General features: G+C 36.6%; 4 protein-coding genes and 2 pseudogenes across 9 annotated transcripts in view; 3 read left to right on the forward strand and 3 right to left on the reverse strand.

The window, feature by feature from the left end:
* Positions 1–40332: 40332 nt before the first annotated feature.
* MEMO1 (mediator of cell motility 1) lies at positions 40333–172808 on the reverse strand. Of its 5 annotated transcripts, XM_061210538.1 has the most exons (10): positions 172691–172808; positions 171924–172001; positions 104159–104240; positions 87858–87926; positions 80727–80839; positions 78332–78443; positions 60459–60601; positions 52197–52273; positions 42343–42447; positions 40333–40989 (listed from the first exon to the last, which is right to left on the reverse strand). In XM_061210538.1, the coding sequence occupies exons 2-10, from the start codon at positions 171982–171984 to the stop codon at positions 40858–40860; spliced, it is 894 nt and encodes a 297-aa protein (XP_061066521.1). In that variant the 5' UTR covers positions 171985–172001; positions 172691–172808; the 3' UTR covers positions 40333–40857. The 5 variants fall into 5 exon arrangements, 4 of the variants coding, with proteins under 4 accessions (XP_061066521.1, XP_061066520.1, XP_061066518.1 ...); XM_061210537.1 differs by lacking the exon at positions 172691–172808 and having other exon boundaries at positions 171924–172246; XM_061210535.1 differs by lacking the exons at positions 87858–87926; positions 172691–172808 and having other exon boundaries at positions 171924–172082.
* A 6554-nt stretch (positions 172809–179362) lies between these two features.
* DPY30 (dpy-30 histone methyltransferase complex regulatory subunit) lies at positions 179363–189811 on the reverse strand. The gene is made up of 5 exons (XM_061211206.1): positions 189612–189811; positions 189441–189512; positions 189308–189355; positions 181660–181802; positions 179363–179697 (listed from the first exon to the last, which is right to left on the reverse strand). The coding sequence occupies exons 2-5, from the start codon at positions 189474–189476 to the stop codon at positions 179625–179627; spliced, it is 300 nt and encodes a 99-aa protein (XP_061067189.1). The 5' UTR covers positions 189477–189512; positions 189612–189811; the 3' UTR covers positions 179363–179624.
* LOC133105322 (transmembrane protein 33-like) lies at positions 185131–185864 on the forward strand (annotated as a pseudogene).
* Positions 189812–202645: 12834 nt separating the features above from the next.
* SPAST (spastin) lies at positions 202646–257046 on the forward strand. Of its 2 annotated transcripts, none has more exons than XM_061211204.1 (17): positions 202646–203341; positions 219018–219104; positions 221126–221209; positions 227535–227630; positions 235108–235295; positions 236130–236263; positions 236545–236638; positions 241724–241798; positions 243013–243084; positions 244523–244598; positions 244845–244936; positions 245080–245159; positions 247237–247279; positions 248519–248598; positions 250190–250260; positions 251615–251655; positions 255750–257046. In XM_061211204.1, exons 1-17 carry the CDS (start codon positions 202927–202929, stop codon positions 255870–255872), a joined length of 1851 nt encoding a protein of 616 aa, XP_061067187.1. In that variant the 5' UTR covers positions 202646–202926; the 3' UTR covers positions 255873–257046. The 2 variants fall into 2 exon arrangements, with proteins under 2 accessions (XP_061067187.1, XP_061067188.1); XM_061211205.1 differs by having other exon boundaries at positions 219021–219104.
* A 5460-nt stretch (positions 257047–262506) lies between these two features.
* On the reverse strand, positions 262507–263759 carry LOC133104883 (gamma-secretase subunit APH-1A-like; annotated as a pseudogene).
* Positions 263760–266672: 2913 nt separating this feature from the next.
* The window catches only part of SLC30A6 (solute carrier family 30 member 6), a 34909-nt gene continuing 13223 nt past the window's right edge, over positions 266673–288358 (forward strand). Inside the window, exons 1-9 of the mRNA XM_061210734.1 lie at positions 266673–266737; positions 271116–271202; positions 276121–276205; positions 277227–277269; positions 279234–279299; positions 284612–284692; positions 285171–285206; positions 285942–286036; positions 288278–288326. Coding sequence (XP_061066717.1) covers positions 266735–266737; positions 271116–271202; positions 276121–276205; positions 277227–277269; positions 279234–279299; positions 284612–284692; positions 285171–285206; positions 285942–286036; positions 288278–288326 — 545 coding nt within the window. The 5' untranslated portion in view covers positions 266673–266734. The remainder of the gene's footprint in view (positions 266738–271115; positions 271203–276120; positions 276206–277226; positions 277270–279233; positions 279300–284611; positions 284693–285170; positions 285207–285941; positions 286037–288277; positions 288327–288358) is intronic.

Below are 288358 nucleotides of genomic sequence, written 5' to 3' on the forward strand. Positions count from 1 at the left end.
ATAAAAAGTTAAAAAATAATAGCCATGAAGATGCTAACCAATGCAAGAGGGAAGAGATATGGGAACATATGTATATGTATAACTGATTCACTTTGTTATAAAGCAGAAACTAACACACCATTGTAAAGCAATTATACTCCAATAAAGATGTTAAAAAAAAAAAAAGATGCTAACCAAACTCAGGAATGATAAATGCAGTGAGAACTTTAACAAAGAAACAGAAAATATAAGAAAATACCAAATAGAAGTCACAGATATAGATATAGATATAGATAGATAGATAGATACAATAACCAAACTGAAACATGCTGAAACTAGAGAGGTTCAACAGCATGCTAGATGAAGCAGAAGAAATGATCAGTAAACTCAAAGACAAGGCAGTGGAAATCACCAAATCAGAGGAGCAACAAAAGTAAAAAAATAATAATAAATAAATAAAGTGAAGATAGCTTAAGGAACTTAAAGAGACAACATCAAGGTAACAAACATTTGCATTAGAGGGGCTCCAGAAGAAGAGAGATAGAGAAAGGGGCAGAAAACTTACATGAAGAAATAATGGCTGAAAACTTCCCTAACTTGGGAAAGGAAACAGACATCCAGATCCGGGAAGACCAGAGAGTTCCAAATAAGATGAGCCCAAAGAGACGCACATCAAGATACTTTACAATTTAAAAGTCAAGAGTTAAAGACAAGGAGAGAATTTTTAGAGCAACAAGAGAAAAACAACTTGTTATATACAAGGGAATCCCCATAAGACTGTCAGAAGATTTTTCAGCAGAAATGTTATAGGCCAGAAGGGAGTGGCAAAATATATATCCCATGTTCATGGATCAGAAGAATTAATATTGTTTAAATGTTCATACTGCCAAAGCCATCAGTAGATTAAATCCAATCTCTATCAAAATTCCAATGACATTTTTCACAGAAATAGAAATCCTAAAATTCATAGGGAACCATAAAAGACCCCAAATAACCAAAACAATCTTGAGAAGGAAGAATAAAGTTGGAGGTATCACACTTCCTGCTTCTAAACTGTACTACAAAGCTATACTAATCAAAATAGTATGGTACTGGCAAAAAAAAAATAGACACATTAGACCAACAGAACAGAATAGAGAACCCAAAAATAAACCCCTGAATATATGGTCAACTAATATTTGGAGCCAACAAGGGAGCCAAGAGTATTCAATGGGGAAAATATAGTCTCTTTAATAAATGGTGCTGGGAAACTGGAAGACCACATGTAGAAAAATGAAACTGGACCCATAGCTTACACCCCTTACAAAAATTAACTCAAAATGCATTAAAGGCTTAAAATAAGACCTGAAACCATGAACTCCCAGAAGAAAACATAGTCTGTAAGGTCCTTGACATCAGTCTTCATGATGACTTTTTGATCTGACTCCAAAAGCAAAGGCAAAAATAAACAAGTGAGATTATATCAAACTTAAAAGCTTTTGCACAGCAGAAGAAATCATCAACAAAATGAACCTACTGAATGGGAGAAAGGCAACCTATTGAATGGGAGAAAATGTTTGCAAATCACACATCTGATAAGGGGCTAATATCCAAAATATACAAAGAACTCATACAACTCAATAGAAAAAAACAAACAATAGGATTAAAAAGTGGGCAGAGGAACTGAATAGACATTTCTCTAAAGACATACAAACGGTAGATACATGAAAAGATGCTCAACATCACTAATCATCAGGGAAATACAATCAAAACCACAATGAGATATCACCTCACACCTATTTGAATAGCTATCATAGAAAAGATGAGAAACTAAGTGCTGGTGAGGATGTGGGGTAAAAGGAATCTTTGTGTACTGCTGTTGGGAATATAAATTGGTTAGCCATTATGGAAAAGAGTATGAATTCCAGCAATTCCAGTTCTAGGTATATAGCAAAAGGAAAACAGTGATATTGAAAAGATATCTGCACACCCATGTTTATTGCAGCATTATTCACAATAGCCAAGACAAGGAAACAACGTTAAGTCTCCATCAATGGGTGAATGGATAAAGGAGATATGGCATATCTTGAGGGCATTATGCTAAGTGAAATAAGCCAGACAGAGAAAGACAAATAATGTATGATACCACCTATATGTGGAATGTTAAAAAAAACCACACTCATAGAAACAGAGTAAATTAGTGGTTGACAGTGGCTTGGGGGTGGGGGAATTGGTCAAAGGGTACAAACTTGCAGTTCGAAGATGAGAAAGTTCTGGAGATCTTACGCACAGCACTGTGATTATAGTCAATACTGTACTAGGGCTTCCCTGGTGACCCAGTGGTTGAGAATCCGCCTGCCAATGCAGGGGATAGGGGTTCGAGCCCTGGTCCGGGAAGATCCCACATGCCACGGAGCAACTAAGCCCAGGCGCCACAGCTACTGAGCCTGCGCTCTAGAGCCCGCGAGCCACAACTACTGAAGCCGCCATGCCTAGAGCCCGTGCTCCGCAATAAGAGAAGCCACCGCAATGAGAAGCCTGCGTACCGCAAGGACGAGTAGCCCCCGCTCGCCGCAACTAGAGAAAGCCTGCACACAGCAACAAAGACCCAACGCAGCCAAAAATAAATAAATAAAATAAATATTTAAAAAGTAATAATAATAATACTGTACTATACCCTTCAAAGTTGCTAAGAAACTAGATCTTAAATGTTCTCATCACACACACACACACACAAAGATAATTATGTAATGTGATGGAAGTATAAGCTAACACTATGGTGATAATCATATTGCAATATATAATTGTATCAATTCAACATGTTCAATTCAACCTTAAACTTATACAATGTCAATTATATCTCAATTTTTTAAAAAAGAATTTTAGGTCAAGTCTTCCACCATGTCTACTTCCATTTGCCTCTTAACATTTGCAAAATATACAGAATACTAAGAATTTCTTACATTTCAGTAAAGCTCTTTTAAAAATATTTATATTTCACATGTCATTCTGATGACCCTGTGTAGTAGGTAAGACAGAGATTATCATTATCTACATAGCTAATAAGTAGTAAATGCAGGATTCAAACACAGTTCTTCCTTAAAAATGACTCCAACACTTAAAGCCTAGAGATAAGAAAATGTTAGCATCCTAGACAAAGAGGAGATTGCTCTAAATTTCTGATATGCTGAGTTTATGGAGGGAGGAGGAGTCAAATGAGATAGGCAGCTCTCTCACTTTCAACAGCTTGCCAGTCTGAAAGATAATTGGTGCATAGTAGCCTAAGCTAGTACATTGTTATATCCTTTTCCGGTTTCAGATCTGAATTTCCCAGATCTGCTTTTTTTTTTTTTTTAATATTTATTTATTTATTTTTGGCTGTGTCGGGTTGTCGGATCTTAGTTGCGGCACGTGGGATCTTTCATCGCGGTGTGTGGGCTTCTCTCTAGTTGTGGCGGGCAGGCTCTGTATTTGTGGCACATGGGCTTATTTGCCTTGCAGCATGTGGGATCTTAGTTTCTCGACCAGGGCTCAAACCCGCGTCCCCTGCATTGAAAGACGGATTCTTAACCACTGGACCACCAAGGAAGTCTCCCAGATCTGCTTAAGTATCTTTCTATTCCAAGCCAGTTCAGCTTGGATACCCTCTAAACAAAATCAGAATAGGCATTTCGTGTACATGACTATTTGAAGCACAATGCTGACACCTAGTGTATTGACTGATTTTTTTTCTTTCATTCTTTCTACTTTCCTTTTCTTTCATCCCTTCCTTCCTTCCTTCCTCCCTCCCTTCCTTCCTTCCTTCCTCCCTCCCTCCTTCCCTTCCTTCCTCCGTCCCTCCCTCCAAAAATGGCTACTAGGATATAGTTGTGTTTGTTTTTTTTTTCACACCACACGACTTGCGGAATCCTAGTTCCCTGACCAGGGATGGAACGCTGGTCCCCCACAGTGGAAGTGAGGAGTCCCAACGGCTGGACTGCCAGGGAATTCCCGAGGATACAGTTTAATAATAGCAAACATTTATTGAGAACTTAACAGCATATCAAGCATTGTGCAAAGCATTTTAAAATATTTATCTTCATCAACTACGAACAATTCTTTATCATCATCCCTATTTCATTAAAAGAAAAGGGGGGTGGGAGAGGTTAAAAGTTTAATTAAATTTTATGACTGCAAAAGTTAGGATTCAAATGCAGATGTCTGACTCTGGAGCTTATGTACGCACTCAATCACTATTTTTAAAGGATTTTTTAAAATAAATTGTTTGATTTGATGGCTAAGTCAGTTTACGTGTTATTCACTTGGAGTACATGTTTACAACAGAGACTATTCATAAGACTATTCATAAGAGTTAAGGCAGAAAATATGACAAATCTTAGGTCTGCAACTTTGAGCCAGCCCTCCTCTTGATTTGATGTCTCTATGACAGGACGTCAGCCCTAGACTCATCCAGGGTCTTTGCCCTTTCATTCTCCCTCTGAGGGCATAAGAAGACTCACAGAGTCTTCTAGGTAGGTTCTGGCTACCTCTGGTTTTTCAAAAAAAAGAGCAGTTATCCCGTGAACAATATACATTATAGTGTAGTTTCTTGTAGGGAGAGCCTACCTTTCCTTAGGTTAACTTGTTTCTTCTAGACTGAATGCTGCAAGAAGCCAGAACGTATGTCTTTCTCATTTTCGAAGGCAGAAAACTTGGCATATAGTGGGTACTCAGTAATAATGTGCTAAATACATTAATGGAAGGCTGAGAATCTGTTATTTCTTTGTGCCTTTTATTTAGAATATGCAGTTCTTTGAGTTCAGTTGCTTGGTGCTTGGTGTAAGACTATAGCTGTGAGTACAATCTCCAAGTGAGCGGCTTAGCTTCTCTCTGAGAAAACAGGGTCCCCAGGGCTTGACAGCGTCTCCATCCAAAGGCTCTTTCAAGAATTTTATTTCCCTTTCCCTTCTCCTCGCCTCACAGTTCTGATACTAAGATGCATCAACTGTTCTAATGCAATGGGAATAAAGTGGTTAGAGAGGCTAAGTAACACGCACAGTGTCAGGCTTTCCAGTTAGTTTGAGCAAGCATAACTTGGCTGCTTTCAGGACTTCCCTTTCAACTTCCTTGGATCAGCCTGTCACTAAATCTTTGTGTTTAAGTCTTTGTAATTAAACCTGAAAAGAACCTGTCAAAATACTTCTAGCCTAATTCTTCTAGACTAGATTTTATTCTTCATTTCCAGTGTCTAGTATACAATGGATTCTCAAGGAGAGTTTAGTAATAGAGAAAATAATAAAAGCTAACACTGATCAAATACTTGGCACATGCAAGTTCACTGCTTAACACAGCACACACATTATATCAGTTCACAATACTAGAAAAAAAAACTATTATTATTGTTTCAATTTTACAGATTAGGAAACACAATAAAAGAAATTAAGTAATTCATCCAAGGTCAGGCTCCAGATTAATATTTGACTCAAAACCCAACACTTTACAACTATGAATCCCAAGTCCAAAACTGAGCTTTCTTTTGCCCCTTTTGGATGAAAAAGGCAAGACGTTCCTGTCAGGCCTGGACTTCAGTTCGAAACTGTTCTCCAAACATCTGTCTGAAAAAAGTAGTGATGACCTTTTAATGCTACTCAAAAATAGCCTCTGGATGCAGAACATCCCACAACGCCTTTTTTGGGAAACTCTGTAATAAATTCATTAAAATTAAAATGTAGGGCTTCCCTGGTGGTGCAGTGGTTGAGAATCTGCCTGCCAATGCAGGGAACACGGGTTCGAGCCCTGGTCTGGGAAGATCCCACATGCCGCGGAGCAACTAGGCCCATGAGCCACAACTACTGAGCCTGCGCGTCTGGAGCTTGTGCTCCGCAACAAAAGAGGCTGCGATAGTGAGTGGCCCCCGCTTGCCGCAACTAGAGAAAGCCCTTGCACAGAAACGAAGACCCAACACAGCCAAAAATAAATAAATAAATAAACAAAAAATAAAAATAAAGGAATTCCTTTAAAAAAAATTAAAATGTATGTGATTAATGACTGTTGTTCACTTGATGTACGGGCCTTTTAGGTGAAGTAGAAATTTAGAGTTGTTTTAATACCATGTTATTTCTACAAAAGTTGGACAAGTCCACATTCAGCAATATTACCTCCTTTTCCATAAAATCAGATTCATTTCTATCACTGACTTACAGTTTGTTTCAGGAAAGTATTCTCCTTTGTCTCAAAACTGTAGATATTAAAGATATTGAACATCTGATAGAATAACATTAATTTCCTCACACTCCCAATTATACACATTTTAAAATCACTTCAGTAGTTCTCAAACTTCAATGTGTAAATTCTGTTGGGAAGACTGCTAAGAGTTGGGGTTCCTAGACTATTCTCAGAGAATTCTAATTAATGGCTCTTGTTTGGAGCCTATATAATAAACACCTAAGTAATTCTTTTTTTTTTAATTTTTCATGACATATTTATTATGTCAGTATATGCAAAGTGTTATCATTTCAACATGTAATCAATATTAAAACTATTGGGTTATTTTACATTTTTTTGCATCAAGCCTTTGAAACACGGTATGTATTTTACATTTATAGTACACCTTTTAAAAATTTTTTATTTTGTATTGGAGTATAGTTGATTAACAATGGTGGGTTAGTTTCAGGTGTACAACAATGTGATTCAGTTATACATATACAAGTTTCTATTCTTTTTCAAATTCTTTTCCCATTTAGGTTATTACAGAGTATTGAGCAGAGTTCCCTGTGCTATACAGTAGGTCCTTGTTGGTTATCTATTTTAAATATAGCAGTGTGTACATGTCAATCCCAAACTCCCAATCTATCCCTACCCCACACCCTTCCCCCTGGTAACGATTAGTTCGCTATCTAAGTCAGTGAGTCTGTTTCTGTTTTATAAGTTCATTTGTATCAATTTTTTTAGATTCTGCATATAATTGGTATCATATGATATTTGTCTTGCTCTGACTTACTTCACTTAGTATGATAATCTCCAGGTCCATCCACGTTGCTGCAAATGGCATTATTTCATTCTTTTTCATGGGTGAGTAATATTCCGTCGTACATAAGTACCATATCTTCTTTATCCATTCATCATTTGATGGACATTTAGGTTGCTTCCATGTCTTGGCTATTGTAAACAGTGCTGCAATGAACATTGGGGTGCATGTATCCTTTCGAACCATGTTTTTCTCCAGCTATATGCCCAGGTGTGGGTTTGCTGGGTCATATGGTAGCTCTATTTTTAGTTTCTTAAGGAACCTCCATACTGTTCTCCATAGTGGCTGTACCAATGTACAGTCCCACCAACAGTGTGGGAGGGTTCCCTTTTCTCCACACCCTCTCCAGCATTTATTTTTTGTAGACTTTTTGATGATGGGCATTCTGACTGGTGTGAGGTGATACCTCATTGTAGTTTTCATTTGCATTTCTCTAATAATTAGCAATGTTGAGCATCTTTTCATGTGCCTCTTGGCCATCTGTATGTCTTCTCTGGAGAAATGTCTATTTAGGTCTTCTGTCCTTTTTTTTTTTTTTTTAAGTTTTGCTTGTTTTTTAGCCTTTTTTTTTTTAACATCTTTATTGGAGTATAATTGCTTTACAATGGTGTGTTAGTTTCTGCTTTATAACAAAGTGAATCAGCTATACCTATACATATATCCCCATATCTCCTCCCTCTTGCATCTCCCTCCCACCCTCCCTATCCCACCCCTCTAGGTGGTCACAAAGCACCAAGCTGATCTCCCTGTGCCATGCGGCTGCTTCCCACTAGCTATCGGTTTTACATTTGGTAGTGTATATATGTCCATGCCACTCTCTCACTTTGTCCCAGCCTACCCTTCCCCCTCCCCATGTCCTCAAGTCCATTCTCTAGTAAGTCTGTGTCTTTATTCCCATCCTGCCCCTTGGTTCTTCATAACCTTTTTTTTTTTTTTTAGATTCCATATATATGTGTTAGCATACGGTATTTGTTTTTCTCTTTCTGACTTACTTCACTCTATATGACAGACTCTAGGTCCATCCACCTCACTACAAATAACCCAATTTCATTTCTTTTTATGGCTGAGTAATATTGCCTTGTATATATGTGCCACATCTTCTTTATCCATGCATGTCGATGGACACTTAGGTTGCTTCCATGTCCTGGCTATTGTAAGTAAAGCTGCAATGAACATTGTGGTACATGACTCTTTTTTTTTTTTTTAAACATCTTTATTGAAGTATAATTGCTTTACAATGGTGTGCTAGCTTCTGCTTTACAACAAAGTGAATCAGTTACACATATACATATGTTGCCATATCTCTTCCCTCTTCATCTCCCTCCCTCCCACCCTCCCTATCCCACCCCTCTAGGTGGTCACAAAGCACTGAGCTGATCTCCCTGTGCTATGCGGCTGCTTCCCACTAGTTATCTATTTTACATTTGGTAGTGTATATATGTCCATGACACTCTCTCACCCTGTCACATCTCACCCCTCCCCCTCCCCATATCCTCAAGTCCATTCTCTAGTAGGTCTGTGTCTTTATTCCCATCTTGCCACTAGGTTCTTCATGACCTCTTTTTTTTTTTTTTTCCCTTAGATTCCATATATATGTGTTAGCATACTGTATTTGTTTTTCTCTTTCTGACTTACTTCACTCTGTATGACAGACTCTAACTCCATCCACCTCATTACAAACACCTCCATTTCATTTCTTTTTATGGCTGAGTAATATTCCATTGTATATATGTGCCACATCTTCTTTATCCATTCATCCGATGATGGACACCTAGGTTGCTTCCATGTCCTGGCTATTGTAAACAGAGCTGCAATGAATATTTTGGTACATGACTCTTTCTGAATTATGGTTTTCTCAGGGTATATGCCCAGTAGTGGGATTGCTGGGTCATATGGTAGTTCTATTTTTAGTTTTTTAAGGAACCTCCATACTGTTCTCCATAGTGGCTGTATCAATTTACATTCCCACCAACAGTGCAAGAGTGTTCCCTTTTCTCCACACCCTCTCCAGCATTTATTGTTTCTAGATTTTTTGATGATGGCCATTCTGACCGGTGTGAGATGATACCTCATTGTAGTTTTGATTTGCATTTCTCTAATGATTAATGATGTTGAGCATTCTTTCATGTGTCTGTTGGCAATCTGTATCTCTTCTTTGGAGAAATGTCTATTTAGGTCTTCTGCCCATTTTTGGATTGGGTTGTTTGTTTTTTTGTTATTGAGCTGCATGAGCTGCTTGTAAATCTTGGAGATTAATCCTTTGTCCGTTGCTTCATTTGCAAATATTTTCTCCCATTCTGAGGGTTGTCTTTTGGTCTTGTTTATGGTTTCCTTTGCTGTGAAAAAGCTTTTAAGTTTCATTAGGTCCCATTTGTTTATTTGTGTTTTTATTTCCATTTCTCTAGGACCTGGGTCAAAAAGGATCTTGCTGTGACTTATGTCATACAGTGTTCTGCCTATGTTTTCCTCTAAGAGTTTGATAGTGTCTGGCCTTACACTTAGGTCTTTAATCCATTTTGAGTTTATTTTTGTGTATGGTGTTAGGGAGTGTTCTAATTTCATACTTTTACATGTACCTGTCCAATTTTCCCAGCACCACTTATTGAAGAGGCTGTCTTTTCTCCACTGTATATGCTTGCCTCCTTTATCAAAGATAAGGTGACCATATGTGCGTGGGCTTATCTCTGGGCTTTCTATCCTGTTCCATTGATCTATATTTCTGTTTTTGTGCCAGTACCAAACTGTCTTGATTACTGTAGCTTTGTAATATAGTCTGAAGTCAGGGAGCCTGATTCCTCCAGCTCCATTTTTCGTTCTCAAGATTGCTTTGGCTATTCGGGGTCTTTTGTGTTTCCATACAAATTGTGAAATTTTTTGTTCTAGTTCTGTGAAAAATGCCAGTGGTAGTTTGATAGGGATTGCATTGAATCTGTAGATTGCTTTGGGTAGCAGAGTCATTTTCACAATGTTGATTCTTCCAATCCAAGAACATGGTATATCTCTCCATCTATTTGTATCATCTTTAATTTCTTTCATCAGTGTCCTATAATTTTCCGCATACAGGTCTTTTGTCTCCTTAGGTAGGTTTATTCCTAGGTATTTTATTCTTTTTGTTGCAATGGTAAACGGGAGTGTTTTCTTAATTTCACTTTCAGATTTTTCATCATTAGTATACAGGAATGCAAGAGATTTCTGTGCATTAATTTTGTATCCTGCTACTTTACCAAATTCATTGATTAGCTCTAGTAGTTTTCTGGTAGCATCTTTTGGATTCTCTATGTATAGTATCATGTCATCTGCAAACAGTGACAGCTTTACTTCTTCTTTTCCGATTTGGATTCCTTTTATTTCTTTTTCATCTCTGATTGCTGTGGCTAACACTTCCAAAACTATGTTGAATAATAGTGGTGAGAGTGGGCAACCTTGTCTTGTTCCTGATCTTAGTGGAAATGGTTTCAGTTTTTCACCATTGAGGACAATGTTGGCTGTGGGTTTGTCATATACGGCCTTTATTATGTTGAGGAAAGTTCCCTCTATGCCTACTTTCTGCAGGACTTTTATCATAAATGGGTGTTGAATTTTGTCGAAAGCTTTCTCTGCATCTATTGAGATGATCATATGGTTTTTCTCCTTCAATTTGTTAATATGATGTATCACGTTGATTGATTTGCGTATATTGAAGAATCCTTGCATTCCTGGAATAAACCCCACTTGATCATGGTGTATGATCCTTTTAATGTGCTGTTGGATTCTGTTTGCTAGTATTTTGTTGAGGATTTTTGCATCTATGTTCATCAGTGATATTGGCCTGTAGTTTTCTTTCTTTGTGACATCTTTGCCTGGTTTTGGTATCAGGGTGATGGTGGCCTCGTAGAATGAGTTGGGGAGTGTTCCTCCCTCTGCAATATTTTGGAAGAGTTTGAGAAGGATAGGTGTTAGCTCTTCTCTAAATGTTTGATAGAATTCGCCTGTGAAGCCATCTGGTCCTGGGCTTTTGTGTGTTGGAAGATTTTTAATCACAGTTTCAATTTCAGTGCTTGTGATTGGTCTGTTCATATTTTCTATTTCTTCCTGGTTCAGTCTCGGCAGGTTGTGCATTTCTAAGAATCTGTCCATTTCTTCCAGGTTGTCCATTTTATTAGCATAGAGTTGCTTGTAGTAATCTCTTATGATCGTTTGTATTTCTGCAGTGTCAGTGGTTACTTCTCCTTTTTCATTTCTAATTCTATTAATTTGAGTCTTCTCCTTTTTTCTCTTGATGAGTCTGGCTAATGGTTTATCAATTTTGTTTATCTTCTCAAAGAACCAGCTTTTAGTTTCATTGATTTTTGCTATTGTTTCCTTCATTTCTTTTTCATTTATTTCTGATCTGATCTTTATGATTTCTTTCCTTCTGCTAGCTTTGGGGTTTTTTTGTTCTTCTTTCTCTAATTGCTTTAGGTGCAAGGTTAGGTTGTTTATTCGAGATGTTTCCTGTTTCTTGATGTAGGCTTGTATTGCTATAAACTTCCCTCTTAGAACTGCTTTTGCTGCATCCCATAGGTTTTGGATCGTCGTGTCTCCATTGTCATTTGTTTCTAGGTATTTTTTGATTTCCCCTTTGATTTCTTCAGTGATCACTTCGTTATTAAGTAGTGTATTGTGTAGCCTCCATGTGTTTGTATTTTTTACAGATCTTTTCCTGTAATTGATATCTAGTCTCATAGCGTTGTGGTCGGAAAAGATACTTGATACGATTTCAATTTTTTTAAATTTACCAAGGCTTGATTTGTGACCCAAGATATGATCTATCCTGGAGAATGTTCCATGAGCACTTGAGAAAAATGTGTATTCTGTTGTTTTTGGGTGGAATGTCCTATAACTATCAATTAAGTCCATCTTGTTTAATGTATCATTTAAAGCTTGTGTTTCCTTATTTATTTTCATTTTGGATGATCTGTCCATTGGTGAAAGTGGGGTGTTAAAGTCCCCTACTATGATTGTGTTACTGTCGATTTCCCCTTTTATGGCTGTTAGTATTTGCCTTATGTATTGAGGTGCTCCTATGTTGGGTGCATAAATATTTACAATTGTTATACCTTCCTCTTGGATCGATCCCTTGATCATTATATAGTGTCCGTCTTTGTCTCTTGTAATTGTCTTTATTTTAAAGTCTATTCTGTCTGATATGAGAATTGCTACTCCAGCTTTCTTTTGATTTCCATTTGCATGGAATATCTTTTTCCATCCCCTCACTTTCAGTCTGTATGTGTCTCTAGGTCTGAAGTGGGTCTCTTGTAGACAGCATATATATGGGTCTTGTTTTTGTATCCATTCAGCCAGTCTGTGTCTTTTGGTGGGAGCATTTAATCCATTTACATTTAAGATAATTATCGATATGTATGTTCCTATTCCCATTTTCTTAAATGTTTTGGGTTTGTTATTGTAGGTGTTTTCCTTCTCTTGTGTTTCTTGCCTAGAGAAGTTCCTTTAGCATTTGTTGTAAAGCTGGTTTGGTGGTGCTGAACTCTCTCAGCTTTTGCTTGTCTGTAAAGGTTTTAATTTCTCCATCAAATCTGAATGAGATCCTTGCTGGGTAGAGTAATCTTGGTTGTAGGTTTTTCTCCTTCATCACTTTAAGTATATCCTGCCACTCCCTTCTGGCTTGCAGCGTTTCTGCTGAAAGATCAGCTGTTAACCTTATGGGGATGCCCTTGTGTGTTATCTGTTGTTTTTCCCTTGCTGCTTTTAATATGTTTTCTTTATATTTAATTTTTGATAGTTTGATTAATATGTGTCTTGGTGTGTTTCTCCTTGGATTTATCCTGTATGGGACTCTCTGTGCTTCCAGGACTTGATTAACTATTTCCTTTCCCATATTAGGGAAGTTTTCAACTATAATCTCTTCAAATATTTTCTCAGTCCCTTTCTTTTTCTCTTCTTCTTCTGGGACCCCTATAATTCGAATGTTGGTGCGTTTAATGTTGTCCCAGAGGTCTCTGAGACTGTCCTCAGTTCTTTTCATTCTTTTTTCTTTATTCTGGTCTGCAGTAGTTATTTCCACCATTTTATCTTCCAGGTCACTTATCCGTTCTTCTGCCTCAGTTATTCTGCTATTGATCCCATCTAGAGTATTTTTAATTTCATTTATTGTGCTTGTCATCGTTTCTTGGTTCCTCTTTAGTTCTTCTACGTCCTTGTTAAATGTTTCTTGCATTTTGTCTATTCTATTTCCAAGACTTTGGATCATCCTTACTATCATTATTCTGAATTGTTTTTCAGGTAGACTACCTATTTCCTCTTCATTTGTTAGGTCTGGTGTGTTTTGACCCTGCTCCTTCATCTGCTGTGTGTTTTTCTGTCTTCTCATTTTGCTTATCTTACTGTGTTTGGGGTCTCCTTTTCACAGGCTGCAGGTTCGTAGTTCCCGTTGTTTTTGGTATCTGTCCCCAGTGGCTAAGGTTGGTTCAGTGGGTTGTGTAGGTTTCCTGGTGGAGGGAACTAGTGCCTGTGTTCTGGTGGATGAGGCTGGATCTTGTCTTTCTGGTGGGTTCGTCCACATCTGGTGGTGTGTTTTGGGGTGTCTGTGGCCTTATTATGATTTTAGGCAGCCTCTCTGTTAATGGATGGGGCTGTGTTCCTCTCTTGCTAGTTGTTTGGCATAGGGTGTCCAGCACTGTAGCTTGCTGGTCGTTGAGTGAAGCTGGGTCTTGATGTTGAGATGGAGATCTCTGAGAGATTTTCGCCGTTTGGTATTACGTGGAGCTGGGAGGTCTCTTGTGGACCAGTGTCCTGAAGTTGGCTCTCCCACCTCAGAGGCACAGCCCTGATGCCTGGCTGGAGCACCAAGAGCCTTTCATCCACACGGCTCAGAATAAAAGGGAGAAAAAATGGAAAGAAAGAAAAAAAGAGGATAAAATAAAATAAAATAAAGCAATTATAATAAAAAATAAGAAAAAAAATTATTAAGAGTAAATTTATTAAGAAAAAAAAATTTTTTTTAATTTTTAAAAATAGATTTATTAATTTTTTATACTAAAAATAAGAAAAAAATTATTTAGAAAAAATTTATTAAGAAAAAAAATTTTTTAATTTTTTAAAATAAAAAATATGAAAAAACTTATTAAAAATTTTTTTAAAAATAGAAAATAAGGAAAAAATTATTAAGAAAACATTTATTAGGGAAAAAAAAATTTTTAAGCCAAAACAAAAAACAAAAAAACGGACGGACCTAACCCTAGGACTAACGGTGAGAGCAAAGCTATACAGACAAAATCTCACCCAGAAGCATACACATCTACACTCACAAAAAAAAAGGAAAAGGGGAAAAGTTAATATATCCTGCTCCCAAAGTCCATCTCCTAAATTTGGGATGATTCGTTGTCTATTCAGGTATTCAACAGATGCAGGCACATCAAGTTGTTTGTGGAGCTTTAATCCGCTGCTTCTGAGGCTGCTGGGAGAGATTTCCCTTTCTCTTCTTTGTTCGTACAGCTCCCGGGGTTCAGCTTTGGATTTGGCCCCGCCTCTGCGTGTAGGTCGCCTGAGGGCGTCTGTTCCCCGCCCAGACAGAACGGGGTTAAAGGAGCAGCTGATTCGGGGGCTCTGGCTCAGTCAGGCCGGGGGGAGGGAGCGGTACGGAGGAGGCGGGGCGAGCCTGCGGCGGCAGAAGCCGGCGTGACGTTGCAGCAGCCTGAGGCGCGCCGTGCGCTCTCCCGGGGAAGTTGTCCCCGGATTACGGGAGCCTGGCCGTGGCGGGCTGCACAGGCTCCCGGGAGGGGCGGCGTGGAGAATGACCTGTGCTCGCCCACAGGCTGTTTGGTGGCGGCAGCAGCAGCCCCAGCGTCCCACGCCCGCCTCTGGGGTCCGCGCCGATAGCCGCGGCCCGCGCCCGTCTCTGGAGTTCGTTTAAGTGGCGCTCTGAATCCCCTCTCCTTGCACGCTTTTGGGAGGTCTGACGTCTTCTGCCAGCGTTCAGTGGGTGTTCTGTAGGAGCAGTTCCGCGTGTAGATGTATTTCTCATGTATCTGTGGGGAGGAAGGTGATCTCCGCGTCTTACTCTTCCGCCATCTTGCCCCTCCCTCTCCGACTCTTTTTGAATTATGGTTTTCTCAGGGTATATGCCCAGTAGTGGGATTGCTGGGTCATATGGTAGTTCTATTTTTAGTTTTTTAAGGAACCTCCATACTGTTCTCCATGGTGGCTGTATCAATTTACATTCCCACCAACAGTGCAAGAGGGTTCCCTTTTCTCCACACCCTCTCCAGCATTTATTGTTTCTAGATTTTTTGATGATGGCCATTCTGACTGGTGTGAGGTGATACCTCATTGTAGTTTTGATTTGCATTTCTCTAATGATTAGTGATGTTGAGCATTCTTTCATGCATTTGTTGGCAATCTGTATATCTTCTCTGGAGAAATGAATATTTAGGTCTTCTGCCCATATTTTGATTGGGTTGTTTTTTTTGATATTGAGCTGCATGACTTTTGCATATTTTGGAGATTAATCCTTTGTCCATTGCTTTGTTTGCAAATATTTTTTCCCATTCTGAGGGTTGTCTTTTCATCTTGTTTATGGCTTCCTTTGCTGTGCAAAAGATTTTAAGTTTAATTAGGTCCCATTTGTTTATTTTTGGTTTTATTTTCATTACTCTAGAAGGTGGGTCAAAAAAGATCATCAGTGTTCATGAGGGATATTGGTTTGTCATTTTTCTTTTAATGAGTTTTTCTGAATTTTTGTTTGGTTGTGTTTTGGTTTGGTTTGGTTTGGTTTGGTTTGGTATCAGGATAATGCTGGACTCATAACTTGGGAAATGTTCCCTACTGTCCTATTTTTAATGAGTTTGTGTAAAATTAGTATTGTTTCTTTCTTAAATGCTTGGTAGAATTTACCAGTGAAGTCATCTAAGCCAGAAATTTTATTTGTGAGAAGTATTTAACTTTAATTCCTTTAAAAGGTATACCTATTTTTCCAGTTATCTAGTTTCTTGAGTGAGCTTTGGTTGGTCAAGTTGTGTCTTTCAAAGAACTATCCATTTCACCTAAGTTGTCAAATTTATTGGCATGAAACTACTCATTTCTTTAATTATTTTGATATCTATATGATCTGTAGTGATGTCCCCTCTGTCACTCTTGTTATTAGTTGTGTCTTCACTCTTTTTTGACCTACTTGGATAGAAATTTATCAGTTATATTGATCTTTCACAAAATCAGTTTTGATTCCATTTATTTTTGTTTGTTTTCTGTATCACTGAGTTCCTCTCTTATCTTTGATTTCCATCTTTATACTTACGGTTACTTTGCTCTTCCTTTTCTAGTTTCTGAAAGTGGAAGGTTAGATTATTAACTTGAAATCTTTTCTATTTTCTAAAAAAAGCATTTAAATTTTTCTCTAAGCACTGCTTTAGCTAAATCCCATACATTTTAATTTTCATTCAGTCCAAAATATTTCTTCGACTTTTTTTTTTATTATTTACTTATTTTTGGCTGTGTTGGGTCTTCGTTTCTTGTGCGAGGGCTTTCTCTAGTTGTGGCAAGCGGGGGCCACTCTTCATCGCGGTGCGCGGGCCTCTCACTATCGCGGCCTCTCTTGTTGCGGAGCACAGGCTCCAGACGCGCAGGCTCAGTAATCGTGGCTCACGGGCCCAGTTGCTCTGCAGCATGTGGGATCTTCCCAGACCAGGGCTCGAACCCGTGTCCCCTGCATTGGCAGGCAGATTCTCAACCACTGAGCCACCAGGGAAGCCCTCTTTGACTTATTATTTAAAAGTATGTTTTTTAATCTTCATATATTTGAAGTTTGTCCACACAACTTTGTTATTTAGTTTAATTCTACTGTGATCGGAAAAAAATTTTTTGAACTTATTGAGATTTATTGAGATTTGTTTTATGGCCTAGTATATGGTACATCTTGGTGAATGTTCCATGTGAGCTTCAAAGAAAATATATCCTGCTACTGTTAGGTGGAGTTATCTATAGATGTCAGTTAGGTTAAGTTAGTTAATAGTATTGTCCAAGTCTTCTATATCCTTACTGATTTTTCTCTCAACTCATTCTATCAGTTACGAGAAAGGTCTTCTGAAGTAGCCAGCTATGATTGTGGATTTGTCTAGTTCCCCTTTCCAGTCTATCAGCTTGCGATTTGTGTATTTTGAAACTTTATTATTAGGTGCATCAGAGTTAAGATATTCTCATTTCCTCTTGATCAGTTAACCAGGCTGTCATAATACAATGTCCTTTATTATCCATAGTAATATTTTTCGATCTGAAGTATACTTTATGTGACTAACACAGCCACTCCAACTTTGGATTACTGTTTCCATATAACTGGGTCTTGCTGTTTCATCCAGTGTGACAATATCATCTTTTAATTCTGGTGTTTAGACCATTTTCATTTAATATAATTTAATATAATTATTCATATGGTTGGGTTTAAATCTACCCTTTTCATAGTTTTTTCTATTTGTCTCATGTGGTCTTTGTTCCTTTCCTCTTTTCCTAACTTCTTTTGGGTTTGCTGAGGTTGTTTTTTGTTTTTTAAATAATTCAAATATTTTTAAATACCTCTTTGTTTTGTTATTTTGTCTTAGTAATTGCTAGAGTTTACAATATACAGTCAATCTTCAAATAACATTATGCCACTTCACACATACTGTAAGAACCTTACAAATGCATGCTTCCCATCCCCCATTTGCACACTGTGATATTATTTAGACATTTTACTTCTACATATGCTATCCACCCCAAATGCATTGTAAATATTTTTGCTCTACATAATAGATTATTCCGTAAGATTTAACAATTAGAAAAATTAATCTTTTTTATTTACTCACATATATGTGTCCAAATATCTGGTTGTTGTTGTTTTCATTTTTGTTTTTTTCTTGCTAGGAAAACTTGTCTTTTAGTATTGGTCTACTGTCAATTTATTATCTCGCCTTTTGTCTTAAAAAGTGTTTATTTCAACTTCCGTTTTAGGAAGCCTTTTCTTGGGTCAAAGTTTTAGGTTTAGTTTTTTGTTGTTGCTGTTTGTCTCAGTGCTTTAAAGGCATCCATTGTTACAGCCTGCATAGTTCCTGGTAAGTCAGTTGTCATTTTTATCTTTGTTTCTCTGTGTCTTACCATGTCTTTTTTCCCTCTGGTTTCAGATTTTCTCTGCATCAAAGATTTTCAGCAACTTGTTTATAATATGCCTTGCTGTGGTTTCTTAACATTTACTCTTTGTTCAATTTGCTTCTTGAATCTGTGTGTCCAGTTTTTATGAAATTTGGGGAAATTCTGGACATTATTTCTTCAAATACTTTTTCTGTCCCTTTCCCAACCACCCCCCTCCTTTTTTTTCCCACTGGGACGCCAATTACACCTGTATTAAACTGCTTAATACTATCCCATAGATCACTAGTGCATTGTTTATCTCCTCTTCCCCTGACTCTTTTGTTTTTGTTTCATTATGGATAGTCCTGTCTTTAATTTAGTGTCTAATCTGATAATCCCACTTAGTGTATTTTTCAGTTCAGCTACTATATTTTTCATTTCTAGAAGTTCCAGTTTGGTCTTTTTTATATCTCCTACTTCTACCATGCTGTTTTCTTCTGCCTTCCTGGTCACATGGAGCATTATTTCAAAGTCTCCAGTACAAGACAACACTCAATCTGGCTAAAAGATTCCAGAGTAAGTCCTTATGATAATGAAGGCCACCAAAGGCTGGCCTTCATCCAAAGAAGGTGATATTGTGTATATGGTGGGATTGGAAGGGAGTCCTCTATTATGAGCCCCTTCTGGAAAACCAAACGATTAATTCCAACAAGTACTGCTCTCAGTTAGACCAACTGAAAGCAGCACTTGATGAAAGCATCAGAATTAGTCAACAGAAAACGCATAATCTTCCATCAGGATAATGCAAGACCACATGTTTCTTTGATGACCAGGCAAAAACTGTACAGCTTGACTGGGAAGTTCTGATTCATCTGCCATATTCAACAGACATTGCACCTTCGGATTTCCATTTATTTTGGTCTTTACAAAATTCTCTTAATGGAAAAAATTTCAACTCCCTGGAAGACTGTAAAAGGCACCTAGAACAGTTCTTTGCTCCAAAAGATAAAAAGTTTTGGGAAGATGGAATTATGAAGTTGCCTGGAAAATGGCAGAAGGTCGTGGAACAGTGAATACGTTGTTCAATAAAGTTCTTGGTGAAAATGAAAAATATGTCTTTTATTTTTACTTAAAAACTGAAGGACCTTTTTGGCCAATCCAATAGTATACATAATGTAATGTCATATATATATATAGTTATAATTTATACATTTAGATGTACTATTTAATTTAGAAAGTAAATGCATACACACACTCACACACACACACACACCCCTATCTATATATCTATACCTATTTATCTATTTCTCTATCTACATATATCCTTTCTAACTGCCAAGGGCTCTTATTCTCAAAAGAATGCTGTTCAAACTAAAGGGTACACCAAACATTATAACAATAGAAAAGACATTGAAAAAAATTTTTTAATTACAAGAAAACATCTTGCTGCTTTATTGTGGGTAGTTTTGGTGAAAAGAAAAAAAAATGACATGCTATCAGACCCTGTCCCTGCAACACCATTCTTCATCTGGAATGCCTCTGAGCCGAGATGGACAAGGCAAGGAACATGTAGACAGGTGTGGAGACGGTTTTCCAGGCATCATAAATAGCAGATGTAAAGTCATAGAAGTGCTGAAGCGTAATTTTGGATGGTTAAAGAAGAGGATGGAAGAGGTCATAGACGAGGTTGAAGAAGAAAGCTCTTTAAGAGCCTTATAAAAGAATTTAGATTTTATCCCATGGATAATGAAATGGCATTAAAAAATTTAAACAGAGAAAAAGCACAATCATATTTTCCTATTAGAGAACTCTGGTGCTGGTGTAAATGAGAGATTAGGGATAGTAAAAGACTCGAGGTGGGAAGACTAACCACAAGAGTCTTATCTATAAAATGTGGACAATGATATCTGCTTTGCCTATTTCACTTAGAGTACTGTGAGATGATCAAATGAGAATATATGTGAAAGTGTTTTGAAAACATAAGTAGTAAACAAATGCTTAGTATATCCAGAAGGTGAACTGTGCGTAAGATCTGAGAGTTCATACTATTTCTGAAGAATTAGACAGCAATAAAGATGACAAAAGACCAAAAATTGATAAATATTCTTCACTCTTTCAAAAGTAGTAAAAGGTGCATTTCCAGAAATTTAAGACTGGTAAAATTGACCTCAAGCCCCATTCCTACCAAGAATCATCCCTATATTTTTTAAGACATTCAGGGCCAAACACATGGGATGGTCTAAGTTCTCCCAGCCCACTGTGAATAAACCTTAGTCTATTTAGAGGTTATAAAAGGATGCACCTTAAATGCTGTGTGCAAGGCATCCTTATGATGTTGTATAGTCCCTTCCCCTTGAGTAACTTGCTTCTACCCAACTTTGAGAGGGTGTCACTTCCATAATTAGACTACAAAAGATTCTGACTTCTGTCTTGCTAGTAGACTTTCTCCCTTGCTCTGATGAAGTTGTCATGTTTGGGAAGCCTAGATGACAAGGAACTTCTGGCCTGCGGCCAGCTACAGATCTGAGACCTTAGTCCAACAACCCCAAAAGAACTCAATCCTGCCAAAAACCACGTAAGTGAGCTTGGAAGCAGACCTGTCTTCAGTCAAGCCTTCAGATGAGACTCCAGCCCTGGTTGACACTTTGAATCCATATGAGACAACCATGAGGCAGATGACCAACCAGCTAAGCTGTGCCCAGATTCCTAACCCACAGAAACTGTGAGATAATAAATAGGTGTAGCTTTAAACTATTACTTTTGTTGTAGTTTTCTATGCAGCAATAGGTAACCAATACATACTAGTAGGATTACCTTGGACAAACACAATGGCTGTAGAACATTCAATTGAGCCAATGTTTTTCCCCAAAAAAAGCAACCGACTATAAGCCAGAATACTCTAGCATTCTCTTGGGAAGACAACTGTTACTGTCATGGCAATCTGATAAAGTGGCCTTATTTTAGGAGATAAAAGATGAAAACAGCCTGGCCCAGGACTTCATTATAACATCATGTTCCCATTATCAAAAGATGATAAAGAAACAACCCAGAAAAAAACACTGAAGATGATTAAAAGAAAGCAGACAGCGAAGAAAGATTCAAGGACAAGAATGAATTAGGCCAGGGAAGAGTAATCTGGGTTGATAGGTAAGGAAGTTGAAAATGATTTCAAGTACATAAGGAATAAATGAATACATATGTACGGTTAGGTAAAGTTATAAAATTTCCCCCTAGAGATTTGAAAGAAAGAAAGAACAGGTTATTCTCCATAACCCAGTCAAGCTCTGTGCTTCCAGAATCTACACATCAATTCAAAACACCACAAAACAATGACATCACAAGTTTGAATATTCTGACTTGGCAAAAATATGGGAAGCAGCACTGAACAAGTACAGCCACGTGTCCCAATACTAGTTAGAGAGTATGGGTTAGCAAATGTAGTCATGCCTATCCATAGGAGTACTAACTACTACTCTGATTACTGCTGCTATAATCTTTGGTTGTCTAGACAGCTGTAACTATCTTAGAAAACTCAACAAATACTGTATATAGATTTAATATAAATTTAAATATCAAAAGAAAATCTTCCTTATCACCTGCAAGTTAACTCTGCCAGAAAGGAAACTCGTGAATAGATGGTTATCACTCAACCCTTTACTGTGCTAGGATACCAACAGATCATTACCACGTTAACCACGTAACTGCACTAAATCCCCCAGGTACCTTTAAAAGACTCAGCTTTTCTCAAATCAAACCACTGCATCCAGAGTCTGAAGAACCAGAACTTGTTTCACTTTTTAGGAGAGGCCTTAAGAAAAGAAAAATAAAATATGGAAATAAATACTATAGTGAAGTTGGGTTCTTTAGTTTTTTACATAGTCTGATTCCAGGTAACAGTTTCATTCCAGATATGCCTCACACAGAAGACTTTAATTCTTCAGAGTTCTAAGTAGACGAACAAAGGAAAATAACTTTACAAGGTTTTTAAAAAAATTTTTTTTCTGGCCAGTTACCCCTTTGGTTAAGGTCTTGATATAAAAGCGCGCCACAGGAGTGATGTCAGCGAGATGACAAAATAGGAAGCCTTCCCCCAACAAACACACCAATTCAACAACAATTCATGGATAAATTCCCTTTGTGACAAATCCTGAAACTAGTTAAGTAGCAAAAATCCAAAACATTGACAACACCAAATGCTGGAGAGGATATGAAGCAACAAGAACTCTCATTCATTGCTGCTGAAAATGTGATAGCAATACTACAGTCACTCTGGAAAACGGTTTGGCAATTTCTTACAAAACTAAACGCACTCTTACCATACAATCCAGCAATCGCACAAGTTGGTACTTACCCAAATGAGCTGAAAACTTACATCCACACAAAACCTGCACAAAGATGTTTATAGCAGCTTTATTCATAACTGCTGAAACTTGGAAACAACCAAGATGTCCTTCAGTTGGTGAATGGATGAATCAACTGTGGTACATCCAGACAATGGAATATTAGTTAGTGCAAAAAAGAAGTGAGCTATAAAGCCATAAAATGACCTGAAGGAAACTTAAATGCACATTAGTAAGTAAAAGATGCCAATCTAAAAAGGTTACAATAGCCTATGATCCCAAATATATGACATTCTGGAAAAGGTAAAATTATGGACACAGTAAAAAAGAACAGTGATGGCCAGGAGTATGGAGGATGGTGGAATGAATAGGCAGGAGCATGTAAGATTTTTAGAGCAATGAAACTATTCTGTATGATACTATAACGGTGGATACATGTCATTACACATCTGTCAAAACCCATAGAAGGTACAATATGTGATGTTGTAAACTGTGGACTTTGAGTGATAATGTGTCAGTGCAGGTTCATGGATTTTAACAAATATACCACTCTGGTTCAGGCCATGATAGTGGGAATGGCTGTGCACATGTCAGGGAAGGGGATATATGTGAACTCCGTACTTTCTGCTCAGTTTTTCTGTGAACCTAAAACTGCTCTTAAGAAGTCTATTTTTAAAAATTAAATTAAAATTAAATTTCATAGGCACAGGTAGTCTGACAAAAACCTCAACTAGTTTCTTAAATGTTCCAACATGTTTCCTGTCCTTCTTAAGGCTTAAGGTGATCATTGAGAAGAATCAAAAAGAGTATCTTGCAATTTGTGAAGATAGTTATAGAAAGTGCCAAAGTGCCAATAAGTGGTCAGCTACCCACAGATATTGCCACAAGGACAGCAGCTGTCTGTGTACATGAATTCTGATAAGTTGGTAGAAGACAAAGGTCTCTTCAGTTGATAGGCATATCTTATTCAAGGGGATCATCACATAGTATCCAAATCCTCTTTTCCTGAAAGTCTACTATTTGTATATTGTTTAAATTGTGTTGTTATGCAGATTTTATTTTAAACAGTACTTTCTATAATGAGATTTAACCTGTACTATAGCCTCAAATTGGCTGAATATTACAAAGTTACATATCATTTTCAATTACTAGGTATATAATATAATCATAATGCTCATCAAATGCTTTTACCAAAAAAAAAAAAATTTTTTTTAAATGTGACATTTTAAAAGAAATTTTAAGAGAATCGCCAAGAAAGAAAAACTGTTTAAGAACACTGTTATTTTAAAAGCACAGCTAACAGTTTTAAAATGACATTACTTCCCTGAGAATCACAGCTGTAGATGCCTTGATTCCTGTGCCAGATTAAAGAACATTAATTCGTTACCAAAAAGTAAAACTGAAGGACTTCAATACAAACATCTCTTTTAAATTTTAACGAAGTAAAAGTTAAGATTTTTCTATATCAAAATCACTAACTCAGATTTCCCCAAATTTCATAGTGGTTCTAAGGAATTCTAATTGTTAACAAAAAAAAAAAACTTTAAACTTTTGCATTTTCAAAAACTGCATTTTTATACCAGTTATCAATTTTCACTGAAATGTCTAGGGGTTTCACATACATAATCTCTAAGTATTTAAGTAATTTCAATTATGTTACATGGCCTAAAGGCTGTCCATCAAGTTAAAATCTTGACTATCCTGCTCAAAGAAGTGAATTCAAGGTAAAGCAATGATTTGAAAACTTTTGAGGTATATTCTTTCTTGCTTCCCTCCCCTCCCACACACCCACAACAGACAACACACAAAAGGGCTGTGGCATTACGCTTCATAATGAATTCTACAATCTCACCTTGAACTAAGAGAAATTTCACTTAATCTTTGAAACTTCTCCTGGGCAGAACCTTACCTAAACCATTCTTGATGAAGCTACGTCCCCTCTTCTTCACCAAACCGTCCTATGACTGTGTGCTCTGTTGTGCTCCTAAAGCTGCACAAGTGTTTCCCATGGTCTGGTCTGATTTAGGACTATTTAAAACTAGCTATTGACTGAAATAAAAACAGCTTTTCATCACCCAGAACATGTCCCTAAAGATAAAATCAATCCTGACCTCTCCACTTTACTATTCCACATTTTTCTTAAATCTTCCTCCAAATCCTATTTCCTCAAATCACATGTGCCACTTACTCTGAACTTTTTTTCTCCTTTTTTCATGTGTGGAGTCCAAAATCAAGCACAGAACTCTTACAAATGTTTCAACGATGTGTAAGGACTCTGCAAAACACCGTTAGGATGGCCATTTTTCTCCCATCGTACCTTTGATGCCATATTATAAGTGGATGGCAATAAGCAAAGTTTGTATTTCCAGAAGAGTTATTTTTTGTTTCTCTTTTTGAAAACTCAATAGGAAGGCTTGCATTCCTGGGTCCCTTGAAACTGAAACAGAGAGGCAGTTCTTAGTAGACTACCACCCCCACGGCACTGCAAGGACAGCAGACTGAAACACACTCCCATCTTTCCGGGAAAGAGGCCTATTTGCTTGTCCTGGAACTTCAGCCTGAGGGGCAGCCTTCTGGTTTGGCACACACCTGGAGACTACAGAGGTGCTCTCAGGGAACAGGATGCCATCTTTGCACTCTCCATCTGCCTCACAACAGCTCTCGGGTATTTTCCAGAAAGGAGCTTATACACTCATCTGGAGCACAGATTTGTGCACCTGTTGCCTAGGGAACACCTCCAGATCGCCCAGCTCTAGTGGCCAACAGGGCTTATGCTTGCGGTCCCACTGGTCCCACTGTATAAGTTTGCATGCTTCAAAAGCTGCAGCCTAAGGGTTTGGCTCCCAATCAGCCTGAATCTAGGTGCTGACTGAGATACTCCCCTTTCGGACAATGACAGGTCTTGACACACCCTCAACTACTGGAAGTTATTAAAGATAAAACAGGCTACATGAACAATCATAAAGCCTTCAGATACAACCAACAGCTAGGTCAGGGTTGAATGATAAGGTTCATCTCCTAAACGAGGCTACCCCTTCAAGACTGGAAGAGGCGGTATTTTATCTAATGCATAGAAACGAGCAGAGAGATGAAACTGGACCACTATCTTACACCATACACAAAAATTAACTCAAAATGCATTAAAAACTTGAATGTAAGACCTCAAACCATAAAACTCCTAGAAGAAAACATAGGTGGTAAGTTCCCTGACATCAGTCTTAGCGATGATTTTTTGGATCTGATTCCAAAATCAAAGGCAACAAGAGCAAAAATAAACAAGTGGGACTATATCAAACTAAAAAGCTTCTGCACAGCAAAGGAAATCAACAAAATGAAAAGAAAACATACTGAATGGGAGAAAATATTTGCAAACCACATATCTGATAAAGGGTTAATATCCAAAATATATAAAGAACTCATACGCCTCAATAGGAAAAAAAAATCCAATTTAAAAATGGGCAGGGAATGTGAATAGACATTTTTCCAAAGAATACATACACATGGCCAACAGGTACGTGAAAAGCTGCTGAACATCACTAATCATCAGGGAGATGCAAATCAAAACCACAATGTGATGTCACCTCAAACCTGTTAGAAGGGTTATTATCAAAAAGACAATAAATAACAAGTGTTGGAAAGGACTTGGAGAAAAGGGAACCCGTGTACACTACTGGTGGGAATGTAAATTGGTGTAGTCGCTATGGAAAACTGCATGGAGGTTCCTCAAAAAATTAAAAATAGAATTACCATATGATCTAGCAATTTCACTTCTGGGTATTTATCTAAAGAAAATGAAAACACTAACTCAAAAAGATATATGCACCTCCATGTTCACCGCAGCATTTACAGTAGCCAAGATATGAAATCAATCTAAGTGTCCATCAATGGATGGATAAAGAAACTATGGTGATCACATACCGATACACAATAGAATATTTATTATTCAGTCATTTTAAAAGTATAAAATCCTGCCATTTGCAACATGGATGGACCTTGAGGAGATTATTCTAAGTGAAATAAGTCAGAGAAAGACAAATACCATAAGATCTCACTTACATGTGGAATCTAAAAAAACAAAAAGCAAAAAAAACAACAAAAACAAAACCGAGCTCACTGATACAGAAAACAGATTGGTGGTTGTCAGAGGCAGACAATGATGAGTGGGTGAAATGGGTCAAACGGTACCAACTTTCAGCTATAAAATACATAAATTATAGGGATATAATGTACAGCATGGTGACCATAGTTAATAGTACTGCATTACATATTTGAAAGTTGCTAAGAGAGTAGACCTCAAATGACCTCATCACAAGAAAAAACATTGTGTAACTATGGTGACATGTTAACTAGACTTACTGTGGAGACCATTTTGCAATATATACTAATATACTTTATGCCAATTATGCCTCAATCAAAAAAAGAAGAAAAAATGACATTCTTTCTTAGATAAAGGGAAAAAAGAGACATAGGATAAAAAATGACAGAGAAAGCTGTATCCCTTCTGATGTCACATGATGAAAGAAACTGAGATTTAAGTGTTGTTTTAGGCTTGCAAAATTTGCCCTATTACACACAAAGGAACCCCATTCAAGAAGAAACTAAAAATCCATTTTTATTAATGATTTTTGTAAGAAAACAACATATTTACATACATGTTTACAAACATTTGCATAAAATGATTTTTTTCCTTTCATTTTAAAAGGTGTTTTTCATTTGGCAAAAGATTAAAACATTATTTACCATTAGCAATGAAACCCAGTAACTTTATAAGTGGTTATTTCTTCCCTTCACCCTTTTCCTTATATTAAATACACTTAAAGGCTACCCAAACTAACACTAATATTTAGAAGGACAATGAACTAAAGGAGCATGACTAATGGTAAGACTGCCTGTTAGGAGATAATGCTAAATTTATGAGTGCTAATTAAGAATATGAAATACAGCAATTGCATACTTACAGGGTCCTATTTTCCTTGATGTGTTTCATTGAAGGAAGAGGGAGAAACAGAAAAGGAGTGAGGGAAAAGGGGCAAGAAGGGGGTCGTTGCTGGTGGGGTCTTTTTTGGGGGGTGGGAGGGATGGAAAGGTCCTTGGAGGGGACCACAAAAAAGCATCTGAGACCACAAGTACAGTTAGAGAACATGCCTAACACCATTCCTGCACACAAACATGGGGCTGCTGGGTATTATCTCCTGAGTTCCACTCTCCATTAAAAACCAGGACATGGAAGCAACCTAAGTGTCCATCGACAGATGAATGGATAAAGAAGATGTGGCACACATATACAAAGGAATATTACTCAGCCATAAAAAGAAATGAAGGGAGTTATCTGTAGTGAGGTGGATAGACCTAGAGACTGTCATACAGAGTGAAGTAAGTCAGAAAGAGAAAAACAAATACCATATGCTAACACATATATATGGAATATAAAAAAAAAAAAAAAAAAAAAGGTCATGAAGAACTTAGGGGCAGGACAGTAATAAAGATGCAGACCTACTAGAGAATGGACTTGAGGACACAGGCAGGGGGAAGGGTAAGCTGGGACAAAGTGAGATAGTGGCATGGACATATGTGCACTACCAAACGTAAAACCGATAGCTAGTGGGAAGCAGCCGCATAGCACAGGGAGAACAGCTTGGTGCTTTGTGACCACCTAGAGGGGTGGGATAGGGAGGGTGGGAGACGCAAAAGGGAAGAGATATGGGGATATATGTATATGTATAGCTGATTCACTTTGTTATAAAGCAGAAACTAACACACCACTGTAAAGCAATTATACTCCAATAAAGATGTTTTAAAAAAAATGAATTGTAGGGAAAAATGAAAAAAAAAAAAAGTCATGGCTAAGGATACAAGAGAATGAATAGATTACCTACTACCAGAAGCCACAGGTTGTGAGCTATCTTGAAAAAGTTTCTCCCAGGTAAAAGCAGCCTCTTCAGGACTACAAAAGTAGGCTGTTGTCGTCGTTGTTTTCAATATACAGGAAAAAAAAATACAATAAAGAGAAAAGAAGGACGGATACAGATCAGTATCTTTCTTCACATCGTCATCTTTTATCTTAGAGGTAATGTCTTTTTTTTTTCTTCCAATAGCTTTATTAACATTAGCAGCTTTATTCGCATACCATACAGATCATCAATTTAAATCAAACAGTTCAATGGTTTTTAGCATATTCACAGACTTATGCAACCATCACCAAAATCAATTTTATCACCCCATAAAAGAACACCTGTGCTTTTTTTTTTTTTTTTGGCTGCATTGGGTCTTCATTGCTGCATGTGGGCTTTCTCTAGTTCGTCTAGTGGGGGCTATTCTTCATTGCGGTGTGCGGGCTTCTCATTGAGGTGGCTTCTTTTGTTGTGGAGCACAGGCTCTAGGTGCACAGGCTTCAGTAGTTGCGGCACGTGGGCTCAGTAGCTGTGGCTCATAGGCTCTACAGCACAGGCTGTTGCTCCACGGCATGTGAGATCTTCCCAGACCAGGGCTCAAACCCATGTCCCCTGCATTGGCAGGCAGATTCTTAACCACTGCACCACCAGGGAAGTGCCACCTGTGCTCTTTAGTTATCATCTCCTTCGTCTCTCTGTCTCTAAAGATTTGCCTATTCTGGACATTTAATATAAATGGAGTCACGTAATTGGTCTTTTATAATTGGCTTTTTTCACTTAGCATGATTTCTTCAAGGTTCATCCATGTTGTAGAGTGTATCAGTCTTTCATTCCTTTCCATTGCCCAATAATATTCCATTGTATGAATATACTACATTTTATCCATTCAGCAGTTGATTTTTACTTTTTGGGTTTTATATGAATAATACTGCCATGGACATTCATGTATAACTCTTTGTGCAGGCACGTTTTCATTTCTCTTGGGTATGTAGGTAGGAGTAGCACTGCTGGGTCAATCATAAGATAATCTCTCTGTTTAGATTTTTAAGGGACTGCCAGACTATCTTCCAAAGGGGCTGCACCATTTTATATTCCCACCAGCAATGCGCAAAGCCTCCAATTTCTCCACATCTTTGCCCACATATTATCTTTTTTATCATAGCCAGCCCAGTGTGAAATAGTATCTCATTGTGGTTTTGATTTGCATTTATTTCCCTGATGTCTAATGACGGTAAGCATCTTTGCTTATTGGCCATTTGTACAACTTCCCTGGAGAAATGTCTATTCAGATCCTTTGCCCATTTTTAAATTGGGCTTCATTTTATTATTGAGTTGTGAGTTATTTATATATATAAAGTACAAGTCCCTTTCCAGATATGGGATTGCAAAATTTTCTCCCATTCTGTGGGTTATTTTCTTGATGATGTCCTTTGATGTAAAAAAGTTTTAAATTTTGATGAAGTCGTTTGTCTTTTTTTTCCATTTGTCGCATGTGGATATCTAGTTGTCCCAGCACCATTTGTTGAAAAGACTATTCTTTCCCCATTGAATTATCTTTACACTCTTCTTGAAAATCAACTGATCATACATGAGGATTTATTTTTAGACCCTCAGTTCCATTCCATTGATCTATATGTCTGTCTTCATGCCAGTACCTCCCTGTCTTGATTACTGTAACTTTGTAGTAAGTTTTGAAATCAGGAAATGTGAGTCTCTAGTTTTGTTCTTCTTTTTCAAGATTGTTTTGGCTATTTTAGGTCCCTTGCCTTTCCATATAAGTTTTAGGATCAACTTGTCAAAATCCACAAAAAAGGGCAGCTGGGATTGTGATAGTGATTGTGTTGAATCTGTAGATTACTTTAGGGACTGAGGCAATGTCTTTTTAAACGTTAGGAGATAACAAGCATTATAGAATTAAACCAGTAATACTACTGTTGAATTACTTGTATCAATTAACTAAAAGGGGGGAGAGAAACAGATAAAACTTGGCATTTACTGCTTTAGTTCCCAAATACATGAAAGATACTCCTAGGAATAACCAATTTAGTTTGCCTTAAAAAGGGTTTAAAATTTTTAAACAATATTTTGACTATTCATATTCTTTTCCATTTATTATATAAACCTCATTATCTTTATTTGAAAGACTATTATTCTTCAGTGAATGTGATAAAATCCCCATGCTCAGTAATCTCAGCATCTCTATTTTTCTACACAATCCATTGTTGCTTTCTTGAGGGTGTTCCTAGGCTGATCTGCAAATAAGTACAAAATTTGGTAAAGGTTTATTTTTTAAGAATATTACGTGCTGCAAACTCTGTTATAAGAGAGAGAGGTCAAGTATAGCTCCCCATCACAGTGCTGCTCATCTTGGGCAGAAAGACTAAAATTCAGTGAAAATAACTCCACTTTCAAATATGTAGTTTTCCTAAAATTGTAGAGAAGGTACTGGCAATGTAGAATTTTTTTTTTTTTTTAAGGAGGGGAAAATAATAGGATAGAAACTAACAAGAAAAGCTAAAGATTCTAACCAGATAGCTTTTTGCTACCATGTGTTATTAAAATTACTATAAAATTTTGCTGAAAATAATTTTTATAATTCATTTTATATCAAGAGTAACTTCAATCATCTACGAGTTGGTTACAGAAACCTGGAGCTATTATAGACAGACATAACTTCAGTTAAAGAGGTAAAATTTCAATGAAAAAAAAAAGGAAATGTAGTTGTACCACATAAAAGCTGTTATCGCACACTGAACAAAAGGAACAGAAGTTCCTTTCAAGTAATAAACTACTAATGATTTAAATACTGTACATTTACCTAAATTTCTATTAGCTAAAAATTTTTTTAATCTTCATTTTATAAACAAGCCTAAATGAAGGTAGAAATTTAAAACAACACTAAGAATGCAAAACCTCTACATTACACTTAAAATGTAAATTACAATCAAGCAATTTTGAATCCAATATCAATTCTAATGTAAATACCTGAGTGGAAACTGATATCCTTCAGATATTCAATCACAAACCTAATGCAAAACACTAGACCTAAATTTAGACCTGTTTTAGTACTAACAATTGGTTCAACTTCCCTCATTCAATAATGTAAACATTTAGTTAAAAATTACTTCTGTTGAGACAATAAATGTGAAGATTTTTCAAACAGCAAAAAATGTAAACCAAGCACTGCAAGGTACAATATTTTCCTAACACAAAAACAATAAGAACCAGAAATTACAAAATTATCTGTGGCAATTATGGAGATCTACTTTTTAAATAGAAATTTTAAAATACTTTAACTATTAAAACATGCATCATTGTTTCATCCAAGTTAATTTTCTCTGACAACTGTACCAAGTAGAACTTTCAGGAACAGACTAACACTATAAAATTCATCAAATTAACAAACACCCAGAAATATAACATTGTTAAATACAAGTACTTAACATTAATGTAGGCAGGGAGCACTTTTTAAACCTTAAAAAATCCAGGTTGTACTTGAATATTTATATGTACAGACGTATTGCATAAGTGACCTACTGGTGATGGAAAATATGTGAACTTTTGAAAAGAGACAATTTTTCAAGCATGTTTTACATCAAGTTATCTTGAGATTGTTCACATTTAGCACAAAGAATCAGCTTCCAGTAAAGACTGTAAAAAGATATTTCACATATTTGATCTAACATTCCTTACAGAAAATATTTAGTGTTCAGGAAATGGGACAGCCTTCTTGACACATTTTAAAAATCATCTCTGGTTCTTACTCCAAATTTTCAATCTATCATATTGAGATATTTGAAATGCCAAAAGTCTTGACTGGATTTGATAATAAATTAGTTAGTTGTTGGGAAGTAACATGTCTAAAAAATAACAAGATTAATGTTTTTGAAATAACAGAACTTACATTACAAATGAATAGTTACTTTAATAGACTATACGCTTTTTCCAATATGCCACTGCAGAGATTCTGAGGAGAGAGTTTCCACTTTAGACCAGTTTGATGTGTCCCAGGAGAAAGTCAGACTTACTCCTTTGTAACTATTTTCCCCCTAGACCATATTATCCAATTTAATCACCCAGCTGACCTTTGAACATTTCTAACAGACAAATGTAACCTCAAAGGTCAATAAACGCCCTGTCATATATTCAAAAGAACATGGCAGAATGTGAAATTACCACAAGGCAACTGCATTGAGGGAAAATACTCTGTATACACTCTCTGGTATTTTTGCTTTAAAAAAATACAAATGTTTAAAGATGTTACTTAACAATAAGGATAACTAATTAAAATACATTCTTTAAGTGTTTTGGTTTTCCTATGGAAAAATATCTGTGCATGCTAATCTTAGGATGGGCCTATAAATAGAACTATAAACTTGGTTAAATTCATGCATGTTCCATCGCATAAACCAAATCAATAGAGAATACATTTCAGACACACAAACACAATTTTTACATGGAAAAAAAAGAAGACTGATAACTAACATATGCCTAAAATGAATACAAATCTCCCACATCAATTTTTAAAAACATATAAAAATCATTATTTCTAGTTCAAAAAAAAGGTATCAAAGAACTACAAAAGATGTACTTACAATACACTGAATTTAACGTAGCGCTTATTCAACTTTAAAACTCCATATTCCTAATCTTTAATAAATCAAAAAAAGTTTTGAGTTAACAAGGACCCCAGAACAATCTTTGGGGAAATTAGCCAGGAACTAAATTTATCCTTACAATCAATGTTCGGCAAGGCTAATCCTGGTCACGGATTGTGAATAAGCAGGTCCTGATAAGAGATGAGAAGGCTGGATTCAAGTAGAAAATAATCTATAATGTTGGCTGAACCAAATTCCATGTTAATTCAATTTCTACCAAAATAGATAACCCACTGTGTCCTTATAAAGCATTTGGAAAATCAGGCCATAATTTTTTTTAGAAGGACAAAAGGATATGGTAGAAAGATTTCCACATAAGATATTTACCCTGAATTTCTACTTAAGAGTTTTACCTTGAATCTTTCCTTTGTTAGGAAATGAAGTTAAGGAAATTAATTTGAACATGGATGTGATTGAGACTAATTAAAGAATCAGAATATTAAAATACTTGTTTTAGATCTTGCTCAAAATAACTGCCTTAAAAAAAAATCTTTCATATCTAACAAGAACACTAGTAATAACTTATCTCCCAAATCAAACATGTTTTAGTTTACCCCAGAAACAGACTCTGAGACAGGATTCAAAGACAAGAATCTCATTTGGGAGGTAATGTCAGAAAACATTGTTAAAGAAATGAGAAGTGAGACAGAGAAGAAGAGGAAGAAAATAAAGAATGCATATTTAACAGTCTCCTGTTGTGGGCAACGAGGTCCAGCCCCACTGGAAACTCTAGGAAACAACATGAAACATGCCTCAAAATATTACCAGAAGGGCAAGGAAGCTGGAATAATTATTCTCCGATTCCCATCTATCACTGGCTGAGGGATGCTCCCAGAGGATTATCTTCCTAGCACTTCCAGTCTGCCCTGTGTGCAGGTGAGAAAATCCAAGGCAGAGTCGCAGGTGCTTGCAGGACACGTTAATGCATGAACTGGAATGGTGAGAGTGTCTGCTGCAAAGTCTCACCATCAGAAATCACAAAACTTAAATTCATTTTTTGTCACAGTCTCATTACAAAGAAGCAGTGCATTTTTAATGATGCAAGCAATAGCACAGAATTTTGAGGTCTAAAAGTAAACCTCCCAGCAAAAAGAACAGAAGTCTGCAGTTATTAGGAGTATTTTAATCCACCAAAAAAAATCTATTTTTGCCTGAATTAATCAAAGTAGATGTTTACATGAATTATTCCCATTTTCACTAAAGTTGCGCAAACCCATTACTATTTGAATTCAATACGATATCTCAAAGAGCCAGTGCCAAAAACAAAACACAGAATAATAATATGGTATAGCATTTGTAACACACAGGACTAAAAATTAGAAGAGCTGAATTCTTGCTAGCTCTTCATACTAACTCGCCATGCAAATTTATATAAGTCATGTTATTTGTATGGGCCTCGGAGTCTCTATCAGTAAAAATACAGTAACGTCTGGCCTACTTATTGTTGAGATTAAGAGAAAAGAAAAAGTTGTGAAACATATTTTTTAAATTACAATATGTTAAAAGTACAATATATTAAATAATAAGGTATTTTTATTATCATCATAAAAAGTCAAAGGTGGAAAGGCCCTTAGGAGTCATACTATTCACTTCTAACACACATTAATAAAGAGATAAACTCTGCTCTAGGAAAGACCAGTGATTCGTTCCAGCAAATCAGTAGCAACTCACTGGCAAAGCTGAAAATGGATTCCAGTGCAAAGCTTCTAGCACCCCATAACATCTTTTTACTTGAGAGTTGGCTAGACATGTCATTGGACAAACAGCTAAAACACATTTTAATTAACTGTTTCAAAAACTCTGTAACACTTTTAAATAACAGTAAACACCATAGGATATTATAAAATATGAGCTAAGAATCATGGGCCAATGGTTTCAAATTTACCAGATCACTTATATTATCATTCATTTGGCATTACATAGAGCCTAGGAATATTAAATTCTACCATCTTTTAAAATTAATAAGGAAGCTGGTTTCCACAATCAAAAACTGAAAATGGAAAAAGCCAATTAAAAATTGCTTCCAGTTAAAAGGTTTGTTTTCCTGTCCTTTAGAAAACACTTCATATAAAGATTGCCTTTTGTTCTCCTTGCTTTAAAATTCAATTCATCAAAATTGAACAAATACCAATTGAAGTCTCTTATGTGCTAGATTCAAATGGGTAAATTTTAAATGGAAAAAAAAACTTCTTAGAAAAGAATTTCCATTTATAAAATTGTTAAGGTAAAAATATTTTATTAAATCTAGTTCAACAGTCTAGGTATTTAATTTTAAAACTCACAAAACTCAGTCTTGTCATTTATATGATGTCATTCACATGTCATTCTAATTTTCTTAGTTTTCATCTTGCTTTAATACTTTTTACTTAAATGTATATGATATCACATTCAGTAAGTAATTCAGAGAATATTGTGGTCAGAAAAATTAAAATATTTTCCAAAGTTTACATTGGCAGACTTAAAGACCAGAACTAAGGTCTTACTCATAGCTGAATACACTTGGCCTTGAATAACTTAATAACATTCTCTTTGGTTTCCTTATTAGGCTGATAGGAAAAAAATAGGACTGCATCTAGTAAAGTTACAAACCTCACTTTATACAGTATGAAATATACATTTAAATATAGTGTACAATTTATAATGAAAAACCAATTGCATTATATGGCTTTCAAAATCAGGAGAACTGGCTTTAAATTTTTTCCATTATTTTTCTAGGGTGATGGCCAAAACCTTGCATTAGAATTAAATACAAACAAACACTGTAAATGTGATACGCCCCGGGTACAAACCACTCTGTGACCACTGGAGAACCCTTGAACAAATGACAAATCTAAAACTCTACGGTTCTTCACAGAGGACCCAAAAAACAGAACATATCAATACACTTAGGATAGGCAAACAAACTCCATACACAACAATGACGTTACAAAGGCAGAAGTTCCAGTTACCAGCATTACTTTTACCAAATGTATATAGCATGGTCAATGTAATACTGTGACATGCCACTCGGTCATATTTACAGCATAGGAAAAGAGGAAAAGGGCAGAGAAAACTTATCTGCCAGCTGCTCTTGGTTCCCCTCCCAATATTTTGACATTAAAAATAATATAATATAAAAAGAGCAAGCTCCCTCAATACCCTTTTCTGCTACTGATATAGCTCTGTTTTAGATTTAGGAAAGCTAAGTCACTTTCACTAACAATTAAGTAACAATCATCAATTTATAATCTCTGTTGAAAGTTAGTGTTAAATGATCAAAATCAGTTTTTATTTAAAAATGATTTCCCTTAACAGTTTTACACAAATGAAATAAGTTCCATTTTATTTGTACTAATTCCATTAGCTTTTTTTCAGCTTGGTGATCCATAATTTCAGGTCTATACAGGTAATATACCCCAGTGGTGGTGCTGATGCTGATAGTATAGGGCTCCTACTTTGAGAACCACTGATCTAGCTTTTGTGTGAATACTTCCAATGATTTTATGAGGACAGAGCTGATTTTCATGTAGAAATTCTCATACACATAATTCTCCTTATATGTGGAACCAGAAACTTCCATTTCTTATAATTAATTTTTCCACCTAGAACAAGACAGAACAATTCTATTCCTTCTTACACATGGCAGTCACTCAAATATCTGAAGAAAACTCCCTCTCTTTAAACTTATTTTCTCCAAAATAAGTATCACCAATTTCTTTGCATCCCACTCAAGACTTTCAACAGTCTGCCTCCCTATGAACACTATACTTCACAATGTCACTTTTGATATGTGGCACTTACAATTTAACACAATAATATAAAAGTTTTAGTCTGAATATCAGAGTGCATGTGGTTTACTACATCTCCTAATCAATAATAATTTTATAACTACATTAGATCTTTGAGCAACTGTATCACAGCACTTTCCAACTGCCAGTCTGTGGACTGATACTACTCCTTGATGAAATTTTCAGTGATACAAAGTAGATGAGAAAAGAACAGTGGAGTAATTTTTCCATCAACTTAAAGTCATTCAACTTAAATAACTCTCTTTTATTCTAAGTTTATGTCCTCCCTAAATATGGGAGGAATTTGAGGGGGTCTTAAACAAAGTGATGGTGATGGAAGATGGTAGTTATTTTTCCAACAGTCTTTCTTTATATGGCAAAATAAAGTCTCACATTTCACAATTTCTCTTATCTGTTCCACCCTCTACTATCATCTAGGTAGCCAAGTGCTTAAGAATAATTTATATAATCTGCAACCACCAATTACAACCTCCACTCATCACTCTTTTGATTAATTATGGCAGCAAAGCAAAACTCCTAATGGGCTCTAGCAAATAAAAGGGCTTCAAAGTGCTTTTTTCCCTAATAGTTTCTAGTTTCCCATACCCACTTCCCACTTACCTTTATAATCCTAAATAACATTCAAACCCAGCCAGCTAGACTACATCAAATTAAGAGAGGGCTGGATTGACAGAAACTCAAAACCATTTGTTGCAGTTTAAATTACTAGCCAGTAATTTGAACTACAAGTGAACTATACCATCTAGGACAGCAAACTATGGCCTATGGACCAAATCTAGCTCACCATCTTTTTGTGTAAATAAAGTGTGAGTGAAGCACAGCCACAATGACTCATTTACACATTGACTATGGCTGCGTTTGTGTTACAACGGCAAAAGTGAATAGTTGTGAAGAGACTAGATGGCCTGAAAAACCTAAAATATTTATTATGTGGCCCTTCACACAAAACATTTACCAACCTCTAATCTACGATAATGAACTATTTGCTACCAAAAAAATTTGAGATCTGCAATAATAACCATTAACTAACTCAGGACACCTACTATCTCCATTGGAATATCTAAACACTGGAATCTGAATAATCCTTTATCCCTACTCTGTATAAAGATTTGTTGCCCACCCAAGACAGAGAGCATTTACTTACCTGCTCACTGAGCTAATCTTTAACATACATTTCTCAAGGACTCATTACCCGAATAGTGAAGAATCCATGAATATACTGCTCTGTGCAATCTAAGGTTTAAAAAAAAGTTGCTGCAAATAATTCAAACGTATATCAAAAAAAGAAACTGTATAGAACTACATAAAATTTCCTTTACATTTTATATTTCAAATAAAAACACTTTTAAAGGCACTTAAAGCAGGAAAGCTTAAGTTCAACAATTTAGGTAATATTAACTGCATTACGTAATGCAAATTAATTTCCCTTTTGTATTAAAAAAAGGACTTTTGTTTTCATGTATGTAGAGTTGAAATCAAAAGATAATACTTCTAATCCAATTCAACCACGTAGTTTTTTAAACATAAATGACATTAGAATCTCTAAAGAGCAAACTCACAAGATCAAAGTACTCTGAAACCAGAAAGTGCTTAAAAGATCACCTCTACATTTTACAGTTAAAGTTTTGATACAACATGAAATATTTATGGTGAGACAAATAATTAGTGGCAGAGGCAGATCCAGAACCCAACACTTAAGTATCAGTTTGGAACTCTTTCTACTTTATGACTAAGAAAGATAGCTCATATTCCAGGATAAAGTAAAGTGATGTTGAAGTACTTTGGAGATTTAAATGTACAGTAAACATACTCAGAGGGCTATAGCCCACTCAACCTACCAACCCTCTTGTGTTTTTTATTAATCAATTAACTATAAAATTACAGAAGGGAAAAAAATAATTCATTATAAAGCCACTCTTAATAGAATGATCAAAAGAACAACCAATTATTTGCTTACCAAATTGTCAACGATTAGAAAAAATAATAGTGGAAAAGCGGCAGTATGATGAGTACTCGTAAACTGCTAATTTGGTACAATCTTTCTGAAGGGTAACTTGGTCATATTTTAAAGAGCTTAAAAAGTTCTCACCATCTAAACCAATTATCCCATTCCCATGAATATATCCTAAAGAACTAGTCTAATATAGAATTCAAATTTTACATACAAAGATGTCCATCCCACTATTATTTATAATTGTCAAACATTAGAAACAATCTAATATCCAAAGAGAGAACTGGTTAAATTATGTTGTATTCATACAATAGAGTATTAGGCAGCCATTTTTAAAAATCACATTTTCAAAGACATGGGGAAGTACTTATGATGGTTAAGTTATAAAAAGTAGGATATACAACTATATGATCAGCATAATCTCAATTTTGTTATTACGCACACACACAAACACATATACACACTCATACATATAAATAGCATAGACAAAGATCGAAAGGAAATACAAAAAATATTAACAGTGTATATCTCTGGATAGTGAGATTGCAGGTAATTTTTTTTCTCTTCTTTACAGCTATCAGCATTTTCTAAATTTTCTGTAATAATCATGTATTATTTTTATACCCAGAAAACATTAAAAATTTACTCTGTAGTCAATTTTGAAATTTTTATAGTCTATATAATAAATAAGGAATAAATATTTACAGTACTCAAAAGTATATCTGAATGATGGGAAATAAATCACTAATATGTAAGAATATAATTTCCACATATGGATAGGTGGGTAATTTTGAATCCAAAAGATTACAGTATTTTATCTCAGTTCTTGAGTACAGAAAGTTGGTATTTAGTAAGTAAGAAATGCAAATCTTTAAATAAAATTGGTGCAAGGCATCTAAAAATTGTGCTATTCTGGCATAACACTGAAGATATAAATGCTCTCCAATGTAACAACACCCACTGTTATATTAAAATAGGTATAATCTAGTACATACATGATGGCCAATATTAACTAATTGAATTAACTTTTTTTTTTTTTTGCCAAAGTGACTACGATTGGTCTATGCTAAAGGAAGAAATACAACACCATACCATTATTTTAGTTGGAAGAGCCGCACCAAAAATCGTGACAAAAAAAAATTGTAGAACTGTAAGAAAATCCAGTGGTTTTTTGTTATTGTTAATGACTTCTTGCTAAAAATTCAAGTAAGAGAGTCAAATTGCTTGAAGCACTAAAAAAGCATAGCAGCAGTGTATGGTCTGCAATGATTTGAAAAACACTAAGAACATTCTTCAATATTTCCTCATTTGCAGACTACTGCCTATCAAGCACTATCTCTGAATTACAGGACTATATCTATGTTCTTTACCAATCTTGAATTTATATTGTGTTATAATACAGTAATGACACAAAGTGATGTCACACATAAAAAGGCAAACTGTATGTAATTTTAAAAGCTAACTTTAAAATATGATTCTAATATCTGTGATAAAAAAATCACATAAATATGTAAAATATAAAAATACATCCTAACATATTTTTACATAAGAGCTAAAGTTTACCACTTTTAACATAAAAATTCTGAAATGGAATTAATAAAAAACAATTTTCATATGTACCACAGAGCAATAAGTTTAAATCAGACTATTTTGAGTTGTGTAGCCCTTTATTAGCAACTAAAATAGAAGGTATCTGTTGTACAACACGGGTAGTAATTGACTATAACTGGAGATTTTTATATTCTAATACAGATCATTTATAAATGCAATTTCTTTATTAAAAAGCTTCCACCCTTTTTGTTTGTTTGTGTACAATTTGCAAAACTATTCTGAAAGCGGAGTATATGTGCACAAGTCTGCAAAGAGTGCAAATTTAGGATATGGTAAATGCTTTACAAGTTACTTTCAAAAAACTGACTGCCACAACTGTGCCTTTACATTGCCTTTTTTTTTTTTTTGATCAAAATATTTTGATGCCAGCCTTCCTTCCACTGCTCTAAACTATAAAGCATTTTTTTAATGAGTTGAAATTAAGGAAGGACTACACCTACTAGAAAAGAAGAGAAGAAAGTTCTATTAGTTTGAGGTTTCAGAATCCCCCCAAACCAGGACCAGTATCTTGGTAAGGGTTAGGCTGGGACCCTGGACAGAGTATGAGTATGTGCAGGTGGCATCCCTGAGGATTCAGAGCTTCAGTGAACCGTGAGTGCTCCAGCTGCATAACTCACTGAACTGTCTTGCCAGTTTCGACACTGGCTTGACTGGGCATAATTCAAAAAGGAAAAGCTCATATTCATTCCATTCTTCTGCAGCTCTGTGATAGCCTAGAAAAAGAAAAATTTGGTTATGACAGACATCACACAAAAAAGTGAGCACTCTTTGAATGTGCTGGTAGCTTAACTTTGAAGCCTAGATCTCTCTCTCACTCTTAGTTTCTTGAATTTCTCGTCGCCCCATATTAAATAGGAAAAAGAAAGAACTCCTTATTTCATTCTCTCAAAGAACTTCTCCTAATCTAGCTTCTTGATAAATATCAGTCATCTTCCACTCTACCTCTCCCTGTATTTAATAAGGCACTTTAAAAAATAAATAAATAAAAATTTAAAAAAATCATAGTATCTTTCTTTCTATTCTCTAAACCAAACCTTGGCCACTTTCGTCTTGAAATGCTGGAGTCTTTACTTTGTCTGAAATTTTAAACGTATATAAATTAAGTTCCAAATCTAAGAGGTGTACCAGGGTTTTTACTTTAATTGTGAATTGGCTCATCATTTATTTTACTAAAGTTTTATTTGACCCAATTCAAACTTTAGTAAATTAGTATAGCTTATTCTAGTTCAAATTTCAGAAATCAATTTAAGCCCTTAACAGGCTTTTCTCCCAGTCAATCAACACTGCTTAAGAGAAGACCTTTCCTAAAAATCCACAATGTACTATTTTTCAAATCACAGTAAAGTAATACTAGACCTTTAGGTTCCTACCCTAGACTATTCTAGACTACATTACCAACTCCAGTATTTCTCTGCCTCTCCAAACATTGAGCCCATTATTACTTCCTCTAACCATTCCTGAGTGTACACTGTCTTCTTTTTGAGTCTCTCATTTTCTTTCAATTTCAGTTTTATTAGGAAAAAAATTAATGCTATTATCTCTTTAGAAAATCCAGCTAACCAAAACTTCTGCCTCTTTACCAGTCTTTAAATGAAATATTGTTTTTGTTATAAGGAGAAAAACATATACATGTCATCTGCCTTGCTTTATTAAATTATGAATATCTAAAACTCAAGAGCAGAATCTTCCATTTATTTTTTATAAAGTCAAGAACACTAAATAAAACCAAAAAATTAGTAAGACCATAATTCTTGAGACGTTACTTTGGTTTATATTTGTAAAGAGCATATTGGAATTGGCTCAGAGTCAAGAGAAAAAAATGGGTTTCTCTTCTAAATAACTTTCTGTATTTAAAAGAAAGTATTGACCTGTCAAACAGTGATATATAATTTTATTTACGTCACCAAAACAATGGAAATTTAAATTATCTTAAAGGAACTAGAAAGAAAATTGACTATATATCTAAAACCAAAGCTAATAAGGTGTCACAGATAATAACAATTAAGACACTTTGAAACATAATAGGATCAAATGTTAAAAAATCAAGGCTTCCTAAGGATACTCACATTTAATAACACCCCAATGGGATGTCTTCCACATATAGTATTATGGTATTTCTTCAAGTAATTGCTAAAAGATACAGGGTCTAATTGTTCTATAATACTCATACCCTAAAAAAGAAGAAGAAGAGAAAAAAAGAATAAAAGAAAAAGAAAATAAGACAATTTATTATTTCCTAATTACATTTTAAAACTGTTACTTAGAGCTAACAATCATAATTTTTCAATTAAGGAGAAGTAAAGAAAATACATTAAACATTAAACTCTGTGAAATATCAAATTCATTCATCCAAGGTAATCTCATTGTAGTCAACTCTCAATAATATACATACTTTATTAAGTATGTATATTAAACATACTGAAACATTTAATCCCCAGCTTTCTCTGACCTCCTGGTATGTTTCTACACCACCTTCCCCAGTTGTCACTCAGCTCACAAATCCTCAAACATTTCACAATTTTATGTTTTTCATATATAATATTTACACAAGTAAACCTGTCGTGAAAATTTTCATACAAAATCTAAAATTAAATTTGATATATGGCTGTTTTTCCAATGTCCATTATATTTCTCATACCACTGGCATAAATAATCAAGAGCTGATTATAGTTTAACTTTTTCCATAACATATACTTAAACGTCAACAGTATGTAAGGCATTTTGAATTATCAGTATTTAGGTATGTGATAAAAAGAGACCACAAACTAAGAAAATAGTTAATGTATTTTAATCAATTTAAAGCTCATAAAAGACTGATAAAAGCTTAAGCAAAATAGGTCTTTACAAATAAGTTGAAAAAATAAAAGCTTTTTATCTCTTAAACTAGAATGCTTTGCTTTCAAGATTTTAATTGAGAATCAAAATTTTTAGACTACTATTGAAACAATAACTATCATTTGGACACTTGTTTATACTTAATTCTGTATTCTGCAAATGCATTCAAAATAATGTGCTCAAAATACATCAATACAGAGCAACTTTAACTCATCTGAATCAAGCAAATAAATCAATGATTCTAACTCATCCATTCACCAACCTTGTTTTCTTATTCAGGTGAAATACTTTACTTTTGTGTTTAATAAATTGGATTAATATCCTCTGGGAGAAATGTAAATGGTGGTTTAACTAAGGAATTAACTGATACATTTTGTGTTTTCTTAATTATATTTCAACATGTTTTAACAAGCACAGTGTAGAATCACCTAGAGTAATCAGATGAACACTCATCTGAAAAATGATAGCAATCAGTAGGTAACACAGTACAAATATTGCAGTGGCAGTATGTAAATCAAAATTTAATTTTATAAAGAATCTTTCTTCAGAATATCCAAGTCTCTCATAAACATTATCATATTTTTCTACAAATATATCTGAAAGATAAGCATATGTGTGTTAGTCAACTTTCAATTGCTTGCACATCAATTAGCCACTCTCAGATTTATCCACAACCAGTGTTTAAGGCTAAGTTGGTTTTCCCCTGTCAACTAGGAGGCTTCCAGGTCACCATTCTCCACTGACACTTGGTGCAAACCGAGTGAAATATGAACTAATTTAAAAGTTAAACCTAAGATAAACAATTAGTATTATAATTCTGGTACGTAGAAAATCACTCATATTTCTAAACCAAGTAGTAATGCAGAGATGGAGTTACAAATCTCTTCCATAAATATGCATAATCAAGGTAGAACTCCCTAAAGATGAAGAAACTAAGGCATAAAAAAAGGTTAAAAGCTTGTCTCAAATTTCTAATCCTAGGCTATTGGATTTCTAATCCTAGGCTTCTCATTGACTTACTCTGCTTCATATAGAATAACAAGAGACATACCAACAATTCTTTAATACTCTCACATAGGTCCAATTGGTATACATATTATAAAAGAACTTTCAATGCTTCTGGGTGAAGTCTAGGACAGCTTACCTTACCTTAAATAGAATTCCACTTATTAATAAATCATGTAACACTGAAGTTCAAATGTGTATTTTAATATTAAAATCTCAAAGCACATTGTGAACAAACATCACATTTATATATATTAACATGAGTAATTCAAAGAGAAGAAAACTAATAATCACACTTGTAGAAGACAAAGAATTCAAAGTAACTGGCCAAGAAATTTTGCACAGAAAATATAGAATTATAAATGTAGAGAAGTATAAATAAATAAAGTGTTCAAAATTAAGATACAATGGTTAAATTACAACACAGAAAGTAAAAAATTGAGGTGATAGAAGTTAAGGGATTACATTTAAAATTTTAATTTCCTGAAGTGTGCTATGTACCTACCAGGGCAAGAATCAATTCCATTATACTCAATTCTCTGACAAATATGACAGTTAAGAGGTATGCCTTTTTGGGACTTCCCTGGTGGCGCAGTGGTTAAGAATCCGCCTGCCAATGCAGGGGACACGGGTTCGAGCCCTGGTCCGGGAAGATCCCACATGCCGCGGAGCAACTAAGCCCGTGTGCCACAACTACTGAGCCTGCACTCTAGAGCCCACGAGCCACAACTACTGAAGCCCTCGCGCCTAGAGCCCATGCTCCTCAACAAGAGAAACCACTGCAATGAGAAGCCCGCGCACTGCAACAAAGACCCAATGCAGCCAAAAGTAAAAAAAAAAATTTATTAAAAAAAAAGAGGTATGCCTTTTTATAAAGGAGGGATAGAGAGAAAAATTAAGGCACTTCTCATGAGTGAACCTCTCCAACTGGAAAATTCATGAAGTATGCAAACAACAGCAAAAATGATTAGTAAAACTGCAAAATGGGACACCCATTAACTAACACAGAACACTGACAAATAAGCTTTTGTATATATTTATGTTTTGATGCAAACAATTTTGAAATTACTATTACCAAAATTCCAAGAAGATAAAAATGCTAGTTTGATACTACTGCACAAATTCCAAAAAGATGAAAAATAAAAATGCTTCCCAAATACGCCTAAAGAACTTTTTGATTTCTTAACATACTGGAAGATATGATCAGTAAATCTAAAGTCCAGGTGATAGAAAGCTTGCCTAGGGCCTGGTATATTGAGAATTTGTTCACATGAACTTAATCTAATATGAAGCAGTGAAGTGGGTCACTACCCATTCAGCTCTAAGATACAAACAGACATTATAAACACCAAGAGCCTATCCATCACAGTACGGGTTTCTGAGGAATTTAACAGTTTCAGCAAGAAATTCTCAGACTGAAAGCTAACTCCCTACCTTGAGGGGAAGAAGGGCGGAGGGAATCTATCATTGTGCTGACTCTCCAAGTAATGAGTGAAAGCTTGTATTGTCAAATCCTAAGTGGTAATCCCAAACTGAATAGGCAGTTTTAACTGCCTATTTAACAGAGCTGTAAATTCAAGACTCTAATAAGACAACAAAGGTCTTCCCTTTTTAAAAGTTTATCTATATATAATAAATTATTTAATTTAAATTTTATTTAATTTTAAATACTATCACCTAGATGTAATCTAAAGTAACACACACAAAAGAGTAGCAAAACATTTTTAGAAGTCTTTGAGAAATAAGAACTAGAATCATGTCTATCAATTATTAACAGATAATTAAAACCATATTATCAAATCATTAGGACTGTGGCCTTATTTTTTAAAATAAGGATACACATTTATATTGGAGAGATGGGTACACATTTAGGAAGATGAAGTAGGAAAAGGAAATATTCTAGTTTCTTTAAGAGGTATCAAGATAAAATCTTCATTAGAAAGAAATTTTATGGAAAAAAGAAATCACCCTAAATATAGCAGTGTTAAGAACCAGTGTACTAATAAATAGCTACCTTAGGGCTTCCCTGGTGGCGCAGTGGTTGAGAGTCTGCCTGCCAGTGCAGGGGACACGGGTTCGAGCCCTGGTCTGGGAAGATCCCACATGCCATGGAGCAACTGGGCCCGTGAGCCACAACTACTGAGCCTGCGTGTCTGGAGCCTGTGCTCCGCAACAAGAGAGGCCATGACAGTGAGAGGCCCGCGCACCACGATGAAGAGTGGCCCCCGCTTGCCGCAACTGGAGAGAGCCCTCGCACAGAGGCGAAGACCCAATACAGCCATAAATAAATAAATAAATAAACAAATAAATAAATATAATAAATAAATAAATAAATAAAATTAAAAAAAAAAAAAGCTACCTTAAAGATGATGCTGTAAAACCGACTAAAGACTACTAAAGAAACTAAACTACTGGCCTAAGTTCAAGAGAAAGAAGTATGAGTGGACAAACATGAACAATTTCACTTTCAGAAGAGTAAAAGGAAGAAAAGAAGTTGAAGTTCAAAGTAAACAAAGTGACTACTAGTAAATTTGGAAGGAAAAGAAGTTACAAAGCTGACTACAATGACATTTTCAGATTCTCTCTGCCAAATCATAAATAATATGCCAATAGCCATAAGGAAACACTGGTCTATATCAAAAGTAGTATGGAAAAAATAACCTATGATCATGTAATATATATAAAATATGTATAAATGTGGCTAATGTTTCCAGTATGTAATCTAAAAGGTTCACAAAAATCAACACCTTAAAATATGTTCTGCTTTGGTCATCATAATTACTGAAATTGCAAAGTACTAATTTCCAAAAAACATGGTCAGTAGTCAGTAATATTCTAAGACTTTCAGAATCTATATCTCTTATAACTAGTTATTTTCTCCCAAATACAACATTTGGAAGATTGTTTGTTTTCCGATACATTCTTCCTTCCTTATGTGTTTTCTTCACATAATTAATCTCCAAGATATTCAAATGCTAGACATAAAATTTTTGCCAAAAAAAAAAAAAAAAAGAATTAGCAGTTTTTCTTTTGCTTTCGGAAACTAAAAACTTTTATTTATTTTCTAGCATTTTAATAACTATATTTAATGAGACTTTTCTGATAACAAAAAAGGGACCAAAACTTAATTAACATAATAATTTTTTAAAAATTAAATCTAAAATTTTATACTTAAAAATAATCTTTTCACTCTATCAAACTTTCCAAACGTATAATTACAATTCAGAATTGCTAACATTTTTGCAATACTTGTACAGAGAAGCATCCTACTATATTTTGCTCTGAAAAGATTGTATATAGCAACTAAGATATTAATTCTGAAATGAAAGAAATTATTTACAACATAAAATGACACTTGTGAAAAGCAATATACAGTGGGGTATTCACCATTTGGTTATATAAACCAATTAAGAAAACACATTGTATAAGAGTCTGCCTAATAGTGAGTGTACATATACTCATACATGTATAAAATCATATATACATGAGTATATGTACAGACCTAACCATGCTTATTATTTTAATCCATTTATTCTAACTCCCAGAATGGACTTATAACTTGAATTAATAGCATGCTAATAAAAGAACAGACCACTTTAGACCCCTTTAAAAATTCTATATATTATTAAAAAATTCTATATATAAATAGAAATGTTTCAGTAAACGGACCACGAAAATCAAGTCCAAGTCAAATGTTACATCAAATACTAAATTCAAGCATATTAATATGAAGCAAATACTCAATAATTCACTGATTTACAAATTCTTACATTTGCAAAATTAAATGTTGCCTGATTAAAGTTTACAAATGATTTAAAGAGCTGAGTAGAAAACAAAGGGAAAGAAGATGAATAGGAAATTTTCTTCTACTTCAACAGATCAGGGGCCATAATAGGCTAGCTCAAACTCACCTACGAAGCTATTCTGGAATAAAGTTCTTGGGACTCTCTCCATATTACTGAAAGTGGATATCCAAGGGTGGGTATGGGCAAGTCTATTTTGAAAAAGTTCCACAAGTGATTTCAGTTGTAAAGATGGGGTTGAGGATTACTATAGTAGACAACCTTATCTCTGCCCTGGCTTTGATTACCATCTACATGTTGAGAATCCCAAACTTACTCCAGACCTCTTCTCTGAGCTCCAAACCAATATAGTCAATCCATTAGCAAAGCCCTGTTGAATACAAGAACTCAAATCTATGAACTTCTTTCTATCTCCACTACTACCACCCCAGTCCAAATTACTATCTTCTCTCCCCTAAACTCCTGCCAATGCCCACTGTTACTATTCCTGACCCTCTTGTAGAATCTATTCTCTACACAACCGCCAGACCGACTTTTAAAATAATTATTTTATTACTACATCATTTCACTTCCCACTGTATTCACATAAATTTCTTACCCTGGACTATAAAGCCCTACATTATCTGATCCCTGCCCACCTCTCTTACCAGAGCTGTGTCACTCTAACCCCTATCTACTATATTCCTACAACCCTGACCTTTTTCCCATTCTTCTAACACACTGGCCTCTTTCCCATCATAAAGTTTTTGCAATGGCAGTTCTGTCTAGAATACTCTTCCCTCTAATCTTCACTTGGTTTGCTCCTTCTTATTTATATCTCAATTTAATATTCCTTCTCAGGAAGTCTTTCTCCAATCATTCAATCTAAAGCAGCCTAGAATTATATACTATTTAAAAACCCTTTTAATATTTTCTGCATAGCACACATCACTATTAAAAACTAACTTATATACAATATCCTTAACTTTAAAAAAAAAGTGTATCTCCTCCAGTTAGAATAAAATGTCCGTGAGAGCAAGTTGGTTTGTTTACTGCCATATCTCCACCAGTGCCTAGAACTGTAAATGCACTCAAAAATAACTGGTGAAAAGAAAATCCAAATGCCTACTTGGTTGACATCTCCACTTGGATGCCTTAAAAGCAATAGCAAATATAACATATCCTAATACAATTTATGATCACCCTACCTCGTAAAAAATCTAGTCCTATCTTCTTGTGCTTCCGACCTAAGAGAACAGAACCAAGACTTAACCAGCAGCATAAGCCAGATATTTAGGAAACATCCTTTTTTTACTTTTTTATTTTTTATAAATTGTTAAAGGTTACATTCCATTTACAATTATTACAAAATACTGGCTTTACTCCCCATGTTGTATGATACATCCTTGTAGCCTACCTTACACTCAATAGTTTGTACCTCCCACTCCCTCACCTCCATGTTGCCCCTCACCCCCTCCCCACTGGTAACCACTACTTTGTTCTCTAAATCTGTGAGTCTGCTTCTTTTTTGTTATATTCACTAGTTTGTTGTATTTTTTAGAAGGAATCATCCTTGATACTTCCTTCCCCTCCAAGTTCAATTGATCTCCAAGTTCTATCATCAATTTGTCTCTAAAATATACTGGATACATCCACTCTGTCCCTCTCTTCCACCATCACCAACCCATCCACTGTCTAAATTACCATGTCTCACTTGGATTATCAAACTAGTCTACTCATTTCTCCTCTGGCCTCCCTCCAACCCATTTGCTGCACTGCAACTATATGATCTATTCACATACAATCTGATTTTATCACTATCCTATTTGATATCCTTTAAACGCCTGTTCTAGATTCTCTAGCCTAATTTCTCACTACTCTCCCATCCACTCATCCATTAATTTAACAAATATATATACTGAGTACCACAAACAGGCTGATACAAAATGGACAAAGATCCTGATCTCACGAAGCTTATGATCTAATAGGGCAGGTTTTCATCAACAAATCAACAAATAATAAGTCATATAGTAATAAGTACTAAGAAGAAAAATAAAGCAGCGTAAGGTCACAGAATAACTGTTCACCACAGGGGCAAAATGGAAAATTGTGGGCACATTTCTGGGTTGTGTCAATAACTAGAAGATGCTGTCAGGGGATTTAGTAGGTGGAATCCAGGGATGCTGACTGTCCTGCAATACAGGACAGTCCCACACAGAAAGAACTGCTCTCACCCTATAACACTTTCACATGTCCATGTATGCGAAAAACCTGCTTATAATTATCTACACTGTAACACCATTTTACATACAAACACAAAGAAGTTTTGCATGATTTTAATATACAATAGATTTCCCAGGAACAAACTATCATATAAAGTGAGGGAAGACTGTACTTTGTTTAGTTTACAGTTTTGCTAAGAAATGTTCACCATTTTGGAAAATCAAGTCACCCACCAATGTAACTTGGTAAATGTAAGTCACAAATATAAACAACTGTTTGTATGTGGCTGTAATATTAATGATACTATGTGTAAGCACCTAACTACTTCATTGTCTCTTTTAGTACAGTTGATGCCTGAGCATTTACATTATTAAATATATATTAATTTATTATAAATTACTTTCCTTTTATTTCTTTCTCAGATTACATTTAGGGTATTCATTTAATTCAATTATGTATATAGGAGGATTATAGTCACCAATTCATTCATTTGAAAAATATTTGTTGAGCACCTACTTACGTTCCAATCGCTATTCTAAGCACTTGGATACATTAGTGAACAAAACAAATATCCTTATGTAATAAATAAGTAAAATATTCAGTTTATTAGAAGAAAAAGTGAAACACGGTAAGGTAAGGTGGACTGGGAATGCTGAAAGGGTGGAGTGTAAGATGTCAAATTAAATACGGTGGTCAGTAGGCCTCATTGGGAAGGTGAAAACTGAGCAAAGCCATAAAGTAAGTGAGACAGTCCAGTGCAAAAAGGGCAAAAGCCCTAAGCTAGGCACATATATGGCATTATCAAGAAATAGTAAGGAGACCAGTGTATCCACACTGCCTCATAAATATCTTACATCTCTATACTGTAACAGCTTCTTTCTAAATCTGTTCGATGATTAGACTGTAAGATCCATTAAGTGGGAGATCATGTTTTCTCTTCTTAGTATCTTCAATACTTCACATAGTACCAGACACACAGTGGATACTCATTAACCATTTGCTATATGAAGAAAATAAATGATATAGAACCAGGAAAGTTTTCTGAGGCTACTAAGAACTAAACCCCAGAAAAATAAGATTAGAATAGTAGCCAGAAAAGAATTAATTGACTGAAATGGCAACATAATAAAGCCAAAAAAAAAAAACCCCCAAAAGTCAGTGAATTAAAATCCAAACAAAATTCCAAAGGTAAAAGCATTAGGCCATAATTGGATTTAAAGTAACAAAATAAATTTAAATATGATAAAATCTCCTAAGTAACTATTTTATATGATAAAATCTCCTAAGTAACTGCATTCATTCCATTTGACTTTTAATAAAATAATACTACTCAATATAATCTACTTATAGTTTCAGATCCAGATTCCTTAGTAAAATGTTTTATCTACTTTAGACTAAATATTTTTATACTAAAACATATACATAAAGCTTTTCACACACTGGTAAAGTTGACTTTAACAGATTACAGACTTAAAGGCTGGTGGAGTTTAAAGACAATTTAGAGACCAAGCCTCTCCAAGTCTCTCATCTTAGAGATGACAAATTGAAGACTAGAAAATTGAAATGATCTATTGAAGGTCAGAGCGAATTAGTGATATATCTGCTAGATTCAACTCCTGGACTAGTTAAGAATACAATAATGCTTTAAAATTCTAATTTAAAACAAATTCAAATTCCATTTAAGAAAAACCCAAATGGCCAAAAAAATAATTAAATAATAAAATAAACTTAGAATTTGCTATGGTTGTTTCTGCTTAACAGTAAGTAATGGAATTAGTATCCTGTTGTCCCTAAAACTAAGACATTCCCCAAATAGTATCTAAAAATCTGTATCTAATTATTCAAGGTGTAATTAATCAAATAAAATTAAGATGAAGGAAATTTCTACTAATAGAACAGGGATTATTTTTATAATCAATATCACATGATTACAAAATATATATTGCACATTTAGTTAAAGATAGGGAAAGAATTATTAGCCCATTGTATATTTTAACATATTAAGTCTTGAATCACTAATCTGAAATTAAAGAAAAAATCTTACAGCAGTAAAACCCCACACCTGAAGGACTTACCATTTTATCTAGATGTTCAATGGATCTATAAATCTCCCCCTGGGATTCATCATAGTAACTGTAACGGAACCTTTGACCTTGAAACAAATATCATGTACAAAATAAAATAGGGAAAAATTAGAAGCTAAAAAGAAAGCAAGCGCTTACCAAATAATTTCAGTTCTCATGGAAGGCAAAGCACAGCTTAAGCCTCTGAGAGAATCATTCCCAAGAGCCCTTGTACATAAAAATAAAAGGCATATTTGGGAAGGTAATAAAGAAATGATATATCACCAGTGTTTCATGATGTTAAAAACTATTTCAAACTGTAAAACCTTAAAGTCACGAGCAATACAAAAGACTATGGAAACAAACAGTTTAAAAGTTAGAAGCATTGTTAAACACATTATATTGGTCTATAATGGAAAGTAAACGCCAAGAATATGATTCAAGAAAATTTGGCTTAAGGAAACTATCTCAATTTAACAAATCAATGAAAGCTTAGCTTTTGTTGTACAAATGCAAAGATTTAATCTCTACTACAGAAAAGAAAGAAAAAAAGTAGGTCAGAGATAGATGTGGCTTGTATAATTTTTATGACCTAGATTTTAAAAATTTATCTCATTTTTGCAAAACTTTCTACTTGGAAAAGAATCAATACAAGTGCCTTTAAGTAGGATACACAGAAGTACAAATATAACAAATAGTCCTACTCTGACAATAAAATCTCAACAAAGGTACAAGCACAGGACATTCAATGTTTAGCTATTCTCCAAAGAACAGAGAGGGTAAAATGGAAGAAGCTTAAAAAGAAGGTAGAAAACAAAAGGCTCAGGAAATAAATTTTGCTTCCTACTATAGTCAAAGAAAAGCCAAAAGTTAAACATATTCATAATTAATTACATATTATTATTCAACTGATTATGTTGTATTTCAGATATATCTAAACCTATTTTTCAGCAATGCCTTTATTTCCAAGAACTCATTACTTTTATATTCTTTATTTTTAAAGATTCACCAAAATGCAATTCTGAAGGTATTAGAGTACACTAATCATATACACACATAGTATGCATCTTGTGCTTCAATTTTACAGCAAAGTTCACATATCCAATTATTATCCTCCCATCTGAGGAGGCAGGTTTCTTTGGCTGGATAATTAAGATTTTTAAGTTTTCTGTTTATCTCACTAAAAGAATCACCTTACAAATAATGAGCCATGTAAAATTATAACACCCTTTTGATGTCCTTTTTTAGAGAAACCACACATCACAGTTCTTAACATTTCATTAACTTGTTGATGCTAATCATCTCTGATGGTCACCTTTCTACAATATACCATATTTCCTTAACTTTCACATATTAACTTTTCACATACATTAACATGCACAGCTACTCAATGTGGCAGTTCTTATTTCCCCGCACCCCCTTCCCAGCGCCATTATTAAATAAATATTGCATCTTACAATTCATGATATCCTATAATCAAGTAATAGGGTTCTGAGACAATTACCTGCATTCTGAATATAACAACCTTTTCTGGTAAACATTGGAGATTACTGCATGTTGCTATAACTATCAGATTCATTACAGTCCTTGCACTAAAAAAATTCTTAAACAGTGACAATTCTATTACTGAGTACCCCTATATTAAATAATTCATCAGACATTTCTTACAAAATTTAGAGTTAAGTATAGCTTTGTTTTTCTTTAAAGAATATATGTACTTCCTCCTAGCTAACAACAGGAACTATATAATTCACCCTATCTTTCCTATTTGCCAGCTGGCTGCCAGAAGGTTCAAAGCCAAATATAAAGTCTGTCATAATAACTTAGTGATTCAATTCATTGGTACTAAATTTCTACTTCTGTTTCAAAGTTCTTTTGATAAAGCTGCCCCAAATCTTCTGTGAAATGAATAAACAATTAAAAGAATAATCTTAGACAAGAAAATTCTAACTCACTGTCACTGTAATAAGAGTAATATCCTTGGACGAAATCAAGATGAATATTCTTTGAACCTGTGCTGCTTCAGGATTATACTAACACATTCTCTTTTTCTTGCTTCTGGTGATAACTGTCAGTTTTAGTTGTCAATAATCCCTGTGACTGGGACATAATTGTCTTATCTCAAGACTGCTACTCTCAGGTGCAGAGAAAAATGCATGTACTTTGTGACATTTACTATTTGAAAGTCTTTTCTATTTATTTCCAAGTTCAGAGCTGCTGTGTCAAACGGCTGAAGTTGGTCAAACCTGCCTTAATCATAAGTCAAAAGTGTAACTATATTTTAAAACGCGGTCTTGTTCATATGGACCATTTTCAATGTAACTTTCACTTAAAAACTACTTCTGAAGTAAGAGAGAAGTACATAGAATGTTTAAAGTAAGTTAAAATACTAAATCAACATGTGATTTAATAAGAATGACAATATACATAGAAAATCAATGAGCAAATGTTTAATATTTTGCTATCTACTTTTTGCTACTCTTTAGTAGCCACCTCGCATTTAGTAGCTGAAGAACTGAGTAGAAATATTTGATAAGCGTTAAAGGATTTATCAGTTAAGAAGCTAAATTTACACTACTAAGCTACTACACTGAAAAATGTATCCTACTTATGATAGCTCAAATTGTCTTATGATAATTTTTAATTATACAAACATTTCAAAATTACTTTTCAAAATTACTACATTCTGGTCAATATACTTAAAGAAAGCATCTAATTTGAAGTAAATAGTTGCCATCATCCTAGCCTAAATGTATATACATACATATGTATGAATATATGTGTGTGTGCACATGAGTACACACACATACAAGTTCAGTTAAATACCACTTGGAATTTGAGTTCAAAAGATTTTTTTTGTTTCTAATTATTAAAAAATAAAGTTTATCAAGATTTTATTTAACAAGAAATTTAAAAAAAGACAACCCTAGTGCAATACACTGATCATAAATGCACTTTTAAGTATTTATTGTTCATTTAAAATATATTACGATTTCATGTACCTCATGAGTTTTGTTTTACAATATTTCTAACATTCAGTTAAGCTTATGCATCTAAACTGAACAAACACAGTTGCCTATGTGCCTGGAGAACTGGACTTGTGAACTTTTATATAAGTATGAATAAAGCATATCACATAGTAAGAGAAAATTACTTACCTGAAACTTATCCTTTCAGAAGGTACACTGGGAAAATGGATTCTTTGAGCCCCTGTTTCAACTCCAAGTATGAGCTTTCTAGCTTTAAGAGCCATTGACACTGCCCCTAGGGGCAGCACAAGCTTTGGAACTCCCCTAGTGAGTATGTCAGTAGTTTCTTCAGGTGCCTTCCCTCAGTTCTTTTCAAATTCAAAAGATGAGAGGAAAAATAACCCAAGAAAAAAATCCTGTAAAGCAGAAACCTTACTCTTTGAGGGAAGGAGGGTAGCTCATTTGTGAATCCATTCCAGAGCACGCTTTCTGAGAAAAAGAAATACAGGTAAGTAATTTTCCCATCTCCAAAGGTGACTGGTGATTAATGAGTGGATTCACAGAGTGTGGAGAATAAGCTCCAGGGATGTCTGTTTAACACACAACAATCAACTAATGAGGACAAACATAACAATGAATGGTACAAGAACCAACACTACTTTTGAATTACCTCAAAACAAAAAGTAAAAAAAATATTAAATACCTCAACATTAAGCTATACACTAGATTGCAGAAATAAACATGAGCTTGGAAAGTTGTTCAATAAAGCCCCCAAAAGATCAGTCAGTAAGGCAGACTAATCTTTTAATAAACAATTAAAAGGAATAAAACTGGACATATGTCCAGTAAAAACTGTACTGTTATACATTTACTTAATCACTTTATGTTTATATGTTAAAACGTTTTCAAATATTTGAGTTAAACCTCACAACAACCTGTGAGATAGACTATTAAACCACAGTACACTAAGGACCTAAACTGGGGACACTCATAATTGACATCACTACCAAAGAAAAAATGTACTTCATAAAGAAAATATTATCTAAGTAGCTCAAATAAGGTAATCATTTTTATAAGCAAAATACTATAGTCCTTTCATTCTGAAGTCTTAGTTATAATGTAAAATTATTGGCTTTATCTCAAACTTGTAAAAGATCAAAACCCTAAATATGTGAAATCAGTATGTACCAATATTTGAGAAGACAAATGTGAAAGCCTGAATAAGATATATTTCAGGAATTAGCTAACTTACACTCAAACCAATTTAAATATTTAGAAAATAGTAATACCCTCAGACCCAAGCGACTAACAACAGAAAGGAAGAAGAGTATGCATGAATAATCATGTGTAAATATATATTAAACTAGAAATCTGAATAAAGATATAAATTTTATAAATATTGAAGGAGAATGCCAATTTTAATAAGTGGCACATATTTATAAAAAAGAAATTACGTAAACCTAGACAAATGTAAGTTTATAGATAAAAATCCAAAACTGCTGAAGTGACTGTAGTGTAAACTCTATTCATATTTTAACAAAATAATATAATTTATCATTAACATCTACCAAATAAATTTATTGAAACTGATTTGAACTTAAAACTACCATTTAAAAAGAAAATTAAATAGAAGCATGAACCCACTTTTAAAGAATCAATTTCTGTTAGGTCCAGTTTCATTCAGAAACTTCTTAGAAGTTAACTGAAAGTTATGTTAATGAAAGTTGTCAATAATCTAAATTTGGAAGTATAAAGTTCAGGGTGATCAGGAAAACACAAATATTAACAGTATATATGGAAAAGAGCAAAAATAAAACTCAGGAAAATAGAATAAAAATTCTACTAATTAGAAAAACTAAAACAGGTCCAGACAAAATCCTCTTACATGGAGCCATCCTCTAGGATGTGGAACTTGGTAAGTACACAAAGTATGGGGACAACATTACTTCACCATGGTAAAAGTCAAATACTAGCGGCAAATGTATGCCACTCTTCCTGATAGTAGCAGGAAAGGGGAAAAGAGGTGGGATCATTAAAACGTTACCAGGGAAACATCATCCTATTGGACTCCCTAATGATCAAATAAAAGGCAGGAATTGAAACGCAGGGGGTTGGCGGGGGTGATTCAAATGAGGGGATAGAAAGACAGGGCACAATAGAATCTAGGTTCCCAACTCTCCCTTTGCTTCTCTCACCCAAAAAGAAAAATTGAGAGTATTTTAATCTTTCTATTTTTTCTCTCTCTAATATCTCTTTCAAGTCTAAATAAGAGCTAAATGGTATCTGAAAGATGAACATCTTTAAAGCAAAATACCCTTAAAAAAAAAGTCATTCTTATAATGGACATTGGCTAACAAATAAGGTTGACAAAGGCAAAATCCTTCCAGTTACACACATATAGGTCTCCTAACTGTCTCTATCATCAAGTTTCTCATTTTATTTTCCACAGAAGCTGGACATTATATTATATAAAGAGAAATGACCACTAGAGATGAAAGATGTCGTCACTGCCAGTACTCTATTATTCAACAAAAACAAAAAAATTCCACTGTATATATGTAATTGATCAACTGTACCATAATCAATTAAGTGATTTTTCTTCAAAAACCAGCTATTCAGAAATGTGGAGTGTGTTAACAGCCTAACTCAATGAAACTTCTAAGATCTCTGAGTACTTGAGGAAATGAATCCTTCCTGTGAAATGACTTAGAATTCAGTGTCATCATTATTTAGTATGGTAAGATCAATCTGCACAGCATCTTTAAAACAAGAAGAAGAAACTACTAAGTATTATTGTCATGAGAGAAAGCTAGATTTTTGAGATGGAAATATACCCCTCATTAATTTAGGAAAGATGACCAATGCCACTAAAGCATGAATTTGAAAAATATGAAACAATTTCTAAGTAACCACAGTTTAACCCATAACTAGCCAATGATTCATATTATTTCAACAGGCATATAAAATAGAAAATGAAGCTTATTTTACAAAAATGACAGTTACTATTACTATTGTAGAAAGGAGTCTAACAATTTTGGAATAGTGTCCATGTAACTCTTTCCACTTACTCCCAAACCTCCATCAAATTTCCTAACAAGAATTAGTACAGTGCTTTCCATAAGTACAAAGTAAGCACTTAATGAGTATTGTTAGTGATAGTCATACTGAAAAAATAAACACTTGGAAAAGTTCCATTACTTAATCACCAAATGTAAATATAAATATGTTTTAGTCTCTAGATGATTCCCATAGCTAACATTTATCAACCTCTGGAAATTTTGAGTTCTTTTTTGTAATTATCACCAAAAAATTCTATCTTGCAATTTAAATTCCAAAATTTTCAAGAAATCAGGAGATCAAATGGCCTAAATAATTTTCTGAGGACCTAGATAGAATATAAGACAAAATTCATCTTTCTCTCTCAACATTCTACTTAAATATAGTAGTGGCTTAGGATTTGCTTTATAATCATCAATGAGGTAAAAAGGATGAGTCCACATAAAAGAGCAATATTAAAACATCTACTCATGTTTTATGTGGATTTATGCTGTGGTTGTACGTCCTGCCAACCTTGCGGGAGGGCCCTGAAGAACACTATCAGGGGAGCGAATTATTTAAATCATAAAAGTGATTTTAAATGATTCATAAGAGCCTTAATTAAAAGTGAAGAGGGAGGGGACACATGCTTCAGGAACTTTTAATTTCTAAAACATGCTTTATTATCAACACAAATTCATAATACTAAGAAAAATAGCCTTTTTTTCAATAATGATACTCCCTAGTTTTATTACTAAACTTCAAAGTTCCCAAGAAAAGAATTCTTTCAAGCATCTACCTACTCAGATCTAAGTAATATACTTATATCCATAAAAAATAACTTCTGCCAAAGGTAGCAAACCAACTAGCAAATAGATTCGTTATTAAAGAACCCTGAGAGCCTCTTAAGGAGTTTGACAAGGTAGCAGAGCTACATGCATACCCTAATCCAGGGCTTCCAACCTGAGCACTATCAACATTTGGGGCAGGATAATGCTTTGATGTGGGGGGCTGTCCTGTGCATTGTAGGATGTTTATTTAACAGCTTTCCTGGACTCTACTCCTTAGATGCCAATAGCATCCCCACCTCCTTCCCCACCCCAGCTGTGATGACCAAAAATGTCTCTAGGCATTTCCAAATGTCTCCTGGGGGGACAGTCAGCCCCAGGTGAGAAATCAGTGCCTTAAACAGAAATACTTATCTATACCATTAGGGAGGATGGTTCTCTTGAACCGAAATCTCAAGGCCATGCATAGTGCAGCATGAGGTAAGAGAAGAAGAAACCAGCCTATCCAGGCCTGATAAATGTTGAATCAACTCCGGCAATCAATGATAAGACATGTAAAAGCCAGGGCTCCCTATATCTCATTAAGGATGTTTTTCTGGCCATTCTGTATCTGAAAATTTATGGTGTTGTGCCTTATGTTTTTACTATAATCAAAGAAATAACTGAAGAATGAACAGATAATGGCATCCTTAAACCGTTAAAATAAATGAGTCAAAGAGATGTCCTAAAAGGAATAGGATTCAGAAATATTCTACAACAGTAATGGATAAATGAGAACAAATTGCATCCAAAGAATTCAAAAAACAAAATTTACTAAACAAGGCATCCATAAATGTCTCACTTCCTTTATGATCTATTCACTGTGAAGCTTCCTTATTCTTTTAATTCACAATAATAACAAAAATCTCTTAGGAGTCCTTACCCTTATGAACCATTACCAATTTAGACCACAGTGCTAACAGCTAACATGTTACAACCTTTGGAGGGTAGCTCTAAACTGATGGCAACTATGGGCAAAAATTAAGCACCAAAGGAAAAAAAAGAAAGAAGAAAAGACTAATTACAAAAAAGGAAATGTGGAAAAGGACTTGCATAGCACACAGTGCTCTTCTACGGTCTAAAGAACATTTGTTTTATCCACCAAAAATTTAACTTCAGAGAATCTATCCCACAACTCTACCTGGAAATGGGGTTAAAAAATCTTAACTCCCACTAACCTAAGTGTCTAAGCAAGGATGCCCTCACAGTGTGAATCCAATTATACCAGTCGCCTTTGGAAATGTATCCATAATCCCCTATTACAATCTCATCCTTTTTAAATGACCAAAAGACTTTTTTTATTCACCTTTAAACATTGTTGCTAAAAGTAAAACTTTCCACGGAAAGTGACAAAGAACTGAAAATCAGAGCTTAGAATGAAAAGATACCTTTAACCACAAGTACATAATATCTACCATGAAATGTTAAAATCTAGAACTTACCCCAATGGCAGAAATCAGAAGAAACCACAAAGAGATTACTAGGATCCGCTAGATATTTACTGAAGAGTTTTCCGAATTCCTGTTCTTTTGACTCACTCAGAGCTCCAACCAATACAGGAATAATGGTAAACTCATCCTTATGGCTTAAAGAAAACAGAAAAAAAAAAAAAAAAAAAAAAAAAAAAAGTCATTTAAGAAATATAAGAATAAAAATAGTTTTCCAATGTGTTGGCACTAAAAAGTGGAACATTTATTAATAGTGGAATGGATAATATACATAATATTGCTGAATTCTTAAAATCTATAAATTAATGTTTAAAGAAAACCGTTTAAAAATATGAGGTACAGAATACTAAAAATATCTACTTAAATTACAGAAATATACAATACTTCTTTAGGTAAACAAAGCTATTTTACTACTAATAATATCCTCGAATATAAAAATAAGCCCATCAAACCAACACCAAGTCAAGTCTTCTCAACTACCCATAAAAGCTACAATCATCTCTGCCCAATGCTTCTGTAATTTTAAAAGAGTATTAAATTCTTCCTCACTTATTTTAATTCTATCCGATTATAAATACCACCATTTCTGGCACTTGTTCTATAAACCTGCCAAGTGAGACCTACAAAACTTATCTTGGCTCCCGTAAGATTCACCAAATGCACCTTACTCCTATACTAATAAACAGATACAGGACAGTCTGAAGATACAACTCAAATTTCACTGGCATCTAGGGTGGACATAGAATTCAAGGAAATAGATATTAATTTCTAGCAGCAAGAAAAAGACACCACGCCCATCCACAATGTTTATGGCATATCCACAAGTCCCTTTTTCACTCTATAGATTGAAAGATTTATGGAAAAGGAACAGAGCAGATTAATTAAGAATAACTGTGACGGGCTACAGAAACAGACCTTTTAAATTTTTCATTGTAGTGAAATTTTGTTTACATATATTCAATATTATTTATATTCTAAAGGATCCCAGATTTGGAATTTTAGAAGCATGAATCATGTTTGTCTGACTTGTTCTAAACAGGACTTTTAAAAAAATCATTGTAATAAATGTTTTTTAATATGATAATCCGGCACTTAATTGATGTAGGACAAACAGAATTCATAAAAGGGTCTGTAAAAATACTAGGTTTAAGTATTACCAAAATAAATGTTAGCTCAGCTTCATAAAGCTAAATTCAGGGCACCCAAGCGCCTCCCCCAAAAAGGCCCCCTTACCCTTGTCAATTGCGAAATAAACAGATCATACAGATCTCCAGTCCCTCTGCAATGCAGGGGCTTCTTGGGCAGAATCTGCATCTATGGAGTAAGAAAAAAAGAGGAAGCTGGCAGAGGAAGCTGCCATGGGATATCTCTTTCTCTGATTCTTACCACTTTGCTTAACAACTGCATGAACGAATAGGGGCTCTTCAGTAAGTTAAGAGTGATTATCATATGAAAGAAAAGAATTTGAGCTCTAGTAAAAATTCAAGAAGATTGTTATGAATTGTTCTAACTTCAAGTACTACCTACATAAATAAATACACTAAGATCATTAAAGAGTCTGCAAGTAATTATGACATAGTAGGGAAGCAGTTATATAGAGTATAAAAAACAAGAAGTCAGAAGAAATGGGCTCAAGTACTATCTCTATCACATACAAATAAATGTTGAGAGCATAGGTAAGTTACCAACCTAAAAATTTATATTATTTGTAAAATGATCATAATTACAATACCCTTTTCATAAAACTGTTACAAAGTATGGAATACTACAAGAAAAGTACTTTGTCAACAATAGTTGCTTCACTCTGAGCAAACAACACGTCTCCTCTCCATAACAGCCGCCAAACTATTCAATTAACCTGTCTGAACTATCTATACAGAGGTAAAAGTCTAATACTACTTAGAAATCTAAGCTCTGAATCAAGATTCATCCATCCACCCCTTTGTTATTCTCTTTTTCAAAAATTGCTTGTTGTTCTCTATCCCCACAGAGCATGACTTAGAGAAAAGAGCATTTGGCTTTGAAATGTAATATTCCTAGGTTTTAGAATCCAAGTTGTGAAGCTGGTCTTCCCTAGTGAAGGAGTATAAAATCTCGCCCTCAAATAACAATTATAAAACTGTCAAAAAAACCAACCATTTTGTGCTCTGGACATCAACCAAGGGCGAAAAACACAGTGAGAAGAGTTTATTCATGAAAAATAAACTGATTTCTTGGGAAGAACAGTGGAAGTCTGGCATCTTACCAGGAACTGACTATCTCCCTCCCCTGCTCCACCAACATTATGGTGAAAGCAAGGTGAGATTGCCTGTGAAAACCAGCAGCTTCACCGCTGAAGGAAGCTAAACTGATTTCTTGGGAAGAACAGTGGAAGTCTGGCATCTTACCAGGAACTGACTCTACCTCCCTCCCCTGCTCCACCAACATTATGGTGAAAGCAAGGTGAGATTGCCTGTGAAAACCAGCAGCTTCACCGCTGAAGGAAACTGACTTTGATTTGGAGTAGAGAGCAGAATACCCACACCCAGCAGGAAACAGAAAATCCTGCAGCTTTTGTAGCCTGAAATTACCATATCATTTGAGGCAAGCCGCAAACCTGAGGACTACCTAGAAATCTAACAGGGAGGTCTGGGAAAGGAGAGACCCATATAGGGACTGAATAAATTCATATATTCTGAGGAGATGCCCTGATGGTGCCCTGGCTGAACAGGAGGCAGCACATGTGTGCAGGGGAGGTCCATAAGGCCCTAAGCTCTCGCCAAATGCCAGGTAATTGGGAGGGTGAGAGCAAGCACAAGGGTAAGTGGAGACCTGAGAGACACCAAGCTCTTACACATCCCTGGCTGACTGGAAACCTCCACACATGCACACGGAGACCAGAGAAGATCCAACAGAAAGCAAAAGGAGGCAAACTTGAAAATTTCATATGTGCTCCCCAAAACATACACAATCCAGCAGCAGAGGGTGAAAGGTATACAGGCTCAACATGTTTAAGCACAACCTCCAAACAAACAGTAGCTAAGCACTAAGCAGTGCAGACACAGGGGTGAACTCTAGAAAGCCAGGGTAAAAAATATAAATAAGAATTTTTTAAAAGCTAAGGAGATACATCAGTAGCCAAATACTGTGAGAGAGACAAATTCCACATATAGAGTCCACGAAAGTTACTTTTTAAAAAATTAATGAATGAAACAACCACCACCACCATCACTACCACCTGCAGAAAAAAAATAATAAAATCAGAATAAAGTTGCTATAAAAAATGGGCAGAAGACCTAAACAGACACTTCTCCAAAGAAGACATACAGATGGTCAAGAGGCACATGAAAAGATGTTCAACATTACTAATTATTAGAAAAATGCAAATCAAAACTACAAAGAGATATCATCTCACACCAGTCAAAATGGTTATCATCAAAAAATCCACAAACAATAAATGCTGGAGAGGGTGTGGAGAGAAGGGAACCCTCCTACACTGTTGTGGGAATGTAAATTCGTACAGCCACTATGGAGAACAATATGGAGGTTCCTTAAAAAACTAAAATAGAGCTAGCATATGATCCTGCAATCCCACTCCTGGGCATATACCCAGAGAAAAACATGGTCCAAAAGGATACATGCTTCCCAATGTTCACTGCAGCACTGTTTACAATAGCCAAGACATGGAAGCAACCTAAATGTCCATCAACAGAGGAATGGATAAAGGGTTGGTACATATATACAATGGAATATTACTCAGCCATTAAAAAGAATGAAATAATGTCATTTGCAGCAACATGGATGGACCCAGAGATTGTCATATTGAGGGAAGTAAGTCAGACAGAGGAAGAGAAATATTGTATGATACCGCTTATATGTGGAATCTAAAAAGAAATGGTACAAATGAACTTATTTACAAAACAGAAACAGACTCACAGACTTAGAGAACAAACTTATGATTACCAGGGGGAAAGGGTAGAGGGGAGGGATAGTTAGGGAGTTTGGGACTGACATTACACACTGCTATATTTAAAATGGATAACCAACAAGGACCTACTGTATAGCACAGGGAACTCTGCTCAATATTATGTAACAACCTAAATGGGAAAAGTATTTGAAAAAGAATAGATACATGTATATGTATAACTGAATCACTCTGCTGTATACCTGAAACTATCACAACATTGTTAATTGACTATAATATAAAATAAAAAGTTTAAAAAAAAAAGAATAAAGTTGCTATAATATACTATTGGATTGGCTAAAAAGTTCGTTCCGGTTTTTCTGTAAGATCTTATGGAAAAACACAAACAAACTTTTTGGCCAACCCAATACGTAAAAAGTCCAGTTTCAAGAAAAAAATTGTGAGCCAAAGAAAAAGGAACCTGTGACCCACTCTTGCGGGTAGGGTGGAGGTGGGGGTGGAAGTAGAAGCTGTATCCAAATGGGACCGGATATTAGATTTAGCAGACAAAAGATTTTAAAAGTTATTATAAGCATGTTCAAAGAAATAAAGGAAACTATGCTTAATATATACAACATCAAACATATGAGGATGCACACAATGGGAATCCCAGAAAAGTTACAGTAAAAGTATTAGAAAAAAATAATGGCTGAAAGCTTTCCAAATTTCATGAAAAACATTAATCTACAGATCAAAAAAAACTCCACAACCCAAAGTAGGTAAGTATAAAGAGATCCCCAACCTAGGTACAACATAATGAAACTGATGAAAATCAAAGACAAAGAGAAAATCTTGAAAGCAGCAAAAAGAAAATGACTCATTACTTACAGGATAGACTTTTCAACAAATGGTACTGGGATAATTGCGTATCCATAGGAAAAAAGTGAACTCAGACCTTTACCTCATACCTTACACAAACTGGATAATAGTCACAACTATAAGCTAAAACCGTAACACATCTAGAACTGGGTTCAGCAAACATCTTTTGAAATGGGCCATACTGTAGGTTTTCTGGGCCATACAATATCTGTAGAAACTACTCAACTGTCACTGTAAAGAGAAAGCAGCCATAGTCATTAGGTAAATGAATGGGTGTGACTATGTTCCGATAAAACATTACAATAACAAGCTGTGGGCCAGATATGGTCTGCAGAACACACTCAAGAAGAGAAAATCTATGTGACCCTGGATTCAAAAGCAGAATCCATACGAGAAAAAAAAAAGATAAAAATTCATCACGAATGTTTGCTCTTCAACAGACACCATTAAGAAAACAAACAGACAAGCCATACAATGGGAGGAAATCTTTGCACATCATATATATGAATAAAAAAACCTGTGTCCAGAATATATAAAATCTTGTAACTTGGTAAAAAGATAAATTATCAAATTAAAACTAGGGCAAAATATATGAATAGACATTTGACAAAAGAAGATACACGAATGACTAATAATCATATGAAAAGCTGCTCAACTTCATAAGTCACTGGAGAGATGCAAATTAACACCACAATGAGGTTACACTACACATCTGTCAGAATGGTCGTAATAAAAAGACTGACAATAACAGGTACTGGCCAGAACGTGGAGAAACAGAACCCTCATGCATTGTTTCTGGAATATAAAATAGTGCCATCACTTTGAAAAACAGTTTGGCAGTTTCTAAAAGAGTTAAAACACAGACTTATCATATGACTTAGCAATTCCATTTCCAAGTAACTACTCAAGAGAAGTGAAAACATATGTTCACATAAAGACTTGTACAAGAATGTTTATATCATTATTCCTAATAGCCAAAAATGAAAATGATCCAAATGTCCATCAACTGGTGAATGGTTAAACAAAATGTGGCATATTCATACAATGGAATAACTACTTGGCCATAAAAAGAATGAACCATGGATACATACCGCAACATGGATGAATCTCAAAAACAGTATGCTAAGTGAAAAAGGACAGACACAAAAGACTATATTTTGTATGATTCCATTTATTTAAAATTTCCAAAAAATACAAATCTATAGAGAAAGAAAGAAGGTAAATGGTTGCCTGAGATTGAGAATGGGAGCAAGAATTGCCCTCAAATGGACACAAGGTTTCTTTTTTGGGTGATAAAAATGTTGTTTTAGGGCTTCCCTGGTGGCGCAGTGGTTAAGAATCCGCCTGCCAACGCAGGAGACACAGGTTCGAGCCCTGGTCCGGGAAGATCCCACATGCCGCGGAGCAACTAAGCCCGTGCACCACAACTACTGAGCCTGTGCTCTAGAGCCCACAAGCCACAACTACTGAGCCTGCACGCCACAGCTACTGAAGCCTGCACGCCTAGAGCACGTGCTCCGCAACAAAAGAAGCCACCGCAATGAGAAGCCTGAGCACCACAATGAAGAGTAGCCCCCGCTCGCCGCAACTAGAGAAAGCCCGCGTGCAGCAAGGAAGACCCGACGCAGCCAATACATACATACATACATACATATATACATAAATAAAATTTTTTTTAAAATGTTGTTTTAAAACTAGATTGTGAGATGTCTGCACAAATCTATAAATTTATCAGAAATCAGTGAGCTATAATCTTATGTGGATGAGTTTTACAAGATATAACTCATACTTCAAACTTCAATAAAACTGTTAAAAAAAAGAAGAAGAAAGAAAGAAAATCCATCTTTGCCACTTGCAAACTGTGCTACTTGCACCAGGTTACTTAACCTATCCTAAGCCTCAACTGTCGTCAGTAAAAACAGAGTTAATAAAATCTACCTTGCAAAACTCTTGTGAGCACTTTAGTAATGTAGATGAAAGTTTTATCCCTTCTTTTTCTGTCCTATACCTTAACCCGTGCTGCAGAAAATTACTATATCCAAGATGTGTAACAAACAAGAATTGAAATCCCAGAACCAATAGTGAAGCACTCTCTTTAAAAACAAACAATATGGGCTTCCCTGGTGGTGCAGTGGTTAAGAATCTGCCTGCCAATGCAGGGGACATGGGTTCAAGCCCTGCTCCAGGAAGATCCCACATGCCACGGAGCAGCTAGGCCCGTGCGCCACAACTACTGAGCCTGCACTCTAGAGCCTGTGCGCCACAACTACTGAGCCCACGTGCCTCAACCACTGAAACCCACGCACCTAGAGCCTGTGCCCTGCAACAAGACAAGCCACCGCAATGAGAAGCCCGCGCACTGCAACGAAGAGTTAGCCCCCGCTCGCCACAACTAGAGAAGGCCCGCGTGCAGCAACAAAGACCCAATGCAGCCATAAATAAATAAATAAATAAAATTCTTTAAAAACCAAACAAAAAACCAAACAAACAATATCGGGACTTCCCTGGTGGTCCAGTGGCTAAGACTCCGCACTCCCACTGCAGGGGGCCCAGGTTCGATCGCTGGTCAGGGAACTAGATCCCACATGCCACAACTAAAGATCCTGCATGCCACAACTAAAAGATCCCATGTGCTGGAACAAAGATCCCACATGCTGCAACTAAGACCCAGCGCAGCCAAATAAATAAATATATATATATTTTTTAAAAAACAATATCACCGTATCACCAATGCTCTTAATGGTACAGAGCACAAAAAGTCTAAATTCTAATGTAAAAATTCTAATATAAAAATGTGAATTTGTAGCTAACATAGTTCTACAGTTAATGCTATAGTTAATAACACTATTGAATATTCGAAACTTGCTAAGAGTAGATGTTAAAAGTCCTCATCAGAAGGAAAAAATGTGAACTCTAATATGAATATTCTAAGTGATAAGAAAACAATTTAAATGGCAGTGTTTTTACTTAATTAGTGGTATATAAGTAACTGAAATCTTAAAATTGATGACATTTTAAACTAGATGAAATACTGTGTACAAATAGTTATTTGCTTATTCTTTCTATGGCATTAATCTGAATATTTCTCCCCTGAACAACACTGATGAACATGAGAATTTTCTTTTCTATACAAATTGTTCCAACTTCCCAAAGATTTTAGAAGCAGTCCAGAGCTTCTCAGGTGAGAATTTAAAACCACTTCCCTGGTGGCGCAGTGGTTAAGACTCCGTGTTCCCAATGCAGGGGACCCGGGTTCGATCCCTGGTGGGGGAACTAGATCCCACACGCATGCTGCAACTAAGAGTTTGCATGCCACAACTAAGGAGCTGGCAAGCCACAACTAAGAAGCCCGCCTGCCGCAACTAAGACCCAGTGCAACCAAATAAATAAATAAATAATAACTAAGTCAGTCAGAAGAAAAATTATTCTTATCCCTAAGGTGCTGAGGCTGTTGCCACAATAATATCACTATATAATTTACTCTCCTCTCCTCTTTTAGACAGAAAATATTCATAGGGAAAAAAGAGGACAAAACATATGTAAATACAAAAAATCTTTACTCTGATAAAAATAAAATACATCCCAATCTTCTCAAATGTCTTATGCTATCTCTTGCTCATCCTTTTCATGGTCATAGAAACTAAAATTATTCCATTACGACCAACAAAGAACTTGTACTTATTATTCCAGAGATTCTCCATGTTCTATCTATAATTCTAAAAAATGCTCTCTTCCAGATACAGGTAATACTCAAAAGGAAACTTCTATGTTCATGAAAAAGTGAAACTGGGGAAGGGGAAGAAAAGGGAAAAGGGAGAAGGTAAACTAGCTGTCAATGACAACTAAAATTACCATTTAAGTCATTATAAATCTTTACTGTTGGATCAGGTAAGTGAATCTAATGAGATTATCAAAACTAATTTCAAAGGTTATATCTTTCTGAATTTCCATTCCAGTAGGAATACTGATTAGAAAGGCTTTACAAGAGCAGGCATATTTCAGGTACCAGAGAATCGTACCAAACTCTGTTTTGGAAACTCAACCATTTGAAGCAAGAGTCCTATGATAAATTGGCCCAAGTCTGCTGTCAGAATTATAGAGGCATTCTAGTATTTTGAGAGAAACAAGTCAACATTTCCATGCCCTATGCTCTCCTAAAATTACACCCGGGTTTACACCTAAAACTTAACAGCTTTACCATCTCTGATAATTGTACATTCTTAGGCCTTAAACTTATCTTAGAATTATCTTACTCTCCCACATAGAAATATTTACCAAGTTTTGCTCATTCTAACCTTTAAATGTCTCCCATAATCTGCTCAGTCTGCTACCCTATCCACCACTACCTTAGTTCAAAGCCCCCGTGATTTCTAAACTATTTCTACCAACCTCTTCCAATTCTAATCCATCCTTCACAGTACCATCACACCATCAAAGAGTAATACTTATAGTCAAGTTCTAATCATCTCCCTCTTTTGCTGAGGAACTTTTACTAGCTCTATACCAATCATGGAATGAAATACAAATATCTTAAAATGATATTCAATGCCCTTCATAATCCTGTCCCAACCTACTTTCCAACTTTCTAATCCTGGCCCTCTTACTCTACACCTCTACAAAGTTACCTATTCAAATGTCTCCAGTCCCACGTTGGTATCATATATGTGTGAAAAGTCGGATAAGGTATAAGATAACAGGAAGTGGCAGGACCAATATCCAACTAAAAACATTCATATCTGTGAAAAAACTTTTTCTAACTATGCAGGCCAAACAAAAAACATCTACAGACAGACCTCAGTTACTAGCTCGGCCTTCTGCAACTCCTGCAAGCTAAGTCGAATAATTTTCTGTTCTTAAAATAAGCCCTGGGCTTTCTTACTCCTATACTTTGTATTTACAGTACTCCCTTTCCCTCAAAAATTCTGCCCAATTCTGTGAAAATTATAGCCATCCTCAAAGTCCACTCAAATATCACCTTCTCTACAAAGCCTTCTGTGCTCCCCTAACTCAGCTATCACCTACATCCCCCTTTTCTGTTCCTATAAACTCTTCAATCGTACTTATTACATTTTGAATTATATTACATTTATTTATATACAGTTATCTCTCCTACTAGACTATATGCTGAGGAAACACACAATATTTACTTATTTTGTATCACCTATCATTCCTTGCACAATTAGGCAACTCTACTAATACCGGAAAAATTCAGATTAACCAAAATTTTTAAATTTTGAGAGTAAATGTCATCTTAAAAGCAATCAAATCTTTACATCAATAACTAGTAAAACTGAAGGGGGGGGGAATTGCGATTACGGGCCAAAATGAGTTTTGTTTACTAGCCTACTTAATTACTCCCCATGAATAAAATACATTATTCTTAATCTGCGATTAACAGAAACATTGGAAAAGGAGTCTCTTGTGTATTCCTGAGAAGGTGACAAAGGTAAAGGAAAAGAAATCCTTTTTCCAACCCAAAATAACAAGTTTTAAATAATAAAATCAGGGACTTCCCTGGTGGTCCAGTGGTTAAGAATCCGCCTTCCAATGCAGGGGAAGCGGGTTCGATCTCTGGTTGGGGAACTAAGATCCCACATGCTGTGGGGCAACTAAACCTGAGCGCCGCACTACTGAGCCCGTGTGCTCTGGAGCCCTCGCGCCACATCTAGAGAAGAACCCGCGCGCCACTACTAAGACCCAATACAGCCAAATAAATAAATAAATATTTTAAAATAAATAAAATAAAATCAGAGCTATAAACTGCTAAAAAGTCCTTCTGAGACAAGGAAAATGATATAGGTCATAAACTCATATCGACATAAAAGAAAGGAAGCACATTAGAGAGGGATAAAAGAATGTAAAATAACATCTTTCGTTTATTTCATTTTATTTTTCTTATCTTAATTGATCTAACAGATAACATTGTTCAAAATAATTATAGCAATAATGTGTTTGGTAATTATAGCTTATTATGAATGATAACAATGTTATAAGGGACAGGAAGGAGAAATCAGGAATACTGTTATAAGATACTTGCACTACATGAATCAGTACAGTGTTACTTGAAAGTATACTTGCATCAGTTGCAAATGTATGTTGCAAACTTTAAAGCAACCACTAAACAAAGTAAAAAGAAGTATAATCAATATACAAAGAGAGGAAAGAAAATGAACTCATATTAAATGCTCAATTAAAACCTGAGCAAGAAGAAAAAGAGGGGAAGACAAAAAAGAAATAAAGAACAAGGGCAATGAACAGAAAATGGTAACAAATATAACAGATATTAATCCAAGTATATCAATAATCTCTTAATAGGTGAATGGATACACTGTGATACACCCATAAAACGGACTATTATTCAACATAAAGAAAAATAAGCTACCAAGCCGTAAAAAGACATGAAGGAATCTTGAAAATATATTACGAAGTTAAAGAAGCCAACCTGAAAAGGCTACATACTGCATGATTCCAACTACATGATATTCTAGAAACTATATGACTATGAAGACAGTAAAAAGATCAGCAGTTACCAGGGGTTGGATGGAGGTAGAGAGGGGGGAGAAGATGAATAGGTAAAGCACGGGGGATTTTTAGGGCAGTAAAACTATTTTACATGGTACTATAATGGTAGATACATGACATGAGGCACTTGGCAAAACCAATAAACTATATAACATAAAGAGTGAACCCTAATTAAACTATGAACTTCAGTTAATAATCATGTATCAATATTGGTTCATCAATTATCACAAATGTATTATACTAGTATAAGATGTTACAAATAGAAAAAATGTTCAGTTAATAGTAATTAATACCATACAAGGCATTTGACAGTATTCTCACTCAGGGAACCCAAAAATATAATTAATACAAATAAACACAAGAATTATAAGAATTAGGTTTAACAATCTGGATAAACTATACAAAATCAAGATTTTCTAAATATATATAACGGTATAAGTACTAAGTTACCAAATCCTAACCATGGTGAATTTCTAAGATTGGCTAGAACCTAAAACATAAGATGAAACAGATTTAAATACACGGTACTGTGCTTTCAAGTTGTCCATGTTCCAAAATATTAGTAGTAACAAAAAGCATTATATGGCTAAAAAGATAATAATGATATTTTTACAGTGAACATGAACATTTTTATAGGGTCATAGTTCTCAAACACTTTGAAAGTTACTAAAGAACTCTATTTACTTTGCACATTTTTCTGAACAAAAAAAGCATTGAAATTAGGGCAAAGGAATTGTTCCATATCTTGACGGTGGTGAATATTTACAACTCTGCATTTATCAATATTCATAGACTTCTATGCCATAAAGAGCATATTTTACAGTATGTAAATTACCCCAGAAATCAATTAAAAATTTATAAACTGTAAATAGAGTAAATGGGAATGATATAGAGAAAGGAATAAAAGGGGGGAAAGATAACTGACCAGAGTAAAATGCAAAGAAAAAGAAGAGGTGGGATCATGTTGTTAATTTTAAGAGTGAACAGTTTTTTTCAAGATAGACGATTTCTACATATCCGAACTCAACTCTCTCAAATGCAATTATATGCAATACTAAAAACTATGAATTTCAATCGTAAAGATAATATATGGAAAAAGGATCAGAATAAAATACTTAAGATATCATCTCCTATTTACACGTTTTAATTTTCACAAAACCATGTGTATGTATAAATCTTATACATATATTGTATATGCACATATATGCATACATATGTGTTAGCATATCTATAATAATTTTTACTGTCAGTAAACACTGGTTGAGGAGAAGCAAAGAGGCTTTCACCGCTCATTTTGTACTTCTTGATGTTGTTTACACTTTTAAACCATGTACATCCATTTTTTAAATGTCAACAGAATTAACTGAGCAAGGGGATTATGGGTCATTTTTTGTTTTCTCCTCTATAACCTCTAATGAATATCATTTTTAAATCTGTTTAAAATAACAGAGAATTATAAATAATATCTTAGATATTTAATTGTTTAACCAGTAATAATTTTTTATAGTAGTGAAAAATGAGGGAAAAGTTTTAAAATTAAATGATCAATTGAAGTATTACAGAGACATATACTAGAAAGTCTTATGTATACCCAATAAAAAGGAGTTTAAAAAATGACATGGAAATAGGTTCATGATATGAAAAGCAGTTAATAAAAAAAATCTGATCTCATTTTTGGAAAAATATTTAATAAAAGTATTAAAAATAGATTGTTATTAATTTATTCAACAATTAATTATTGAGATCCTTTTGTGTACCAGGTACTGAGATGGGTACAGAAGATACAGGGTAGACTAGCTGCCCTGGAGTAGGGAATAGGTTAGGGAAGTACCAGAGAAGGCAGATAAAGAGCTATTTAACTGCAGTGCTACTGTGGTAGGTTGTCTACAAATATAATCACCAAAATTCCTCCCACTTCTGAATGCTCATGCCACTCCTCCCATTAGGTATAGAGCCAATTTCTCCTTCCCTTTGAACCTAGCCTTCCAACTTACTTTGCCAAGTAGAATGCAACATAAGTGATACTGTGCCAGTTCCAAGCCTAAATATTAAGAGGCCTAGAAGTTTCTACTTGCTTTCTTGTTACCCTGAACTGCCATGTACTTCAGGATAGTCCAGCAGGAAAGGGAAACCATGTGTAGAGACAGGCCCTGAAGGAAGAATAACAACAAGTGGAGATAGCACCCAGATGAGAACTAAGGTGCCCAGCAGACAACCTGAATCACAGCCCCAAACAGAAAGTGAGAGCACCTTGGAACATCTAGCCTAAGTCAACCTGTCTCAACTGGCAGCAGATAAAACAGAGATGACTGGTCGCCACTCATCCCTGACCAAATTTCTAGCCCAAAGAATCATAAGCAAAAAAAAAAAAAAGGTACTTTAAGGTGATATGTCATGCTGCAATAGATAACTGAGACCAAAAAATGGTACCTGGAAAGTGTATTACTGTAAGAGAAACCTTAAAAATATAATATTGGCTTTGCGGACACAGATAGGTGGAAGTTGAAAGGGCAACAAGGAGCTTAGAAACTGGACGAGCAGTAGGGACACTGCTACAGGAGGCTAGAAATAGGGTTATCCATATTATTTACTGGGAGAACAATTAGCAGAGCTGTCATATGACATAACTTATAAGATTAAAAATACACAAAGTGAATCCACAGATCTAGCTAAGAAGATTTCCAGACAAAATATTCAAAGTGTCAATGGCTTCTTTATAGCCAAGTATGAGAAGGTACAAGAAGAAAAACATGAGCTGAAGAATTATAAGCAGAATTTAAAAGAAATATTTCCAACCAGGAGTTGCTTGGTTGGAAAATAACTGTTTCTCATCCCTAGCCTCTATAGATAGCAAAAGACTGTCAAAGAAACAGCATAAGGACAAAGATCAAATCCACAGTGCTACCAAGAACATGGGCTCAGAGGCATCAAATCAAAACGCACCTGTAAAATGTATTAGGACCTCAGGAAGACTTAAGACGGTGCTTGTATACTCTCTCAGGCAGGTAAAAGGGCTTCTAAGAAACTCCAGGCCCCTAACTTGAGATCCAAAGTAGTAAGAATCCTGTCTCAGAAAGAATTGTGGATGTGACTTTTGTCTAATGGAATGCACTTATCATCTGATGTACAGAAAACCCACGAAGTGTTTAATGGAGTTCAATCAGTTTGTACTAAAAAACGAAACAAAACACTGTTCCAAATGAAAAGAGGCCTTTAGGCTCTTAAACTGTCACATACTTGAAGCAGACTAAAACTGCTACTTAGATGCAAACAAGGCCCATTTCTTATGGAAAAGTAAAAATGACTCAGAGAGGAGAGCCAAGAGCCGAAAGGATCCAGTCAAGAGCTAAGAATAATACAGGTCTTCCTCAACTTACAATGGGGTTAAGTCTCAATAAACCCATTGTCAGTTGAAAATACATTTAATACACCTAACCTACTAAACATCATGGCTTAGCCTAGCATACATTAAATGTGCTTAGAACATTTACATTAGTCTACAGTTGGGAAAATCATCTAACACGAAGCCTTTTCATAATAAAGTGTTGAATCTCTCATGTAATTTATTGAATACTGTACTGAAAATGAAAAACAGAATGGTTGTCTTGGTACAGAGGATTTTAAGTGTACTGGTTGTTCACCCTTGTGATCACGAGGCTGCCTGGGTGCTGCGACTCACTGCCACTGCTCAGAAACATGAGAGAGTAAGCATACACATTGCTAGCCTGGGAAAAGATCAAAATTCAAAATTCGAAGTACAGTTTCTACTTAATGTGTATCACTTTCACACCATCAAAAAGCCAAAAAATCTTAAGTGGAACCATCATAAGTCAGCAACCATCTGTAATGAATTATGAAGCCACTACCAGAAGACAGAACCAAGCCATAATCAAGGATATTTTCTATTTCCTGGTTAGAGTTCAGAATTGCTTTGGACCAGAGACTACTACATGCTTCCCATTCTTTCACTCTGCAATGGAAGTAACTATTGTGCTTTACTGTCCTTGTCTCAAAACTGCATATTGAGTGTATTGGGAGGGTGAGGGGGAGACTTGCCTTCTTAGTTCACAGGTATCCAAATCAAAAAGAGCTACACCCAAGAAGCCTCATCCATATCCCAACCTAACGCAGACATAAGATAATGGACTTTGAACCTGAGGTCATAACTGGATGAGATTTCTGGGCATCTTAGGAGAGCTGGGGGTGTCCTCCATGTTGGAGAAATGTGAATTGTCCACCAGAAGAATTGTTGTAGTCCATCTGCAAAGATGGCTGCCAACAATCCCTCCTACTCCTGTACACATATGCTACTCCTCCTATCAAGAGGTGGCATCTATTTCTCCTTTGAACAACAAAAAGCAGTTGAAATGATACTATGTAGTTTCAGGCCTAGGCCTTAATGGGCCAAGAAACTTCTGGTTTTGTTCTCTTGTTATCCAGAATCACCATGTAAAGAAATCTAGACTATCCTTCTAGAGAGAAACCAAGAAAATAGAAAAGCCCGGTTGGTAAACAAACAGGCCATCTAGAGAACAGATGAGGTGTCTCAAGTAAAAGCCAGCACTAAGGCCATCTTGGATCCTCAAGGCCCACTCCAGCCATCTCAGTCAGTATCTTGTGGACCACAGCAAGGTATTCCCTACTCAAACTCCTGATCCAAAAATTGTGAGCAATAAAATAGTTATGATTTTAAGTCACTAAGCTTTGAGGCAATTTGTTACTCAGTAATGAATGACTGATACAGGTAGTGAGTGCAGCAAAGACTACAAAGGAAAAGTACTGGGTACTTTCTAAGAGTCAGTATTAGGAATCCTAATGTAATCTGAGATGTAGGGAAGGTTTTCTTGAGAAGTGATATACTTAAAAGTGGTTATATAACACTATTTAATAGGAAATTATGAACAAAAATTTTGTTCACTGGTTTCAAATTTCTATTTTCCTAAATTTCCACATTATGCCTGTTTTACTTTTGAAATAACAACAAAAATGTTATTTTATTAAAGCTTCCTTAAGGATACTGTTGGCAGTTTATTGGTCCTATTGTATTGAAATTTATTAAGTCTAAAATATATTTTCTCATGACAAAATACGCAAACATTTCAGCAACTAACAAAAGTTTTCTACTGTCCTATGTAGTTGAAGAATGGGATGTTCTGATTACACTAGGATTCCAAAAATTAAACAGCCTATATTGGTTTAATAACTTCTAAAGAATTAGAATGTATTAAAACAATTAACCTAAAATTATACTGCTTATAATTTAATATCACACTATTTTTGGAAACTTCTTCAGGTTTATGTAATTCCTCATAGTTATCACTGTGAAAAGATGTGGATAACATAAGACTGAGAGAAGTAAATAATACTTTGATAACAGAATTAAGAGTGGAAATAACCCCCAAAACTGCAATAATGGAATAAAAGCAACATGGAAAAATTAAACAGAAGTAACTGAAGAGACAAACACATTTAGGGTTAAAAAGAAATCAACCACAAAAGTACAAGAGGAGAAATAATCCAGCTTAACAGTATAAAAAAGCCTTGGGGTTTGAGCTGACCACAAGTGTATCAGACAATAGTAAGGTAAGCCATATCAGCATAATAACTGCTTAGATAATCTCAGACTACATTAATGCATTTAATTCACAAATATTTACTGAAAACCTATAATGCACTACTTATTTTCCTAAGAGAATACAGTAATGAGGACCAGAGAAGGAATAATCTCACCATATCTAGAACTGGTCAAACTACATATGGAGTATTAAGTCCATATAAAGGAAATGGTTGAAAAAATTAGAGAAATGTGACCTATAAAAGGAAAACTTCCTAATTTGAATACTGCCCTAAAAGAAGAAAGAAAGCTCTTAAAACAATTCTTTCATTTTACCAAAATAAATTGACTACTACGTGACAGGCGTTGTGCTAGGCACTGGGGTATTAAGTGGAAAACAAAATAGATATTGTCCCTGTCTTCACTCTACTTATAGTCTAGTGAACACCCTATCACTAGAAGACCTTTTAGCAGGTACCAAATAAGAATCTGTCAAGCACTTTTTATAAAAGAGATCTCTTTTATAACAGATCTATATTATATTTAGATAATTATTATATATTATTATACAATAATCTCTTTTATAATAGAGATTCATGTACTTTGATTAAGGCTGAAATAAATTACCTCCAAAGTTACTTCCAAATCTAAAATTTTATGATTACTTATTATAGCACTGTAACATGAAAGAATGTAATTGTTACTCTGAGATAAATGAATGTATAATGAATAAGATAACAGGCAAATCAATACACACAAACACACACACACGGGTTGTTGTTGTTTTTTTCTTTTAATATTTCTACCTAATAAGACAACCATGTCACTTTACACGTTAAGCCTTCATAGGCAAACTACTCAAAACCAACTTCAATCCACATTCAGAAAATCCAATCCCAAATTTTTATTTCATTTCAACAAAAATTTTAAAATCTCTTTACCCTAATGATTATCTCACCCTAGTTAAAATAATTCCAAAGAAATTAATATCCATGATTTCTCTGGGATTTCTTATATTAATTAATATACCTTTCCATGGCTTTAGCTGTATAAGGCAAATGCATTTCAATACTGTGTTCATCTTCATCTGTCTGCAGAGACATTCGTTCAAACATTCCTGTCTTCCACAGTTCTCCGTAAACTAGAGATTTCAAAATATAGTAAAACAAATATATTAATGTATATTCTTACCCTGTGAGACTCTACCCAGTAACACAAAACTACATGCTTTGGCAAGAGACAAAAAGCACCATATAATATTCTCCATTTTTAGTCTAAAAAAAAGGAAAAAACAACTAGCTTCTTACATACCAGACAAAACAGTAAGACACGTAATGATTTATTCAGCACTTTCTTATGTTACATAGTTACATAAAAAATAATAATTTAAATTTTTCATCAGTTCCTTTCATTGTATCTAAAATCACCTCTGAGTCTAAGCTTATCCTTGACCTTATTCAATCAGTAGATACTAACAAGAACAGTTGATTAGAAATCTTACTGAAATATGGAGAAATCCCCTGGTCTACTTACTCATGAGGTTAATAATATAGTTTTTGAGTTTTGTTTTGTTTTTTAATACAATGTACAGACTTACTGTTTTACACCTCAGGTTCCTGTCATACTAAGATAAGAAAAGAAAATTCCTACTGAGAATGCTATTCTCCTCAACATTAAAAATTAAGCTCTTGGTATAGACTGGAATATAAATTTACCACAGTACCATGCCTTAAATAATCTTAAAATTTTAAAATGATTTAGTAATTCAGATCTTTCTGATGAATCACACTTAAAACTAGATATTATCAATATATAGCAAGAAAGTGATGAAATATGTAAAAGAAGATATGAGAATATTTTTGTTTTATCATTGAACAAAACCAGCATTTTTATAACTACATCCTTAAATGGGTTTACCAATATCAAAGAAACGAACAAATAACGGTATGACTTTTTTTTCTATAAAATTATACCTGATTAAAAATCCTCCATTCCTCATTGCCAGTCTATCCAAAACCAAAATTTTCAGAATGCCCCAACAAGGTTTTAAAAATAAAGCGTGTCCCAGAGGAAAGGGGATTTGGAATGGAGGTCGTAAAAAGGTACAAACTTCCAGTAATAAGATAAGTAAGTACTAGGGATGTAATGTACAACATGATAAATATAATAAACACTGCTGTATGTTATATACAAGTTGTTGAGAGTAAATCCTAAGAGTTTGCATCACAAGGGAAAAAAATACTTTTTTCTATTTCTTTAATTTTGTATCTATATGAGATGATGGATATTCACTAAACTTATCATTTCATGATGTACGTAAAGTCAAATCACTATGTTGTATAACTTAAACTTATGTAGTGCTGTATGTCAACTATATCTCAATAGAACTGGAAGAAAAAAATAAAAATTTTAAAAGCATTTTAAATATTTGAAAAATGTGTACCCTAAAACCATTCCAGGGAGTAAGGCTAGTAATATTCCAGTTTCATTAATAAGCTATAGCCTAACAACAAATTGCTAATACTCTATAATACTTAAAACCCCAAATTATGAAAATTTAGGCCTAAAAACTAAAGAAAAAGAGGTGATCATTTCCTCTGCAAATAGCTTCCTTCATTCTACAGAAGAATTTGTGGCAAAATTTCTTGAAACAATAAAAACACTCAACGTACTTAAAATATAATTTGATGAACTGGAAGGATACACACTAAGTTCATGAATGTGGTTACTTTTGGGAATGCAAATTGAGTTCAGATGACAGGAAATTCTGAGTCAAGTGTGGATGATAAGTACATGAGTATTTGTTATAGTAGTCTCTGTATTGTTTGGTATTTTTTAAATTATGTACAAAATGAGACATGATTAAATAAAAACTGTGATTTCTAGAATTCTATTTAAAAATCAAAATAATAGATATGTCTTAAAAATAAAATGCACTTAAGATTTATGTGGCACCCTTCTTGCAGAGTTTCACAACTACGGTCTCAATTTTTTTCCCATAAAAATCATATATGAGGATATAAAGTCATTATCACCATTATCCATTTACGGTGAGGGAACTGTTATACACAGAGGAAGACTAACATGCCCAAAATGTTTCAACAAGTTGTTGTGGGTACCAATTTCTTGTCTCACGGTACAATGAGTACATGGTACTTCCCTGATTATAAATGTAACCACTACACTCCAAAGACTAGCGGATCTGACAGATTTTTGTGGCTGGCAGAAAAACTGTAGTTGTCTTTTAGGCATATGGAAGATTTTCTTTCTTAGTTTTTGTTTTTTGCAGATTAGTTATAACAAATTTTATTTTTACAATTCAAATATTACTATGATATCCATACTTTTAATTGTAAATTAACTTACAATTCCTATTTGTAAAAACTTCAGCTGTTTACAAGCTATAAAATTTCTATATACTTACTCTTTTGGTCAATACGAAGGTCATACAGAGGTGTCCTATATATATCCACACTGGAAAGTGCACATCGAGAAAGGGGCACATGATGAGAAGGCCCAAGGATGAAAATTCTCCGGCTAGGAGGTATACAATAAAAAACACAGAACAATTGCACTTCTACACAAACTTTATTAAATAAAAAGGAAAAAACAAGTAATTTTAAAAAATTACATGTAATATTGTTTTCCTTGATTGAGTTCATTACCTAATGTTATATGCTAAACTGTGTTCTCTTGAAATCATACGTTGAAGTCTCAACCCCTGTACCTCAAAATGGAACCTATTTGGAGATAAGGTCTTTAAAGAGGTGATTAAGTTAAAATGAGGTCATTAGCGTGAGGCCTGAATTCAATATGACTGGCGTCCTTACAAGAAGAGGAAGAGACACCAGGGGTGCACATGCACAGAGAGGTGATCGACCATGTGAAGAGGCATCAGGAAGACAGTCATCTGCAAGCCAAGGAAGAAACCTAAGAAGAAACCAATCCTGCCAAACCTTCATCTTGGACTTTTCCAGCATCTAGAACTGTGAGAAAATAAATTTCCATTGTTTCAGTTGTTTCAAACTACCTAGTTTATGGTAGTTTGTTATGGCAGCACTAGCAAACTAATGTTCCTACCAATGACTTGCTCCTCAGTTAATTAAGTTCAATTCCTTATCTCTATCTTTTTGTTGGAAGGTCTTTAAAAGAACCATGTTTAACACCTGGTAATACTAGTTACTGATTATCTACAGTAAACCAACCGACTATGCTTAAAATCACCTCTGTATTCACAATGGCTAGGATACATAGGGTTTTCAATAGCTGTATTAATTGAATTTTAAACATTTCAGCTATTAAATAAAATCTCAAAATAACAAATTCTAAACTTGCCTACAACATTAATAAAAATATATAAAAGTATAAATTCTAAAAATCCAAAATATCATTACAAAGAAGCATTCTGTTAAAGCTATTTCCACATTTCTTCCATGGCAGAGAAAAAAGGCATCTTATTGAGAAGAACTCTGTGTAATAAGCTTTCTCAGTTCCCATTCAAGTAGAAGTCATTCTCAAAAACAAAGAAACTTAATTATGTGTTATTTGCACTGTAGGCTAAAGAAAAGAACTGGGCTAAACTGTAGCTTAAATCTTTACAATCCTTTTATCTTAACATCAAGAGTAAAATTAACTTATTCTCATTTTATCTCAAACATCTCTACAATCTAAATTCCAAACTCTCCATTTTCGCTGTTTCTCCCAGATTCATATGAACAAAACTTTCCCCACCACACACACACACACACACACACACACACACACACGTTACAGACACAAAAGAACCAAAACTATAAGAAAAAAAGGAATATATGTAAGCTATATACCTAGAAAATTAAGTGCTACTCATTGCTCATCTAATGGACAAAAACACAAAGACTGAGACACAGAGCTATATCTCTTTCACATCAAAAACTTACAGGCCAAGGAATGTGTGCTTTAGCAATATATTTATTTTGACAGAATTCTATTACAGCTAAGAAAATTAACCTATTGTCAGCTATATCTTACTTGCTATATGGGGTGTTGGGGGGAGGGGGTGGATAAGAAAGATGTGGATAAGGAAAAGGTGATTCTCAGTTTAGTCCCAAAATCTCCTGAAGATGTTGCAATCCTCAAGATGTCACTCAGAGCCCACATGTAAGACTTCACTCACAGGCCATTTCTAGTCAGAAACATAATCCCTTTCCTCGCCTCCCCTGCTAATACTCACTTCTTGTCATCATCTCTATGATCAACTCAATAACCATTTAAGAAAAAAAAAAATCAGATCTATAGATTCCTAAATGAACAAAAGATACCACTATGTTCTCGTATCTTAACAGCACATAAATATCACCACATTTTTTAAATTAAAGTTTAATGAGGGACATAGAAAATGGTAAATCTGAGTGCTTAGAAAACTTGCTTAAGGATAGGTATTATATGAATCAAGAATCAAGTAAGAAAAAAAAGCATTTTTATGATTGAGGAATGTATTTCTATGAAAAGAGAGAGAGAGAGAATATTTAAAATCAGAACACTCCTGGGAAATTCAGAATATATAATTAAAATATGAAATGACTTTTAAAAATCAATCTAGGCATAGATATATTTCATAGGTAAGTGTAACAAGGTTCTTCTAACAGTGGCTAAAAGATGAGCGTTACTCCAGAAATAAAGACCCGAGCTCAGCTTCGAAAGCCTAACTGCCTCCTCTAATACGTGACTATTCATCTTGCTTGCCTTTTTGTCAGACCCAACCTAGATGAAAAGATAAAGACTGGTGGGGAAAAGAGGTCCCATCAGTCTGAATTATCCAACTGTGTACCCAAAGGTTGAAACTCATCCAAAAGCAACATAGTGAAGTTCCACATTTAGTTAAGAGAGATAATAGGAAAAAAGAGATTTAGGTCCCATCAATATAAAACCCTTAAAAGTGATATACCCAAAAACAAACCAAAAAAGGCTAGGTATCAATGAAAAGAAGAAAAAAGAAACTGGATATTGAACAAGTAGTAATCTCAGAATGAGTCTCTGTGTTAGCTATATGCTACAAGACAATTAACAGTGTAAATAAAAGATAATGCATTTTCCCCCCTAGATTGCCAGATCCATAAACACCAAGACCATACAAATATTTTGGAGAGAAATGTAATATAGGCATTGGAAGTAATGCCACTTTCGCTCCCTTTAATTAATTACAAAGTTCTTTGTCTTCAAAGAGTAAATTTTAAATATTGGCATATAATCACTGTTGCCATACATGTAAAAGAAACCTTTAATATAAAAAAAATAGAAAAAAATCAGTAGGCATTCTTTCAGAAATAAATGTAGTTCACATATAATAATACCTCCAGAGAATCCACATTTGTGGAGTTACTTACTACGAGGAGTGTAGTCTGTACACCTAACACATGAGTTACCTGAGTGTCTGTTCTCATAAATATTCAATCACTTATACTAAATAATGGAACACAAGTAATTTTTTTAAAGTGTTTCATGGTTAAGTGGAGATATTTTAACTAAAGAATAAAATGTCATGTGGCCCCAAAGAAGATTCCTTTTGGCATTCTTTTTCTGCCCTGCAAGGTTTTCTGAAAGATATGAATCAAAATCAAGTTACTATCTAAGTAACATCCTGGAGTTCCAGTTTTTAATTAAAGTTTTAGTAATAGGAAAAGACTTTGCAACTCTAAATATGGGAAAGAACTTAATTAAATGTATAATTTTTAAAATTCCTTAAACAGCCTGAGTACTCTTTCTAAAACATGAATCAGATCATATCACTTCCCTTCTTAAAAAGTCTTCCAATGGCTTTTCTTGGTCAGAGGATAAAATACAAAATCCTTAAAATGGGTTCTAAAGTCTCATATCAACTGGCCCCTTCTTGTGTTATTCTTCCCCCCTTGGATCTCAGTACTTTATGCACACTGGTCTTGCAGTTCCCTGATGACAAGAATACCTTTGCCTATTTCAAAATTTCTTCACGTGTTAATTGTTTCTTTTGCTTGGCTTAAAAATCATTTCCCCAGAGATGCCTTCTCCAATACCTTACCCACAATATAAATCCAATCACCCTGAATCACAGCAGTTCTCAAAGTATGAACTGTGAATTCACAAGAACCTTTCAAGGAGTCCACAAAATCAAAACTATTTTCATAATAATACAAAGAAGTTATTTGCCTTTTCAACATGTTAACATTTGCACTTGTAGTATAAAAGTAAGACTGCGTATACTGCTGGCTACAATCAAGGTAACGGAATCAAAATGTACTAGTAGTCATGTATTCTTCACCTTCACCCATGCTGTATTTTTTTTTTAAAGCCAGTTTCATTTAATTTCATTAAATTTTGAACTTCGAGTACAGTTTTACAAAAATATTGTGTATGACAAAATGCATTCAATTTGTGGTGATAAACACATAAAGCACTTCTACTAAATACAGAAGTATGTCTCAAGGAAAAAGCATCTGTGTGATTTTGAGTTATGAGCTGAAGTAGACTTTTTTCCACGGAACACAATTTTTACTTCAAAAAATGACTGTAGACAAATTGTGGTTATTCCAACTTAGGTATCTGGCAGAAATTTTTTAGAAAATGAACAAAATGAGCCTGACACTTCAAAGAAAATATTTGACGTATTTGTTGCCAATGATAAAATTGAAACTTTTAAGTGAAAATTAGACTTTTGCAAAAAGCTTCCCAATAATTAAAAATTTTTCTCATGAAATTGATGGTGATAACAAATGTGATTTTTTTTTTTACATCATATGATGAAATGTCAACATTTGAAAGATCTGCATGACTCAATGAACAAATATTTTCCAAATGTTCATGCAAGATGTTACAAAATCATGCAAAGGTAAAAGATCCATTCAAACTTTAAGGACAAAAGATGATCCTGGTTGACATGTAGAGAATGGGAAAGGGAAAGAAGAATGGAAGCTAGTGGTATCAAATTTATCCTTCTCTCTTGGACTGTTATTTTTTCTCTATACTTATTATTCCCAAAAGGATGTTTTCTCTATTTTCTTAAAGAACTATGAAGATATTGCAAATCTCAGGGAGGGCCACTTCCAAGAGAATACAACAAGACTGTCCATGATTATTTTTAACACTGAGACCTTCACACTTATTTATTCAGAATTCAATTACTATATACTAATTATAAAAATAAACTGATCACATCATCATCCATCATTTGCATTTCTTTTCACTGATCTCCTTTATCGTCACCTTCTTAGTCCTTGACTCTCTTCCCTTATTATTTTTTTCCTTTCCATTCTCACTGTCCATCAACTTATTTAACACACAATTTCCACTTATATCAATATAGGCTCTCTATATATTCCTAGGCCAAATTTAATTCAGGGGTACCGTTTTAGCACATATCATCATCAATAAAAGTTCTGCCAAATAGAAAAAGGTTTGGAAAAGGCTGTTATATAAACTAGCCTTGATTATGGCTGGTTTATAGGGCCAGGGTCAAATAAAGGAAGCTTCTGAAAAGCTTTACAATCTAATTTCTATTTTACTCTTATTCATGAAATAAGTTAAAATTATACATTAAATATGTATTATGAAATATTTGTTAAAGATGTGCATCAAAACATCATAAAGGAGGCGGAGCTAAACAAAACCTCATCAATCTGGCAATATTATCATTTTATTTATTATTAAAAACTTACTAAAAAAAATTTTTCGATAAAATGTGTAGAGCACACTACATAAAAACAAAAGAGAGCAGCTTTTTTGCTTTAACAATTTGAACTAATTGCTCATAAAGGAGTAGGCTGTGGGTGAGATTTTCTTTTTAAACTCATGGCTGTTGTGAGTTACTTCTGAACGATTATACTTCATCTCTACTAGTACGGGTCTAACCTAAGAATCAACATTTGACAGAATTAAAATGATCAGTTTCACCTATTCACACAGTGTATGTACAACTGGCAATATAGACTAGAACCTGAGACTGGTTCACATGTAGTGAATTAACTATTTAAATAAAATGTTGGTCAGCAAATCAAGTAATTTGGGTGGCTAATTCCAGCAGAAACTTTTGAAATTTCACAAGTTTCTTATTTTAGAGAGTGGTATACTAAGCTTTTAAAGTTCACAAATTTCTCATTTTAGAGAGTAGTATAAGACTCAGTCTCAATTTGACAGAAAGATTTTTTTAAGCTAATTTCAGAGCTGTCATTAAATTATTAAGAGGTAATATACTTCAAAAACCATATTAAATTCATTGTCAGATTCTAAAATAACTCAGGTACCTTATCCTGTCAATGAGAAATTATTCTTCATTCATTAAACACAACCTAACATGTACAATAAAGAATTTTCAATTATAAAGTGATTAAAATAGAACAAAGGGCTTTGAATTTTTCTTTAAAGTATTCATCTCCAGGTTTTCAAAGAAAATTTTAAAAACCAAAATATTTAACTGTTAATGTTCCTGGACCCAATTCCACTGTGTGCATTCATGTGAGTGGAAGAGGGGGCACACTCAATTCTGACACTACCTTGAGATAGCATCAGATTCCACAGGTTACGGGTTCAGTCCTACAAAAACGTCCCCACACCCACACCCATCCCCCATCTCAGATGCCAGTCGCAAGCCCAGGTTGTCACTTGTGCTTCTGACCAACCAGTTACAGATTGGCGATTCCAACAACCACCTCCTTGAATTTCAATTCAGAGGCCAATCATAAGTCCAGGTTGTTACCTGTACTTCTGACAGACCGGTTACAAATTAGAGGTTTAATTTGCTAGAGCGGCTCACAAAACTCAGAGAAATATTTCACTTACTAGGTCACCAGTTTATTATAAAAAGATATAACTTAGCAACAGCCAGATGGAAGAGGTGCATAGGGCAAGGCAAGGGGAAAGAGCCAGGACCGTCCATGTCCTCTCCAGGTGGGCCACTCTCCCCAAATCTCCATGCGTTCACCAACCTGGAAGCTCTCCGAACCCTGTCCCTTTGGGTTTTTATGGGGGCTTTATTACATAGTCATGATGGCGACTGATTCAACCTCCAGGCTCTCTCCCCTCCCCAGGGGAGGTCAGGGAGTGGGAATGAAAATTCCAACCCTCTAAACACAAGGTTGGTTATCCTGGCAACCAGCCCCATGCTTAGGTGGGGTCTGAAAGTCACCTTATTAACATACAAGAGACACCTTTGCCATTCTCACCACTTAGGAAATTCCAAGGGTTTTGGGAGCTGTGAGCCAGTAACTGTGGAAAAAGACTAAATATATATGTGAAATATATTTTGGTCATCTAAATGACCAAATATATATTTCGTATAAATCACAACACTGTATTAACCTTCTAACACTTCCAGAACTAAACATTTTACCAAACAAAGGGAAGGCAGAAACTAAATGTTCAGATAACGAAAAACAGTATTAAAGCTTTTCATAACCTATATAAGGTATAATCAAATTTATAAAGTCAAATTCTTAATGAAATCAAGAATATAATAAGTATGTAAAACAAATTACTTCAGTGACAAAGCAATTATGATATAATTCCCAGCCACCTAATCAAAATGGTATCTAACTATATTACTTACGTAATAGATGGATCCACTTGTTTGTAAGCATGAGCAGCACAAGACCCACAGTACGTATACCCTGCATGGCTACAAAACAAAAAAATGTTTAACTTAATCATCAGATTCAAAATCAAGTTATTCTGGGGAAAAAAAAACTTTTGAAAGAAATCTAATAATTATGGTAAACATGTGTACAGATTAAAAAGCAATGTATTGATAGATAATGATGCAACTTCTAGAAGGTAACAGGGAACACATCATTGTTCTGTGTTCCACTGTTATTTTATTTTATTTATTTATTTATTTTTGGGGGGGGCCATGCTGCACAGCATGCGGGATCTTAGTTCACCAACCAGGGAACAAACCCATGCCCCCTGCAGTGGAAGCACGGAGTCTTAACCACTGGACCGCCAGGGAAGTCCTCCTGTGTTCCAATTTTAAATGTTAAAAAGTATTTGGTCTGAAAGAAAATTGTATTTGGAAATATTCAAGGCTTATTTGAAGTTGCTAATGTAACATTAATAATATATGAGCTCTTAACATTCCTCTTCAATACCATTAACAGACTATTACATACATAAAAATGATAAGACCAAGTCAAGTCAGAGCAAAACAAATAATCTACAAGAAACAACTCACGTCCCTCTGTGTCTTTAGTGGTAAGAGAATTGACCTGACCTTCTGTCTATTATGCCTTTCATTTTCTCTCCCTACTACTCATCCCATCCTTTTCCTCCTCTGGTCTCAGCTTTACATTGGTTCTCTGATCACCCATACAATGACTTTGTTTCAGAACTTCATTTTTCTTTCTTGACTCAAGCTATGTGAGTCTAGAAATATTTCCCTTAATGCTTACTATTTAGTGTACGGCCAGTAAATGTTTAACAAATGGCTCTGCAGGAAAAAACTGTATACATATGTACATAAGCTTATTATAAGTTTTACTGAAATAAAGAGAGACGTATCACACAACTCACAAACAATGAAAAAATACAAAATACTCTTTACTGCAAATTCAGCTTAGGCAATTGATTGTCCCAGAATGCTTTCACTGATGGTAGCTGAACTCTTTAACCCACAGCCAAGCAATGGCTGCAAATGACAAGAGTGAAATAATGAAGACATATGTCTGAATTTCACTCATTCAACAACGACTTGAATGACTTCTTTGCTTATTAGACAATAGTTTTTCAAATACTGGAAAGCATATTTTTTTCCTCATTTTTTTGTGCTTGTCACAGTGTAAAGGTTACAGACATAACATAATTTTAAGTTTCATCTGCCTTATTAACCTTTCCCCATTACTTTTCTTGAGTATAGACAATCAACAAAAAATAAAGTCCTGATTTATAGCAATCTGTCTATTAATGTGGAGTAAATCATTCCCATCATGGACAATTTCAAGATGCACAGTAAACTGAAAAGACAAAACACAGACTGGGAGAAAATATTTGTAAAGCATATATCTGACAAAGGATTTATATCTAAATATATACAGAAAAAGCATATATCAGATAAAGGATTTATATCTGAATATATAAAGAAATTTCAAAACAACCTAATACTTTAAAAAATATAGGTTAATTGTTTTACAAGACAAAAAGAATTCTGAAGATTGGTTGCACAACAATGTGAATGCACTTAACACTACTATATAAATGGTTAAAGTAGTTAAGATGGTAGATTTTATGTTACTACAATTTTTTAAAATTTTTAAATAGGAAAAGATGTGAACAGATACTTTCATCAAAAAATACACTGGGATGGCAAAAAGCACACAAAAGAAGGCTCTACGTCAGTTAGTCATTAAGGAGAGGCAAATTAAAACTACAATGAGCTACCACTAAACACCCACTAGAATAAGCTAAAATGAAAATGAGCGACCATACCAAACGTGGCAAGGATGTAGAAGTGAAACTCAGTCTGCAGGAAATGTAAAACGGTACAACTACTTTGGAAAATGGTTTGGCAATTTCTTTAAAAAAAAAAAAAAAGCTAAACATACTTCTGCCATAAAACTCCTGCCAGCTATTCCACTCCTAAAATATATATATATATATATATATATTTAAGCATTATGTGCACACAAAGATTTGTACACAAATATTCATCCCATTTTTATTTGCAAGAGCCAAAAACGGAAACAGCCAAATGTCCCTCAAAAGGTGAATGGATAAACAAATTAAAGTATATCCATACAATGAAATAACTCTTCAGCAATAGAAAGGAATGAACTATTGACACACTCAAAATAATTATGGTAAAAAAATAAATATGCTGAGTGAGAGAAGCCAGACAAAAAGAGTTCATACCATATGATTCCATTTAAATACTTCTACAATAAAAAAATTTTTTAAAAGAGTATGTATGTATAAAACTGAGTCACTTGCTGTACAGGAGAGACTGGCACAACACTGTAAATCAACTCTACTTCAATTAAAAATAAAAATAAATAATTCTAGAAAATAAGAACTAATCTATAGTGACAGAAAGTAAATCAGTGGATGTGGGAGGGTGGGAGAAGGGCAGAGAGGGAAAGAAGGGCACAAGGAAACTTCTGAAGATGATGCATATGTTCATTATCTTCATTGTGGTAATGATTTCACAGGTGTATACATATTTCAAACTTATCAAACTGCATACTTTATATGCAGCTGAATGTTAATCACACCCCAGTAAAGCTCTATTTTAAAAATGATACTCTTCTGATATAGACAGAGAAAAAGAGATTCACATAAGTCAATCACAACCATACAAGATAGTAGGGTCCTTAATTAGGAGTAAAGTAATATGGGACATATGCTAGGCACACTGAAATCACTGAGGCTTTATTGGTCAGATTAATGGTAGTCACTCCATCCTTACACCTCTGTCAAGGGAGCCTACAAGTTGCCTGAATATAGCAATATTCTCACAACCCACCCTAATCTTAGCCAGAAGGTAATACAAGTTGTTCTGTGGCTCAGCAAATTCAGTTTTGCTGTCATCCTGTACTGATCTTGATATTCTAGGCTAACCAGGGGCTCTATTTTAACCAGTTATGTCCCCAGTCTTCCAGTCCCCAAGACGCCAATACCAACTACTTCAGATACTTAATACCTGTTCCTCATCTGAACATCACTGGCTCCTGTCAGTTCAGATATGCACTATCTTGCCTGCCCATGCAGACCTTAAAAACCATCTGATCCATCTGGATCCGCCCTGGTCTGTCACAAACCTGAATGACATTCAGATTTTCAACACTGCTTTGCTCTCAGCTGTCACTCACTTCACATCCCTCCACTTCTCAATCCTTACTCTTCTTGAATTTAAAGGCCCTGAACCCCAATCTATACTCCGATCTCTAAATCAACCTGTCTTTGTACTCTTGAGTCTCTCCCAGTTTTACCAACGCTGTTCCTACCCAAGCTCAGTTCTTAAATGCCAGAAAGCCTTCTTAGAAACGTTAGATTCTTGAAGTACAGGGAGGAAAGAAATAGTAAGTAGAAAGGTAAGGGCATGAAGGGAATAAAGCCTGAAGGAAAAACATGAGCAAATGTCCAAGTGTATGATGTAAATGAGAAAATATGAAATTGGCCTGAATGGAACAAGAGAGTAATGTTAAGCCAGAGTCAGACAGAGGAGTCTGGGCTTGATGAAACAAGTTACTGAAAAACTGCTGTATGCTCTTGGAACAGGGGAGTGACAATATGAAACTGTTATCATGTACTGAAAAACACAACCACAAAGGACGTGTTAGAGGCAAGAGGAGTTACATGAAGCTCTCTTGGAAACTGTGGCGTGAGGTAGTAATATCACAGTCTAGGTCTAGAATGGTGTCAGTGCCAGTGGGAAATGAGAAATCAATGTTCTAGGGTCTAGAAAGAAACAGTGACATATCTTAGTGACCAAGTAGGAGGAGGAAGAAGAGGACAGTTATCATGATGGTGATAAATGAGTGCTTACTGCATCTCAGGCACTCTTCTACGTAACTCAAAGCATTACTTTTAATCCTAACAACTCTATGAAATAGGAATTATTATCCTTTTCATTTTATAGATGAAGAAACTAAAGCAGAAAGGTTAAGAAACTTGCTCAAGGTCATACAGATAGTAAGTGGCACTCCAGGATATAAAGCCAGGCAGTAGAGCTCCAGAACCCATTCTTAAGCACCGTAAGAGACCTTTACATAGTTCAAGGAAGAAGGGAAGGAGTCCATGGAGTAGGAAAAGCAACAAGCCTAACAACTGGAAGAATACTTACAGAATCATATATCCTGTAAGACTACAAGGAAGGATGATAGTTTTGAAAACACGATTAACTAAGGTAAACTTGTTTCATAACAAGAACTTAGATTTCATGGTTTCAGTCCTTTTTGAAGCTGAAGGTTTAAAAGTCTGCTTGACCTAAAGACAACATAGTGGCAAAAGGAGAGGAAGATTCTTTTACCTTTTTTAAAATTTTATTTATTTATTTTATACAGCAGGTTTTTATTAGCTATCTATTTTATACATCTTAGTGTATATATGTCAATCGCAATCTCCCAATTCATCCCACCACCACCACCACCCCACCCCCGCTTTCCCCCCATGGTGTCCATACATCTGTTCTCTACATCTCTGTCTCTATTTCTGCCTTGCAAACCAGTTCATCTATACCATTTTTCTATATTCCACAAATATGCGTTAATACACGATATTTCTTTTTCTCTTTCTGACTTCGCTCTGTATGACAGCATCTACGTCCATCCACGTTTCCACAAATGACCCAATTTCGTTCCTTTTTATGGCTGAGTAATATTCCATTGTATATATGTACCACATCTTCTTTATCCATTCGGCTGTCGATACGCATTTAGGTTGCTCCCAATGACTTGGCTACTGTAAACAGTGCTGCAATGAACATTGGGGTGCATGTGAGTTTTCGAATTATGGTTTTCTCTGGGTATATGCCCAGTAGTGGGATTGCTGGGTCATATGGTAATTTTATTTTTACTTTTTTAAGGAACCTCCATACTGTTCTCCATAGTGGCTGTATCAACTTACATACCCACCAACATTGCAAGACGGTTCCCTTTTCTCCACAGCCTCTCCAGCATTTGTTGTTTGTAGATTTTCTGAGGGATGCCCATTCTAACCGGTGTGAGGTGATACCTCACTGTAGTTTTGATTTGCATTTCTCTAATAATTAGTGATGTGGAGCAGCTTTTCAAGTGCCTCTTGGTCATCTGTATGTTTTCTTTGGAGAAATGTCTATTTAGGTCTTCTGCCCATTTTTGGATTGGGGTGTTAGTTGTTTTTAATATTGAGCTGCATGAGCTGTTTATATATTTTTGAGATTAATCCTTTGTCCGTTCATTCGTTTGCAAATATTTTCTCCCATTCTGAGGGTTGTCTTTTCATCTTGTTTATGGTTTCCTTTGCTGTGCAAAAGCTTTGAAGTTTCATTAGGTCCCATTTGTTTATTTTTGTTTTTATTTCCATTACTCTAGGAGGTGGATCAAAAAAGATCTTGCTGTGATTTATGTCAAAGAGTGTTCTTCCTATGTTTTCCTCTAAGAGTTTTATAGTGTCCGGTCTTACATTTAGGTCTTGAATCCATTTTGAGTTTATTTTTGTGTATGGTGTTAGGGAGTATTCTAATTTCATTCTTTTACATGTAGCTGTCCAGTTTTCCCAGCACCACTTATTGAAGAGACTGTCTTTTCTCCATTGTATGTCTTTGCCGCCTTTGTCATAGATTAGTTGACTATAGGTGCGTGGGTTTATCTCTGGGCTTTCTATCTTGTTCCATTGATCTATGTTTCTGTTTTTGTGCCAGTACCATATTGTCTTGATTACTGTAGCTTTGTAGTATAGTCTGAAGTCAGGGAGTCTGATTCCTCCAGCTCCGTGTTTTTCCCTCAAGACTGCTTTGGCTATTCGGGGTCTTTTGTGTCTCCATACAAATTTTAAGATGATTTGTTCTAGTTCCGTAAAAAATGCCATTGGTAATTTGATAGGGATTGCATTGAATCTGTAGATTGCTTTGGGTAGTATAGTCATTTTCGCAATATTGATTCTTCCAATCCAAGAACTTAGTATATCTCTGCATCTGTTGGTATCATCTTTAATTTCTTTCATCAGTGTCTTATAGTTTTCTGCATACAGGTCTTTTGTCTCCCTAGGTAGGTTTATTCCTAGGTATTTTATTCTTTTTGTTGCAATGGTAAATGGGAGTGTTTCCATAATTTCTCTTTCAGATTTTTCATCATTAGCGTATAGGAATGCCAGAGATTTCTGTGCATTAATTTTGTATCCTGCAACTTTACCAAATTCATTGATTAGCTCTAGTAGTTTTCTGGTGGCATTTTTAGGATTCTCTATGTATAGTATCATGTCATCTGCAAACAGTGACAGCTTTACTTCTTCTTTTCCAATTTGTATTCCTTTTATTTCTTTTTCTTCTCTGATTGCCGTGGCTAGGACTTCCAAAACTATGTTGAATAATAGTGGTGAGAGTGGACATCCTTGTCTCGTTCCTGATCTTAGAGGAAATGCTTTCAGTTTTTCACCGTTGAGAATGATGTTTGCTGTGGGTTTGTCGTAGATGGCCTTTATTATGTTGAGGTAGGTTCCCTCTATGCCCACTTTCTGGAGAGTTTTTATCATAAATGGGTGTTGAATTTTGTCAAAAGCTTTTTCTGCATGTATTGAGATGATCAAATGGTTTTTATTCTACAATTTGTTAATATGGTGTATCACATTGATTGATTTGCGTATATTGAAGAATCCTTGCATCCCTGGGATAAATCCCACTTGATCGTGGTGTATGATCCTCTTAATGCGTTGTTGGATTCTGTTAGCTAGTATTTTGTTGAGGATTTTTGCATCTATATTCATCAGTGATATTGGTCTGTAATTTTCTTTTTTTGTAGTATCTTTGTCTGGTTTTGGTATCAGGGTGATGGTGGCCTCACAGAATGAGTTTGGGAGTGTTCTTTCCTCTGCAATTTTTTGGAAGAGTTTGAGAAGGATGGGTGTTAGCTCTTCTCTAAATGTTTGATAGAATTCACCTGTGAAGCCATCTGGTCCTGGACTTTTGTTTGTTAGCAGACTTTTAATCACAGTTTCAATTCCATTACTTGTGATTGGTCTGTTCATATTTTCTGTTTCTTCCTGGTTCAGTCTTGGAAGGTTATACCTTTCTAAGAATTTGTCCATTTCTTCCAGGTTGTCCATTTTATTGGCATAGAGTTGCTTGTAGTAGTCTCTTAGGATGCTTTGTATTTCTGCGGTGTCTGTTGTGACTTCTCCTTTTTCATTTCTAATTTTATTGATTTGAGTCCTCTCCCTCTTTTTCTTGATGAGTCTGGCTAATGGCTTATCAATTTTGTTTATCTTCTCAAAGAACCAGCTTTTAGTTTTATTGATCTTTGCTATTGTTTTCTTTGTTTCTATTTCATTTATTTCCGCTCTGATCTTTATGATTTCTTTCCTTCTGCTAACTTTGGGTTTTGTTTGTTCTTCTTTCTCTAGTTCCTTTAGGTGTAAGGTTAGATTGTTTACTTGAGATTTTGCTTGTTTCTTGAGGTAGGCTTGTATAGCTATAAACTTCCCTCTTAGAACTGCTTTTGCTGCGTCCCATAGGTTTTGGATTGTCATGTTTTCGTTGTCATTTGTCTCTAGGTATTTTTTGTTCTTCTCTTTGATTTCTTCAGTGATCTCTTGGTTATTTAGTAACGTATTGTTTAGCCTCCACGTGTTTGTCTTTTTTACGTTTTTTTCCTTGTAATTTATTTCTAATCTCATAGCGTTGTGGTCGGAAAAGATGCTTGATATGATTTCAGTTTTCTTAAATTTTCCAAGGCTTGATTTGTGACCCAAGATGTGATCTATCCTGGAGAACGATCTGTGCGCACTTGAGAAGAAAGTGTCATCTGCTGTTTTTGGTTGGAATGTCCTATAAATATCAATTAAATGTATCTGGTCTGTTGTGTCATTTAAAGCTTGTGTTTCCTTATTAATTTTCTGTCTGGATGATCTGTCCACTGGTGTAAGTGAGGTGTTAAAAGTCCCCCACTATTATTTTGTTACTGTCTATTTCCTCTTTTATAGCTGTTAGCAGTTGCCTTATGTATTGAGGTGCCTCTATGTTGGGTGAATATATATCTATAACTGTTATATCTTCTTCTTGGATTGATCCCTTGATCATTATGTAGTGTCCTTCCTTGTCTCTTGTAACATTCCTTATTTTAAAGTTTATTTTATCTGATGTGAGTATTGCTACTCCAGCTTTCTTTTGATTTCCATTGGCATGGAATATCTTTCGCCATCCCCTCACTTTCAGTCTGTATGTGTCCCTAGGTCTGAAGTGGGTCTCTTGTAGACAGTGTATATACGGGTCTTGTTTTTGTATCCATTCAGCCAGGCTGTGTCTTTTGGTTGGAGCATTTAATCCATTCACAGTTAAGGTAATTATCGATATGTATGTTCCTATGACCATTTTCTTAATTGTTTTGGGTTTGTTTTTGTAGGTCCTTTTCTTCTCTTGTGTTTCCCACTTAGAGAAGTTCCTTTAGCATTTGTTGTAGAGTTGGATTGGTGGTGCTGAATTCTCCTAGCTTTTGCTTGTCTGTAAAGCTTTTGATTTCTCCATCAAATCTAAATGAGATCCTTGCTGGGTAGAGTAATCTTGGTTGTAGGTTCTTCCCTTTCATCACTTTAAATATATCATGCTACTCCCTTCTGGCTTGTAGAGTTTCTGCTGATAAATCAGCTGTTAACCTTATGGGAGTTCCCTTGTATGTTATTTGTTGTTCTTCCCTTGTTGCCTTCAGTAATTTTTCTTTGTCTTTAATTTTTGTCAATTTGATTACTATGCGTCTCAGCGTGTTTCTCCTTGGGTTTATCCTGCCTGGAACTCTCTGCGCTTCCTGGAGTTGGGTGGCTATTTCCTTTCCCATGTTAGGAAAGTTTTCAACTATAATCTCTTCAAATATTTTCTCGGGTCCTTTCTCTCTCTCTTCTCCTTCTGGGACCCCTATAATGCGAATGTTGGTGTGTTTAATGTCGTCCCAGAAGTCCCTTAGGCTGTCTTCATTTCTTTTCATTCTTTTTTCTTTATTCTGTTCCGTGGCAGTGATTTCCACCATTCTGTCTTCCAGGTCACTTCTATCCGTTCTTCTGCCTGAGTTATTCTGCTATTGATTCCTTCTAGTGTATTTTTCATTTCAGTTATTATATTGTTCACCTCTGTTTGTTTTTTAATTCTTCTAGGTCTTTGTTAAATGTTTCTTGCATCTTCTCGATCTTTGCCTCCATTCTTTTTCCGAAGTCCTGGATCATCTTCACTATTATTATTCTGAATTCTTTTTCTGTAAGGTTGCCTATCTCCACTTCAGTTAGTTGTTCCTCTGGGGTTTTATCTTATTTCTTCATCTGGTACATAGTCCTCTGCCTTTTCATTTTGTCTGTCTTTCTGTGAATGTGGTTATCATTCCACAGGCTGCAGGATTACAGTTCTTCTTGCTTCTGCTGTCTGCCCTTGGATAAGGCTATTTAAGAGGCTTGTGCAAGCTTCCTGATGGGAGGGACTGGTGGTGGGTAGAGCTGGGTGTTGCTCTGGTGGGCAGAACTCAGTAAAACTTTAATGCTTGTCTGCTTGTCTGCTGATGGGTGGGGCTGAGTTCCCTCCCTGTTGGTTGTTTGGCCTGAGGCGACCCAGCACTGGAGCCTACAGGCTCTTGGCGGGGGCTAATGGTGGACTCTGGGAGGCCTCACGCCAAGGAGTACTTCCCAGAACTTCTGCTGTCAGTGTCCTTGTCCCCACGGTGAGCCACAGCTGCCCCCTGCCTCTGCAGGAGACCCTCCAGCACTAGCAGGTAGGTCTGGTTCAGTCTCCCCTGGGGTCACTGCTCCTTCCCCCTGGGTCCTGATACGCACACTACTTTGTGTGTGCCCTCCAAGAGTGGAGTCTCTGTTTCCCCCAGTCCTGTCAAAGTCCTGCAATCAAATCCCACTAGCCTTCAAAGTCTGAGTCTCTGGGAATTCCTCCTCCCGTTGCCAGACCCCCAGGTTAGGAAGCCTGACCTGGGGGTCAGAACCTTCACTCCAGTGGGTGGACTTCTGTGGTATAAGTGTTCTCCAGTTTGTGAGTCACCCACCCAGCAGTTATGGGATTTGATTTTATTGTGATTGCGCCCCTCCTACCATCTCATTGTGGCTTCTCCTTTGTCTCTGGATGTGGGGTATCTTTTTTGGTGAGTTCCAGTGTCTTCCTGTTGATGATTATTCAGCAGTTAGTTGTGATTCCTGTGCTCTCACAAGAGGGAGTGAGCGCACATCCTTCTACTACTCTGCCGTCTTGAACCAATCTCCCAAGGACAGGGAGATTCTTAACTTAGATAGAGAATACACTGCAGTGTATCTATTTTTTGATCATTAAGTATACCCCATACTCACTTATCCCCCACAGTGAGGAACCCTACCTCATGAAAGGACCAAGGTCACAGTCAAAGAAGAGAATCTGTAATACTTTCCTTTACCCTGGCCCAGATGTATGGTAATGAATAAAGCCATAGTAATAATCATCAACTCTCACCACTAATTCTCTGTTCCTACACCCTGCTCTTGCTAACAGAATCTATAACTCTACATGTATGTGGAAACAGGTTCCAGTAAGGAATCACTCACAATAAAGGAGGCTTCGCTAAGGGAATGGCTACATTTTTTTCTTTAGTCGTTCTGCATAACAGCCAGAAGAGCAATGAAAATTTGAGCTCTACAGATATTTGAATATGCATCATAAAAGTGTGTCCAAGTCAGTCTTTTTAAAGTTCTTAAAACTTTTAATACAAAGTTATCCCTGCTAGCTGTTACAGGTAACTCTGATTCTCAATGTAACTTCTCATGAAAACAAATACAAAATTATACTATTATTAGATCTATAATTTGTCATCAGGCTAAAACCACACCTCTAAAAACTGATCTTTCTTTTAACGTAGAGTACTTTTGCTTCTTCCTTTACACCTACGCAGCAGACCCTTTGCATCAGCAAGTTCAGCTCCTAACCTACCAGAATTTCTGTGCCCCTCAGAGAGCTGCAATTAAATGAGGATGCAAGGTCACTGTCCACAATCATTCACTAGTTAAGTGACAGTTTCCCATACAGCAACCTTGCAGTGTGGTATAATTTAAATTCCTACCTCAGGAAAATTACTAATCACTACATCACATGGACTTTCACTTATATCAACTATGAATGCCAAGAGTCTACTAAACATTCTATGAGAGGCTTTTCATCAAAGTGGATATAGGGAATAATAAAAGAACACTTACTTGAATTCAACAAAGTCAGATTTCCATAGTCCTAATTCTACTGAATAGCAGGAAAAATGCAAAATAAAAGACTGCCCTAGATGAAATGAGAAGATTGGACCAGATGAAATGAGATCTCCTCCAGCAATAAGCAAAGTTTGTAACCTTAAGTTAAGATATGATCTACAAACCTAGAAACTAAATTTAAAAAACACCTGTAAACGTACAGGATCAACCTGAATGACAACTGGCCCCAAACGGTTTACAGAAGCAGCAACCTCCATCTCAACTTTATTTTGCTGCACCTAGCCTTTTATTCTTTTCTTTCACAGGCACTGCTCAATGGCCCTAAAGATTCCTGCTTCAATAAAAAAATCAGTAAATGATTATATCCAAAAAATATCCAGGTAAAACAGTCATTATTTAGAATATTTTATTTTTACAAATGGAATCTCACAAACATTAAGTAAACAATATAATGAGCTAAAAAGTCAAGTAAGAATAAACTAACCACAATGTTGCATATTTAGGGTTTTTTTTTACTGCTAGAGTATATATGATTTGAGATATTGCCATGAATAACCTACCAGTCCTTCTTAATCTTAACAAGACTGGGAAAGTCTTGATGGTTTCTACCAGATTTAGCTCAAACTCCATGCTAATGCGAGGAGCCTGTCTTCTGGCCTATCATTCACACAGGGCACATCTGCTTTCACTATGTGAAAGGAAACGAGACAGAACCAAAACAAAGCCAAACACACAAGACAACACAGAACGCACTATGAGACTGTTTAGAAGATTGTTTGTTAACATTAACAAGGACTGCAAATCTCCAGTAACTTAAATTAACTAGATAATTTATGAAGATTCATTGTCTCATGACATGCACTGGTAGAGCTCTACAGGTATGCTTCACTATATACAACCTGGTCTTCTATATAAATGTTTCTTAGTTTTTAAATTTTTCAAACAGGTTTTTATACTAAAGGTATAATGTACACAGTAAAAAAGTCAAACCGTAAAAAAAGGTACACAATGAAAAGTGAAAGTATCCTTTATTCCATACTATTCCTACTAGGTTAACCACTAAGAAATCAAATTCTGCTTTAAATGTATGGTCTTCAATATTCATTGTCTGTGCTTGACAGTAAAAAATAATTTCATCATGTAAATTAAGCCCCTTCCACAATTATCTGCTTATATTTTTATATTCAATAAGATGTTTCTTAAGTGATGCATACCTGTACAGCTCCATTCTAAGAGTTGCTGAGTTATTCCTGAATACTGCAAGATAAACAACAATTTTGGCATCAAGGTATCTGGCAGTCATGGTAAGAAGGCTTCTGGAACTCCTAGTTCATGAGATCATTTCAATATATATCCCAGGGCCACATACTGTCTCCTGTGCCTCAATATAAGTAAGATAGTTCCAAATGCAACCAAAGGATATTTTTTAGTCAAATTAAATTCTTTTGAATCCCTCTCCCAAATGTGCCTGGTTATGTTATATAGATTAGAATTCATTAAAATTGATCAACAGTTGGTTTATGGGTCAATATTTAATCATTTAATAATGTCAACAATAAATGACATTATTCTATTTAATCTACATCCATATAAAAATAAGCAAACTGTCTAAGCATTTTCAAAAGTGTGCTATCTAGGTTCTGAGTTTGTTTTTTTAAGGTTCCCCTTGTATGATTTATTCCTATGAAGGCAAAATCTAAGAAAAGGTGGTCCCAGAGAGCTAGAATTTATAAAATTTTAAAAGTATGTTTTTGATTTGAAATAAAAGTAGAAATCTTAAAATTTTAAGTTGTCTAATTACTATATAAGCTCGTTCTTACAAAGACCCTTTTGTGCCTATAGAACAAGAAAATATTTGTTGTTGCTTTTCTACCTTAAAAAAAAAAAAAGGTAACTCTGGAAAGGAAAATATAATAAGATGGAAACCATATAATAAGATGAACTTGACTATATTTAAAGTTTTCATATATTAACAAAGTAGAAATTGCCTATACATACATAAATGTAACTACAAAGTCACTATATAGCAGAAACATGCACACCAAAGCCAAAACTATTTTCAAATATTCATTTTAAAACCTAAGGTAACTTGGAAATCTTTTACAAATTAATATATTTGTAACGTAGACTCAAAACATTTCATTTCCCAGGGCATTTCCAAACATTTCAGTTTAAAACTAACTACAAGAAGCAAACAAGTCTAACTACTTTTTCATGAATAACTAACCTCATTTTAATTTTATGTTGATTCAGCTCAGCTCCCACATTTAGAGTAAGTTTTAACTAGGAAGGTAGTATACCATAATAGTCAAATACCAGCAAAGTAATGGGAATGACAATAGAACATATCTCATGAGATGCTATAAAGAGATGATTACTAATCCACTGTTTCTCACCCAACCAAGGATCTCACTTACACAAACTTCCCAACTTATCCTTGCATCAACTTTTCTTTCTCTACTGGATCATGTCATCAACATTATAAACACTTTAATATCTCCCACCTTAAATAAAAATTCTCCCCGACACCATATTCCCATTGCCCGATTTCCTTGATTTATAGCAAAATTTCTCAAAAAAACTATCTATACTCACTGTCTTCATTTCCCTCCTTGATTCTTTCTTGAACCCACTCCAACTGTGCTTTCATCCCCACCGCCCCATAGAAATTGTCCTTATTAAAATAACCAGCAATCTCCACAGTATCCAATTATCAATTATCAATCCTCATCTTATTTGACCTCTTGGCAGAATTTGACACACCTGATCATCTTTTCCTCCCTGACACATTTTCATCCTTTTGTCTCCCAGAGACTTCACTCACTCTTGGTTTTCCTCCTTCCCCACTGGTCCTCCTTCAAAATCTCCTTTGCAAATACTCATCTTCATCGTGACCTCTAAATTAAGCTGGCTTGCCTAAGGGCTTAGTCTTTGAACCTCTTCTCTTCTCTATTTTACTCCCGAGGCAACCATGTCTGATTAAAGTTACACACTTAGCTGTGTTAAGTGTGATATGCCAACACAGCCTAGCCCTTCTTCCCTGTACTCCAGATTCATATATCTAGCTGCCTTACTTGGATATCTAATAGGTATCTCCACATTAACACAGGCAGAATAAAATTTAGATTTTATATAAACACTTCAAATTCCACTCCCCACCTCCACCCTAGTTTTCTCCTTTAATTAGTACAAACCCCAATTCCATCCTTCCAATTTCACAAGCCCAAACTTAAGAGTCATCCTTGACTTGTTCTATTTTATTGGTCCTGCCTTCCAAATATCCAGAATATACAGCTTCTCATCACCTCCACCTCTAGCTCCCAGCCAAAGGCATTATGTCATCTCTTTTCTGTACTATAGTAATAAGCCTCCTAAATTGGACTCCTTGCCCCCACAAAACAGAAAGTTCATACAGCAGCAAGAATAATCCTTTCCAAACCTAAGTCAGATCATGTCACTTTGCTGCTCAAAACTTCTCATTACTTGCCATATCACTTGGAATAAAAACCAAAGTTTTTATGTTCTCCTACAAAGCCTCCCTACAATCTAGCCCCCGCTGCCTACCTCATCCACTACTCTTCCCCACACACACACCACTCCAGCTACACTGGCCTTGCTTTTCCTCAAACACATTAAGCGTATCCTGCCCCAGAGCCTTTGTCCTTGCTTCGTCCTCAACCTGAAACCCTTTTTCCCTGGGCATCTGCATAACTTCTCTCTCACATCATTTAGACTCAATTGTTACCTTATGAGGAAGACCTTTTCTTACTATCCTATCTAAACCAGCAACTCCCTACCCATACTGTCACTCTCAATCTTCTTATCTGCTTTATTTTTCTTAGCACCCATCAGCACCTGACACAGAATATAATTATTTATTTACTGTCTGTCTTCCCCAAATACTAAAAGGCAAGCATCATGAGAGTAGTGATTTTGTTTTATTCAAAAAGCAGCACAAAGAAGAGTATCTGGCATTTAGCCTGGTAGATATTTGCTGAATAACAAAATAAGTAATAGCAAGTCATTATGCTAAAAGTTTTATAAAGATTAGCTCATTTAATCTTTGGAAAAACTATATGAAAGTAATACTATTATTCCAATTTTACCAAGGAGACAAAGGCACAAGAGATTAAATAACTTATATGTCACACAGTTGGTAAGTAGTATAGTTAGCTTCCTGAATCTTTTAAACGAGATGAAGTTAGACCATACAAATGGAGTATTTAACAAAAAGTTTGGCACAAAAAATACATAACATTTATGGAATACTTATTATGTGCCAAACATTAATGTAAGCTTTTTATGTGTATTTACTCATTTAATTCTCATATTGTTTAATAAGTGGTTGCTATTATTTTTACTATTTACTATTTATCAAGGTACCAACCTGAACTCAACAGAAGTCACATAAAAGATGCTGCTGTGACAGAAATAGCACAAACTCCAACATTTATCAAATCAAAATTAACTGAATTCACATCATACACAGACACATAGTTAACTGTATGTTTGCTAGCCTGTAGTTCTCAAAAAGCCCTCTAACATAGACGAAACAGTGACAGATTTTCTTCATTAAAAAAAAAAAATCCACCCCTCCCCTAAAAATCTGGCTGCTACTCCATACTGCACCATATTATGTTTAATCCATTTTTTATTATAAGTTTAAAATTATGTGATTAAAGTAGATCTTTTCAATGTTTAAAACAGAACTTATTCATTTGTACCAAATACTACTGAAATCACCAAGTTTATCTAATGTAAACAACTCTCTGTTTTAAAAGCCAGTTTTATTACCAAAAGTAAATTTTGGTATTTCTGCATCTGAGAAAATAAAGTAGCCAATTCCTTTATCCTTGAGTTAAAGTGAAAGCCACAGGAATCATGAAATTTAGTGAATATAACTTCTTCAGTTCAACACAGCATTTGATTTTTAATTTTTAATTCAATCCGTAGATACTCATTCTTTATTAATAATTAACATATGAAAGATTCTGGGTAAAGACCCTTAAAACTTACGGTGCAATAATGGCTCTAGCAGGTCTTTTTGTGGACTGTACTTGTGAAAGCCAACCTTCTAGCTGTGCATTCAGTTGCGGTCCTATAAAAAGAGAAAGAGAGAAACAGGAGTGAGCAAAGCAATACAGTACTAATAATCATACATGACACAAAGTCCTCACTGAACCTATTTGGAACTAAAATAGCTTAATGGGCAGTGGATCATCATTTTGGATGTTAATGTTTGAAACTTAACCAACTACAAAGTTTCTAGTAGCAAGCCATATGATAAAGACAAGTACTGATTAAACAAAATTTGCTTTTATCCATCCATTTATTTACAACCATCTTCATTCAAGAACAACGATACAATCTACAATTTGAGGCAATGATCAAACAAAATAAAACAAGAAAGAGAAAACTATAGTATATGAAAAGAAAATAAGTGAATATTTTTTAGAGTACCAAAACCTGCCTTAATCACTAAAATCACATCCATGAAGTGATCATTACCACACTCAATGATCTTTCCTGCCATCCACTCCAGCCCCCTATTCCCATCACCATATAAATAACCAGTGTAACTACACCACCTCAAAAATCTCAATTTCAAGCATCCCACTCTCTTCACTTCCTATCATTCCAGTTCACGTCTAGAAATCTGTTGGAATCACTTTTCCAACTGTCCTTCATCCTCTCTTCTTCACTTTTTATACCCATTCTGAGATTTGATGATCCATCACTATAATCACTCCCTTGCCTGTGGCCTCCCTCCTTTGTTCCTCTCTTCCTCCAGCGTAGTCAAATCATAGTTAAAACCAACCTTCCACTTAACAAAGCACCTCCATCTGAACAGCTGAATGAGACTGTAAAGAAACACAACCATATGAACTTCGAAATTATACTCATAAATTACAGCAGATCCTTAGCAAACAAAGCTCAGAAATCATACCACGACAACCTAGTGTATTTGCTCACCTATCTTTAAGATAGAGAGTTACTTCATACAGCTTCTCTTTTTACCTTAAACCATCATCCCCTTCCCATTCCCATTCCCAACAGATGATCAAACTTTTCACTTTGTTAAGGAAAAACAAGCAGAATAACCAACCATCCTGGTTGCTCAGGACTTTGCCAGTTTTAGCACTGGAAGTCCTGCATCCTGGGAAACCTCCCAGTCTCAGGCAAACCTGAATGTTAGTCACCCTAAATTCGGAAGTAGTTACTTCCTCTTACCACCATTTATTCTGCTTTCCCTCCTGTTTCAACAAACTGTCCTTGCTCCTATCAAAAGCTAAACAAATTACTTCTGCACTGGATCTCACTTTGTTTTTCATACTCAGGTACTCTGCTCTTACAACTGTCCTTGTCTCCTGCACTAACTTTTCCCTTTTTACTAGATCATTATCATTACCGTGCAAATATGCAATACTAGCAAATTGATTTCCACTGTCCCCTTTTTCTCTGGCTCTCTCTTTTTAAACTTTTAATAAAAAAATATTTAAACATTACAAAAGAATCTAGATAATAATATAACAAACACTCATGGATTGACTGCCCAAATAAATTAAACCTTAACATTCTATCTTATTTACTTAAGATCTTCTTTTATTAAGAAATAAAATACTGGACTTCCCTGGTGGTCCAGTGGTTAAGAATCCGCCTGCCAGTGCAGGGGACATGGGTTCAATCCCTGGTCCGGGAAGATCCCACATGCCGCGGAGCAACTAAGCCTGTGCGCCACAACTACTGAGCCTGCGCTCTAGAGCCTATGAGCCACGACTACTGAGCCCACACAACACAACTACTGAAGCCCACGTGCTCTGGGGCCCGTGTGCGGCAACTACTGAGCCCTCATGCTGCAACTACTGAAGCCCGTGTGCCTAGAACCCGTGCTCCACAACAAGAGAAGCCACCACAATGAGAAGCCCGTGCACCGCAATGAAGAGTAGCCACCACTCCCCGCAACTAGAGAAAGCCCATGCGCAGCAACAACCCAGCGCAGCCAAAAAAATACTAAAAAATTTTTTTTAATTATTAATTTAAAAAAAAGAAATAAAATATTAAAGACATCTGAATTCCTTGCTGATCCCATTATATACCTCCCTCCTAAGGTAACCAAGGTAACCACTTTCTGATTTTGGTGTTTATTATTGTGTTATACATTTACTAATTTATGTATCCATAAATAATACATGTATTATTTTGTTCTCCATGTTTTTTTTGTTTTTGTTTTTAAATGTTATATAAATGTAGTGTACCTGTTCTTCTAAACTACTTTTAGTCAAATTATTTTTAAAAATTATTCATGTTGATACATGTAGCTCTAATTTATTCATTTTCAATGCTGTATAGTATTGTAATATATGAATATACCAAAATTTATCTGTTCATTCTCCTACTCAGACAGTTTGGTTGTTTCCACTGTTTCACTGTTAGTATACAATCCTACAAGTCTCTCATGAACGTGTGTTAAGAGCCTCTTTGGGATTTATCTAGAAGTAAAAGTACTGGATCATTGAGTATGAACATCTTCAACTTTACTAGAACACGACTAAATTGCCCACTGAAGCAGGCAGATCAATTTACTCACCAGTGTAAGAGCAAATAATAATAAGAGATTTAATTCTCCCTGTTAAAAATAAGAGAAGAGGGGCTTCCCTGGTGGCGCAGTGGTTGAGAATCTGCCTGCTAATGCAGGGGACACGGGTTCGAGCCCTGGTCTGGGAAGATCCCACATGCCGCGGAGCAACTAGGCCTGTGAGCCACAACTACTGAGCCTGCGCGTCTGGAGCCTGTGCTCCGCAACAAGAGAGGCCACAATAGTGAGAGGCCCGCGCACCGCGATGAAGAGTGGCCCCCGCTTGCCACAACTAGAGAAAGCCCTCGCACAGAAACGAAGACCCAACACAGCCAAAAATTAAAATTAATTAATTAATTAATTTAAAAAAAAAAAACAATATGAATCTGTAAGCTGAGAGTAAGAGCACACAGCTAATCCTTGGTAACACTTTAAAAAAAAAAAAAAAAAGACACATGCACCCCAATGTTCACTGCAGTACTATTTACAATAGCCAGGTCATGGAAGCAACCTAAATGGCCATCGACAGCCGAATGGATAAAGAAGATGTGGTACATATATACAATGGAATATTACTCAGCCATAAAAAGGAAAAACTGGGTCATTTGCAGAGATGTGGATGGATCTAGAGACTGTCATACAGAGTAAAGTAAGTCAGAAGGAGAAAAACAAATATCGTATATTAACACATATATGTGGAACCTAGAAAAATAGTACCGATGAACTGGTGTGCAGGGCAGAAACAGAGACACAAATGTAGAGAACAAACGTATGGACACCAATCACGGAAAGTGGCGGGGGTGGGGGGGGTGGTGGTGGGATGAACTGGGAGATTGGGATTGACATATATACACTAATATGTATAAAATGGATGACTAATAAGAACCTGCTGTGTAAAAAAATAAATTAAATTAAATTCAGAAAAAAAAAAGGAAAGTAGAATACACCTCAAAAAGCCCGAGGACCAAAATAAAATTAAAAATTTTTTAAATAAGTAAATAAAGCCTGAGGACCATTCTAGTCCTATCACTTACCTTTCCTAGAATTTTATCTGTACTGTGTTTCAGTCACCACACAGCTTTATGTTCTACTAGTTATTTAATCAACTATTACATCATAAGGTTAACTATGACCAATCATGTTATAATTTGCTTTCGTTTGTTAACTGAATAAGTATTTATGGAGCAGCTATTTATGTGCCAGGAAGTGGGATGAATGCTGGAGTTATAGCAATAAAAAAAAAGACAGGAAATGGGACTTTCCTGGTGGTCCAGTGGTAAAGAATCCTCCTTGCAATGCAGGGGATGTGGGTTCAATCCCTGGTCAGGGAACTAAGATCTTACATGCTGCGGAGCAACTAAGCCCGTGCACCACAACTATTGAGCTTGCCCACCTCAACTAGAGAGGCTGCGTGCCGCAAACTACAGAGCCCGTGCACTCTGGAACCCACGCCAGAGCTACAGAGCCCACGAGCCCTGGAGCCTGTGCACCACAACTAGAGAAGAGAAAACCCGCACGCCACAACTAGAGAGAAGCCCATGCACCGCAATGAAAAGATCCCACATGCCTCAACGAAGATCCCGCGTGCCGCAACTAAGACCCGATGCAGCTAAAAATAAATAATAAATAAATTTTTTTAATAAAAAACTTAAAAAAAAAAAAAGACAGGAGAGATACCTGCCTTCATGGCACTTTATAAGTGTCAATGTCTTAAATCCAAAGAATGGTGGAAAGATGATAAATTCAGACACCAGGACAGGCTAATAGGAAAGACAGTTTCGGTTAGGAGAGGAGCCTTCCAGTGCTAATCAAAGTATTCCACATACATAAGGTAAAGAATGATCAACTATCACAACTTTTTTAACATTCTTTTTTAATTGGTACCAGCATAGTAAATATAATTCTACAGGACTGGTTAAAACAAAGTAACCAGGCTTCCATGGTGGCGCAGTGGTTAAGAATCCGCTTGCCAATGCAAGGGACACGGGTTTAAGCCCTGGTCCGGGAAGATCCCACGTGCCGCGGACCAACTAAGCCCATGCACCCCAACTACTGAGGCTGCGCTCTAGAGCCCATGAGCCACAACTACTGAAGCTCATGTGCCTAGAGACCGCGCTCCGCAACAAGAGAAGACACTGCAATGAGAAGCCTGCGCACCGCAACGAAGAGCAGCGCCCGCTCGCCGCAACTAGAGAAAGCCCACGTGCAGCAACGAAGAACCAACACAGCCAAAAATAAATAAATAAAATGAAAATTTTTTTAAAATGTAAAGAAAACCCAAAAAACCAAAGTAACAAGAGACAAAGCAGAAGCAAAAAATACAAAGCCAAAAAAGTAGGTTGTCAGCACCTAGTATTTTCTTCTTAATCACTCTAAATCTGTTAAATCTGTTAAAACCAAGCTAAGAAATAAATAAGATTAATATGTTAGGGAGTTCCTAGGTGGCCTAGTGGTTAGGATTTGGCGCTCTCACTGCGGAGGCCCAGGTTCAATCCCTGGTTGGGGAATCATCCCGCATGCCGCGTAGCATGGCCAAAACACAAAAATAAATAAGATTAACATGCTAGACTTTTTATGACAGTGGCTCCTGGATCGCTGAATGTTACAGGCCAATAAAATTTCAGAAGAAATTTAAGGGACTAACATAGGGTTGCAATTTATTTTTTATTTTTTTGCACATGTCAACTTTATTTGAAGTACTGACAGTAAACTTATTCAAAACAATGTAATGTTGCCTTGAGGTATTTTGTATATGAGAAAGATGAATGTTAACATTTTCCATCACAGTGCTGGTTGTACAATGATAATTATCATGATTATGAAATTTGTAGCAAGATGGATCCTGGTTTTCCATATTTAGTGCTATTCTAATTATATATTTTACATTAAAAAGATTAAAGTATTGAGAAGTCCAAAATGTCAAAAACATGAGCTCTCATCTCAAAACAGATTTTGTCATTATAGATGGTTTAATTTCCATACCAATAATAATGTTATGTTACTTCACTATCAATATATTATGCAGGTAAAATGAGATGAGACATTATCAATTAAAATTTTTTAATTGAAATATAGTTGATTACAATGTTGTGTTAGTTTCAGGTGTACAGCAAAGTGATTCAGATATAGATATATATATATATATGTGTATATATATATTCTTTTTCAGACTCTTTTCCATTATAGGTTATTACAAGATAGTGAATATAGTTCCCCATGCTATACAGTAAGTCCTTGTTTTTTCTCTATTTTATATATAGTAGTGTCTATCTGTTAATCTCAAATTCCTAATTTATCCCTAGCTCCTGCCTTTTCCCTTTGGTAACCATAAGTTTGTTTTCTATGTCTGTGAGTCTATTTCTGTTTTTTAAATAAGTTCATTTGTATCATTTTTTTAGATTCCACATATAAGTGATACCATATGATATTTGTCTTTCTCTGTCTGACTTTATTTAGTATGATAATCTCTAGGTCCATCCATGTTGCTGCAAATGGTATCATTTAATTGTTTTTTTGTGGCTGAGTAATATCCCACTATATATTGTACATATACCATATCTTCTTTATCCATTCATCTGTCAATGGACACTTAGGTTGCTTCCATGTCTTGGCTATTGTAAATAGTGCTGCTGTAAACACTGTGGTGCATGTGCCTTTTCAAATTAGAGTTTTCATCTTTTCCAGATACATGGCCAGGAGTGGGACTGCTATTGTAACTCTATTTTTAGTTTTTTAAGAAACCTCCATGCTGTTCTCCATAGTGGCTGTGCAAATTTTTTATTTTCTCAAGAAAGGACATTTAAAACACATCAACCATTTATCTATGACCACCATGATTTCTTAAAATAAATACCGTAACACCAAAAAGTAATAAATGCACAATTTTAAGATAACCTCAGTCCTTTAAACTGAATAACCACATTTCATTGATTCCAAGGAGGTGCACCAGTGTTTTATGTATCACTAAGAAAGAAAGAAAAGAAAAAACCTTCCAATTAAAATAAGACAGATGGTTTCTTATCACTTAGAATTTTTATATTTATTGGAAAAGTTCTTAAACTTATTTAGATATGAATTCTCATAACACAAGTTTATGTAAAAAAGAAAAGGAAAATGAACTAAAGATACTCTTAAAATTTTCTTCACATTCACAATCTAATATCTAAATTGCTTTTTAACTCAGTCATCAGTGACCCTGTTTTTCCATAATATCATCCTCTGTACCAAAGGAATTAGTGATGTGATATTCCTTTTAAAAATGTTCCTCTACTGCCTCGGGACTCTAGTCCAAGAAACTGACACACATTGTCCAAGTCTTGATGCTATATCTTTTCTGATCTTACCAAAAGGTATCACCAGAAGGTGCAACCAACAGGTTTCAGAAGACAACCCAGGCATGTTCATCTCATTCATAAATGGTCCTTAAATGGTATGTTACCAGAAACACCAATGGGTTGCAGTTGTCTAGTCATACCAACAGGATTAATTATTGAGTTCGAGTATATGTAGGCAGTGACAACTATTTCACAACTGACAATGATTTAAAGATGCCATTGATTGTAAAACACATCTCAATTTCAGAAATGTTAAAATGTGGGAAAACGTACATCTTAAAATCAATGAAATATAGTAGCACTATGAAAACCACACTCTCCACAATGTTCTGGCATTTTTTAATTTCAATGCAAAACAGTGGAAAAATTCATCAAAAAACAGCATTTGGGAACCACTTCTCACTACAATGAAAAGTATTTCTCAGAAGGCTTACTGACTATAATGACCTCACTTAATTTAAAAAATAACATTTCAGCAGTTCTCCCTAAATCCTTTCTCTCATTACTGATGTCTTACTGTGACCATATACTTATAATTTATTGCTACGCTATTTACAAAACTAAGTATCCTATTTTTAGATACATTGCAAGGGATGCTGTTTGTTTTTATGTATCTTATGACAGGACTCCTCATACAGAAAATAATATGCCCTTAGGAGTACAAGAACACAAGAATTGTCTCACTGAATCTGACCCAAAACCCATCCAGAGCAGTACTATATCAAACCAAAAAAACAAAAACAAAAATAAAAAAAACCTTGCTATGAAGAACACTATTGTTCTCCTTGATACAAACCTCAAAGGGTTAGACCAAATCCAAATATCTTGGATTCCTTATTACCCACTAAAATTATAAACATTTTAAGAATCTGTTTATATTTTTTGCTAAACTCTGTAGTTCAGAATAGAATCCATAGCGGCAAATAACTATCCAAATGAACAATCTTTAGTGCATACCAACTAACCCATATCTGGCCAAGTGGACATCACTTACCACTTTTCTGTCCACTCATATACAGTCTCTCAAAATTTTCATATAGTTAATACCAATTCCACTGGCATTTCATACGTAAAAGGGCTTCAAATTTGAAGGATCACAGTGTATTTCTCCCTTGAGGTGATTTACAAAACCATAATCTGAAAATAGGTTCAGCATTGATCCCTTTAACAGTCTATTAATTTGGACTCCCTATTCTTACTCTTATTCTGTTTACAAACAAATTCCCTATCCCTATCAAATGATGCCACTAAGTTCCTTGAGAGTGCCTGGTTATAGTATCTTACCTAAACTCTTTTTTAAGATCAAGATATTGATTTTTGTCTGCTATTTCTTCATTATAAAATATATATATACACGTTCAGTATGGAAATTGTGGGGAATACATATTAAGAAGGGGGAAAAACAAAAATCCCATAATTATTTTAAAAACCCACCAAAATTAATATTTTCCAAATTTCCTTCTAGTCTTTAAAATGATATACAATTCTGTAACTTGATTTTATTTATATAACATTATACATAGGTATTTCCCTGTATTATGAACTCTTTATAGACATTTTATGGCTAAATAAGATTTCTTTTTGTAAATGGATCACTGCTTCCTTAAACATTACTCTAATATAAGATGTTTAGGTTCTTTCTTCCCAATTTTTTGCGCTATTATAAACAATTCTGTAATATGTATCTCTATTTCCATATTTTAAATTATCTCCTTTTGAGATTCTCAGAATGGAATTACTATGTAAATCAATGAGTCTTTTTAAGATTTCAATATATATATTCAAAATGTTATACAAAATTGCATCCATTCATAATCATGCACCATGCATGAACAATACCTGTTTCACCATACCCTCACTATTCTCCTCAAAACAGTATTTTAAAAGATTAATTTAACTCATCCCTCATTTGATAAAAATTTAATGCCTGACCTCAATTATATTTGACATTTCAAAATAAATTACTTTATTTCTTCAGAGTAATTTAAATGCCTAGGAAAAATACATTTTGACTCTTAAGATATGTATTTTCTACTTGGACCATGAAATAGCAACGTAATTGTTGCTGCCAGTCACAAGTTATCCATTACTAATGTTTAGCAAACAACTACTATCTACTGGCCTTTACAGTAGGCAGGTCAAATTCAAAACCAAGCCTATTATGCTGCATTATGCTACTGTTTTAAATTGCTCACAATCCTTAAGACTTTTATATTCTCCTGCCATTAAATCTTTTTAAGTAATGGGGTATTTTTTTAACCTTTTAGTTACGATAATTCTTTCTCCTATAATAGTCAAAAAGTGGTCTACAGATGAGAATCATCCAATAATGTGTTTATTTTAAAAAGAGATCACTATGTCATCACAATCTCTGGGGATGGTTACCTGGAGTTTTTAACAAGCTTTTAACAAGCTCTCAGGTGGCTGTGATACACACTAAAATGTGGGGCCCCTGCCATAAAGGCATTCATGTACACATGCTATATGAATGAATACATGAATGAATGCAGCTAACAGACTCTTGGACAGTTTATATTAGTTATAAACTCTTTTCATTACATAAATAAATCACATAATCTATAAGTTAGCAATATATAAATGCATGAATTTTTACCTCTAAACTACTTTGAATCCATAAGTGATCCACTGTTTCTTAGAATTTACATAAGTTTACTTTTAATAGTGTTTCTAGCCTCTCACTTCAATCAATGCCTCTCCAGCTTTTCCACTCAAATAACAAATGAAAAAGGAAAATAAACTCAGATTCATAGAAACTGGGTGATATGCAAACAAATTCTTTTAAATCTTCTGTTTTAGTCTAAAACTTCATGTGAGGGGCTTCCCTGGTGGCGCAGTGGTTAAGAATCCGCCTGCCAATGCAGGGGACGCGGGTTCGAGCCCTGGTCCAGGAAGACCCCACATGCCACGGAGCAACTAAGCCCGTGCGCCACAATTACTGAGCCTGTGTTCTAGAGCCCATGAGCCACAACTACTGAACCCATGTGCCACAACTACTGAGCCTGCACTCTAGAGCCTGTGCTCTGCAACAAGAGAAGCCACCACAATGAGAAGCCCGTGCACCGCAACAGAGTAGCCCCTGCTCTCCGCAACTAGAGAAAGCCCATGCACAGCAACGAAGACCCAATGCAGCCAAAAATAAAATAAATAAATTTTTTAAAAAAAATTCATGTGAATGTAATAAACTAAATGACAATATCCATAGTAATTTCAAAATTCCCATGCTCCTATCTGCAATTTAAATGGAGGCTTCAAGAAGATACACCACATTTATTCTCTAACACAGGGTCAAGTACTCTAGTTAGGAAACACGAACCTGGATCATAAAAAGCAACAAGCTAAATGAGCTGAAGTGGTACAAATGCTTAAAGTTGGGTCCACAATACTTCCTTAATGCATATCTAACCAGGAATCATTATTTTCTTCCAATTGCAACTTTTTTTTTTTTAATGTTTCTTTAGGTTACAACCAGCCAGTTGATACTAGTGAATCTGGATAATTTGGTACCAAATGCAAAAACATAATTTATGGAAAAATAAAACAAGTCTGCCTTAGCGGAAAGAATCAGGAATAGGATAACACTTCCCACACAAGGAAACAATTCTCAGGCAATTGCTAAAAAATAAAAGTTTCTTAAGGTAAAAGGAAAAATTAGAATTTTCATTTTTCATATATTTCTACCACAAAACAGATCTGTAGACATTATCACATCTCACCCTATTCTGTGTAATACAGATTTTCTTCTCTAAGAGTTTTCACTTACAGAGTTTGATCTGAAAAAGTGTATCAGGCCCAGTGGACTAGACCAAATCTAACTTATAATATAAGACTGCACATGTGTAAACTGCTATAACAAAAGATCTGAAACAATCTAAGAACCTACCAAAAAAGAAATTGGTTAAACTAATCATGGTAGATCCATAAAATAGAATATTCAGCAACTGGAAAACAAAGAGGCAAATTTTATGAACCTCTATGAAAGATCTTTTAATTGAGGGTAAAAAGAAGCATGGTACAGAAGGATACAATATGCTGCCATTTTTGTGTGTGCATATATATCATACATGATTATGTACTGGTTTTTATTCATGTGGAATTCCTCTAGGCGAACACAAAAGAAATGGATAACAATGACTGAATCCTGAGAAAGGGACTAAGAGTAGAGGGAAACCTTACTTTTCACTGTATACCTTTTTCTATCTCTTGTATTTTGCACTATACACATATACTACCTACCGAAAAATTAAGTATAAAAAAAGACGGTGCAGTCATATAAGATTAAATAATGATGCTGCAGACACATGTTTACTGACATGGAAAAAAGCTTATAAACACTAAACCCAGGGACTTCCCTGGTGGTCCAGTGGCTAAGACTTAGTGCTCCCAATGCAGGGGGCCCGGGTTCGATCCCTGGTCAGGGAACTAGATCCCACGTGCCGCAACTAAGAGTTCGCATACTGCAACTACAAAGCCTGCACACCACAACAAAGATCCTGCACGCAGCAACGACGATCCCGAATGCTGCAACTAAAGACCTGGCGTAGCCAAATAAATAAATAAATATTAAAAAAAAAAAAAAAACTAAACCCAACTAACAACAAATCATTGTTAGACCTAAGACAATACCTAAATTAATAATCTAGGTTAAAATAAATAAAGCCAAACGGTTGAGAATTGCTATTTGACCAATAAAGTATGTATCAGAGTACTGGAATACATATGGACCAATCTGACAAGACTTGCCTGTTACCAAGAAGGGATTTCCCCTTTTACTTCACTTCCCTAGGTTTGACATTCATCACCAAATTTCTGGTAGATAGAATCAGTGAATACAGAAACATTCTAGAAAAGAATGGTCCAGAAAAGACAACATTAAACACATTAATATTTTTTTAGTTTATTTATTTTTATTGAAGTATAGTTGATTATTAATATCTTTCTTTATAATCCTTCTCCATTGAAAATGCAATGCTTTCAACAGTTGTTTTTTTTTAAATTTGTCTATCAAGGACTCGAGTTATTCTCCACTCTGATTTTCTCAGCAATCATGTACCAGATAATCTAGAAAAGTCAAATTACTTTTTGAAGTAATTAACTATAATCTAATGCAATTTTTGTTTTTGCACTCTTGTGGCATGTTTGAGGCCTGTTTCCTTCTTTCACTAAGCATTGGTACTGCATATGCCAGCTCATCCATCTAAAGAATTATGTTTCTGATTTTGCAACCATAAGATGCAAACAAAAAGAATCTCAGCAAGTTTTTACTTGACAACTAGCCAAGAAAACATGCCTAATGTGGACTGAGAGATGGGCATACCAGGTATCAGATATGCAGAAAAGAAAAAGATAGTCGGTCATAACAGCCATCAAGATAAAAGGCTTTCCAAGTTCTGAGATTGATGATTTAGGGAGAAAATTAAGTTTGGAAACCAAGGGATATGGTTCAACATGGAAGTTGAGGTATACGTGTGCATCCACTCTGCCAAACCCTTTCCATATCCTTTGTACTGTTTTCATCAAACTGCCTAACACTGAAACAAATGTGTTAATGTAAAAGCTGCCCAGATTGAAGAATACCTGGGTTTAAACCCAAGTGGCACCTCTCCCATTCCCAGAAGATCATACCAGAAAAGTTTTGACAGGCTCAGCCATACTCAGGCACTAGCACCTTTAAGAGGCCTTAGACAATATCACTGGCACTTTCTTTTAAACCACAGCCACCAGAAAAATTATATTAAAGAAGTAAAAACTCCCTCCCAAACTCCTCTACACTTAGGCCATTTCAAAAGAAATATAGATAATTACACAACCAATCTTAATTCTATAAGCCAACATTTCCCAAATTGTGTTAGCAAAATTAGAATATAGAATTTTGTGCCTAAATAAATTGAAAAGGGGTGAGTGAAAGAATCAATGATGACTAAACTTGGGAGCTGGATAAATGATAGTACCACTATCAGTGACAGAATTAAGACCAGGAAGTTTGTTCCAAGATGAAGACTTTGACTTAGACACACTGAAAGTTTTAGGAGACAATAAGGCAACCAGGTAAAGATATGCAATTGGTAAAGAATAAGAGTCTTAAGTACAGAAAAAAAAAGGATTAAGGACAGAAACAAAGAATTCAGAGTCATTTAATTAAGGTGGTGAAAGACAAGAATGGATAGGAACTGCCTAAATGTGTACAGATTGATGTTGACACCACAAATGTTAAAAATCTGAGGCTTAGGATACAGATATAAGAAGTTGAGCCAGTGAAGGAGGGGAAAGAGGTGCAGCACAAGAAATAGAGGGAAAATACAGTACAAGGAAAGCAAAGAGGTAAGATCTTCAGGAAGATTAGCAGAATCCAATGGTCTCTAATGAATGAGCATGATGAGAACAGAAAAAATGCCAATCAATGTAGTATTTGCTGATTATGAGAAATCAGTAACCTTGGAGCAATTAGTTTTCAGTGGCTGGGGGTAAAACTTGCATTTACAAGTAGTTACAGACAAGATGAGTTACAAGAAAATGGAGTCATCAAATGAAAACCAATCCAAGAAGAATTGAAAGCAACTATCATTGCCTTCTTTTTCATCACCTCTAGGCCTCCCAATCTGAGGTCTCCAACACTTCAAATACATCAATTTACTCACTTTATGAAATATAACCTTAGGCATTAGCAATCATATTTTTATACCTCTTAATAAAGAAAGCCATCTATTAATGTCATGGGAAAATCAACATTCGGGTATGCTTTTGGAATTTTATCCAAATAGGTAGCAAACAACCTGAATCTGAGAGTGTATTTTTTGGAAGATAAACACCCTCTAAGATTTTCTCTACACATTCAAATTTAAACATGTATTACAGGGACTTCCCTGGTGGTGCAGTGGTTAAGAATCGGCCTGCCGGGCTTCCCTGGTGGCGCAGTGATTAAGAATCCGCCTGCCAATGCAGGGAACGCGGGTTCAAGCCCTGGTCCGGGAAGATCCCACATGCCGCGGAGCAACTAAGCCCGTGCACCACAACAACTGAGCCTGTGCTCTAGAGCCTGCAAGCCACAACTACTGAAGCCCATGCGCCTAGAGCCCAAGTTCTGTAACAAGAGAAGCCACCGCAATGAGAAGCCTGTGCACCGCAACGAAGAGTAGCCCCCGCTCGCCACAACTAGAGAAAGCCCGTGTGCAAAAACGAAGACCCAATGCAGCCAAATATTTAAAAAGTAATAAATAAATAAATTTATTTTAAAAATAAATAAATAAAAATAAACATGTATTATAGGTTAACAATCCTGTAGCTAGTTCTACAGAAACGTTAAGCCAACATTTCGTGTTAAAAAGGAGAGTGATAATTAAAAATATTAGCATTTGGTATTGGTAGTATAGCTTTCATCTAAGGACATAAAAGCAACCTTTAAACATCTATTAATAATGGCCTTTCTAACAATCCTGTTTGCTGCAGCAGAATACAAGCATGAACATGATTACAGTCTACCCTGAGGACACATAAAATATAACTTAAAACATTTTTGATTAATAGTCAATAATTACAATAAATGGGGATATAACAACCAAAGTTATTTTAAAGTACTTCAGAATAAAAGTAAATCTTCTCAATTTGAACTTCAGTAACTGTCATCCAGAAAGTTCAGAAAAGGACCAGACCAAATTTTTTATTCCAATAAAGAAAAAATTTGTTAAGTAAATACCATGAACAAGGTAATACATGCAACAAAAGCATGCTGTTTTCAGCTACTTTAGATATACTTGATATTCAGTTCAAAAAGGAGGCAAGAAAAGAACTGTAAACAAGAGGGACAGGAAAAAACAGAATTTATAGTGTACCTGCAATGTGACAGGCATAGTACCGGGTTCCTTAAAATGTTATTCTTGATTAACTGTCATAGTAATCATATGACATAGTTATTATCTCTAGCTTACAAATAAATTTAAAAAACAAAGTTTCCTTGGGACTTCCCTGGTGGTCCAGTGGTTAAGACTCCACACTTCCACCACAGGGGGCACGGGTTCGATCCCCGGTTGGGGAACGAAAAACCTGCACACCACATGGCGCAGCCAAAAAAAAAGAAAAAAAAAAAAACTTTCCTCAAGTTCATACAGCTAATAAACGGCAACGTCAAGATCTCTGAGCCATATCGGTCTGTCTCTGAACTGTGGGGTTGTCCTACTTCACAGCACAATGCCAACTCTGAGATGCAAGTGATCCAGGTAACAATCCTACCTTTCCTACAGATTCAGGCCTCAATTTCCTTTCCTGTAAAATGAAGAGGGTAAACTCAATTATGTCTGTAATTCCAGGTTACTGTAACATACTAAGAGGTAGAATTGTTTAGGTTGATGCTTAAAGAAGATAATTATCAATCATTTTATATGTATTTTACTAGGTATGACTCCATGCCATCAGCTTTCATTCTATGCTTTCCTCAAATGTTATATCAGAAACTAAGAAAGATCAAGGTAGGAATGACTCAGCAGACATCAAGAACCTCTTTCCCAAAAGTGAGAGAAGAACAAAATTAAGTAACATATAAGAGAATTTAATTACTCTTAAGAAATTACACCTTTCTTGATAAAAATCCTGAAACAGAGACTTTTTTTTTTTTTGGGCTGCACGGATTGTGGGATCTTAGTTCCCTGACAAGGGACCGAACCCAGGCCACCACAGTGAAAGCGCCGAGTCCTAACCACTGGAACACCAGGGAATTCCCAACAAAGCCTTTTAAAGTAAAGCTTTGTGAAGTATGAATCTCAATGTACTTTCATCATTAAAAGAATCATCAACTTTACCAAATTCATTGATTAGTTCTAGTAGTTTTCTGGTGCCATCTTTAGAATTTTCTCTGTATAGCATCATGTCATCTGCAAACAGTGACAGTTTAACTTCTTCTTTTCCAATTTGTATTCCTTTTCTTTTTCTTCTCTGATTGTCATGGCTAGGACTTTCTATATACTAACAATGGAAGATCAGAAAGAGAAATTAAGGAAACAATCCCATTTACCATTGCAATAAAAAGAATAAAATACCTAGGAATAAACCTACCTAAGGAGGCAAAATATCTGTACTCAGAAAACTATAAAACACTGATAAAAGAAATCAAGGATGTATGGGATGCAGCAAAAGTAGTTCTAAGAGGGAAGTTTATAGCAATACAAGCCTACATCAAGAAACAGGAAACATCTCGAATAAACAACCTAACCTTGCACCTAAAGCAATTAGAGAAAGAAGAACAAAAAAACCCCAAAGCTAGCAGAAGGAAAGAAATCATAAAGATCAGATCAGAAATAAATGAAAAAGAAATGAAGGAAACAATAGCAAAAATCAATGAAACTAAAAGCTGGTTCTTTGAGAAGATAAACAAAATTGATAAACCATTAGCCAGACTCATCAAGAGAAAAAAGGAGAAGACTCAAATTAATAGAATTAGAAATGAAAAAGGAGAAGTAACCACTGACACTGCAGAAATACAAACGATCATAAGAGATTACTACAAGCAACTCTATGCTAATAAAATGGACAACCTGGAAGAAATGGACAGATTCTTAGAAATGCACAACCTGCCGAGACTGAACCAGGAAGAAATAGAAAATATGAACAGACCAATCACAAGCACTGAAATTGAAACTGTGATTAAAAATCTTCCAACACACAAAAGCCCAGGACCAGATGGCTTCACAGGCGAATTCTATCAAACATTTAGAGAAGAGCTAACACCTATCCTTCTCAAACTCTTCCAAAATATTGCAGAGGGAGGAACACTCCCCAACTCATTCTACGAGGCCACCATCACCCTGATACCAAAACCAGGCAAAGATGTCACAAAGAAAGAAAACTACAGGCCAATATCACTGATGAACATAGATGCAAAAATCCTCAACAAAATACTAGCAAACAGAATCCAACAGCACATTAAAAGGATCATACACCATGATCAAGTGGGGTTTATTCCAGGAATGCAAGGATTCTTCAATATACGCAAATCAATCAACGTGATACATCATATTAACAAATTGAAGGAGAAAAACCATATGATCATCTCAATAGATGCAGAGAAAGCTTTCGACAAAATTCAACACCCATTTATGATAAAAGTCCTGCAGAAAGTAGGCATAGAGGGAACTTTCCTCAACATAATAAAGGCCGTATATGACAAACCCACAGCCAACATTGTCCTCAATGGTGAAAAACTGAAACCATTTCCACTAAGATCAGGAACAAGACAAGGTTGCCCACTCTCACCACTATTATTCAACATAGTTTTGGAAGTGTTAGCCACAGCAATCAGAGACGAAAAAGAAATAAAAGGAATCCAAATCGGAAAAGAAGAAGTAAAGCTGTCACTGTTTGCAGATGACATGATACTATACATAGAGAATCCAAAAGATGCTACCAGAAAACTACTAGAGCTAATCAATGAATTTGGTAAAGTAGCAGGATACAAAATTAATGCACAGAAATCTCTTGCATTCCTGTATACTAATGATGAAAAATCTGAAAGTGAAATTAAGAAAACACTCCCGTTTACCATTGCAACAAAAAGAATAAAATACCTAGGAATAAACCTACCTAAGGAGACAAAAGACCTGTATGCAGAAAATTATAGGACACTGATGAAAGAAATTAAAGATGATACAAATAGATGGAGAGATATACCATGTTCTTGGATTGGAAGAATAAACATTGTGAAAATGACTCTGCTACCCAAAGCAATCTACAGATTCAATGCAATCCCTATCAAACTACCACTGGCATTTTTCACAGAACTAGAACAAAAAATTTCACAATTTGTATGGAAACACAAAAGACCCCGAATAGCCAAAGCAATCTTGAGAACGAAAAATGGAGCTGGAGGAATCAGGCTCCCTGACTTCAGACTATATTACAAAGCTACAGTAATCAAGACAGTTTGGTACTGGCACAAAAACAGAAATATAGATCAATGGAACAGGATAGAAAGCCCAGAGATAAGCCCACACACATATGGTCACCTTATCTTTGATAAAGGAGGCAAGCATATACAGTGGAGAAAAGACAGCCTCTTCAATAAGTGGTGCTGGGAAAATTGGACAGGTACATGTAAAAGTATGAAATTAGAACACTCCCTGACACCATACACAAAAATAAACTCAAAATGGATTAAAGACCTAAGTGTAAGGCCAGACACTATCAAACTCTTAGAGGAAAACATAGGCAGAACACTGTATGACATAAGTCACAGCAAGATCCTTTTTGACCCACCTCCTAGAGAAATGGAAATAAAAACACAAATAAACAAATGGGACCTAATGAAACTTAAAAGCTTTTGCACAGCAAAGGAAACCATAAACAAGACCAAAAGACAACCCTCAGAATGGGAGAAAATATTTGCAAATGAAGCAACGGACAAAGGATTAATCTCCAAGATTTACAAGCAGCTCATGCAGCTCAATAACAAAAAAACAAACAACCCAATCCAAAAATGGGCAGAAGACCTAAATAGACATTTCTCCAAAGAAGAGATACAGATTGCCAACAGACACATGAAAGAATGCTCAACATCATTAATCATTAGAGAAATGCAAATCAAAACTACAATGAGGTATCATCTCACACCAGTCAGAATGGCCATCATCAAAAAATCTAGAAACAATAAATGCTGGAGAGGGTGTGGAGAAAAGGGAACACTCTTGCACTGTTGGTGGGAATGTAAATTGATACAGCCACTATGGAGAACAGTATGGAGGTTCCTTAAAAAACTAAAAATAGAACTACCATATGACCCAGCAATCCCACTACTGGGCATATACCCTGAGAAAACCATAATTCAGAAAGAGTCATGTACCAAAATATGCATTGCAGCTCTGTTTACAATAGCCAGGACATGGAAGCAACCTAGGTGTCCATCATCGGATGAATGGATAAAGAAGATGTGGCACATATATACAATGGAATATTACTCAGCCATAAAAAGAAATGAAATGGAGGTGTTTGTAATGAGGTGGATGGAGTTAGAGTCTGTCATACAGAGTGAAGTAAGTCAGAAAGAGAAAAACAAATACAGTATGCTAACACATATATATGGAATCTAAGGAAAAAAAAAAAAAAAAAAAGAGGTCATGAAGAACCTAGTGGCAAGATGGGAATAAAGACACAGACCTACTAGAGAATGGACTTGAGGATATGGGGAGGGGGAGGGGTGAGATGTGACAGGGTGAGAGAGTGTCATGGACATATATACACTACCAAATGTAAAATAGATAACTAGTGGGAAGCAGCCGCATAGCACAGGGAGATCAGCTCGGTGCTTTGTGACCACCTAGAGGGGTGGGATAGGGAGGGTGGGAGGGAGGGAGATGCAAGAGGGAAGAGATATGGCAACATATGTATATGTGTAACTGATTCACTTTGTTGTAAAGCAGAAGCTAGCACACCATTGTAAAGCAATTATACTTCAATAAAGATGTTTAAAAAAATAAAAAAATAAAAAAAAATAAAAAAAAAGAAATCAAGGATGACACAAACAGATGGAGAGATATACCATGTTCTTGGATTGGAAGAATCAATATTGTGAAAATGACTATACTTCCCAAAGCAATCTACAGATTCAATGCAATCCCTATCAAATTACCAATGGCATTTTTCACAGAATTAGAACAAAAAACTTTACAATTTATATGGAAATACAAAAGACCCCGAATAGCCAAAGCAATCTTGAGAAAGAAAAATGGAGCCGGAGGAATCAGGCTCCCCAACTTCAGACTACACTACAAAGCTACAGTAATCGAGACAGTATGGTACTGGCACAAAAACAAATATAAATCAATGGTACAGGACAGAAAGCCCAGATATAAACCCATGTAGCTATGATCACCTAATCTCTGACAAAGGAGGCAAGAATATACAATGGAGAAAAGACAGCCTCTTCAATAAGTGGTGCTAGGAAAACTGGACAGCTACATGTAAAAGAATGAAATTAGAACACTCCCTAACACCATACACAAAAATAAACTCAAAATGGATTAAAGACCTCAATGTAAGACAGGACACTATAAAGCTCTTAGAGAAAAGCACTCTTTAACATAAATCACAGCAAGATCTTTTTTGACCCACCTCCTAGAGTAATGAAAAGAAAAATAAGCAAATGGGACCTAATTAAACTTAAAAGCTTTTGCACTGGAAAGGAAACCATAAACAATATGAAAAAACAACCCTCAGAATGGGAGAAAATATTTGCAAGCAAAGCAGTGGACAAAGGATTAATTTCCAAAATATACAAATAGCTCATGCAGCTCAATATCAAAAAAACAAACAACCCAATCAAAAAATGGGCAGAAGACCTAAACAGACATTTCTCCAAAGAAGATATACAGATTGCCAACAAACACAGGAAAAGATGCTCAACATCACTAATTATTAGAGAAATGCAAATCAAAACTACAATGAGGTATCATCTCACACCAGTCAGAATGGCCATCAACAAAAAATCTACAAACAATAAATGCTGGAGAGGGTATGGAGAAAAGCGAACCCTCTTGCACTGTTGATGGGAATGTAAATTGATACAGCCACCGTAGACAACAGTATGGAGGTTCCCTAAAAAACTAAAGATAGAACTATCATATGACCCAGCAATCCCACTACTGGGCATATACCCTGAGAAAACAATAATTCAAAAAGTCACATGTGGAAGATGGCAGAAGAGTAAGACACGGAGATCACCTTCTTCCCCACAGATACATCAGAAATACATCTACACGTGGAACTGCTCCTATACAACACCCACTGAACGCTGGCAGAAGACGTCAGACCTCCCAAAAGGCAAGAAACTCCCCAGGTACCTGGGTAGGGCAAAAGAAAAAAGAAATAACAGAGACAAAAGAATAGGGACGGGAACTGCACCAGTGGGAGGGAGCCGTGAAGGAGGAAAGGTTTCCACACACTAGGAAGCCCCTTCGCGGGCGGAGACTGCGGGTGGCAGAGGGGGGAAGCTTCGGAGCCATGGAGGAGAGTGCAGCAACAGGGGTGCGGAGGGCAAAGCCGAGAGATTCCCGCACAGAGGATCGGTGCCGACCAGCACTCACCAGCCCGAGAGGCTTGTCGGCTCAACCGCCGGGGCGGGCAGGGGCTGAGAGCTGAGGCTCGGGCTTCAGTCGGATCCCAGGGAGAGGACTGGGGTGGGCGGCGTGAACACAGCCTGAAGGGGTTAGCGCACCACAGCTAGCCGGGAGGGAGTCCGGGAAAAGGTCTGGAGCTGCCGAAGAGGCGAGAGACTTTTTCTTGCCTCTTTGTTTCCTCGTGCGCGAGGAGAGGGGATTCAGAGCACCACTTAAACGAGCTCCAGAGACAGGCGCGAGCCTTGGCTATCAGCGCGGACCCCAGAGACGGGCATGAAACACTAAGGCTGCTGCTGCCGCCACCAAGAAGCCTGTGTGTGAGCACAGGTCACTATCCACACCGCCCCTCCTGGGAGACTGTGCAGCCCGCCACTGTCAGGGTCCCGTGACCCAGGGACAACTTCCCCGGGAGAACGCACGGCACGCCTCAAGCTGGTGCAACATCACGCCAGCCTCTGCCGCCGCAGGCTCACCCCGCATCCGTACCCCTCCCTCCGCCCGGCCTGAGTGAGCCAGAGCCCCCGAAGCAGCTGCTCCTAAACCCCATCCTGTGTGAACGAACAACAGATGCCCTCAGGCGACCTACACGCAGAGGCGGGGCCAAATCCAAAGCTGAACCCTGGGAGCTGTGCGAACAAAGAAGAGAAAAGGAAATCTCTCCCAGCAGCCTCAGAAGCAGCGGATTAAAGCTCCAAAATCAACTTGATGTACCCTGCATCTGTGGAATACCTGAATAGACAACGAATCATCCCAAATTGAGGAGGTGGACTTTGGGAGCAAGATATATTATTTTTTCCCCTTTTCTCGTTTTGTGAGTGTGTATGTGTATGTTCTGTGTGAGATTTTGTCTGTATAGCTTTACTTTCACCATTTGTCCTAGGGTTCTGTCCGTTTTTTTTTTTACTTAAAAAAAAGAATCTGCCTGCTAATGCAGGGGACATGGGTTCGAGCCCTGGTCTGGGAAAATCCCACATGCCACAGAGCAACTAGGCCCATGAGCCACAACTACTGAGCCTACGCGTCTGGAGCCTGTGCTCCGCAACAAGAGAGGCCACGATAGTGAGAGGCCCACGCACCGCGATGAAGAGTGGCCCCTGCTTGCCGCAACTAGAGAAAGCCCTCGCACAGAAACAAAGACCCACCACAGCCAAAAAATAATAATAGTAATAAATGTAAAAAAAAAAATTTTTTTTCTTTATAATTTTTATTTTTTATTTTAATAACTTTATTTTATCTTACTTTATTTTATTTTATTTTATCCTCTTTCTTTCTTTCTATTTTTTCTCCCTTTTATTCTGAGCCGTGTGGATGAAAGGCTCTTGGTGCTCCAGCCAGTCATCAGGGCTGTGCCTCTGAGGTGGGAGAGCCAACTTCAGGACACTGGTCCACAAGAGACCTCCCAGCTCCACGTAATACCAAATGGTGAAAATCTCCAAGAGATCTCCATCTCAACACCAAGACCCAGCTTCACTCAATGACCAGCAAGCTACAGTGCTGGACACCCTATGCCAAACAACTAGCAAGACAGGAACACAGCCCCATCCATTAGCAGAGAGGCTGCCTAAAATCATAGAAAGGCCACAGACACCCCAAAACACACCACCAGACGTGGACCTGACCACCAGAAAGACAAGATCCAGCCTCATCCACCAGAACACAGGCACTAGTCCCCTCCACCAGGAAGCCTACACAACCCACTGAACCAACCTTAGCCACTGGGGACAGATACCAAAAACAACAGGAACTACGAACCTGCAGCCTGCGAAAAGGAGACCCCAAACACAGTAAGATAAGCAAAATGAGAAGACAGAAAAACACACAGCAGACGAAGGAGCAAGGTAAAAACACACCAGACCTAACAAATGAAGAAGAAATAGGCAGTCTACCTGAAAAAGAATTCAGAATAATGATAGTAAAGATGATCCAAAATCTTGGAAATAGAATAGACAAAATGCAAAAACATTTAACAAGGATGTAGAAGAACTAAAGAGGAACCAAGCAACGAAGAACAACACAATAAATGAAATTAAAAATACTCTAGAGGGGATCAATAGCAGAATAACTGAGGCAGAAGAACGGATAAGTGACCTGGAATATAAAATAGTGGAAATAATTACTGCAGAGCAGAATAAAGAAAAAAGAATGAAAAGAACTGAGGACAGTCCCAGAGACCTCTGGGACAACATTAAACGCACCAACATTCGAATTATAGGAGTCCCAGAAGAAGAAGAGAAAAAGAAAGGGACTGAGAAAATATTTGAAGAGATTATAGTTGAAAACTTCCCTAATATGGGAAAGGAAATAGTTAATCAAGTCCTGGAAGCACAGAGAGTCCCATACAGGATAAATCCAAGGAGAAACATGCCAAGACACATATTAATCAAACTATCAAAAATTAAATATAAAGAAAACATATTAAAAGCAGCAAGGGAAAAACAACAAATAACACACAAGGGAATCCCCATAAGGTTAACAGCTGATCTTTCAGCAGAAACTCTGCAAGCCAGAAGGGAGTGGCAGAACATATTTAAAGTGATGAAGGAGAAAAACTTACAACCAAGATTACTCTACCCAGCAAGGATCTCATTCAGATTTGATGGAGAAATTAAAACCTTTACAGACAAGCAAAAGCTGAGAGAGTTCAGCACCACCAAACCAGCTTTACAACAAATGCTAAAGGAACTTCTCTAGGCAAGAAACGCAACAGAAGGAAAACACCTACAATAACAAACCCAAAACATTTAAGAAAATGGGAATAGGAACATACATATTGTTAATTACCTTAAATGTAAATGGATTAAATGCTCCCACCAAAAGACACAGACTGGCTGAATGGATACAAAAACAAGACCCGTATATATGCTGTCTACAGGAGACCCACTTCAGACCTAGGGACACATACAGACTGAGAGTGAGGGGATGGAAAAAGATATTCCATGCAAATGGAAATCAAAAGAAAGCTGGAGTAGCAATTCTCATATCAGACAAAATAGACTTTAAAATAAAGACTATTACAAGAGACATAGAAGGACACTATATAATGATCAAGGGATCGATCCAAGAGGAAGGTATAACAAATGTAAATATTTATGCACCCAACATAGGAGCACCTCAATACATAAGGCAAATACTAACAGCCATAAAAGGGGAAATCGACAGTAACACAATCATAGTAGGGGACTTTAACAACCCACTTTCACCAATGGACAGATCATCCAAAATGAAAATAAATAAGGAAACACAAGCTTTAAATGATACGTTAAACAAGATGGACTTAATTGATATTTATAAGACATTCCACCCCAAAACAACAGAATACACATTTTTCTCAAGTGCTCATGGAACATCCTCCAGGATAGATCATATCTTGGGTCACAAATCAAGCCTTGGTAAATTTAAGAAAATTGAAATTGTATCAAGTACCTTTTCCGACCACAACACCATGAGACTAGATATCAATTACAGGAAAAGATCTGTAAAAAATACAAACACATGGAGGCTAAACAATACACTACTTAATAACAAAGTGATCACTGAAGAAATCAAAGGGGAAATCAAAAACTACCTAGAAACAAATGACAATGGAGACACGACGACCCAAAACCTATGGGATGCAGCAAAAGCAGTTCTAAGAGGGAAGTTTATAGCAATACAAGCCTACCTCAAGAAACAGGAAAAATCTCAAATAAGCAACCTAACCTTACACTTAAAGCAATTAGAGAAAGAAGAACAAAAAAACCCCAAAGTTAGCAGAAGGAAAGAAATCATAAAGATCAGATCAGAAATAAATGAAAAAGAAATGAAGGAAACAATAGCAAACATCAATAAAACTAAAAGCTGGTTCTTTGAGAAGATAAACAAAATTGATAAACCATTAGCCAGACTCATCAAGAAAAAAAGGGAGAAGACCCAAATCAATAGAATTAGAAATGAAAAAGGAGAAGTAACAACTGACACTGCAGAAATACAAACGATCATGAGAGATTACTACAAGCAACTCTATGCCAATAAAATGGACAACCTGGAAGAAATGGACAAATTCTTAGAAATGCACAACCTGCCGAGACTGAACCAGGAAGAAATAGAAAATATGAATAGACCAATCACAAGCACTGAAATTGAAACTGTGATTAAAAATCTTCCAACAAACAAAAGCCCAGGACCAGATAGCTTCACAGGCAAATTCTATCAAACATTTAGAGAAGAGCTAACACCTATCCTTCTCAAACTCTTCCAAAATATTGCAGAGGGAGGAACACTCCCCAACTCATTCTACGAGGCCACCATCACCCTGATACCAAAACCAGACAAAGATGTCACAAAGAAAGAAAACTACAGGCCAATATCACTGATGAACATAGATGCAAAAATCCTCAACAAAATACTAGCACACAGAATCCAACAGCACATTAAAAGGATCATACACCATGATCAAGTGGGGTTTATTCCAGGAATGCAAGGATTCTTCAATATACGCAAATCAATCAACGTGATACACCATATTAACAAACTGAAGGAGAAAAACCATATGATCATCTCAATAGATGCAGAGAAAGCTTTTGACAAAATTTAACACCCATTTATGATAAAAGTCCTGCAGAAAGTAGGCATAGAGGGAACTTTCCTCAACATAATAAAGGCCGTATATGACAAACTCACAGCCAACATCGTCCTCAATGGTGAAAAACTGAAACCATTTTCAGTAAGATCAGGAACAAGACAAGGTTGCCCACTCTCACCACTATTATTCAACATAGTGTTGGAAGTTTTAGCCACAGCAATCAGAGAAGAAAAAGAAATAAAAGGAATCCAAATCGGAAAAGAAGAAGTAAAGCTGTCACTGTTTGCAGATGACATGATACTATACATAGTGAATCCTAATGATGCTACCAGAAAACTACTAGAGCGAATCAATGAATTTGGTAAAGTAGCAGGATACAAAATTAATGCACAGAAATCTCTTGCATTCCTATACACTAATGATGAAAAATCTGAAAGTGAAATTAAGAAAACACTCCCATTTACCACTGCAACAAAAAGAATAAAATATCTAGGAATAAACCTACCTAAGGAGACAAAAGACCTGTATGCAGAAAATTATAAGACACTGATGAAAGAAATTAAAGATGATACAAAAAGATGGAGAAATATACCATGTTCTTGGATTGGAAGAATCAACATTGTGAAAATGACTCTACTACCCAAAGCAATCTACAGATTCAATGCAATCCCTATCAAACTACCACTGGCTTTTTTCACAGAACTAGAACAAAAAATTTCACAATTTGTATGGAAACACAAAAGACCCCGAATAGCCAAAGCAATCTTGAGAACGAAAAATGGAGCTGGAGGAATCAGGCTCCCTGACTTCAGACTATATTACAAAGCTACAGTAATCAAGACAGGATGGTACTAGCACAAAAACAGAAATATAGATCAATGGAACAGGATCAAAAGCCCAGAGATAAACCCACGCACATATGGTCACCTTATCTTTGATAAAGGAGGCAAGCATATACAGTGGAGAAAAGACAGCCTCTTCAATAAGTGGTGCTGGGAAAACTGGACAGGTACATGTAAAAGTAGGAAATTAGAACACTCCCTAACACCATACACAAAAATAAACTCAAAATGGATTAAAGACCTAAATGTAAGGCCAGACACTATCAAACTCTTAGAGGAAAACATAGGCAGAACACTCTATGACATAAATCACAGCAAGATCCTTTTTGACCCACCTCCTAGAGAAATGGAAATAAAAACAAAAATAAACAAATGAGACTTAATGAAACTTAAAAGCTTTTGCACATCAAGGGAAACCATAAACAAGACCAAAAGACAACCCTCAGAATGGGAGAAAATATTTGCAAATGAAGCAACGGACAAAGGATTAATCTCCAAAATTTACAAGCAGCTCATGAAGCTCAATAACAAAAAAACAAACAACCCAATCCAAAAACGGGCAGAAGACCTAAATAGACATTTCTCCAAAGAAGATATACAGATTGCCAACAAACACATGAAAGGATGCTCAACATCACTAATCATTAGAGAAATGCAAATCAAAACTACAATGAGGTATCGTCTCACACCGGTCAGAATGGCCATCATCAAAAAATCTAGAAACAATAAATGCTGGAGAGGGTGTGGAGAAAAGGGAACATTCTTGCACTGTTGGTGGGAATGTAAATTGATACAGCCACTATGGAGAACAGTATGGAGGTTCCTTAAAAAACTAAAAATAGAACTACCATACGACCCAGCAATCCCACTACTGGGCATATACCCTGAGAAAACCATAGTTCAAAAAGAGTCATGTACCAAAATGTTCATTGCAGCTCTATTTACAATAGCCAGGACATGGAAGCAACCTAAGTGTCCATCATCGGATGAATGGATAAAGAAGATGTGGCACATATATACAATGGAATATTACTCAGCCATAAAAAGAAATGAAATGGAGGTATTTGTAATGAAGTGGATGGAGTTAGAGTCTGTCATACAGAGTGAAGTAAGTCAGAAAGAGAAAAACAAATACAGTATGCTAACACATATATATGGAATCTAAGGGGGAAAAAAAAAAAGGCCATGAAGAACCTAGTGGCAAGACGGGAATAAAGACACAGACTTACTAGAGAATGGACTTGAGGATATGGGGAGGGGGAAGGGTGAGATGTGACAGGGTGAGAGAGTGTCATGGACATATATACACTACCAAATGTACAATAGATAGCTAGTGGGAAGCAGCCGCATAGCACAGGGAGATCAGCTCGGTGCTTTGTGACCACCTAGAGGGGTGGGATGGGGAGGGTGGGAGGGAGGGAGATGCAAGAAGGAAGAGATATGGGAACATATGTATATGTATAACTGATTCACTTTGTTATAAAGCAGAAACTAACAACAAAAAAAAAAGGTACGAAACTCTATATTAAGGGTCATGTAAAAATACACAAACAAAAGGAAGAGATAAACTCTTTTTTTGAAAGATAAAAAAAAAAAGTCACATGTACCCCAATGTTCACTACAGCACTATTTACAATAGCCAGGACACGGAAACAATCTAAATGTCCATCAACAGATAAATGGATAAAGAATATGTGGTACATATATATCACAGAATATTACTCAGTCATAAAAAGGAACAAAATTGGGTCATTTGTAGTGATGTGGATGGACCCAGAGTCTGTCATACAGAGTGAAGTAAGTCAGAAAGAAAAAAACAAATATATGTGTAATCTAGAAAAATGGTACAGATGAACCTATCTGCAGGGCAGGAATAGAGACGTAGACGTAGAGAATGGATGTGTGGGCACAGCGGGGGAAGGAGAGGGTGGGATGAACGGGGAGATTAGGTTTGACATAAATATACTACCATGTGTAAAATAGATAGCTAGTGGGAACCTGCTGTATAGCACAGGGAGCTCAGCTCGGTGCTCTGTGATGACCTAGAAGGGTGGGATGTGGTGGGGAGGGAGGTTCAAGAGGGAGGAGATTATGCATACATAGAGCTGATTCACTTCATTGTACAGCAGAAACTAACACAACATTGCAAAGCAATTATACTCCAATAAAAGAAAAAAAGAACCATCAGATGGCACTTATTAACTGCCAACATTATTTAGATTTTGCTACTTTGATTTTGTTAAGAGAGTAAAGATCTGGGCTCCTTAGGAAAATGGTGGATTCCACATCTGGGGAAGGAAATGTAAAATTAAGCCTGGAACATGGTATACCAGTTGCAGTGGTTAATTTAATATGTCAACTTGACTGAATCACGGGGTGCCAGACGTTTGGTCAAACATTATTCTGGGTGCACCTGAGGGTTTTTCTGGATGAGATTAACATTTGAATCTGTAAAGAAGTAAAGCAGGACTTCCCTGGTGGCACAGTGGTTAAGAATCCACCTGCCAATGCAGGGGACACAGGTTCGAGCCCTGGTCCAGGAAGATCCCACATGTCACGGAGCAACTAAGGCCCCGTACCACAACTACTGAGCCTATGCTCTGGAGCCCACAAGCCTCAACTACTGAGCCCGCACGCCTAGAGCCCGTGCTCCGCAACAAGAGAAGCCACCGCGATGAGAAGCCCGCGCACTGCAACGAAGAGCAGACCCCGCTCGCCCCAACTAGAGAAAGCCCGCACGCAGCAACGAAGACCGAACACAGCCAAAAATAGATAAATAAATTCATTAAAAAAAAAAAAGAAACAAGTAAAGCAGATTGCCTTCCCCAATCAGTTGAAGGCCTGAATAGAACAAAAAGGCTGACCCTCCCACAAGTAAGAGGGAATTCTGCATAAAGCCTTCAAGCTGCACCCTGGTTTTTCCCCTCCCTTCAGACTCAAACTAAAACAATTGCTCCCCCTGGGTCTCAAGCTTACTGGATTCTTGACTGGAACTACACCATCATCCTTCCTGGGCCTCCAGCTTGCCAACTGCAGATCTTGGGACTTGTCAGCCTCCAAAACTGCATGAACAAATTCATTATAATAACTCTCTTTATATACATTTATATATATATATAAATATATATAGATACATCTATAGATATATATATCCTACGTCCTATTGGTTGCGTTTCTCTGGAGAATACAGACTAATACACCAGAAAGCAAGAAAGCCATCAAAGACTATTAGGGCCATGTCAAAAGGACATAAGAGCCAGCTTAATGAGGCTCCCACTGGCTAAAGGTGAGACAATTTGAGTATCTTTTATTTTTTTATTTATTCTTTTTTTTTTTTTTTTGGCTGTGTTGGGTCTTCCTTGCGGTGCGTGGGCTTTTCATTGTGGTGGTTTCTCTTGTTGCGGAGCACGGGCTCTAGGTGCGCCAGCTTCAGCAGTTGTGGCACACAGGATTCAGTAGTTGTGGCTCAAGGGCTCAGTTGCTCCGCAGCATGTGGAATCTTCCCAGACCAGGGATTGAACCTGTGTCTCCTGCATTGGCAGGCAAATTCCCAACCACTGAGCCATCAGGGAAGTCACGAGAATCTTTTAAATCTATGAGTTTACAATGACACTTGAAGAAAGAAATTTGCTGGTTACCTTTGGATACTGCTAGGGATCCAACTCATTATTTTGATAACTGGTAAATAAAGAAAAAGAATCAAGCATTACTCATCTCACTTTTTCTATATGAATTTTTCCTTTGGGTAGCCAAAAAAATTGAGGATAGAAAATATCCCTTTAAAGAAGTATTACAGATAATAAATGAAGGTAGAATGATAAAAATATCACCACTTTATAAGCCCTAACGAATTAATAGATCTAAACAATGATCATGAATGACTACCAACATCACCAAAATAGACAACCGGACATGCCTTACTTCCTGACAAAAAAAAAAAAAAAGGCTAAACCTGATGAAGTCTCTAGATCTGTGCTATTCAATACAGGAGTCACTAGCCACATGTGGCTATCGCGCACTTGCAAGGTAGCTAATCCTAATTGAGATGTGATGTAAGTGTAAAATACAAACCAGATTTCTAAGATTTAATACCAAAACAATGTGAAATATCTCAATAATTAAATAGGCTATGCGTTGAAATGATAACATTTTGGATATAATGGATTAAAAAAATATGTTAAAACCAATTTCATCTGTTTCTTTTTTTTTACTTTTTTTTAAGTGTATACCATAAAAATTTCAAATAACCAATATGTGGCTAAAATTTATGGTTTTCATTATATTTATATTGGACAGTGCTGCTCTAGATCTAATTACCAAAATTTATATAATACTGGGAGAGAAATATATGTTGAACACCACCACAGAGATGCAATTACCAAAATCCAGTCTATGGGAATCCCTAAAAATCACAATATCCAGTTTCTTCAACAACACAGTAACAAAATTGCAAGGGGGGAAAAGAAAGAATGAGTAAGATAGACGAGGAATGTGTAGATTTAAAAAGACAATGTCAGGAACATGACAAGGATGCCCCTCTCTCATCACTGCTTTTCAACATTGTACAAGAAATTTTACCCAATACATTAAGACAAGAAAAGGAAATAAAAGTATACAGATGGGGAAGAAAGAACAAAAATTGTTCTTCTAAGCAAATGACATGATCACCTATGGAGAAAATTCAAGAGTCAACCAAAAAATTCCTGAAATTAAAAAGCGGGGGACTTCCCTGGTGGCGCAGTGGTGAAGAATCCACCTGCCAACACAGGGGACATGGGTTCGAGCCCTGGTCCGGGAATATCCCACATGCCGCAGGGCAACTAAGCCCGTGCGCCACAACTACTGAGCCTGCACTCTAGAGCCCGCAAGCCACAACTACTGAGCCCACATGCCACAACTACTGAAGCCCATGCACCTAGAGCCCGTGCTCCACAAGAGAAGCCACTGTGATGAGAAGCCTGCGCACCACAACGAAGAGTAGACCCCACTCACCAAAACTAGAGAAAGTCCGCGTGAAGCAACGAAGACCCAACACAGCCAATAAATTAATTAATTAATTTTAAAAAATAATAAAATAAATAAAAATAAAAAATGATTATAGCAAGGTTGCAGGACAGGCTAAAATTAGTCAATTGCTTTTCTACATACCAGCAATGAACAAGTGGAATTTGAAATTAAAACACAATACTATTTACAGTACCACACCCAAAAAAGAAATACTTAGGTATAAATCTAACAAAATATGTATAAGATCTGTATGAGAAAAACTACAAAACTGATAAGAAGACTCAATATTGTCAAGATGTCAGTTTTTCCCAACTTGACCTATAGATTCAATGCAATCCCAATCAAAATTCCAGCAAGTTATTTTGTGGATATCAACAAACTGATTCTGAAGATTATATGAAGAGGCAAAAGACACAGAAGAGCCAGTACAATACTGAAGGAAAAGAACAAAGCTGGAGGACTAAGAGCTGACACTACCCAACTTCAAGACTTAATATAAAGCTGCAATAATCAAGTGTGGTATTGGTGAAAGAACAGACAAATCAAGTAATGGAATAGAATGAAGAACCCAGGAAATAATCCACATAAATACAGTCACCTGATCGTCAACAAAAGAACAGAGGCAATACAGTGGAGAAAAGATAATCTTTTCAACAAATGGTGGTGGAACAAGTGGACATCCAGGGGTTATATCGTAAAGCTCTGTGCCTTCTGCTCAATTTTGCTATGAAGATAAAACTGTTCAAAACAAAAATAATAATAATAAAATAATAATTTTTAATAAGAGAAATATCAACCAATTGCAATGTATATAGCCCTTACTTAAATCCCACCTTAAAAACAGTTTTAAAAGAAATTATGACAATCAGGAAAACGTGAGCGTTAACTGGAAATGAGAGAATTAATGGTTTTTTAACAGTGATAATATTACTGTGGTGATGTTATAAATTTTTTAAAAATAGTTTCTCTCTTTTAGAGGTATATACTGAAATGTCTGCATATGAAGTGTTATGCTGGGACGTGTGTTAAAGTAATGTGGGGGGAATACGATGTGGGGGGCAACCATAAATGGTATAGACAAAACACACGGGTAATGGGCTAATAATTTTGTAGTTCCATGTTAGGTAAATGGAAATTCATTGTACTGTTCTCTCCACTTCATTAAAGTCACAGATTTTTAGAGTTGGAAAGAACTTTAGAAATCAGAACACCATAAACATGAGGGAAAGAAATGGAGACAAAGCCAGAAATACCTGAGTGTGTGACTTGAACAAAAAACTTTGACTTTGTTCCAGCTTTTTTTTTTTTTTTTTTAATCAGCCACGCTGCACACATGTGAGATCTTAGTTCCCCAACCAGGGATGGAACCCATGCCCCCTGCAGTGGAAGCACGGAGTCCTAACCACTGTACCGCCAGGGAATTCCCTTGTTTCCTCTTCCATAAAGATGAGGATAAAACACTTGCCTTACATGGGGTGGTTTAACATTAATTGGAATAAACATAAAAACATATGTTTCCTTAAAACCAACTCTTTTAACCCTTTCCTAAAGTACTAAACAAACACTAGCTCAACTGGCCCAATCTTATTTAAAAAGTGAGAAAATAAAGAAAATCTCCAAACTCCACATGCAGTTAGCTCCTCTTGCCTAATACCATCCCTTCATTGCCAGTTTATACCCTACATTCCCAGTTTATACAGAGTATCTATGCTCTGTGTACCCTCTTGCTTAAATGCAGACTTATTTTAATACAAACTTGCTGGTCACCAGACAGTGATAGTTACTGCTACTGGTTATTTGGTGATTATCTTTAGAGTTCAAAACAAACACCCTTCTTTTGAATAATGGATGATATTTACAACCTTCTCTCATAACTGTTTGCCATTAAAACTAACACAATATTGTAAATCAACTACACTTCAACTTTTAAAAATTCCAACAACAACAGCAGCAGCAGCAGCAACAACTAGGCCTAATATTCATATCCCAAAGAAAGCTAAACCACTTGTTGCTAGCTCTACATGCACTTCAAGAATCTCACTTATATTGTTTTAGCTAAAATTTATTACAGATTTAAGTTAAAAATCTTTGGAAAGAATATTACATTTATGCAAAACAACCTAACTTAGTAAATGCTGCCACATGTAAATGCTATAAAACCAATATTCTGTCAGCAGTTATTTCTGTGTGTCAAATTATGGTTACTTATTTTGGTCAACTCTGTACATTCTAACTTTTTCTTTTTTAAAGGTTTGGGTTTTTTTTTAAACTTTATTTTCTTTTAAGTAAGTAAGTTATTTATTTTTGGCTGCGTTGGGTCTTCATTGCTGCGCGTGGGCTTTCTCTAGTTGCAGCCAGCGGGGGCTACTCTTTTTTGCGATTTGCGGGCTTCTCACTGCGGTGGCTTCTGCTGTTGCGGAGCACTGGCTCTAGGTGCGTGGGCTTCAGTAGTTGTGGCACGCGGGCTCAGTAGTTGTGGCACGTGGGCTCTGTAACTGTGGCTTGCGGGCCTTAGAGCACAGGCTCAGTAGTTGGGGCACATGGGCTTAGTTGCTCCACAGCATGTGGGATCTTCCCAGAGCAGGGATCAAACCTGTGTCCCCTGCATTGGCAGGTGGATTCCTAACCACTACGTCACCAAGGAAGTCCCTTTTTCTTCAGTAACTAAGTATTTTTATAATGGGAAAAAAGCTTTGTATAAATATAGGATAATGCAGGATTTCATTCTATAAAGGAAGAAGAAAAATATTGAATACTAAATTGTTTTGTAGTTATCAGCATAATTTCATTAAATGAAACTGCTATGTAAAAAATATTAATATGGGTTTCCCTGGTGGCGCAGTGGTTAAGAATCCGCCTGCCAATGCAGGGGATACGAGTTCGAGCCCTGGTCCGGGAAGATGCCACATGCTGCGGAACAACTAAGCCATGAGCCACAACTACTGAGTCTGCACTCTAGAGCTCGCGAGCCACAACTACTGAGCCCGCATGCCACAGCTACTGAAGCCCTCGTGCCTAGAGTCCATGCTCCGCAACAAGAGAAGCCACCACAATGAGCAGCCCGCGCACCGCAACAGAGAGTAGCCCCCGCTCACTGCAACTAGAGAAAGCCCACGTGCAGCAATGAAGACCCAATGCAGCCAAAAACAAAAAGAAATAAAATAAATTTTTTTTTAAATGTTAATATTACAGGTCCCAATCATTTGGCAATCAATAGTATCTACTTCTAATAAAAATATAATTCCTTAATAAAACTTAATGGGTTTTTAATGTGTTAGTGTTTAGCAGAGGGTTTTAAATTTTTGATTTGCTGTTTATGTATGTTCTGAAAACAGTTATTATGAAATTACTGTTCTGACCTCTGTTCTCAAGTCTTATCTTGGAGAGCCATCTGAGGCCTCAGAACAATGAGGGACTGACCAGGATGATAAGGTAATAGGAATCAAACTCACAAGTGCCAGTCAACAGTCAAGACTCCTGCCTCTGTGTCTCAATCTCTGGTCCAAGAGCCACATTCAAGAGAACTGCTGATGTACTTAATAAAAATTCAGACCCCCCCGCCCAACAAAGCCTAATTCAAAAAGACTGAATCAGAGTATGCAGGAAAGTACCAAGCCTAAATCTGGCAAATAAAAGCACTTCATTGAAGATTATTCTATTTCTTCCTATAATCCTTAAATATCTTCCCCACCAGCCAACCCATGAAACCAGCTCACCTCATTTAAACAGTTCCAGGTATCTCATCTTGTGAAATACCTGATTCTGCCTCACTTGGCAATAGGATGCATCTGCAGCCCTGAGCTCTGCCTGGCTTCAGTTAACACCAAGGGGCCCAGGGCTGCCTACACCCAAGCAGGGCTGACTGCATACAGCTTCTACCCTGGGATCACCAACTCTGCTCAGGAACTCTCATGCTGATCTCCTGACCTGGAAGTCTCTGAATCTTGCACTGCCTGCTACCCTATCAGTATCAGCAGATTTCCATCTTCTGGTAGCAAACCTTCCAGTTATTTGGTTCTGCTCTGTTAGGGACCAATTGTAGCATGATAAATCCTCCAAGTGCCTCAGATTAATTACAAAGGAGGCCTCCTCCTCTTTCACTTTTTATCTTCTTGATTACAAAACTACCCTCAACTTCATATTCTTACATTCCAAACTCCATGCTTCCCCCCAAATTACTGACATAGAAACTGTTTTGTTTCATAATTTAATCTCTATTTGTTTTTTGTTTTCATCCTAATTTTATTGTCAGTGTCCATAATAGATAGAATTTTAGATAGTAAATACATTTTCTCTCTAAACAGGACATTTCCATTCCAAGTTTTTAACCCTTTCTCATAATCTAGAATATACTAGAGTCCTGGTTCAGTTTAGTACAGTATATTCATAATAACAAAATTTTAAATTTTAAACTAAAAACAATGGAAAAATATGGGTTCATAAACTACTAAAAAATGTAAAATACTGAACAATTTGATTTGCTCTTACATACATGACATACTTTTATTAATATTTACTAATAACGTTTACATAAATGTTATAAACAATTCAATACCATCTATCTTTTATATAAGGAAAAGCTAGTTATTATATCCAGTTAGCCATTTAAAACTGTATTAATTACACAGGAAACTTTCTGGCAGGATTCCTAATACCCAATATTTCAACAGAAAGTTTTGTACATGTTAGACTTATGGTTAAGGGAATACAGCAGGCTACAAAGCCATATGTATATATATGAAATATATATAAAATTTATATATATATAAAAACTTAAATGATCCCATTTTTATACACAGGCATAGAAAAAAGCTAAGAAAGGTTCTTTTAGGATGACAGGTTATTTACTTCTGCTTCATATTTATATTTTCTTAATTTTCTTTAATATACCTGAATTACCTTTGTAATAAAAATAACACAAGTTTGTTTTTCTTTTTCATAATTTTCAACAGAAGGAACAGTTCTCTTCCTGGGCCCTCACATTTTTACATTCAGTATATTAGTCCTATTACTGTACTTGAAAATGTAGTTTGTTTTAAAGAGTTAACATTAGTTTAGCTGATTCCAGCCTCTTTCATATTTTAGACCACTGCTCAAGCAGTTTTATAGTTAAGTTTGTTTTTACTGATTCATCCATTTAACCAAACATTTATTAAATACCCATTCAATGCCAGACACTGTTATATAGCCTGGTTTCCTAATGAGTCTCAGGGAATCTGTCTGTTAACATCTTTCTTGACCAAATAGTATAATCCTCAGTCACACTCAGAATGTGCTATCATGCTTATCAGGATCAAGTAAAAAAAACACTGTAGACGCACAACCAAACGCTTCTTAATTACATTCACCCCAGTGTTCACTGTAGCACTATTCACAATAACCAAAACATGGAAACAACCTAAATGTCCATCAACAGATGAATGGATAAAGAATATGTGGTACATATATACAATGGAATACTACTCAGCCATAAAAAAGAATGAAATAATGCCATTTGCAGCAACATGGATGGACCTGAAGATCAGCATACTAAGTGAAGTAAATCAGACAGAAAAAGACAAATAGCACATATATCACTTATATGTGGAATCTAAAATATGACACAAACTTATCTATGAAACAGAAACAGACTCACAGACATAGAGAACAGATGGGGTGGGAAAAGGATGGATTGGGAGTTTGGCATTAGCAGATGCAAACTATTATATATAGAACGGATAAACAACAAGGTCCTACTGTGTAGCACAGGGAACTATATTCAATATCCTGTGATAAACCACAATGGAAAAGAATATGAAAAAGAATATATATATGCATAACTGAATCACTCTGCTGTACATAAGAAATTAACACAACATTGTAAATCAACTATACTTCAATTTAAAAAATTACCGCGAAGTATTCATTTTGATTCTATCATGAATGAAATTGTTTTCTTAATTTCCTTTTTGGATTGTTCATTGTTAATGAATAGAAATACAACTGCTTGTTGTTTCTTTTTTTTAATTTTTATTTTATATTGCAGTATAGTTCATTAACAATGTTGTGTTAGTTGCAGGTTGCTTTTTGTTTCTTGCTCTTGTATCCTTTATTAGCCCTGATGGTTTTAATGTGGATTCTTTATCATGAATTTATCAAAATTAAAAACTTTTGGGGGGGACTTCCCTGGTGGTCCAGTGGCTAAGACTCCATGCTCCCAATGCAGGGGGCCTGGGTTCGATCCCTGGTCAGGGAACTAGATCCCACATACCGCAACTAAAGAGTTCGCATGCCGCAACTAAAGATCCCGCGTGCCGCAACTAAGACCCAACACAACCAAATAAATAAATAAATAAATATATTTTTTAAAACTTATGTACATGAAAAGATATTGTCAAGAAAGTAAAAATACAACCTACAGAATGGGAGAAAATATTTGCAAATCGTGTATCTGATAAAGAATTAATAGCTAGAATACATAAAGAACTCTTAACAATTCAACAATAAAAAGACAAACAACCCAATTTTGAAAACATGCAAGACCTGAAAAAACATTTCTCCAAAGACAATATACAAATGGCCAATAAGCACATAAAAAGATGCTCAACATCATTTGTGATTTGGAAACGCAAATCAAACCACAGTGAGATACCACTTCACACTCATTAAAATGGCTATTTAAAAAAGTTAAAAGGGGACTTCCCTGGTGGCGCAGTGGTTAAGAATCCGCCTGCCAATGCAGGGGGCGCGGGTTGGAGCCCTAGTCCGGGAAGATCCCACATGCCGCAGAGCAACTAAGCCCGTGCGCCACAACTACTGAGCCTGCGCTCTAGAGCCCACAAGCCACAACTACTGAGCCTGCGCTCTAGAGCCCGCGAGCCACAACTACTGAAGCCCGCGCACCTAGAGCCCGTGCTCCGCAACAAGAGAAGTCACTGCAATGAGAAGCCCGCACGCCACAATGAAGAGTAGCTCCCCATCGCCGCAACTAGAGAAAGCCCCCGTGCAGCAACGAAGACCCAAGGCGGCCAAAAATAAATAAATTTATTTTAAAAAATGAATAAAATAAAAAGAAGAAAATAACAAGTGATCAAAGAAGATGTGGAGAAACTAGAATCTTCATATGTTGTTGGGGCTGTAAAATGGTGCAGCCACTGTGGAAAACATTTTGCCATTTCCTAAAGAAATTAAACATAGATCTACCATATGACCCAGCAATTCCACTCCTAGGTAAAAACCCAAAAGCACTGAAAACAGGTATTCAAACAAATAGCTGTGCATAAATGTTCATAGCAGCACTATTCACAAATGCCAAAAGATGGAAACAATTCAAATGTCTATCAATGAATGAATGGATAAGCAAAGTGTGATATACATACAACAGAATATTATTTCACCATAAAAAAGAATCACGTACCAATACATGCTATAGAGTGGATGAACCATGAAAACACCAGACACAAAAGGTCACAAATTGTATGGTTCAATTTATATGAAATACCCCAAAGAGATAGAGACAGAAAGCAGATTGGTGGCTGACAGTGGCTGAAGGTAGGCAGGAATGGGAGTAATTGCTTAATAGGTATGGCGTTTGCTTTTGGGATTATGAGGATGTTCTGGAACTCGATATAGGTGGTAGTTGCATAACATCGTGAGTGCATTAAATGCCAATGAAATGTACAGTTTAAAATGGCTAATTTTATATTATCTGAACTTTACCTCAATAAAACAAAGACAATTTAAACAAATCTTCATTCATAGTATGATAAAAATGAAAAGTCAGTAAATCAGAAAGTGCTAATTATTCTCTCCCTCTACCTCCAATCTTTTGTACCTGCTTAATATCATGGAGAGCCATAAAATACACTACCTTGCTCTGTAATACTAAATAAGGGCAATTTATTTACTCACTCCATTGTTTTTTGCTTGTCTGCTGTACCACACAGCATGCAGGATCTTCGTTCCCTGACCAGGGATTGAACCCATGCCCCCCGAAAGTGGAAGCGTGAAGTCTTAACCACTGGACCGCCAGGAAAGCCCCTACTCACTATGTTTTTACCTGACACTCAACAAAGAAGCAAGGTCAGTGTATCACATCATTTGCAGTTAACAATTTAAGTATGTGAAAATTAATTTCAATTAACAATATTGGTTGGAAAACTATACTTTCAGTTTTCATATTCAAAACATGATTGTTAAAAAAAATATGACATGTACCTAACAAGATAATTTGTGTAATGGATATTAAAAGTGTTACGCACTTTTCTAATGACTCAAATTGGCTTCTAAGTAAAAATTAAAACACATGCACATGCATACGCATTTGTTTTCTCATGGCTTCAACACCTCTAGAAATCCAGCATTTCAAACTACAAAACACCAGCAAACTTATAAAAAATCTATGGACAGATATAGAATACCAAAATCTAAATCAACTCAATCTTGTGTTTATAACCACATGCCACAGAGAAAAATAAAACAATGGTCATGAGTAATAGAAATAGGTAGTGAAATCATAAAAGTACCAAGGGGTACATTGATTTTTCTTAAGCCAGAATAGGAACACCATAAAAAAATAAGGTTTCTCCCATTGAAACAGTCTGCAGTAGGAAAGTAAAACTAATGTAAAAAAATAAACACCAACACATTTGGCAAGTATAATGACTCCTAAATTATGCATTCCCCTGGGACAACGCTCCTTTAACCAGACAAAGCTGGTGTTTGAGGAAAATTCTCGTGTCCAGATCTGTGTGACAGAGAGAGGAGTCAGCAGTTAATGCATATACAATAGGGTCTTATCGGGCCAGTTCAGGGAAAGCCGAAACACCTAAACCCATGCCCTACCACACAGACATACAGGAGATGCCACCTAGATTTAAAGAACACTTAGCTTACACATCCTTTACTGGTTATCTAGAAAAAGGCAGTAGTGCCCTAGTTCCATTTCTTCCCCACCCTCTATGTGGGCTGAGTACTAAAAAACAAAGTGGTTTTGCCTAGAAACAAACTGTCTCTAGAAACAAACTGTCTCTAGAGAGACTGAAAGAAAAGGAAAGGAAGCAAGTACAATGCAATGATGAGCTGAGAAACGAGTCTATACTCCAAAACACATTTAAATGTGACAGAAATTAAAAATGCTGAAAATAATGTCAAACAAATACATTATAATGACCTAGCATTAGTGGTCACATTTCTAAAAATTACTAAACATATATACTCACATACTAAAATTATAAAGAGACAATTTAAAAAAAGAACCCACAATGTCCAAAAAGTTGAATTGTGCATGCAAACCACTTTCTCTTTAGGTGGCCCATAAATTGGTAATAATGTTAAGTTTAACTACCATCTGGACTCTTTTTTTTTTTCCTTTCTCTTTTTCTTTTTTTCTTTTCTTTTTCTTTTTTTTTTTTTTTTTTTTTGGCCACACCACGCAGCATCTTAGTTCCCCAACCAGGGATTGAACCCGGGGCCACAGCAGTGAAAGCGCCGAGTCCCAACCAATAACCACTGGACCACCAGGTAACTCCCTCCATCTAGACTCTTAATATAGATAATTTCAATTACTTTTAATAAATATTTCTCCTAAAATTAGTGCTCCCTCAACTAAACACTAAATAGGAAAATGATAAAGTGGCAACTGAAGAAGCAAATTCTCAATTTGCTTTAAAAATTTTATATAAGAGTTCAAAGTAGAAAAAACATTAATGAACAGTGCAAACAAGCTGAAGTCAAAGCTTTCCTCATGTACATTCCAAATTTAGAAAGTATAAGTCAAACCTATAAAGGTTATATGTTTAAAATTAATATAAGGTATTCGAGAAACCACTTGGAAGTATAAATAATTAAATATATCAAATATCCATTTCTAAATACTCACAATATTAATTCCTATGATCATATTCTTGCTATTTATACAAACCAACACAAAATACACCTTTTTCTCCTTTCAGAGTTCCAACCTTTCATTCCCTGATGAAATTAAACACCAAAATCTTCCACAAGAATACAAATTTTCAGATTGTAAACTTAAGATTTATAATGAGAAAGGATAAACAAAATGTAAACATTTATTAAAAAAACATTACTGATATTGCCATATATAGCTTTTTATCCTGTTTTTCACTAGCAAGCAATTATTGAGCTCCCTGTGTGTATAAGACACTACAAAAGGTATCGGTGACAGCCACTTGCATCTAGAGGCTTATCTAGTTGGGAAAACAGCTAAACAAAACAAGGAGGATATACACAATGCCTAATGAGGGATTAAAGAGTTCTGAAGAAGGAAAAATGCTGGGAGGGACTTCCCTGGTGGCGCAGTGGTTAAGAATCCACCTGCCAATGCAAGGGACACGGGTTCGAGCCCTCGTCCGGGAATATCCCACATGCCACTGAGCAGCTAAGCCCGTGTGCCACAACTACTGAGCCTGCGCTCAAAAGCCTGCAAGCCACAACTACTGAACCCCGCTCCCCACAACTAGAGAAAGCCCACATGCAGCAACAAAGACCCAATGCAGCCAAAAACAAATAAATAAATAAATTTAAATCATGGCTCTTCATTCAATGTTTATTACAAACATTTTAATTTTTGGTCAAAATTTTTTGAGTTCTCTCTGCCATATCACATGTATTCCCACTATAATTAGAATAAAACCCAAACCATTTTACCAGCCCTCCAAGAGTCTATATGATGTAGCCCTAGCCTCCTTTTCCAACGTTCTTTACTATATTTTCAGCCATGTATTCTCTCTAACTAGAAATCTCTCTCCCCAAGAACTTCACAGCATTCTGCACTTCAACTTACTTCTACCTCTACAGAAAGGTCTCTTCTAATCCCCATCCATAGTTATTTCTCCCCTACTCACTTCTGTATTACCTCTTCACCATAGTCAAATGCAGAGACAAATAGTACCAAGTACAGTTATATAAGGCATAATATTAAATAACCCTGCCAATCTGGTCACAGCTGACTAGAACAGGAATGGGGGTCTAAACCCAAGAAGAGCCCATTTATAGGCTGGCCAACAGCCGAGAAAGTAGCCTCAGGAGTCAAAGAATTCTACACAAAGCAGAGATGGAGACCAGATAACTAAACAGTCAGTTCCTTGGCTTCTACTTCTTATAGTTTTGTTTGTTTATTTATTTAGCATTGAAGTATAGATGATTTACAATATTGTGTTAGTTTCAGGTATGCAGCAAAGTGATTCAGTTATACTTTTTTTCAGATTATTTTCCATTATAGGTTACTACAAGATATTGAATATTGTTCCCTGTATTTTACAGTAAATCCTTGTTGCTTGTCTACTTTATGTATAGTAGTTTGTATCTGTTAATCCCATATTCCTAATTTATCCCTTCCCCCCCTTCTCCTTTGGTAATGATAAGTTTGTTTTTTATGTCTGTGAGTCTGCCTGCTTTGTATATAGATTCATTTGTATTACTTTTTAGATTCCACATATAAATGGCATCATAAATTTGTCTTTCTCTGTCTGACTTCACTTAGAATAACATTCTCTAGGTCCATCCATGTTGCTGCAAACTGCAATACTTCATTCTTTTTTATGGCTGAGTAATATTCCATTTTACACACACACACACACACACACACACACACACACGTGCGCGCGCACGGGCATTTGAGTTGTTTCCAAGTCTTAGCTACTGTAACTAGTGCTGCTATAAACACTGGGGTGCATGTATCTTTTCGAATTAGAGTTAACACCATAAAACTCGTAGGCAAAACATTCTTGGACATAAATCACAGCAATATTTTATTAGATCAGTCTCTCAAGGCAAAAGAAATAAAAGCAAAAATAAACAAATGGGACCTAATCAAACTTAAAAGCTTTTGCACTGCAAAGGAAACCATCAACAAAACATCAAGACAACCTATGAAATGAGAAAAAGTATTTGCAAACGAAGGGCCCAACAACGGCTTAATTTCCAGAACATACAAAGAGCTCATACAACTCAATATCAAAATAACAAACAACCCAATCAAGAAATGGGCAGAAGACCTAAATAACCATTTCTCCAAAGCAGACATACAGATGGCCAACAGGCACATGAAAAGATGCTCATACCGCTAATTATTTAGAGAAATGCAAATCAAAACCACAATGACATATCACCTCACACCAGTCAGAATGGCTATCATCAAAAACTCTACAAATAATAAATGCTAGAGAGGGTGTGGAGAAAAGGGAACACTCCTACACTGTTGGTGGGAGTGTAAATTGGTGCAGCCACTACGCAAAACAGTATGGAAGTTACTTAAAATTAAAAATTGATCCACCATACAATACAGCAATCCCACTCCTGCACATATACCTGGAAAAGACAAAAACTCTAATTTGAAAAGATACATGCACCCCAATGTTCTCACGGTTTAAATTAATCAGAGGGAGTTCCCTGGTGGCCTAGTGGAATTCCAGGCTTTCACTGCCATGGCCCGGGTTCAATCCCTGGTCAGGGAACTGAGATCCCGCAAGCCGCGTGGTACAGCCAAAAAATATAAATAAATAAAACAAATAAGTCAAATAGCATTAATTCAGAAGAAACAGACCCTGACTTACTGAACAGCAAAGCACTAGAGCAAAAGTATTCATCAGAGTCACCTGTAAAGCTTTTTTTAAAAATAATAATAATAATAATAAACAAAGCCAGAATCCTCATTCCTAGAGGAGTCTAACTGACTCAACAGATCTGGTATAGGGCTGCACGGACAATTCTTATATATAACCTCTGGTTGAGAACCTCTGTAGCAGGGACTGAGCCAAGGACACTTGTTGCTAAGAGGGCAACAAAATAACCGAGAGCTCCCTGGTTTCCTAAATGACTGCTCATTCCCTCAGCCACTCTCTGTCTTACTTATACCTCGCCATACAACAGTTGAGATTTCTGTGTCCTTTACTTTCCCATAATAAATCTCCATCATTTAAGGTAATCGAAAACTATATCTCTGGCTTATAACCTAAACAACACAGTATCCCACTTGTCCTGTGAAGACCAAATAATCCAGATGTTAAGAATAATCATCAGATAGATAGATGTTCTTCCTTACCACATTTGGTCTAATTTTCCAAATCACTGTGATATCTATGAATCTTGTACTCAAACTTCAAATATTTTTACCAACTGATAGCACAAACGAGAACCAAAGGCAAAAGCATTTCATTGACAAAACCGGTATCTAAGTCTACATATGAAATTCATGCACTTTATCCCCAGGAAAGTTCCCTAGAATTCAAGACTTATTTCACTCAATTCTAATAAATGTATGCTAATACCAAACACCCGATAGATGAGAAGCAACAGCTTAGAAGGGAAAAAGTGACTGACTGCTACAAATTGGCCTGACAACATCTACAAGAAATGAGACATACACACAAACACATTTTTTTAAATAAACAGATTTTATGCATTTGCCAAACCCAGAGAACTGAAATCATAAAGAATGAACTTACATGTATGCAAATTAAACAAACAAACAAAAAAATGTACCAGCATGTCAGGATATTCCAAGATGGAACAGAAATGGTGACAAATAATTCTAACTGTATTTATTTATAATTTATGACACCACCTCGCCCAAGGGGGTAAGGGGAAAAGCAGCTGTAAAATTTAGTAACTTTCCAAAACCACTTAACTTTGGAAAATGATGTTTTCATTAGAAATTGTAAGGCTAAAGAAAAAAGGAACTGTACATACACACTTTAGTTGGTAAATGTGTTTCACATAGAGATATGGGTTAACAATTCTAAGCCTGCTTTATATATATATATACTGGGGTTGAGCAAATGAGTAAACGGATGGTGGATGGTGGGTAGGAGCCAGGTTTCTCACTATTGAAGAGGGAAGTTACAGATAAGCAAGGGGAAAAGAGTAAAAATGATGAATTAGAGTTGGAGAAATGAGTGTGAACTCATGCTTCGCTTAATAAAGAGAGAGATGGATAGATATAAAAATAGAGATATAGGTACAAGAGTGAGTAAAAATAAATTTATTTCCTAGTTTTATCCAAAAACAGGACCTAGAAGCAATAACACCCAGTAGCAGTAAATACATCCCAGTGCCCAGATCTTAGCTCCTAAATACGATTACCATAAAAGAAAGCAAGAATCCTTGGAGAAATGTCACATTCTATGACTAGGGCAGTGAAAATACAACATAAGCGAGGAGTATCTTGTAGAAAGAAAGGAAGTGCTCAAAAAGCAAAAGCATGGGGCATGTCAAGGGAATGCAGGAGCCAACTTGAATGTGCTCCCAATGACCAAAGGTGGAAATATGTGAGCAACCAAAAAACTAGTGTGGGACAGGATTACCCTCCAAAGTATGAAGTAAATATACATGTGTCCACACTAATACAAGTGACTGAATAAATACATGGGAAAATGGAACATATCTTCCTTAGAGAAGAGGCCAAAGTATTATATGTAGATACATACCCCTCCAAAAGTGTGGGCTAGACTTCAGTGACTCACATCCAAAGAACAAACCATGAAAAGGGGAAGGTAGTAAATTTACAGTGGAGATAATGATGAAAAATCTGCAAGAGAAATTAAGGAAACACTCCCATTTACCACTGCAACAAAAAGAATAAAATACCTAGGAATAAACCTACCTAAGGGGACAAAAGATCTGCCTGCATGCAGAAAACTATAAGACACTGATGAAAGAAATTAAAGATGATACAAATAGATGGAGAGATATACCATGTTCTTGGATTGGAAGAATCAACATTGTGAAAATGACTCTACTACCCAAAGCAATCTACAGATTCAATGCAATCCCTATCAAACTACACTGGCATTTTTCACAGAACTAGAACAAAAAATTTCACAATTTGTATGGAAACACAAAAGACCCCAAATAGTCAAAGCAATCTTGAGAAAGAAAAACGGAGCTGGAGGAATCAGGCTCCCTGACTTCAGACTATACCACAAAGGTACAGTAATCAAGACAGTATGGTACTGGCACAAAAAAAATATATAGATCAATGGAACAGGATAGAAAACCCAGAGAGAAGCCCATGCACACATGGTCACCTTATTTTTGATAAAGGAGGCAAGAATATACAATGGAGAAAAGACAGCCTCTTCAATAAGTGGTGCTGGGAACACTGGACAGCTACATGTAAAAGAATGAAATTGGAACACTCCCTAACACCATACACAAAAATAAACTCAAAATGGATTAAAGACCTCAATGTAAGGCCAGACACTATAAAACCCTTAAAGGAAAATATAGGCAGAACACTCTATGACATAAATCACAGCAAGATCCTTTTTGACCCACCTCCTAGAGAAATGGAAATAAAAACAAAAATAAACAAATGGGACCTAAACTGAAACTTAAAAGCTTTTGCACAGCAAAGGAAACCATAAACAAGACGAAAAGACAACCCTCAGAATGGGAGAAAATATTTGCAAATGAAGCAACTGACAAAGGATTAATCTCCAAAATTTACAAGCAGCTCATGCAGTTCAATATCAAAAAAACAAACAACCCAATCCAAAAATGGGCAGAAGACCTAAATAGACATTTCTCCAAAGAAGGTATACCGATTGCCAACAAACACATGAAAGGATGCTCAACATCACTAATCATTAGAGAAATGCAAATCAAAACTACAATGAGGTATCATCTCACACCAGTCAGAATGGCCATCATCAAAAGTCTACAAACAATAAAAGCTGGAGAGGGTGTGGAGAAAAGGGAACCCTCTTCTTGCACTGTGGGTGGGAATGTAAATTGGTACAGCCACTGTGGAGAACAGTATGGAGGTTCCTTAAAAAACTAAAAATAGAACTACCATACGACCCAGCAATCCCATTACTGGGCATATACCCTGAGAAAACCATAATTCAAAAAGAGTCAAGTACCACAATGTTCATTGCAGCTTTATTTACAATAGCCAGGACATGGAAGCAACCTAAGTGTCCATTGACAGATGAATGGATAAAGAAGATGTGGCACATATATACAATGGAATATTACTCAGCCATAAAAAGAAACGAAACTGAGTTATTTGTAGTGAGGTGGATGGACCTAGAGTCTGTCATACAGAGTGAAGTAAGTCAGAAAGAGAAAAACAAATACCGTATGTTAACACATATATATGGAATCTAAAAAAAAAAAAAAAAAAAAAAATGGTTCTGAAGAACCTAGGTAGGGGCAGGACAGGAATAAAGATGCAGACGTAGAGAATGGACTTGAGGACACAGGGAGGGGGAAGGGTAAGCTGGGATGAAGTGAGAGAGTGGCATGGACATATATACACTACCAAATGTAAAATAGATAGCTAGTGGGAAGCAGCCGCATAGCACAGGGAGATCAGCTCGGTGCTTTGTGACCACTTAGAGGGGTGGGATAGGGAGGATGGGAGGGAGATGCAAGAGGGAAGAGATATGGGGATATATGTATACATACAGCTGATTCACTTTGTTATACAGCAGAAACTAACACAACATTGTAAAGCAATTATATTCCAATAAAGATGTTAAAAAAAAAAAATTTACAGTGGAAAAACATGGCAAACACTACCTTAACCAAATGATCACGGTTAACAACACCAAAGTTAATACCATGTACTCCCAATATGATGAGGAAGTCATTTCACCTCTGCAGTATTCTTCCCCAAAACTCATAACCAGTCTAATCATGAGGGGAAAAAATCTGACAAACCCAAATTGAGTAACATTCTACAAAATCCTGACAGTATTCCTCAAAACTGTCAAAGACAGACTAAGACCCTATCACAGACCAGAGAAGACCAAAGATATGATGATATCTTTGCAATCATGATATCAATGCAATGTGGTATCTTGGATTAGATAGAATAAAAAAATTTTTTTAAAAAAAGGATATTTGGGTAAAAACTGGTGAAATTGAAGTCTAGAGTTCAGTTAATAGTATCGACCAATTTCTGTTCTTAGTTTTAACAAATGTATCATGGTAATTCAAGATGTTACTATTAGGGGAAGCTGGGCGAGAGATACACAGAAACTCTGTATTACCTTTGCAATTTTGCAGAAAATCTAAAATTATTCCAAACTTAAAAGGTTATTAATAATAATAACAAACCAACACAAATAGCACAGAAACTGGGGGACAGCAGTAAACACATTGAGAGTAGAGACAAATATCAGCAGGCTCCTAACTAAACACTGAGTGTCACCGGTTGTTTAAGAAAACAGGACATGGGAATTCCCTGTTGGCGCAGTGGTTAAGAATCCGCCTGCCAATGCAGGGGACATGGGTTCGAGCTCTGGTCCGGGAAGATCCCATATGCCACGGAGCAACTAAGCCCGTGCGCCACAACTACTGAGCTTGCACTCTGGAGCCCATGAGCCACAACTACTGAGCCCGCACGGCACAACTACTGAAGCCCGCGCGCCTAGAGCCCGTGCTCCACCGCAAGAGAAGCCACCACAATGAGAAGCCCGCGCACCGCAACGAAGAGTAGCCCCCGCTCACCGCAACTAGAGAAAGCCTGCACGCAGCAACGAAGACGCAACGCAGCGAAAAATTAATTAATTAATTAATTAATTAAAAAAAAAAAACATAAGAGGAGTGACATCAGTAAGATGGCCGAATAAGAAGTCCCTTGCCTGTATCCCCACTCAGCAATGATTTGGCATGCATGCATCAACAAAAGTTCCTTTGTAGGAGCTGTCGGATCCTGCACAATATGCCAAGGGACCCAGGAGGAGTCTACCCACCCATGGGTCAAGTAATAGGCATACAGACCTCAGTCCTGGCTGTGGACCCATCAGTGACCCATTAAGTGGCTCCAGCCTCTCTCCAGTGTGGCACAGGAGCCCCTGGAGAACACTGTCTTAGACAATCACCCACAATGAGAGAGATTTTGTAGCAGTCTAGGAGTTCAGTGGAGAAGTTCCAGCATACCACTGGAGCAAAAAAATATGAGTTTGGACATGCTAGAGACAGTAAGAGAAACAGTTTGACTTCATCCATGTCACTTATACCCTAAGGCAACGCAGCTCAGTGCCAAAAGAAACCTTCTCAGCCTGTGATTTCTCCCATGAGGGAAAATGAAAGGATGTAAGTGAGCACCCAGCTTCCCTAGCTGTGCAGGATGCTACCAGAGAGGCCCATGTCCCCATGTACCATAATTCACAACAGGCAAGACATGGAAACAACCTAAGTGTCCACTGATGGATGAACAAATAAAGAAAATGTAGTATGTATATATACAATGCAATATTATTCAGCCATGAGAAAGAAAAAATCCTGCCATTTCCAACAATGTGAATGGGCCTTGAGATCACTGTGCTAAGTGAATAAGTCAGACAATGAAACAGACGCTGTATGATCTCACTTACATGTGGAATCTAAAAGAATCAAACTCATAGAAACAGAGAGTATAATAGTGGTTGACAGGGGCTAGCGGGTGGGGGAAATTTGGAAGAGGTCGGTGAAAGGATAAAAACTTCCAGTTATAAGATAAATAAGTTCCAGAGATCTAATGCACAGCTACAGTTAACAATAACTATATTGTATACTTGAAAATTGCTGAAAGAGTAGATCTTAAATGTTCTCACCAAAAAAACGACATGGTAATTATGTGAGATGATGGAAGTGTTACCCTTCTGTGGTAATCGTTTCACAATATATAAGGGCATCAAATCATCACGCTGTACACCTTAACCTTACACGATGTTATATGTCAATTATATCTCAAGGGACTTCCCTGGTGGTCCAGTGGGTAAGACTCTGCACTCCCAATGCAGGGGGCCTGGGTTCGATCTCTGGTCGGGGAACTAGATCTCGCATGCATGCCACAACTAAGAGTTTGCATACCGCAACTAAGCCTTCATGTCGCAACTAAAAGATCCCACATGCCGCAACAAAGATCCCAAGTGCCACAACTAAGACCCAGTGCAGCATAAGTAAAAAAATATTTTAAAAATATTATATCTCAATAAAGCTGGGGGAAAAAAGATATGCCATGTACTTTTCTATTTCCAAATCCCTAAAATAAAAGCTATAATGCTGAAAGCGGTAATTTACCTAATATACTTAATCCAAAATGACTTCTTGGTTATAAATAGCAATGGCTTTATTTTATTTACATACTTATTTTACATCAGAAATTACTGTTGCTCCCTCTTATATTAGTTTTAACAACTGTTTAAATCACACTTACTTATAAAGAGAAATGTCTATTCCACAGGCAATTTTGTAAACCAGAAACCATAATCTGTGATACTTAATAACTAGTAGAACAAAGTTATTCATGTAAAGTCCTTAATTATTAATAAATATAACCATTACCTTTATTCATTAAGTTAAAGTTATTTGTTGTGTGATCAAATAATTTTCTTCCATACATTCTTTTCATTCATTCAACTGTTTATTCAATAAATCTTATAAAATGCCTATTACATGCCAAGACTGTTTCTGGTACTGTGGAGACAACAATAAACAAGATAGGCAGATCTATGTTCTCATGGAGCATATATTCTAGAGGAGGGAGGCAGACAGTAGATAAGTAAACAAATAAAGTAACTTCAAATTGTGATAAACGCTATGAAAGAAATAAACAGACTATTTCATTGACACTTTATGTGCAGTAAAGGGAGTAAAAACAAAGACAGGAAAGGCGCCTCAAAAGCATGTGACAACTGAATTGAGACCTGAAGAATAAGAAGAAAGAGGCAAGAAAAGAGCTGGGGGAAGAGACTTCTAGGAAGAAAGAACAGCAAGTACAATGGTCCTAAGGTAAGGAGCTTAACATATTAAAGGAACCAGGAGGAAAAAGGAATGACCAGTTTCATGAATCCTAAAATATAGTGAACAAGGCAGAGACTGACAAAAGATGAGGTAGGATAGGCAGGCATAAGCCAAATCATGTTAGGTTATCTAAACTCAGAAGCATAACACACAAGAGGAAACCACTGAAGCAGCAATCATTAAGCAGTACAGCCACATTATCTGACTTAAATATTTTTAAGTTCTAAAATATACTTGTAGGCCTTCTCTGGTGGCGCGGTGGTTAAGAATCCGCCTGCCAATGCAGGGGACACGGGTTCGAGCCCTCGTCCAGGAAGATCCCACATGCCATGGAGCAACTAAGCCCGTGCACCACAACTACTGAGCCTGCGCTCTAGAGGCTGCGAGCCACAACTACTGAGCCCGCATGCTGCAACTACTGAAGCCCGTGCGCCTAGAGCCCGTGCTCCACAACAAGAGAAGCCACCGCAATGAGAAGCCCGCACACCGCAACGAAGAGTAGCCCCCGCTTGCCACAACTAGAGAAAGCCCGTGCACAGCAACGAAGACCCAACGCAGCAAAAAATAAATTAATTAATTTAAAATTTTTTTAAATAAATAAAGAAATATACTTGTAAAGTAAGCACACTACAAAATGTAATGAAATACATAATTTAAGGCTAACTTTGTCATCATATATTTGGCAAGTTGGTGTCAGACAAATACCATAATAACCTAGTCAGATTGGTGATTCAATCACTCATAAAGCATTTAGTGAGCTCCTGCTCTGTGCCAGACACTTCTCTCGGTGCTAGAAATACAAAGATGATAGTGGTGATGTCACCTTCCACTCTGAACAGTAAAAACAAAACTGATAATGGTGATGTCATCTTCTACTTTGAGCAACCCAGTTTTCTTCCTAAAGACTCAAAACAGTGTGGTAAAAATGAAGACACCTGGGCCCCACTTATCAGCAAATCTAATTCAAAAGGTTTATGATAGTCCCTCACCACGCTTTTGAGAAACAGAGGTGAGGGAGGAAGTTTATCAAAACCACTTATGACTTATAAATTACATCTCCCCATTTCCCTCGAGCCACTGTAATTAGTAGAAGGAGTATGTAACATGGCATAGGGTGTACTGGGTTGTGTGTGTGTGTGTGTGTTCGTGTAGAGAGACATTAAGATTGATAACCACTACAATAAAGAGTTCTTGGCGGGGGGCGGGGGGAGGATTGTTAATTATAATTGCCAAGGAAGAAGTAAGAATTCTACAAACCAGAGGTTCTCAAAGTAACGTGCAGATTCCTGGAATCCCCAAGACCCTTTCAGAAGGTCCATCAGGTCAAAACCATTTTCAAAATACTAAAAACATTATTTGCTTCTTTCACTGTATTGGCACTCATTGCATTTCACTCATTGGCATTTATTGATGGCTCAAAAGTAACGGTAGGTAAAAACGTTGGTATCTTAGCAGTACCAGCACACTATACTAGTAGTCATTACATTCTTCGCCACTACACACTCACCACACTCTACTTAAAAAAGAAAAAAAAAACCCAGTTTCATTCAAGAATGTCTTTGATGTAGCTGTAGCTATAAATTTAACACATTTTATAAAATCTCAACCCTTGAGTACACACTTTTTAATATTCTGTGTGTTGAAATGGGAAGTATAATGGTTGTCTCAGGCACTTACACGACTGCATTGCAAGCTGAACTAGCCACTTTTCTATAGAACGTCATTTTTCTTGAAAGAACGACTGATAGACAAATATGATGGTTACTTAATCTTGGGTATTTAGCAAATATTTCCTTGAAAATCAAGTGAGCCTAGGGACTTCCCTAGAGGTCCAGTGGTAAAGAATCCGCCTTCCATTGCAGGGGATGCAGGTTCTATCCCTGGTCAGGGAACTAAGATCCCACATGCTGCAGGGCAACTAAGCCTGCGCGCCACAACTACTGAGGTCACATGCCACAAAACCACAGAGCCCAGGCACCCTGCAGCCCACGCGCCACAACTAGAGAAGCCCACGCGCAGCAACAAAGAACCCGTGCAGCGCAACAAAAAGATCCCGCGTGCCTCAACGAAGATTTTGTGTGCTGCAAGACCCGATGCAGCCAAAAAGATAAAGAAAATAAATAAATATTTTTAAAAAAAGAAAATCAACAGTGAGCCTATAACGTCAAGGAAAACAACTGTCAATCTCTATTGCTAACTACAAAATTCAAGCTTTGAGAAAATAGAATTTTGCAAACTCATTTCTACCAGTGCGGACTTAAAAGCTTCCTACGTCAAAAAGACTTTTCTGATGAGAATGTGAAATTAACAAATGTGATTCTTTGACAATGAATAATGAAATGTGTAAACATTCGGAAGATCTGCATAACCCGAGGAACAAATATTTTCCAGATGATTAATGCATGGGGTTAAGAAATCCTGCATGGATAAAAGAAACATTCAAAGTGGAGGACAGACCAACTGATCTTAATGAAAACTTCATTTCATTGCTATGATTTCAAATTCCACATTGCAATTAAATCTTTCCGAAACTGCCTTTAGGAGTACACCATCCTGATTTCATTGATAGCTTCACAGGTATATTAAAAATGTGTAACTTACTGTATGTAAACTATATGTCAGTAAAAGTTTAAAAAGTAAGAAACTACCACTTGAGTTTTCATATGGCATCAAAGAAGAATATCCACAATTATCTGAAAGGTCTATTAAAATACTCTGCCCTTTTCTAATTACATATCTGTATGAGACCAGAATTTCCTCATATGCTTCAAGTAAAATAACATATCACAAGACAGTGAATACAGCTACAGATATGAGAATCCAGCTGTTTACTATTAAGCTAGACATTAAATATATTTGCAAAAATGTTAATAAATGCCAATCTCCTTACACCTGAAACTAGCACAACATTGTAAATCAACTACAATTCAATTTTTAAAAAAAGCTGGACTTCCCTGGCGGTCCAGTGGTTAAGACTCCGCGCTTCCATTGCAGGGGGCACGGGTCCGATCCCTGGTCAGGGAACTAGGATCCTGCATGCCGCACAATGTGGCCTAAATAAATAAATAATTTTTGTAAAAGCTAATCTCTTATATATTCCCTGTTTTGGAAAATAAAGTTATTTTCATTAAAATTCTACTTATGGGGGGGAGGGATAAATTGGGAGATTGGGATTGACATATACACACTACTATATATAAAATAGATAACTAATAAGGACCTACAGTATAGCACAGGGAACTCTTCTCAATACTCTGTAATGACCTATCTGGGGAAAGAATCTAAAAACAAGAGTTGATACATGTATATGTATAACTGATTCACTTGGCTGTACAGCAGAAACTAACACAACACTGTAGATCAACTATACTCCAATAAAAAAAATTTTTAAATGCTGCTTATGTTATTAATATAGAATGGGTTTATTACTGTTACTTTAAATGAATTAAAAGTAAATACTTATAACGTTTCTCAGTTTTAGTTTCTAATTTGATAGGTATTAATAGACATAATCCACATAAACAAAAGTTCTTTGAGGTTATCAGTAATTTTGAAAAGTATAAAGGAATTCTGAGACTGAAAAGTTTGAAAACAACTGCTGGAGATCTGATGATACTTTATTTAGCTATTCACCTCTGGATAACCTTACTGAATGCATCATAACTATCTTCCTTTGAAGAACCAGAATAAACACTGAGAAAAAAAGGAGTTATCATAGGTAGAATAATAACTCTCTGTTGTAATATGAAAAGATCTTCAATTGTTAAATTTGTTAAGTACAAAAAGGCAAAGGATAAGACAAAATATGAGATATTGGCATTTATTACACTTCAGCTTCCATTTGCTGAAAAGAGGGAGAAAATGATGACGTGTCCATACGTGCTTGTATATGCATAAAGAAACACCAGGCACTCAAGAAACCGATAAAAGCAAATACCTATAAGGGAAGGGGAATATGGAATACACAGAAGGGTACAGGAATGAGACTTCTCAATGAATATCTTTAATTTTTAAAACATACAAATGTATTGAAAATTTTTTAATTTATAATTTACTTTAAACAACATAATCCTAAACCAATATTAAGCCATAATTCAAATGTATTTTCAATTTTTATGTTGCTCTGATCTCAGAAAAACAAAAAATTTTACTCTATTTTTCAGCTCCGAGGCAAAACAGTATCACTAGCAACTAAATACTCATGCCAGAAGAATAAGTATCTCATTTCTAAAACACAAGAGGGAAATGTTTTTTTAAACCTATAAATAACTCCATCATCTGAAAAAAAATAGTAATGAATAAAGTAATTATAAAGAAAATATTAGGAGTTCCCTGGTGGTCTAGTGGTTAGGATTTGGCGCTTTCACTGCCGTGGTCTGGTTCCAATCCCTGGTCGGGGAACTGAGATCCCGCAAGCCACACAATGCGGCAAAAAAAAAGAAAAGATTCAGGTAAAACCATGAAATCAGCAGTTATTTTAATTCTTTTATACTTAAAAGATGTCATTGACAGAATTAAAAGCAAAATTAGATACTGCACAAGAAAAAAATCAATGAACCTGAATATAAAGCAAAAGAAATTATCCAAAAGGAAGCAGAGAGGAAAAAAAGGAAAAGAATAATTCTCAGTGAACTGTGGGACAATATTAAGATATCTAACATACTTTTTTTTATTTGGAGTCTAGAAAACAAAGGAAGTGAAAAAGAAAAATATCTGAGATGATAATGATGACTGCTTTTCCAAATTTGCTGCAAACTACAACCCACACATCTGAGAAACTTGACAAATTCCAAACAGGATTAAATTCAAAGAAAATTATTCAAAGGCACATGATAATAGACTAGCAGGAAAATGTTAATAATTTTTTAAAATCTTAAAGCAACTAGAGGAAAAAAGACACCCTATATTCAGAGGAACAAATATTTAAAAATCACAGAATTCTCAGAATCTGTGCGAGCCAAAATACAACAGAACATTTATAAAATGCTAAAAGAAGTAATGTCAACATACCCACTGAATTCAATACCTACCAAACTACCTTTCAAAAATGGAGTAAAAAAGCTACAGAAATCAAACAGTATGGTAGTGGGAATTCCCTGACGGTCCAGTGGTTAGGAACCTGTGCTTTCAAAAATAGGCAAAGGACCTGAAAACACACGTCTCCAAAGATGATATACAAATGGCCAATAAACACATGAAAAGGTGTTCAACATAATTAGTCATTAGAGAAATACAAATCAAAACCATAACAATACAAATTCACACTCATTAGGATGATCATCCAAAAAAGGGAAAATAACAAGTGTTGTCAAGGCTGCGAAAAAAATGGAACCCCCAAGCATTGGTGGTAGGAATGTAAAATGGTGCAACTACTGTGGCAATCAGTTTGGTGGTTTCTCAAAAAGTGAAACACAGAATTACTATATGACCCAGCAATTATACTCTTAGATAGATATCCAAAAGAACGGAAAGCAAGACTCAAGCGGATACTTGTACACCAACATTCATAGCACTATTATTCACAAAAGTCAAAAGGTAGAAACAACCCAAATGTCTATCAACAGATAAATGAATAAACAAACTATGGTATATCATACAATGGATATTATTCAGCTTTAAAAAGGAATTCTGATACATGCTACAACATAAATGAACTCTGAAAACATGCTAAGTGAAATAAGCCAGACATAAAAGGACAAATATTGTATGAATCCACCTAAATGAGGTACCTAAGATAGGCAAAACCATAAAGAAAGGAGAAGAGTGGTTGCCAAAGCTGGAGGAAGGAGTCAGTGGGGAGTTAAGTGTTTAATGGATACAAAGTTTCAGTTGGAACAGATGAAAACATTCTAGAGATGGATGCTGGAGACGGTCATATTGGATTGGCCTAAAAGTTCATTCTGTAACATCTTACAGAAAAAACCCAAATGAACTTTTTGGCCACCCCAATAAATAATACAAATGTACTCATGCCAGAGAAGTGTACACTTAGAAATTGGTAAAACAGTAAATTTTGTTATATATAGTCTACCACAATTTTTTTAAGTGTCTTTGTATAGCTGGGGCCTTGCCAGATAGTTTATGCTACAATGTGATTTATGGTGAACTCCTCTTTTTGTTCTCCTGCTACCCTGGGCCACACTGTATCAGTGTGACCTCTGCAGGAGAGAGGAGGGCTGGAGACTGAGTAGCTAAGGTCAGTCACAAGCTTGCTCCATGCCTACATGACCAGCCCCCAATAAAAACCCTGGATACCAAGGCCTAGCTGAGCTTCCCTGGTTGGCAATACTGCACACTTGTTGTCACGCGTCACTGAGAGGACAACTGGACTCTCACACTTGGTCTCTCCTGCACTCCACTGTACTGTATGCACCTTTTCCTCATTTTAACCTGTATTCTTTCTCTGTAATAAACCCCGTCTGTAAGTATAACAGCTTTGATCCTTCTAACAAATCATCAAACCTGAAGGTGGTCTTGGTGACCCTGACACATATGGAAAAGAATATACCATATAAATATTAACCATGAGAAAACTGGATTGGCTTCAATAATACAAAACAAGGAACACTTCAGAGCAAAAAAATATTACCAGATATAAAGAAGAACATACACTGTGATAGTCAATTCATCAACAAAATATAATCCCTAACAGGTATATCAAATAACAGAAATTCAAAAAACTTGAAACAACAAATCAACAAAACTAAAAGAAAAAATAGACAAATCCAGAATTACAGTTGGAAATTTCAACACTGCTCTCAGGAACTGACAGGAAAAAAAGGAAAATCAATAGGAATGTAGAGATTTAAATAACCCAATTTAACCTAATTAACATTTAGAGAGCAATCTACCCCACAACGACAGAAAACATACATTATTTTCAAACAGACACAGAACACTCACCAAGACAGACCATGTAATAAGCCATAAAACAAGTCTCTTGTTAGTTGTCTGGGCCCAAGGGAGAAAAACAGATGCAACATTTCCTAAACTTATTTGACCATAAACCCTTTCTGCAAAGGCATCTCCAGGGACTACTGTTTCTCAGAACACTTTGGGAAAACCTATCCCATTCATTCTCAACATCTCTCCCTAATTCTCCTCCTGGTTGTGACTAAGGAAATAAGGGAGTCAATAAATATACCTTTTCCTTGACTACCAATCCAGGATTAATCAGTGTTATGAAGTGCACACCAACGTCCTAAGGCAGGAATAAGCTTGACATATTTGGGGAACAGCAAGGGGGCCAGAATGGCTGGAACAACATAAGGTAAAGGACAAGTGGTAGAAGATGAAATCAGAAAGTTAAGCAGAGGTCAAAGCATATAAAACCTTTTAAGCCTTGGCAAGGATTTTTAAGTGTGATTTTAAGTATGATAGGATTTTGAGAAAAGAATATTATCTTATTTACATTTTTAAAAGAGCTCTCAGGCTGCTGTGTAAAGAACAGAATGGAAACTAGGCAACCAGTTAGGAAGCTCTGGCAGCAGCATAAGAGATGGCTAAGACCAGAGTGGCTTAGACCAGATTAAATGTGTTTGTCAAAGAAAAAAAGCCCAGAAAAATCTACATAAATTGTGTTGAGATGCCTTAAAGCATTTTCCCTACTTGGCTCCCAGGACATCTCATTCTCTTCCTCATGAGAAGCTTAATCTATCTTCCTCACATAATATCCCTCACCTCTTCAACCTCTTCAAGTTGGAAATGTTCCAAGGCTCACTCACAAACCTCTTTTTTCTGGCTACTCTGATTCCTATGGTGATTTCATCCAGACACTTGGCTTTAAATGTCATCTACATAATGATAATTCCCAATTTTAAAGCTCCACCCTAGGCCTCTCCCCTAAACTCCAGACTCATGTATCCACTTAACTATATAGTAAACATCTCAAACTTAACAAACCAAAATTGAGCTCCTAACCTTCCCCCTCCAAACCTGTTTCTCTTAAGTCTTCCCTTTCTCAGATAATTTCAACTTCATTATTCCAATCTCAGGGATAAACCTTAAGAAATATCCATGACTCCTCTCTTTCTCTCACACTCCACTCCAAGTATATCAGCAAATCCTTTCGACTCTACCTTCAAAATATACCCAGTAATGAACCACTTCTTACCCACTTCCACAGCTATTACTCAATCCAAGCCATCATCTGTAACTTGGATTGCTACTTTCCTCTTAACTGTTGGTTCAGCCCTTGCCACTGCCTTCCCCACTCCCCAACTGTAGTCTACTCTGAACATGGCAGTCAAGTGGTTCTAGTAAGTCTAAACTATAAAAGATCATGTCACCAACTGCTCAAATCTTTCCAATGGCTATCTCACTCAAGTAAAGGTCCTTACAATGGTCTTCCAGACCTAATGTCATCTGACCACAACACCTTTGTGCCTCTGCTCCAGCTATTTATTTTCCTCTTAACCTCATGTCGAACTACTCTGCCCCATGTCACTTCATTCCAGTTGCAATAACCTTCTTGCATTCCTCAAATACTCCAGGCCTGCTCTAGCCACAGGATCTTTAAACTTGCTGTACCCTCGACCTAAAACTATCTAGCCCCTAACCCCTAAAATTATCTAGAATGCAAGGCTTGTTCTTTCACCTACTTCAAGTCTTCACTCAAATGTCAGTTCAGTGACGTCTACCCTGTCCTTGCCATTTAAAATTTCTCCCATTCTTGGGGACTTCCCTGGTGGTCCAGTGGCTAAGACTCCGCGCTCCCAATGCAGGGGGCCCGGGTTCAATCCCTGGTCAGGGAACTAGATCCCACATGCCGCAACTAAGAGTTCGCATGCTGCAAATGAAGACCCCGTATGCTGCAACTGAAGATCCTGCATGCCGCAACGAAGGTCCCACATGCCGCAACGAAGGTCCCACATGCCACAACTAAGACCCGGTGCAGCCAAATAAATAATTAAACAAATAAATATTTTTTTTAATAAAAATAAATAAATTTCTCCCATTCTTTAACATTCCTTATGCACCAGCTCTGCTTTATTTGCTTTATAATTCTCCATAGCATTTTCCTCTACCATACTATGTATTCTACTTACTTACCATATTTATAGTCTGTCTCCCCCAACTAGAATATAAACTCTAGAGATTTTTTTGTTTTCATCTCCTGCTATGCACCTAGTCCCTAGAGCAGTACCTTTCACACAGAACTGAGTTTGTCCAATACTGAATGATTGAAAGTTAAATAAAGCCTCTGCAGAAGTATCAAGTTTTGTTAGGCCCAATTCAAATCCTAGGACTAGAGTAATTAAAATACACCAATTCTTTGTCTATTTATACCATATGAATAATATTCAATATTCTTAAGTGCTTTTAGTTATGCTTTTATTATTTTATAATATATTTAACCTGACAATTAAAGAGGTGCTTACTGATTCCAAATAGTTCAACTTCTTACTTATCTGGCATCACTATAAATAGAAAGAACACTAGGCTTCAGCTACAAGTCCTAGGTTCAAATTCTAGCTCTACCATTTACCAGTAGTATGACTCAGACAATTTAGCCTCCTTCAAGTCTTAGTTTCTCATCAGTAAAATAGCAAGGTGGGGATGGATTAAAGACCTGCCTGCCTTACCTATCCTGCACCTAATCATAAGATTATTGTGAAAGTCAAAAATGTATGAGAAAATGCTTTATAAATCATAAATGATACATAAGTGTCAGTTAAATGTCTATATTTTAGTTTGGGAAAAACCTGAATGGAACAGAAAAGTTCAGTGTTTGGGGCAGCATATCTCATCATACCTCCCTGCCCCTAACATTTAACTCTAGTTTTGGAGTCAGACTGGCTCTTCCACTTACTTACTATACCTTAAGCAAGTTACTCAACCTCCCTGAGTCATTGTTTCCACATCCATAAATGGAGAAAATACCAACCTTGTAGCAGCCTTTTGAAGATTAGAGGTTATATAGACATATATGTAATGTAACTACAGAATACACTTAACAAATGACATTTTTATTTGTTGTCTTGACCTTCCTTAAAATGGACAAAAACCCAAAAGTAGATAATATAAACTACACTATGGAGGTAGGGAAGATGATTTTTGACTTGGAAATTGCATGTGAAAGGATAAGAAGGAAAGTGAGAAAGAGGTAATCAAGCAATAATCTCAACAGTTTACCTATTAAATTTGTTCTTTCCTTCTTGCCTTTCTCCAAGGTTAAATAATAGGATGAGACGCAAAGATCATCATACAGAAAACCATATTTAGTAACCTAAAAAAGTTCATTTCAAAACTAAATACTATATAGTATTTTCTCTTCAAAGAATATTTTTGTCAGTTTTTTAATTTCTCACACACCAAGATATATTTTGACACTCTAGAACTCAAGGTACATGCCAAAAAAAAAAAGTTGTGGTTTTCCAATTATAGAACCCTGATATAATTTTATTAAATATATTTAGAAATATGACAGAAAGAATTAAAACAACTTAAAAAATAAAACTGCTATTAAGATATATACCATACAAACAGTTCAAGAATGCTTTATGAAATCATTAGACTTTGATATATTTCCTCACTTCTATGACACTAGTAATTATAAGGTATAACAACCACTTTCCGGGAGGGGGGTGGGGGGGGAACCTCCCACATTAAATATACACTTAAGATATAAAACATACCAATTTCAGAAAACATTAAAATGTGATATATCCCTCTGAGATGGTGAAAACATTCTATTTCTTGAGCTAGGGGATAGTTACACAGAGTATATTTGTGGATATTCATCAAAGTGTACACCCATTTTGTACACCCATTTATACTTTTTCTATATGAACATTTATTTCAAAATAAATTTATGTAATGTACCACAACCATACAGATACAGCTATCAACCAGATGAATTATTGATCTTAATACGAAAGGTGAAAAAATAAAGCTTTTAAAAGAAAACATAGGAAAGTTAACTTCATGACACTGAGGTAGGTAGAGATTTCATAAATGGAAACAGAAGAACACTAACCAGCTGATAAACTGGACTTCTTTAAAATTAAGAACTTTGACTCACCAAGATACCAAGATCCTGAAAAAGCTACCGAGTAGAAGATATCTGCAATACATATACCTAAAAAGACTATATCCAGAATATACAAAGAACTACAAATCAATATGAAAAAAGTAAATACTCTAGTATAAAAAGGGCTAAAGACTTAACAGACACTTCACAAAAGCAGAAGTCCAAATGACTAATAAACATGGGGCCCCTAATATGAAAAGGTGCTCAACTTCATTAGTCGTCGGAAAATAAAATCAAAACTACAATGCAATACCACTACACACCCTTCAAGAAAAACTAAAAATAAAAAGACTGACAATACCAAGTGTTGGCAAACATGTGGAACAACTGGAATTCTCTCATATACTTCTGGTGGGAGTATAAGTTTGTAAAACCACTTGGCAAAACTTAAGCAAAATCTACTAAAAATGAACATACCATAGCCATAACCATGACCTAATAATTCCACTTAAGGTACATACCCAACAAAAATGCATGTATACATTCATCAGGAAAAAGAGTACAAAAATGTTCAAAGCAGCAAAACTGTAAATAACAAAAATGTCCATCAACAGTAGAATGGATAAACTGTGGTTTATTCACAGAATAGAACACAACAACAAGAATAAACAAACCACAGTATAACATGGATTAATCTCATAAATGTAATGTTGAGCAAAAGAAGCTCAAACAAGTTATACTATATGATTTCACTTATACAGAGTTCAAAATCAGACAAAACTTTTCTATGGTGTTAGAATACAAGGAATACAGTGTGAGTTGGGAATTCCACTACTGATGTTTATTGAGCTGGGTGCTAATTACAATGACATGCCTATTTTGTGAAACTTCATCTAGCTGTATACTTTTCTATATGTATGTCGTACTTCTTTAAAAATCTTACATTAAATAAGGTCCCCAACGAGTGAATCATGATTTCTAATCTTTTCCTACCACCAAGATTCTTCACCTATACTATGCTCAGAGACTTAACTAGCAATGGTCCTATATCACCAGCAATGTTCTTAGGGATTTAAATGTCAATATCTCTGTCCATATCTACTATATGCTAAGCCCTTTAATGTTCACTTGTTCAGATACTTATTAAATATCTATTATGTACAAAACCTGTGCTTGCTGAGAACTTGGGGTACAAAAAAATTAGTAAGACATAGTCCCTGTCTTCTAGGAGCTCATAATCTTATAGAAGACCACATACACAGATAACAAGGTAAATATATAGAGATACACACAGGATATTATGGGAACACAAAGGAACATCAGAAACAGCCAGGGGGAGTTAAGGCATCAGGGTAGGCTTCTAGGAGGTGTTAACACCTGAGTCCTTAAAAGATGAGAAGGAGTTATCCTGGCAAAGTGCATTCCAACACAGGAAACAGCCTGATTAAAAACACAGTGATAAGAAACAGCACAGTGTATTTAAAGAAACAATGAACAGCTGCTAGACGGTTGCTGAAGCGTAGTAAAAGGGAGAACTGGGATGGGGTTGGGGGAAGTGGCCAAAGAGATAGGAAGATGCCAAGTCATGAAGAGACTTAGACCTTATCCAACAGGAAAGATGGGTCAGTGAGATTTATGCAAAGAAATTATGTGGTCAGATAGATTATTCAGGGAGCAATGCAGAGGATGGACTTAAAGGGAATAAAGTTGGCAGAAAGAAGGACGGTTAGGAGGCAGTTATAACTGTCCAGACAGAAGATGATAAGGGCTGAAATAATGAAATGAAAGATATAGCAAATCCGGAAAAAATACAGAGTACAGACACATTATGCTGCTGATCTAGAGACCACATTTTGAGAACCACACATATACACTATGGGTTGACAATTTTTTTCTGTAAAGGCCCAAATAAATAGTAAATATTTTAGGCTTTACAGGCCACATACAGACTCTATTTCACTTCTTGGTTCTTGTTTGTTTTTTAAACCCTTTAAAAATTAAAAACCGGGCTTCCCTGGTGGCACAGTGGTTAAGAATCCGCCTGCCAATGCAGGGGACACGGGTTCGAGCCCTGGTCTGGGAAGATCTCACGTGCCATGGAGCAACTAAGTCCGTGTGCCACAACTACTGAAGCCTGCGCGCCTGGAGCCCATGCTCCGCAACAAGAGAAGCCACCGCAATGAGAGGCCCGCTCAGCGCAACTAGGGAAAGCCCACTCGCAGCAGCGAAGACCCAACACAGCCAAAAATAAAATAAATAAAGTAAATAAATTTTTTTAAAAAATTAAAAACCATTCTTTGTTAGTGGACTTTACCACGAAAAAAAAAAAAAAAAAAAAAAAGGCCACAGGCTGGATTTGGACTGCGGACATAGTGAGTTTGCTGATCCCTGCTGTATACCCATAAAGAAGCAAGGATTAACCTTCCTATGAGATTAATTTTCCTAAAATGCTACTTGCATATCAGTCCCCTACTCAGAAACTTCTGCACTGGTCCTGATTACCTACTACATAAGTTAAATCCCTATGATGCATAGCATTCACAGGCATCTACACTCTAGCTCAGACCAGGCTCCTGAACTACACCCCGTGAGAACCTTCCATTCTTATTAAATTGGCCTACTTACATTTACCTGCCTCTGTATCTTTGTGGTGTTCCCCAATGTACTTTCTCCCTTTTCAAATCTACTCAAATACCCTTCCTTCAAAGCATAATTCAAATCCTTTGAAGTGATTCCACCCTCGTCCAAACTCCTAAAAGCACTGCCTCAATTTATCTGATATTTATTTTCTGTCTTGAGTTACTACACTTCAGATTATCTTCTTGGAGGGCAGGGAATACTTGATACTTTTATCAATGGATCTAGCATATAACAAGGGGTAAATAAAAACGAAGGTGTGTATGTAGATATATAACACATATATGTATACACACACTTTTTTTTTTTCTGAACTAGCTATATAACTGAAGCAAATGTTATTTCACCATTTTATCAGTAATTGAGCACTTTAATTCTATGGACACAATCTGAATGCTGTAGAATTACAGAATGACAATCCAAAAGCACATCTGTCTCTCTCCTACTACATGTTTTTAGGCCTAGTTTAAGGGAAGAATAATAATACAAGTAAAATTTTTCCAATGGTCAAAGTTATCAGTCTAGATACAATGGGGTCTAGAAGTCACTAGATCAAGTCAAAATTTACTTACGTATATTTTTATTCATTTTTAAAATATGAAATCAGCTTTTGTACCTAAATTGCCTTTTTTTTTCTTTTAAATTTGGCAGCGATGCATGGCTTGCGGGATCTCATTTCCCTGACCAGGGATTTGAACCCGCGCCCTCAGCAGTGAAAGCACAGAGTCCTAACCACTGGACCGCCAGAGAATTCTCCTAAATTGCTTTAAATTCACCCTAATTATTACTCAAGTTTAAAAGTCTCTCTCTCTCTCTCTCTCTCTCACACACACACACACACACACACACACGCCACACATGGTCTGAATTTTTTTTTTTTAACAATAAGGTTCTCCATGACAATTCACATTACCAAAACTGCATTACTGATTTCATTCAGAATTTAGGGAAATAAGAATATATTTTAAAATTTTAAGAAAGTTGTCCATTTTAGTTCACTACTGATAAATAGTTTTAATCACAGAATGTTTTCGGCTGGATTAAAGAATTCTTATATTTGAGATTACTGAAGAAGTCTTTTCAAGTCTGAAGTGTGAACTATGCCTAATTTTACTATGCAAAGAATGTTCAAGAATCTATAAAAATTCCTCCAGAATCATCTGGCCATATTTTCAGTGCAAAAGTTTAAAACATTTTTGAAAGGTATAGAAAACAAAATAAATTAACCAAAAAATGGCCATGAAAATGAAAACTGTGACTTTTTAACTCTTCAAAACACATTGAAGAAAAAGTTTAGTGACTCACAACCCTGAAAAGATTATTCATTGATAAATTTAAAAGTAATAATGCATTGATTAGAGAACAAAACCAGGAGCCAGAGACTCCCATTCCTGTTCTGCCACTGGTTTCTACAGAATCTTGGGCATATCCCCATAAGCTGAACAAGAAAGGCTTAACTGACACGCTAAGGTTGTGAGAACTGATGAAATGTTTATGAAGCACTTTGGATCCATGAGGGAAGCCACTATAACCATTAAGAGTCATCTGCTTAATGTAAAACTATAGCTACCTGTTAGGCTTGCAAATCCTTTGTGTCTTCTTAACACAGCAAATCTTCAGTGAGTCAGTAAAGTGCATGTATTTAATGAGCGAGCTTAGCAACCTCAGAGAAATGAATTTTCTTCCAAATCTTTGTTTTCTCACAAACCATGTCTCTATCCAACCCAACTATTTGCAAAGGGAAACATGATCCGACCCACACTAAAGATTTGGGTCTAGGTATTGATAAGCCAATACCAAATGACTGAAAATTCAGGAATCACAGTGGAATTTTGTCAACTTATCAGAAATGTGACTCCTGAAAATAATCCCATAAAACAGTCGTTCTAACAAGAGCTTTATTAAAGGGAAAGTCCCTACACTCTCTGACCTAAAGAGCTCTAAAGTATTTTTGGACAGTGTCGATAGAAAACTAAACTCGCTCAAAACCTGACCCAACGCGTTAGGTAGTTCCAGCACCTGCTTGGTGTTAAGCGACTGGAGACTGGGGAGGCTGCTCAGGAAAAAGTGCTGATGCCATCTCCAGCTGCCCCTTTCGTGAATGACAGTAACAATGAAAACACTGACAAAAGAGCTAGGAGGCCACCCCAAGCCTCTGCTTAGCAATACTTCTACCCTACCCCCAACAGACAGAGCAGCAAACCCCAGAAAGGGGCCTCCTCTCACAGACCTAACATGCCCAGACCCTGCCTCTGGTCTGGCAATGTCAAAAAGTACTACCCTTCACTCCTCTCAAGACGGCTGAGCACCTGAAAGGTGAGGGGGAAATGCGGCCTCTCGTTCTGAACTGCCAAGGGGAGCGGGAGAAGACTGCCTGGCAGGAGGCGGGCGAGCAGAGCCCGTGTGCACCCCGGGAGACTAAGAACTCCCCGGGTCGCGGGCGCCGCTCGGAGCGTCGTGGAGGGGGAGAGGCGAAGAGAGGAGACGGGAGGGGAGGGGACGGGAGGGGAGGGGAGGGGACGGGAGGGGAGGGGAAAGGAGGAAGGCGCGTCCCTCCCGCGGCCGGAGGGCGGAGGGTCGCTCGGCTCCGCACGGAGGAAGCAGGGCTCGGGCGCAGGGCGAACCGTCCCCGCGGGGGGTGGCTGCGGCCGGCCGCCCGCTTCCCGGGAGCTGGAGGAGGCGACAAGTCGGGGAGCGCATTCTTTCCTCGAGCCTGGTCCTGAGGGAGGGCGCAGGCTGCCGAGGCGGCAACTCTCCCTCTCGCCCAACTCCCGGCAGAGCGTGAGGGCGGCCGACCCCGGGCTGACCGGCGGGATGCCGCCCGGGTGGGAAGGCGGCGAGGCCAGCCTCCGGCCCGCTCCCTCCCCACGCGGTCCGCGGCCGGCGGCCGTCAACGACCTCGTCCCTCCCGCCGCCGCGCGGGGCCGGGCCGCCGACCTCGGCCGGCCGGGCGCGGGGCCAGGCAGCGGCGGCGGAAGGGCCGGCCGGCCTGGGGCCCTACCTGAGGCTGTGTACCAGCTCCCGGCGTGACTGGCTTCCCGGCAGACCACTCGGTTGGACATCTTGGTGCCTGTGCCGCCTATGGTGCACGAGGATGAATGAGGAGGCGGCGGCGGCGGCGGCAGGAGCGGCTCCGCGAGGGGACGAGACACCGCGGGCCCAGCCCAGGAGGAGGCGGCAGCGGGGAGGGGATCAGCCCGGCCCAGGAGGAGGAGGAAGAGGAGGAGGCGGCGGCCCGGGAGGAGGAGGAGATGGCAGCCGGGGCGGTGGCGGCGGCGGCAACAATCACCACAAACTCGGGCGGCCGCCGGAAGACGGGGCCCGCGGCGGCCTCACCGAAGCCCGGAAAGCCCTGGCCCCGGCCCCCGGAGTCGCCGCTGCTCCCCAGCCGGGGCTGGTTCCGCCGAGCCACCCCCACGGCCCCCTCCCCTCCCGGTCGGCCTCCCGGAGCCACCGCCGGTGACCCCACCCCCGTGACTCCGCGCCCGCCCCCTCCCCCCACCCCCCGCGGGACTCCCCGCACCCACCCCCACCCCCGGCGGGGCCCTCCTGCCCGCCCGGCTGCCGGCCCGCCGGCCCCGCCCCGCCCCGCTCCTCCTCCGGCCGCGCGGCGAGGTTAACGGCGGACACCGGACAGGCCACACGGCATCTGGGGTCGGGCGGCCCCGCGGGGAGGCAACGGCGGCTGCAGCTCCGCGCACACAAAAGCCCAGGGCCGGGGCCTGAACCGGGGAAGGCAGACCCGGAGAAGAGCCAACGCTTCCTTACTCGCCACTCTAACGGGTCCTGCCCACTGAGCATGCCCAGCAGCCTCTGCCAGGCCCGGCGAGGAATCTCGACGTGCGCGGTCCGCTCTCCGGGGTTTAGCGGCAGCAGAGGCTGGGAGGGGGAGGGCGCGGGGAGTAGGACGCAGCCGCAGGGCAAGCCCCCTCCCCCAACCAACTTCCTTAACCGCAGAGCACCCAGGGCGAGACGGTGCGGCTTTCCACGTGGAAAGTCCCCCGTCTTCCCCGCCACACACAGGAATCCTTAGTGGATGCTCACCCCCAAGGTTTCACTGCTAGGCACGCAAGTCTGTGGCCACGATGGGAAGTTCATTTGTAGAAGCAGGCATGTGGTAGTGTGCCTGTGGTCCTGCAAATGCTACTTTTTGCTTCACCGGGCCACTCTTACCGTCTAATGTGGCTCTGACACTGTAAACAGTTATCTTGTTTCAAGTTATATTTATGTAATTGCATGTCTTAACTCCGTAACTAGACTACAGTGTGATATAGCTAGCCTCAGTTAGTCTCATCTATAAAATGGGTATAACAATACTCAAGGTGTGTCCCTAGGATTATGAGTTAATAAATGTAAAGAGCCTGATAGAGTAGTCATACAACAAACATTATTTCCAACCCTCCATTATCTTTTAAATCCCACGTGTCAGGAACAAAGAATTACGTTAAAATTATACAAGAATCACAGCAAAGTAGAATATCTTGGACCTCCAAGGAAATGTTATGGAGTAGACCATTCCAAAACTGGGAAGAGAGTAAGAGAAAGTTGCATACCTTCAATGAAAGACTTGGAGTTAAAATAATAAAAATTGTTATATCTGAATTTCACACTAAACAGATCCCTGGTAGAGTCCAAAACAAACGACTGACTGCTTAATTTTCAAGTTTTCCTAGTGTCATATAATAGATTTTTTTTTCAGGTACTACATAGTTTCTACCCCTCCTCTCACCTTTTCAATTTTAAGGCTCAAGGATCTTGCATGAGATCCCAGTCCTGGTCAATTACTGGAACACTTCTGACTTTCACACCTTTTTATACACTGTTTTTAAGCTGGGAAAAAAAAAAATCTCCACTCTGTATAGTTCTTTACTCAATTTTTAACCCTCTCACTTCACCACTAACCTGCCCAAATATTAAGGTATTACACAGAAAAAAAAAAAGGACATGCCAAGTAGTCAATTTAGGGATAACAGAAAAAGGAGGGCTGGAGCTGATTCCCTGGTACTCTTCCTGAAGTGGCAAAACTCAGTGATACCTGATGAAATGGTAAACTTTTCATTGTAAATTTCAAGAAAAGGAAATAGTTGATATGGTTGATACGGTGTAAGAATGTTGATTGCTCTGTCACTCATCAGCTGTGTGATTATGGATATCTAGTAATTTAACCTTTTCAATGCTCAGTTTTCTCATCTGCCGAATGCAAACAGCAGTCATATGTAACTCACAGGCTTGCTGTGAGAATCATTAAGTATCATGAAAACAACTTATAAGCTGTTCTTTATAAATGTTTTATCATTATCCTCTGCTCCTAGCAACAATCCTAGGTCTCATTCCAAACTAGTAATGTAATCTAAAATTAAGCTTCCTCCCTATTAAAATGCTCAGTTGGAGGCTTCTTTCCCCAAAGGATTTTTCTTACTGATCAAACTCAGCAAAACCACAATGCCAAGCAAAGTGAAAGGTTAGAGGATCTTCTATTATTTCTAGAATGCTCTTAACATATCCCATCATTACTCCTCCTGTCCATTTTATTCTGGCTACCTTATTCAAGGATGTACTCTTGAAAGAAATGTTGAAACTACTCACTTACCCACATCCCCTAAATTAAGGAAGATCCATATAATGCAAAATACTTCATATCCTAGAAGAAGCCTGTTTGGCAATACTATACAATTCCCATGTTATTATTAACAATTTCCAGGGACTTCGCCGGTGGTCCAATGGTTAAGACTCCATGCTTCCCTGAAGGGGGCGTGGGTTCAATCCCTCGTGAGGGAACTAAGATCCCACATGCCGCATGGGGTGGCCAAAAAGAAAAAAAAAAAAAAAATTCCATTATATCCACCAGGGATTTGGGTTTGACGCTCCATAAACATCATCCAAAGTTAAGGGCAAGGAGGAAATCTTTGTTAACAGAGAGTCCTTATGAAGCACAGACTTCAACAAATAAGGCACCCAGAGCCCAACATTAATAACACATCTTCTGAAATAGCATGTTGGATAGTCACTGCATCAGTCTGTACTAGCAAACGACTAGAAACAACCACAGTGTCTGTCAATGAGACTTGTTAAATTAGGGTAAACCCATACATATGCACCCATTAAAAAGAATAAGGTGGTGCTATATACTGGTATGGAAAGAGCTCCCCCCCCCCAAAAAATGCAAAAGGCAAATTGCAGAACAATGTGTAAAGTATGCTACCATTTGTGTAAAAGCAAGTACTTATATTCTCACACACTTGCATATACATGGCATACTTCTAGAAGGAAACAAACTGGTAACGGTCAATGTACGTCTTTGTATATCTTTTTGAATTTTGTGCCATATACATATACTACCTATACCCAAAAATAATTATTTATTAAATAATTTATTAGGCTTGATTTTGGGAGCCTATACGGCAATATTAAATTGCCCATTTTTAGATTTTACTTATACAAAACTGACACCTTGAGGAGCCCCCTAATTACTAAAAGCCCTTTGTCAGAAAAATATTCTAGAATGATACCACAGGGTTTTGAAAAAATCAAGGTTGAGAGAAGGGAGTTTAGCATAAGGATGCTCTTTTAATTTCTATTAACACTGGTACTCTAACCTAGTATCAGTTGACTTTGCTCTTTTCTTCTTTAGAAACCAAACTTAATAAGTAACATTTATTAAACACTTACTATGCACCTGACACTAGGCTAAGTACTTTACATAGTTAATGAGTCTTACAAGATGAAAACTTGTTCATTTCCAATTTTTTGGAGTAAATTTTGTACATAGAGCTTTTTCCAAATTTATTGTTAATATTATTTAGGATTCCCAGAAATTAAACAACTGAGTCAAAAGATTTGAAGTTTTTTTAAAGGCTGACAAGAGTTTTCTTAAAAAGAAAATTCTTATTCATTACTGATTGCCCCCTTTAGCTCTGGTGACCTATTTTCCACTATTATATTACTTTCCTTCTTTAAATCCAGAGATTTTAAACAAGTGGATTCTCAGTGATAGCCATTTACACCTTCCATCTTTTGTCCCTTGTTGCTACAGTTAGACAATATGTATCAGACCTCCAATTTGTTACTGCCTTTTTGGAATCCAGTCCAGGAAAATACCTGGCTACAATATTTTATGCTGTCCCTACAGCCATTCTATCATGTTGCTAATGGGAAGTTATCAATCTTAAAATCTCCTATACCTTCTCCTAAACAAAGAGATTTAAACAAAGGTTCAATATTCTCCCCATAGCTTCATCAGAATTAGGTAAACAGTTTCCTTCTATCCAAACTATTTTTCTGTTCTTTCTTTTCCTTTTTTTTTTTTTTGGCCACGGCTTGTGGGATCTTAGGTCCCTGACCAGGGATTGAACCCGTGCCCTCGGAAGTGAAAGCGTGAAGTCCTAACCACTGGACCTCCAGGGAATTCCCTATTTTTCTGTTTTTTCAATTCAAGGTCTCTATGTCCTCTAGGAATCTATTCCTGATTTACTCTATTGGTCCTCCCATTTATCCACATTTTTCAAGAATTCACTCTACAGGATACAGTACCTTTTACTCTATTACTGTATATGTTTATTAAACATTATCTTCCTGACTAAGCAGTCAAAGGGTAGGAATTGTTTCTATAGTATAATTGTCAGCTACACATGAAATACCTCATCAAAGTATAGTAGAAGCTTTCTTAACTGATTTCTATTTAACCAACTTACTGGACTAAGTGATGCTGTCCATCCCCATAGTAAAATACACTGAACCATGCCCACCACAAGCTGCATACTTGAAGATGGTAGACTACACTTTTTAGGAAACTCACACTGTTGCACTCTTCTCCCAGGTTTGTGTGCATAACTAACAAGGGTCAATCATGTTCTCCAACCTATTTATACAAGATGTACAAAGTACTGCCATTACATAATTTAATAAAATATTACATAAACCAATGAAACACAAACACATAATGCAAAAGGTGTTAGTACAAAAATTAGGTGGAATGCTTTGGACTCAATAAAAACAACTGTCAAATTAGAGGCAGATAAGATGACTGAAGGCTGGAGAAAAAAAATCATGAAAAAGTGTATCATTATACACTTAATGCCTTAAGAATTAAGATCTTAAATGTCTAAGATCTTACTCTACTTTCAAAAAATCTGAAACTGAAATTTGTAAACCATACATTATAGGAGTGGTTTGTGGAAGGAAGATACAGAATTCCAATCAAAGAACCCATACTCAGAGCAAAGGCTGACATCAAAATATTACCAAGTTAATATAGATTAATATTTTCTAAGTTTTTAAAAAGCTGTTCATAGTGTCATTTACGTTTCCTTACTATGACTCCTATTTTTCATCTACCAGCTAGATAAGAGGGCTTCTACTGTATATACATAAGGGCAGACTGATTTTTCCCCCCAAAGAAAAATTTTAAGCACATCTGAGAGCATTAGAGCAGAGAGTACTATAGCATTAAGGGCAGGGAGGTAATATAGCATTAAGCTGGGTATGAATCCCTGCCCCAAACTTACTTCCCCTGTAACCTTAAGCAAGTTAACCGAATCTCACTTTCCTCCTCTAAAAGTGAGGTATTAAATTAAACCTACCTCACAGGGTTTTGAGGTTAAATGACAATTCATGTAAAGTATTTAGCATGGTGCCTGGCATATGGTAAGTGCTAAGTAGGATGTGCACTGCCAGCAAAAGACATGCCTATTCTCAGCCCTTACAGAGAAAAAGTATCGATTTTAAGATTAATTTAAGCCCTATCTTGAAGATAATTCATTAGAACACTGGAAGCCATGCAGCATTAGGCAGAGTACTGAATTCCTTCTAAGTGGTCATTAACCAAAGGTGGTATCAGAATGCCTTAGAGTTTTTGTCAAATTCAGAAGTCCAGGCTCTATCCCAGTTGAATCAGTCTCTCCAGAGTCCAGGTATGCATCAATATATAGATGTATAATAGAGATATATAACACAGAGATATAATTTATATTTATATTTTTAATATATTTTTATATATATTTATATATGAAAAGTTCCACAAGTGGCTCTGATGTGAATCGCTAATGAAGAACTGTTAAGAAGATAAAATTATTGATGCTTTAATAAAAGACTACCCAGTTAGTACTTACTCGAATATTAAAATATCATTAAAAGACATAGACAGATTAACTTATGAGTTAGTCAAATCACCAAAATAAATTTAATGAAATTAATAGTTGCAAAAACTACTACATAAGCATAAATATTGAGAGCTCAATATTTCCAGGTTTTTCCTATTCAAACCTATAGATCTGCAGATGTATATCAAAACCATCATATCACCTCCCCAAAAGTGTCACTCCTACTGAAATGTTTTTCCTATATTAAAGAGAACTATAAGACACACCTCGTCAGCATTAAATTTCTAACTTTGCCTTCACATGTTTAGCTTGGAGACATGTCTTTAATATATGCTTCCAAAGCAGGGTTTCTCAACCTTAGCTCTACTAACATTTTGAGCTGGATGATTCTTGGAGATGGGTGGGGCACCCAGGCTGTCCTGTGCATCATTAAGATATTTAGCAGCATCCCTGGCCATTACCCACTAGATGCCAGTAGAATCCCACCTTACTCCAGTTGTGACAACCAAAATGCTTCTGGACATCGCCAAATGTCCCTTGGGGAAAGGAGGGGGACAAAATCCCTCCCAGCTGAGAAACCACTGCTCCACCGAATGTTTATCCTTCCTGGCTCTCTTCAATTTTCTCTTTTCTGAGCTAGTGCATTATCTCAATTTCTTCATACAGGACAAAGTGAGCAGACCCAAAAAAAGGACTAGCTGGTGTGTTTTATTGTGAAAAGAAGCAATATGTTAACTAGCACAAGTACTTCTCACTTAGCTATCAGCAGCACGTTGGTAGAACTGGGTTTGAATGCCCGTTCAAGCACTTACCAGCAGTGTGGTCTTGAGCAAGTCGCTTAACCTCTCCAAATGTTTCCTCATCTGCAAAATGGGAATAACAACATCTACTTTGCAGAATTGCTACATTAGAGATAACAAATAAAATAGTTCTGTGCCTGACACATAGTGGAACTGCAATAAATGATAGCTATTATTATATTAATACCATAAAGGTTGAGAGCATTGAAGTATATTGTACACCCTCTGCAATGCTTATAACAGCACTCCAAAATTTATTGTGCAAAAAAAAAAAAAAAATTTATTGTGCATTAGAATCACTGGTGATGTTTGTTAAAAATTGAAGATGCCCAAATCCTACCCTCCAAGAGGTCCAGGAACAATGCTAGAAAAACTGGCTGAGATTTTTTTATATTCTACTTGACTCTGGTGTATTTTCACACTGTTGTAAAACTCTGCAGCATTCTAAGACACAAGGAATAAGCAATACATGAAAACAACTGAACCACATAAAATATTTGTCATATAGAACAAACACTACTGTAAGATAATGATGTTTTAACAGTTTATTTTGAAGGTCATTTTAAAAACAAAGTTAAAGACAATCTGAGAAAAAATTGCACAGAATACACTCATTAAATAAGTATGTGATTAAATCAATAAGGAAGATATGTCTTCTTCTGCAACTCCAAAATAAGTTCTGCTGTCCTGATGATTCTTATACTTCCAAAATGGGGGGGGGGGGGGAAATCATGGCAATTAAAGTTGCCTCTTAATCATGTAAATCTACAGTGGAAACCAAATTTTTCTGTTCTTCCCAATAAGTCAGTTTCGATCTTCAAACTGTGCCTTGTTTTTTAAAAGATAGGATGCTAGAAATTCAATGGGATTTGGTGGTCTGTAAGGGAAAAGAAATCCAAAATTTAGAAATTTATATTCGAGACATGTTAATTTAAATGTATTGCCCCATAATGAAAACATCTTTTTTTTTTTTTTTTTTTGGCCGTGCTGCATGTGGGATCTTAGTTCCCCCACCAGGGATCAAACCTGTGCCCCCTGCAGTGGAAGCACGGAGTCTTAACCACTGGACCGCCAGGGAAGTCCCTTAAACATATTTTAAAATTAAGAGGTGGGAGAGAGGGGTTGTTGGAGGAAGGTGGTACAAAATTCCAGTTCTAAGTACTAGGGGTATAATGTACAACATGACGACTATAGCTGACACTGCTGTATGATATACAGGAAAGTTGTTAAAAGAGTAGATCCTAAGAGTTCTCATCACAAGAAGAAAATTTTTTTCTTTTTTTCCTTTTTATTGTATCTATATATGAGATCATGGATGTTAACTAAACCTGTGTGGTCATCATTTCACAACATACGTAAATCAAACCATCATGCTGTACACCTTAAACTTATATAGTGACGTATGTAATTTTTTTCTCAAAACTGGAAAAAAATTTTTAATAAAAATAAAGAGGTGTTATTTCATATTTATCAATTTTACATATGTTGTTTTTGCTGATAAAACAGGTCCAAAGATGGGGGAAACATCTATTTTAAACCCTACTATAAAAAGGCATATTTAGAATTGATTTACAATGATCTCAAAACATTCTCCCAGCACTTTAAACAGCCTTTTGAACTAACTAGACAGAGACAATACTTGTTACATAATATTTATAGTTAATCTGATGAATTATTTTGCTAGAATGCCTTACTTAAAAATTGTATTTACTAATAGAATGTTACTGTAAAACTTCTTCAAATTCTTCTAGCATTTAAAGTAATATTTAGAATTTCTGATATATTGGCCTTCTTTAGAGAAAGAACAAAAATGCATAAAAGATGCCCACATTTTAATTGTCAGTAGTAGAGCCAAGACATACCTTGCAGTCAAAAATAAATCCTATTTTGTAAATATAACAATCCAAAACAAATACTAATTGTTTATTCATTTAATTTTTTAACTTAAAACTAAGTAATAAAAATTAACTAATTAATTAAAAAATAAAACTAAGTAATACACCTATTCTAAATAACTCAGATATGTCCCATGAAGTTCCTTATCAAGTTATGTCAATTTACTACAGTGTTCATTATTAGTCTTTGAGAAAAACATAATTTACACCCAATAAATGTTGACTAACGTAACTTAACAACCAAATTTTCTTATTGGATTTACTTATACAAAAAGAATTTTTGTACAGAAAACATGTACAGAAAAGAGAAAAACTGTAATCGTGCTAACAAAGAAATGTAAATTAAAACAACTTGGCAAAAAAAAAGTTTATAACACGCATGCACTTGAGGCTATGATGACACTTGAAGAATTTTAAGGATAAACTTTTAGACAGAAATATGATATTATGTGTCAAACACTATAAAAATAGTCATGTCATTTGAAATAGCAAACCAATTCTTGGGTATTTATCATAAAGTAATTAAACAAAAGCAAAAGGGTATGAAAACAGATAAACTACCTGGTGATCAATAATAACAAAGGAAATTGGTCCTAAATGGTCAACAACAAGAAAATGGCTAAGTTAACTGTGATATTATAATTTCATTTATAATCATGAAGGCTCTGTAAAGATATGGAAGAAGTTTTATCTTATAATTTTAAGTAAAAAGGAGATATAAAATTACATGTATACCATGATTACAAATATGCATATGATCTAAGACTAGAAGAAAAATAAGTGTCTGAATTGAGATTATGGCTGACTTGTTTCTAAAAAAACTTTAGTATCTATAAATTCCTTATATAGTAAAAAATAACTATACATAACTCATGATATTTCAACTAGGGAAGTTTTTATTTTGCTTTTTCTGGTAACTCCATTTGCAGACACTATTATCTTACCTTTCCTTTGCAAGCACAGCAAGTCCTTGTAATAAGATAGGCACAACTGTCTGATCCAGATAGGCACGAGTTGGCAAAGACTGGAGATCCACTTTCTGTTTTGATGACTTTTCTGCATTAATTTTCTCATTTTCTACTATCCTCTAGTGAATTCAAAAAACATGCATGAATATTAAAAAATAACTAGATTATTTTGAGTGCTAAACCAAAATTAATGGCAATATAAAACTAATAGAAAAGGTAAATCAATGACTAGAAAGCTGATTGAACTGCAAATCTTTCTGCCAAAATAAAATCAGACCCATTTCTAAATTTCATTCAAGCATTTTCTGAAGGCACCATAATATCTCATTCTTTTAATGTCGTTATCTCCAGATCCTACACTTACTTTCTCTTTCTTTCTGCCTTTTTAGGAGTAAATACAAGTCCCTTTTCTTTTCTTCATGAGAATACACCTCCTTACAATGTGCTTCAAAAAATCTGGACATGGACACTAAGTAGCACTGAATCACAGTGAGAAAACTAGTCCTGTTTCAATTCTTTTATCACAGATAATATCAAGGACAATGTCTCAGTTTGGCACTAACATGTCTTTAACACTTCTGTAACACTTGCTAAACTCCCTTCTTAACAGAGAGAGCAGGCTTCAGGCTTAGAGACTTCAACTGGCAACAGAATCTAGCTAAAATTTATTACCACTGTTTTGTATTCACTGTTTTCATTTTTAAGGTTACCCTCTACGGCAATGAGAATGCTTTTCCATTTGTTTCTTTTCTAAACAAATGCATCTATGATTTTTTAAAACTGAGTAAATTTAAGAAAAAATATAAAGTAAAATTAGCCAAAAAATAGAAGAAATGACTAATATGGGAAAGATCATTAATGTGATATTTAAATGATGTTTCGGAAATGATGACTTATACTTCCTCCATCTAAGAACCTCCCAAAATCTGGGCCTTTCATATAAATTCACCTGACATCCAGAGCATCAAAAACTACTTTACTGGAAAACTTTGCCTTCTTCTGAAAATCTACCATTTCAGAAATTTAGAAATAAGTGGCTATCTCAAAGACAAAACACTATTAAGGGCACTTTCATTTAAATGAACTTTGTTCCAATCATACTAGAACTGGATATAAATGAGTCAACAATTACAAACAAACAAAAAAATTCTACACTTAATTTTTTTTAAGAAAATTTTATTTTGTAAAAACTGAGAAAAAACTTTAAGCATATAACTACAACATACATACCATGCTTTCCAAAAACACTTGCCAGAACTATGTCAGGTAACTTATCTAGTTTTGCTCGTGATTTTTCAATCTAATTTTTGGACTTAATAAAAATAATTACCTATACTTATTTAATGTATGAAACAGTTATTTTATTTGCCCATGAATTAAGAAACTTATAGTTCACCAGTAAATTTCAACAAATACCCATATATGATAAAAACTAGTCGGTTACATGACATCCCAATACCTTCATTAAGAAACAGCAATGCCTAAGCAACTCTGATAGATCCTATAATAAGCTCCTTGACCAAATCCTCTCATTTATTTCATTCAAACATTTACTGACTATCCACTATGTGCCAATTGCTATGCTTACTTTTAGTAAAGTCAAAATCCTGAATTAATCTAAAAAATATACAGTTGATGCCTGAACAACATGACCCTCTGCCCAGCCAAAAATCTGCTTATAACTTACAGTTGGCCCTTTATATAGGCTGTTCCTCCATATCTGTGGTTCTGTATCTACAGTTCCATATCCGTGGATTCAAGCAACTGGAAATCGTGTAGTACCACAGTATTTACTACTGAAAAAAAATCCACTTTTAAGTGGACCCACGCAGTTCAAACCTGGGTTGTTCTAGGGTCAAATGTATATCCAACCACATACACACACACACACACACACACACACACACAAAGATTAAGCTTTTAAGAGTGTAGAACAGTGATCACAAAAATGGGAAAAAATTAGGTGAATCCTATGATTGCCCCAGCTTACTGCATCCTGCCTAGAGAACTCATACAATGAAACCCTGGGAGAAGGAACCCAAGCAGAGTCCTGCAGTTTCCCTAAGTTGAGAAGACAGAGTTGAAAATTCAGGCAGACCAAGAGAACGAGAACTTGCAGAGCAGAGTACTGAAAAGGAAACTTTCACAGAGAGGAGAGAGTTGCATAGAAAGAGACTAAGAGACTGCCTTCCAGTCTTCAGGTGAGTATTTATCAGAGCATGAGTGTGAGGGAACTACCCAAGGCCAGAAGAAAAAACCACTTGGAAGAAGCAGGAGGCACAATCCCTGGAGCTCACACAGGCCAGGAGTAGTTCATGTTCCTGTGACCCAGGATGGTAAAACCTCATAACACATGAAGCACTGGGTAGAATACACAAGAGGAAGAAATTAAGTCTAAACTAAAGGTTGGTCTGGTCCCACCTAAAAAAGCTTAAAGGCAAACCTCAAAAGATCAAATTGTTTCCAATTAACTTAACCGAGTCCTAGAACAAAGCCCAAGAGTATTTGAAGAAATACAAAAATAACCAGTACCCAACAAGGTAACATTCATAATGCCCAGCCTCCAATAAAAATTACCAGACAGGCAAAGAAGCAGAAAAAACTACCCATAATGAAGAGAAAAACCAATTCACAAAAACAGACTCAGAAATGATACAGATAGCATAGGCAATGCCATTAAACCAGTTATTATAATATATTCCATATGTTCAAGAAAACAGAGGAAAGAATTAGTAAATTAAGCTAACAAAATACTTGAAAATATTTGAAGAAATAATGGCTGAAATTTTTTCAAATTTCATGAAAACTCTAAACCCAAAGATCCAAGAAACTCAATGAATCTTAAGCACAAGAAACATTAAAAAAAGAAAAAATTACGCCAAGACACATTATAATCAAGTTATTTAAAACCAGTAATAAAATCTTAAAAGCACAAAGAGAAGACATTAACTACAGAGGAGCAAAGATAGGAATGATAGCAGACTTTTCAGCAGAAACAATGTCAGCCAGAAGACAGTGGAGCAAATACTCAGCAAAAATACCTCAAAAGCAAAGGCAAAATAATTACCTTTTCAGACATTCAGAACCTTAAAGAATTCCTTCCCAGCCGACCTCCACTACAAGAAATGTTAAAGAAAGCCCTTCAGGAGGATGGGAAATGATACCAGCTGGATCTACACAAAAGAATGGAGAACCCAGAAATGACCATTACACGGATAAACGTGAAACACTCCTTTCTCGTACTGTTTAAATCTCTTTTAAAAAGATAATTGGACGGAAGTCAAGGGAGCACTTCCGGGTTCAGCAATAACCTGGAGCCGGCGGCGCTAGGTCTGCCGTCTTGGGCCTTGCTCCGCAGCTCCGCCTTCACTCTGGTCTTTCTAGAAACCCAGCTGTGCTCTTGGGTGTGCCGGACAGCCTCCCAGACGCGGGTGTAATAAGCCCCCCATGATGGACACGGCCCCGAACGGCCCCCAAGAGGCGGGCGCAGTGCAATTCATCACGGCCAATAAACCGGACACGGCAATGTGGCTTTCTGGCTTGTTCTTAGTTTACTGCTCTTTGTTCTGCCTCTTCGTGGGTTGCATGAAGTAGCAAGCTTTCACCAACGTGCTTTGCTGGCAAATGCTCTGGCTAGTGCTCTGAGGCTGCACCAAAGCTTACTACACTTCCAGTCAAGCAGAGCATTCCTGGCCCAGGCTTTGTTAGAGGACAGCTGCCACTACCTGTTCTGTTCACTCATCTTTCTCACCCACCCCGTTACAATGAGTATTTCCCAGTCTTGTTATTTTCTTCACTTCATACTGCCATATACAAGAAAAAGGTGCTTTGATGCAAAGGGTTCAAATAGTTTACCTCTGCTGAGACCTCTCTTGGATAAATTCAGCGCTATTCAACAGAATATTCTGAAATTCATCGCTTGTCATGAAATATTCTTGATGCCTGCTACAGTTTTAATGCTTTTTAGGGGTCAAGGAAGTTTGCTCCAGCCTTTTATATACCATAGATTCCTTACTGTTCGATACTCCTCTAGAAGAAATCCATATTATTGGACCTTGTTTAATGAACGGAGGATCGTTGTTGAACATCTAATAATGAAACCTGCTTGCCCACTGTTTGTGAGAAGACTTCGTCTCCTGAGCATTGTCTTTATAAGAAGACTGGCACCAACAGTTGCATAGTTTAACATCCAGCTAAGTTATGTGTAATATAAATAAGCACTGTTAGCTGCTGGTACTTCTGCTAGGGATGGTTAATTCCAGGTGTAAAACTGACCTCACTGCAATTTACATAATTTACATAAATGCATCTCAAAAGAAAATCATTTTCCTGGCATGTTAAATCAAGCCTTTTAAACACTTTCTGAGAAACTTTATTGTAATGTGTTGTTAATAGTTAAGGAAATTTAAATCTTGTGATAAATGTACCAAAAATTCGTTAGACACTGCTGTGCCTTTATCATGAAGTACCTTTATTTCTCTTGTAAAAATAGCTCTAAAATTCGTTTTCATCTAATTAGTAACCTGAATTTATATCTGGCATGAGTTCATTATGGTAATATTAACATGTAAATTCAGTATATTTTGAGACAGTATTCTTTTGCCATTCAGTAATTTTGGTTGATGATTTTAACAAAAACACTTCCCACTATTTAATTTCAAATTGTTTTTAAATTGATTTTGTGCTACTTTGTTACGACAGATTTATTTTGGATGTACCATTATAATAGGAATTCTATATGTATCTTATGCTATGATCTTCCAAAATTTTATTATCATAATTACTTCTGTGGCTTTGAATATTTTTTTTAAAAGACCCTACTGTTAAGATTGTTAGCCAATTGGGTTAAATACTTGTGGTCACCTAAGCGTTTTACATCAAAGAGCAGTAGTCAGACAGTTTTCCTTTAAGAGACCCATTGAGTAACATTTCTCCAATAGGATATCCTCCTTTTAGAAATGTGCACACATAGGTTTTAGTATTATTGTAGTTTACACAATTACTTAGATCAGATTCTTGACTGCCAGTTTTCTCGGTTTCTTAGGCTTGAATTTTCATAGACAATTGCAGCAGTTCAGATGCTTTCTGAAAGGAATGTAACTGAAGACTGAGCATGTGACTAAACTTGGTATCTGTTCTGAAATAATGAAGACTATACATACTTACCCATCAAATCTGATTTAAAAGATTAAACAGAAAGGTTTATATAGGTAAGGTTATTGATTAGGAAAGGGGCCAGAGGAGGAGTTGTGGGGGAAATAGTGTGCATTTAAATGTTGTAATGCATAGATAAATTTGGGAGAACTGATGTGTTATGCAACTGTGATTTGAGTTGTATAATATGTTAAATACGTTTGTTGAGCTTCCATCAACTCCTTTATAAAATTCATTCTGATCTTTATTATTGTTGCATGATTGGAAATGTTTAAAACATTGCAAAATGTTAATACAGAGTAACGTAATGGTTTTTGTAACCAGCTTTTTTTCTGTGTGCATGTAGCTTGGATTTCTCATATACACTCAGCGACTTATCAGTAACATCAGTTTTCTTTTTATTCAACTTTTCAATCTGCAGAAATGTGATACCTACTTGATAGCTCAACTGTAACCAGCTATTTTTGTAATTTTGTAATAGTTATCTACCAAGTTAGAGAAGCCTCATAATATACAGTTGATTGTTGGGGGCGGGGTAGTCGCATTATCACTATGTATGTAATCTGATGGTTTTAAAAACTAAATTTTCTAGAGCAATAAAGTAACTATAATGTTAAGTAAACAATAAAAAATTTTTAATAAAATAAAAAAGATAATTGACTTTTTAAAGAAAAATAAAAATAATCAATTGCAGGGTTTATAACATATGTAGAAATATAATATATGATAACAATAGTATAAAGGCCAGGAGAGAGGAAATGGAAGGATACTGTTATAAGGTCCTTATACCATACATGAAAAGAAATGATACCACTTGAAGGTAAATTGTGGGAAGTTAAACTTCCGTATGATAAGTCCTAAAGCAACCACCTAAAAAAACTATAAGTCAATAATGGAAATAAAATGGAATTCTAAGACAAAAAGCAGCAGCAGCAGCTGTAGAGTAGTGGTTTCCAGACTCTGAGATATCACAAACAAGTAAATTAAAAATAAAATAATACAATGAATGAAGGGACTAACATAGGGTTGTTAACTCTATTTTACCAAGTAAAAACTTACAAACAAATAAGCATAATTATTATTTTACTATCACCATAACTCATAAAAGAACGGGCATTTTAAAATTATGGAAGCAAGAAAACCAATCACCAAATAATGTATCATCAGTACTCACTCCACTCTCCTTATTTTTTTTCTCACTTTACCATGGAAATTGGTCTGAGGGTTTGAAAAAAAAGCATTTGGTATCACTGCTCTACTGTATTATGGCTCTGCCTCCATACACTAGCACCATCAAGAAAAGACTGCTGATGCCTAAAAAGAAATCTCTTAAATGATAAGTGGCATAGAGTATCTTCACCTGATTCAGCATAGCAGTTCAATTAAAAACTACATTATGAAAAGACTCAGATTTTCTTAACCCTGATATCAAACCAACAAACATTCCTAGCAATTTTATAGGCACAGAGTAGTCACTCCACATGCCAGGGAACTCTAGCAGTTGGTCAAGATCAGCAATACAATTTAATTCCACCTCAAAAATGTCAGCCTGCTTAGGTTTAACGCACAGCTCTCCACTTACTTCCTGGTGACCCTAGACAAGATACTCAAATTCTCTGAGCCTTGCAAGACTGAAAATACATGGAAGTTACTTAGGAGTGTGCCTGGCACATAGTAAAAGGACTAATATTAGCAACTATTACTATTATTACTCTACTTGGAAATGCTCCTGCCCTCATTTATCCAAACTTAATTATTGATTATGTCTCCCCCCCCGCCCCCCCGCCTCATAAAACACCCACATCTCTTCCAGGAACTCTGTTTTCCTAACCAATCCCACCTAGCTCTAGTTAATTCAGTTAAACTGTTCCAGCATTTATTCATTCATTTACAAAGTAATTTCTTCTTTTAGACAGCAACTTCTTAGTACCTGTATGAAAAAGCTCTATAAAAGTATCCCTTCTTTTGTACATTTTTCACATGTACTCTCTGAATTCAGACTCAACCATGTAAGGCAAAAACAGTGTCTACTACCTGTTATAGCTTCCAATGGCACCTACTACGGTACTCTGCAAAGATATCAACATTTACTAAATGTTGACTTCACCAACACACTATTCTGCTACAAATACAATGGGCTTCTTAATTGTGATGTGCAGCTTTTCCAATGCAGTATCCCAACAGAGCATTAGTAGCCACCAAGCAAAAGGATTCTGAGTCTCCATCAGTAATGTATGTTTGTTTCTCTATATCATTTTCAAAATTCAACCTCTCGACTCAGCTGATTTGTACGTCTGCATACCACGAAGTATTAGTACCGCTAATAAAACAAGCTGCCCATAATTTGATACTATTTCGTTCGTGACGATAAAGTTTTCCCTTGTGCAAAGCAACCTAGTAAAAATGAAACCCAAGTTTTCTCCAGTTCATAAGAGACGCAAAGATACGGCATAGGAACGGGGCAAGTTACCTCGACGTTGTCTGTGAGACCGTACTCAGAGTGGGGATTTTCTGCAACCTAGAAAAAAAAACACCGGTCACAGAAACATCAGCCACTCTTCCTTGCTTCACACCGCCACCCTGAATCCAGGGCCTTCTGGTACCTGCGTCTGTCCCTCCAGCATCTGCTCTGGTTCCATGGTGGACCCTGCAAGTCACAGTCCCCGGATACCAATCTTGGAAAACAAGAAAAACCGTGAGTTACCCGGGAGATTTCAAGACGAAGACACCAGGATGGAGTCCAGCCCAGCCCCGTCCCCGCCCCTCACCCCCACCTGGGCGCGGAGCACCCCGAGCAGTAGAGGAACAGGGTGGGACAGTCCACGACCGGGCGCCCGCATCAGGTCCGGAAGCTCCGCCGTATTCCCAAGAACCTAGAAGAGGTAGAGAAAAGGAGGAAAGGGAGCTGATTACCCGCGCCCAAGCCGTTCGTTCCTAAGAGCCCTGCACCGCGCCACCAACTCCCAGCACAAACCGCTTCCGCCGTAAGTGACGGATGTCGCACGACTGCCGCGCCTGCGCAGAACTGCCAGCGGGGGCCGGGCTGGGAGGGATCTAGACCGGCCTTGATTCTACGATACTCTTTGCGGTAAGCAGTGACCTGGGCAAGTTGTGGCCTCGGGGTCTGCCAAAGACTCGTTCCTCGACCTGCCTACCCAGAGCAGGCGCCACCCCAGCTGCAGACCCAGTGACTAGGCCAGCCGGCAGAGGTTCGGCCTGGCCAGTCCTCCGTGCTGCCTGAAATCTGCCGAAGCTCTTCGTCGCGGAACCGAAACCCCTTGCTGGATAGTTCTTACTAGAAAATCAAAGACCCAAACTCAACTGTCTACGAAAGAATGTCAGTGTTTTACTCTAAAGGCAAAGTGGGGAAGAAGCAACGTTTTAGGGTTTCGTAGTAAGCTTTTATTCAAGCCCTTAAATATGTGAACATGCCACGTTAGTGCTACCTTACATTTGTATCAACATTAGCAATATGCAACTGGCTTTCCAAACCGTGATACTATTGATACTATTGTATTTGTAAAAATACAAAAGACAATTTGCCTCCTACACACATTTGTAAATACCAAACAGGATCTAATAAATCGGATTGTTGTTGTAATTCCAATAAATTCCTTTTATTTTAATGTAAATATAAGTGATACACTCATTAAAGTGCCTGCCTTTGATTCAATAATCCCATTTGTAGTTGCACTTTGTAATATGAAAATATTTTAACTTCATATAAAATATTTGGAGACTAAATTATGGCATATCAATATACTAGAATAAAGCCATAACTCTAAAAATGCAGAAATATTTGTGATCATAACATTAACGTGTTTGTTTTTTAAGGCCGCGCTGTGCGGCGTGCGGAATCTTAGTTCCTCAACCAGGGATCAAACCCGTGCCCCCTGTGTTGGGAGTGTGGAGTCTTAACCACTGGACCGCCAGGGAAGTCCCAAGGTTTTTTTTTAAGGTAGAATACAACGTCATTTTACTACTCCGTTAAAACTGCATGGCTAAAAATCTAAAGTAAATAAAATTTGTTTAGGAGCCAGACTTGGGGATACATTTTTAAAGTTTTATTTTATAATGTATACTTGATTGGGACTTCCCTGGTGGCGTGGCACAGTGGTTAAGAATCCGCCTGCCAATGCAGGGGACACGGGTTCCATCCCTAGTCCGGAAAGATCCCACATGCCACGGACCAACTAAGCCCGAAAGCCACAACTACTGAGCCTGCGTGCTGCAACTACTGGAGCCTGCGCACCTAGAGCCCATGTTCCAAAACAAGAGAAGCCACCGCAATGAGAAGCCCGCGCACCACAACAAAGAGTAGCCCCCACTCGCCACAACTAGAGAAAGCCCGCACGCAGCAGTGAAGACCCAACACAGCCAAAACTTAAAAAAAAAAAAATCAGCTTATGTAATGTATACTTGATTAGCATTGTGATTGGTGACAGCTTTTTCATGTAGAACTGTTGCAAAGATGTGGATGCGTATGTACAAGATATAGAATTTTTTTATTTTTAAATTTAGTGGGAGATTTTTGAATGAAATTGATATGGGCTAAAGTTTTTTTTTTTAATTATTAGCACCTTTAATTATTATTTATTTATTTATTTATTTTTGGCTGTGTTGGGTCTTCGTTTCTGTGCGAGGGCTTCCTCTAGTTGCGGCAAGCGGGAGCCACTCTTCATCGCGGTGCGCGGCCCTCTCACTATCGTGGCCTCTCTTGTTGCGGAGCACAGGCTCCAGACGCGCAGGCTCAGTAGTTGCGGCTCACGGGCCCAGTTGCTCCGCGGCATGTGGGAACTTCCCAGACCAGGGCTCGAACCCGTGTCCCCTGCATTAGCAGGCAGATTCTCAACCACTGCGCCACCAGGGAAGCCCAAGATATTGAATTTTTCATGCAGAATTGATGCAAAGTTGTGGATGCTTATATACTGGATATAGAAACTGACTAGTACATATATTGATTCAAATTAAGATTAAATGCTTTTCAGGAATGGAAAATAACAGAAAGTAAAACCAGAGAATGATTGGGAAAACTTAAGAGGAGAGTTACGTGGATCGTTATTATATATCCATACATTTCCCAATACATAGTAGGCATGCCATAAAAACTTCCAAATTAAAAAAAATAAAAATAAAAAAACAAAACAAAAACAAAAAAGTCTTCCGGAAAGTAACTGAGAGCTGCTAATTTACATTTTCTAAGTACTGACATTAAAGTAGGAAGCTAGATTGTGAGCTCCTTCAGGACAGAGACCTTGTTTTATATATCTTTATGCTTCACATGGTGCCTGGTACATCATAGGTACACAACATATATTGAGTTGATTCACAGTTAAAACTGGATTTTAATTAAGACACTGACACTACTGAAGAAAAAGGACAGAATGTAAAAATGATTACTGAAGGAAACAGCACAGAATAATTAACTATAGGCCAGGTTTCTCTCAATCAAAAAAAAAGTTATCAGTGTGGTTTACAAAAAAGCTTCGCTAAAGTTTTTACATTTATAACATATTAATTGAAAGATTCAGGGAAAAAGCCATAGCAGCAGAGAGCTGAGCAAAAATAAATAAATAAATATAAGTAAATAACAGCTAGAAATGATAGAAACAAAGTAGCAAGAAAGTTATAGGAAGTATAAAAATTCAAAATACTGCAGAATGTTGTTTTGATATGAAATTAAAAATTCTAAAGAGTATGGCATAGAAAACAAACTTATGGTTACCAAAATGGAAAGGGGGGGAGATAAATTAGGAGTTTGAGATTAACATATACACACTACTATATATAAAATAGATAACCAACAAGGACCTACTGTATAGCACAGGGAACTATACTCAATATTTTGTAATAACCTGTAAGGGAAAAGAATCTCAAAAAATATATATATATACATAGGTATATACATATATCTGAATCACTTTGCTGTACACCTGAAACTAACACAACATTGTAAATCAACTATACTTCAATAAAAAAATTAAAAAGATGGCCCTGAAAACCATCATTATGACAGAAATTTGCAATATTGTGTACTATTTTTTTGTTGTTGTTAGTTTCTGCTTTATATCTTGTGTACTGTCTAGAGTGGGATAAATTAAAAGAATGAGAATAACATTTAGCTCTTATTTGGACTTGTAGTACCAAACTTTGTTCAGTACTCCTCTCATCTACTTCCACTATGTCTATTTATTATGGTACTTACCTCATCCTGCCTTATATTTTGTTTACAGTTAAACACAATTAGATTTTTTAGTTCTTCAAAGGCAAAGATCTTATTATATTCATCTTTTCATTTTTTGTTTCTTATATTTGATAAATATTTTTTCAAAAGAAGTGAATTTATAGGGAAAGCAAGCAGCTGCACCAAAGTACTAGTCTCTAGCCTTCCTTTCTTGGGGTTTTAGTGAGATAGTAGTTATAGATTCTAGAACTAGAATTCTAGAATCTAGAATAATTTTGCTACTGTTCTTGACCCCCTTTTTACAGACATGATGCAAATTCTGTTAACAAAATATTAACCTATTTAGACAGGCAATACCTATTTAGGAATAATACAATATGTGTAGTAGAGAAAGACTTGATTTGGGATTAGTTAAGTATTAAAACCTGGTTCCTTCATTTGTTTGCCATGTGGAATTAAGCAAATAGTTTAACACTTCTGAGCTTCATGTTTTTTCACATATATAATTAGCATAACAATTCTTCACAGAGGGAATCAAATGAGATTAGATAGATGAAACTGCTTTGTAAATAAAAGTTATATAAATCTAAGTGAAACCTAAGTACTTCATTATTGTGATATTGTTCTACCTATTATTGTTGTTGTTTCTAACCTGTTTTTTTCTTTTAAATAATTTGTGGGAGAGAAAGTGCTCAGAGAAATAAAGAACATGATCCAGCACACACACACACACACACACACACACACACACACAAATGTGTTTGCAGAGAAATACGTAGAATTTATTGAGTGTAAATGGACCCTCTGAACGCAGTTCGTGTGGAGGGACACCAACCACCTTTCAAGAAGACCTAAAAATATATATTCCAGATTTGGTAAATCATTTTCCAAGGAAGTGTTTTTTTTTTTTGCCTAATACAGGATGACAACTACTCCACCTGTAGTTCCCTTGTCTTCACTACCAAACTCCATGCCCAGGCACATTTACCACCATCCCCAAGGAACATACCAAATGGGCTTTTCAAAGACATGAATACAGGGACTTCCCTGATGGTCCAGTGGTTAAGACTCTGCTCTTCCACTGCAGGGGACACGGGTTCGATCCCTGGTCCTGGAATTAAGATCCCACATGCTGTGTGGCATGGCCAAAAAAAAAAAAAAGACATGAATAAAGTGTATTCTTCTGATTTTTATGATACAGACATATCTCAGCAATGAGAATAATAAAAATGAAGGAAAAGGCTAACCTTAATATCACTTTCCATCCCAAAATTGTCAATTACTTCAGCCGTTTCTCATAAGAGCCTATATTTAGATTTCTTTTCCACATTCCAGGAGGGAAAGCATCACTTCTCATGGGTCTACCCATGAGAAAAAAGTCTGAAGTTTTCTTTCACCTATCCAACTTGAACCAGTTATTTCGATAAGGCAGATGCCATGTGCTGATTGCCACAGACCTAAATTACTGCCTTCCCTGAACAATGACGAAGATATGACCTGGTGGTAGTTAATACCACCTGAATTGCATGACTGCTATGCAATGGGACAGGACGGGTTTCACAAGGGAAAACCTTAGAATGGCTAGGAAGCGGGAAGAAAGGGAATGGATTCTGAGTAGTGAGTCAAAAAATGTTCACTATCACGTATTATGTAAAGAGTTCATACTCAGTATGAGCTTACCACAAAAGAGATAAAATAAAATGGAATGTTCACTTTGACACACTAATTCTACTTCTGTGATTTTAATCCCATAAAAATACAAAAATGTACAAGGGTACAAAGACACTTACTGTACCACAGTTTTTAGCAGAAAGAGATTGGGAATAGATTAAATTATGATATCTCAATACAATGGACTGCTGTGTAGCCATTGAAAAGAATGAGGTAGGCCTTCCCTGGTGGCGCAGTGGTTAAGAATCTGACTGCCAATGCAGGGGACACGGGTTCGAGCCCTGGTCTGGGAAGATCCCACGTGCCGCAGAGCAACTAAGCCCGTGAGCCACAACTACTGAGCCTGCGCGTCTGGAGCCTGTGCTCCGCAAAAAGAGAGGCCGTGACAGTGAGAGGCCTGCGCACCGCGATGAAGACTGGCCCCCCATCGCCGCAACTGGAGAAAGCCCTCGCACAGAAACGAAGACCCAACACAGCCAAAAATAAATAAATAAATAAATAAATAAATAAATAAATTTATTAAAAAAAAAAAAGAATGAGATAGATTTATAGGTACTGGCATGTAAAAACATTCACAACATAATTTCATCTGAAAAATGCATGTTATAGGAAAATCTGTGTAGTGAGATTCTTTTTTTTTTTTTTTTTGCATGTGTATACTAGTATATGCATAGGAAAAAGCCTGGAGAGATATACAACAAACTATAAATACGGTTACCTGTGGAGCGGGAAAAAGGGGAAGTGAAGTCTTTGCTTTTTGCAAACTTTTATATTGTTTGAACTTTATTTTTTTTACCGAAAGCATGAATTTATTTTAAAATTAAAAGGCCAGGGACTTCCCTGGTGGTCCAGTGGTTAAGACTCCGTGCTTCCACTGCTGGGGGTATAGGTTTGATCCCTGGTTAGGGAACTAAGATCCCGAGTGGCATGGCCCCCCGAAAAAAAGACCAAAAATATTTAGATAAATTTTTTAAATTGGAAAATATGTCACCCTATTATTTGTAACACAGGCAATAATGGGGAAGAATATTTATATGAGTAATGAGTCTAATCGGTTGTATGACAGCATTAAAAGAAAAATCTTCCAGTTTATTCTTCCCTTTACCCACGTATTTATGAGGCATATGCAGAAAAGAGTTAACATAGCAGGCCTGAGACTGCTGGCCTTAGGAAGGCCTGCTTGCAAGATTGGCTGGTATCTAGGAATTTGAATGATAAACAGTTCCCTATACTGATATAAAACTTTCCCTAAATGATGAGAGTGACTCACTGGGCCTAAAATGTTTGTGCAAAAAATATGGTTTATGTTAAGCACGTGCTTTCCTTCTAGGAGTCTGGACTTTTAGTATGTATTAGGCAGAGGGTGCCTACATGATCAGCAGGACTGAATTTCTTATGAGTGTCCCTGGTAGACAACATTTCACACATGTTGTCAGATCTCAGTGCTGGAAGAATTGTGTCCTGTGTGACTCCACTGAGAGAAGACTCTTGGAAGTTGATGCCGGGTTTCATTCAGACTTTGCTCCATGTGCCTTTTCCCTTTGCTGATTTTGCTTTGTATCCTTTTGCTGTCATAAATCATAGCTGTGAGTATGACTATATGCTGAGTCCTGTGAGTCCTAGCAAATCACAAAATCTGGGGGTTAACTTGGGGATCTTAAACTCTTGGAGAGCTTAAGATAAATATAAATTACAGTGCCTGCCCTCATAAATTTGTATTCTAGTTCAGCTCTATCAGACATACATATGTCATACATTTAAATGACAAAAAAGATAACTGATTAAAGGTTAAGATGAATGATATAGAGCACAAATTCTGAAGGAGTTCAGATGAGGTTGAGATAAATGTAAGCAGGTATCCTTGGAGCAGTTTGGAACAAAGAATAATTATTTAAGTAAAGCGGGGAGGAATGGGGTGGAGAGGACATAATACAGACTGAAACACTAACAAAGAAATTAAATGGAGGAATTCATTTACTATCCAGTATTAACTGACTCCACTTACGCTTCCATAGCCTCACAGCTTTAAAAATTGAGCTGAGCAAATTAGGTAACAATTTATACTGTTACACCTAATACTATTTCAAAAACATGAGCTCATTCACACTTTCACTAGTAACAAATCCTCTGTAAACTAGAGAATCTCAAACTGGTGCCTCAGTTTTGTTTTGGTTTGTTTGTTTTAAAATTTTGAGCCAGAATCTCCTCAGCAATAAATTTCACATAAAAATTCAGAATTCTGGTTTCTCTTGGTATGTTTTAAACTTTGGCAACAGAGGCCACACATTTCTGAAAGGCAAAAATCAGCCGGAGCTGAGTAACAGCTGTCCCATTTAATAAGGGACGGCTACTCTCCAATTTCTCAAAATCTTTATTATTCACATCATATATACATTTTTGAATTCCACACCCACCCATGGAACTCATATATGTTATATGTCTGACCACTGTGTCTCGTTGTTATTTGAGTTTTTTAGCCATTGTATTAGACTGTAAACTTGCTCTTATTCCCTACTATATCCTGGCAACTTACTCATCAGCTGGCACATTGTCTGTGAACAAATGAATGATTAATATATGTCACAATGTGAACTCAATATGGGGAAATGATTAATTGTCCGCAACGATGCTTTTGCTTATTAACACAGCTGTAGGATAATAATCCCCTAATTGTTACTCTACTCTTCCCATTCCTTACCTTCAACCATGCCTTCTGTTTCTCTCTTTTAAGTTTTCTGCCTTTTTCAAAATCAGTCATCTCTTCTCTTGGTTCTAGGTGCTCCACTTTACTTTCCTTTTTTTTTTTTAATTGAAAAGAAGTCCTTAATAAGTGTCATTGGTCCCTATTTCAAATAATTCAGCATCTCTCAAACTGAAGGTTTGAGGAGTTCCTTAGAAGAGAAGGAGAGCTAAAATATCCAAAAAAACTATTTAGCGGTAGTCACTTTCTAAATAAATTAATGGGTTAAAGTGATAAAGTGACCAAATGTCCTGGATTAGTTAGCTCAGTACTCAGCTCCTCCTTTTTGTCCTGGTGAAACTGGCCCAGATTCCCTTCAAGATTAAGTGTCCTGCAAGTTCTTGCCATCTGAAAACTGGGAGGCTGTCACACTGTAGGTTAAATGGCTGAGAAGGTTAGGATCTTCAGTCCAGGGAGATTATAAAGCCAGTGTAATATCCAGGCACTATTTTTCTTGAGACAAATTTTAAAAGATGTTAATTCAGAAAATGGATTTGACTGAGATATAATTCCAAGGGGCAGAAAATGTGGACTGAGATTATTAAAAATTGAGATCCTAGTAGAGTCTGAATTCTGGAATGACATTGTACATGTAAGAGATAAAAACAAATAAAATTATTGAGCCCTCTTACATTGCAGGTATTATGCAGGAGGTTTTAGGTGTATTCTTTCATTTTGTAATTTAATTCTTATTCCACCCATTTTACAGATGAGTTAATTAAAGAACATGCTCCGTAACACACAACTAATAAGTGGCAGAACCAAAATACCAACCCCAGTCTTTCTGACTCTCAAGCCCATATTTTTACCAAACAAAAAAATGGCAAAGGTACAGAAAAGCAGTCAATATTAAGAACAACTGGATAGCAGGGACTTAGCAAGTGAGAGGCCAGGGGGCAGAAACTCAATACCTGGATGCTCAGGAATGAAAGATCACTCTAGTTCCAGGGGCCAATGATATATTCATTTCATGACTAATAAAATATGAACAGTCTATGTAAAAATGTTTTTCTTTGGAAGCCTAGATTTTAACCTTAAAACCCTAAAGTAGTGTGTGTCATTAACTAATATGTGATGTTGGGCAAGTAACAGACTGTTAGAGCCTCAAATTCCTTATTTAAAAAAATGGAGACCAGAATGCTTAACTCAAATAGTGATGATTGACTACAAAAGTAAAAGTTAACCTGCTTAGCCTAGAATATGAATTCAATAAATGTTAGCTAGTAGTAGTAGTAGTCATCATCATCATCATTGTTCCTGTTGTCTCCTTAAACTTATGTTAATTTACCTCATGATTGAAACTAGGAATGTTTTTATGACTCAGCAAAGTGACTGGGAAATACTTTTTTAGATGAGCAATCCATCTTAAGCTCTAATCTGAAATTGAGGTAAAAGGAAATTCTACATATAATCACTGTGGTAGATTACTTGCAAAGACGGCCACAATAATTTCCTCCATCCCTACATATACACCTCTTTGCAATGTGACTTTGCTACTCCTCCATAAGGATGTAGAATTTATTTTCCCATCTCTTATGTTGGAGCTGGCCATGTGACTTGCTTTGACAAAAGAATGCAGCAGAAATTACATTGTGCAACTTTGAAGTTTAGGCTTCAAGAGGCCTTGCATCTTCGACTCGTGCTCTCTTGGAAGACAGATGCTATATAAAGAAGTCTGGAATACCCTGCTGGAGATACATGCCCCAGCCAATAGCCACCACCAGCATCTGGACATGTGAATGAAGATAACTAGGCCACTCAGCCCTGGTCAAGCCTGCAGCAGATTACTGCATTCACATAAATGAACCCAGGCAAGGCCAGCAGAAGGACCACCCAGCCAAACTCAGCCCAAATTGCTGACTCACAGAACTGTGAGTAAATAAATGGCTGTTATCTTAAGTCAGTAAGTTTTTGAGTGGTTTATTACACAGCAACAGAAATCTACAACAATTACCATGTTTGAATCATTTTTCAAATTATTAATATTTATTATATGAGTACCATAAGCAAGGCATCAGGCTAGGTGCAGAAAGTGAGCCAAAATATGTAAAGTTTGGCCACTGTCTTGAAATGAGTTTATAATCTATATCAGGAGGTGATAAAGTATTTAAATAACAATAACACAAGACAATATATTAGAAGAGCCATAGAGTAACACAACCATATTGTCGTAAGAATTTAAAAATCTGATCATTTCTGCTGGAGGTGATAAGGGAAGGATTTATCAAGAAGATAATATTAGAGTTAAGCCTTGAAGGATTTTGACAGTGGAGTAGGAGGAAAAGAAATTCTAAGGGAAAGAAAAATGACCTGAGGATAACTGTGGTCTTGGTAAAGAGCAAAGAGTGCTCAGAAACTTGCCAATACTTTTTGTTGGGTTATAGTATATATGTAGATGTGGGAGAACAATTCTTCAACAAATATCAAGTTGCAACTTCATTCCAGGCACTGCCTACTACTACGTTATTAGGTATTGATGATAGATGTGGAAGCTGAACTGCAGATGTGAAGGCCAAGTCATTAGTCCAAGTTCACAGAAAGTGGGGGAGCAGGGGTTTGAATGCAACCAGTCGGACTCTAGAGCTACTCTACTACTGGGCAGTGTCTTGGCTAAGTTAAAAAGTTAGTTACTTAAGGAAAAACAAAAAAACAAAAAGGCTGGCACCAAACTAAATACCCATTTAACAGTTGCAGTGAAAACAAATCAACAAGGAGGAAATTCAAACACTTAATATTGAGCAGAAAAATCAAATTAAGAAGAATAAATGCAGGGACTTCCCTGGTGGCGCAGTGGTTAAGAATCTGCCTCGCAACGCAGGGAACATGGGTTTGAGCCCTGATCCGGGAAGATCCCACATGCCATGGAGCAACTAAGCCCGTGCACCACAACTACTAAGCCGGTGCCCTAGAGCCCACGAGCCACAACTACTGAGCCCATGTGCTGCAACTACTGAAGCCTGCGTGCCTAGAGCCCATGCTCCGCAACAAGAGAAGCCACCGCAATGAGAAGCCCGCGTGCAGCAGCGAAGACCCAACACAGCCTAAATAAATAAATAAATAAATAAATAAATAAATAAAAAAAAAAAAGAATACATGCAGTATGATTATATTTGTGTAAGGTAAAAACCAGGCAACTATACAGCATATTTACATATGTTAATGTATACACAAAACTAAAATGAAAAGAAAAAAATGATGAGTACAAAATTCAGGATAAATTTCCTGGAGGTCCAGTGGTTAAGACTATGCACTTCCACTGCAAGGGTCACAGGTTCGATCTCTGGTCGGGGAACTAAGATCCCGCAGCCCGCGGGGGGAGGCAGGGAGGCGGGGCGGCGGGGCGGAGGGGCGGTGGAAAACAAAAACCAAAATTCAGGTTAGTGGCTTCCTCTAGAGGGGGAGAAAAGAGTTTGAGATCAGGGAGGAGCTCACAGAGTGCTTCAAGGAACTGGTTACATTAGTTTTTCTTAAAATAGATGCTGTTTATTTTATTATTTTTCTTTACATTATATATATGTTATTACAGTTGTTCCTTAGTTTCCTGGGGGTGTGGGGTAGGTTCCAGGAACCACCCCCCCCAATACCAAAAGCCGTATGCTCAAGCCTGTTACATAAAATGACATAGTTTTTGCATATAACCTACTCACATCCTACCATACACCTGAAATCATCTCTAGATTACTTACAACACCTAATACAATGTAAATGCTATGTAAATAGTTGCAGGCCGCGTGGCAAATTCAAGTTTTGCTTTTTGGAACTTTCTGGAATTTTTTTCCAAATATTTTCCATCTGCTGTTGGTTGAATTCGGATGCAGAACAACGGATACGGAGGGCCCATTGTATACATCTTGTTTACATGATGTATGTATAAATCTAATAGATTTCACACAACAACAAAAAGTACCACAGGGTTCAAAAGAGGGAAGTTAGGAATTGAAATGAATCAGATGTGAAAGAGAGAAGGCATTTCAGAATGAGGAACTGGCCGAGGCACAGAGGCAGGAAAAGGGGTGGGGAACAGTAAGAGGGAAACAGGGAGTAAGTCATTTTTGCAGCAGCCTACATTTGTAGGGGAGTAGTGGTGGGGAAAAGCTAGATAAAGTTGTGGCCAGAATGTGGAGAGTCTTGGAAGCACTTGCAAACCTCACACTGTAAACAATGGGGTCTTTACTTCAATTAGTATTCCTTAGTTTTGGGCAACAAGAAACAATTACGGCTATTCCAAGTAAAAAGAGAAAAAGAAGAGAGAAAAAAAGATAGGGAGATAGTAGGAGGGAGAAAAAGAGAGAAGAAGGGAAGGAGAAACAGAAGCAGAAAAATAGAGAAATAGACTGAATAGTTTTGGGATAGGTTATCAAGTAAGTGACCAGTCCAGGAACCTGGTAGTTCTGGGGATCTCAATGAAATAAACTGATAGAGCAGCTCTTTAGAACACTCAGTTCTTACTATCTTCCACCCCAGTGTGTTTCCATCCAAGATTCCAGTTTCTAGGAGAGTATGGTTAACCTAGTGCTTCCACCTCTGTGATCTGGGAAGCAGGGTTCTGTGCTTGCAGCTCATGAGAATACAGGAAGCGAAGTCGAGTAGAATAAAAAAAAAAAAAAAAAAAGGCCCAGTCTGAATTGCTCAGGAAGTATGGGATTACTGAGCAAAACCTAAGGATTCCCTTATTCAAACATTAGTTCTTCAGATTAGACATGTAAACACGTACTAATTTAATTAAATCTCTGGAACTGATGATTTCATCACTATGAGCTAACAGTTTCGTTTTCGGTGACCTTAAGTTTTTGTACGCCTCTACAACTGCTGTTCTCTCATAATAATTACTAGATTGGGACCCATTACTTCTGTGATGGAACTCAGATCAACCATCCTTTGCGGAAGACTGGCAGAAAATGCTGAAAGAAATATAAGAAAACTATGACACCGTAAGATGACCCTGAGAACCAGCCGAGCGACACCAAGCTGCAGCGGTCCCTCCAGTGAGTTGACAGCCTAAGTTCCCTGCTAAAGAGCTCCCAGGTTCAGCGAAGTCGACTGCGCAACGGGTCCCTAAAGCAGACGTAGGCCGAACTGCACTGGGAAATGTAGTTCCGCGGGGAACGGACGGAGTGGCGGGCGCCGCACACGCGCACTAAGAGCTCAGGGCAACAAAGACGGCGGCGTGCGCGCACGCGCCTGAGAAAGACTCGGGAGGGCGTGCGCGTACGCGTGCGCGCCCGGCCGCGGTTCTGAGCTACCAAGCGGCTGAGAGGACAGAGAGGAGGAGCAGGAGCTACCGACCGCAGGAGGAGGAGAAGGGGTTGTGCTCCTGGCCGAGCAAGGAGAAAGGGGCGGGGCTGGAGAGCAGCGCGCCGGGGTGCCGAGCTCCTGGGACCGGCGGGCGCGTGAGGGTCTGTGGCCCTTGCCGTCCCAGTGGCCGCCGCCGTCGCTTGGCTGCCGTCGGTCTGCGGGAGGCGGGTTATGGCGGCGGCGGCAGTGGGAGCTGTGAATGAATTCTCCGGGTGGACGAGGAAAGAAGAAAGGCTCCGGCGGCCCCAGCAGCCCGGTGCCTCCCAGGCCTCCGCCCCACTGCCTGGCCCCCTCCCGCCCCGCCCCCAGGCCGGCCCCTCCGCCCCAATCGCCGCATAAGCGGAACCTGTACTACTTCTCCTACCCGCTATTCGTAGGCTTCGCGCTGCTGCGTTTGGTCGCCTTCCACCTGGGGCTCCTCTTCGTGTGGCTCTGCCAGCGCTTCTCCCGCGCCCTCATGGCCGCCAAGAGGAGCTCCGGGGCCGCGCCGGCGCCGGCCTCGGCCTCGCCCCCGGCGCCAGTGCCAGGCGGGGAGGCCGAGCGCGTCCGAGCCTTCCACAAGCAGGCCTTCGAGTACATCTCCGTTGCTCTGCGCATCGATGAGGACGAGAAAGGTAACTGGGGGCCTGGGGGGAGAGGGCGGCGGCGCCGGGAAGAAAGCGGTGGGGTCGCCGAGGGAGGGCAACACCTGCGTCCCTTTCCTGCGGGAGCCGGCGATGCTCCCCCGTAATTGATCTGCCCGGTGAGACTGCTTCCTCGGGTTAGACCCTCATCCTCCACGATTCTCAGTTAAACACCTCTCTTCTCTCAGGCACCCTAGCCGGTGACTTTGTTTCAGACACTAGCCTACACCTACACTTCTGCATGACCCAAGTCCCTATGAGACACCCAGACGTGCTGGTGACAGTGACAGTTGTCCTAGAGTGACCACACAGATCCTTTCTAGCGCTGTAAACAGTGAGTGGCTTCCTCTGAGCCAGGTTTTCCAAAAGGTTTTGATATCGAAGAAGCTGTGCCTTGTTATAGGCTTTTAGTGAAAGCAGAGTACTGTAGTGTCAGAAAAAAAGAACAAATGGTGACTCAGTTTTGAAAGGAACAGCTGCATATGATTACAGCTGAATTTGCACTATTTTTAAAAGTTTCATAACAGTCATTTTTATCAATGTAATGACTTCTAAGTATTTTTCAATAAAGTTCTATTTTAGTATAAAACTTTTGCTCCTGGTTAATTTGATCTCATCTAAGTAAGTATTCCAAGGTAACCTCTAAATTTTTAAATTGAAATATTGAGTGAGGACTTCCCTGGTGGGGCAGTGGTTAAGAATCCGCCTGCCAACGCAGGGGACACGGGTTTGATCCCTGGTCCGGGAAGATCCCACATGCCGTGGAGCAACTAAACCCATGCACCACAACTACTGAGCCTGCGCTCTAGAGCCTGCAAGCCACAACTACTGAAGCCTGCGCGCCTAGAGCCGGTGCTCCACAACAAAAGAAGCCACTGCAATGAGAAGGCCACGCTCGCAGCAATGAAGAAGACTCAATGCAGCCAAAACTAAATAAATAAATAAATTAATTAATTAATTTTAAAGAAATTGAGTGAATAGGACTAATTTATAATACCATTTTACAATAAAATTTAAAGATTTCTATTTCTGAATGAAAGCAAGGGTACTACATCCTTCAGATTTCTTTTAAGCTAATGTTTTTTAGTCTTTCTATAGGCTAGGCACTGTGTGCTCTTAGCTTTGCATGTGTTATCTGTTTAGTCCTCACAATTACCCTGTGAGGTGAAGGTACTGTTAGTATCAGCATTTTACAGATGAACAAACTGAGGCTCAAAAGATTAAAACAGGTCATTCCAAGCCTATGCTAATTGCTAATGCCAAATTTTTTATGGAAGATGATAAATGGAGTTAGAAGGAGTCTTATAGCATTTTGAAAATCCCTCCTTTCGTCCCAACTCCAGTATGCTGAGATCTTCTTTTCCCTCTAACTACTCATTTTCATTGTCCATTAGTTTAAAAAAAAAAAAGCAATCTGCAGTTCATTTGTAGTGTCTCCACTACCAACTCCAGAAACTGTTCTAGAATTTCAGTTTTGTTGAAACTTATTTCCTTTGTGAGGCCTTGGACTGAGAAGTAGGATATAAGGAAGGAGGCAGGTATTCATGGGTTTTGGAGTGTAAGGACAGAGTGGAGGTTAAGAACGTTGAAGAAAGGAGGCGTGGGGCTTCCCTGGTGGCGCAGTGGTTAAGAATCCGCCTGCCAATTCTAGGGACATGGGTTCAATCCCTGGCCTGGGAAGATCCCACAGGCTGCGGAGCAACTAAGCCCATGCGCCACAACTACTGAGCCTGCGCTCTAGAGCCCATGCTCTGCAACAAGAGAAGCCACGACAATGAGAAGCCTGCGCACCACAACGAAGAGTAGCCCCCACTTGCCTCAACTAGAGAAAGCCCATGCGCAGCAATGAAGACCTAATACAGCCAAAAATAAAAACAAATAAATAAATAAATTCATTTTAGAAAAAAAAGGCACATTTAAGAGAAGAATACCATGTGTTTTGGGAGGGAAGTTTTTAATCGCTTCATTTTTTTTTAATATATATTTAAAATATTTATTTATTTTTGTCTGTGTTGGGTCTTCGTTGCTGCGTGTGGGCTTTTTCTAGTTGTGGCGAGTGGGGGCTGCTCTTTGTTGAGGTGCACAGGCTTCTCATTGCAGTGGCTTCTCTTGTTGCGGAGCACAGCCTCTAGGCGTGCGGGCTTCAGTAGTTTTGGCTTGCAGGCTCAGTAGTTGTGGTGCACGGGCTTAGTTGCTCCGCGGCATGTGGGATCTTCCCGGACCAGGGCTCAAACCCGTGTCCCCGGCATTGGCAGGCGGATTCTTAACGACTGCGCCACCAGGGAACTCCCTATTGCTTCATTTTTTATCTCTAAGGAGCATCCACGATCTCCTAGGGAGGATGAAGAAGCATACCATTATCCCTTCCTAGAGAAGCACTGTTTTATTGCACTATTTTATTATAATAGAGTCCTTTGAAGTTTACTAATCTAGGTCAAAAGTTGTTTTAGAATAGAGGGAATATATTTAAGGGTAGATCAATTCCAGTAAATACAAGGATATTTTGTTAACACTGGGTGATGGGAGTTGGGAGGTAGCATAAGAGGTCAAGGAAAACTTAGGTATTAAAAAAAAGGATCCTGGACTCTTAGATTTAAAGAGGAATCAGTTCCATGTGAGGGGTAAGTAATGGAAGTGGAATTCAGACCTTGGGTTTCATGCTGGTGACTTATCTTTGGGTATCATATATATACCTCTATTATATTTAATTCCTCTTAAAATATTTAAGTGTAAATATTTTCAGCAATCTCTGTACCACATATTTCACTCTCAGCTGATAATGTTTCTGTTCAAAGGTTTTGCTTTATTTATACAGTTTATAAAGTGGACATCAGGACAGGCAATGATAACTCTAGTTTGAGTTCTACAACTGATGCATTATATGACAAAATAAATTAGTTCAAACTCAAACAAATTAGTTATATTAATTTTCCTTTAACAGTGAAGTAAAACTGAGTTTACATTGTCGTGGTTCTCTTCTATCTCAAATTTTTCCTTTAGCATATTGAAAATTTTTTTACTTTACCTTTAATTCAGTGGTTGCCAGAGTTCACATTTGAAGTCTATTTGCCTCTCAGCCATCCTTGACAATACAGAACTTAATTTCAGGAGAATTTTATTCTCCCTCTTTCCTACTGCATCAAAATATATATGAACAAATTGAAATGAATTGGATAGTGTTCAAAGGTTTCCTAACTCTGTAGTTAGCCCCTAAACCATTAAGGGGCTAGTAATGTCGTGCAATCCCTTTCCGTTAAAAACTTGACCTAGCTTCTAAATATACTGAAAGCCACTGTATTTCATCAGGTGAAGTGGGCTATTTCAGACTGTAGTGATATTAGTTAATTGACACATTTGGTGCCTTCAAATAATAAAGGCCAAATTAAATCTTATTTTAACAAGGTAATACATAAATGTGGTTTATAAGGTGGCTGTTTATTTTGAATTTTATTCTTTTTTATGGCATACTCAACTTTGACACTGAACTTTCATAAAGGCCTAAATTTATCTGAAACCAAGCTATTTTTTAAAAAAATAAATTTATTTATTTTTGTCTGCGTGTGGGCTTTCTCTAGTTGCGGCGAGCGGGGGCTACTCTTTGTTGTGGTGCGCGGGCTTCTCATTGCGGTGCCTTCTCTTGTTGGAGAGCATGGGCTCTAGGTGCACGGGCTTCAGTAGTTGTGGCACAGGGGCTCAGTAGTTGTGGCTCGCAGCCTCTAGAGCGCAGGCTCAGTAGTTGTGGCTCACGGGCTTAGTTGCTCCACGTCATGTGGGATCTTCCCGGACCAGGGCTCGAACCCGTGTCCCCTGCATTGGCAGGCGGATTCTTAACCACTGCGCCACCAGGGAAGCCCCTGTTTGTTTTATATGAAGCAGGTTCTCTGTTTTGTAATTCCAAAGGCCCCTTGGAATACTTGGGGGAGAAGAGAAGGTTGTAATAGTGGTTCTTTGGATGAACCAGAACATGACCTAACGTGCTTTGGGTGGCTCCTGCTGGTAGACAAGCCTGGGGTCTCCTGAGTAATACAGTGGTGCAGGTTCTTCAGGTGTGGCTCAGTTACCTCAAGTGTGTAGGACTTGACAGACAGTAAGGGCCCAATGTACTGTATGAAAGAGAGAGAGCCAGTTTCTCAGGATAAGATAGGGCTGCAGCATCTGGCATCAAGGATAGAAGTTATCTAAATAAAATCCTTTTTTATTTATTCCTAGTCAGTTTATATTTAAAATGGAAGGTTTTTTAAAAAATTAATTACCATGTTCTGTAATTTCATATAATCCAATGTAGTACTTTATTTAAAACACACAAAATACTTGCTTATCCACATCTATTTTCAGAAGGTGAACTAGAGATTAGAAATCAGAAGTATCAGATTTGGTATACTTTCTTTTATTCCTAAAAACTACTAGATACCATTTTGAAAGGATTGATTTCAGACAATCTTCTTGTGCCTAATTTCTGCTTTAAATGATTAGAACAAGGAAAGAATTATTCTGATGGATGGACATTCTGATAATATCATACTTTTCCCAGAGAATAACATTATTTTTTATTAGATAAACAATAAACACTTTATATTTCTCTTCAAGAATATTTGGTGGCATTTGCACTAAAGAGACAAAAAGGCAGCCACTTTTACGAACTTCATTCCTTGTTCTGTTTTTAGCTGATTTTTATTGCAGTTTATATTCTTCCTAATACAGAATACAGTTGAACCGTATAAAACTCACCTGGTAACTAGATTCCTAAGATTATTGTTAGTCATCCTGATGACAATTAAGGGATAGTCAGTAAACGGATATTAAATTATTGAAGAAGGATCTTCCCTAACCCTTCCTGCCTCTTTTCCACTATCTTATTCTCTGTGCTCTACCCAATAGTAGTTGGATTTTTCAGTTATGGCAAAGTGTAGATTCTCTACTTTTCTACTCGTTTTCCACTCTCTTGACCTGTATAAGATCAGTGAAGGTATTAATCAGTGATCTAGCCTTTTTTTCTCTTGCTTTGTGAATTATTAACAAATGCTCCTGCTAGACATCCTATAGAATAAAACATCTTTGAGCACACTCACATCTCAGTGGTTCATTCTGGTAGTGAGGAAAGAAAAATGTCAAAATCCACAATTTTCTTGGGACTAGTAAGTGTTTTACAGCTATATAGGTATAGCATAGACATGTTATACTTATTCACATATCTTTCTGTTCTTTTGCAGATATTTTATGCTGCAGTAGAGAGGGAGAGAATTAGTTGTTGTTCTTAAGTGGATTTTGTCAGTTCCTTTCAGTGAGCTTTCACTAGAACACGCATCTATGGCTGAACAAGTGGGATTTATTACTTATTGTAACCAAGAGAACACACACCATGGGGAACCATGGTGTATCTCAGGAAAAGGCTAAAAAGAACTTACAGAATTTGGGCTTGTATTAGGTGATTTTAAGGAGGATTTAAGGAAGCAGGGTTTTGCTCTGGATTGGATGTTTTCAGGAATTGGGGATAATTCTGTGATTAAGTATCTTAAATCTAACCCAGAAAGAGAGAAGACTGGAGTGAGGATGAAGCTGCAGTTGGTTAAGAAGCAGTCATTAGCCCGAAGAGGGGGATGTTTGGTGTTTCATGGCTTGGCCAATGTTCACATTTTGTCTGTGTTTAGACATGATTGTAGAGTGGTCTCATTTTTGTCTTCATCCATCATGATCACAGAGTGACCTTGTCTGATGTTGTTGTTCTGTGGAATTGTTTATACTCAATAGAACACCAAGGCTTAGTTGTAATGTCAGGTCATCTCCTTGTTACACCAAAGCTTAGTTGACGGTACCAGCTCCTGGATGTCAGGGGCTGCTTTTCTTTATCTCAGGTTTGAGAGTCTAATTTTATCCTTTTTAAATTGCAGTGCCTCTTATCCAAATTGACATTTGAATTCTGGCTCCACAGGATCTTGGGCAAGTTACTTATTATTACACTGAGATAATGTTTGTAAAATACTTAGTGTCTGCACATAGTAGGTCCTCAGAAAATGGGAACTATTGTTATTTATTTATTTATTTTACAAACTTTTTAAAAATTTTATTTATTTAATTTACTTATTTTTGGCTGCGCTGGGTCTTCGTTGCTGTGCACGGGCTTTCTGTAGTTGCAGCGGGCGGGGGCTACTCTTCGTTGCGGTGCTTCTCATTGCGGTGGCTTCTTGTTGTGGAGCACGGGCTCTAGACGCTGGGCTTCAGTAGTTGTAGTTGTGGCACAAGAGCTGAGTAGTTGCAGCTCACGGGCTCTAGAGCACAGGCTCAGTAGTTGTGGCGCACGGGCTTAGTTGCTCCGCAGCATGTGGGATCTTCCCGGACCAGGGCTCGAACCCGTGTCCCCTGCATTGGCAGGCAGATTCTTAACCACTGCGCCACCAGGGAAGTCCCGGAACTATTGTTATTAATTTTACAGTTCTTTTAAGGTTACAGCCTCTAGAGGTTATGTTAGAAGAACATTGTTAAACCTTGTTACCTAGTTTTTACTACTCTTTTTATGAAACAGCAGCAGTCTAAATGAGATTTGGGGAAGAAGGCGAATTATCTGAAGAGTGATATACAAATATTTTTGCTAATTGTGACCCTTAGTTCAGAAAAAACAGATGGAAGTCTCCCCTTAGCGTCACTTAGTATCCTAGTTTTTTATTACAAAAGAGATGAAATGATTTTTTATTCTCATGTATGTACTCATGTATGAATGCAAGCTCTTGATAGAGAATTGGAAAATACCAAAAATGCACAGAAGAAAATTAAAATTACCTACCATCCATAGTAAATAAAAAAAGACTTTTAAAGAAGATAAATTGATTGAAATTCTTAAGGTTTAAAGAAAATGTCCAAAACTGTAATGATTCCTTTACATGGGATTCAAAACCTTTCCAATTAAATGGGAAAAAATAAACCTTAACTTCAGAAATAAACCTTGATGGTTGAACATGAAAGCAAATATGGCCTTTTTTTGCTGACTTAAAACAGAGTAGAAAGGATCCTTTCTGTGATAGTGAACTATGAGAGAATTAATCAGGGGGCTGTTAGTCTGATGCTTCATGGTCTCTGTGGTTTATTGTGGATTAGCACACATTGAAATCTACTGTAAGAGGGCTTCCCTGGTGGCGCAGTGGTTGAGAATCTGCCTGCCAGTGCAGGGGACACAGGTTCGAGCCCTGGTCTGGGAGGATCCCACATGCCGCAGAGCGGCTAAGCCCGTGAGCCACAACTACTGAGCCTGCGCGACTGGAGCCTGTGCTCCACAACAAGAGAGGCCACGATAGTGAGAGGCCTGCGCACCGCGATGAAGAGTGGCCCCCGCTTGCCACAACTAGAGAAAGCCCTCGCACAGAAACGAGGACCCAACACAGCCAAAAATAAATAAATAAATAAATAAAAATTAAAAAAAAAATCTACTGTAAGTTTTTTAGATACCCGTTATTCCGCTAATGTGACACTTGCAAGTTGCTAGCAAAAAATTGTGTAGGAAAATGGATGTACTTACTTCCTGGAATTGTTTGTAGAATGATGCTTAAGAAGGACTAAATAGGTAAGTTAAAAGCAGTGGGCTTTATGAGCTAAAATACAACAGTGCATACAGTTCTGGAGTAGAAGGATTTATATTTATCAACAAATTTACTAAGTATGATAAAGGTAATTTTTTACATACCTCTTTATTAAAGTATTATCCCATGCCCTATTTCATTTGATCTTTGCCACAACTCATGAGGTAAAAGAAATGTCATCTTGTTTTTAGCTAAGGAAACTAAAACTCAGAGAGACTGCCAGACTTTCCCAAAGTCATACAGCTATTAAATGATGGAGCAAGGACTTAAATCTCTGTCTTCTAACTCACATATTTGCAAACTGACATCCTCTCTCGCTGCCCAAACTACTCATGTTTTGACCCTTCTTGTGGCAATCTGGGTACCACTAACATGTGAGTGGAAAGATGCAGTTGATGATTCACAAATTAGTCCGCTATTCTTTTTTTTTTAAACAGAATATAGATTTACTTTTTTAAAAATTAATTAATTAATTAATTTGGCTGCGTTGGGTCTTAGCTGCAGCACACGGGATCTTCATTGTGGCATGTGGGATCTTTTGTTTCCACACATGGGCTCCTTGTTGTGGCGTGCAGTCTTCTCTAGTTGTGGCGCACGGGCTCAGTAGTTGCGCACGCGGGCTTAGTTGCCCAGCGGCATGTGGGATTTTAGTTCCCTGACCAGGGATTGAACCCGTGTCCCCTGCACTGGGAGGCGGATTCTTAACCACTGGACCACCAGGGAAGTCCCTCCACTATTATTATCTTTATTTAAAGATGGATAACATCAGTATTTTTTTTGCTTGTACGGTAACACAACTCAAAAATTAGAATAATGCATAAATATAGAAAGTGAAAATCTTCTGTAATCTTATCCTTAAGGAGATGATTACTGATAAGTTTCCTGATTTTGTCTAGTTACATAAACATAAATATTCATTAGAGGAAAAGAACCATGTTACATAGAAACTGATCTGTAACCTTTTTCACTTAATGTATGGGGACTCACTTTCCGTTTCAATATATTTAATCTTCCTCCTCTATTTTTTTCAGTTTTTATGTACACTTTTATTAAAGTATACATAAAGTGCACAGTTAGTGTGTTGCTTAATGAATTATTAAACTGAGCACAGCAGTTTGAAACCCCACCAGGTCAAGAAATAGAATATTACTCCAGAAGCCTGCCTTTCTCATCCTCCCTTCTGCTCACTACCTTTCCCCACCCTTCACAAAGGTATCTTCAATTCCTAACTTCTTATACCATAAATCAACTTTGCCTGATCTTGAGCTTTATCAGTGAAATCATACAGTGTGTGTTCTTTTTATGTATGGCTCCTTTTGCTCAACATTATGCTTGTCAGATTAATCCTTTAGGTTACTTGTGGCAATAATTGTTCATTTTCATTGCTGTATACCAGGGAGCAGCAAACTGCCTATAATGGGTCATTTAGTAATTTTTTTTTATTGTAGTAGAAGATAGATAACAAAATTTGTCATTTTAGTCAATTGAAGTATGCAAATCATTGGCATTAAATACATTCACAGCACTGTGTAACCATCACCACTATCCATTTCTAGAGCTTTTCATCATCCCAAACAGCAACTCTGTATCCATTAAACAATAACTCCCCATTTCCTCTTCTCCATACTCCCCTCCTCCCAGTCCCTGATAACCTCTGTTCTGCTTTCTGTCTCTATGAATTTGCATATTCTGGGTACCTCATATAAGTGGAATCATACAATATCTGTCCTTTTGTGTCTAATATTTCACTTAGCATTTCAATGTTGATCAGCCTTGTTGTAGCATATAACAGATTTCATTCCTTTTTGAGGCTGAATAATATTCCATTGTATGTATATACCACGTTTTGTTTATCCCTTCATCTGTTGATGGATATTTGGGTTGTTTCCATCTGTTGTTAATAATGCTACTATAAACATTGGTATACAAGTCTCTGAGTTCCTTTTTCAATACTTTTGAGTATCCACCTAGGAATAGAATTGCTGGATCATAAGGTAATTATTATGTTTAATTTTTTGAGGGACTGCCAAACTGCTTTCCACAGCAGCTTTGCATTTTTTAAGCATATTTTTTTTAATTAATTAATTAATTTTTTTTATCTTTGGCTGCATTGGGTCTTCATTACCGCGAGCGGGCTTTCTCTACTTGCGGCGAGCGGGGGCTACTCTTTGTTGCGGTGCGTGGGCTTCTCATTGCGGTGGCTTCTCTTATTGCGGAGCACGGGCTCTAGGCACACGGGCTTCAGTAGTTGTGACTCACAGGCTCTAGAGCGCAGGCTCAGTGGTTGTGGCTCAAGGGCTTAGTTGCTCTGCGGCATGTGGGATCTTCCCAGACCAGGGCTCAAACCCGTGTCCCCTGCATTGACAGGCGGATTCTTAACCACTGCACCACCAGTGAAGTCTCCAGCTTTGCATTTTTACATTCCCAGCACCAGTGCACAAGGGTTTCTAATTTCTTCACATTTGTTAGTTTCAAGGTTTGCTTGTTTTATTTTTATTTATATTTATTTATTTTAGTTTATTTTATTTTTTCATCTTTTGGCCACACCATGCGGCATATGGGATCCTAGTTCCCCAACCAGGGATCGAACCCGAGGCCCCTGCATTGGAAGCGTGGAGTCTTAACCACTGGACCGCCAGGGAAGTCTCTGTTTTTTTAAATAATGGCCATCCTAATTAATGTGAAGTGGTATTGCATCATAGTTTTGATTTGCATTTCACTAATGACTTATGATATCAAGCATCTTTTCATGTGCTTATTGGCTATTTGCATATCTTCTTTGGAAAAATGTCTATTCAAGTCCTTTGCCCATTTTTGCATTCGCTTGGTTTTTTGTTGAACCATTTAATAAATATTTCTCTTCTTTTTGGAATTTTGAATTTTATTTTATTTTTTTATGCAGTAGCTTCTTATTAGTTATCTATTTTATACATATTAGTGTATATATTTAATAATTATTTCAAGTGCTCTTTCAAAACTATTCAACACTCTCATATAGGGGGTGTGATCCAGTAAAGCTTTATATACAAAAACAGGCAGCTGACTCTATTTGGCTCTTGGGCTGTTGTTGGTCCTAGATTATGTAGTTCACTTGTAGTTCACATTATTGGCTATTGATTTCAACTACCGCTACAACCATTGTAAGTTTCTGCCATCCCACACTTCTCTTGATTTGATGTAGTCTGGTTGGTTGAGTTTGAATGTTGTTGGGGCCCATATAGGAAAGAGGGAAATGTGTAAGGGAAACTAAGAACTGTTCAAGTATCATGAAGGCCTTTTGTGTGCTGGACGCCATTGTAAGGTTTGATTTTTCTGCCATAATTTAGTCAAAAGGGGGAATTCCCTGACGGTCCAGTGTCAGGGCTCGGCTCTCTCACTGCCAGGGCCTGGGTTCAATCCCTGGTCGGCGAACTAAGATCCCACAAGCTGCATGGCATGGCCAAAAGTAAAAAAAAAAAAAATTTAGTCAGAAGGGTGATCACGTCGGAGCTTATGGGCTTGTAGTTTCCCCTAATTTAGGGGACTGAAGTGATTTGAGTGTGGGTGTCAGCCCTTGTACAGGCTGGCCTAGTTCATAACTTTTCAGTGATGCAGGGTCCCAACCAAAATCTTGGAATCTTTGCCGCTTATTCTCCTTGGCATGCCCTAGAATTCATTTTTTGTCAACTTAGTCCCATGAGTCTGCTGAAAGCTCTGCTTAGTTTCTTGGTCACATTTGCATTCAGAATTGACAATTGTTTCAAGCAGAAAAGTGCCCCAAGTCATAGGCTCACCTCTGTTGGCTTTTCTCTTTTCCATATTTTGGTAATTTTTTAAAACAGCCATCCTAATGGGTGTGAAATAGTCCCTCCTTCCAAATTTTAGTAATTTTCATACTGTTTTGAAAATTCTCTGATCCCTTCAAACAGATGTTTTTAAAATATTTTTCTAGTTTTTCTCTTCTAATCTTACTCTTGTAATCAAAATTTTAGTTCTGGTATTATAATTCAAGTCACAACAAATGTTCTTATACATAAATGTTGGAGTATTGCACTTTTAAAAAATCAGATTTATTGAGGTTTAACTTACGTAAAGTTTACCCTATTTAGGGATCTATAGTTCAGTGAGTTATGACAAAGAGCTGTGTAAACCATCACCACAGTCAATATATTGAATGTTTTATCACCCCAAAATCTCCCTTGTGCCTCTTTGTAGTCCGTCCCTTTGCCTCCCCCTTAGCCTCTGGCAATCACTAATCTGATTTGTCCCTATAGTTTTGTCTTCACTGAATGTCATGTAAATGGCATTATATAGTGTGTAGCCTCTTGTGTCTGGCTTTTTTCACTTAGCATGTTTTTGAGATTCATCTATGTTCCTACATATATCAGTATTTTGTTCTTTTTATTGCTGAGTAGTAGTCTATGTATGGTTGTACCACAATTTGTTAATATGTTCACTAAATGATGGACATCTGGGTTGTTTCCAGTTTTTAGCTCTTATGAATAAAGCTGGTAAACATTCATGTACAGGTCTTTGATGTTTTTATTTCTTAGGGTAAATACATAGAAGAAGGGCTGGGTCATGTGGTAAGTATATGTTAATGTCATGAGGAACTACCAAACTCTTCCAAAATGGCTGTATCATTTTGTAGTCACACCTGCAAATGTGACTTGTAACTTTTTTCCATTCAAAATTAAAATCTTGGAGTTTTAATTTGTAGTTCCCTAACAGCTGATGATGTTGAACATCTTTTCTTGTGTTAATTTGCCATTTATGTCTCTTCTTTGGTAAAGTGTATGTTTTGATCTCTTGCACACTATTTTTAAATGACTTTTAAAAAAAATCATTGTAAGAGTTCTCTATATATTCTGCTTACAAGACCTTTATTAGACATATTGTTTTGCAAATATTCTCTCCCAGTCAGTCTGTGGCCTGTCTTTACATTGTCAGATCCATCTTTTGAAGAGCAGGAACTTTTAATTTTTATGAAGTCTGGTTTATCAATTTTTTCCTCTTTTTTAAAAATTTGTTTATTTATTTATTTATTTTTGGCTGTGTTGGGTCTTTGTTGCTGTGCGCAGACTTTCTCTAGTTGCAGTGAGCGGGGGCTACTCTTTGATGCGGTGCACGGGCTTCTCGTTGCTGTGCCTTCTCTTGTTGCGGAGCACGGGTTCTAGGCGGGTGGACTTCAGTAGTTGTGGCACGCGGGCTCAGTAGTTGTGGCTCACGGGCTCTGGAGTGCAGGCTCTGTAGTTGTGGTGCACGGGCTTAGTTGCTCCGTGGCACGTGGGATCTTCCCAGACCAGGGCTCAAACCCCTGTCCCCTGCATTAGCAGGTGGATTCTTAACCACTGCGCCACCAGGGAAGCCCCACTTTTTTCCTCTTAAGGTTTGTGATTTTTATGTTCTAAGAAGTATCTGCCTAAGCCAAGATCACAAAGAATTTTGTCTGTTTTCTTCTGTAAATTTTATATTTTTAGGTTTTACATTTAGGTCTGTGATCCATTTCAAGTTAATTTTTGTATGTCATGTGAAGTTTTTTTGTGTATGGGTGTCCGTTATTCCAGCGTCATTTTTTGAAAAAGCTATTCTTTCTCCATTGAATTACCTTGTCATCTTTGTCAAAGTCAAATCAATGATATATGTGGGGTCTATTTCTGGACTTCTGTTCCATTGATTTTTTTTTTAAATTTTCTTTCTTTCTTTTTTGTTTTTGGCTACGTCGGGTCTTAGTTGTGGCATGCAGGATCTTCGTTGAGGCATGTGGGATCTTTCGTTGTGGCGCTCAGACTTCTCTCTAGTTGTGACGTGTGGGTTTTTTTCTCTCTCTAGGTGTGGCACGTGGGCTCCAGGGCGCGTGGGCTCTGTAGTTTGTGGCACACGGGCTCTCTTGTTGAGGCGCGTGAGCTCAGTAGTTGTGGCGTGCAGGCTTAGTTGCCCTGCAGCATGTGGGATCTTAGTTCCCTAACCAGGGATCAAACCCACGTCTCCTGCATTGGAAGGCAGATTCTTTACCACTGGACCACCAGGAAAGTCCCTCTGTTCCATTGATTTATATGTCTATCCTTTCTCTCGTGGTCTTGTACTTTTAGGTAAGAAATATCTATGCATTTTCTACTGTCACACTGACTTAACGAGATTCAAATAATGCAGTAAATCAACTTCCTGTTACCAACGAATGTTAGGTAGTAGAGTAATTATTGAGCATGTGATTTTATTTGTAATCAGTCATTTCACTTGCCTCCCTGTAATGTGGTAAAACGCTTTAAAAGATTTTGTTCAGATGTTGCCAGTGAGAACTGTCATACACTGCTGTTAAGAGTATAAATTGGCACAAGCACTCTCAAAAAGCATTTTGTTGATTTCTGGTAAATGGAGAATATGTGATGAACTATGACTCATCAATTCTACTTCTTAAGCATATACTCAAGAGAAACTGGCACATGTACATAGGGGGACAGGTACAAGAATGTTTATTGCAACATTATTTGAAATATTGAAAAACTGGAAACAACCTACGTATCTTTTAATAGGAGATAGCTGAATAAATTGTAGGATGGTATAGGATGCTATACAGAGTCGAAATGAATGAACTAATCTCTGTATAGCAACATAGATCTAAAAAGCAATGTAAATTTTTAAAATAAAATGATATAAATAAAGTAGGAACAATAGAAAAATATATACAAGTAAGGTAGACACTCAATTCATGATAGTGGTTTCTGGGAAGGAAAGGAGCGTGAGAATGGGAAGAGGCACAAAAAAGGAACTTCTGTTGTATCTGTTAAGTTGCAGTTCATTTTTTAAATTTTTAAGTAAATACGACATTGTTATCAATATTCCCACCACACAGAATGCAAATGCTATTTTACTGTTTTCTGTAATTTACCCCTTTTTTAAAATTAAAAAACCAAAAATACATGTAAACAGATATTTTCTTCATAAAACACTAGAAGGTAAGCATCCAAATAGTTTGAATTGACTTACAACAGATTCTTAATAATTTCTTCATGTGTCATTATCAAGTACTTATTGAGCACTTACTCTGGGTCAGACACTGTGTAAAATACTAGTGGCATTTTATATGGGTAATAAGTAAGAAATTACCCTGTCCAAGGGGCTAAATCTAGTTAGTGATTTATTTTGGGGGTGGAGGAAGGTAGGTAGGAGGTACACACTCATAAGGGGACAGTATTTCTTAGTTGTTGTGTGGTGTTTATAATAAGACTTCATCTATTCTATGTTATCAAGAGAGTCATGATATTTTATTGATTTTGAAATTTCAAATTAAAGAATGGCATGGGAATTTTTGTTTGATTAAATAGGGACATGAGTAGGGAAAAATGAAAAACAGTTCTTATGCATGATTTCCACCTTTGCTTTACTGTATCTCTATATTAGTCACTTATGAGGCTTTGCAGATTCTAAGGACTAAGAAATTAATTTTTAAAAACAATGAAATTTGCATATAATTGTTACCACTTTAAAGAAGTATCCTACACATATTTTGATTATGCTGAATTTTTAGGTCCTTTTAAAGCTGAATTTTAGATCAAGGATAAATGTTGTCATGTTTCAAAGAAAATAGAAATGTGTTACTTAATGGCCACACTTGTAATCTCATATACCAGTTCTCATGGTGCAATCATTTATTAAATAAAAGCTAACTCTAGAAAGGAGCACCCATGAACATATTACATCATATTTGACTACAGTTAGATTAAACAATGCTTTTTTCCTCACTATTATTGAAATCGTATTTATTTTTCCTAACAGTATATATTTTAAAAACCATTTATTTAAAATAAAATCTTGAATATTTATTTCTCTAATACAACATTTCAGTGATTATAAGCATCAATACCATGATATGATAAACAAATAAAGAATCACAGCTCTAAAATTTTGAGAAATGTTGACGTCCATATCTCCCTCTTGCAGAGCCACATACGCATTAAGATGCTAAAGTCCTAATAAGTCACAGAGTAATAGTTTTCAGACTTGTTTGATCACAACTCTTTTTTTCATGTATCTCCTAATAAGAGCATGCTTTGGAAAATGTTTAGTGTATTCTTAGGGTATACTTGTGATTTATACAAATGATTATTTCTATTTTAAAGTAGGACAAAAGGAGCAAGCTGTGGAATGGTATAAGAAAGGTATTGAAGAACTAGAAAAAGGAATAGCTGTCGTAGTTACAGGACAAGGTAAGGTTATATTTACGTTTGTTTAGTAGCATCCGAAATTGTGTTCACATGATTGCCCTGATTTCAGATCCGTTTATCTTAATAAAGGTATTTAACAGATTTTTAAATGTTCTTGTTAAAGTTAATGCTTTATTACCTATGCTAAAAATGAAGTTGTAACCAGATATGCTCAAACTTGATTACTGAATTACTTGTGTCCTCCTTGGAACCGCTGTTCATGATATTTTAACCCTATTTTTAAACCTGTTTTTGAAGCCTCATCCTTTCCTCATTGTCGAGGCAGGGAAGGAGTGGTTATTTCACAGACTCCCTTTTACACTGTGGGTAATGCTTGACTGCATGTTAAAATATGAGCTGTAATGTCTGACTTTGATTCACACATGGCTTTTTAAAACCAAAACAATTATTTCTCATCTTTACTTTCCTGTCACATCAAATTAAAAATTAGAGTCTAAGGACTTCCCTGGTGGCACAGTGGTTAAGAATCCGCCTGCCAATGCAGGGGACACAGGTTCAATCCCTGGTCCAGGAAGATCCCACATGCCATGGAGCAACTAAGCCCGTGTGCCACAACTAGTGAGCCTGTGCTCTAGAGCCCGTGAGCCACAACTACTGAGCCTGCGTGCCGCAACTACTGAAGCCCATGCTCCGCAACAAGAGAAGCCATCGCTATGAGAAGCCAGCGCACTGCAACGAAGAGTAGCTCCCGCTCGCTGCAACTAGAGAAAGCCTGCGTGCAGCAACGAAGACCCAACGCAGCCAAAAATAAAAATTAGAGTCTAATATTACCTTTAAATATGTAGACAACATTTCTTGCACACATACTATGTGCCCAGGCATCATTGTATGTGCTTCATACGTATTAGCTCTTTTAATTTCACCACAACCCTACACTCTAAAGCTGCTACCGTTATCCTTATTTTTCAGATGAAAAACCTTAAGTGCAAAGAAATTAAGTAACTTGCGTGAGGTCTCATAGGCAGGAAGTGGTAGAGTCAGGATTTGAACCCAGGCAGTCTGACTTCAGAGCCTGAATTCTTAAATACTATGCTGTGAATAGTGGTATGTGGATACCACTATTATATGAGTAAAGTACTTCAGCTTATCATAGCTAAAATAAATTCAGAAGCAAAAATTACAATGTGTGGGCTGAGAATCTTAGCCTTATGGATCAATCCACCCAGTGGATATTTTATCTGGGGGGCTGATTCTATAACTTATATCAGCTAATCTCCAGTAACTATAATGTGTCCAATATTTACCATGTTTTTTTCTCTCTCCTTTTTATTTTGACTGTTTCTCTAGCTACTGGTCTCCTGTATAAAAGAGAGCAGAATAGAACAAGTAAATATGGAAGATTGGGTCTTGGAGACTTTTCATGAGTTTATGAGCATGACTTTATGAATTATGTACAAAATATATTTGCTGTTCAGTGTCAAATGCATAGAAGAAGAGTTAGAAGAAAATGAGTTGGTTATAAGAAAAATAGTATTTCATTGAATCAAAAATGCCTTCAGCTGTACCAAGAGAAAATACAATGTCAATTAAACTATGACACATCCTCTCTTATCACATAGAATTTGAATTTTAACCTTATTGAATATGCTATCTTAATCTTATTTAGACATAGCTATAACAGAAGTATTAGTATCTATGACCAAATTTTTGTATGCAGAGGAAGTGACAGACTATGTTATGACTGCAGCCTGGCTGATAGCATTAGTAGGTTGGCACAGGTTTTAAAACACTTCCCAATTTCAAAGAGTTTTAAATGTAGGGGGAAGAATATGTCTCAAAACCCGTAAAATCCATGATATACCACAAAAGGTCTGAAACCATGATAAGGAACTATAACTGATTTTTTTAAGATATTATTTGAAAATGATATTTTGTTAATTTCATAGTCTTTTCATAAAGACTATGACTCCCCATGAGATTAGTTGGTATGATAATTTATCTTGAAGCAGCATTAGTAGGTAAATGTAGATATTTTAATTCTTTTTTTCTGCTTTTTCTTTCAGGTGAACAGTGTGACAGAGCTAGACGCCTTCAAGCTAAAATGATGACTAATTTGGTTATGGCCAAGGACCGTTTACAACTATTAGGTATCAATTAATGAATTGTATAACTGGAATGAGATGTATTTAAAATCTTAAAATTTAAGATTTAAAATCTTAAAAGTTTAATGAAACTTTAAATGCAGATGGAAATCAATGAACTTGAAAATGTTTTCTAGGCTTTCTTTTAACTTATGAAAATTTCTAACATATACAAAACAGAAGAGTTTATTGAACTAATTATCCATCACTCAGCTTTGGTAATTATCAACTCATTGTCGGTCTTGATTTAAGACTGGCAAACTATAGCCTATGGACTAAACCCAGTTCACTGCCTGTTTTTGTAAGTTGGCACAAAGCTACTTTCATTCCTTTGTATATTATCTGGTTGCTTTCATGCTACAGTGAGAGAATTAAGTAGTTGATACAGAGATCATACAGCCTGCAAAGCCTTTTAATATATAGCTTTTAAAAATATTTTAATATTTACTACTGGCTCTTTACAGAAAAAGTTTGCCAACCACAGTTTATATCCCTGCTCACTTTCCCCAACTTCATATTACTATTTTGAAACAATTTCTTGATATCTTTTTATTTCATTTATAAGTATTTCATATCTCTAAAAGATAAAGATGCTTTAAAAATAAAATTGCCAAAGTGAGGAGATTGTCGCTTCTAACGTTTCCCTTCTTTCCGTCCCTCCCTTATTTCCTGTGTATCACTTATTTTTTACTTTGATTTGTAACTAGAACAAACCTTCAAAAAGAAAACTCATTTCATTATAAAACGAAGGTAATGATTCTTCCCTCTGGGGAAGCTGTGAGTATTAAATGGGATGATGGACATGACTGCCAAAAAAAAAAAAAAATTGCCAAAATACCATTATCACACCTAAAAAATAACTAATAATTCTTTTAATACTAACATAAACATAAAAGTAATGGCCAAAAAAATGGTCAGTGTCCAAATTTATATATAATATATAAATAATGTGCAGTCAGTATCTCAAAATTTAATAACTCCTATTATTTTTTTTATAATTTAATTGTTTGAATCAGGATTTCAAGAAGATCCATACTATACATCTCTTTTAATATACAAGTCTGTTTTTTCTTTTTCTTGCAATTTATTTGCTGATGAACCAGATCTTTGCCACGTAGTGTTTCCTGCAGTCTGACTTTCGCTCCATGCATCTCCATGTTATCTTTTAGTATGTTCTTCTGTCCTCCCTATAAATTGATAGTTGGATATAGAGCCTTAATTGGATTGAAAGTAGATTTTTATTTTTTAATGATAAGACTACTTGATAGCTGGTTTTGTGTTTATCCATCAGTATTTCTTGTGATGTTAGCAGCAGTTGATGACTTATGCCTAGTGACATTATAATTGTCATTCTTTCTGCATTCATCAGCTGTAAAAGGTCTATAAAGAGAAACTTCTCATCTTCTATTTGATAGTATAGGTTTTAAAAATATATTCTTAAGGTAAATCTACCCCTCAAACAAGGTGGAACTAAAACCCACCCTTCTTGGGTGGTTCTACCATAGCTTGATGTGATAGAAATAGTAGAAACTTGGTAAACAGGCAGACTTTATTTGTTGCTCTGTGCTTTTGATAAGTTATTTAGCATTTCTGAGTCTTCTTTATTTCATTTGTAATATGAGGCTAATAGATAATTATTATCTCACTGTATTTGTGACTATGAATTGTTGAAGGAACCTAACCCATAGTAAGTACTTGAAAATGCTGGTTTTTGTTTATCTCCTTACCTGTGTGTAATCACCACCCCTGCTTTTGTGTACATATATACACATATGTTTTTTATTAATTCACTCATTCATTCATTCCTATATGGTCCATGGTGTTTATAAATTTTTTGCCCCACATTTTTGAAAAAGAAACCCTTACTGTTTTCAGATTGCTAACAAGGCAGTGTTCTCCTGGCTTCTGTGGCTGACAGTTTGCCTTCTTCCTAAGTGACGGTTATTACTGTGTCAAATAAAATTACATATTACATCAAGGGTTGTTGTAGTAAAATAATTATCTAATTGTTCTAATTGGTCCTTTCTATGTGCTTTAGCTATAACACCTTTTCAGTGTATGTACAAAGTATCAATGTATGTGATGCAGATTAAGTTTGATTATGGAACATTTTGTAACATGTTTCAAATTGAATAATAGTTGGTTTTTAACTTTAATCAGTATTTGAAATTGTGATATGGTAAAACATTAGAAGCAACTCATCAGTTTATAGACTTGTCTTTAAATGCAACTTAGTAATTTCTTATTTGTGTTGTTAGAGGAGAGGACAAAAAGATATATAATATAACATGAAGCTAGGCTTTAATAGAATTAATATTTGGTGGTTGTTGTTGTCTGTTATCCTCAAAAATGCTATATGTCCATTCATGAAAGATGTTACTTTAAAAAAGAGAGGGTGGAATAAAAGGCATCATCAACATTTTCCTGTCTTCTGAGAACGCAGAATATCTGGGAGTTATATACCAAAGACAGTAAAAAAGAAGTGTGCACAAGTGCATAGTAGAGCATATTTGTGTATTATGTGCTGGTTAAAAAATGGAGCTTTTCAGAGGTGGGATGCCTGATAGGTATCTAAGTAGTATGGAGAATGATAACTGGGAGTTCCCCATACAGACTGGTTTGAGAAGATGTAGCATCTCTGATAAAGATGGGAAGAGTTCATATGTATTATATATCTTCAATTTAGTGATAGTGAACCTTAGAGCAAAGCTTAAGTGTAAAACCTGCTGTAGATTATAAGATAATTTTGGCATTGGTGTCTGGTATACTTGGCAATTACCCTTTTTAAAAAAACTTAGCTTCATTCAAGGTCCATTTATTAAGTCCTTACTCTGTACCAGGAACGGTGCCAAGGGATATAAACTGAATTTCTTTCTTTCTTTTTTTTTTTTTATTTATTTTTGGCTGTGTTGGGTCTTTGTTGCTGTGCGCAGGCATTCTCTAGTTGCAGCAAGCGGGGGCTACTCTTCGTTGTGGCGTGCGGGCTTCTCATTGCAGCGGCTTCTCTTGTTGCGGAGCATGGGCTCTAGGCACATGGGCTTCAGTAGTTGTGTCACGTGGGCTCAGTAGTTGTGGCTCGCAGGCTCTAGAGCGCAGGCCAGTAGTTGTGGCGCATGGCCTTAGTTGCTCCGTGGCATGTGAGATCTTCCCGGACCAGGGCTTGAACCTGTGTCCCCTGCATTGGCAGGCGGATTCTTAACCACTGTGCCACCAGGGAAGCCCTGAATTTATTTCTTGACTCGGGAAATATTTATTGGGTGGTTATCATGTTCTAGGCACTTAGGATATAGACAAGGATCCTTGTGTCATAGAGTTTATATTCCAGCAGGGAGAATACTGACAGTAGGCAATAAACATAAAGAATAAATAAGTAATTCCATGTGTTAGAAGGTGATAAATTTGTGGAGAAAAGAAAACATAAAACACAGTACAGGGGATTAGGAGTAGATGGGAGGTGGTCTGGGTTTTTTGTTTTAAATAGGATAGTCAGGGTATACCTCTTGGAGAAGTTGACATGACCTGTAAGTTAGCCTTACAGGTATCTGGGAGAAGAGTGGTCTGGGGAGAAGTAAGAGCTGATGCAAAGCCTTAAGAAAACACATCTGGTATGTTTGAGAGGAGCAAAGAGGCCAGTGTGCCACAGCAAGGAGAGTATAGTAGAGATGAGGTCAGAGAACTAATGGTCGGGGTGGGCGGGCAGAGGGGGCGGCCATCACAACATGCAGGACCTTACAGGCCACTGAAGATTTGAGCTTTTGCCGCCTGTGAAGTGGGGAGCAGTTACAAGGATTTTTTAGGAAAGGAGTAACATCATCTGACTTCAGTTTTAAAAGGATCCCTCTGGTTGTGATGTTGCAAGGGTATGTTATGTACCAAGGAGAGCAAGTAGGACAACTATTGTGGTAAGCTAGGAGAAAAATGATGGAGGCTTGGACCAGGGTGATACCAGGAGTAACAAGTGGTTGGATTATGATTGTATTTGAAGCTTGAGCAAACTGATTTACTGATAGATTGGATAAAATGTTCCTGTGTTTAGGCTCTTGTTGATATAGTGGGGAAGGCAGACATAAATAGATAAATCATCATCACTGCAGGATGGAGATACACAAATATTTCGTAGGGATGGGAAAATAGGTGTCTGAGAAATCTTCCTGGAAGAAACCTAAAGTGGGAATTTAAAAAGATAAATAAAAGTTATTAATGGTAGGGTGGAAAGATATTCCATGAGGAACTAACAGCATGAACATAGACTCAGGGACAAGGAAAAGCATGGTGCTGGTAGAGACATGAATTCGGGATTGCTCAGGTATAAGAAGTGTAGGCAGATCATGGAGGGCCTTGTTGGTCATATAAAGGAGCTTGAGTGCTAATCTGTGGGCAATGGGAAACTGCTAAAGGGTTGTAGGCACACAAGTTATGTGGTAAAATTTCCCTTATAAGTAGATCACTGAGATGATTGTGTGGGGATTGCACATGAGGGCATCAAGAAGCAAGGTGACTTGTTTTATTTTAAATCATTGTTTAATCTACACGAGCTTTAGTCATTTTAAAAAGAAGCATTAAACTAAGCTTACTTTCTTCAAAAAAAAAAAATTAATTGGAGCAGGTTCACATTAGCTGTGTCCTGCTGTTGTGTGTTTTCATGCATATAAATCCAAGCCCTGCAAAAAAGTTCTATGGCTTATTATTCTTAGTTATTAGTTATCAAAACTAAGGATTTAATTTCTGTTTATTTTTTACTATATAATGAATGTTTATGTGAACTTTTTGTTACATTTCATTGAAGAGTTTTAATTGATAAATCAGACATTTACAAATCAGTTCTTTCTAATTTATGTCTTTTACCAACACAAATGGTTTCTTTCTCAATATGGTGATTTGAAGAGTATTATCTTTGAGAAAAATCAGATGACCTACCTGTTAACTAACAACAGAAAAAGGGCTCCAAGGTATATTGTATCAGCCAGTTCTAGGATACAAAAGCTGTGCAGTGCTTTGTGCTTTGTGCAAAAAGGGTAGCTGCTATTTAACCTGTCCCAAAGGCATGTGTGGTTGTACCATAAACCAAGCATGGCGCCTGCTTGTCTGACATTAGAAATGAAAGTTTAAAAGAGTTAGTATATATGTGCTACATTTTTGCATATATTCATTGACTTCTTAGTACCGGAGGAAAGAATCAGTAATGATAACTTAGAGTATTTCAACAAAATAAATATGGTCAAAATTGATCCCTATTATGAATGACGCTCAGAGCAAGTACTTCATGTATTATTTTATTTAACCCTTGAGACCCTCGGAAAACTGACGCTAAAGCAAGTTCGTACTAGTGAGTAAGTGGTAGAGTGTTTGTCAGGGTGTTTGTCAGCTAACAGTATGGATTGACTTGACTGGGCAAAGAGTGTAGTAGCAGTGATGTAGAGTGGCAAGGAAGCTCAAACCGATACACTCTTGGGCTTCAGGTGCTAGACATAGAGACCTAGATCTTGAGAGGATTTGTTGTTGTTATTTGAAGTGGGAGTAAGGTTGAAATAATCCTTTAAAATCTTTGATTAATTTAAAAATAGGCAATATATGCACATGCCACAAAATTTCAAAAGTTAAAGTTTGAAAAGCATCCATCCCATGCTATGCCCCAGCCACTCATTTCCCATCCCCAGAGGCAGCTGGTATTACCAGTTTCTCTGGGTCTTTTTTAGAGATAATTTTCATATATACAAGTATACATGTGTGTATTTAAATAAATGGTAGGGTACTGTACGCACAGTTCTGCAGCATGCTTATTCCATTCTGCTTTATTACATTTATTTTCTGCCTGACATGCATTAATGTAGCTGAATATGGAATTTTCCTAGACACTCCTTACAGTTTCCTTCTGTGTCATTTCTCCTTTCCTGAATGTCCTTTTTTTTTTTTCTTAATCTTTACAGATCCCAGCCAACTCACAGCCCACTTCCTCTGTAAAGCCTTTTTAATGTTCTCTTTGTATCTCTATCCCGCTCTCCCTACACAATGATTTGGACATATTAGATATTCAGGAAATATTTGCTGGCGATGGTAGTGATATAGAATTGCCTCAGGTTACCAAACCTGAATAATGCATATTTTGAACATAGTCATTCACTTGTTCATTTCTGTTGCTATTTTAATGTCTGAGTTTTTACTAATTATGTTGTTAAAGGTAATTCTATGTAAATGCCAAACCCTTCATTATGTAATAACTTTGTAACACCTTGAATCGTTTTTCATTTTCACATATACATTTTATTTTTTTATCATGTGTTTTTTTTCTTTTTGTTTATTTTTTTCTTTTTTACCCCCCTCTGTTGCATAGAGAAGCTGCAGCCAGTTTTGCAGTTTTCCAAGTCACAAACGGACGTCTATAATGACAATACTAACTTGACATGCCGCAATGGACATCTCCAGTCAGGTGGGTTTAGGTTAACTAACATGTAAAATAATAAAGCTTGCATGCAAAGTAGAGTCTTACTTAACCTGATAATGTTGATTTGATTTTATAGTGGTAGATTTGATTGGTTTTTGTTTGCACAGGGCTGTGTGGAAAATACAGTAGCCCTATCATTCATGGTGTGTAAACATGTAATAGGGCATAGCCATTCTCAACATGTTATATTTGCATATTTTACAACCTCCAATTTTTGAAATTATAAAATATGAAGGTTCGTTTTCCTAAATTATTAAAATGTTCTTTTGTTTCTATCTTATTTTGAGCTTTTGTGTTTTTTTCTATGGGTACCTGTACCAAATTTTTATGAAGTAGTGTTTATTGAGACAGAAATTTTAATTTTTCTTTGTTATATACCAATTTTCAATGCATATATATTTTCATTTATATAATACATGAATGTTTTATCATAGCACCTGTTATAAAAAGTTTGAAGCTGAATTCACATAGTGAGGAGAAGCGTTAGAATACTATTTTTCGGCGGTCCCACCTCCTCGCCCAGAACGGAGCCCGCGTTTCCGCAGAGCTGGAACTCCCGGCTCGGGGTCTCTTCCCTCCGCCGTCACTGAAGTGCCCCGGAGCCCGAGGGGAGGGCAGCCTCACTGAGGCTGCCGGCTCTGGAGGGGCCCCGGCGGCCAAAGCCGCGACAGTCCTGGGGACCGCGGGCCGGTTGTTTCAGCAAGTAACTTAAAGACAAAATGGAAAAACAAGGAGGTTTGTGCCTGAGATCATGTTGATGTGAAACCAGGGATGGCCACCTTGTGCCAGATGAATGCACAAAGAAGAAGTGGTCCATGTACACAATGGAATATTCGCCATGGAAAAGGATGAAACACTGCTCTTTGCAGCACCATAGATGAGCCTAGAGATAATCACAGAGCATGAGGGGACACGGGTTCGATCCCTGGTTCAGGAGGATCCCACATGCTGCGGAGCGGCTGGGCCCGTGCGCCACAACTAATGAGCCTACGCTCTGGAGCCCATGAGCCATAACTACTGAGCCCATGCGCCACGGCTGCTGAAGCCCGCACGCCTAGAGCCCATGCTCCGCAACGGGGGAGGCCACTGCAGTGGGGGGCCCGTGCACCGCGGCGGAGAGTGGCCCCTGCTCGCCGCAACTGGAGGGAGCCCACGGGCAGCAGCGAGGATCCAACTCAGCCAAAAATAAATAAATAAATAAATAAAATTTATTAAAAAAAAAAAAAGAATACTATTTTTCTTTTTTTTTGTCCGTGCCACGTGGCATGCAGGGATCTTAGTTCCCCAACCAGGGGTCAAACCCTACCCCACTGCAGTGGAAGCACGGAGTCTTAACCACTGGACTGCCAGGGAAGTCCCCTAGAATACTATTATTTACTATGGGTTAAATTTGTTTTCCATAAACTTTGGTCATCACATCAACTCCTACAGAAAATTAAATGCTTTTTCTGTTTTGTTTGGGTGGTAGGATCTTCATTTCCTAGGTTCTCTGACATCTTCTCTAGTTTTATTGGTAACTTTTTCAGAATTCGTTCTGTGTCCAGTACTTAAATTTTATTAAAGTAAATATTACTTTGTTCAAATTGTAGCAGAAAACCCTTAGTATAGACTATAAAACAACTGCTTTCTTTACTCATATGTGATAAAAAAAAGTTTCAAGATTTATTTTTTTGTTTGTTTGCTTTTTTCTTTTTTATTGGAGTGTAGTTGATTTACAATGTTGTGTTAGTTTCAGGTGTACAGCAAAGTGAATCAGTTATACATACACATATATCCACTCTTTTTTAAGATTCTTTTCCCATATAGGCCATTACAGAGTATCGAGTAGAGTTCCCTGTGCTATACAGTAGATTCTTATTAGTTATCTATTTCATATATGGTAGTGTGTATATGTCAATCCCAATCTCCCAATTTATCCCCCCCCGCATTACCCCCTGGTAATCATAAGTTTGTTTTCTACTTCTGTAACTCTATTTCTGTTTTGTAGATAAGTTCAGTTGTACCCATTTTTTAGATTCCACATATAAAAACGATATCATATGATATTTGCCCTTCTCTGTCTAACTTACTTTACTCAGTATGACAATCTCTAGGTCCATCCATGTTGCTGCATTTGGCATTATTTTGTTCTTTCTTATGGCCGAGTAATATTCCATTGTATATATGTACCACATCTCTTTTAAAAAATATTTATTTTATTATTTATTTATCTATTTGGCTGCGCCAGGTCTTAGTTGCTATACCACATCTTCTTTATCCATTCCTCTGTTGATGGACATTTAGGTTGCTTCCATGTCCTGGCTATTGTAAATAGTGCTGCAATGAACAAGATTTCAATAAAGAAGAAATAGTGTGAGTGGTTTTCTTGGGATGGAAGAGACAGTTGGTCATCAACTCTTTCCCTTGTGGCTTCAGCTCTTCCTTAAGGAGTTCTCACTCTGGTTTGGTCTTCCACTACAGAGCCCCACCTTAGTAACTATATTCATTTTCCCATTCCTTCCTGTATCTGATTTAAAATAACCTTTTCAAGTATAGAGAAGTATTTTGTCTGTTTCTTTTAGCATGTTTGTGAAGGGCTGACGTCTTCATAATGAACTGTTTGAAAAAACAAAGAAATGTAAGAATGCACCACATGTAAATAGTGAAGTTTCCAAAATACAAATTTGAGATCCTAATAATCCTGCCTGAGTAAACAACAAAATTTTCTAGCCCTGAGGAGCTGGTATGCCTTTCCCTTGTCATCTTGATTTTCTTCTACTTAATTCCACATGTGAGATCCTATTGTATTTTTCTGCCATGTTGGGGGACAAAAGCAGCTTTCTCTTCTGGGACCCATTAAAAAAATCAAACTGTCTTATTTTAAATACCTAGTTATCAGTTCTGTTCTTTTTTCTTGTTGGGGGGACATACTGACTTCACAGCTAATTTATGCAGCACTGGTGTTTGATTCCCATTGAGCCTTAGTGAATCAGCTGGCTCATTCATGCCTAGTTCAGTAGTGTCACCCACTTATGGAACATTCTATGATGTTTCACTTGGATGAGTTACTTCTTCTCTCTTAGGAAGCAGATATGCCAAAGTCTGCTTACTACTTTATGTGTTATCTACAATGTCCAATTTTCAAGTCAAAATTATTAGACGTGCAAAGAAATAGGAAAGCGTGACCCTTACTCAAGAAAGAAATCAGCCTGTAGAAACTGATTTCTTGACTGGGCCCACATGTTGAATTTAGCAGATAAAGACTTCAAAGCAGCCATTATAAATATGTTCAAAGAATTAAAAGAAAATATGGCATCTGTTAACAAACCTGCAATCTTAGCAGAGAATATAAACTAAACAATAAAAATAATGGAAGTTTTAAAGTTGAAAAGTACAGTTGGTGAAAAAAATTGCTAGATAGCCTCAACAGCAGATTGGAGATGTCAAATGAAAGATTCAGTGACCTTGAACTTAGATCAATAGAAATTGCTAAATCAGATGACTGCAGTATTCAGAAAGCAGATTAGTCATTGCTTAGGGCCAGGGGCAGTAAGAGGAATGGAGTGCAAATGGATACAAGGAAACGTTTGGCTATGATGGAAACATTTTGTATCTTGATTTTAGTGGCTATTTTGCCAATATATTATACATTTTAAATGCATGCAAAATATTATACATAGATTATACCTTAAAATGTTGATTAAAAAATACTGAAAAGGTTTATAAAGAAAAATAATATTCCCCTTCCCACCTGTTATATCTCCCTTTCTTACCTGCACCCCTAGTTTGGCTCCTCATACAATATTTAACTCTTTGCTATTTTTTCTCATGCTCATTATACTTTCAAATATTATGCTTTTATTGCTATTCCTGATTTATGAGTTTTTGATATGTATTGACTTTTTTTTTTTATAGAAATTTCATGTAATGTCTGAAACATTTATATTAACATATTTCCATACAAATAACCCAATGAAAGTTTAGTATTAGTTGTTTTGTTTGTTTTTTTATACTGCAGGTTCTTATTAGTCATCAGTTTTATACACATCAGTGTATACATGTCAATCCCAATTGCCCAATTCAGCACACCACCATCCCCACCCCACTGCAGTTTTCCCCCCTTGGTGTCCATATGTCTGTTCTCTACATCTGTGTCTCAACTTCTGCCCTGCAAACCGGCTCATCTGTACCATTTTTCTAGGTTCCACATACATGCGTTAACATACGATATTTGTTTTTCTCTTTCTGACTTACTTCACTCTGTATGACAATCTCGATCCATCCACGTCTCAACAAATGACTCAATTTCGTTCCTTTTTATGGCTGAGTAATATTCCATTGTATATGTGTACCACAACTTCTTTATCCATTCGTCTGTTGATGGGCATTTAGGTTGCTTCCATGTCCTGGCTATTGTAAATAGTGCTGCAATGAACATTCGGGTGCGTGTGTCTTTTTGAATTACGGTTTTCTCTGGGTATATGCCCGGTAGTGGGATTGCTGTGTCATATGGTAATTCTATTTTTAGTTTTTTAAGGAACCTCCATATTGTTCTCCATAGTGGCTGTATCAATTTAAATTCCCACCAACAGTGCAAGAGGGTTCCCTTTTCTCCACACCCTCTCCAGCATTTGTTGTTTGTAGATTTTCTGATGATGCCCATTCTAACTGGTGTGAGGTGATACCTCACTGTAGTTTTGATTTGCATTTCTCTAATAATTAGTGATGTTGAGCATCTTTTCATGTGCTTCGTGGCCGTCTGTATGTCTTCTTTGGAGAAATGTCTATTTAGGTCTTCTGCCCATTTTTGGATTGGGGTGTTTGTTTCTTTAATATTGAGCTGAATGAGCTGTTTATATATTTTGGAGATTAATCCTTTGTCCGTTGATTCGTTTGCAAATATTTTCTCCCATTCTGAGGGTTGTCTTTTGGTCTTGTTTATGGTTTCCTTTGCTGTGCAAAAGCTTTGAAGTTTCATTAGGTCCCATTTGTTTATTTTTGTTTTTATTTCCATTACTCTAGGAGGTGGATCAAAAAAGATCTTGCTGTGATTTATGTCAAAGAGTGTTCTTCCTATGTTTTCCTCTAAGAGTTTTATAGTGTCCAGTCTTACATTTAGGTCTCGAATCCATTTTGAGTTTATTTTTGTGTATGGTGTTAGGGAGTATTCTAATTTCATTCTTTTACATGTAGCTCTCCAGTTTTCCCAGCACCACTTATTGAAGAGACTGTCTTTTCTCCATTGTATATCTTTGCCTCCTTTGTCATAGATTAGTTGACCATAGGTGCGTGGGTTTATCTCTGGGCTTTCTATCTTGTTCCATTGATCAGTGTTTCTGTTTTTGTGCCAGTACCATATTGTCTTGATTACTGTAGCTTTGTAGTATAGTCTGAAGTCAGGGAGTCTGATTCCTCCAGCTCCGTTTTTTTCCCTCAAGACTGCTTTGGCTATTGGGGGTCTTTGGTGTCTCCATACAAATTTTAAGATTTTTTGTTCTAGTTCTGTAAAAAATGCCATTGGTAATTTGATAGGGAGTGCATTGAATCTGTAGATTGCTTTGGGTAGTATAGTCATTTTCACAATATTGATTCTTCCAATCCAAGAACATGGTATATCTCTCCATCTGTTGGTATCATCTTTAATTTCTTTCATCAGTGTCTTATAGTTTTCTGCATGCAGGTCTTTTTTCTCCCTAGGTAGGTTTGTTCTTCTTTTTCAGGTAGAAGAAGGTTTAATTCTCTTACGCTACCATTATCCTTCATTCCGTGTGTGTGTGTATATATGGACATATATATGTGTATATATATCACTGTTTTTAGTTATATTGAAAAATTATATTTCATATTATTAGTAACTTAGTAAATATTGTTTACCCAAAGACAAATAATATATTTTAATTATTTTCCCTTTGGGTTTTTCCTCCCCCCACATTGTCTGATTTTTTTCTTGCTCTCTAGCTTCATATTACAGTTTTTTACTCCTTTCTGTGTTTAATTTGCTTTTTAACTAGAAGACCTCCTTTAGTATTTCTTTTAATGAGGGTTTGTAGATAGTAAACTCTCTCAGCCTTTCTAGTGTCTGAAAATACCCTCATTCTTACGTGACTGGTCACCTGAATATAGAATAAATGAAAGTTAACATTGATTTTTCCTTCAGCATTTTGAGCATACTCCATTGTCTACTGACCTTTGTTATTTTTATGAAAAGTCTGCTGTCATTCTCACAGTTCCTTATGAAAATTTCTATCCATTTGTAATCTTAGGACTGTATATTTTCTGTTTGAAGAAATTCTTCTCCAGTCTCCTTTTTTCCCTCTGAAATGCATGATACGTATCATCACCCTAGACAGATCTTGCTTTTATTCACACCTTGGCTTTTCCTTATTGTCATTCCCTTTTCTGGATTGCTTTCCTGCTTCTTCCTACAGGGTCATTATCCATTAGTTCCTTGAACATACGGTACAGAACTTTGCATTTGTTTACTAGAAAAGAACCCTTGGATCTTAATTCCCTGACCAGGATCTAACCTGCTCCCCCTGCATTGGGAGCACGGAGTCTTAACCACTGGACCGCCAGGGAAGTCCCTAATTTACTGTACTCTTAAGTTCCCTTCTTTTGTTTCCTTAAGCCATATTAAGGGATTTGATGATAAGAGCAACAATAAGGCTTTTGTCCTTAAGCTAGTCTTTTCTCTAGGCTACTCTAATTTGCTGACTGATTTAACATCTGTCTTCACAGTGAACATTGTTATTCATAAACTCTGATATTTGTTATATAGTATATGAAAATATTATTTAGAAGCAGTGAGATTTGAACATTCAAAAGTCTGTAATTTATGTAGAAGAGCACGGTAGCTAGGTCAGGTAACCTTTTAGATTTAATTGAAGGTGTCCTATATGTGTTTATTTGCATAGATAGAGGATAAAGTACTTGGCGATTTAACCATATCTTTATACCCTTTAAATTAAAATTATTTTTTAAAACTTTTGGTGGCACAGACTGGACTTTCATACTATTTTGTAGTCTTAAAAGTTTGGAACGAAGTGCTATTTTTTTTTTTTTTCTCCATATAACCTATCCCTAATGCCTTTACTACATTTTGTTTGTTTAATTTTTGGCAGCTTTTAAACAAAGAAAAAAAGAAAATTTTGGCAGCTTTATTGCTTGGTACCTTTTTTATATCCTCCTCCTGTCCCCACAAATAAAGTTATTTCTTTTTATAGCAAATACATATTCCTTATAAGAAAATTATAATATACATCAGGAAAAGGAAAAAGCTAAATAACCTATAATCTTGCCCACACCCAGTGATAACCCTTATGAACACCCTAGTATATATTCTGATTGAAATCTTATTTTGAAATATTGTTGAAGTAAAAAAAATATTATTAGTTTTACAAATTTGTACTGGTCTTTATATTACTTTTTATAATGTTTAGCCACAGTTTTCTAACCATGATGATTTTATTTTTTTCCTTGATAGAAAGTGGAGCTGTTCCGAAAAGAAAAGATCCCTTAACGCACACTAGTAATTCACTGCCTCGTTCAAAAACAGTTATGAAAACTGGATCCACAGCTCTTTCAGGCCACCACAGAGCACCTAGCTGCAGTGGTTTATCCATGGTTTCTGGAGTGAGACAGGGACCTGGTCCTGCAACTGCCACTCATAAGGTATTTGGAGACAGTAACTTTAATTGCTATGCTGTTGCAAATAGAAAATTTTGAACATGATATGCTTGCTTAAGTTTATTACAAGTACTTTATAATACCTTAGACAATTGATAAGTTTCTACAACATTGAATGAAATTTTTCTTTTTTTTTAATTTATATTTTTAAGACTCTAAGTAGTAGAGGCAACTTGCTACTAAAAAGCAAATCTTTTTTTTTCTCTATTATTTTTTAAGCAAATTTTTTTTAACTCCTTTTGGTCCTAAATAGGTTAATAGTAAGTTTGCTTATCCAATCTGTTTTATATAATACTGTATAATTCTTTTTTTAAAAAATTAATTAATTTATTTATTAGGCTGCACGGTACAGCTTGTGGTATCTTAGTTCCCTGACCAGGGATTGAATCCGAGTCCTTGGCAGTGAAAGCGCCGAGTCCTAACCACTGGACTACCAGGGAATTCCCTATAGTTCATTTAAAATTTGTTATTCTTTTAATTATTTAAATCTACATAAATGTCTTATAACATTAAACATACATAGAGTTTTGTTACAATTCTAACAAGGATCAAAATTGTATGACTGCATTGTGATAGAGCCTTTTTATTTTATAGTAACTGAATCTCTCTGGATAAAATCTTCTATAAATCCACTTCATGCCAAATGTAGTTATATAGTGAATTCCATTTTATCTTGGAGTAAATATACAATTTTTGGATTTTTATATCCATTTTTTGCTACTTTTAAGCCTTTAATTCTGTGAACATTAAGGTTGACTCACATGTGAAAAGTGTAAACATTATGTTGTGTTTTCACATTAAAATTTTGTGTCCTTCAAGAGTACACCAAAAACAAATAGAACAAATAAACCTTCTACCCCTACAACTGCTGCTCGTAAAAAGAAAGACTTGAAGAACTTTAGGAATGTGGACAGCAACCTTGCTAACCTTATAATGAACGAAATTGTGGACAAGTAAGTTTTGTCATCTAAAGTGTTTTATGGGGTTTAAAATTTTTTTATTTATGAAATATATCATGAGTGAAATAGATAATATATATACCTTGTCTAATTTACATATGTAATTTTTATGATGGTTTTCAATTACTGTAAATGTAGAAAACCATTGCTTTACTGATTTAACTATAGTTTCACAGTTAACATAAAAATGGCTATGTTACATAGAGCTTAGACTTAATATTATAATAACTGAAGTATATTTCTGTTACGGAGCTAACTGAAATTCTGTTTCTTAGTGGAACAGCTGTTAAATTTGATGATATAGCTGGTCAAGAGTTGGCAAAACAAGCATTGCAAGAAATTGTTATTCTTCCTTCTCTGAGGCCTGAGGTAAGGATTTTATATTATCATTTTCCTATAGCATCATCCATTACTGAATCCATAGTACAGTAAAGAAGTGTTTGAGCTATACTAGAATGATTAGTTCATATAACAGTAGGTTAGATGTCTTTTAAGGGAAAAAAACATTAGCAGTTGATGTTGACTAGTTATTTATACTGGAGAGGAGAATAAATATAATGGTTCCTAATTCCCAATCCATTTTTAATTAAATTTATAGGAAAAGTAGGTAACAGCAAATAATTTTTATATCAAGGTAAGAGAGATTTAAAGTTAAGAAAGAATCCGCCTGCCAATGCAGGGGACACGGGTTCGATCCCTGTTCTGGGAAGATTCCCACATGCCACGGAGCAACTAAGCCTGTGTGCCACAACTACTGAGCCTACGCTCTAGAGCCCGTGAGCCACAACTACTGAGCTGGTGTGCCACAACTACTGAAGCCTGCACACCTAGAGCCCATGCTCCGCAACAAGAGAAGCCACCGCAATGAGAAGCCTGCGCACCACAACAAAGAGCAGCCCCTGCTCACCGAAACTAGAGAAAGCCCACGCGCAGCAATGAAGACCCAACGCAGCCATAAATAAATAAATAAGTAAATAAATAAATAAATAAATAAAAGAATTATTTTCAAGATATTAAGTCATCAAAGTAAGTGGAGAGCTGGTGAATGATGGGTAGGGACCTCACCTTTCATCCCTTATTTTTAAACTCACTAAGGAAGTTAGGTAATCTTGCAATTGATAATAAATATTTAATTTTCCACACATAGCATTGTTTTTCTTTTTTTCAGTGCTTCATTCTTTTTTATTGGAGTTAATTGCTATACAATGTTGTGTTAGTTTCTGCTGTACAACGAAGTAAATCAGCCATATGTGTACATATATCCTCTCCCTCTTGGGCCTCCCTCCCATCCCTTCCCATCCCCTCCCATCCCGCCCATCTAGGTCATCACAGAGCACCAAGCTGAGTTCCCTGTGTTGTATACCGCAGGTTCCCACTAGCTATCTGTTTTACACATGGTAGTGTATTTATGTCAAACCTAATCTCCCAATTAGCATTGTTTTGGATTCTCACAATTCACAGATTGCATGTTTGATGCTGTTCTGAAAATATTGCAAAAAATAAATATGAGGATCCAGTCTGGATTAGTTATTTCTCTTCTCCTAGAACTTTCAAGTCTTAATGGACTCATTTACAAAATCTCGTGAAAATAGATGTTATATGGCACATTGTGATGAATACGCTTTTAAATGAATGTGTAAAGGTTGTGTGGCTCTGTTTTTCTATAGTCTATGTCACTCTCATACTACTTTCATGGTGTTTATAACTTGTGAGTACCAACTATACTGAAACTTACTATTTTTTGAGTCTGCTTTCTTTATTTTTACTTCTTGCCCACTCTAAGAAGCAGTGTGCATGAAATCACTGGTTTAATATACTAATTGAAATTTTCCTAATACACAATAAAATAGAGAATTATTAAAATAGAAGCCATTTGTCCTTATATGAACCAAATTTATCTCTTGTACCACCTCAGGCCACACTTTGAGGAAACATATTATAGCTTGTATTTGGGCTTACTTTTTGCCTGGGGTTATGTAAGAGTAGTAAATGTAGCAGAGTGAGTATTGACCAAAAAATGCTTGTTGAAAGAACTCATATAATTGTAGACCTGAAAAGGATCTTAGCAGTCATCTAGTCCATTTGTGGATAAAGAAACTAATCCTGAAATCTAAATTTCTTGCTCAAGATTATAGTTAAGTGGTGGTTCTAGGAAATGAAATAAATAAGATTCCTAACATTAGACTGCCGCCTCAATGCTATAACTGCCATCTAATTCTTAAGTATGGATTTTAGTATTTATTAAGTGGTATGCTTCTTAGGGTACAAAAATATATCTAAAATTGTAAAGGTAGTAAGGAAATATTTGGACTGTGCTAGAAGGCATTCAGCTTCTGCTCTACCCATAGCTTTAGGGAACACATCTAAAGTGGAAAGTGAGGTCAAACAGCATATGACTTTGCATTTTGACATATTTCCATGGTGGCACTATAATATTAGAAAAAACTGGAATTTCAAAGTTGAATAACCTAGCCTTGGGAGGGGCGGAAACCTTAGTAAATGTACAAAATTGGAGCTTGAGGAAGGACAGCATTTGAGGTAGAGCCAGACCTCAGGGTTTGGACCATTTGTCTCTCTGTCTCCACACCTGCCAATTGGACCATTTTTATAATTCTAGTTCAGATTCTAATTCAGAAAGGGAATATGATTGTCCTAGCTCAGCTTTTCACAGTAGACCCATAAAATGGATCGTGGTAAGCCATGAATGGGTCAGACTTATTTCATAAAGCATCTCCATTGTGCAACAAATCAGCTTTATTCATAATTGTCCACAGTGGGGAGCTTGCATGGACCACGGTGGGGACATTGTTAGGCTAGATTGGAAAGTTGGGTATGACAGGCATCATGACGAACTTATTCATTCTTTAGTGTGCTAGAATTTTTATTTCATCATAGAAACGCAGAATCATAATTAAGTCACCGAACACTAAAAATGGCTTTAAGGAGATAAATAATATTAAAAATATATGCTTGAGTTAATTTCTTCTCAGAATTACCTAAAGCAAGTACTTTAACCCTTGTTCATTCATGAAGTCATGGACCTGGAAAGGACATTGAAAAAACTCTTGTCCATCTCCCTGCCATCAAATAGGACTATGTTTTAAATATTTTAAAAGCAATTTTAAAAAATCACAAATATTAATCTTTGAAACAAGTTAAAACTGTAAGAAGAATATAAAATAAAACGTACCTTCCGACCCCAAAGTAGTACATTTCAAAGTATATCACAATGATCTGTCTACATACTTTTCTCAAAAATTTTAGAACGAAAATATATACTCTTCTGTTCTATTTCATAGACCTCTTTCATATCCTGTCCACCTTATTTGTCAGCATTTTTCTGAGCTCTTGTGTTTTTTTTTTTAATTTAATTTAATTTATTTTTTTATACAGCAGGTTCTTATTAGTCATCCATTTATACACATCAGTGTATACATGTCAATCCCAATCGCCCAATTCATCCCACCACCACCCCCACCCGCCACCGCTTTCCCCCCTTGGTGTCCATACGTTTGTTGTCTACATCTGTGTCTCAATTTCTGCCCTGCAAACCGGTTCATCTGTAGAGCTCTTATGTTTATTTTGTTATCTTGCTGCTTAATAATAACATTTTCTTTCAGTTTTATAGAAGAATGTGACTGTTCTCCAATTTTAAAAGGTTCTACCTACTACTAAAATTTCCATGAATTTCTAAATATGTTATCTTTCATTATACCAGCTTGAACATTTGCTTTTTTAAAAGTTTTTGAACTTACCTCTTTAAGTAATAATCTTATAAAGCCAATTCTTTTTTTTTTTTCATGTAGAATCTTTAACTTGATGAACCCTTAGCTCCATTATATCACACATTCCCTACCCCATCCTCCCAGTGTAATATATCACTGCTGAGGTTAAATCAATATTTATTTCTTGTAAATGTTAAGTACCAAGCTGAGTGGGATAGTGTGTTTTTTTTCCCTTGTATAGGTTTTTTTCCCCCTACAGTAAGTAGTTGTGTTACTTTTTTGTTTGCTTAGTTTTCATCTTACCAATTGTCAAACCAATTTGAAAATTCATTAGCTCAGTTTTTTTTTTTTCTTGGAACCCCTTTGCCTGGAACCACCTTTTTCTGTTCCATTTGACCAGTTGTTCTTATTTCATAGCTGTTCTATAATCTTGCTTCACCATCATCATGGAACTTTTCTTTGTCTTTCTATTTTAATGGATCTCTCGGTTTTTTGGATTCCTTATTTTCTCTTTCATGGTTTATTTTCTCATTTTGATGGCATACATACTCCTGTAAGTTCCTGAGAAAGGGTCATGTGAGACAATATTTTGAGATTTCACACATCTGAAAATATATTTAATCTACTGTCTTCCCTTGTTGATAATTTGATTAGATGTCAAGATTTAGGTTGAAACTGTAATGGTGGATATGTGACACAAATAGTGAACCTAATGTAAACTATGGACTTAGGTTAATAGTAACATATCACTATTCATCAGCTGTATTAAATGTACCATACTAATGCAAGATGTTAATAATAGGGGAAATGGGGGAAGTGAGGAGTTATGTGGAAACTCTCTACACTTTCCATTAAATTTTCTTTAAACCTAAAACCACTCAAAAAAAATTCCATCTTTAAGTTGAATATCAACCGCTTCATATGGTTCAACTTAAAAGTACATACACTTTCACTATTAAGTAAAGTGTTATCAGTCGGGTGCTTCACCCTTCATTCCTGCCATGCCTGGTGTCCCAGAGTTTGGAGACTCTGGTTAAATTTCTCTACAGAATAAGACGTCTGCCTTCTTTGGTTGTGGAAGAGGAGTACTTGCCAGAGTGCTCTTGGTGGGGGCAAGAGCATGGGTTCCATTGTTCCTCATACAGACTTTCAATCAGTTCCCCTGTTTTTGGCCAGCTACCTTACTGCTGCTTTCTCTGGTACCTGGTGCCTCCAATTCCTGAGCTGTTCCAGGGTTTTTTGTTCACATCAGCTTGCTCCTTGTAACTAGGTATCCCTTCACAAGCTGGCACTTAGGTTTTAGCTCCTTCAACTCCGTTAAATAATTTATCACACTTTATCAGCTCTCCATCTACAAAAATTTGTGTCCTCTGTTGTCTCCTTTTGTATTTTTTTGTTTTGTTTTGAAGAGTTATATCTTTTTTATTCATTTACTATTATTTGGTGAGATTTCTAAAGGAAGTAGAGAGGCATACTATGTTCAATATGTCTTGTTTAACCAATCTGCTTTCATTTTGATCAATAAGGGTTTGGTTTTAATTCATTTTGTTTTCTTCTGTTTTTAATAATTCTAATTTATTGATTATGTGTTCTCTTTAGAGCTCTGGGCAGCTCTCTTTGGGAGGATGCTATTGAAAGATGGTGCTTTTTAGATAACAAATAATACTTAAAATGTCTGGAAAAAGTGTCTCCAGAATCATGGTTGTGAAATAAAGTGTATATTTTTAAGTTGTTCACAGGGCTTAGAGCTCCTGCCAGAGGACTGTTACTCTTTGGTCCACCTGGAAATGGGAAAACAATGCTGGTAAGAATTCTTTTTATTTTTATTTTTTAAACTTTAAAAAAATGTATTTATTTATTTGGTTGTGCTGGGTCTTAGTTGCAGCATGTGTGCTCCTTAGTTGTGGCAGGCGGGCTCCTTAGTTACAGCTCGCTGGCTCCTTAGTTGTGGCATGCGAACTCTTAGTTGCAGCATGCATGTGGGATCTAGTTCCCTGACCAGGGATTGAATCCGGACCCCCTGCATTGGGATTGTGGAGTCTTAACCACTGGACCACCAGGGAAGTCCCAAGAATTCTTTTTAAATTTGCATGTTCTATTGAGATATTAGGGAGATAATATGAAAGAAGAAACTTTTCATTGTCCCTGAGTCTATTATTTATGACTTGCCTTTGCTATAATATACTTTTTTTTTTTTTTTTTTGGCCGCACTGCGTGGCTTGCGGGATCTTAGTTCCCTGACCAGGAATTGAACCCAGGGCCACAGCAGTGAAAACGCCGAGTCCTAACCACGGGACCACCAGGGAACTCCCAATTTTTAAACTAGTTTTTAATGATGAAGTAGGTGGAAACCCACATACGTTATCTTCCGTAGTAGTTTGGGGCTGGCTAAATTTAATAGTGTAATTTTCATTGTTTTCCCAAGTTAAATAATAAAATTTTACTGTAGAAGAGCTTACCTTACTATATTGAGTATCCTCCTAATCTTTGATTTTTTTTTTTTTTACTATTGTAACAGGTTTATTTAAATAAAATAATCAGCATGATACAGATTTCTTTTTTTTTTAATTGAGGCATAATTGACATACAACAGATTTTTTTTTTTTTCTGTATCCTTTTGCCAAAAGTTTTTGCTAGGATTTGGATATCTTTCTCCTGCATAGCTCTCCTAGAGGGAAAACATAAATAGGGAAAGAGTAACTTTTTCCCTTAGCTGTTTGTCTTTCTCCAAGCAGTTATCTTCTATAACTAGGAAGAGAATAATACCCTCTTTTTTTTTTTTTTCTTTAACCTCTCCCTGTCACTTCTCTCTTAGAGAAAAAGAGAGTGGAAAGAAACATAGCTCTTCCTAGACCTTTCCTCATTGCTGAGAAGAAAACACGTTGATTGCCATATGTTGAGAATTGTGTCATAGCTTATATTTTTAGGAAATCTTTTCTAGAACTTAAATTGATCAGATGTGGTTATCTTTTTAAAGCAATTGAACTAATACAGTATTTACCCTTGTGATTTTTAAAGGCTAAAGCAGTAGCTGCAGAATCTAATGCAACCTTCTTTAATATAAGTGCTGCAAGTTTAACTTCAAAATACGTGAGTGTTCTTTTTCCAGTATTGTCATGTTTTAAGTTACTGTCTAAACGTTACTGTGTTAAGTATAAATGGTAAGAACATTACACCAAAATGTTTTTCTTTGAGTTTTATATATATTATTTAGATACGCTGAATGTCAGTCTTCAAAATAGAAAGTTATGTGCATTTGCTAGGCTCTTTTAAAATTGAAATTATTCTGTTAAATACTGTATTTGTTTGCTAGGGCTGTGTATTAAAGTACTACAAACTGGCTGGCTTGAACAATAGAAATTTATTGTCTTGTATTTTGGAGGCTAGAAGTCCAAGATCAAGTATTGGCTGGGGTCTTAATTTTGTAAAGTAGTTAAAAATAACTATAAAATGATACTTTTCCTGATTAAATTTTGCTTCCTGTGTGAAATTTTATAAGTAAAATTGTTATTAAAGTAGGTTTACCCATATTATGCACATACTATAACAGAAAGCACTGTCTTGGAAGCTAGGAGGTAGGGATTCCAGCCTAACATTTACATGCCGAGCTGGCCTTAAGAAAGTATCACTTTAGGCTTTACTTCATTTATTTTTTTTAAATATAAACCAGGTTCCATTTATTAAATACATAGATCTTCTTTCAAATTCATGTACAAGATTTGTTAGCAGTTATGAATCAGTCTTACTATATTTACTTCACTTATAAAGTGTTGATGTCGTAAGAGGTGATCTCTTGCAGTTCCTTCCGGCTCTGAGAATATTTGTTTTGAAGATTCTAAATCTGGGGCCTTTCCTTTTTTCTTTTATTTAATTTTCAATAAAAAGAATAGATGCCACCTAGAGAACAAAATAGTTTTTGTAGTAGATTACCACAAACCTCATTACTCTTTCGTTAGATGCTTTGGTGCATAGAATGGCTTTAGTACAGTATTTCAGCCCCTGGGAATGTCTTAAGGAGTGTTCATAGACCTCCTGGACTACCTAGAAATACGTTGATACTTATTGACAGTGATATTGTGAGAATGGGTTTTCACGGTGTTCTCAGTAGAGCAGGTTTTATTTAGGAGAGCATTTTCCAACTTACCTGCTTCTATAAATATACCCTGCAACCTAGGGCTTAAGAATACGTGCCGCATCTCTCTCTTCTCTAGTATTCCCTCTTTCTCAGTAGTTATACCCCAATAGCTATTCCATTCTCAAGTCTTAGGAATGCAGAGTGAAACAAGACAGAGATATTTTTCATTTTTTAAAGTACTCACCAGACCGTCTTAAATAAGTAGTCTATTTTCTAAAATTATAAGGGACAATTCAGTAGCACCCCCATACCCCCATTCCTTAAACCAAATCTTTGGTTGTTGCAAAGAAAGGAAATTAAATTCCTAGGTTCTAGACTTTTAATAGTGAAATTTAAAAAGCTGGAATAATCTTGCATTTTATGGGTATAACAGTGTATAATGCCTTGTTTTAGGTGGGAGAAGGAGAGAAATTGGTGAGAGCTCTTTTTGCTGTGGCTCGAGAACTTCAACCTTCTATAATTTTTATAGGTAAGAACATGTTTGCCAACAACTTAGTTGAGCATTTGTAAAATTCCCTTTTCCAAATGTGAGGGATATGATGGGAAAGATTATTCAGAAGTAAAAAGGTTTTTTTAAATTTATTTTTTATTGAAGTATAGCTGCAGAAGTAAAGTTTTAAAGAAGCACAAAGTTAAAGACTGTCTAATAAATTGAGTAGGACCCATTATATTAATAACCTAAGTAGTAAACTAGAGATCCTTTTATTTCCTCTAGATGAAGTTGATAGCCTTTTGTGTGAAAGAAGAGAAGGAGAACATGATGCTAGTAGACGTCTAAAAACTGAATTTCTAATAGAATTTGATGGTGTAAGTATTATGGTATTTTTAATGTGGTAGCATTTTAGTGTATGTATTTTCCTATTGAATGGCCCAAATTAGAAATAGATATCTTTATTATGTTTTTCTTTGTTATTTATCTTAAAGTATTGAAAAAAAATTTTGGCTTATAGGTACAATCTGCTGGAGATGACAGAGTGCTTGTAATGGGTGCAACTAACAGGCCACAAGAGCTTGATGAGGCTGTTCTCAGGTAGGGCGATTTATGTAGAAATGCACACGTTTATTACAGATGTATTTACTTATGTGTTCATCTGACGTATTTCTTGTTTCCTTCTCTCTCAATTTTAAGACTAAATTCATTATTTTCCTCTCTATATCCATCTTCTGGTCTCTTGTTACCAACTGAAGATTTTGAGGACAGGGCCAGCATGACATCAGGAAAACTATTTTTAACTTTATGGTTTTAGGGAAATTACTTATTTCTTCTGGGTTGGATTAAAGTATCTTAAACCTCCAGAACTGATTTTTACCCTCTTTTACTGGGCTTCATGAGAAGCTGATAAAGCACAGCTCAAGGGAGCCATATGCTCTCTTCTCATGTGTTTGATCAAATTTATTCCCTTTCTACTGGGAGGACAGTTTGACTCAGCATAAAATTCTTGGATCTCCCGTTCTTTTCCTGAGGAATTTATAACATTGCCCCATTGTTTCTAGGATTGGATGTTGCAGTGTTTAAGTCTGAAGCCAGCCTGCTTTTATTCACATTTATGGGTTAATCCAGTAGGGTTAGTGTCTAATCTCCTTTCTAATACTACTACTACTATTTTTGTAGCCTTTGTTTCTGTGGTGGTTTTTGTTTTCTTTTTTATTGCTTTCCTGATCTCTGCAATCCCGTTTTTCATCTTCTGTTGTCTACTTCTTTGAGCCTTTGTATGTCATTTCCTTGAGCCTTTATATCTCACTGAGCTCTTATTTCATAGGAGCCTTTTTTTTTCATCAAATTATTTTATTTCTTGGAAAGATATTTGGTCACAATTTGAATTTGCTTTATGGCAAAATCCTCTTGTGCATGTTCTTCATTTTATCTATTTTATGTTTACTGTATTCTTTCCCCTCTTTTTTTGGCACTGTTTTTTAAAATCAGTCCTATGCTTTTGTCTGTTTTGCTTATTAATTTTATTTGAATAAGGGGAGTTTTCTTGGAAAACCTAATTTGGAAGGATATTGTAGAAGAGCTAGAAAAGAAAGATAGCAAGCATGTATCTTGAGTTGTCCTATGAATACCCTGGACTGGTGGGCAGTCTCCCTGACTCACAACAAAGCCCTACCTGATAAAGAAGTATACGTGTATATAAATAAGCGATTGGGTTGATTTAGTCTTCAACTGAAAAAGATTGGTCATTGCAAAACAGCTTGTCATCTTGCCAGACTGATTGATGTCTTCTTACAAAGATGATGTATCTTTGAGTTTCTTTGTTCAGCCTCATCTTCCTTGCCATTCCCTTGCTACTGACTAGGGTCACATGATCTACAGAGCCGGTCCTCACATGTTTGTTTAAATATGGGGAGGTTAGTTTTATTATCCCTCAGAGTGTGCTCTCTCTGTTTCCTCTGGAAAACTCTGCTGACAGCCATGTTTAAAATTTGCAGTGGTAGGTGCTGTCTGTATTCACCTTTGTCAGTGTAATTTTCACTGCCCTAGGCAGCCCTTCTTCATACATTTTAGTTCTGTAAATGTTATGTAGTTTGTTGATGATGGAGTTTACATTTCTGTTTCTGTTGTCCTTGTTGGTTTTAGTTGTTTTCAGTTTCAAGAAGACAGCAGAGATCTGTTTCTTCAACTTATTATATCAGATATTTTGTTTTAAAGTGTTACTGCTGTTAAAAAAATACAAATACATAAATGGTTAATTTAATTCTGACAATATTGAATTAAGGATTTTTAAACATTAACTAGAATTTTTTTTTAAACTTTTTATTGGAGTATATTTGATTTACAATTTTGTGTTAGTTTCAGGTGTACAGCAAAGTGAATCAGTTATACATACACATATATCCACTCTTTTTTAGATTATTTTCCCATATAGGTCATGACAGAGTACTGGGTAGTGTTACCTGTGCTATGCAGTAGGTCCTTATTAGTTATCTATTTTATATATTTAACTAGAATATTTTAAAAGAGTAACTTTTACACTGATAACTACTAAAATGTATTCAAATGCCTTGAGCATTATATTTAAAGCTTTGTTCTTGTTATGTGCTACTTGAACTGAATTATCTGTAAATTCAAAACTGTATTTCTGAGATTGCTTGAATCCTTTTTTTAGGCGTTTCACCAAACGGGTATATGTGTCTTTGCCAAATGAGGAGGTATGTATCTGTGTTTGAATTTTTTTTAAGGCAGAAACAAGAACTACCATCTTGACAGTATTAAGTCTTCCAGTGCATGGTACAGCTGCATTGGAAAAGTTTGGCGGTTTCTTAAAAAGATAAACAGAAAACTTACTGTAAGACCCCCAAATTTCATTCCTAAGAATCTACCCAAGAGAAATGAAAACATATGTCTACACAGACATGTACAAGAACTTTTATAACAGTGTTATAAATAATAGCCAAGAACTACAGAGAATCTAAAATAGTCTTCAGGCTTCCCTGGTGGCCTGAATCCACCTGCCAGTGAAGGGGACACAGGTTCGAGCCCTGGTCTGGGACGATCCCACATGCTGCAGAGCAACTAAGTAGACCCCATGCTCCGCAACAAGAGAAACCACCGCAATGAGAAGCCCACGCACCACAACGAAGAATAGCCCCGCTCACCGCAACTAGAGAAGGCCCACGCGCAGCAATGAAGACCCAACACAGCCAAAAATAAATAAATAAATAATTTTTTAAAAATCCTTTAAAAAAAAAAGTCATCAGTTGGTGAAAGGATATACAAATGTGGTATATCCATTTAATGGAATACTGTTTAGCAATAAAAGGAATGAGCTACTTACACATACCATAATATGGATGAACCTCAAAAACATTATACTAAGTAAAGATGCCAGATGCAAAAGATTGCCTATCATATGATTCCATTTTTATGAAATGTCTAGAAAAGGCTCATTTCTAGAAACAAAGTAGATAGTGATTAGGTAAGGCTGTGGGTGGAAGTCGGGATTAACTGCAAACAGGCACAAGTGAACTTTTTCGGGTGATAGAAATGTTCTAAAATTGGATTATGGTGATGGTTGCACAATTCTAAACTTATTAAAAGTCATTGAATTATACACTTCAAAAGGGTGAGATTCTATGTTACATGAATTCATATCTCTATAAAACTTTTTTTTTTAATTGTGGTTGTCTAGCTCAGACCCTTAGCATCCTTGGTATTAACAGCAGCTACTTTCTTAGTGTTTTATTTGGATTGTTTTTAACTCTTTCAGGAACTCTCAAAAAATTGTTATTTTAACAGATATATGTGTGAGGCTGTAAGAGGTAGAGTGGTATAAGATCATTGTATAAGATCATTCAGCTCCTAAATGAGAGTTGGGATTTGAACCTGACTCCTGGTTATTTTATTAAGCCAATTCTTAGGACTGATAATTCTTTAATATTTCTTTTCAGACACGACTACTTTTATTAAAAAATCTATTATGTAAACAAGGAAGCCCATTGACCCAAAAAGAACTAGCACAACTTGCTAGGTGAGTAATTTGATTTGGTCTATCTTGCAGCTTTTTTTTTTTAAGAATTCTTTTTCTGTTTTCTTTAAAGTAAGCTCATGTATGAAATGAGTAATTTATCTATCAGAAAACTTCTTATTGTTTCATTCTCTACTACCTTTACCTTCTCTCATCTCATTTTCTTATATATATGGTGTCTAAATTTTAGTTTCTAGATCCTCTAGAAGACATGACCTAAACAGCTAATGATGGTAGTATATATTCTTTTTATAAATTTATTAAAACTTATAAGTGGTATTAATTTTTAATAAATTTATTTTATTTATTTTTGGCTGTGTTGGGTCTTCGTTGCTGCGCGTGGGCTTTCTCTAGTTTTGGTGAGCGGGGGCTACTCTTCGTTGTGGTGCGTGGGCTTCTCATTGCGGTGGCTTCTCTTGTTGCGGAGCACGGGCTCTAGGCGCACGGGCTTCAGTAGTTGTGGTACACGGGCTCAGTAGTTGTGGCTCATGGGCTCTAGAGTGCAGGCTCAGTAGTTGAGGCTCACAGGCTTAGTTGCTCCGTGGCGTGTGGGATCTTCCTGGACCAGGGCTCGAACCTGTGTTGTCTGCATTGGCAGGCAGGTTCTTAACCACTGCGCCACCAGGGAAGCCCTGAAGTAATTTTTAAAATGTAAAACATCTCATATCTGCCTACACCAACACATATTTTCACTTAAACTTGTTCTTTTGCTTACACATAATTTTTTTAAACTTTGACTTCTTCACTTTTTTTTTTTATGAGTGGTGTATTAAGTAGAAACTGAATATAGGATATACACTCATGAATTTTAGTCATTGAAAAAAATCTCATAAAGTAATTTAAAATGTTCAACAAGAATGTGAATAGCTAGTTATGTTGGTAAAAACTCTGAGTTCCCAGATACCTATGAAAAAATAACAAATTCAGTACTTGGAAATACTGAGATCCTTCTTTGAATTCCAATAAAATATTCTGCTAATAATGTTTGCACAGTTATTTAACATAGTACGTGATAAGTAAATGCTTTTTTTCCTGTTTTATTTTCCTCTTCCTCTTTGCCTCCCTAGTTCTTAGTTCCCTTTGATAGTGTCTTGGCTGCCCAGGATCTCCACTGTGGCATCCCATTCAGGTGTGCCTCCTTTTGCCAATGTCTTCTATCCCAGACTCTTCCTTCATCCCGTCTGTCCTACATTTAAAGAAATCTTCCTTGATTGGCCCTAATTTCATCAAGGCAGTTCTCTTTGTCAAGATAAAGACTCATTAACTTATAGAGAAGTAATTGTGGTTATGTGTCAGTTGGCCAGCAATGGCTTATAGATGTTACCTTTCCAGGGCACATATTTACAATTTAATGGAGCCTCCTGGAGATAAACTATACTTTAAAGGAATGGTTCTAATAATGAAAATTTGAGGCATTATAAGGAACCAGTCGGCTGTTTGTTTTTAGCAAGTAGGCCTTCCTCTGCCCTTAAAATCAAGTCACATAGCTGTCTGCTTGATAACAAAGGCAAGCTAGGTTTTACCCTCTTATTATGTGGAGATTTAAATCTGCAAAGGTGAAAATAAGTTGCTCTTTCTTCTTTCCCATTCTCAGAATGACCGATGGATACTCAGGAAGTGATCTAACAGCTTTGGCAAAAGATGCAGCACTGGGTCCTATCCGAGGTAGGAATACAAAAGCTTGAAACATTTACAACTGTTTATTAGACCACTTCAGAAGTTTAAGAAGTCCCTATTGAGAGATATTTTTTATTAGTAAGAAAGCAGTAAAACTGTATCAGTGGAAAACTTGATTAAAACTTGATACAGAGTTTCTAGACTTAGGGTCAACAGACCTTTCTGAAAATAGTTTTACACTCACAGGCTGCATATGCTCTCTGTTGCATATTCTTCTTCTCACTCTTCTTCTGACTCCTCCTCTTCCTCCTCCTGCTCATCCTCCTCTTTTTTTTTTTTCAACAACAACAAAAAGCTGTGAAACCATTCTTAGCTCACAGACCATACAAAGACAGTCCGTGGATCAGTGGACCATGAGCCCTGTTCTAGACAGCAGGTTTCGCTTCTTGATAGTAGGTTAGCAGCAGAAAACTCAAGAAAATGAGAACTTTTTAAAGCAAGTGGAAAAGAATAATAAAGGGAAGATTTGCTTATCTACTTTTTGGTTCTTTTCATTTCAGTATTCTAGTATTACTTGAAATTAATGTGTGTAAGGAAACATATAAATAGAAGTTTTTACTTTTATCATTATATGTTATCTTTTGAAAAATTGCAGCAAAGTATATCATTCATTGCTCTGTTTTGATTCAAGGTAATTTGTTGACTCTGAAATACCACATCTATCATTTTTAGGTTATGTTAGATTAAACTCACTGTGATAATCACTTTAGAGTAGATGTTCTCAGCTACTCTTCCACAGGCAGCATGGGCAGTGGATGGGTGATGCTCTCAGGTATGCACTCAGATTACTGGCTATGGTGGTAAAATTGAACATGGAACATGCAACTTCCAGAACGTATCTCTAACAGTGAAACAGCGTACTGATTAAGAGCTGCTGCTTTAGAGAATAATAAATGTAACCTTGAGAATATAGTTTGAAACTCTGGGTAAAGCATTTTAGTCAAGCTTTCTTTCTGCAGGAGGCGTGAAATCTTGTTCAGATACTGGACTCAGAATCAGTAGCTAATGTATAAATCATGTGTATTTTTTAGAATATTTTAGCTGTTATTCTGAAACGAAGTTGTTGGCTTAAAACAACGAATGCCTTTTGTAAAGAACAAGTTGCATTATTTTAAGTTTACTATGAAATTTGTAGAATCTGTCGTTCTTGAGCAATATATAAAGAAATTGAATGCCTTCCTAAGAAGGAATATTATTCTAAGCATTTATAAATTGTATGTGCTCTTAATGTATGTCTCTTTTAATATAATGATTTATATTGAACATATACTTTTAGATTATTGTACTTCATTAGTTTAAACTTGGAAATCTTTTTTTTGTAAGTGACTTTTATATTTTACAGAACTGAAACCAGAACAAGTGAAGAATATGTCTGCCAGTGAGGTATACTATTTTACAATTATCTTTTTTTCGTTTTGGTCCTCTAGATTGTAAAACGTATCTTTTGTCTGGATTTTTCTAGTTTATCTGATTAGAAACTAGAAAAAATTAATTTTGCTTCATTTCAAAATATGGAGGACTGTCCAACTAGTCTCTTATGGTGTCCTTTGGTAATACACAATAAATATACATAATCATTAAGTCATTTTCTGTCAAATCATATTAAATACTAAACAGAACAAAATTATAGGCAACTTGAGGATTTTATACATTATGAATATAGCTTGTAACAGGTTAACCCCTTGATGTTCTGTTTTGTTAGTTTTTCAATAATGTTTATGTCTTCCTTCTTATAAAAGCAATACAGTTTCCATTGTAATGTAATTCATTACATTTAAAAAATATGGGAGGTCCCCTTATGAGATGCTGAAGCATTTCTTTTGAAAAAAATTGCCAGCAAAATATAGACTTGGATATGCAAAATGATCATAACTATGTAACCAGCCAGTTTAAATCAGATTTGAATTATGTAACTTATCTCTCAGAGCTCAGATAGCACCTGAAACATTACTAACCAAAGAGACTTCATTCTTGGAACAGAAGAGAGAATAGAACTCCAGTGGAGTCCAAATGTGAACTGAAAACAAAACAAACAAAAAACACCAATAAAAAACGCCAGAGGCATGGGCTGGAGGCTGGTGGCTGGCTAGGGGATCTGCACATTACATTGCAGAGAGTCCTGTCCAAGTATTAACAGTGAACTCTTAACATAGAGAATAAATGTACTTGAGTATGAGTACATTTTGGCAGTCTTTTTTCTTCAAACTTCCAAGTAAATTTGAGGTTGTCTTCAGGCATCTTGTGCATGGTGCTTAACCAACTACATTACTAAGAAAGCCTTCAAACTTCTTGCAACCACCTTTTTCCATTTCAGCAGTCTAGTTTACCTGGAGTGTGTTTGACATGAATGAAGCTTAGGAATACAGAATTCCACATGTCATATACTTTGGTGTTTAGCTACTATTACCTTAAAAATTCATGTTTAAAGTATAAGTTTCAGGTCCCTTTTATCTGATTCATAATTTTGATTCCACATTTTTCTAATTTTTAAAAATATATTAGTACTGTCTTGAGGTTTTTTTTTTTGATAGTTTAGGTATAATTTATTTACAGTATCCCATCAATACATTATTTTTTTAAATGTTCTTATACTCATAGCATAAGCCTAATAGTACTTTTCTACCCAGAAAGTAAGCATTGTGCATGAATTATTTCTTTTCCACACACCACTCTCCCTACCTTGGACTCAGGACACATAAACTTGATATTTCATATATGTACTCTGGCCCCCTAGATTAAAGTTGAGGAAAGGCCCATTGTGTGACATTTTAGGCCTCTGTCTTTGTCCCTTGGACAGACCATATACTAAAATTAAAACTACTGAATGAATTACAAAAAATAACATTACTGGTACCTTTTGTGACCATTCCACTAATTATGTGTAGTCAGGTTACAGTGTTATAGTTTTTGGTTCTACTGTATACTTTCATTCAGTTTAAGTTTATTTTGAACCTAATGATTTTAGTATTAATAATTTGATAATAGCTTTTAGTCATTAGTCCTGGCTTATGAGTTAATATTTATAAAGCACTTAAAAAAGTCTGGCAATAGTGAATACTGTATAGGTATCCATTAAATAATTTTAAAATACATAAATACTAAATAATGGCAATTTATTATAGAGATCAAGGAAATCCATTCTATTTTCTTATTTATGAGATGACAGAAAAACACAAGTAGTTTGGTTTTAAAATTGTGTACTAGAATTTTTTTCAGCCATTCTTCGGTACAATTTTAATAACTGTGTTATCAGGTGCTGGTATATATGCAGAAATTTAGATGAGATATACCTAATTTGCCTTTTATAGTTTATAAGAATAGAAACTCAAATAATTGTGTTAGAATTCTGTGTTTTTAAAAGGTAGTGCTGAAAATCATTGGTTATAAATTCAGAGTATAATGTACTTTGTTTATAAAACCCAGTTTGTATCCAGTTCAACTTTATTAGTTCTTTTATTATTTTGTTTTGATAAGACTTCTTTGCTATTTATTTTTCCCTCTTTACTGAACTAGCTACCGGTTGATTTTTCCTGTTATATACATTAGTCTCTTACTAACTTTAAAATATCATATTTTCTATGTAACTTTTAAAGGTCACTTTCCATTTACAGTTATTACAAAATATTGGCTATATTCCCCGTGTTGTACAAATACATCCTTGAGCCTATCTTACACCCGATAGTTTGTACCTCCCACTCCCCTACGCCTACATTGCCCCTCGCCCTCTCCCTGCTGGTAACCACTAGTTTGTTCTCTATATCTGAGTCTGCTTCTTTTTTGTTATATTCACTAGTTTGTTGTATTTTTTGAATTCCACATATAAGTGATATCATACAGTATTTGTCTTTCTCTGTCTCACTTAGTTCTTTTAGCATAATATCCTCCAGGTTCATACATGTTGCTGCAAATGGCAAAATTTTGTTCTTTTTTATGGCTGAGTAGTATTCCATTGTGTGTATATATGTGTGTGCATATATATATATATATATATTATATATATATCTATTTTTTATATATACACACACACACACACACACACACACACCACATCTTTATCCATTCATCTGTTGATGGACACCTAGGTTGCTTCCATATCTTGGCAATTGTAAATAATGCTGCTATGAACATTGGGGTGCATGTATCTTATCAAATTGGTGTTTTTGTTTTTTTCAGATATATACCCAGGTGTGGAATTGCTGGGTCATATGGTAGTTCTATTTTTAGTTTTTTGAGAAACCTCCATACTGTTTTCCACAGTGAAATACACACACACACACACACACCCCGAACTATGAACATAAATTAGAATTTTCATCAAAAGCTTTTGAAACCTTAATCTTTATAACAGATATTCAGGAGTATCATAGATAATACTCACATTACATTCATCATTCTTCTAAATTTGGGGCTTTAGGAAGAGCCACTGTGTGTTTTACAGTTAAATAAGGAGCAAATAGGGGTCATGCAGTGATTATGGTAACAATATATCCTTTTTCATTTTGACAAATTTTTCAGATTAGGCTACAAGTTACAAGTGTAGTTGATTTTCTTAATCTATGCTATGTTGATATTAGAGAGGATGTGAAGTAGTTAGATTGGGTTTTATAAGAGTAATAAAAAGAATAATATAGATAAATATCAGTTGTTGAAGTTTTGTCTCCAGTTCTTCTTTAACTTCTTATTGGGGAGCAAAATATACATGTGATAATACATAAGTGATAATTTTTAATACCGGTCATCTTGTGCCAAACTCCATTTTGCCTTTTGAAAATCCTTAGGTAAAAATTAGGTATTTATTAACTCAGTATTGTTTTATTTTACTTTCTTGAAGCCAATTAAAAATCTCAGAAAGTAAGACCAAACTGACATAAAAATGTATTATAAGCAATACTAATATTAGAAAATTTCAGACATAAGCCTCCTTCGTGTTGTAGTTAAAGAGCAATATTTCCTTCAAAGTCCTGGGTACATCTTGTAAACTCCTCTTTCCTTTCTGATAAACCTGGCATGAATTTAGCTAGAGTGTGTTTGTGGTGAGTGAGACTTGAGGGTGCAAAATTCCATGAAACTATACGCAGAAAAAAAACTGGAAGGAGATAAGCCAAATAGTGGTTGTATATCTGAACGGTGGAATTGTGAGTGATTCTTTTTTCTGATTGTCTATATTTTGTCAAATTTTCTGTAATGAGTATGTTTTGTTTTTATAATGGGAAAATATTGTGATTTAAAATGTTAATACCTAGGAGCGAAAACGTGAAATGAAAGTATATTGTTATAGCATTTTGGTAGGATTTCTTATATAGCAAACTTGCCTAATACAGAATAATATATAAAATAAGATGATTGGCATGATTTTCTAAGAATACATCTCTATATATTTTAACATTAATAAACAACAGCATCATTACTTTTATCCGTCATTGGGTTAACTATTGCATATGTGTTCATCTATCGTCATGTGTGTTTTTTTAATCTAGATGAGAAATATTCGATTATCTGACTTCACCGAATCCTTAAAAAAGATAAAACGCAGCGTGAGTCCTCAAACCTTAGAAGCATACATACGTTGGAACAAGGATTTTGGAGATACTACTGTTTAAGCCTGCAGAACGTTTTACTTTCCACAAGAGAAACATACCATCTTCTATGAATAGTTATCTGCTACAGAAACTCAGCCTAAGTTTACAGGACTTTTCAGAGTCTTACAATTATTTGTGCACCCCAGAAGATGAACCGTAAAATAAATTTAAATAAAGTATACAATGCAAATGGAATATTTTGTTTAAGGCCTTCTTGCCTTGATGGTCACAGATATCCCGATGGGCACTGTAAGTTAGAGCAGAACAAAAACTGATTCTGGTCTTCTTTACCAATATAATCATAATGTAAATAATAATTTGTATATTATGTTGCAGATGAAAGTATTCCAGAGACAGTGAATGGTAGAAGACACAAGAGCCTTTGGTTGTAGAGCCTTTGGTTGTTTGTCTTCTGACATCTTTTCTTAAAATAGTAATTTTTCCTATTTCCTTTCCTACTGTTGTCTTTACTACACTATGGGTGATTGGAATGCCAAACACTCTGTTTCTTTTTTTTTTCTTTTTACAAATTGTGTGCCAAATGAAACTTTTTCCTATGTAACAGTAGTAGGAAAAAAGTATTTTGAAGGTTTTTTTCTTCTTCATAAATCTACAGACATTAAACAATGCGTCCTTTTCACTTTTTATTTTTCTATTACCTTTCTACCAAACAATTTAGAAAGCAATATGATAGCAACAAAACAAATCTAGTGAAATGGAGAAGGAGAAATTTTGAAGTTTTCAGACACTCTGTCATACAACATGTAGATCAATCCTCCTGTGACCTGCGGTATTTTTTTTCTAATATATTTGTCAGAAATCTATTGTAGACTGTTAACTTATTCCTAATGGAATTTATTTTCTGTTAGAATTCTAATATTTAAGAAAGCCAATTTTAACTGCTGTAAAAGTGGTTTCTGTGCAAGAGAAGGGAAGTACTAGGAGCTAAGACATTTCTAATTTATTGCTTATTACTTTCTTACTGTTTATAGGATAATTACAAGCCAGTGGATTTACCATGTTTTATTCTTAATAATTATTAATCCCTCCAATGAAACTTTAAAAAAAATTACTGAATTTTTATACATTGCATACATTTTATAGGTTTCTTGTGCTCACTTTGTTAACTAAAAAGTTTTAGTCTGTTAATCTGCCTTTTGTTCCCCAAAAATGTACAGTAATTCTGTTTCTTGTTTGTATAAGTATGCCTGGGTTTTTATTATAAAAATGTCATTGTAGGAAGTAGAGACTCATATCATGGCCTTTTAAATATTGTAATAAAGGCAAATAGATATTTGCCCTTAGTTTACTGGTTAAAAGTTTGTTTATAGAAATTTTCTTTGGTGCTTTTATGTAAAATGTCATGGGTGGAAATAATAATTTTATAGTAGTAACAAATATTTTTCATTTAGGAAAAATATCTTTGGTTTAGAGAGAATATATTAAAGTTAAAAACTTGCCCCCACTAGATAAGAATTTTATAATGAAGACATACATTCTTCTTAACTTTACTCTTTCTCATCTTAAAGATTTATCTAAATATAGAAGATGTATGATTTCTTAAGATCATGTGCTGTTTGTAACCATAACTTAAATCATGTTTCTTCTAATCATAGAACTCCCTGGATAATAAAAATGAGGGTTGAGATAAATAGAAAAAAAATTTTTTAAGCCAGAACCATACGTATTTTTAGGTCATGAGCAGTATCTTTCTAAGGTCTCAAACACTAAACCATCCATTATAAAATATTGATAATGACAGATGATGAAATATACACGATGACAAGAATTAGGAACATCCCAAATTAAAACATTTTCAATAAAGCTCATAAAATTTCATTTTTTCTTTTCATTTAGAAAAAGATTAACATTATTGATACTTGGATAACTGGTCAATCATATTAAAAGTCTGTGTGCTTTAAACTCAACTTTTAAAATATAAACTCCTTTAAAATTATCATAAGATTATCTGCAATAATTGAATGTAGCTCACTTTTTATTGGGAAAGGTTTCAGATAACAAAGACTTCAAATGTTATATAAAAGTCAAATTAATATTGTCATAAACATTGAGTCAGAATTATATTACTGTATGAATATCCATCCGTGTATGGAAGTTACTTTAATTTCCTGATGAGGTCTAAAATTGAGCTTAGTGCTACAGAACTATTTTCTTTGACTTAACTATGACCAAGTTTTATTTTAAGCTGTGTTTCTCTCATGGAAGGGCCATAAACAGAGAATAATTATATAGTAGGATGTGTAAGGGATTGGTTTGGTCTTTTTCAATAAAGATAGAAGTTGCTGAGGTTTCCCGAATTAGTATTAGGCTTAGATTGTGACCTTGTAGATTTTGCACTGAGCTCTGTGTCATGTTATTTCGTAAAAGGTAATGTTTAAACATTAAACGTTAGTGTGCTGTTCATGTTAATATGGCAGAGTTTCGTAAAGTAAATTAAAACTTACTGATGTACTGAACTTTGAGCCAAGGGAAAGAATCAATACTATCTTTCCAGATATCTTAAGGGTAAAAGCTTATTCTAAGACAGTCTGCCAATTGAGGTTATTAGATTTCCGACTTGCAAATACACTTTGTGCTTGGGAAGAATTGGAGGAAAATCAGATACTAGAATTCTAATTTAAGTAAATATACAGCAGTCTTTGTTTATAGTGTAAAATTCATTACATTTTGTACAAAAACTAATTCTTTTGGTAGAATGAACCATTTACAGTTTGTTTTTGGACTCTGAGTCAGAGGGTTTTCCTTTAAATGCCTGTCTCAGTTTTACTCTGGTCTTTTGTACTTTTCTTCAGAAGAAATGAATTAAAAGGTTCAGCTGCATAAGTGGGTTTTTATCCTAATGGATTGGAAATAAATTATAAACTTTATTTTGCTTTTAATTTTTTTATTTGAAACTTTTTGAGATTTCAGAGGTTGCAGTCTGGTATTGAAGGAATAGCTTTTATTGGACTGATTCTCTTGCCAATAAAAATATAAAGTCTGAACAAAGTATAAAAAGCTGTGATTAGAAGACTCTAGAAAGCAATCAAAAACAGGCAAAAAGAGCACAAAATCATATACTAGAAGAGATCCACATTAACTAGCTTTTACCATGAGGGCAATTTCCAGCTTGTGCAGTGTGCTTGGAAATAGAATTCAAGCAGAATGTGACAGTCTTGCTGGCCTGAGGAGTCATTTGGGGCTTCTAGAACAGCTTGATATTAGGAGGGAAATTTTGAAAAGGAGAGAGCTTCAGAGATCTAATCCCCCAAATCTGCTTGCAAATTCTTTTCAAATGCTTGGTGGATTCCAAATTGTACCTGTGCAGTGTGATATTCAAAGGAACCCAGCAGAAAGCAATAGTTGAAGTCCAAGGAACTGAGTAGCGGTAACAACGGCTGGACGAATACAGGGCGAGTAAGAGGGGTTTAGTAAACACTTCTGGTTTCCCATTGAAACCCAAAACGGGCTGTGGCTTAGGAGGAAGGACAACATCCCAGAACTAAGGGCTGTACTTTAGGACTCTGGGCAAAATGGGAAGAAACTCACTGAAACAAAGCTTAAAATCAGGCTTTCACAGCATCAAGGTTATACATTAGTAAGTTAACAGCTAGCCAGAATAAAACATTGTTTAGAAGAAAACAAAATCCAGAGTCTTTACAACATGTCATTCACAAAGTCCAGTACAAAATAAACCTTAAGCATACAAAGAAAAATTATATGATCCGTAATCAACAAAATATATAGAAGCAGATACACAGATGACCCTATGTTGGAGTTAACAAAATTATTTTTTAACAGCTTTAAAATACATTTAAAAATTTACAGGGGAAAAAATGGTGGATCAATAGATTGGGATTCGTGGCAGAGAAATAGAAACTGAAAACCAAATGGAAAGTCTGGTGATTAAAAATTAGAATCTGAAATGAAAAATATAGTGTCTAAATTTAAATATTCACTGGATGGGCTTAACAGTAAACTGGACAAGCAGAGGAAGAAAAGTGGAAGACAGCCAGTACGATTATCAAACTGAAGCACAGAGAAAAAAAGAAACGGCAGAGATTTGAGACCTGTGGGACAGTATCAGTCTAATGTACAGGTACTTTTGAGGTCCAGAGGAGAGGAAAGGAAGAGAATGGGGCAAGAGAAATATTTGAAGCAGTAATGCCTGAAATTTTCTCAAAATTGTTGGAAAACATCAACTTACAGGTCCAAGAAGTTCAATGAATTCCAAGCAGAATAAATGCAACAAAGATCACATCTGGGTGCATAGTATTGCAAAACACACACACATGCACAAAACCAAACCAAATCAAAAAAATCTCAAAAGCAGCCAGAGAGGGGAAATGACATTACACTTGAATAAACAGTAAAAGTGGTGGCTAACTTCATCAGAAACAATGGACTCCAGGAAATGATGGAATGACAGTCTTAAAGTGCAAAAATCATACACTACTATATAAAAAACAGATAAGGCCCTACTGTGTAGCACAGGGAACTATATTCAATATCTTGTAATAAAATGGAAAAGAATCTGGAAAATTTTATATATATATATATATATATATATATATATACATATATATATATATGAGAATCACTTTGCTGTATACCTGAAACTAATACAACATTGGAAATCAACTGTACATCAATTAAAAATATAATAAAGTGCAAAAATTAACAAAAGTTAACCTAAAATTCTATGTCTACTTAGAATGTTCAAAATAGTACGACAAAATAAAAGCTATTCCAGGTGTACAAAACCTAAGAGAATTTGTTGTTAGCAGACTGACATTATAGGAAATGCTTTAAGAAATTCTTTAGGCTGACAGTAATCCTCCATAGGAATCTGTATCTCCAGGAAGGAATTAAGAACTTTGCAAATGATATATATGTCAGTAAATACAAAAGATAATTTTTTCTTAATTTCTCTGAATATCTATTTGTTATTTTAAAAATTTTACAGTGTGGTATTTATAATGTATGTAGAAGTAAAGTAGATGACAAAGATAGCACAAAGGGTGGGAGAGGGCAGTAAATGGAATTATGTTGAAATAAGGTTATTATATTGTACATAAAGTTGTATAGTATTAATGTAAGGTAGACTAATGAGGATGCATATTATAATCTCTCACCCAGCAAAGGGAACAAGAGTATGGGGCAAAGTCCAGAGGAAACCAAGCACCAGCTTCCAAGAGTCCTCTCCCAGTGGAATTACATAGGATGCACTTAATTCCTCCAGCATCAAGTTATGACAACATGGGTGAAGATGTTAGGCCTAACTGTGTTAGGCACAGTGAACCACTCTCAGGGAATGGTGGGAACCCTCCCCCAAATCCAAGTTCCCAGAGGCCAACCAAACTTGCAATCAGGCCTTTCAAAAGATAGCAATCTCAGCCCAGCTATGCTAGCTTCTTTTCTGCACAGTGCGTCAGGGCAGGTTTTGCAGGGGGGAGAAGGGACACATGGTGGCCCAAAGTGGGGTGTCGTAGACCAAGTGGGGTGAGGAGGGTGTCTACAATAATGGGCAGCTTAGTATGGGGTACTGGGGACAGAGTAAGGAAGTTATTCATATGCACTGGGGCAACCTGGAATGAGGAATAAGTTCTCAAGAAGAGAGGTGTGTATTGGGAAAAGGGGTCAGCAAAGATGACAAACTGCTTACATGCAGGAGACTTAATCAGACAAGTCAATATATTAACCATAGTGGAGCCATATTTCTGTCAGAGAAAGGAGTTATGAATACAAAAAAAAATGAAACCTGTGGGGTTGGGCTGGAATTGGATTTAAAGAGTATGAATTCATGATTTAAGATATATAAAAATAGATGATGAAATGTAGATGTAAATATATTTATATTTGTGTACACATATTCCCCAGTTCTTTGCACTGAGAAGGCCTTGGAGTAGTTACACCCCAAAAGCAATGCGCACACATACTACTCCTGTCTTCTGAATTCTCTACTGTCTTAGTCTGTTCAAGCTGCCACATTTTTAGGTTTTTGTTTTTTTTTTTATAAAGTCCTTTTTATTAGTCAAAATCACAATCACCTTGATTAAAAGGATGGGATATGCCATCCTCAGCAGAAAATGATACAGTTTATAGAAAACCTCCCCGCCCCCCCCACACCCCCCAATTAAAAACTAGAAAAAAATCTGCCCTCCTTCCCTGCGATGTCACGGTAGGCTGACTCCCCCAGTGGCACTGCGGCCCTGGGGTGGGCCAGCTCCCCGCAGCACCCTCCAGTACACCTTGGGGAGAGGAGGGATGCTGGTGGTCAAGGAGGTTGAAACATTAGTTCCAGTAATACCAGTTCCCAAACATGCACTTCCTTCCTTTCCCCCAAAGCCTGGGACCAAGGGGAAAGCTGGATAGATATAAGCCCAGCCATAAGGAGCAATTTGAGGAGGGAAAACATAGTCCAAGGAGGTTAGGAGAAGAATTCCAACATACTTCCTCCCTCCTCCCGCTCAAAAAAAAAAAAAGGCAATTTGGGGGTCTTTATCACACCAGAAATGGTTCCTCTCAGACCTGAGAAAAAGACTAAGATATCCAGTCTGGGGAGGGGGTACTGGGAAACTCAGAGCTCGTCTACCCTTGAACCTCCAATTGACTTCATCTCCACAGCAATGGCTAAACTAGGTCCCTTTTCTTGGCAACCTGCACTGTCCAGAACAGGAGATGGAGAAATACAGGGCGAGGAGATCAGGAGGGCACCCCAGGCCCAGGGGTCCCCCCCAAGGTTCCCTCAGTCCTCGGGTGGGATGCGCAGGGCAGAATACACCATCACCCGACTGTCCTCCTGCCGTCGGCCTGCAGAGGGGAATGGGGGTGAGTCTTGGGCAGGGTGAGAGCAGAGCACTGACACATGGGGAGTCCTGGACAACAAGGGGAGGGGGTCCCCAGATGGTGGGGTAAGTGCAGATTCAAACCCACCAGTCACTGACTGGCTGAACCCAGACTGCTCCTGGTAAAGCCTAGAGACTAAAGGTCATGAGTGGACAAAGCAAAACCCTGAAGGTGGTGGAATAGACCGACGAGAAGACAGAGAATGGTGGGCAATGGACCCGGGCTAGGGCTGGGCTCAGTCATGGGCAGTGGGCAGGCAGGTGGGATCTGTCAGGCGATCAGTCCAGGTAGTCAGTCCTTACACGAGAGACTGCGCTGGATACTTCGGAAGGACCCTCCAGCTGTGATGAAGGCCCAGAGCCCCATGGAAACAGTGACTGCATAGATGGGCAGCAGGCTGGCCTCGTACCAGGGGTTCAGGAATGTCTGAAGTCAAGAAGTAATAGGGTGAGTCTCCATGGATCCCAACCACACCTGGCCCAAGTGCATCGGCCAAAATATTGATAACAGAGAAGACACCACTGATGATACCGAAGGAAAGACCAGAAACATAGGCCATCTGGCGGATGGAGATGGGTGATCTTCCGTCCTCACTCAGCGATGCTAACCCCTCATCTGCCTTCTTAAGCAGCTTGTAGTAGGCAAAGCGGAACACCTCCTGTAGAAGGACAGAGACTGCAGCACCAAAAATCAGGAGGCCATACTGGAGTCGGGCATCTGACCGGTCGGTCACATGGACCAAGAAGAACCAGACCACAGAGGCCAAGAGCAGGGAGACCAGCCAGAAAAATGCCCCGGCGACCAAGATGATGACGCGAAGCGGGTCTCCTGCCACAGTGATCAAGAAAAGCGCAAAGGCCGGGCCGAAAGCGACGAAAGTGCATCCGGAAAACACTGCGGCCCCCATGGCTGGGCAGCTGGGGGCGACGTGGGGGCCCGCCCAAGAGAGGCGAAGGGATGAAGCACGCCAGCCAGGGAGTCCGCGTGGGGTGGCGACGCGACCCCGTGAGGGGCGCGGTGCAATGTCACCCCGGACCCCCGGGAAGGCGGGGACACCGAAAACCCCATTTTTAGGTTTTTTAAAAGCAGCATCCCCCTTCTTGGTATCAAAATCTTAGTCTGCTTGAGCCGCCATAACAAAAATATCATAGACTGCATGACTTCAATGACATATTTATTTTCACAGTTCTGGAGGGTAGGAAATCCAAGATCAAGGTGCCGACCCATTTGTCAATTCTGTTGAAAATTTCAAAGAATCAATTTTTGGTTTTGTTTTCTCTTTTTTAAAAATTAATTAATTAATTAATTTTTTTGCCATGCAGCTTGCAGGATCTTAGTTCCCTGAGCCCCTGCAGTGAAAGCACAGAGTCCTAACCACTGTAACCACTGGACTGCCAGGGAATTCCCTCTCTATTGTTTTTCTATTCTCTATTTCATTTATTTCCTCTCCAAGCTTTATTTCCTTCTTTTTAATTTTTTGGCCGCACCGTGCAGCACATAGGACCTTAGCTCCCTGAGCAGGGATCAAACCCGTGCCTCCTGCAGTGGAAGCGCAGAGTCTTAACCACTGGACCACCAGGGAAGTCCTTTTATTTCCTTCTTTTTGCTTGCTTTAAGTTTAGTTTGCTCTTCTTTTTCTAGTTTCTTAAGATGGAAGGTTAGGTTATTGATTTGAGATCCTTTTTTTAATACACGCATTTACAGCTATACATTTCCCTCTAAGGACTACAGCTTTTGCTGTATCCAATAAGTTTTGGTATGCTTAGTTTTAATTTTCATTCATCTCAACGTATTTTCTAAGTTCTCTTGTGATTTCTTCTTTGATCCATTGACTAAGAGTATGTTTTTAAAATTTCCACCAGATGGGAGTATCCCAAATTTCCTTCTGTTATGGATTTCTAATTTCATTCCAGTATATTTGGAGAACATACTTTCTATGATTTTAATCCCTTTAAATTTATTGAAAATTATTTTATGGCCTAACAAATGTTCCGTCCTGGGAATGCTCCATATACACCAGAGAAGAATGTGTATTATGCTGTTGTTGGACAGTGTATTCTAGACATATGTTAGGTCTAATAGGTATATAATGTTCAAGTCTTCTGTTTCATTGTTGATCTTCTGTCTAGTTGTTTCCTATGATTTTATATCAGTTACTCAATTCCCTGTATTAGATTTTTTTCTTCTTAAAATAGCTTGAGAGATTTCTTTTTGCTAACTCTAAACCCTGTTATACTCATCAATAAGGAATTAGTTAAATATACTGATATTAAGGCACATGCCTATGATTGAATTCTCTAAGGTCACTAAAACTATATTCTAGAAAATTAAGACACGGGAAAAAACTCACAGTACATCCTTACATGAAGTAGGCAGACTATAAATAATATGTACTGTTTGATTCAGTTTTGTTAAAATAAAAAAGACTGGAAAGAAACTTCAAGAATCAAGAATGGGGACTTCCCTGGTGGCACGGTGGTTAGACTCTGCACTCCCAATGCAGGGGGCCCGGGTTGGATCCCTGGTCAGGGAACTAGATCCCACATGCAAGCCGCAACTCAGAGTTCGCATGCCACAACTTAGGAGCCCACCTGCTGCAACTAAGACCTGGCACAACCAAATAAATAAATATTAAAAAAAAAAAAGAATTGAGAATGATTTGCTCAGGGTAAATGAAGCAATAATGTTCTAACTTGCCTTCTTGATTCTAATCCTGTCCAGGAGTAGCAAGTACTGAGTAGTTGGTAAGGCTTTAAAACTATGGTGTACAGAATTCCAGGTCCACCTTTGACTAGGTGTGTGACCTTGGCACACAACTTTCCAAGCAGAGGCTAACAATAGTACCTATATCAAAGGGCTGTTATGAGGATTAAATGAGGTGATACACTAAGTTCTTAGTAACAATACTTACCACATAAGTGCTTAATAAATGTTAGCTATTATCTTCCATCTACAGTTCATTCTCCATACCACAGCCAAAATGTAGACGGTCACTCCGTTGTTAAAACCGTCCACTGGCTTCCGGTCTCACTTAGAAAAAAAAAAACCAAGCTCTTTACCCCTAATTAGAAATTCCGACTTGATCTGGCCCCTGTTTATCACTCAGACCTTCTCTTCGTTTCTTCCCCTCAAGCACAACTCTCCAGACATACTACCTTCTTTCTGATCTTAAAACACCCTTGCTTGTTTTACTTAGGTATTTGCATTACTTATTCTGCCTAGAAAAAACTTCACAGAAAGTCTTGCCATTTGGAAGTCAAATTTAATCTTCTTAGAGAAGCTTTCTCTGACTACCTCTCTAAATTAGAGACCCAGTTACTCTCTATACCATTACCCTATTTTCTAAATGGCACTACTTACCGATATATTTTTAAAATTTCCTTCTCCTACTTGTTTTGTCTCTTCTTACCAGAATATCATTTTCATGAGATCAGTACCTGACACACACGTACTCCATATTCAATTTCTGTCGAATGAATTTTATTTCGATGTGTTTTATTTTCCCTTTGTAAAATAAAATTAATCTTATAGAATTTAAGTAGTATTTTAGGAAGCACAACACAGTAGTCCGTCATTAGTCGGCCTGAGCTCAAATTCAGCTACTACGGCAAACTAGATGTATGTCTCTGGGCAAGTTTCTTAATCCTGTTTCCTCACTTGAAAAATGGGAATGTAATCTATTTCGTAAGGTATTGCAAAAATTAAATAACACAACATAGGTAAAAGCGCTTCAGGACTCAATGAAACTTTTCTAACATTACAAAGAAATCCTAATTGCTCCTTGACAAAGACCTCAGCGCGTACCTCTACACCCAGACCTCGGCCGGGGCTGAAGAGTCGCTCTAGCCGCCACCTTCGCCTCTATAGAACGCAGGGGCAGCCGGGAAGCGGGAGCGGGACCATGAGGCCGGTGCACGCACTTCCGCCCCCGCGTCGCTCGCAGCCAATCGGCCTCTGATGCCCAACCCCCTTCCGCTCTAGGGAAAAACCAGCTCCTAGACCGTCTTCCGGCGGGAGCTGTGCCCCTCCTTATCATGGTGAGTTGGCCGGGGTTATGAGGGTTTCTGTCGTAAATGATTCCTCTTATCCTTTCTGGTCCTGAAGCGGCCTTGACATGCCTCAGCCACCCAGAGGTGGGGTTGTCGGAGTTATGCTCGGGGTCCCCGGGAGGAGCGGCTGGCGTCCGAGAGCGTGCCATCAGAGCTCTGATGCCCCCTCGCTCCCTCACCCGGTTCCTTTGCTGTTCCGGACCCCGGCCCCGCTCCAGGCCGACCTTTCGGCTCTGGGCGAGTTTATGACTCCTCCCTGCAGTGACATCTTTGCTATAGAAATAAAAGTCTTTGCCAGTGTCAGCGACTACAACACCAACAAAAGATCAGAAAACAAGTCCACAGCAGCAACGACCGTATTAGTGATGCTTACAGCAGTGACGATAACACTGGCGTAAATAAAGAGGATGGTTAGTAGGGTGTTGAGGCTGACGCCCCAGTCTCCAACTTGCCTTTATCGAGTGCGACAGCCGGGTATGGCAGCAGCTTTCAGAAGGCCAAAGACTGGCGAAAGTCAAGGTGTTGATAGTGCCTCTTACTGCAGCTTATTTTGTGTGTGCGTTTGTAGATCCCAGTATACCTTATGGCTTTGGGGATGTGGTATTTAAATTTTGTTAGAGGTGTTAGTCATTTTATTCCTTTAGAAATCAAGTATATAGCTCTCTGAATTTTATCTAAGGATAAGCAGTTGATTGTGATTTCAGTGTCAAAAGAGGTACACACCATTGTATCAGAAAATTCATGGGTCTCTTATTGATAGCCTGTATATGACAAAAGGACCACGTTTCTGTGCCCCAGCACTGACACTCTAAGTTTTTTCCTTGAGTGGATAAGGTCGAAAAAATGTCTTATTCACATATTTGAAAATATTTTCTAAATTTCCTGTAATCCTTCCTTTACATACAGAAAGTGGGTAAAAGTTTACCTTTTTTGCTGACCAAATAGCCGTGTTCTCCTTCAGAACACTCACCACTGTGTAGCCAGAGTTAAGTTTCTAAAACTTGACCATGCCACTCCCTTGCTTAAAATTCTTCCGTTTTTTTTCCTTTAGCCTGAAAGCTAAAGTCCTGTTTAGTATGGCAAGCAAAGACATCTGTAGTCTAGCTTCTTACCTTTACAGCCTCTTTTTACACATACATACAAACATACATACACCCATATTCCAGCTACAGTGAACAGCTTGCAGATTGTGCTCTAAGAATTAGACCTTTGCACCGAATTAATATATGCTCTTCTCTCTGCCAGAATTGCTCTCCATTTCCTGTCTGCCATCCTTATCAGTATAACCCTTAACATGTCCTTTAGTCTCTTTCATGAGCCTTTCTGCCGTGTCTCAACATCCTATTAAGTGCCTCCTTTACGCTCCTGTGAGGGTGCTTTTTACTAGTAACATCTGGTGCATTTTACCAGACTATGTTAAAGTTGTGTATTCACTTGTCTTTCTCACTTCCTAGGCTGTAAGCTTTTTGAGAGGAGGACCTATGTATTCACTCTGATATCCCCAGAGCCTTTTGTACAGTGCCTGGCCCAGAGGAAGTTTTCAATAAATATCTGTTTTATAGAACACTGAATAAGTAACCATGGCAGTAAATTTTTATGCGTGAAACATTAGTAATAAGGGAAATAGTAGCATTTAAGTTTTATTTTTAAAGTTACCCATTATGTATTATTTATTAATAACATGCTATGTGCAAAGCATAGTGCTTTCTTAGAAAATGTCAAGGAAATATAGCTCTTGTCATTAGTGAAGTTACTAAAAAATTAACTTACCATGCAAGATGACAAGGTGAAGGCTAGCCTATGGTTAATTACAAAGCAAGTGGCATAAAAAACTATAGTTTGAATAATCTAATAAGGCTTCATGTAGGAAGTGAAGCAGTAAACTGAGTACTTTGTCCCTTACTCCAGTACTCTTAGTCTACTATTCATTACTCTCATTTGGATGAGGAAACGGAGAGGTCAGGTAACTTGCTAAGTGCTTCAGGGCTATTAGTGCTTGGGTTAGACGAGTCTGGCCTTTTTACTCTAGAATGGTATGATCATGAGACAAGGAGAACAGCAGTTTAGTTGGAGTTGAGGATTCTTATCTGGAGCAAGAGGAAAAAATGGAAAGAAACTGAGGCTAACTCATTGAAAGCATTGAGTTCCAAATTGTAAAATTTGGAGTTTATCCTGATAGCAGTGGAGAGCCAATATAATTTTGGAAAGAGTGACGTGAAAATTAGGATTTTTGTGGGTTTTCCCCCACTATCAGAATGGCATCAGAAATGGCCCTCTGCCTTTTAGAAACCTTATTGATTGTCTTAACCTGAAACTATTTTTTTTAATATCTTTATTTATTTATTTATTCATTTGTTTGTCTGCACTGGGTCTTGGTTGCGGCGTGCAGGATCTTTAGTTGCGGCATGCGAACTTTTAGTTGCAGCATGTGGGATCTAGTTCCCTGATCAGGGATCGAACCCAAGCCCCCAGCATTGGGAGCTTGGAGTCTTAGCCACTGGACCACCAGGGAAGTCCTTTAACCTGAAACTTAAAGTAACTGAAATAATTTAAAATGGGCTGAAGTTAGAAGATATTCAAGGATGCCAGTATTAAGTAGAATTTATCTTTGGGACCAAAATGTCCACACATAATTCTTTAAGACTACAGTATGTTTGTTGACATTAGCATTTATTAACATCTCAGGTGAAAATAGTATACTGTTCCTTTTCAACTGAATTGATTTAGCAAAGCCTTAGGGTTATACATATACACTGGTCTTTATTTGGATATGAAAATTAGTTGCACCTTTTTCCTGATACTTTATTTTTACATTTTTAAAAATATTTTTTACTTTAACTTTTTATTGTGGAAATTTTCATACATACACAAAAGTAGAGAGAATCTAATATTATGAGCCCCCATGGAGCCATAACTTGGCCTCGACAGTTATCAACATTTTGCTGTTTTTGTTATGCCAGATTTCTAGAGCTCAGCCTATTTTCTGCCTTTCCTGAGTCTAAACATAATGCAACTAATGACATGTAAAACTTGAAGAAATGGGATATATCATTTTATAACTATTGAGATGTTTCTAGATGCTGACTATAGGAAAATCATACCTCTGCTTGAATGGATCTGAAAGTTTTTCACATTTTTAATCTGTTAACTCCTAGTTCCACTGCTATCTGTGGAGCTTCAGTGTTTGAATCAAATTGGCCAACTTTAATGGGGTAGAAATGTAGTATGGTTGTTATAGTGATTGTGGCCTTTACCATCTAAGAAAATGTTTTGTTAAAATTAAAATCCAAAAATTTAAGTACATGGCACTTAGCAATCAAATTATTTTGTATGACCTGTTGAAAATTGTGAAGGATTTTTTTTCCCCTAGAAACAATTACTTTGCTTTTGTAATAACAAAGATTTTCACAGCTTATTTTTCGAGGGTGTTTTTTTGTTTTGTTTTTTGTAGAGTATTGTATTCCCATCATGAAAGTATAGTAAAATTGATCAATTTTTTCCCCTTTACAGCTTCTTGGTTTTATGTCCTATTAAGAAAAGTCTTTTCCACATACAAGATTATAAAATTATACATCCATGAGTTTCTTCAATTATTCTATTTTATATTTTGATTTTAAAATAATGAAAAATTAGAGTGAGTAGTAAGGATCCAACTTTACCTTTTTCCAAATACTATTTATTGAATAACTCATACTTTCTCCCACTGATACTGGATACTACCTTAATCACAGGCTAATTTCCTATGTGTGCTTGAGCTCTCCTTTATGTTAAGGCTTTCTTACATGGTTTCCTGAACTTGAGTGGTAAATCCCACTGTAATCACCACTCAGTCTCTTCTCTCATTGGTAACCCCACTGCCATGACCTTTCTCTGCTAGTACCATACTGTGTACTAGCAGGGACCATGGAAGCTAGCTAGGATGTCAGATACTTTGAATGCCTGAGAGAGAAACTCAGAGGTTTTCCTGTAATAATAGTTGCCAAACCTTTCATATATAAAGCTTTAATTAGGTAAATTGTAATAATTTCTTTCCAGTAGAGCTATTTGGCAAACGGTTTTCTGGTTCAAAATTGCCTAATCCATTAAAAAAAAAAAAAAAAAGAGTTTGGTCTAGAGCTAAAATGCCTGGGTTTGAATTCCTGCTCAGCCATTACTAGCATTGTGTGCTTAGACAATTTACTAAAAATTGTTTCCACCACATAGATGATTGTGAGTCTTAAATAGGTAAATACATGCAAAGTGTCTAGAATAATTGCTTGGGACATAATGAGCATTCAAGAAATGTTAGTTGTTATTACTATATCGCAGGAATGAAGAAGATTAGATACTTAAATGCTGATTTGTGTACTTTTTGTTTGCTTTAAAGGGGACAATTCATCTCTTTAGAAAACCACAAAGATCTTTTTTTGGCAAGTTATTGCAGGAATTTAGACTTGTAGCAGCTGATCGAAGGGTAAGTTATTTTTATTCCTTAACCCTAATTTTAATTATTGCACAAACATTATAACATTGAAGAAAGGTAATTTTTAAGGCAAATAGAAATCACTCTTGATCCATCACATTGTTTTCATTTTTTTTATGTTGGATAAGTAATTTTTAATGTAAAATTACAGTACTTTAGTATACAGTTGTTTTGCCTGGGAGGGAGCTAGGCTTTGGTTAGTTTTTATTCTAATTCTAAAGAATTTTGAAGAAAAAATGTTTGGTGATAGCCTTATGTTGTTAGTTTTTTTAGCAAATTAAGTGGATGTGGTCTGAAGCCAAGTTTTCTCATTTTTAATGTAAGGCAGAAAAAATAAGTTATGCTTTGAGACTATAAATAGACAATCGATACCCTTTTTGGTCACCAATGTAGACCTTCTAGTTATTATTCTGTTTTCATTGTTCTCATTATTGTCTTATACTGTAAGCTCCCTGAGGGCAGTGACTATGTCTCTTTTGCTCACTTTTTTTTTTTTTAAACATCTTTATTGGAGTATAATTGCTTTACAATGTTGTGTTAGTTTCTGCCATATAACAAAGTTAATCAGCTATATGTATACATATATCCCCTCACTTTTTTAATAAAAGTACAAAATAAGCACCCAACAAATATTTGATGAATTTTAAATAATCCTAGCTTCAATGTAACATAATAAGCAGTAGCAATGATATTGACCACGTATTATAATACTAAACTAAAGACTTCTTTTCTTTGTTTTTTACCACTATATCTCCTGTTTCTAAAACCTTGGGATATGGTCAGAACTCATTAATTCTGGTGTTTGGAAATATTATCATCTCTGAATGTTAAACTCTAAGAGCCACGGGTAGGAAACTTATCTGCTTCTTTTGTATCTAGTCATTTAGGATGATCTCTTTTTTTTTTTAATATTTATTTATTTATTTGGCTGTATCAGGTCTTAGTTGTGGCATACAGGATCTTTTATTGTGGCGTGCGGGCTTAGTTGCCCCATGGCATGTGGGATCTTGGTTCCCCAACCAGGGATCGAACCCTAGTCCTCTGCATTGGAAGGTGGATTCTTAACCACTGGACCAGCAGGGAAGTCCCTAGGATGATCTCTTGAGAACAGATAGTTATAGCTTTATGATGTTGATGGAAAGCAACTATATTGCAGGAGGAAGCAGCAAGTTCTTTAACAGTACACTTCATTGAAGCATAGTATACCACAGAATAGGTAGTAGGAACAAAACCAATATAGGAATGCCTGAATTGTACAGATAACCTCTATCATAATTTAAATCTTAAGAGGTACACCTGGCTCATCTCTTCATTGCTTTTCCTGTCTTAGTTCTTGGTGATTTCATATTTCATGTGGAAGATCCTTACCTCTCAGTTCCTCACCACAAATCATCTTGTCCTGTATCCCTCCCAACCATCCACTCCTATGATCATACCATAAACCTTATCATTTATAATAACTATATCTTACCATTGTCTCAATTTAAGCATTTTACTCATCAGCCACTATCTCTTGTCTTCCCAGTTCACTCCTATTACTAGGACCTCCAGTCCATTGACTCTGTATATTTTCACTATTTTTCACCTCTCTTATCCTCATTTACTTACTTATCAATTTAGATTCTCTGGTCCATCATTTTCATTTTCTTGCATATGCCTTCAACTCCTTTGTGCCCTTCTTCTGTCTATCATACTTCCTTGGCAAATCCTTAACCTCATTAAGTCCACTTTTTTCCTACTCTGTACCTGCATGCAAGCAACTGAATGGAGCCTTAAAAAAAATACAAAACCATGCTGACTGGTCTCCCTTTAAATTCATGATCAAGTATGCCATTAGTGTGACCCATACTATATGTTCCTAGTTTATTCAGTTTCCAGTTTCCTAAGTGACAGTTTCATACCATTTTCTTTCACTTCTGTCCTCAAACTCCCAAAAGCTTATTCATCCCCACTCTAACCTGTTCATCTTGCTTCCTGTTTCGCTGAGGGAAAAGAAGTAATCAGGAGAAAACTTCCGCATCCTGTCATTAGCATATCTACCAACACTCTGCCTTCCCTCCTATTTTGTGAATGAACTGTCTGATCTGCTATATAAGGCCAGTTCTTCCACTGTTGCCTACTCAAAGACAGCATTCCTATAGTGGCTCCTTCTGTCTCTTGCACTGTTGTTCCTTCTTGAATCATTCTCCTTCTCCTTCTTGCATCATAATTACATGCCATATAGTCCACTCTCAGCTACTGCTTCCTTTCTCTGCTTCCTTTTATACAAAAGTACTTAGAAGAATTGTCTTTACTCTCTTTGTTCACTTTCTCTTCTCCCTGTTTCTATTAAACAAAACCAGTCTGATTCTAGTCCTCACTTATCCACAGAAACAGCTTTTACAAGGTAACTAATAACTTCTATGTTGCCAAAAGCAATGGTCATCCTCATTTCCCATCTTATTTGACCTTCAGTGGCATTTGATGAAAAACAGTCTCTTCCACCTTAAAGCAGTTTTATTCATATAGACTCTGAAATGCCACTGTTGATTTTCCTCCTACTTACTTGGCCATTATTTTTAGTCTCCTTTCTTACTTTCCTCTCATCTTTCTGACCTCTTAAGTTTTGGAGTGTCCCAGGGCTTATGGAGCTCTGGCCTCTCTTGTTTACATTCATTCCATTTAGGTGACACTTCATTACCATATGCTGATGACCCTATATTTATATCTCAGTCCCTATCTTCTTCCCTACCTCCAATTTCTATATATAATGGACTTCTCAACATTTTCACCTGGATATCTAATAGGCATCTCAAATTTAATATGATCAAACCTGAACTTTGATTTTCTATCACTCCTTCACTACACGGCTCGGGCCAGAAACCTTGGAGTCACTTTTACCCATCTCTTTCCCTCACTCCTCACATCTGCTTTATAAGTAATTCTTGCCGGCTCTATCTTCAGTATAATACTCAGAATCTGACTCTTTTAACACCTTCCTACCACGTTCAAAGCCACCATCATTTCCCACATGGTTTATTGCAATCACATTCTAAGTGGTCTTCCTACTTTCATCCTTGCCCTTGTGCAGTGTATTCTACATAGGGAAGCTGAATGAGCTTTTTAAAATGAAAGCTAAGTCACTTTTCATCTCATCTGGAATACATCCCAATTCTTTTCCTGGCGTACATGACACTGCTTGATGTAGCCCCAGACTCCCTCTCAACTCTCTTGTCTAGCTGTCCTCAGCCATTCTTCTATCTCAAAGAATTTGCACTGTGGTTCCCATTTTCTCTCCCAGATATCTGCATGCTTAGCACCTTGGCCTCTTTCTGATTTCTGGTCACATGTCGCCTTACCAAAGGAGTCTTTTCTGACCACCCTATCTAGAAGAGCAGCTCTTCCATGTCTTCCATTTACTGTGTTCTTACTGTATTTTTTCTTCTAGCACTTATCACCACCTGACCTTATATATTTGCTTATTGTCTGTCACCTCACCTGGATTATAAGGTCCATGTTTTGTTCACTGCTGTATCTCCAGTGCCTAGAATAGTGTCTGTTACAAAATAGATACTCAAATATTTGTTGATTAATAGCTTGAGTCAGCATTAGAACTGCATGCATTAAATGCTTTATCCTCCTTTTCTGACCGCTGTTGAATCCCTGTCCTGACTAGACCCCATATCCAGTCATTTCATTAATGTCCTCACTAGTATTAGAGTCCCTTGTCTTGTTAATCTATCATATCAGTTCTCAAGTCTCTAACATCCCTATCTCACTTGCTTTTCTGGTTTTGCTCGTGGGTGTAGAGGAAGTTCCACAATGGTGTCTGCCATAAATTCATGTTGGTAATTATTGTTCTTCTTTTTGATGATTCAATAGTATATTCACCATAACATCTATTCTGCAGATCCTCTTCTAGATTTAAGTTTCCAGTGCTACTTTATCATATCCCCTAATTTTAGAAAATGGCCTTGCTTCTTCCTTTCTAGACTGTTACCTCTGTGTTACATCACTGTCATTTCTTTCTGCCTTACAAGTTCTCTTTCTCTTCTGTTACCTTCTTCCCCTTCTCACTTTTCTCACAGGTGGTGTTCTTCCTTTCTAGACCTACACCTTTCATCTGTATTGTAAAACCATCCTATCCCATACTATACTTGACCTTAGCAATTACATGTTTAATTTTAACACCTCCAAATAACTACCTTTTCACTAATTTATTTCACCTCTACTTTCAAACAAGCATAGGTCTCCCTTTGTAGGGAGAGGAGCAGAACAAAAATAAAAAACAGTTCACTTGATCTCTTCTTCCTTTATTTTTACAATGCTCTTCCTCCTTCCTCTAAATCCTAGCTATTTCAAGGTGTATCTCAGATCCTCCGTTTTCTGTGAACTTCTAAACTGTGGTAATCTTTCCCTCTTTTGCAGTCCTATTTCATACAATTTATTTGGTAAATAACCAAGTACTGCTCTTTTTTGGTGGGTGGGTGGGCAGGGTAACTTTATTTTGATGTAAAATCAAACTTACAGAAATGTTATGAGTATAAGGAACTCCCTTATACCCTTTATTCACATTCATCAATTGCTTTACATTTTGCCCCGTTTGTTTTTATCATCGTCTCTACATGTTTATAGAGACAAAATTATATTCAAATGTCAGCATATTTTCTCAACTATTTGAGAATTTGTGTGTCAGAATTTATTTTCTCTTGAATAATTCCCCTTCTAGAATTATTCTTTTAGGCTTATATATTATAATAGTAACTTGGTTGATGATAATTTTGGTAGTTTCAGAAAATGTGGCTCTTCAACTTTTTGAAACAAGTTGTGCTTATTCCTTTGAATATTAGAGTATGAATCACAGCAACTTGAATGGACCCAGAGAAGTTTATCAGCATTGTACAAATAAGAATGATTTTCTTTTTCACAGTCCTGGAAGATACTGCTCTTTGGTGCAATAAACTTAACATGTACTGGCTTCCTGCTAATGTGGTGCAGTTCCACTAATAGTATAGGTATGTCACTATTCTTATTTTTAGGAGTTAGTTATTTCACTTTTATTGTTCTCATTTTAAATAAAGGTATGTCTTCCTTTACATAGAATATATTATTCTGAACTATAACTAGAAAGATTTAAATGAGAGAATCTATTCCAAAAGTACCTTGGAAACTATAAAATTGGTTCAGTTGTTAGGCATTATCATTTAAAATGAGCTTTTTTTTAAAAAAAAAATTTAAATCTATTTGAAAAACTAAGATTTCTTTTTATTTTTTAATTGAGGTATTGATTTACATTATTATATTAGTTTCAGGTGTACAGCATAGTGATTCAGTATTTTTATAGATTATACTCCACTAAAAATTATTGCAAAATAATGGCTATAATTCCCTGTGCTGTACAGTTGATCCTTGTTGCTTATCTATTTTATACATAGTAGTTTGTATATCTTAATCTGTTACCCTTATCTTGCCCCTTTCCCACTGGTAACCACGAGTTTGTTTTCTATACCTGTGAGTCTGTTTTATAAATAGTGCTGCTGTGAACATTGGGGTGCATGTATCTTTTTTGTGAGATTTCCTTTTAATGTGATAGATTAGTTCTTCTATTTATGTAGTGTATAAATAAAATTTTATGATTTATTGAGTTTTCCTTGAAAAGGGAAGTCTAATATTTTTCTTGTGTCGTGACTCTTATGTTTTTATTTACCATTATTTTCATCCTGCTATTTTAAAAATACATTTAAAATAGTACTCCGATGACAGAAGGAGGCAAAAAATTGATCACAGGGCTTTTGAGCATATACTGCTTCATTTTTCCTGATGGAGAAATCAGGTTCTAAAGTAAGCTTTTGTATTAACCAACTTTGGCTACATATATTAGTCAAATTTACTAGATAATTGCCAACATATGAGATTAATCAGTGACTCATGTTTTTTGGTGATGGATGTCCCTGTTATGAACAATTTTGGTGATTTGTTGTATTTCCTAACAATGGATTCAGTAACATTTTAATCAGTCTTTTTGTTGTTTTGCAGCTTTAACTGCCTATACTTACCTGACCATTTTTGATCTTTTTAGGTAAGTTTTAAAAATGCTCCTTAATGTTTTTACTTCCTTCCTTCCTTCCTTACCTACTTACTTACTTACTTACTTATTTATTTATGGCTGTGTTGGGTCTTCATTGCTACGCGCGGGCTTTCTCTAGTTGCGTCAAGTGGGAGCTACTCTTCATTGCGGTGCGTGGGCTTCTCACTGCGGTGGCTTCTCTTGTTGCAGAGCACCGGCTCTAGGCGTGAGGGCTTCATTAGTTGTGGGATGCGGGCTTAGTTGCTCCATGGCATGTGGGATCCTCCCGGACCAGGGATCGAACCTGTGTCCCCTGCATTGGCAGGCAGATTCTTAACCATTGAGCCACCAGGAAAGTCCACTCCTTAATGTTTTTTTTTTTTTTTTTAAATAAATTTATTTATTTATTTATTTATTTTTAGCTGCATTGGGTCTTCGTTGCTGTGCGAGGTCTTTCTCTAGTTGCGGCGAGCGGGGGCTACTCTTTGTTGTAGTGCGTAGGCTCTCATTGCAGAGGCTTTTCTTGTTGCAGAGCACAGGCTCTAGGCGCACGGGCTTCAGTAGTTGTGGAATGCGGGCTGAGTAGTTGTGGCTCGCAGGCTCTAGCGGGCTTTAGAGCTCAGGCTCAGTAGTTGTGGCACATGGGCATAGTTGCTCCGTGGCATGTGGGATCTTCCTGGACCAGGGCTCGAACCCGTGTCCCCTGCATTGGCAGGCGGATTGTTAACCACTGCGCCACCAGGGAAGCCCCTTCTTAATGTTTTGAAGCTAATAAGGAATTTGTTATCAACTATACTTCATTTGAAAAACAGAAAAGAGACCTCCAGAAGGCTTCCCCAGTGTTTTACTCCTGACCTTGATTGGTGGTTAAATGGGTGTTTTTTTTCTATTCGTTAAAATGTACATATGTGCTTTATGCACATTTCTTTGTAAATGTCCTATTTTGAATAAAACGATAAAATTAAACTAAAAAAAAGTTTGTTGCACTGAATTTATGAAGTTTTCTTTACTTAAAGGAAAGTTATCTGTGAAATAAGTAAAATTATCAACATGGACCGTATGTACAAATAATAATTAGAAGATATGCTGGAAGAAAATACCCCATTTATATAGCAACAGAAAAGATAATACCCAGACTTTAGGTCAGGTGCCTACCTGTAGATGAGTCAGCTGTGACCAGGGAGCAGGAACACATAAGAACATACTAGTTCCCACTGTAACCATGTGGATGGGAAAAGAAATGAGGGATATTAATAACTGCAAAGTATATATGTAATTGTGAGCTAGAGAGATGACCTATTGGCTCCTGCTTTGAGGACCTTTCATATTTCCAAATAAAGGTTGCAGAATGCTTAGACCATATGTCTCCAAGATCCGTGCCATAGAAGTATGTTATAGGGATGTCTTTTTCATCAGTCACATAACTAAATCTTCTTGATTGGTCTAAAACAGATAGTTGTTACCTGAATTTCACACTGTAGTAAGTTGTTTTAGAGTGAATCTCCACTATACTTAGAAAGTAACCATAACTTTATCCCATCCAGAATGTTGTCAAGGTGTTATTAATATTTAGTTTAACTTTTAACAGAGATTAAATAAAGTTTATCAAAGTTAAAATGTATTGTATATGCCTAGAATCAAGTAAATTACACTTATTATTACTGTGTCATTTTTTGCAGGCTCAGTTATGGAAACCATTTAGGGCGGATAACTTTCTGAGTAGAGAAATTATGGGTTTAGGTTCTGTTTAAGTGTCTTAATGGTATATCATAACTTCTTTCAGTTTCTCCCCATGTTAAAACTCACATTAAGGTGCTTATTGTGATTAGATTATAAATTATTAGAATAACTTGTTATTAGTTTAGTCTGCAAACACTATTAACTTTTAGCAACTTAGGTATTCTGAAAGCTAAATTTCTTTCTGTAAGTCCTCCAGTTCTAGTTCTAATGCTAAATTTGTTTTCCTTTTTACTTAGTTTAATGACATGTTTAATAAGTTACTGGGTAATGATGAGGAAACCTAGCCCTGCCTATTCATTTGGGTAAGTTCAAATTATTTTATTTTCTGCTAACTTATTGCTATTAAAGTAGTAGTTATACCAGGCAGTAAAGAGCTAGCTAGAGTACTTGTAGAAAATAACTGCTGCCTGTTTAGTGGAATAGTGATCAGATAGTGAAAGTAGATAAAAAAGCATCTTCCAAGAGGATTCTAGATAAGGAACATGAATGTTTAAATTTAAATCATATGAAAGTAAAATGTTCACATTAATTTTTTTTCTATTTTATAAAACAAATCTTACATAAAATGTTCATTTTAAGTTCTTTAATATTTTGGTAATCTCTTATTTCAGTTAGAGAAAGTACAAAGGACTTTCATGTATGTATCTTCTAGATGTTAAAGTAAGTGGGATATAGTTTAACATTAATGCAGCAGTAGAGATGTATTTTTATCTTAAGACTGGATTTGTGACAGCAATGAACTGACAAAGATTTTGAGATTTCTGTTTCTATAGTTTAGAAATTACTGAAAGTTAGAAAATAATCTTTTATATCAGAGGATTTTTTAAAATATGTTAGAAAAAAATGAGTTCTTTTCAGATTCAAGGAAACAACTTGAAGGAAGAATTTAACTTTGGTGAAGAAACTCTAGGACCAAACTTACCTTTCTTCTCCACCATACCATTTATTGGGATTATATTCTTTTGAACAAAATCAGGTTTTATTTACTTAAATAATGGGACAAAGTAAACATGAAATTTTAGTGCAAAATGAAGATATTTATAAGTGTCACTGAAATTTGATAGAGTTGGATTGACATGATAATCATTTGTAAAGTATAGATATCCATATATGGAAATCTGTGACTCTGAGTCAAGGCTTTTGGTTGTAAATGACAGAAATCCAACTCAAACTAGTTTGGGGGAAAAATGTTAATTTACATAACCAAAGTGTGGGAAGACTGAGGTAAACTGGTATAGGGACTGGAACACTCAGGACATTGTCCTTCTCTTACCTCAAAAGGCCTGCTTTTCTCTGCATGTCAGGTTCAGTTTCTCAGACCACTTTTCTCCACTATCCTGGAATTATAACTTCTAGCAAGACTTTGAACCTTCTCACCTTCATCCTTGAGACGAAAGGATTTCCCAGCTCTAGTTCAGAAAATAGTGAGAAAGAACTATTGGTTGGTCCACCTTGGTATAGATGTTAGTCTTTAGATCAGCTACTGTGGCCAGGAGACAAGGTCACATAAGGACAAGACAGCTCCCATTTTGGCCTAGTTGCTTAGAGTGAATAGGAAAAGAGGGAGCAATCAAATATAGTTGCAGTCCGTCACATAGCTTGAAGTATCATCTATATTTAATAATTCCAAAATTCAGTTCTCCAGCACTGAGATTTATCTCATGTCATGTTACATGGATGTCTAATTCATGTCTTAAATTCAAGCTAAGATTCTTGTTTTCTTCCCCCAAAATCTGTTCCTCTGCAGTTTTTCACATCTTAGCAAATACACCACCACTCAGTTACTCAAGCAAAATCCTTGATTATTCTCTCATCACCCACATTTATCCATGAGCAGGTTATGTCAGGATAACTTAGGAACACATCCAGAATCTGTCCTCATCCCCGTTTCTATCTCCACTACTACCATCCTAACCAAACTACCTTCATTTCTTGCCTTAACCAATGTCTTGCATCCTAACTCGTCCCCGTGCTTCTGCTTTTACCCCCTTCAGTCCATTCTCCATATAGCAACCAGTGTTTTTTTGGTTTTTTTCTTCAGTGTTTTTTTTTTTTAAGCCTAAATCATGCTATCATTCTACTTCTTAAAACCATCCAGTTGTTTCCTGTCATACTTAGAATAAAATCCTGACTCCTTTCCTCGTTTACAAAGGCCTTATATGATTTAGACCCAGCCTACTTCTTTTCAAGTTACCACTCTCATGCCCTCTGTACCACACTGTCTTTCTTTCTGTGATTTGAACACAACTTATTCCTGCTTTAGGGTCTTTGTACAAACTATTCTATCTCCTGGAAATGCTCTTCACTTGATTCTTACGAGATAAGCCCAGTTTTGTTATTCCAATCTTAATGTCACTAAATGCTAATGTCATTAAGTGACTGGGCCCAATCTAAAATGGATTCTAAAATAGATCACCTAGTTAGCTTCTTGTCACATCAGACTGCTATAATTCTCTGTATAGAACTTATCAGAACTTATAAATTAATTTTTTAAAATTTATTTAATTTATTTATTTTTGGCCGTGTTGGGTCTTCGTTGCTGCGCGCGGGTTTTCTCTAGTTGCGGTGAGTGGGAGCTACTCTTCATTGCGGTGCGTGGGCTTCTCATTGCGGTGGCTTCTCTTGTTGTGGAGCATGGGCTCTAGGCACGTGGGCTTCAGTAGTTGTGGCTCACGGGCTCTAGAGCGCAAGCTCAGTAGTTGTGGCGCACGAGCTTAGTTGCTACGCGGCATGTGGGATCTTCCCAGACCAGGGCTCAAACCCGTGTCCCCTGCATTGGCAGGCGGATTCTTAACCACTGCGCCACCAGGGAAGCCCAATTAATTGTTTTTTTTTGTCTTCCCCTTTAAAATATAAATTTCTTGATAGCAGGGACTGTAGCTTGTTCTGTCTTATATCCTTGTGCAGTTTGATGAATTTTAACAAATAAATATACTTGTATAACTACTATCTAGATCATGATATAAAACATTACAAGTTCTCCCAAAACCTCCTTTAATGACTTAATGTTGAGTCAGAGTCAAACCCTGTGAAAAGTAACCAGTATTCTGATTGGTGTCATTGCAGATTCTTGTTGCCTGTTTTTGAAGTCATATAAATGGGATACAATATATATCATCATATAGCAGTAGTTCATTCTTGTTCATTGCTCTAATATTCCATTATGTGAATATATCAAAATTTGTTTATATGTTCAACTATTGAAAGGAATTTAGATAATTTTTAGCTTTTAGCTATTATAAATAAAACTACTTATGAACATTCTTGTACATTTCTTTTGGTATACATGCGTGCTCATTTATGTTGGGCATATGTCTTTGAAATTACTCAGTCATAGGATTTGCATATATTCATCATTAGAAGATAGGATAATACCAAACAGTTTTCCAGAGTGGTTTTACCAGTTTAACATTTCCACTGACAGTATATGAGTTCTAGTTGCTTCATGTCCTTACCAACTGTTGGTATTGCCTTTTTTTTTTAAAGCCATTCTAGGATGTGCAGTGGCATCTCATTGAGGCTTAAGTTATTTTCCTGATGAGTATTTGAGCACTTTTTCTTATGTTTATTAACCATTCAGATTACCCCTTTTGTGAAATGCTTGCTGAAGTGTTTTATCCATTTTTAGATTGGGTTGCCTGTTTTTTCTTATTGATCTATATAGGAGTTCTTTATACATAAATATATTCTCTCACTCCCATTTCTCTTTCATTCTCTTAAAGGTATCTTCTGATGAGTGAAAAGTTTTTAATTTCAATGATAAATTCAATTTATCAGTCTTTTCCTTTATGGTTAATACTTTTTATGTACTTGTCAAGAAATCTTGGCCAGAATAAAGATATTCTACCCTGTTATTAGTTAGAAGTTTTACAGTTTGACCTTTCACATTTAGGCTTACAATCAAACTAGAATTGATTTTTGGTTTTTTTTAGGATTTTTTTTTATTAATTCATTTTATTTATTTTTGGCTGCGTTGGGTCTTCGTTGCTGCGCGCGGGCTTTCTCTAGTTGCAGCAAGCGGGGGCTACTCTTCGTTGCGGTGCGCAGGCTTCTCATTGCGGTGGCTTTTCTTGTTGCGGGGCACAGACTCCAGGCACTCAGGCTTCAGTAGTTGTGGTGCAAGGGCTCAGTAGTTGTGGCTCACGGGCTCTAGAGCGCAAGCTCAGTAGTTGTAGTGTTCGGGCTTGGTTGTCCCGCAGTATGCGGGATCTTCCTGGACCAGGGCTCAAACCTGTGTCTCCTGCATTGGCAGGCGGATTCTTAACCACTGCGCCACCAGGGAAGCCCTGGAATTGATTTTTGTGTATGGGTTGAGGTAAAGGTCAAGGCACATTTGTTTCTATATAGCTATTCAATTTGATAAAACATTATTTATTGAAAAAAATTTATTCTTTATTGCTTTTATGTACTACTTTTTTATTAATCAAGTGACTGTGTATGTGTTTGTCTGTTTCTGATTCTCTTTTCTCTTCTATTTGGTATATTTGTCTATCCTTGAATTAGTTCCATACTGTGTCAATTACTGTAGTTTTGAAATCTTGGTTATCTGGTAGTGTAAATCTTCCAGCTTTGTTCTTTTTCAGATTGTCTTTGCTTTCCTTCACCATTTGCATTTCTATACGCACTTTAGTATCTACTTATCAATTACCACAAATAATGTTGCTGCATTTACAGACCTTTTTTTTCATACTCTCCTATAACCCACTTTTTTTCATTTCCATCCTTCCATGTCAGTAAATACATTTCTCTTATATTTGTAATAATGTGTAATGGTCTGTTGTTGATTCCAACATTTTTCTATTACAAACAGCAATGTGATGAACGTCCTTTATTATTTTATTATCTCCTGAATATTCTGAATTCTGTACCACCTGGAATTAAATCAACTCATTTGAGGGAAACAAACAACTAATGTGATGAACATCGTTAATTATTTTATTATCGTTTCTGAAGATAATTATTTCCTTGAGAAATTTTAAGCATATATACTTAAAGGTGTTGAATGCCATTAAACTATGTGCAGTGGGAGAAACTAAGATAAATAAGACAACAGCCCGTGGCCTCCAGCTGATAGCTTAGGGATTATAAGACATATTCAATTAACTGCAATTGTGTGTAGATAGGAGAGGCAGTGTAGTAGTGGTTAAAATCATGAACTCTAGAGCCAGAGTGTCTGAGTTTGAAAACCTGACTCCTTCACTTGCAAGCCGTATGACTCTAAACAGTTACTTTTCCTCTTTGGGCTTCAGGTTCCTTATCTCTTTTTAAAAAAAAAAAGTGGATAAACTAACCCTCATAAGGATTTAGATGAGGTAATATGTTAAACACTTCGACCAGTGTCTGACACAATATGGGTCTATTAAGTGCTAGCTGTTATTATAATAATGGTTATTTCTAGAAAATAAAAGCCCTAAGGAGTATATGTTGTACAAATAGGCACTCTTTTTAAAATCTGTGATGTTCATTGTTTATTGTCATTCTAGAAACTGTAGTCTTTTTTAACAGCGTTTGGATTATAGTAGGCACGTGTATAGTGAGTGAATGAATGTGTTGTAGAGATACTAGTTTGTGAATTGAAAGAATTAGGCTGATTTAATTAATTTTCCAATTTCAGATTTGAAAGATTAGAAGTCTTGGCTGTATTTGCGTCCACAGTCTTGGCACAATTGGGAGCTCTCTTTATATTAAAAGAAAGGTACATTTGTATACAATGTTACTGTCATTGCAAATTCTACCTACGCCACCTTTGGGAATATGAAAGAATCCAGTGAGACACGTCTGGTTGGAAGGGTATACAAATAAAATGAGCAGTGCTGGAGTTTTGATAGTACAATTTCTTCATGTTTCAGACTTTTCTCCTTTCTTTTCACCCTTCTTTTATTACCTTCTTTGATGCTACTAAATTTAGTCATAGGTGTGAATGAAAGGAAAGGATTCACACAATCATGTTTTAATGCTTAGTACAAACCCATTGAAACAGGTTTGGTAGAGAAAGATTGAATTACACCTTGAGGATAATTTGTGGGTCTGCTTGTCTCATCACTACTAATAATCAACAGTTGGTTATCATATTAAAAAGTTTTGTGAATTTATTAGATTAATTATATATTTAATAAAGTCTTATAATTTTATAATTTGTAGGACTTATTTAATACATTATTTCCTTCTTTTAGTGCAGAACGCTTTTTGGAGCAGCCTGAGATACACACGTGAGATTCTGCTTTTGACATAACATATAATTTACTATTGAGTTTGATTCCCAGTTATTAATTGGTATGTTATTAAATAGTGGTTACTTTGGCCAATATCAGAGTTCAGAGTGTGGTAATATATATTTCATTGATATTTCACAAGCAAAATCCCCAAATCCCAAGACTCTCTCTTTTCACCCTTAACTGTTCCCAAGCCCTTAAATTTTTATACTGAACAGGAAGGCCTTTCTACCCTGATTTTGGGTCCCTCAGTATTTCTAGGCCCAGGTCAATATCCTAAGCCAGCCCCATCTGGTCTTCTGTAATTTAAGATTGGATCCTCCAAGTCTTTTAGTAGCAGCTATAGAAAAGATGGAATTGCTATTATTTACAACATAGTGGCCAACTATGTGGACTTTACCTATTCTGATCAGTTTAATTCAGGACAGTCTGACCTGGCCAGTGGACTGTAAACCAAATACCATTAGCATTTCTAAAAATTTATAACAGCAATTACCTGTAAGAAGATACTGTTAATGCTAAGAGTCTTTTTTTTTTTTTTGTCCTGTGTAAGATGGAGCAACAGTAGACAGGACATTGGTCATGGGGCTAGAACCAAGTTAGATTCTGGCTCTGCAAATACTAAACCATTGAAGCAGACCACTGCCTTCCCATCTCTTAGTCTCTCTACATGCTGAAATTATGTATTGACATTACCAAGAAAAAAATAATCATGAATGTTGTTTTTTTCAGGGGAAGATTATTAGTTGGTACTTTTGTGGCTCTTTCTTTCAACCTGTTCACAATGCTTTCTATTCGGAATAAACCTTTTGCTTATGTCTCTGAAGGTATGTTTTTATTTACCATTAATAAAAAACCAATTAATCTCTCATAAAAACAGGTCTTTTGTTTGTTTCATTAATTCATAGATCAATGAGAAAGTATATCCTGAAGAGAAGAGAGGACTACCCCAAAGGTTCTAAAGTCTTTCTCTGAGCAAAAAATTATGAAACGGAATCTAATTTTTACAAGCTTTAAAATAACATATTACTTAAAAACAGGCAAAACTGACTTATGTATTAAATTACATGCAATAAAAAATTACATTTACCAAATAACATGAATGAGATTTTACATTTATAACCTACCTAAGAAAAGTTTATTGCAAGCATTTTAGAAGCATCAGTGTACACAGACTAGTTGCTATGCTCATTGCAAATAATTGTATTTTGTTAATTAAATAAGTTCCCAGGAACTTCTCTTGGACAATGGTGGGTAGGCATATCTTTGAAAGTAGCAAAACTTTATTCCTTTTGATATATTCTTTTATTTTCAAGTCGTTAAAAATTCAGATAGACTTTTCACTCCAGTGGTCTAAATTATTGGCATTTTTCAATAATTTCAGTGTTTTGGAATCCCACTAACCTACAAAGGGTTAACCACTGATGGATGGAGAAGTGAGGTAAAAACAAAAGTGGGCTGTGTACACAGACCCACACACCTGTACTTTGAAGCAAAAATAGGTGAGGGTCTTTTTAGGTCTCACTGACTTGAATACCAAGATAACCAAGGGAAGAAAGCTTTCTGAAATACCCATTCAGGTTTAAGCAACTTCCTGAGTGTTGCAAAGTATGAGTTGTATTTGTATGAGTTAGAGTTTAAGAATTACTGCATGAACTAGAAAATTAAGTAATGATATTTGTGATGACCAGAATTTTTTAGAAAAAGCTTTATTAGAATAATATAATGCTCATTCTAGAAATTCTAAGAAGGTACAGAGGTTTAGAAACTGTATCTCTCTGTGAAGATCAGAAAGATACAAGAAGGAAACAGTATTGATAATCTCATGACCCAGAGATAACATCTGTTAACATTTCTATTTTGTTCCTTTAATTTTTTTTCTATGCACATGTATATATTTTTTTTACATATTTAGAATTGTATCAATTAACAATTTTATGTTTAGCTTTTTTCAGTTAACATTGTCTTGAGTATTGCCTGTCATTAAATACTCTTTGAAAAAATGATTTTTGAAGGCTTGCATAATATTTTGTCATGAATATTTTTAAACAGTCTATTGTTATATAGAATAATGTATAACCTTTTACAAATAATGCTATAACCACCCTTTTTTGTACCAGATTTCTTGTATGTATTTCCGCTTCTTCTTCCCAAAGAAGAAATTATAAATGGGTTAAAAATACACTTATTTTTTTGTCTTTGATATATATTGCCAAATTTATTTCTAGAAAGATCATCTAGTTTGTATTTTTATTAGCTGGAAATGAAAGTTCACAGAAACATCAAAATTTATTAGTTGAAATTTAAGTGGAAAATAATATTGAGCACTTTCTATCTGCCAGGCACTGTGATAAACGCTTTACATAGAACCCATTTAATTCTTCCTATAACCATAGGTAAATCATTTTATTGATATTATCCCCATTTTACACTGAGGCCCTGAGAGATTGTCACTTGTCTCAGGCTACACATCTAGTTAAGGGCAGAGCTGGGGTTGAAGCCAGGTATTCTGGCATCAGAGTCTGCTCTTAAACTGCTGTACCAGGCTACTTTTTATATGGCTTGCCGATCTTTTTTACATCATGGTACACATAAAAAAATGAGAATTTCTGTAGCACCCTGGGATAAATGTAAGAGGATGCTTGAGCCTGGAGGCTGCTTGTCCAGGGACAGTAACTGACAGGCGTCTGCATGTAGCCGGATTCCCACCTGGCCTTTCTGAGAGCTGAGCGAGTTAGTAATCGGTGTACCTGCAACCCATTCTCAGCACACTGGTTAGGAAGCTTTGCTTTACACTATAATAAGCCTTTAAAACTTCAAGTTAGTAGTAGCAATGAAATACGTTAAGTTCGCTTATTCCTTCAGGTCAGCTGTATATTGCAGTTGAAACTGCTTTTCATTTAGTATCCTAAAGGCATAAAAGAGAAAAAAGTTCTAGATTTGAGGAATAACGTGATCTTTTGTAATGTTACACAGTCATGACCGAACTTATTTTTTAAATTTAAGAATCAAGTATTTCTGGTAATGGTTTATTCTATATACATAATTTAAGTATTTTCTTTTTAAAGCTGCTAGTACGAGTTGGCTTCAAGAGCATGTTGCAGATCTTAGTCGAAGGTAAGATGTTATAGGATTTCATGATATACATA

Source organism: Eubalaena glacialis, chromosome 14 (assembly GCF_028564815.1).
Source record: "Eubalaena glacialis isolate mEubGla1 chromosome 14, mEubGla1.1.hap2.+ XY, whole genome shotgun sequence".
Taxonomy (NCBI): domain Eukaryota; kingdom Metazoa; phylum Chordata; class Mammalia; order Artiodactyla; family Balaenidae; genus Eubalaena; species Eubalaena glacialis.

Excerpts from the sequence above, each read along its gene's own strand:
- MEMO1 (XM_061210538.1), bottom strand. The coding sequence starts at position 171,984 with ATGTCCAACCGAGTGGTCTGCCGGGAAGCCAGTCACGCCGGGAGCTGG. Across the intron at positions 78,444-80,726 it reads CCTTCGTATTGACCAAAAGA|TTTACGGAGAACTGTGGAAG; the intron begins GTAAGTATATAG and ends TGAAATCTCTAG. Across the intron at positions 52,274-60,458 it reads TTCTGATTTCTGCCATTGGG|GTCAAAGGTTCCGTTACAGT; the intron begins GTAAGTTCTAGA and ends ATTTGTTTCAAG.
- DPY30 (XM_061211206.1), bottom strand. The coding sequence starts at position 189,476 with ATGGAACCAGAGCAGATGCTGGAGGGACAGACGCAG. Across the intron at positions 181,803-189,307 it reads GTCTCACAGACAACGTCGAG|AGGATAGTAGAAAATGAGAA; the intron begins GTAACTTGCCCC and ends TGAATTCACTAG. Across the intron at positions 179,698-181,659 it reads GCTGTGCTTGCAAAGGAAAG|ACCACCAAATCCCATTGAAT; the intron begins GTAAGATAATAG and ends TTTCCCTTACAG.
- SPAST (XM_061211204.1), top strand. The coding sequence starts at position 202,927 with ATGAATTCTCCGGGTGGACGAGGAAAGAAGAAAGGCTCCGGCGGCCCC. Across the intron at positions 221,210-227,534 it reads GGACCGTTTACAACTATTAG|AGAAGCTGCAGCCAGTTTTG; the intron begins GTATCAATTAAT and ends TCTGTTGCATAG. Across the intron at positions 235,296-236,129 it reads CTGCAACTGCCACTCATAAG|AGTACACCAAAAACAAATAG; the intron begins GTATTTGGAGAC and ends GTGTCCTTCAAG.